The sequence below is a fragment of the Cyanistes caeruleus genome, chromosome 26 (genome assembly GCF_971803275.1).
Source record: "Cyanistes caeruleus chromosome 26, bCyaCae1.hap1.1, whole genome shotgun sequence".
Classification (NCBI taxonomy): domain Eukaryota; kingdom Metazoa; phylum Chordata; class Aves; order Passeriformes; family Paridae; genus Cyanistes; species Cyanistes caeruleus.
Window position 1 is genome coordinate 3256307 of NC_141726.1, and position 276225 is coordinate 3532531.

Below are 276225 nucleotides of genomic sequence, written 5' to 3' on the forward strand. Positions count from 1 at the left end.
CAGAGAAGGGAACAGAGCTGGGGAAGGGTCTAGAGCACCAGGAATGGCTGATGGAGCTGGAGGGGCTCAGCCTGGAGAAAAGGAGGCTTAGGTGGGACCTTCTGGCTCTCCATAACTCCCTGGCAGATGGGTAGGTGAGGTGGGGTCATCTCGCCTACTATGAGAAGAGTGAGCTCAGTGAACGACAAGAAGAAATGGCCTCAAGCTGAGACAGAGAAGATTCACATTAGATATTGAAAAAAAATTTCACTGTTCACATGGTCACACATTGGAACAGACTGCCTGGGGATGTGGTGGAGTCACGGCCTCTGGAGGTGTCTGAGGGGAGCTGGGTGATGTGGCTCCAGAGGCAGTGGTGGTTGAAGGACTGCATGCTCTTAAATCCAGCTTTGATGATTCTGTGAAAACTTTACGTGGATGCAAAACTTGGGGACATGGTTTAGTGGAAGGCACGGTGGCGGCGCTGGGCTGAGGGTGACCTTGGAGGTCTTTTCCAACCTCAGCTATCCTGTTTCTCTGGGATCTTTTTACCTTTAACCACCCCGTGATTCCAAAGGGCTGGAACTTTACCCCCTCATATTCGAGCCCCCCCTGTCCTTTTTTCCATCTTTAATCATCCCGTGATTCCAAATGGATGCAACGCCGCCCCCTCAGATTCGTGGGCTTCCCCTGTCCCTTCCATCTTTAACCACGCCGTGATTCCAAAGGCACGGACCTCGACCCTCTCACTTTCCCGCTCCCCTGCCCCCGCTCCCCTGCCCCCGCTCCCCCGCCCCCGCTCCCCTCACGGCTCCAGAGCCCCACGCGGGCAGTGGCTCTCGCGAGCGGTGACGTCATCGGGGCGCGCCGGCGCGCAGGCGCAGTGGGCCGGGCCCGGCCGCGCTGTGTCACGGCCATGGAGTACCTGATCGGCATCCAGGGCCCCGATTACGTCCTGGTGGCCGCGGACACCGTGGCGGCCACCAGCATCATCCAGATGAAGCACGGTGAGACTCTGTGGGATGCCGGGGCCCCCTGCTAAGCTCTGCCCCGCTAGTGTGGTCCAGGGCCCCGGGCGTGATCGCGGTGTGCACGGTCGGGGTGCTGCGGGCCCACTGCTCGGGCTGAGGGGAGGCTGTTCACAAGGGAGGAGGTTTCTAGGTTTGAGCGCTGCCCGGCTCTTTAGGGGAGGTGGAGTCGTTGTCGGAAGTGCCGGGCGGCCTCTGGAGCGCGGAGCCAAAGTGGGGCTTAAATCGCCGCTTGCTCCGGGTAAAGTCCTCAGTCCTGACCGAATATGACCGCTGTGTGTTGGGTCGTCAGCTTAATTTACCTGTTCAGGTGAGCGTTGGTTTGTGACCCCAAACCTCGCTCTGCACAGCGACGTAAAAGTGTTAAAAAGCCGCACAGAGATAACGATGTGTGACAGGAGGTGCTGACTTGTGCCAAACTCACTGGTAAAACTTAATTCATTGGAGAAAAGAGATGTTGGGGACTAAAAGTATTGGTGAAATTCATAGCACAGAGTGCAGGAACCAGACTGAAACACGGCTTTTGTTTTTTTGTGTGCTAAAAAATCTAGGGTGTCACCAAGTCTCTGTAATTCTCTAAAATCAATTTCTCTTCCTGCTGTTGCAATGACCGAGGCTGAGGCTTGTTCTATTCTGAAGACTGTGCTTTAGTAGCTCTTTTAGAAAAAAGTTGTAGAGTAGACGGTTGCTAGGTCCATACAAATGAATATAATGAAATCTATATAAAAATGTTATAGTACTGCTTTTACCTCAAATGTTTCACTTCAAGTCTGTGATAGACAATTGGAACAGTGTTAGAGGCTGTGAAAGCTGAACAAAATAGAAATTGTATCACTTTAAATAATGTTTTCTAACTTAATGTTGGCTCCAAATAGGTTTGTTCACAAGTTTTAAGGAAAATGTACTTTGAACATAGGATTTAGTTGCTTTTGCTGGGGGGAAGGGGGCGGGGGGGTGTGCAACCCATAAATTTGAGATCTATATTTAGAATATTTATTTGTAAATTAATTTCAACCTGGAGAAGTTTTGAGGTGACCTAATTGCCCCTTCCAGCACCTGAACAGAGCCTGCAGGAAAGATGGAGAGAGACAATTTACAAGGGCCTGGAACGACAGGAGAGAGGGAATGGCTTCGCACTGCCAGAGGGCAGGGTTAGATGGGTGAGAGTGGGGAGGCCCTGGTACAGGGTGCCCAGAGCAGCTGTGGCTGCCCCATCCCTGGAGGTGTCCAAGGCCAGCTTGGGCAGGGCTTGGAGCAGCCTGGGATAGTGGAAGATGTCCCTGCCCATGGTGGGGGATGGGTTTTAAGCTCCCTTCCAACCTAAACCAGTCTGGGATTGCATGGGCTGGTTGGTGTCAGTGGCTGTCCCTGAGCTCCAGACAGCAGCTGCAGTGCTGTGATAACTTTTGACGTTGTTTTAGAGGATTGTGACGCTTCGTGCCTGTCTTGCAGCAGAGATTGTTCAGCACCATTTAGTGAGCTGGAAGGGAAGCTCAGAGGTGGAGGCTCAGTGGAGAGAAGGGATTTTCCCTTCATTCCAACAGCTTCTCAGGATATCTCTGGGTTATCCAAGTGCCAAGTACCTTCTCTGGTGAGAGGAGACTCTGTGAGCACAGGATTGTCTTCAGCACTGTCATTGCAACAACTTGGATCTCCTCAAACACACACAAACTTAAAACTGTTTTAAACTGCAGTTACAACTGAAAATATGGATTACTGTTCCTTGTTACTTTAATTTTCGTTCTCATTGATTGTTTGGTTTGTGTTTTTCCATAAAAAATGACAAGCAAAATAAATGTTTCTAGAAAAGCCTCTTTCACATAAACTTTTGGTTTTTGGGACTACTGGATATAAGGGAAAGGGCATCATTTGATGTGGAATTTGTTTCTGGATTTCCTAAGATTGCTTTTGCTCAATGCATTGATATTTTGGCTTTATATTAAATTATTTGCTTCTGTTGCAGAATATTTGAATAATTTTTTATAGTCACTGAGCAAAATTCTTACACTTTGAACACAATATTCTGTGTGAAGCTTTATTCCTTCCTACCTTGCTTCTAAGGTAGGAAATACTGTATATTTCTGGAATGCCTCCCTTTCTGAAAGGCTTTGTTTCTCTTTAACAGCTCTTGTGTTCTGTGTCACCAGCTGTGAGGCACCAAATGTCAGTGTTTGCTCAGAAAGGCTTTTTACTGGTCCTCCAGGTCATGATGCAGTTATCCAAATCTCTTTCTTGCTTCTGTCAAGTCCTGATGCATCAGGATCTTGGCAAAATAGTTTATTCTTCCTCATGACCGTGGCACTCAATGTTTATTTTCTTTGCCTAGACCATGAGAAAATGTTTAAGATGAGTGAAAAGATCTTACTGCTGTGTGTTGGGGAGCCTGGAGACACAGTGCAGTTTGCAGAATACATCCAGAAGAATGTTCAGCTCTACAAAATGAGAAATGGTGAGTGAAGCAGGACAGGCCTTGAGGGTTGGGAGCAGAACTGAGGGTGGTTTCCAGGTGAATGTTGGTGGAAAGTGCTGTTCCCAAACCTTGTGTAAAAGATTTCTGTATTTTTAGTGTCCAGCAAAGATGATCAGGCAGGATGCAGAAATAGAGTCTGGATTATATAGTATAAATGAAATGGTTTATTGAAATCCCAGCAAACTTCTTTCCTATATAGCTAGGAAATATTTTATTAACAGACTTATTTTAACACATATATTTTATGAACAGACTTACTATTCTCTTAATGTCCATTGCATGCCAACTGTTACCAGTTCTTCTGATATATTGGACAAAAAAGTCAAGCTACATGTCCTTAATACTTTAATTTTTTGAAGCCAGGTATTTCTATGGTCCACACAGATAGGAACTACCCAAAGTCTGAGGGCTCTGTTTATGCTAGTAGCTTTCAGAATAAAATGGAATTAGACAAAACGCACTACATTTTGTCACTAAAGAACATTTTGTTATTTCAAAACAGGAATGGGAAGGTGGGAGGTGAAATGTGAATGATTTGGGCTGTTACCAAATGAATAGTCACATTTCTTCTCCAGGTTATGAGTTGTCTCCCACTGCAGCTGCAAACTTCACCCGGCGAAACCTTGCAGACTATCTCCGGAGTCGAGTGAGTAATAGCTGAGAGATTTTGGCAAAGGCTTCCAGGGAACATTTCCATTCTCAGATAATGGAGTCTGAAAAAGGTGGGAGCTGCTGTCTTTAGTGATGAATTTGGAACTGGCTGCTCAGGGACGTAGTGGGCTCAAGGAACCACTTGGCATTCAGTGCTCTGATCTGGATTACAAGAGGTTGATGGGTCGGTCACAGGTTGGACTCGATGATCTTTGAGGTCTTCTCCAACATCAGTGATTCTGAGATTCTGTGAGTTCATGTTGCTGAAATAGTATCTTAGTAAAATAGAACTTGATTGGCTTATTTAAAAAGCTTATCACATCACTTATCAATAAGTGGTACAACCGTAGACTTAAAATTCCAGCCTTGGGCCCAATAAACACTTTGTCACACACTGCAGACGTGAAGTGAATTAGACTTCTTGAACATTGAGATAAGATTGTGGGTTTTCATGCAAATGCACCAAATCCGTTTAATCTTCTTGGAAAATGATTTCATAGAGCAAAGCTGTTTGATGTATTTAGGAAAACAAGTGCTTTTTTTAAACAGCAGCATGAGGTGTTTGGTAAATACCACATCCAAGTTGGGGTTGTGTTTTCAAGTTACTGAACTGCAATTGCCGATGTTTCCCAGAGTGATTTTTTTCAAAGTATGAAAAGCTGCTGTGAGGGGTCAAACAAACCTTTAATGATCCAAGGTTAGGAAGCATTTAATTGAGACGAATGTTAATGTGCTATATGAAAGAAAACAGGAAGAAAGAGGATGTTGAGAATGAAATTGATCAGGGTAGAGTGTGGGTTAAATTGTGTTGCTATTCTAAAAGTGCACTCCTCAGGCCTGCAATCAGGTTTTACAGTAGCAATTAAAGGCCAGTATTAACCTCAGATCTGTATTGTTGAGAACTACACATGTGGAGTGAGAGTTCTTCCAGAACTCATCCACAGAAGGAGCCAGAGATTATTGTTCCCTTTTCTGATATGAATTACAGCTGCAGGTAGCAATTTTTCCTTGTGGGTCGCTTCCAGCTCAGGATATTCTGTGATTCCACACTACTCTGGTTTAAATGGCTTTATCCAATGCATGGCTGGCAGGTGTTGGTTTGCAGTGATGCTGTTTACTTTAGCTTGTGTTAAGGTGTGATTTGGAAGGCCTGTGTGTGTTCTGTGCATTCCTGTGCAGTTCTCAAGGCTGTTGTGAAGCAGTGATGATGTTGGGGCCTGGCCCTGGTGCAGATGGCTCATCTCGGGGACGTCTGACCTATAATCTGACCTGTACAGATGAGCCTGAGTGTCCTGTCCCCTTTCATCAGAGGCAGCTGTTTCTCACACATGATTTAAAATACCTTTAACAGGCTTTTTGGTAAACCTGCCCATCAGGAGGTGGCACAGATATGTCACCTTTGTCTTCCTCTGTGCCACATCCCTTGAGGCCTGATCCTCCCTGTGGCACTGATCCTTCCTGAGCCCATGCCTGTCTTCCAGCTCACCTGCTCCAGATGGGCAGCAGAGTGGGGAGGACACTGGCAGAGGCAGATGTGTTTATTTACCAGAGATAAAGCACTGCTCTGGTGCAGATGGCAACGCCCCAGGGCGCACAGCGCTCTCTGACACTGCTGTCACACTACACTGATCTCCACATTGCAGGCAGAACCTTTTTTCTCTAACCGTAGCACTTAATGGTTTGTTTGTGGCATTTAGAATTTGACAATACAAGCCTTGCTATCAGAGTTGTTTATTTTCCTGTGAATTTTGATACATTTTCATCATAATATGTGGGGTACCAGAAGGATTAACACTAGTGATTGGAATCTGTTGAAACTGCATAGGGATTCCTAGAGGCTTCTAATGTAAACATGTGGATCATGAAAATAAAAATTAAAACGCAAAACATGCCAGCGCCTCCTGTTTGGAGTGGGAAAATAGTTGAGAAGTAAAAAGTTTGGTGGGGAAAAGGTAATTTGTTGCTTTATTGGTACTCACTGTATGAAGCTGTTATAGGAGGCCAGAAGGTGTATGAAAGGAAAGGTTAAATTGCAGCAGGACTTTCTCAGACATTTAGACTCTTCTTGTGGCCAAGATCAAAATAGAGCTTGTTCTGCATTGTTCATCACCATCTGAGTTCCTCCCTGTTATCCAGTTTGATTTCTTTAGGATTCTTGTGACTCCTGTAGTCCAGCTTCATGATATCTTGGGATGGTTCATAAGGCAGTGCCTTGAAATTCCTCTCCTGGTGGAAAGTATCAAGTGTAATGACACTGGGCTTGTATCTTAAGGCCATTACATCACGGTTGTCTTTGCTTCTACTTGATAGTCACCATGTGTTTTTTCATGACATTTCTCTTTTTAAAACAGAAGATTTCTGCTCCAAAGCAGAATCTGAAAAGAATCTTTGTGATTTCTGTTTATATACTGTGGTTAAGGCAAATGATTAAGGCAAACCTGGAAGATGCTTTGGCTTTCATGGAGGTGAGTGGTGCTATAGTGTGTAGTGACAGGACGAGGGTGAATGGCCTTAAGCTGAAGGAGAGCAAGGTTAGATGGGATATTGGGAAGGAATTGTTCCCTGGGAGGGTGGGAAGGTCCTGGCACAGATAACCCAGAAAAGCTGTGGCTGCCCCTGGGTCCCTGGAAGTGTCCAGGGCCAGGTTGGATGGGGCTTGGAGCAGCCTGGGACAATGGGAGGTGTCCCTGCCCATGGCAGGGGGTGGAATGGGGTGGTCCCTTAAGGTCCCTTTCAACCCAACCATTCCAGGATTCTGTTGTTATCTATTCCAGCACCTCATCTGGTTCACCTGCTGAATCCAGTGCAGGGTTTAGTACATTGAAGTCACTGCCAAGGTTGTGTGTGTGTGTGGGAATAGGAAAAATAAGCCCCTGTCCTCCAAAGGTGATGAAGTTCAGTCTCTGGTTGTGATGCTGTTTAATTGTAGGTGACAGGGTCTGGCTGGATTCCAAAGGCAGCTTTCAGCTCCTCTCCCCATGTCCACACTTGGCAGGGATCTTCCTTGCTCCCACCTTTTCCCCCTCGCTGTGACTTTGGCTTCCGCCAGATGTCACAGGGCTGTGTCGCCACTGAGCTGGGGCTGGGCTGTTTAGCACAACTGTGCTCTTCAGCTGTAAATTCTGAACAATTTCACACATCTTCTAATTACTGTCGTTATTTTAAATCAAACAGCACCAAGTGCAAAACTACTTGGGATGAGAAATGGTGCTTCTGTAGGAAGGGAAGTTAGGGTTAAAAATAATGTCCTGGAGTGTCAGTCATCACTCATTGGATGACCCTTTAACCACACCAGCCTTTTAAAGAGTTGAGAGTTGTTGGCATGAATCGAGTTACAGAACTGAAGGAAGGCTGCCTTTGGAATGGACTAAAGGATTGAGATGAACACGGAATTCCAGTCCCAGCATCGAGGTGTTACACTGCAAATTTAATTTGTAATCATGGAAGTAGTAAATAGATCATGTATATTTGCTAATGTTTAAATCCTGTCTTTCTAGAATAATAAGGCATGGGGGATAAATATTTACATTTGAGTTTTAAGAAGTCTCAGAGACCATTAGCAGGAGAACTTAAAACTGAAAATGAGTTAACATATGGGTTTAAGTCTGTATAACACCATTTATTTTTGGTTGAGTATGTCACATATGCCAATGTTGGTAATTCCAAATCACACAATAATTTGAGTGATCTTGTGTCATAGCTCAAGTTGTGTGATATTTCAGAATAAATAAATGATGAAATACAGCCTAATGAAACCAATACAGCTGCATGTTAACTTCCTTCCAAATATTCTTGGATGCTTTGAAGATTAAATCACACAATTTAAAGTGATCTTTTATATATAACTGTAGCCTGCTTGATTCTTTTATACTGTCTAAAAATAACAATATAGTGGTGTGTGATTTTTTTTTGTTGTGTGTGTAAATTTATCAAATTATTATCAAAATTATCAAAATGAACTTTTCCTATGATGCAGTTAATGTTTTGGCTTTAGGGTGAAATTTTGTTTGCTTTTTTAATCTGGTAGTTGCATCATAATTTTTTTTCTTATTTTGTTGCTTTGTTGATCCAGGCTTTCCAGCAGTTTGAAGATATACTGTTAGTACTATTAATTTAATATGAAACACTGTGTAGGTATGGAAATACTGGAAATATATAAAAGCTGATTTTAAAAATACATACAATGCCCAAATTTTTTCTGATCCTACATTTAAAAATAATACAGTGTGTGTTTCATGGTCTTACAAAGTACAGATCTTGGAAGGAGATGTAGGAGAAGAAGAGATGTCTGATTTATTCATGATGGTGGAACTCTAAACACAGAACATGGAGCAAACTGCCAAATATTAAACTTGGTACATGCAATAAAAACCAAATTGCCAGTGAACAGGACACTGTGTGTAACTGCACTGTGTGAGAGCTTTCATATGTGCTGAGACGGGCCATGCTCACTGGGAGGGGGACTGGGAAGAGAGCAAAGAGCAGCTTAAATGAACAAAGAGTTCTTAGAAACTGCAAAATGTTCACGTTGTGCTCACGTGCCAGCGGTAAAAATCCACAAGTTTTATGTTGAGGTGAAAGAATCTGGCATGAAAACTGCATTCAAGTTTTTCAAAGTTTGAGTGTGCTGTGAAAGCTGTAAAAAAAACCCCAAACACACTGGTTTTCAAGAGAATAAGAGTTCTATGTTTTTTATTTGCTTGTGCAGTCCATGCTACCAGAAGACGTGATCAGTTTTAGCTTGAGACGCACAGTGTGCTGCAGACAGGATTGATGTAGCATTTTACGATAAAAATTGGGTAATCAGCTCTGCTGCTGTTTCCTGGTGCACGGGGAATCAGGATTCAAGGATTTGGTGTGAGTGCTCTAACAAAAACATCATTTCTCTTGGCAGACCCCTTACCATGTGAACCTTCTCCTGGCTGGCTACGATGACCACGAGGGCCCTGCCCTGTACTACATGGATTACCTGGCAGCTCTGGCTAAAGCCCCTTTTGCAGCACATGGATATGGAGCATTCCTTACCCTCAGCATCCTTGACCGCTATTACAAGCCAGGTGAATGGAGCCACTGGACAGGAGAATTCTCCTGCTTCAGTTTAGGCCTTGAGTTTATTAACCAGTGATACTAACATTTGCTGAATCAGGTGGCATTGCTGTGGTGCAACAGATTGGAACTTGACTTTTTGTTTGATAAATGGAGCTCCAAAGGTTGCCTTTGGTTTTGCTAGCATGGTAACAGAAAACTAGTCAACTCCTTAGTATTTTTTTCCCTGTTTGCAGCATAACAGACTGGGAGTAAACGATGTTTCAGTTATTCTAGAACATGATTAGACTTTCCAGGACCATTGGCAGCCGGTAGTCTGCTTTTGACAAATAGCAGTTTGACAGCTTTATCTTCTTGCTTGTCTGTTGGCTCTGACATGTACATTTTCCCAGAGTATCAATACTCAGAGGCCAGTCCCAGGTCCTGTTGCTCCATGTCTTGGATTGGTTTTGTGTGTGATAAGTTAAAAACATTCAAGCAAAAAGATATTCCTAGCAAGATCATCTCCAGCACTCTGAAGTGGTGGTGATGAATCACAGAGTATGGAATGGTTTGGTTTGGAAGCCACCTTAAAGCTCATCTCATTTCACCCCCTGCCATGGGCAGGGACACCTTGCACTATCCCAGGCTGCTCCAAGCCATGGCCACCCTGGCCATGGATACTTCCAGGGAGCCAGGAGCAGCCACAGCTTCTCTGGGCAACAGAGAGATTTTAGACTCATTCACAGTTCTGTGCACTTGGCAGCTGCTCATCATAACTCTTGTACATGTTTGTACCTGTCTAAACTTTTAGTTTTAGAATCATAATCCACTGCCAAGGAATAAACATGGCCCCATCCCCCCTGTGTAGATAAGGAAGTGTGCAAAGCATGGAGTATTGTTAATCTGACATCTTTGGCTTTAGCTACAAACTATTTGCCTCCTGTGTGCAAAGCTGAGTTTAAGTTATTATCTCTGCTCTGAGATTAGAAATCCTTTCATCTACCTCCTTCAAGAAATGTAGCTATGAACTGATCATTTTCATTTAACTTGCCTGAACTGTGGATGCAGGTCTGGAACAAAGCCTAGAAAGAAGTTTTAGACCCACAGACCCTGTTCGTTTTCTAGTCGTGTCCCTTAAAAATCTATTGTTCCATTTGCACCATTACTTGTGGAACAGAGGAAAATAATGAACTTCATTGTCATGGCTTGTCACCCCTATAGAGTGCTGGATTTTATCCTGAAGTGTGAGAATAGTGGGAGCATCCCACACGTGCCTTGCCCTTTATTGAGCTCATACCCAGCAGGAGCATCATGCTAAACCCAGCTGCACCTCCTGCCCTGGACTCACAGCCGGCCGGGGCAGCTGGAGCTGATTTAGAGCTGCAATAAACTGTAGGAGAGGGAGGTGGCTGAGCTTCTCCGAGCCAGGCCCTGGCCATGGGAGGCAGAATTCCGTCATGCTTCCCATTCCCTGTAACAAATTGATTCTCAATGGCTTGTTGCGGTATGAGCACTGTGGTGCAGGGCGTCCTCGGGACATCTGGAAAGTGTTTTCTGTGAGCTGGGAAGGAGAGGTTTTGGTGCTCAGCTGAAAAGTTGTTTAAATTTAATAAAAGTTTCTGTGGAGAGAGATGGCCTCTAATGAAATCAATCTGTGGATGTTTTCTCTTTCAGGTATCACACGTGAGGAAGCTATGGAGCTCTTAAAAAAATGTCTAGAGGAGGTGAGTTGCTGAACTCAGGCCATGATGCTCCTGAGAAAGGAATGTTTGTTTGCATTCATTTGCTGATACGTTCCTTTTCCTCTTGTCATGTTTCTTGCTGCCTTTGCCAGAAGGGTAATAAAGGCACTGGACAGATGTGGAATAGCTACTGAGGAAAAGGATTTACGGGCAGTTGCGTTGCCTTTGCACGGTTCATGTCCTCCAGAACGTAAACTTGGAGCTTAATCTCTTTGCTTTACTTCTGCTTTTTGCATGCTTAACATAATATTGATCCAGACTTTTTCCTCTTATGTTTCTTCTGAACATACTGCAGCATCCTTGTCACTTGTGTTACACCTAAGAACTCTTAGAAGCATATACTAATTCTTTTCCATCTTGTGATGAAGTGAGACCAGAGGTAAAGCCTTGACCTTTTAAGGTTCATGACCCATTTTAGTGTAAACATTAGACTTCAGACATTTCAGACACCAAGATTTTTATTGTAGGAAAATAGTCTTTATCTTTGTTTTTAAGAGATGGATTTGAATGTAACATCAAGAAGAAGTGCTCTGAAGAGGTCCTGTTTGAACTATCTTTGTGATACGTGTGCTTTGTGTCCAAAATTTAGTTTGGATATAGAGAATAGAGAAAAACTCTAGTTTTCCTGCTTAAATGTTTTTAAATGTTAAATGTTAAAAGGCCTGGCTATTTTTCATCTCTTCCTAAGGCTTGTCTAATGTGGATCATCTTACAACAAACTCCCACTATTTCACTCCTGAGCAGTGAAAAAACCTCACTCTAGTTCCTAATATTTCAGGTCACTAGAGCCAGGATGAAAATTTAAAGTATACTCTCCTCTTTTATTTAAGCTTTGAGTGAATCTTATTTCTTCTCTTTTTGTCTTTTCTGAACAGCTTCAGAAGCGCTTCATCCTCAACCTGCCCTCTTTCAAAGCCCGGTTCATTGACAAGGAGGGCATCCACGAAGTGGAGAATATACCCCTTGCCAAAGTGGAGTCCTAACCCTCGAGATCTTTCTTCAGCAGTCTTCTTGTTTTGTTCTGTCTTGGGTTTTGTTTTCTATTCATTTGAAGCACACGAATAATGTACTGCAGTGGGAGCTCAAATAAAGCCTGACATTTATATAGCCAGTTTTATCTTTTTATTCCACTGATCCTTCCTGGGAGGATTTCAGTAAATTGCTCCAGAGTGAAGGTGAAACTTGATTTACCGTTCATGGGAGCACATTCAGGTTATTTATCTTTTCCTCTTCTGAGATTTTACTGCTCTCCAAATTTCTTATTTGTGGGAAAACTGTATTTTCTAGATGACATTGTGCTGTCATCCCTCTCATCACTAAAGTTCAGCAACCCCCAGACAAGTGGTCCATGCCAAACATACAGCATCTACTTTATATTTTCAAAGATGTTACCACTCTTCGCTGTATAAAATAATAATCAGGTTTTCAAAGACCTAATTTGCTTTTGATAGAGGTTTTTTTTTTTTTCATTTGAATTATATTGATACAAAGGTTTTCAAGTAGAATGGATTTTAAAATACACTTTTAACTCACCTGGCAATGGTTCTGTTACTGGGAAAGTGTGTTCAGCTGGCACAGTGGGTTCATAGCTACATTAAATAGAATTTAAATAGCATTTTAAATAGAAACTAATATATTGATTGTGTGATTTCTCTTAATTGATGTGTCTGTGCATTTAGAAGTACATGAAAGCAGTTCAGTGAGAAACTGCAGCACTACTCATAAATCTTTGAACTACTCAGCTAACTAGAGCTTTGTTTTCTTGAGAGTAGTCCCTGATGATCCATCCAGGCTCAAGATGCTGCTTCCTCATAAAACCCCCATTCATAGAACAGCCTCAGATAATTATCATGAGGCTGATACTTGTGGTCTGCCCAGAAGTGATTCTTCTGAGAACAGTTTTTGGTGTGACTCCTACCCTACTTGAATTGGCATTAAAATTGCTCTGAGTACTTACTTTATGTTTGTATAAGCTTAGAAAAAGAATCTTGGAAATAAGGTAGATGCGTACTAGATTGTGTGCAGACTGATAGTTGTGTATTGTGGCATAACAGCCAAGTTCTCACCTGGAAAAGGTGAGTGACAGACTTAACTGTTAATTTGTCCAGGCTTTTTTGTCTTACCTCAGTGATGTGTTTGAGAAGGTTCTTTCCTTCCCAAAAAAAAAGTTGTTAGTCAAGGTATTCCTGTCATCTGGAATGGATGAGAACTGGATGAGACTAAGACTTGCTTTATGGCAAGGAAGAAATTTGCAGCTCCAGTGCCTTAACTCACCCTGCCTCTTACTTAAATCTAATTCTTCCCTGGAGTCTCCTCAGGCTTTGTAGTTTAATTCTTCCCAGAATGAGTTTAATTACAGCTGGTTTTGCTGCAATGGCTGCAATGGCTTTTCTTTAATGCCAGTGACACAGAACTCTGAAACATTTTGCTGAAACTCACTTTATCTCTTGAAAACCTTCTAAACTTTTTCACTTAGCAGTTCCCAGCCTGACAATTTGCTCTTGGCAGGTCACATTTAACACAAGCAGAGTCAGAGTGTTGTTGTTCTACCACCGAAATCTCACCCCTTCGTGTTGCATTAATGTACTTGTTTAGCTTAATGCAGTATCAATTTATTTTACCACTGATGTTGAATGTTTTTGCAGGTTTTTGTCTCATTCCAAACTCATCACTGCAGAGGGGCTGAGCTGATGTGATATTTTTGTCACTGCATATTGAAGCAGTGATGCCTCTTCATTGGAGGGATTCATTGTTCAGACACTGAACTGGAGTGTGGAGCTCTTGGATGATGTGAGCCTGGCAGAGAATCTGCCTGGAGTTTTTATTGGCACCTATTTGAATGCAGGTGATTAATAAACATAAAACAATTATTCTCTGGTTGGATCCAGGTTGGAGTGGAACATATGTTTTGCCCAAGGGCAGGGCCCAGGATCTGAATCCCCCATGGAAAGGAAGATCCAAGGGGTTGCATCTGAAGCCAATTGAGCGGCAACCTTGAGGAATGAATAAATACAGCCCTTGATTCCAAACTAGGAACAAAAGAATTGGCCTATGATAAGATTGGACTGTAGCTTCTAACAAAGGAGATATTTTTGAGGACTTTCCAAGAATTCATACTTTTTAAGGAAAATGTGATACACTGCTGTATAACTTATTTTTTAAAATGTCTACCGTGCTGATATTCAAATTCAGAAACTAGTTTTCATTTTTGACAATATTACATTGAATCTTTTTGAACGATCAATATTTAAGTTAATGAAAAAAAAAAACTTCTTACCTGCTTCAAGTTTAGCCCTAAAGCTTCTAAAAACCAGGAATCCCTTTTCGAAAGAACTTGTATTTGTCATGACAGGCCTCTCTTTCATAAGAAATCTCTGAAATAATTGATCACTGCAAGAAAATACTGCTTTGTACTAATTTTTGTGGTTCATATTATGAGAAATGAATGTAGTCGTCAAGGTACCCTGTTCCTCGGGCACTGCAGCCACAGTGAGCTGCTCTGCCTTGCCTTGCCTGGTAATTCTGACCATGTGTTTTGCTCTCAAAGCCTCAGGGCCCAAAGAGTTAAGAAGGCCCTTTTTCTCATGTTAGGTTTCCTGTTTAAGGATGGTCTTTTCCTGGGGAGCAGATAATCACCAGCTCATCTCTCCAGAGCCTGGAGTTAGCTCCAAGATCAGTTTACAGATTCTCTGTGCCTTAGGCCACATTGGGTTGTTTTGTGCTTTGCTGGAAGAGGAATGTGAACATAGGTGCAGTGCTCACAGGGCTTTTTCTTGCTGTTAATTATACCTTACCATGGAAGAAAATCTATGTTTTGGGATAGACTTCCCTGTGACCAGAACCATTGGCCCAGAGGAGCCATCAGAGCTCAGCTGCCTTGTGGAATTGGTCTCACACAAATTTGTAATGGTGCCAGGACGGTTCTGCTGCCTAAAAGTGACTCCATGACTTGAAAGTTGTCTTGAGTGAAGTGACAGCCAAGAAGAGACATCAATCAAAAACTGAAATGCCTGGAAGGTGAAGCTGTCTCCCATCCTGCTGTATTCACTTTTATGGGGAGCTGCTGCTGAGGGGGAGCCCCCCAGGCTGATTCACCTAACTTTCCCCAGGATTTCTTCAAGAAGTCCATGGCCCTGTTCTGTTATACCAAGAGATGCTCCAGCCCTGGGGAGATGAATGGCTTCAAGCAAGGACGGGTTTCAGTGTAAACCTGAAATTAGTGAGACTGCCTAATAATAATAATAATAACAATAATAATAACAATAATAATAACAACAATAATAATAACAATAATAATAACAATAATAACAATAGAAACACAGTGTGTGTGATCAATCCTACAGCACATTTTTGACAGTTCCTGAGTTTGACTTCTGTTCATGGTGATCAGTCACTGGCAGAAACATTGTCACCAAATGGAGCTGTCACTTCCCAGAGTCAAGATGTGGGAGCAGAAGGGAGAGATCAGGCTGAGCTCTCCCAAGGATATGTTTTCCTTTGCTCCTGTCTCTAATTTTGACAGTAGGCTCCTCCAAGAGGCAGTCCATGCCAGGGCTGACATTAAGGGTTATGCTCATAGGGTTTGTTTGAGTCCATTTTCCCATCTGAAGCAGGGACAGAATATTCCTTTTGTATTAAATAACTTGGCATTTAAGGAAGGAAAAAACCTGTTTGCTACCTGTGAAGCATTGGATATATTTAAGAAAAAATTAATTTATCCTACTTGTAAAAAGTCTATCCTTTAAGCTATTTAAAATTCTTTCAGGCTTTAACCTTACATAGAGTTTCCATGTGTTGTTATCAGCCATCAACAGTAATTTAGTGCAGGAAATTTTCAGTGACCAAACTAAACAGACATCAGTTGTTTTAACAGATAAAAAAAAAAGCAAAATGTAAATGGTGAAATTAAAATATACAACTTGTCTATTTTCCATGCCCTTGATTATGTTGGTTTAGATCTCTGATTGGCTGAGGACTATGTTAAAAAATAAGTTAGTTGTCTTGAAAATGTAAAGTGACAGTTTAAGTGTCTTGTTTCTGTGCTAATGTGCAATTAGGTTGTTATCCACTAAGCTGATTCATATAGTTTAACTCGAGACAGCTGTGGAAGGCAAAGAAAACCCTTCACTGCTGGGGCATGGGGAGAGGGTGTCTAAAAGGATCTGTTTCAGTACTGCCAGGATGGTATTTTTTCCTGTGTAATACAGTAAAGTTAGCAAGATATATGAAAAACTAAATTCTGCTGATCAAATCTTTAGAGAGAAAATCAAAATATGGCTCTATCTGAATGCCAGCAAGTGTGGTATAATTTTTGATCTATAAATCAACTCTAACCTCACCCTCCAAGGTGGGGCAAACCTAATCACTGAATCCTCTGAAGTGATTTCTTGGTTGGGTGTGTTTTGATTTGGTTAAATTACTTTTTTGCTTAGTAGAGGTTTCCTTGATGTTGTTAAATATTTCTCCTGTTTATGCACAAACATGAAAATTGTGGATCTCCTCGAGTTAGTTTACAGCAGACAAAGAAAATTGCATAATTTTTTGTGTTAGTATTCTGAGGATTATTGACAATATCCTGCTGCTGTACCACCAGAACACCCATGGACCTCAGTGATGCTTGATCTCCTCTTGCTAGACGTTGCTCTGGGAATGTGGCTGATGCCATTCCCTGCTCCCAGAGTTTTTGGGTAGTAGGGAACACCTGTGTGTCTCCCCAGCTCTGGATTCAGCAGAGGGCAGTGATCTAGCATGCTGCTGCCTTCTCCCAAACTGGTTTGTCCTCTTCCTGCCTTGAAGATCAGCTGGTGGTCACAGAACTCAAGGAGAGAGGACCAGAACCTTGTCCAGCAGGCAGGTGGGATGTAAGGGTTGTTCCTTCCCTTGAAAGATTCTTACTTTATTTTTCACAAATGTTGGGCAGTTGTGCTGTGAAACAGGTAATTGTTACTGCTGAAGATGAATAGATCACACGGACACAGGTCGAGGTGTGGTGAAAAGAAGAGCAGAGTTTATTTTTCCTCCCAGGATTTATAGGTTTCTGACCCCAGCCAGGGATTGGATGGTCAGGATAACACTTTCTCATTGCACTGGCCATGAGAGATGCCCATCACAAGACGTGTAACAGAAAGAATGTACACATATCTATGTTTACAGTTACTCTCCTGGGAAAGTCCTTAGAAAACTATGTTAGCAAGCTCAGAAGCTGAGTTTTCAGGGTGACAGGTAATTATCCATATTTTCAGAAAGGAAGATAGCCAGTGACTTGCCAAAAACCCAACAGCTTCCAGAACAGCTGGAATCCATCTTGTCCTAGTTTGTCCAAGCACTGACAAGCAGGGATGTGAAGTTAAGGTAAATCTTCCGGTTTTTTAGGATATTACAATTCTCCCTTGCAGAGCTACTCTGGACATTTACTGCTGTGTGCTTGCAGTGAGAATGCTCACAAGATTTTATCAGCAGCTGTGCCAGGGAGGAAAAGCTCCTGCACCAAACGGTACTGTTTTCAAGGACTTTCTGTGATCCCACAGAAAATTTGCTGAAGAAAAAAACATCAGGCAAAGTCTGCAATGGTCTGGAATGTGGGATATCACAACCCATTCATTTGCTCCCTCCCAACAAGCCTGCAGTGTGCAGAGGCTGTGGCTCAAGGGTGGCATTATGGGCCTGGCTGGAGCAGAAAATGCACTTGTCTGTGCAATTAAAATGCCCCCAGTTGGATTATATGGGAATCAGAAACTTTCAAGTACATAGCCAGACTCTGACATGAGAATTAGGAAAACATTTCCAAAGCTGTCAGCTCATTTGGTGGTTTTCCTTTTTTTGGACAGCAGTTTCTTGTATATTTGAAAATTTTGTTACTGGGCAAGGCTGAGTTTGGGATATGAAAGGATTTCCAGGGTTTACTTATTTCTTACTTTCTCTGATTTAAAATTATACAGTTCAAACCTGTTTCTCTTTTATTTTCTTTTTTTTTTTTTTTTTTTTTTAATAATCCTTAAACTCACATAATTCTTAGTGGGCACCTTCAAGAAGAAAAGAATTAAAAGAGGGGTTTAATTTAATTTGTCTTACAGTGTTCACTCAACGCACATGAGAAGCCTGCCAAGAGTGTCATGCTGGGGGCTTTGCTTGGGCATATCTGATAGTCCAAGGTTTTTGTGTTGGTTTTTGCCTTGGGATTGATGTGCTGTGATGAACCAGGGGAAGTCTGGTTGTGTGAGCTCCATGTCCTCTGTTCACATAGGCCAGGAAAGGATTTGAGGTTGACCCTTCCTGATGTGTTTAGGAGCTGTGAAACCACACAGTTACGGTTTTGGTTTCCATGTTGGCATCAAAATTTACAGGGTACTAAAGCAAAAGATTCTTTATGTTCAAAAGCTGTGAAAAAGCTTATTAACACATGGAATTGGTAGAAAACATTTTTGCCCCAAGCTGAGCTGAACGGAGCTATGTTTCCTCACAAGATTTTCTGAATTACTCCTTGGCTCAGCAGGTTCAAAGGCACTGACAACTTTTTTTTAGGAATGCTTTGAAACAGGAATGTTCCTTAATTTTTTTAGCATTTCAACTAAGTTTTCTGCTTTACCAGGTAAGACCTTTGTATTCTCTAAATGGTCCATATGCCAGATGTTCTGAAAGATGATCCATTGGGTTTTCCCATCTCTTGGGCCTTCCTCACTTTTCTGGGGAGAGCTGAATGCTTTGTCTGAAACTTTCCCATTTGCCCTGTGCTCTGACAAGGCAAGGATGGGCTGTGGATGCCCTGTGCCCATTTTTGCTCCGGAGAACTTTGGAGAAGTTTTTTTTCAAGTTTTGTGCCAAATCTTATCTTCCTCACAAAGAGAACCTGAATGGGGCCAAGTCAGGGCTGTCTGTGCTACAGGACTGGTCTCATCTCTCATGGTGATTACTGTGTGCTCCTGGAGGATCTCTGTGATGACCAAATTAGCAGGAAACTCCAAAAGCCATAATCTGTAATATATAATACATAATGTGCTGCTGCCATATGACAGGGCTGGGAGAGGAAATGAAATGAAAATGGGTCAGGAGTGGGAGGCCTGGGCTGAAATAATTCCCTGTGGTGCCAGGGTCCATTTAAGAGGCAAAACAGCAGCACATTACCAAGAGGGTGTAAGAAAGGTTGTTTTCATAGTCCAAACTGAGCAAACTGGCCCTTCCACTAGCGTTCTCCTCCTCAGCAGTGCCTGCATCCTATGTGTCCTACCTCCCTGCTGGAATGTTTTTGCAGGTAGTGAAGTAGAACAGAGATTCTGAAAGGAGCGAGTTTTTTATCACTGGAAATAAAATTATAAACATACTGATTATATCTTTAAAACAGACTGTTGAAACAAATTTTGGGGGATTTTTGGAGTTATGATGCTTGAGTTGATTTATCTGTGGTTGAATCCAAACCATTTCCTAAAGTCCTCGCATCCCTTCAGCTCTTTATGTCACATCTGTTTTCAGTGAGGTGCAGGTAACTGTTTCCTTTGTAAACTTACCTACTGAAATAGAAATTTGCAGGTAAGATATTTCAACACAGGGTCTAATACAATGAGGATTTGATGTTTGATGGCTCAACAAGGTACTGCGGGAACATAAATGTAAATCTCCTGAAACAGAGACAGATATTTGGATTGGATAAAATGTTTCCATAGGAATTGCTCCTTTTTTTGAAAGTTTTTGCTGCATGCTGAGAAAAAAAAAAAAAATCTCTCTGAAAAAGCGACATCCCTGGAATACACAATCTGCACAGGAATCTGGTCATAATGCCATGTAGCTGCCAATGAGGTCTTCAACATATGGTGAAACTCTCATAATTCCTGAATAAAGGCACTCAGCATTTCAGCCACTGATGTTCTGAATCTCATCCAATAAAAGAATCCATGGATCCACTTTGATCAGGCGTGTGACAAAGGAAAAGTTTGACTGGAAGACCTTGAATGTCCTGTGGGAAGAATGTGTGATTTACTTATAGCGTGTGTTTAAGGATAAATCCAAGATGTTGTTGCAGAATTAGCTGGAACTTCTCAGTTGTGTGAGATAACAAATAGAATCACAGAGAACATATGGAATTTTGGGCCAAAGGAAGATGATGGACCAGTTATTTTTTGTTGGGTGCAAATTGTTCAGTTACACCAAGAAAATGCTGCCTCTTGGGGATTTTTTAATGAATGTAAGGTTCTAAATGTGAAAAACTCAATAAGAATTTAAGGCACTTTTGCGCAGCAGAGACATTGTCAGGTGAGAAGCTGCAGCATCCAGACACATCTTGAGGTGCTGCAGAGCTTATTGGCTTGGAGCAATTAATTGATCTTTCTCTGAACTCATTTCACACCCCAAAAAAAGCTGAGTTGTCTTCATTTAACATTTTCTTTGGCTATAACCTTTGCTACAAAAACAAAGGTATCCTGATGAGAAATCCTTCTGGATCTCAGGAATTTTAGCTTTTTCTCTGCTGAAAATAATCAAATTAGAAGCATCTGAAGATGTCAGTATAAAAACATACAAAAGAACCATCCAGGACTTCACTGTCATAATATTTCCTGCCTTGGAAAAATTCTGGGATGCTTCAGCACCATGATCATGGGGGCAAAGTTTGAGTAGATGTTCAATTTCTGGAATTATATTTGCTATTTATGGTATCTTATTGGAAATGCTCAGATAGCCACAGTGGGAATTCTTTCCCATATAAAGCAGCTGAGGTGGGAGGACCAAAGTGATAACTTGTGGCTCAGCATGGCCACATTCTGGTTGATGGCTAGGTCAGACTCTTTCTGCCAACTCTGTTTGGATCATGAAGACTCTACATCCTGCACATGGACAGGGAGAGCAGAGTCTACACCAATAATCTCAGTAGCATCATGTCACCCTCACAAAAAACATTTATTTTACTGTGTGACTTGAAAATGTTTCCAGTGTTGGTGCTTTGATTCAGTTGCACCACCAGGAAAAGCTTCCCTTGCTCACTGGCTGTGTGGCTCCTTGGATTCTACATGTAAAGTTGGGAATTTAATGGACTCTCCCATAGGAAAGAATGCATTAACTACAGGTCAGCAAACTCTGGTTATTGGGTTGTTTCACACCGAGAGCTGTTATTACCCTGTTGCTTTTAAGGTGCCTGTTTAAAGGTAATTATTTAGTCTGTCCAAAGCCGTGTGGAATTCCAACACAGCCTCTGCTCCCTGGCGTTAATGATGCAGCACAGTCACAGCTCCATGTTACCCTTGGTTTGCCCTTGGGACAGCTGACTCTTAGGGATTGAAGAGTTTCTCTCTTTTTCACTTGTCAAGGATTAGTATGTGGTTTCCCTAGATTTGTCATTCATTCAAAATTAATCCAAAAAAGATGTGGGTTTTTTTTTTTGTTTCATTCCCCTTTAGAATTGAAATTCCAGCGTGTTTTGTAACAACCGTAGAAACCCTGAGTCTTGATCTATTTTTATTTGTTGACACAATCCTATGTATTTTCCCACGATGAGATTTGTAATCAGCATGGGAATTTATACCAGGGTTGAGCCTGGAATTGTGTAAAATGTTTTTTTTCTCTTAGGATGGAAAGGGAGAGGACATGTCAGGGGATGGTCTTGTTGGACAGTGAGCTGGGAGGGGACTCCAGTACAGACAAGAATTGGCCTTCCATGACCCCTGACTCTTCTGAAGTGTCTCTGTGGGCCTGCAGGAATGAGGGTGTCCAAAATTTTGGGAAGTCTTGATGTTTTAGAAAATTGCTCCTATGTGGTGTGTCCGTTACTCATCTTGAGCATCTGATCAACAAGTGAATCCAAATCATGCAACTTCCTCCTACTCATAGGTCATTGGAGATGTCCTGGCCTTTCAGGCACCAGACTTTTCCTCATAAAACGTTCCAAAGACTCACAGGTACCCAAAAAGGAAAATGAGGAGGGAGGCATTTTCCACCCCATGGATGTGGTATGTAATTACTGGAGGCAGATCCTGATTCTCTGTCTGCATTGCTCATCCGTGCTGTGTCTAAGAATTCCTTGATATTCAAAGTGCCCCAGCCAAGCCAGGTTTGCATAATGTAATTAAATTAGGAAATGATATTTCATGCCTGGATATTACAGTGCACACACACACACACTTTCATCCTGTGTTGGAGCGTCACTTGCTCTGCTCTGATACCGTGCACCAGAGGATGTCTGCAAATGGAATTATTTCAGGATAGTTATCCTAAATAACTCTATGTAGGGAAACCTGTATTGTAGCACAAAAGCACCTCACTCTCCTTTATCATAATCTATTTAAATGTGGATTATGCTGATGCAAAACAGGGTGCTCCTACTTTGGAATAATTTTAAATAGGAATAATTTTTGTGCTTTTGGCTCACACCCTGCATTATCCAAACTGACTTTGAAGTGTAAACAAGCCTCTGATGTGATGTGTAGTATTTCTATTCTGCTCCCCGACTCCTCCTGGTTTCTTGGTTCTTTCTTTGGGAAGGTCCAGAGCAAAACCAGACCTGCAGAGCCTGTCATTTAGGTCTTTGCTTTGACAAACCTCATACCAAGGGATGTTTCCAATCCATTTCCAAATTTTAATGCCTCTCTAAGCTTTGAAGGGAATATTTAGATGCCAGTTTCTGACTCTGAGCCATCCCCACAGATTCTATTAGGACATTAAATGTTTCCTTTCACACTTTTCTGAAATGGAGGTTTGTGTTTCAAACCTCCTGTGGTCTCTTTCGGGACTATTTGAGGCTTTCCCTCTATTACCATCAGCCTATTTTGCACCTCCAGAGAAACTTGTGGGGTGCAGCTCTGAGAAGGGTCCAATGCAGGGAGTGCTGCCATATCTCAGTCCCTCCATCTGCCCCTTTGTGAGGAGCAAGGATGTGTAGTGAAGACAGCAAGGAGGCTCCCTAAAATCACCCTCTTCCATTGTGTCAAAAGTCATTTTTACATCTGTTCCCATGAAAAGTCACAGCTTCTTACCTGAGGCAGGTAAGACTTACTTAAACCTGCTTTCTGACCATTTCATGGACCAGTCTCTTGGTTTGGTGTCATCTTTCCCTGTTTGTGTTCTTTTATCCCATTGTTTTCCACACCTCTGTCACATCCTGCACATGTGCTTCCTCCCTGGTCCAGCCCTTGGTCCTGCCTTGCATGGGAGTTGCTCCCACCTGAGTTCCCCATGGATTTACCAGCTGGATTTTACCAGATCTGTAAGTGCCATTCAGGACAGAGCAATACAGGGCAAGCACACAGATGTCATGTGACATAATCTGGTTTTTGCTTTGTTAATCCTTTTTCTCACCGTTCCCATCGTGTTTATTTCTAGGCTCTGTGAGTATGAGGTGCTGCTGCAGACTCCTGCTCACGGTGACACCACAAACACAACTAATTTGGAGCTTCATTTCCTGGAGATCAGTGGGGGCTGTTTTATCTTCTGTTTTATCACTGATACCATGAGGTCCTTCTGCAGCTCCTCACAGACAGGTTTAGATTTGACTACCCTGAGTAGTTCTGAAGCATCAGCAAACTCATTCATCTCCACTGGCGCCAGTTGGCTCAGCATGAGGGCTGGGGACTCTGGGCAGGAACACCAGCTCCTGAGCTCTGTTTGTGGCAGCACTCAACTCCCAGCCATGAAACTGGAAAATTCTTTCTTAAATCTATGCAATTTTATATAATTTCCATGTAGCAAACTATTTAATCCCTTTTAAGATACAACCACAGAGGCAAAGGATCCTTCTCACAAAGATGGAGGTGCTTTCTTCAAATAAAAAGAGGTTTATTAAGAGAATGAGAATGACATTGTAGTGTGGGTGTTGTACATCTATTGCAGCATTAAGAGATACAACAGCAAGTACAAAATCCTGCAGAACTTCTAGAGTTATCATCATCACAGCCTAGCTTGTCCATGCTACAGTTTGGTGGATCCAAAACTTCATTCCCATTTCTAATGGCAAAAAATCCAAAGATTTTCATCTTTCAAAAGAAAAAAAACCCAACCCAAAACAAACAAACAAAAAAGGCAAAACAAAAAACTCAACTCAATTTGATATAAATAACTTGCACTGGACATTTTAAAACTTTCAGATTTTAATTACACATAAATAAATATATACAGATTTGGCAGTTCAGTTTGGCCTAGTTCAAGTTCTGCTCCTTGTGCTTTATTTACTATTATTATATCTAATTTTAGAAACTTGTATGCTATTATCTGTAGCTTGTGGAGTTTTATTTAGTCCTGGGTTTAACTTCACCTGCCTTATCCCCAGCCAGGAGGGCAGCAGTCAGGGGGACTCCCCTCAGTCCTGCCCTGGGACTCATTGGCTGTGTGGTTGTTCCTGCCTCGTGGCTTGGGGCTCCTCAGTCCACAGGAAAATCCACAGTGAGTCTCAGTTTGAAGCTGTAAACAAAGCCTGGATCTGCTTTAAATCCACAGCAGTTCTGCCAGCAATTTTCCTTGGCCTGGCATCAGGGCTGGGCTATGGGTGGGGAAATGGGAAGGTTTCCTGTGTGTTTGCCTCAAAACCAGCACATAAATCCAGGTAGAGCCAGGGTTCCGTTCCCCTGCCCTCGGCTGCTCCTGCTCCTCCTGCTCTGGGTCTTGCACTGATGAGGCTTTTGCTCTTTCCTCTCAGTTTTTCATTTGGAACAAATTCCTCGAGCACAGAAGGATTTCACTATGGATTTCTTTAAAAGCAAAATAAAATCAAATTGCACATGACTTGGGTTCCTCCATCCATGTAACAAAAAAAAACCCAAAACCCAAAACAAAACAAAACAACAACAAAAAAAAGGCAAAACCCCAAAGCCATCAGCCTGGCTTCTCTCAATCTCATTACGTTCATTAGCACTGTTTTCTTCTTAAATTCTTTAAGTCTTCTTTTTTCCTGTCTTTTCTTTGTTTGCTTTACGAGTTTCCTCACACGTTCAAAGTCAGCAGTTTAGAAAACAGTGCACTGGGTCATCCTTCCCCCTGGAGCCATTGCTGGTGCCCAGGGAAAGCTGGCACCGGGGGAGGCAGTGCTGTTATTTCCGATGCTTCACCTCTTTGTCTGATGCTTTGGAGTCCCCGGTCGTGTGCCCGTTCCCTGTGCTGTTCATGAATATTTTATCCAGCCCTTTGAGGGACTCTACCAGGTAGTTCTGGAAGGCAGTGAGGGCGGCACAGATGGCCGGACCCCCGAAGCCATGGGTTATCAGGCTGAAATGAGTCAAACAGCTCTGGACTCCGGGCTCCAGGATGAGCGAGGGGCGGCTGTTCCCCAGCGGAGAGCGATCCTGGGCTATCAGGTCTGCAAACTCCTTGCAAATTTGCCTGAAAAAGAGAGGTTTGGTCACTAGTATGCATATGGAGAGCTGCAGGACACAGTCATGGAATCATAGAACAGTTTGGGTTGGAAGGGATTTGCAAAAAGATCATGCAGTTCCAAACCCTCTGGTGTGGACACCAGGTTGCTCAGAACTTCATCCAACCCAGCATTAAACGCTTTCAGGCATGGGGCATCCACAACTTCTCTGGGTGTGTTTTGGGGTTCCTTTCTTGATTCCTGCCTGAGCAGCCACCTCTCCACTGGGAGTTTTTTGGCTTTATCCTGGCAAAAGCCCCTGAGTGCAGAACTGGAGCCACTGCTGCTGCTCCAGCTTTGAAAGGGCACATGAGGCAGTACCAAAATGCTCCCTGGGGCTGGGTTACCCTCTCTCATGCAGGAGCAAACCCTTCAATTTGTGCAGGCCATTACCCCTGCTGGACACCTTCCTGCAGTGTGAGCCCATTTCTTCCCCACAGAAGAGCAAAGTTTGGGGGCTAATGCTGCCCTCCCAGGCTGCAGATACTGAATGCACCAGTGGCTCGTTGCCCTCTGTACTCACTTGGTAGCCAGCAGCATGTTTTTCCTGGTGTGGAGCTCCGTGGGGTCGGAGTGCTGCCGGCACAGGTACTCTGCCGCCGCCTTGGCCGGAAACTCGGTTTCGCAGACGTAGCCGAAATCCCGAGCCAGGTGAATAGCTTCACCTGCGAGAGGACAGAGGAACATCAGCACTGTGCCAACATCAGTGTGACGGAACTGGGAACTTCTGCAGAGCTTTAGCCATCTCACTGTTGGGACTCAGTTCTGGTAGGACTGGGGCCCTTCCCTGTCTCAGTGGCCACCCAAGAGCTCTCCCCACCTTCATCTCTTGCTGCAGAAACACCACTGAGTTTCTTATTCTTATCTGTAAGGCAATTAGTCTGTGTAGGCCAAGTGAGCCAGTGTCAGCTCTAAACAGCATCTGGGTCCTTCCTTTACTACCTTTTACAAAAGCATCAAGACACTGCTGGCCTTGGAGCAGGATGAGGTGTGACTCTGGGCACCTGCTCCAAAATGAGGAATAGCAGAGGCGTTTCTTACTTGGGAACATCCCCTGCTGAATCTTTCCCTACTTCTTCACAAATTTCCTGCTTGGCCTCTCCAAACTGAGAAGAGATTGAAAGGGAGACTGGAGGGTCAAAGAGTGACCTCAGCCCCGTGACTGCTGGACGAGGCAGGGCAGGAGGAAGAGGCAGGAGGAAGGGGGTTACATCCCCCACAGTGCCCAGGGGCCCTCAGGCTGGACGTGTAGGCAGCGTATCCATCACCCTGTGGAAATGCCCACCCATTGATGGAATTGATCCATCTCCAGGCGTCCCCGTGGAAATAATCAGAGCTGATGGCAATTGATCATGCCCAACACCCGAAATCCCAGTCGGGCAGGCAGAGCTAATTTGCCTTGCCCCCCTGCTGCTCACACGTATTAGGCCATCCATCCTAATAGCATTAACCCAGGTCCCATCCCAGCCTGCCTGGCTCCTGGAGCTCAGTCTGTGGAGCCCTGTTATAGGAAAGTGTCCCTGCTTCCCACATAACAACAGTACTTCCCACTTCATCTCCTCCTCCAGAGAAAGAGCAAATAAGGTAAACCTAAAGTATCAGAATTGCAGTTGTTTGTGCATTAAAAAAACAGTCAGAAAGGAATAACTGCTGAAAAACTGACACTGGGATAATAATAAAGAGCTGGGTGACCTCATGATCAGAGCTAGGGCTGGAACCAGGATATATTTCTTCCATGAGTATGTGAATGGCTGCACATTTTAATGTTTTTTAAAGGCAATTTGGATGCTGGATTAGAGAAGTGCCAGGGGGGACAGGGCACTCTGGCTTTAGTGTTAAAGACACATTGAGCCAGATCTTGAGGAGGAGAGGCTGCGGCAGATTGCACAGAGGGCCATGGTGGGCAGGGGGGCAGCAAGAGCCTGGCTGAGGGCAAACCTCCTTCCAAGAGCTTAGGGATGTTTCTGGAGAGGAAATACAGCCCTGCTGCTCCCCTGGGTCCAGGCTGGAGGTGCTGTCTTGCCCAAGGGAGGGTGAGTGCTTGGTATACGTGGTGAGGACTCCCAAGGGAGCTGTTTCTACCTGGTGCTCCCTGGGTTCTCCAGGAACATCCTCCCCTTCTGTATGAGTGGCTGTGGGTTGGTGTAAAAAAAAGTATTCCAATAGCACTCAAACACAGACACTGGTTCTTTTAAATAATTAGACCTTAGGAAGGCAGAGGGGAGAAAACAAATTAAGCCAAATCAGCAAATGTTCAGGAAAGAGTGTGTTTGGGCCAGAGGGGCACAAGCCAGTTTGTGTGCGCCACGTTGCTCTGGGTGGAACATCCCCTGCTTCCATCATGCTTACAAGCAGGAGGAAATTATATCCATCAAACACACATGGCATCACTCCTATTTGCTGTGACCAGGAAGCAGAAACCAAAACATCAGCAGCCACTTGAAATCAAACTGTACATTTCTTCCTTCCTTTCTTTCCTTCATTCTTTTCTTTCTTTTATTTTCATGGAAATCAGCCTTTCATTCAGCACGAACCAACTGCCCTGAGTAATAACCTCCGCCTAATGAAGCAGGTCATTTAATTTGCTGGTGACAATGGAGATGATTTTCTATTCAGGATCCACAGGCAGCTGCCTGCACCGTGCCGGCATGGACACAATGGATTCCTGAGCTCAGAGGGGGCAGAGCTGTCATTCCATTTGTTTGCATCTCCATGTGCTTTTCTCCCAGGATGCAGAGGCAACATCATCATTTCCATGGTGGAGAGAAGTAGGAGGGGAGGAAGTAACTGAGTTAGGCAGGGGCACCTCACATGTCCGGGCAGGGCTCTGCCTGCCAGGGCAGCACCTTTTCCATAGTTCTGAGGGTGGCTGCTACACACCTGAGCTCCACCTGCAAAACTTCAGAGCAGTTTGACATCTCCATGGTGTCTCACTCATTTCCTGGAGGAGGGAAGGACTTACATATGGGGATTTCCTTCTTACAGGCACCATGACACAGACCTGAGCTTGGGATGCTGCCCGAGGGTGGTGTGGTCGAAAGCTCCGCTGTGCCATAGGTGGCCTCACGGGGATGCAGAGCAGCTCGGAAATTCTTGGCAGCTTTATTCAGGCTATGTTTTGTGTTTGGTGTCTGTGACCCAACTATTAAAACCAGCTCAAAGAAATGAGGGATACCTGAGCTCCAGCCAGAAGGATGCTCACAGTCCTGCTTGGCATCCATGAGGATGCCTTTTCCATGGGCCATATCTGATCCAACAGAAATGGCTGAGTTTTGGAAAACAGACATGGAAGCATAGAGTTCTAGAATGGTTTGGGTTGGAAGAGACCTTAAGGATCATGCAATTCCAACCTCCTACCTTAGGCAGGGCAGCCATGTTTGGACATTTTCTTGGACATTTGGTGTCTTCGTTTCATTTGCATTCTGCTCACTGCCTTCCCAAGAGTCTGCTCATTTAAAAGGACACATCCTTGAATCAGTGTGGAGACTTACCCAGGGACATTGACATGCTCATTCAGTGATGACCACTCTGTATTTTAAGTGTTCTGGTTTGTGGAAAGCTGGAAATTAAGGGGTTGGAAGTTTCAGCACTCCACCCTCCATGGGAACAGGGAGAGACTCTTACCTTCCACAAGGGATGTGAGCAGGGTGACGTTGGCAGCTTTGCGCCTTCCTGCAGGTAGATTTAGTCCAATTTTCTCTAACCTTTCCCTTAAACACCGGCCTCCATTTTTTGATTTAGCTCTGAAAAGAGAAAACAAAGAGGGAAAATAAATTTCCATGTAATTAATGTTAAAATAACCATAATCCTAGTTTAAGGTTTGAGGTTTGAAAGGAAAGAAGAAAAAGCAGTAAAAATACTATTTCTTAATGTACCACACACCAGAATTTCTCATCTCTCTATCTGAGGTAAGAGCTGCTGCTGAACACAAATCTTGGGGCTCTTGGGGCAGCTTACCTGCGGAGCACCCCGCCGAGGAGAGAGGCGTTGAGACACTCGGGGGGCGAGAGCCTCCTCTGCACCTCCCCAACCGTCACCTTGTACTTGGAAGTGGAGCTGAGGAGAGAGAGGCGCCCAGGCACGGAGCAGAAAACCTCATTGGGGTTCGTGACCCCTCCAATCAGGCCGTCTTTGTTCATGGACAGCGTGGAGATGGTGGTGCCATTGGCCTTCGAGGGGATGGGCACTGGAGACAAGGAAGAGGGAGAGAAGAGGAGACCACGGCTGAGAGACCAGACTCTCCAGGCAGCAGCACAGATGCTGGGATGTCTAATTAGTTCCTTATTTTCCTCAATGAGAGAAGCGAGGTGGGGTGATGAAACCAAACTAAATAAAGGTTAAAGGAAAGGAAGAAGTCTGTACGCTGCCCTCGCCTGCGTTCCCACACCTCCCAGCCCAGCTGTAATTAAAGCCAAGGTTTGGGCTGGTCTTCTGGAAGGCTGAGGATTGTCTGCAGCTGGACATGTGACCAGCTGCCTTCCCTGTCCCCTCTGGGTGCTCTGTGAAGGTGGGTGGCTGGGCAGAACGTGGCTGGTCCTGCTGACAAGGATGCCGATCCTCTCCAGGGATTTCAGCTGCAGCCCAGCTCTGTGCCAGAACCTGCTGCATCCCACCGGGCAGAAATTAACCACCTGAGCCAACACCACCATTCCCTGTCCCAAACCCAGGAGCTGCTGGGCTGGCTGAGAGCTGTGCTTTCATGATATGCCCATGGGAACCAGGGGAAAGAGTTTCTTTGCCTTCAGTTCTGGGATTAGCCCTGCAAATAGCCATAGCCCTAAACTTTCATCATCCCTGGCTTAAAGGAAGCTTCAGAAGATCAAACCCAATTAATCCAGCACAAACTTCCCTTTGCTTAATGGGAAAAAGTCAATTAACACAAGGTTAGGCAGGCACTGGTTACTGCAGCATCTCATTGGGCCTACGGCATCACACCGGGACAAAGGGGCTCAGCTTTCCCATTTGTCATTCCATAAGAAATGTTCTTAGATACAATAAAGTTTTATAAGTTAAAATTGTGGCTGAGACTTGTGCCAAATCTATTTGGCTTTTATGCTCTGAAATTAATAACCAATTTAACTCAGGGGGAAAAAAAACAGATTTTGAAAGAATCCAAAGATCATTTCAGCCCTGGCATTCTTTGTGCTTCCTCAGGAATGTCTGTTCCACAGTCAGATGGTTCCTGCAACTAATGCAGCAGTGAATGCCATGGTTTATAAAGGAAATACGTATGCCCAAAATGAAACAGAAGCCCTAGGATTAATCAGGGAGGATACATGGACTGGACCTATGAGGGGGTGTTTACAATCGGCATATTGTAAATCCAGCTCAACGACCTGCTAGCATGGCAATAAAAATCAGCACATGCTACATAAAAATGACTCATGTTTTAAGACTAAGGGATGAATGGAAAGGAGCTGAAAGACATGGAGTTTCCTCTCAGCACAAAACTTGTACAAAGTCAGGGAGCAAAGGGTAGGATGCACCAGTGCCCTGCTGGAGCCTGTGGTCAGTTTTTGCCATGACTGAGGTTGGTTCAGGGCAGAACACACACAGGAACATCCCCCTGAGACATAGGAAACCAGAATTATTTCCAGGAAGGAGCAACTTCAAAGCTTTCTTCCGCAGTCCCAGAACAGGTCAGGTTAGTCTCTAGGGGATCCCTTAAAATCAAAAGTCAGAGCATGGTTTGCAAATATCCGTGCAGAGGTGCTGAGGTAGGAGGCCCTGAAGGGTCCCAGCGATTGGGTTCTGCTGCAGAAAGGGCCACCCCCAAACCAGACATCCCTGGAGAGCAGGTGTTGCTTGTAGTATCACAACTGCTATGCTCTGTAAACTGGATTATATTTGGATACATCTGTGCATGCCTGCATTCATGCTGTGGCTGCGCTCAAGCCGCATGCGTGGCCGGGGACCTGTGCACCCGAGGGACAGCAGAGCCATGCAGGGAGAGGGATCATGCCTCACCACACATCCATGGCACACGGCAGCTGGGGAGGAGGCAAACCCAGCTGGTACCAGCGTGACTTAACACCAGAGCCTATGGAAAGCTGGGCTGGAGAACGGTTGGACATAACTCTGTGCTAGCCAGTCACCCCACAGGCAGTGACAGGGAAGCAAAGATGGTGTTGATGTGCGGCATGGAGACACAACACTTGGCAAACACATACTGGAGGTTTTAGGAATGATGCTACTGTCAGAAACAAAGCTCTGGAAAGCTGTGCCCTGCAGCCCACTGCTGTGAAGGGTAAAGCCCAGCACAGCTGGGTCAGCCCAGTTCTGTGCCACAAGAAAACCAGGCAGGCACCAGCACTGAGCATGGATTTTGGCATTGCTCTTCTGCCTCGAAGCCTCAGCCAAGGCCACAACCCCATCACTTTGGGCACATGCAGGTGTGGGACAGGGCTCCTGCATTAGAGTTTGTGCCCTCAAGGGGCACACAGGATGGGAGGGAGGGAGGAACGGAGCAGGCAGCAGTGCTGGGAGCTGAGCTGGGCCCCAGAGTCCTGCAGCAGTGCTTCATCCATTAGACAGCATTGCCTCAATACAACAAGAATAAACAAAGCCACATTCGCCATTAATCATGAATTATTGTTATTGAGCCTCACCTGCTGCTGTTTGCCTGGTCTGATCTGCAGCTTGTTTGCCCATAAACATGCTGCAGGAGGGAGACAAGCTACCATTAAAGCCTGACAGCTTTGTTTCCTTGGCTTTTGGGGAACCAAAATTGTCTCTTGTCATCTGAGTAAACCAAAAGTCCCCCTCGATCTTCAGTTGTTGCTTTCCTGTTCCCGCAAGCAGCAGGTGATCGGAGCACCTGAGCCAGCCTGCAGACAAGAAGGAAGCATGAGAGCAGTGCGGGCGCCCAGCACGCGGCCGACAGCCCAACGCCCCGGCGCCGACCCCCTGCGCCCTTCCAAGCCCAGCCAGGAAGCACTCGGTGCTGCTCCCGCTGCCTCGTGCCGAGGGCTCATCCTGGCTACGGCACAGAGCAGCGACCCTTTGGAGCAGTGATGAGGTTTGAGGCACTGAACAGCCCCAACGTGAGTGGGGGGCCTGCAGTGTCATTGTGCCCAAGCGAAGGACCTGAGACCCATGTGGTGCTTTGCAGCTGAGGATAGAAACGCCACATCATGTCACTGCACTCATTTGACACTCGTTTTTGGCAGAGTAGGATATCACGTTTCCTGCAGTGACCCAGCTCTCCCCTAGCTCGTCCCCTTGGCAGGAGCCTGGGCAGGCTCAGGTTCCACCCCTGACCATGGAAGATGGGCTTCTCAGCAGAAACTCATCCCAGAGGTGCTCGTGCATACAGTGACAGACCAACACGCTACAAAGGCTGGTGAGGAAGGGTTGGATGATGGTGCCCAAGCAAGCGCCCCTCCAGCCCTGCCTGGTGAGTGGGATGGGGTACCCCTGGGTCACCCTGGCCCACCCCAGGAAGCTATAAATGGCAGGGCACAAATGACAGTTTGGGTTGATTCAGCCAAAGAAAGGGGTAGAAGGAGACCTCAGACCTTTAACAGATGCTCAGAGCACTCCTGGGGAGTGCAAGTCCTCTTTGTTATCTGTTCTTGTTATTTATCAGTTATTATTTATTGATGCTTGATTGCTTTACTCTGTCCTCCTAAAGATTTTTGGGGTTTTTTTTCTCTTTTCCTAAACTGCCTGGCATTCCTGAGAGGGTTTTTCCCATGGAAGTGTTGTTTATTCAGATTAACCCTGCTACTTCTAAATCAGCAAATCCAGGTGAGCTTGACTGCAGATTTCAAAAACTAAAGCCCCTGTGAAGCATTTTAACCTGCCTTGGGGATGCTGCAGGTGGGCTGGACACAGGTAAGCACTGGCATGGGTCAGAGGGGTCAGATCTGAAAGGGAAAACAGATTTTGGAATAAAGTTATGCTGGCAGACCTCAAAGGGCTTCACGCGTTGCTGATCCTCAGCCCAGTGCTGGTACAGCACCAGCCACCAAAGCCATTAACTCACTCCTGACTCAAGCCAGCTCCTTAGTGCAGCTGGGGAAAATTGAGGCACAGAGCAAGTTAAATTATTTACCACAGCTCAGGTACATGGGCTTGATCTGTGTGTGTGCAATTCCAGTCTGTGGGAATGCCTTTCTAAGCAATCCAGGCTTTCAGCTACTGCCCAATTGTTGGGAAGTGCTGTGCTGCAGGCTGACTATGTACAGCCTCTGTTTCCATAGCTCTGGATTTTCTGTAAGAAGCTGTGAAATCGAGCTGTTTGTCACCACATCATCTTGGCTCCTGGTGCTGTGGTGATTTGGAGAAGGTCAGCATGGCAGTAACAGGCATACAGCAGAATCTTGCTGAGTGTGGTAAGGAAAATGATCCTCATTTCTTCTGTACACCTCACAGGAGGTGTTTTCATCAGACTCAGCCTCTCAATCCAGCCTTGAACCTCACAGGGCAGGTGCTACTTGCAATCCATCGTCTTCCAGGTGTGTGCAAGCAACAGTGGAGAGACCCAAACTCCCACATAAGTCACTTGCCTCTGTGCTTGTAGCAGGTACATGTGACTTCATCTTCCCTGTGAACCACAAAGTTTGTGATCTCCCATTAGATGAGCCTTTTGTGTTGAGTCAGCTCTGGTTTGCCTTTTTAACGTATCCTGGTGTAACTGTCAGATGATGAACCTCCACAACTGCATTTGCTGTGGCTCAAAAAAACCCTGATGCAGAGGGAGAGTGATTTCAAACTAGTCCTGGTGTCTGAAACACCAAGGGCTTTACCCCTGGACTTTCCTGAGCTGGAGAACACCCTGCCAGCCTGGGGTTATGTCCTTGTGTCTGGCACTGCCAGAGCAGAATTGTGTTATGACACAGGACAAGTCACTATCCCAGTTTGGGCTTGACTGTCTCCAGCAAGAAATTGCAGATAATAATATAATAATGTCTGCCTGGGAAGGATGCTGTGATACCAAATTAAAACTTGCCAGGTAATCTCTGGTGAGAGATTTCTCCAGGAGAGAAGTACTTGGGTGTTGAATGCAGCCAGGAGGAGTCAGTCTAGCACCTGAGCACAGGATGTGATGATGCCCCTTGGAGCAGACAGTCAATGGACAGACAATTCCCATGAACAACAGGAGTCCTGATACCTCCAGCGATGCTGCAGGTGGGATGAGATGTCACAGCCTTGTCTCCCAGAGGGTCTTCCAGGAGACAGCTGGGAGAATGATATAAACACAGCTGAATGAATTGCTCAGCTGTGATTCCAGTGAATGGAATAAGGAGCCTCATGCCTTCCAAGTGTCACAAAAGAAAGCACAAAGTTTCTGCCACTCCTGTTCCGGCTTGCTGAGGTAGATCCTGTGGCTTTTAAGTTCGAGGAAGGAGCAAAACAAGCCCATTCTTCAAAGGCTTTTACCTGGAAAACCTTGGAGGATTTCCTACTTTTGCCCAGTGAAATCCAGCATGAACCGAACGGCAGCCCTCTGCTTCCTCATCCTCCCTCTCCTGCATGGTCCAGGCTGAGGATGCTCCATCCCTTAGCTCCTGCATTCCTTCTCCTTCCTCATCTTTGTTCACCAAAGTTTGTGGGTGAAATCACCATTGTGATTCCTGGAAATGGACACTTTGATATGGAAATATTCGGTGAAGAAGATGCAGCTGCAGCCCGGCTCAGTCTTTGGTGCGGGGATTGCCAGGAGCTGCAGGAGCCAGTGTCCGTGATCAGGGCTGGCAGCAAGCCAGAGACTTTTGGGTCTAAGGGAAAAGAAATTTTGCCTACAAGAAGAGAAAAATACCAAGTATTGACACGTTTCCATAGGAGAAATGTGCTGCCTGCTTGCAAAATGATTTGTAAGCAGGAAAATTTGTGGTACTTGGGAAGTGAGTTGCTTATCGTGGTGTTATTTGTTCTGTTCCATTTCCAGCTGGAGCTCGGGGTGCTGTGAGGGGAAAAACAGGTCCAGAGGGAACATGCAAATCGCTGCCCGTCTTACAAGTCTGTTTTCTTCTCTCCCCAGATAAACTACAGGTAAATTCTCTTCTTCGGTAAGGCGGAATCCCTGGATATCGGAGCTTTTATTGCGACATCCCTTTAAAAGTGGGAGTGCTCTACTGTCGAGGTTGCATTTTAAAAAGGTATCAGTGAATCGCCTTAGGAGACAACCTGGGACAAAGCAATCGCTCATCTTCAGGCACAACAGCGCTGTCTCCAGCCCCCCACCAAAGGCTCTCAGCCCCGCCGCTCTCCAGGACCTTGCCCCGGTCACCTCGGCTGCTTCGGGCGTCGCTGCGGGGCCGAGACCTGAGCCGTGCTGCCCGGCAAGGGGACACCTGCACCCTCCAAACCTGCCTCAGGTGCCGAGATTTTGGTTCCGTGACTCTGCAGGTGCAGCGATGACAGCCCCAAACCCCCCGGTTTGTTCCCTGGCCGGGGGTCCCGCTGGTTTGAGCCGCCTCGGGCCGGGCTGATGATGGATGTCGGTGTGCAGCCCCTGATGAAAGTGCTGCAGAAAGCTGAGGGATTGCTGTTGTCTTCCAGGAAGAGCTGTCAGTGAGCTCATCTAACCTTCATTTGAATGTCTCTGATGTAAATTACAAGATAGAGTTACATATGTATATAAAAAAATGTATCTGGATGTGGGTATGAGCCAGGGGCAGCTGCTCCCGCCGTCCCTTTAAAAGCCCTTTTCAGGGCGAAGGTACTGCAGAGTTCAGCTGCTCCAGTTTCCTGATGTTTCAGCAGAGAGGTATTTATTGGTGGTCCAGGAAAGGAGGTCAGAGCCATCAGCTGTATTTCAAACTCGCACTCTGTAATTATCCTCTCTTCCCGGAGGGGATTATACAGGTACTCTCTTTATCTTGAATGCACAACCTGAACCAAGTCCCCTTGTCAAAGAGCCTCTCTAGGAACCACCATCATTGGCCTTTTCAAATGGAAGGATGGAAAGAATCTTGGTTTTGTCTGTGGATTTTCGAGATCGCTGAGTTCTGATAGGGAAATGAATCTCGGACCCTTGGAAGAGAGCAGGTATACAACCTCAAACTATTCCCATGAGAAAACTAATCAGGAGAGGTCCCATGCCTATGCAAAGCTCCTATATTTAACATTTTGTTTCCCATGCAAATCCATTCACTGGGTTGGGAAAGAAATATGAAGTTGACATGTGATATTAATTCCATTCTTCATTCTGTACCTCTGTTTGACCCAGTGAAACCCCAACCATGTGTCACTGCAGGTGTCTCCTGCGGAGCTTTGGGATGGATCAGTGGAGCAAGAAGGTTCAGACTACCCCAAATTCATGGGTTCAATGGTGTGGTTAACATGGGCCCTGCTGAGTACGTTGTGCTTTGATAGGAATGGCCAGCTGATATAATATTAAAATTTACTCAGCCCCCTGTGCTCCTGCAGGATTTGGGATTGAGATTAGAAAGTGCTTTGCAATTGATAATTTTAATTGATAATGCATTTTCCTGCTTCACCATTTAGGAATGACTCAGTCTCAGATATGCTGTTGTTCAGAATAGTTTCTCCGTTTTTTGGAAACTGCTCACAATTAACTTGTGGTGAGTACCCACGTTTCCTTTCCATGCTTCATTTCATGGAGTGAATTCTGCTGTCTGGGGAACCCTGATGTCACACCTGGAGCAGTAACCGCAGAAACACTTCACTGGAAGGCACCAAACATCAATGATTAAAATGTGCCCCCTAAACAGTAAAACTCAGGTAATCTGAACCTTTGAAGGGAATGAATGAAAATTATTTGAGTTCTGCTTTTGAGTGACTAAGTGTTTGGAGATATTTCCTGCACTGTTGGTTGGAAGCCACCCCAATGCAGCAACTTCATTGGACAAGTCAGTTTAGTCTGGTAATTCACATTATTTCCCTCCCCCTTCATTCTAAATTACTTTTTCTGAGTCGGCAGCTATGCCCTTCCATATCTACATTAGAAAATTAACATTTCAATTATTAATTAATTAATTAAAAATTATTAATATATTTCAATTTCAGTTCAATTACTGAATAATTATTTAAAATTCAGTTCAAATTCTGCCGGTATAGAATTCATGTTTCACAGCACAAACCAAGCAGGTTTAGAAACGGGAGGCTAGAGAGCCAGAGGATTTAAACCAGAGGAATTGGAAACCCACATTGCTCCATGCTGACACCAAGGGAAGTTCCCCATCCAGTGTCACCCCTGGCTGTGCTGCAGCAAGGGTTCCCAGTCCCACACACTCCACAACTCTGTCTGTAGCATCAACCACCCCAACTTTACTCCTTTAGCAGCACAAACACTTTGGCACTCAGTCTATGAGATCTTTATGTGTTTAAACAGTTTAATCCATTTCACAATAATATGCATGAGAGATTTTCCCTGTATTCCCTATAGATGAATTTGTGTGGCTGGGATCTCTGTAAGCTGAAAGGGGAGAACAAAGCTGTGACGTTGCGGTGGCCAATCCCATGGAAGCTGCTGTGATGTTCCTGTCAATTTGTTAAATCTGTTCAGGTTGTTGAAGGGCAAAAGACCATTCAGCAAAGATTAGACATGAATAATAATAGAAAAAAAATTTCCCTTCATACTGAGCTCACTGCCAGCCTGCCAAGCTGGCGCGGTTTTAGTCTGGGACTGACCACAGCAACACGAATCTCTCGGTTCAGCAGCTCCTCCCGAGCTGCTGGCTTGTCCAGGGATTGCTCTCGGGACAGGCACTGCTCACCCACTGTCACAGAAAAAACAGCTTTTCCTTTTCCTTGCTCAGATGCCCTGGGTTGCTGACACCAGTGTATTGGTGAGACAAACCCTCTGGTGATGGTTTTTCAATGGCTGCCCCATCTCTTGTTAACTGGGATCTTGTGCTGGAAACCTCCCTAAGATCAGATCCTGTGCTTGCACCTCTCCAGCCCTGGGATGGTGGCTCTGCTTTCACCCGTGTGGACACTTTGGGGCTCCCAGCGAGCCCTGAGGACACCACTGACCAGGGACCTGGGACCTGTCTGACCAGTCCGGAGGGAACAGGGCCTGAGCCAATCCCTCACTCCCCGGCGCCTCGGCACTCTGGTGACTGATGCCAGATAAATGCCTGACACAGAGGGTGGGGAGACTCAGCCCGCCTGGAATCCCAAGCACGCACCACAGACACTGCGATGGATTTTTAAGCCACAAAGGTGAACCTGCTCCCAGCTCCCCTCATCCTACTCCAAACCTCAAGCTCCTGCCATGCTATGTTTTGTGGCTGTTTAATTGCAATGGGTACCTTGGGCTCATTTCTAGCAATTCCCTCTCACTCCCATGTGCTTCTCTGTCCTTTCTACCCAAACCACAATGCTTCTCACCAAAGGGAGGGCAATATCCAGGCACGGCGAAGCTGGGTTGGGGACAGGCCAGGGAGATTAGAGCTGAGCACGCAGCAGCTCCAAGAGTCACGTCCAGATTTGCTAATTAGTTCCTCCATTAAGAATTAAAATAAACAAACAAATGGAAGAGCAGCAAGAATGAGTAATTCCCTGGATCACACAGGAAAGGGTGGGATGGTTTAGTGGTTAGAGTGCTAGTCTAGGACTTCAGAGAACCTCATTTAGGCTCTTTGAATAATTAAGAGAGATTGCAAACATTTTTTTTTCTAAGATCATATATCTTGGAATATTATTAAATTGGGAGGAATAGTCCATGTTTACCTCTGCTCTGCTGCAGGTTTAGTGTGTCCCTAGGCTGGAGTGACACAAATGGGTCCCTATGGGACTTGCCTCTGTCTGTGCTGCTGTGGGTGTGTCCTGATGTACCCCAGTGAGGCAGGTACCTGTGCTGTCACACAATTTAAGATCTTGGCACCACTTCCTTTGCAGGGACAAACACAACAGGTGTCACCTGGCCAAGGCTGTCTGGCTGCCAATCCACCTGTGGATGAAGTAACCCCTGTGGGAGCCAGGGTAGTGATGTGACAGTGGCCATCAAACTGCAAAAATGCCTCACAGCCCCCAAAATGAAGGGAAAGGTGCTCTAGAGCAAGCCCAACATGTCTGTGCTGCTCACTCAGTGCTGTCCATGGAGAAGCCTCACCTGGGGTCTCCCTCCCAAAGCAGAGGTGCTGCTACTTTGGTTCAAGCCACATGCCAAGAAACAACCCAAGCTGGCTTTCCTGAACCTACACTTTAAGAATTGCTCTTTATTTCTAACAAAGAAAAAAATTAATTAAAAAACATCTAATTAAACAGTAAGTCATGACAAGGTACATGAAACTTGGAGATAACACATGCCTGGGAGGCACTAGGGAGGTTGAGACAAAGCCCAGTATGTTCACCAGTACCCGCGTGTGTTATCTCACATGAACACACACCTGGGCTTATCCTGGTGTAATTATAGGACATTAAAAATATAATTTTAATGGAGGAATGGTGATCTGGATGCAGTTCAGAGTAAAAACTTTCTTTTTAAGTTTCTCTGTTTGATTAGTAGGTGTTCCTGCTGCGCACCCTGTGCACGCGAGGGGGAAGCGCTGGGACTGGGAGGTGTGACTGTGTTTTGAGGAAGGCTGCTCTATCTCCCTGTGTGTGCAAGGGCTTGTCAAAACTTTAAAGCATTCGTGAGCAGCACTAAGGCAGCAAAACTTCCAGTCAAGACTCAGCTTGTCCCAGGTGAGCCCCTTTTCCTACTCAGGCAAACTACTGCTGCAGATGAAGCTGGAGAGAGCTAGGAGGGCTCCCCAGCGAGCCCAGCACCCTGCAGCTGACTGGAAGCCAAGTACCTCCACCCACGGCCCTGGACAGTCCTATAAAAGCTGTGTCTTCGCAGCCCCAGGTGTTTTACAGGATGATCTCATTTATTACCTTGCTCGTCACAGGAAATGATGTTTATCTAATCTACCATTCTTTCAGGATTTCTTTTTTTTCCCTGCCACATCTGGCTTATTACATTTCTTACAGCTCAATTCCTCCTTGCATCAAAACAAAGGAGAAATGGCACTGCTGCCATCATGTCAATGCCTCAGTCCCACCAGATTGAGAAGAAGCTGAGAAGCTTCAAAACCTGGAGTTTGCGTGCGGTGCGGAGTGGATCTGAGGATCTCAATCTTAATCTCCCTCCTCTGCCGCATTCCTTAGTAGTGACAGCTACTTCTTGCAATATTCCTGACTGTGGGCTCTGAGGCACAGCTTTCCATCTGTCTGTCCAGTATCCAGCCAAACAGGTCCACATTCCTGAGCAGAAATGCTAGCACTGCCCCTTGGAGCAGCTGGAAAGCCTCGGATGGAAATTGGAGCAAGTCACAAACATGAGGGACGGCAACAGCAGGCAGATCCACAAAAACAAGGGACCAGTGGCAGCACCAGATCCACAAACCCAAGGCACAGTGGCAGGACCAGATCACACTGGCCCAGTACAGAGCCCGGGGATGTGCGCTGTGCACGCCTGGGTGCCAGTGTGAGCCCACGCTGGTCACACCCTGTTCTGTCTCTACTCCAGGTTGTAAAATGCCACAGCCAAAACTTGTGCCCGTGAGCGGCTGCACCGGGCCCTGTGGCTCACCCTGCTCCCTCTGTCACAGGGCTCCAGCTCACTCCAGCCCACTGCCAGCAGGACCCCGGGCTGCTCCCACACCCCAGTGTGTCCCCAGTGCCAGGGAAAGAGATTTGCATTTTTTTTTTTGTAATAAAAATGCTCTCTTAGAAGCTTTCTGCTGATCCCAAAAGGATGTGAAAGCAATAAAACCCCTCCTTATTTTACAACCAAGCTGCAGGATTTTTTGCTACTGAGCACAACGACCTAATGCTTGATTTCATAACCAGAAAGTTGCACCCTGCACCCAGAGCTCAGGGCTTGCTGAGTTTTATATCTGAATTTTTTATGCTAAATTTTATGTCTGGAGGGTCTCACAGCCAGACCTCGGTAGCTGATCTGGGCATCTAAACAACAGGGAAGCAGGTGAGTGGAGAAGAAAATACCTGAACTGCTGTAGACTAAAGCAGCCAGAGCCCCAACTAAACTTTTTCAGAGCTAATTTTAATGTTTTCCCAGTCTAATGTATCCCTGGTCTTATAAAAATGTTTGGAAGTAATAATAATAATAATAATAATAATAATAATAATAATAATAGACCCAACCACAAACAAAACAACAACAAAAGAAAGATACAGAAAACAATTTCTGACATACTTCGGGAAAAAAAGGGAGAATGAACAAACAGAGGTCCAAGATATCCATAAATGTTCTGCTGCCCTATCCAAAAATTTATCCATTTAATTCCCGAACAAAATCTATCGTCCCGTTTGTCACAACAACACGAGGCAGGGGGGAAAACGCATCCTCTGCTTTTCAGAGCTATCACATCTCTCCCTGCTCCGAGTGAAATCCCAACTCACACACCGCACCCCACAGCCAAACTGGATCCTCTCACCAGGGGTTCCCGGTACCCCGCCTCACTCGGCGCCTCCAGCCCTGGGGATCACCACGGCGATAACGAACCGGAACCAGTCCCGAAGGCAACGCTGGAAATGGGTATCGGAACGTCTGTTTCCAGCCGGGATCTGCTTCCCTGGGCTGCACCCGCCGGGACCCGGCTCCCCCCGGAGCGATGCGGGCACCGCGCAGCCACCGCCGGGACTGCAGGATGGGGGTCCCGGGGCGGTCCCCCAGCCCTTGCTGAGGCCAATGCCCCCTTTTCCTCTCTGCTTAATTCGGGGTTACCTGCAGCCAGGGGGACAGAGCGCTACGGGCTCGAGAAAACACTTGGAGGGGAGAGGGTGGCAATGCACCGCGTCTCCGAGATGCCCACAAAATCCCTGGAATTTTACTAACGGCTGGAACCGTGGAAGTTTTTTTCCAGGAGGAAAAGAAGGGAAAACAGACACGTAGTCAGGGATGCTCCCACACAGCGCTCCGAGGCACCGAGCAGCATCTTCCCCGCGTCCGCGGCAGGGTCCATCCATGCGGGGGGACATCGGCAGTGACCCCCATCCATGGGGATGGCCCCGAAATCCCGGGATAAGGGACAGGACAGGCTGCGGAGACAGCGCGGGGATGCGGGCTCTTCCCTCCTGGTCCGGGATGTTTCTGACGTGGGACTAAATGCGACTTCAAGGATAGGAGTTAAACGGGAGATTTGGGACAGGTGATTAATATTTTGTTGAACCAGGACAACAGTGTCTCGGCAACTAATTAGGAGAGATATATCTGTTTTCACACGCAAAGATTTCTATCAGGTTTCTGTCCGACGGCCATTCCGTCAGGTATTCCCAGGATTAATAGGTATTTGGGATCTCGCTGCGATTTAGGACAAAACTGCTCTTTTTAGGGTTTACCCTCGCTCCCTTCAGAGAGAGGATCCTCGAGTCCTGCTGCTCAGCCGTCCCCTCCTGCACTTTCTGCCCGGGACCCTCCGGGAGCTGCCTCAGATGGTTTTAATTTAATTTAATTTTTCCTGGGGTGTCATTCACTCGCGGGGACCCGGGCTCGGCTCTGCCAGAACACAGCTCAGAGCTAACAGAGCCAGGAGTGAGAACGACCACGTTTTATGCCTTCTAAAATATTAAATAAAGCCGAATGTAAAGGAATTTATTCCCTGGGCCGTGTGGAGGGCAGAGGCGTTTGATCCGAGATTCCCGGCTGCAGCTTCCATAATTCCTCACATTTCTTTTGAGCTGAACTCTCCCGGTTGGGAACTTCCAGGGGCAGGGAAAAGGGAGTGTGGCTATCGGCTCCAGTCCCGATCTCCCGATCCCCGGGTGGGTGATGGAGCCCCCGCTGCTGCCGCCGCTTCCAGGAACCCGCGGTTGGCTCCGTCCCGCAGCTTCCAGTGTGGCTGCCCAATTCCCCCCACAAACACACCCTTGGCTTTGGATTTATCGATTTCTCCAGCCGACACGGAGCTTCGCACTCCAAACACAGGAAAAATAATAGAAAAAATTAAAATAATAAAAAAGAAGGAAAAAAACAGGGATGGGAATATATATTAATATTAAAATAAATTTTAAATTCCCAAACAATAACGGGCGTGGAAGAGCAAGTGTCCGTGAGCACAGGCATTGTGGTGGAGCTCTTTGCACCATTCCCACCTTCAGCAAGAGATATTTTAATTTTGTTTTTCTTTCTGTTTTGGGGGGTTTTTTGTTTGGTTTTTTTTCCCTTTCCAAGACTAGAGAACGAGAAAATCTCCAAGGGCAAAAACCAGGCACTAAACAACGACAAATCCTCCCGACAGGAGACAAAAAAATTCCAAGTAATGGCGCTTTCGGAAAGAAGAGGAGAAAAACCCCAACGAGCCACTATAACTCCAACCGAACTTCCAGACAAACATCCTCACTGCGAGGTGTTTCCCGGGGGTTCCGGGGTGCTCCTGCCCGGCCCAAGCCGCCAAGGTACGGTCGGTGCCGGCCCACGCACCTCTCAGATTCTTACAACCATTCCTCACACCAGAATGTTTAATGAAACGCCTCTCTAGCGTTCCGATTAAAGCTCAATTAATGCGGGTCATTACTGTCCCGCTGGCAGCCGCGTGCTCCTAGAACAGCCTTTTCTAAGGAAAGGGGCTGCGGCGCACCGGGAGCGCCGCTTCCCTGTGAAACCACCGGTGGCAGCTGGGGAAGAACCTCACGATCGGGAAGTTTTTCGTGCAGTTATCGGGGATCGGCTACGGCCGGGACCAGCACCGGGACTGCGGGGCCGTAGCACGCACCGGCCCAAGTTACCGACCCGCCCCGGTGGCTGCGGTTCCGTTCGCACCGAGGGTCGGCGGTTAAACGCGTCCTTCCCATCCACATATTTCTGTAAAAAATCGCGGGGAGAAGCCAAAAGCAGTGCTGGAATATTCCATAGTAGGGATCTCCCCGAGCATCGCGCTGGAAGCTTCCGGGGCTCCCTCCTCGTTCTCGCAACCCCCCGGCGGAAGGTTTGGTACAGAAACATATTAGGGAGTTGAGCTGTTTTACTCACCGGTTCTTTGGGGTGTGGGGGACTGGTCAGCATGCGGGGCAGAACCGGACTCGGGAGACCCCTCTGCCCCCGTTCCTCCCCTCCTGTCCCGGAGCGAAAGCCCGGTTCGAAACCCCGGTTCTGGAGCGGCAGAGGGGCGGTCTCCGCAAACACGGGTTTTACCGAGGTGGGGACACTCCCGGCTGCAAGGACGGGCAGCACCGGCCCCAAAGCCGCGCCACTTCTCGTCTCCGTTAAACGCGTCCTTCCTCTCGGTACCAGCGCCGCCGAACGGGCCCGATCCGGGTCCGGGCCGGTGTGAAGCGGTTCGCGGCCCGCGCTGCCTCCCGCTCCTCCGAGCTCGGGGCTCCGGGAGCACCGGGAGCTGTCGCCGAGCGCGGCCGGGGCATCCCCGGGCTTTCCACGCAAACCCTACGCGGCCGCCGGCGGGGTGGGCCCCGGAGCTCCCCGACAGCAGGGTCCGCCCGTCCGGGCCCTTCGGTAGCGGGAAGGAGCGGCGGCCGCGGTACCGCCCGAGGGACAGCAGCGGGCCGGGGGGCAGGTCGGCGAGCTGGCCAGCCGGGATCCGCCGCTTTCGTTTTAGTCTCGCCGGGGACAGCAGCGAGCCCTTCCCGACGGGCCGGGGGCAGCCCCGCGGGATGGCAGAAGCGGGGGGACCCGACGCTGGGGAACCCCGAGGGCAGGACTGGGGCCCGGTCCGGTGCCGCTTTCCGCTGAGCCGCCGCGCTCTTACCTTTCTTGATGACGGACTGATCGAGCAGGTTCATCCCGCCGTCGTCCACGGCCTGAAAGCACCGAGGAAAGAACTTTAAGCTGGCTCCCGGCGCAGAGACAGCGCGGCCGCGACCCGATCCACCCGCGGGCCAGAAGGAATTCTGAGGGCACAAGCGAGCCCCAGTAATGGGGATCTCCGGCCCGGTGTTTCTGCTTGCCCGGGGGTACAGATGCCGTGGGACTCGACTCGTCCCGGCCGGGAGTCCCCGGTCGCACACGCAGAGGGATCTGGCCCCATCCCCGTGCAACCAACCCACTCCGGGCACCCTCTCGGTGCTCCCCTCGTACCTGGATGTCCTCGAGGCCGTGGTGGCCGAGGCCGTGGAGGCCCAGAGGGCCGTCGGCCAGGCTGTGGCCGCCGTCGGGCAGCCCGTGGAGCAGGCGAGGCACGGAGGGGTACTCGCGGCGGGGGTCGAGCCCCAGGGCGCGGTGGGTCTGCGAGAGCAGCCCCGGCTCGTCCTGCCGGCTGCGCTGCGGGGGCCAAGCCGGCTGCTGATGCTGGTGCAGAGGGCTGAGCGCCGCGTACGGGTCCGCCAGGTGAGGGTAAGCGGGCTCCTGGCCCTGCGGGTAGGGCAACGGCGGCTGCGGGTACGGCGGGGGGAAGTAGGGAGGCTGGAAGTCGGCGGCGGGCGTGTGGCAGAGCGGCGGCGCCGAGCCATAGGGAGCCTGGTTGAGCGAGGGCAGCTGAGGCAGGCGGGCCCCGGCCGGCGCCCCGGGCAGCCCCTCGGAGCGGTCCTGCAGCGGCGAAAACAGCGGCGGTGAGGCGGGCGCGGACCCCCGGCCCCAGCCTCCGACCCTCCATCCCGTCCCGTCCCGCCCCACCCGTGCCCGTCCCGCACTCACCATGCCCGGGTAGCTGTGCACAAGCATCGGTGCGGGCCCGCGGCAAGCCCCGGGCGGGCCGGGCCCCGGGGGTGCCCCCGTCTCCGCCCCTCTATCCCGCCGGAGCGGCGTCTCCCATCGCCCGCCCGCTCCTCTGCGCCGGCCCCGACTCCATGCACGCCAGTTATAGCGGCGGGGGCGCGCCCGCCGCCCCGGGAGCGCGCGTCAGAGCGCGGGGACGGGGACGCGCCGCCCGCTCCCGCGGGGCCCCGAAGGCTCCCGGCAACGGGACGGCGGCGGGAGGCGGCCGGGGCGGGGGCGAGGGGTACCCGCCGCCCCCTGGGAGCGTGGCTGGTGCTACCCCCGCGCCGTCGGGCGGCCCCGGTCCCCTGTCGCACGGTACAGCACAGCCTCCCCCCGGTGCCACCCAGGGACCCTCTGCCCCGGGCCGCGCCGCCTGAGACTCCTGTCGCGGAGCACCCCGGGCCGCACAGGAGAGCGAGCCCCGAGGGTCGGGAGAGCCCAAGAGGGCGGGCGGGCTGCGGGGCCGTGGCGATGCTCTGCGGATTGACTTTATTAGCCCGAGCCGGGTGCGGGGCTTCTTCGGGAGCGCTGCGGGAGCCCCAGCGGCAGCTGCGACCTTCCGCGAGCTCAGCGGGAGCCCGGGGCCGGTCCTGCCGGGAGAGCTCGGGGCTCCTCCCGGGGCGCTTCACCCTCCTCCCCGACGGGGACCAGGGAGCTGCATCCCTGACTGGGCACAGCGAGAGGTGTCTGGGGGTGCTCCGGGCCTGGCTCCCTGCCCGATGAGATGGGCGGGAGGATGAGCGCCGGGTGTAACAGAGCGAGGGGAAAACGGGGAGCACCGACGGGCAGCACGCCTGCCTCTTCGCCCTCCTCCATCCCTCCCTCCGCCTCTCCATCCCTCCCTCACACTCTGAGCCCTCCCCCCGGGACAGGATGAGGCGGGCCCGCAACGCCGGGTCCCTAAGCACGATACCGGGCACCGGATACCAGCGGTGCGAACCGGGCAGATGACTAGCGGCAGAGTGACCCCAGTGACATCCCCCCCCTTCCCCCGAGATCACTTCCCCCGGGTCCCACGGCGGAGCGGCGATGCCCATCTACACGGGCACATGCACACACTCGCCCGCTCTCACACCCCGACACACACTCGCGGCACTCGGACACCGCAGTCACAGCTCCCCGCGGCCCACGGGCGCAGTGGCAGGGCTGTAGGGTGGCGTGTCCCCGCGGGTCCCCGCGGTCTCACCGTGCCACCCGCAGGGTGCCGGCCGCCCATCGCTGGGCGGGACGTTCCATTGGCAGCGCGTGTTTTACGTGGAGCAGAGCACAAACGCTTCACCCCTAGCTCTAACACGCCGTGCTCTGTGATCGACATCAACAAACACAACCCCACACTGCAGTTAATTTAATTCCACTCTTCTCGCCCGGAGCTACAGCTCCCTTCATTTTCCTTTTTCCTCTGAATTCCCACAACTCAGACCTCTTTGATTTCCAGGTTTAATTAACAATGCTCATTAAATGATTTTTTATTCATTTCTTTTAATATTACCCTGCCACCTGTCTTTAGGAGGCAAGGGCTCATCGTTTATTCTAATTTATTTCTGTTAAAGATGGCATTTAATGGTAGGAGGAGGGATATGCAGAGGTATAGAGGATTGATCCATTCAAATCTCTTCATCCCCTTCAAATGCTCTTCAAGGACGCTGCTCCTGGAAGTTCTGTATTTATTTTCCACCAGATCCATTTCATTTGCCAGGAAAAATTGGATTTGACATGCTGTATTTTGCAGTTATGTTCCAGTTCATTCTTAATATCCCTTGCTCATCTAGTCTGTATAATGTTGAGTCTTTATTCATCTGAAAGAGGTGAAACTGCAAAATCCAGACGGTAAGGGTTGTGAGTCAGCCTGCACAGGATGGCAGGCGAGCAGGAGGATGGTCCCTTGCAGCAGCTTGGAGGGAAGCTGTGTTTCCACCCAAAAATGAGGCAGAATGGAGGAAACCTGCAACACTGACAGACAAAGGGAAGGAAAAACAAAAGGCAGAGCTGTCCCGCTGCCCCTCAGCTGAGGTCGTGGGAACACATAAGGCTGGGGCAGTGGGCCAGGACAGCCTGGAGCTGTGGGGCTGTAGGGGCACGTTGCCCTCCCCAGCACAACACAGCACAGCACCGCAGTGCTCAGGAAGGAGAAAAGGGACCTCACAACAGACTCTGGTCATTGTGAAACTCCCATGAGCTACCCTGCCCTACTTCTCACCTTCTTTGGGAACACAATCAGCAGCTTCCTAGCCCTGGGTTCCTGCCCAGCAGCACCCTCAGGGCCCTACAAGAAGCACCTCAAACACAGCTCCCCACTACCTGTTTTTTAGCATCCCTCTTTAAGGACCACAAGTCCAACTGTGCTTGTGTTTTGCTCTGCCAAACATTCTTTGTGTTTCCTAAGTGTCGTGTTCCTGCTGAGGACCTCAACACAAGAGCTGTCTTTTCACCCCCCGCCAGCTGCAGGGAGCATTCGCAGTGAGTCTGGGCAAGGTCTCCACCCCAGGGACCACTTCTTGCAAGTGGACCCAAGCCAGAAATCTCTGAAAATCTAGTTTTGTATCAAAGGTCCCAGAGCTCTTTCCCAGGAGTCCCCCCAGCACAGTGTGTTAGGGGCTTGAAGCAGAACTTTTGCTCCTGGGGGTCAGCAACAAATGTACTGGTGGAACAGGGAGATGAGAGCACCAAGACTTAAGTATGTGAGCAGAGTTCTTCACTAGTCAAAGATGAACCAGCTCTCCAGAAACTCAGCTTCCATCAACACCTCAGGGAAATACAGGCTGCCCCTATTAATTCCCACATCCCTTCTCAGAAGGAATCTCCTTGCTACGGGTGATCCAGGCAGGGCTTTGGGGAGATCAGATATGCTGCTGAGGGGTGGGCAGGGAGTGCGGCAGCTCCCTTCCTCCTCAGACCTCCACTCTCACCACCACTGCTACATCTCACAGGAGGGAGATGGAGTAGGAGGGAGGAGGCTGCACTGGGTTTTGGTAGCACAGCAGCCAAATAACAACCTTATGAAATATTTAATTTTATTGCCAGTGCTTTTGGGGCAAGATGAATAAATGCCGTAAGATAACGTATACCATGGTCAGGTTTGCAATGGCATTATGACATTTAAGCTGTCAAAGGAAAACAGAATGTGGGTCTGCTCCTCTGGGGCCTTGTCCATCTTGTCAGAGAACAGTGAACAATCATCTTGCTCCTGGAGAACTTGTCCTGGTGTTGGAAATGCACTGTGAAATGAAGCACAATTTGCTTTGGGTGTTGCTGGCTGCAATTCCACTCTGTGCTAGGATCTCAAACACTGGCAGAGAGGGGACATTAAATGATGCCACATCCACCTCTCTGGCACCAGATCATCAGTGCCCGCAGATGCCAACTGCTAGGGGCAGAATCTGTGGTTGGGCTTGCAAAGCTCAGGGTGGTTGAGGACACCCTGCAGCCTTTGAAGCCTTGGCCAGGCTGCTGGAGCACCATCTCCCTCACGTGGGCTGAGGCAGATGGGCATGCTGGGGCCTGTGGACTTGCATGCATGGAGCCAACAGAGATGCCCGCATGGCAGGAGGCTTCCAACAGCTCCCGTGCCCTCCCCACCTGAATGTGCAGTGCTCACTGCTGTTAGTGCTCAGTCTCAGGGAGGCTAAACAGTCTTTTTGGGGGGTGCTCTGTCCAAGAATGTTTGGAAAGTGCCCTGGGACAAGAGAGCAGTGATACTGCTCAGGGAGCTCTGCCATCTTCACAGGCATTCAGCCTAGTAACATCCCAGAGCAAGGTGGGTGTCTCACCCCTTCCACTATCAGCTCAGGAACAGAGAGGAACTCGTAAGGAGCATGTTTTGTTCCATGCAAAGAAACAAGTACATGGTAAGACATCAGGGTCTTTGGGATGGTCCTGTTCACACCTGAGGGGACTTTACACTGAAGAGTGTGAGAATGAGGTGCAGATGCTCCTCTCCAGGCACCTGCTGGTGGCCAAACCCCACTCCCTAAGATGTGAGGAAGGGTAAAACTGGAGGACTTCCTGGGCTCTTGGTTTGCTCCCAGGTAACCTATCAGGGAATTATAGACCAGCAGCCAAAGGTCCCTGGGTTACTACTGTGCTAGTGCTGGAACTGTGGGCCCAGGCTGGATCTCCAGTCAGGTGTTGTGGGAGCTCCAACCACTGCCCACAGGAATGAACCATGGCCAAACCAGATCAGCAAGCCCAGCACTACACTGAGGATAGCAGAATATCCTCCTGGTGATACAGGTCATGTCTCTCATTAGCACTAATTAGTGCCTGTCATTAATAGGAAGCCCACAACCCCTGACCAGAGACAAGAGAGCGTAGAGGACAGAAAACACTTGAAGATAAAGGCTTTGAAGGTTTGGGTGTTTATTCTGACACTGCATTGTATTCCTAACTTTTCCTGCTAGTGTTTCCCTGCAGTGCAGGGATGTGTTCCTAGCAGGCTGAGGAGTCTCTCCCAGCCCAGCTCCACAAAGTTCTGCTCTTTTCCGAGGCCAGGAGGCTCATTTACCTGTTTGGCTCACACTGCTCTGCTGGGAGCACCTACCTTTGTTCCAACTTGCACTGGCTGCTCAGGGCTGAGCTGAAAGATCTAAAGATACTTTCCCTGAGCAACAGCCTCCTCTCCAGTTGTGTAAGGCACTTGCTCTAATAAAGCACTGAGCCAAAAACACAGTGTAAAGCAGGAATACACCCAGATCCAGCCCTCCTTTTGAGGCAGCTTCATGCTTGATTTTCCCTTGATCAGATGATTCCACAGCCCCCTCCAACGAGTTCTGATCAACGCCTTGGGCTGGCAGAGCAGTCCCGCGAGGCAGCAGCTCCCAGAGAACTCCTTGGCTGACACCTGGTGGAAAAACGGGAGCAGGGAGTGCTGCTTGGATGAGCCTCAGCTTCAGCAGCCACCCTGTGCAGCTGCTCTTTCTGGGAAATATCCTCAGGATAATGCGGTGCTGCTGGTGCTACAAGAGTTTACTCCATGGTACATGTGGCCTTTCTCTTCTGTAACACAATACAGTTCTTTGGTCTGCAGGGAATCAGCAAGGGGGAACTGACTCATTTTGGCCTTCACACCCTAAAGGGAACAGAGGAAGACTGAGCCCTTCACCTTGCAAGAGTGGAAAATTCTCCCTGTACATCCCATCCCAGCAGCAAGAGGGAGCAGATAGCAAATCCCATGGATGTACTTTGTGCAGGTGTTTTATGGGGCAATACAGGCAAAGCAAGTTGTTCTGGAAAGGATTTCTAGGTGTCATCTTGGGATGATGGTACCAGTGGTGGATATGAACTGGGGGATCATCTGGCAGCACAGCCTTTTCAAGTCACAAGGAGTTACTCTCAATGCTATCAGTAAATAATAAAGCTTTTTCTATTCCTGCCTTTTTCAGGGTTCTGTGTGTAGTGCCAAATTGTTAACTAATATGTGCAGGACTCGGAGAAAGTAAGGTGAAAATCTGCAGGGCTTACTGTGACAAAACTATGACCATATTAATGAGAGGAGCAATGATCCTGTCAGGGCCCTGGGCAGAAAAAAATCTCAGCACTGAGGAGTTTGAAAAACAAACTGACAAAAAGTCTTTAATAACAAAACAGGTTGTATTTACAGAGAAATCATCACAACAGGTCAAACAAGGGCATGGTGAAATGTTCTGAGGCAGCAGCAGTTCTGTACACCAATGTGGACAGTGCTGATCATGCTGGGCACTGCTGCATCATTCCAGTTTTGTAAAGTTTGGTCATTTACATGGGTTTTTTTGTGCCCATCTGGCAGCAAAGAGCACGGCAGAAGTGTTGAGCAGACCTTGTGCAGGTGTCTGGCTTCATTTCCCACCTAGAGTGCTTCTGGCTCCTCCCTGCTTGGCCAGACACTGTTCCAGAGCTGCCATTCCATACAGATTGGCCCACTCCATGCCATGGTGGGACAGGATCACATCCCTGCACTGATCACTGGCTCTGGCCAGCTCCACCAGCACAGCCTGGAAAGCAGTGACAAGCTCAGAATCCACAGAGGCTGGAGTGACGCAGGACAGCAACTGCGAGAGCCCTTGCAGCCAGCGCGCCTGGAGAGCGGCGTGCGGCAGCCAGGGGAAAAGCGGGATGCAGCCGGCCAAGGCTTGCATTCCCAGGAACCAGAGCTCACGGATGTCATCCCAGGCTCTCACGTAGGCAGGTGACACGGCCACAGCCAGGCCATCGCTGCTGGGGTCTGCCTGGGTTGTGTGGGCCTGGGAGAGGAAGCAAACAGCAGCTCCAAAAAACTCCTTGGCAGACTGTGTTCCCTGAAGGACTGGAAGAAAAAGGAAATGAATGTCACAATGCAGAGTTTGCTCACACAAAGAAAGGCCCTGTGGTGGGCTGTGTGGAGCAGGACAACATCTTCCAGCCCTAGAAATCTCTTCATCCCACCACATCAGCCTGCTGAATGTTTCTTGTATTCCTTGCTCCTGAACATTTTTGGTTTATCACTTTTCCAATGACAAGCTGGACCAGTTTCCCTTCTATTTGCTTTCTCCAGCCCAACTTCTCAGCTCCTGGTCTCTGCCCATGCAGCACAACGTGGGCTTTGCCAATGGGAATTTCCTTTACCTGCTGACCCCACGAGGATCCTGGCCATCATCAGGCCCAGAGTCAAAATGTTTGCTGCCAGAACCAGGTGATGCTTCTGGGGCAACAGAAGTGGAAGAGACTTCAGCAACACATCCATCAAGGAGGAAAAGGTTTTGTCATGCCTAGAGAGAAAATAAACTGGTTTTGGCACATCTCCTGAGCAGAGCCAGAAGCAACTGAGAATGTCAAGGTTAAACACAGCACCAAAACTGCAATGAAATTTGGGCTGAAAAAGAAAGATCCCTTTTCAGCACAGTGTGTTAACAGATCCTCAAGCTTGATGCACAAGGCACCCTTTCTTCCCACTGCCAACCTCAGAGCCAGCTCCCACAGCTCTGTTACCTGACCAGGTCTGGAGCAGTCACAACCAGGTTAAGGAAAATCCCACACGTGGTCTGGAGACTCATTTCAGTGCTTGTCAGGAGTGCTGGGGCTGTGGACTCAGAGGTCAGAACCTCCCACTGATGCAGGAAGTATTCACACAGCAGTGCTGGTGCCCCCTCAGAGATAAGGATGTCCCGGGGCCTGTCCTCTGCTGTCAAATGGCAAAAGCCAGGTAGCAGAAATCTGGAAGGGGAAAGAAACTGGGAACATGAGGTAGAATGGGTCTAAGCCCTGCATTTACATCCATCTTGGGGGAGAAAGCCCCTTGGAACTGGCACTGCAGGGAGAGTAAAAATAGAAAAAATACTTGAACAGGTTTGCGCTAAAACGCAACAAACGTGTGTTTAAAATGCTCACCTCAGAGCATCCTGGGGGAAGGCAGAGCCCTCATTGCAGACCAGCTCTGCCTGGGGAAGACTCACAGCTGGGCAACCCTCCTTGAAAAGCTTCCTGGCATAATCAACAAGGAAAGGCAAGAGCTCACAGATTTCCTGCTTGAAGGAGGATGTTTCTTCTGCCATCCAAGCTCCAAGGACTCGAACAGAGGCAAAGATGAAAGGATCTTGCAGCTCCTTCTGTTTAACCTGCATGAAGAAAGCAAAATGACACATTATTGTCACTGTACATCAACTACCACAGGCCTGGAAACCACAGTGGGCTAAGGGGCAGAGTTTGTTCCACACAAAAGCAACAACCTGCTCTTTGTTAAAAGCCCTGCATTACCTGTCTCAAGTAGAATATTACAGCTCCAAAGGCCTCCTCCATAATCCTCATGAGCTGCATTTTCTGTACATTTTCTAGCAGAGGGTTCTCTTCCCTCAGGCACTCCTGGATCCCCATCTCCATAAGGGCATAGCAGGCTGTCACCACTTCTTTCTTTCCTTCCACTTCCATGGGATCTGGCTCCTCCAGGGTCAGACGGACCTCCACACATGCCAAGTTCACTAGCAGGGCCAAGAATTTGCTGCCAGCACTCCCTGCTGGGATCCACTCAGCCCCACAGGCCTGCACAAGGCTGGCTGCAAGCTTTAGAGCGGGATCCCGCTGCAACTTGCTGAGTTTGCTGCCTAAAACATCAGCCAGCCCTTTGTAAAGTCTGCAGAGGTACTCAGAGCCCTGCGAGTTCTCTGTGAGAGGAGCTGACAGGGGGATGAAGTGAGGCAGAATCTCACACAGCTCAAATTTGGTCATGTCTTCAGCCTTGAGGAAATCACTGGAGAGCTTGCCGAGCACTGCCAAGAGCTGTGGAGCATCTCTCTGCCAGCACTTGGCTTCTGCTATGGCCAACAGCCCCACAAGCAGTGTGAGGGCACGGTCAGAGCCATGGCCACCATTAAGGTAGGCCTGGCACAGGGCAGACACTGTCCCTTTGGTCACCAACTCCTTGGGGCCCCTGGCCGTGGCCAGGACACTGCTGAGGCACTGGTACACGTCATCGACCATGGATGTGCTGTCCGCATCGCAGGAGGAAAGCAGGATGTCATTGAAGGTCGGGATTTTATTCAGGATCTGGGAGTGCCCAGCTAGCTCTGGGTCGGTGCAGAAACAGGCCAGCAGGGTGAGGCCGAGGGCACGGAAGGTGTGCGGGGGGCAGCCAGCTGGGGGCTGCCGGGAGGTCAGCAGGCGGGTCGGGAATGTGAATCCGATCGCGTCGAAGATCTGGCGCCGCGTCTTGGCATCCACCTCTCCGGCTCTGACTGCTTTGGTCACCTATGACGCAAAATAGGAGTGAGCGTGAACATAGCAAAAGGATTTGGTACACGTACAGGATGGAACTCTTGCAAATCAGAAACTCAAATAACTTGAATTAGTGCCTAGAAGCACCCACAGAGCTAGCACTTGGCCCAAGAGCTAATTCAGAGATTTACCACTTACTGACTCTCCGCACACCCAGGCCAAAGGGAGTTTTTTTTTTGCTTTGCTAAAGGGAGCCCTAAAGCAGCTTGCTCTGAGCTCCCAATTTCCACCCCGCCGCGTCCCCTGGGCACTCCCGTGTCCAGCATGGTCTTTGGCCTCCCCTTTGCTCTCTCCTGAGGCGATTCCGCGGTTCCTTACCAGGAGCAGCGCTGCAAACTGTTCGCTGTCGTTCCTCGCGTCTCTGAGCACACCGAGGCACCGCTTCAGCGTGGCGTACCTGTCCCCGGAGTCAGAGGCCATGGCTGGGAAGCGCGGCTGAAGGACTAGCGAGGAGCAGGGGCAGCCTACCCTCAGACCCTCCCCTCACAGCTCCAGCCCCTTCCTTCACGGCGCTCCTCCTGCGGGCACGAGCCTCCTGCCCCCCCAGCCAATCCGCGCGCAGTCTCCGTGCCGCCGGCCAACCGCGCGCCGCCTTGTTGGGCGGTGCCCGAAGCCACCGCCTCCGCGCGGAACTGTGGGCAAATCACCTGTGGCTGCGCGGCCTCCGCGCCCGCCCCGCCCGGTGCGAACGGGAGCGGCGGGGGAGCGAGCGGCGGGGACCCGCGGCTCCGTAGCCCTGGCACTGCCCATACGGCCGGGACCCTGCCCTGGTGCCGGGAGGCGGCGGTTCAGCTTCCGGGTGAGCGTGCGCGGACGCCGCCATGGCCGGGGGGCAGGAGGCCGCGGTGCCTCCGGGCCCGCCGCGCTGGAGCCCCGGCCGTGCCCGGCGCCCAGTGCCCGCCTGAGCTCTCCGAGGAGCCGCTGAGGAGCCGCCCAGCCTCGCCATGCGCCCTTGGTACGTACCCGCTGGCGGCACGCGGCTCTGCCGCCTCCCGCGGGGCCCGGGCCCGGCCGCGGGGGCTCCGGCCAGACAGGTTTGGGAACCGGGGTTTGGGGTGGTGGAAAGTTTCCTTAAGGACCTGTTGGCTGAGCGGGCACGGGTTTACATCTTCCCCCGTGAAGGTTTTCTCCAGTGTCTGTTCCTGCTCTGCTGCGGACGGTTGAGTGCAATTCCTCGAGGTGTAATAAGCCCTGAGTGCTTGAGGTGCGCTGCTGGATCTGGCTGTAACAACATTTCCTGTAATAGCATTCCCTTTGGATTCTTCAGAACTGGCAGATTTAATGCCGTTGCTAAACGGCTAATGATGCTTTCATTGCTCCCTTAAAATAGATACTATTTATTCCATGTGAAATAATTAATGTTCTCCTACCTCATCACCTAGAGATAATTTGTACTTAATTAGCATATGAGGCTATTAAGTAACCTTTGGCATTAGGAAGGCAGAGAAATTTGGTGATCCCTGACCTGTGGAGCAAAAGAAGGAGCAAACCAGGGTGGTAGCTCCCAGTTTCCCAGTGTTGCTGTGCTCTCGTTTCCCTGTTTCTGGCTGGCACCAGCCAGCACTGACGTGCCTGCGATGACATCGCTGGGCAGATGTGCAGGGGTTGTCAGTGCCTGTGTTATCCTCGTGCTGCTGCCTGGGTGTCCAATCCTCAGGCATATTTGAAACTGAAATTTCCTAAATATCTGTTTGGAATCCAGTGGATAGCTACTGTGATATCAGATGAAAAGTGAGGTCTGGAGGAGAAAACCACAAGGGAAAGGCCCTCTGCACTCAGCACTGGGACCTGTGCTATTACAGATTCATTACAGACATTGATAGTTCCTTAGCAACAGCTGGACTAATCATAGCTGATAAGACATTTATTTTCCTCCACAAATGCTCTGTTCACTCTGCACTCTCGCTGGATCTGCGCAGGAACATTTCAATTCCCATGGGATATTTTCTGTTTCATACCCTATGTGTTTCTAGAACCCCGCTGCTGCCCACAAAGGCCATGGAGAAGAGGTTGGAAGCCAAGCTCAGCATCAGTGCCCAGTTCCTGTCACGATATTGCCTGGGAAAAGCTGCGAGGGAGCTGGGAATTCTGCAGCTGTTCTACCTGTGCATTTGCCTGTGTGTCTTGTGCTCCTCTGCAGGTGACTCTTCTGTTCTCTCTGGGGCTGTGTGTATGGATTTTTGTGGTCTTTATCCCTCTTATTTGTTTAAAATACTCAGAGAGAAAAGTGAAATTATTTGCTGGTAGACAGGGTGGGGTTGTTTTTTTATTGGCTTCCTTTTTAATTGATTTTTTTTAAACTAACAAACCAAAGCTGTTGTTTTTTTTTTTTAAAACCAAACAAAACACCACCCTTAGCAGTTACTAAATGAGCTCTCAAAAGTGTAGCTTATGTCTCTGAGAGAGCTTTTTCTGATCTTAATTTTTGACAAAAGAAATAAGTGATAATCTGGAAAATAATTTAATTTAAGGAAAGCAACTTGGAAAGGCAGGAATATTTTTTAGCCCTAAGATGTTTAATGCTCTTCCCAAGAGCAGTGTGTCAGAAGTCTTTATTTGCCTACAGGCAATGGTTATGTTTGTTTTTATTATTTCCTGTTCAAACTTTAGCAACCAACCTCCTGATCAAGTAAGTAACCAAGCTAGTGGCTTGGATGGAATTTTTCCTCTGATGGATTGTGGATTGGTTTGGGAAGGGGTTGGTTTATTTTGTTTCCCCGTTATGTGGGTACATTCCCCAGGCAGCTGCAGCGTTCCTCTTGTGTTACTGGACCTTCCTGGACAATTCCCAGTGGCAGACTTGATTAAGCTAATGAGCAGTGTGATCTTAATCAGCTAATTTAAACCCTGGAAAGACATGTTTGTGTTCCTGGTCCTAGCAAAGGGCTGAGTGTTTCCTTGTCATCTGGGCTTCCTGCATGCATTTCCTGGCTGTAGTAATTTCTTGGAAGTTCAGAGTTAGAGATCCTATGAGACTCCTAAAGGGTATTCTAGACAGTGTTGGTGTGTTTAAGGGCTGCTCTGCTTGGAAGAGTTAAAGCCAGGGCTCATAGAATTGTTAAGGTTGGAACAGTGCAGGTCTGAGATCATCAAGTCCAATGGTAAAACGAGCGAAGAGTTCATTGAATTAAGGTTTTTGCATGTGCAGAAATAAATATAATTATATGGACATAGTTACCCTGATGTGGACATTTTTTCCATTGCAGAGTTTTTGTTGTTTTGGGCTTGTTTGTGTTACTCGGACAGTGGAGTTCATGAAGCTGAGAAGGAGTTAAGCATGTGAAGTTAAGCAAGGGGGACTGTGTTGACATAACTGACTGACGTGTGGCAGGTTTAAAAAGTCCACAGAGTCAAGTCTTTAATCATTAATCTGGTATCAGGCAGTATTAACTGCCTGGGCAAGTCTGTAAACCTGAAGTTATTAATAGAAGCTGTTCCTGTGTATTCCATTCCCCTGCTGCTCAGCAAAGCTGTGAGGTGCATCCCTGGGACAGGAACTTCTGAGTTCCTGGGAAGAGCAGTTTTCTCCACTGATGTGACAAAAACAATATGGAAAAATGACTAAGCACACCCACTGTGCAGGTGTCTTGTGACTCGTGTGGTGCTGAGCTTAGGAGGGAACTCATCCTCAGCAATGTTCCTGCTTTCCACAGATGAAATGCAAATGTAGACTCTTTTTTCTCCCAGGGCACATAGAGTTATCTGAATGTTTGATGCCCACCAATGGCCATGGAGCTTGAAAATGAAAAGTGAAAATCAGTATGCTTCTGTGGAAAATTCACATCTGGAATGCTGGACTGGCATGCTGGGAGTTGCCTGTTCACTTCTGTCATTCCTGAGAGTTATGTGAGTTTTAAGCTGTCCATGTACAGTAATTCAGGAGAACATACTGGCTAATTTCACATAAATATGTCCCAAGTTGCCATTAGCAGAGTTCTGGAAATGAAATGTAGCCAAAATACTATTCAAATCTTGTTTTAGCAGTGTGTTAAAAGAGAAGCAGAATGCACTCCACATGGTAGTGTTGTGTCATCCAGGCTAAGTCAGGGCTCTGACATGCTGAGGAGATGTTTCTGGGGATCCAGGATTTATATTTGAGGTGAATAAATATAATACTTGTGTTACGTAGTGATTCATCATAAGGGATAACTTCCCTGGGAACATTTTTCTCTTAAATGTCCCCCATTCTATGTGTGCCCCAGTTCTAAGCCTGGTACTAGAAACTGCTGCTGAATTTCATTGCTTCCATATCAAACCGTAATTTGAGTGGTATGTGTGAGCCAGGCCTGACATATGAGGAGAGATGGATGAGCAGTGATGGAGGAGGAAGAAGGATTTTAGGAATATGGGAATCGGCACATTTCCCTCATGCACAGGATATATTAGGGACATGATTCACCTTTAACAGAAAGGAAATTTTACAGCAAAACGTAAATCTGAGTGGATGAGATCCTGTTGAAATTCACAGGAATGGTGTAATTCTTCAACTTGTCATTGTTTCTCCAAGTCTGGAGAACGTATATATGCATACGTGTGGGTTTGGTGCGTACACACGTTCTGTATTCTGTTCTAATTCCAGCCCCAGCAGGTTGGTGCCAGGAGCTTGTCCCTGCCTGTGACTGTGACAATGGTGCCAAGGACTGGCTGTCCAGGCATTTCAGGTGTGATGAGGTTGGCTGTTGCCCTAGGCACACAGATTCCCTGTCTGCTCTCTCCAAGGAACTGCTGTGTGTTGATGAGGTGTGATGAGGGTGATGAGGTTTTTAAAGGTGCTGGTGTCAACTTCTCTTGCTGTTAAACATTTGCAGAGCTTCTTTTACACATTTCATTGCTTGAGTGAAGAGCTTCTCCCCCTTCTGCACAGTGGTGGGTTCAGACACCCACAGGAAGCTCTGTCCTCCATTGCTTGGTCACTGAACTTGAGTTCATTCTTGATCAGGATATTGTAATTTAAATTCAGGCTTTATTTTAATGGAGAAAAATGTTTCCCATTTGTGTTGTCAAGAACTCCATTTTTGACAGGGAGGAAGCTAGATCTGGAGCATATTCTCCAGCTGCACAACTCCCAGTCCAGCAGCACTGTTTGTAAAGTAATCTTCCAATGACCTGTTATTGCTTGGATGCTGAACACAGCACAGTTTAACAGTCCCATAGGTCACTAGACTATTTTTAGGGAGTCCTTAATCTGCAGAGCTCTGAATTTTAGAAGCCTTTAATCCATTGATCCCTGCAAGAACTCAAAATTTTCATACTAGGAAAAAAAGAATCCATATGCAAAGCAGTTGCTGCTTTACTGCAGAGCTGAGACCTGAAGTGACTTGACTCTTAACAGAAATTATGTCACATGTTTGAGGGTTTTTAATGAAAAAAACTATGGCAGGGTGGGTGGCAAGATTTTGCCTTGCAGAATCCTTTTCTAGAAGCTGTTAACAACTTCCCAAGTGGAGCAAATTTAGTCAGAGTAAGCAACTGATGTCAAATATCAGCATGAAAGAGTTAAGAATGCCTCTGTACTGTGCACCAAGCCAATGCCACTGTTAGCAGTGTTTTCCTTCTAGGCAGACTTTGGTCAGAGAGGCAAGGCCTTAACTGGTTAGAGTAAAGAACTGCACTTGGGATTTCAGGGTTCAATTTCTGGTTCTGAACTTGCTGTGTGACCTTGGTCCAGCTGCTCAGTGTGTGTATTATGGGCTCCTCTGAAACAGGAACATTTCTGTCTTTACTTCTGCTTTTCCATCCCTGTTGGAAAGGGTGGTGGTGGCTTAGGTAGGAGGAGCAGATTGTTCCTTAAAGTCTTGTGTAAGTACTGGATAGTGAAGCCAGGTAGAGATTCTGAGCAGTCAGATTTACTTTCCTATATCTGCTCTCCTGCCTTATTCCTGCGCCCTAAATTCACCTTGACAATAATGATAAGATCTATTATTCACTGCTTGAAAGGATTGAGAATTGTCTGTTTGTCTTCCCTCCTCATTCCCAGATGCAAACTGGAATGGATCTAAATGCGAGCTGGGGAAGATCCTGCTTGGCAGGCATTTGAGATCGTGGGCAGGTCACCATTTGCAGCTTCTGGAAGGGTTCCATACTCTGAGCTCCTGTCAGACCACTTGCTGCCAGCGCCCCACCTGTGATGCCTTTTGGTTCTTGGAAAATATGTGCATCCAGGTGAACTGCACCATGCCTGGCACGTGTCAGGCCAACAAGACTGGCTTTTCAGATTCTGTTTTGGTATTTTTAAAGAAATCAAAAAGCACAGAGCATTTGTTAAACTTCCATATGGAAGGTGATGTGAAGACTTGGAGTCACAAGTGGTTGGACTGGGACATCCCTCTCCAGAGGAAGAAAAGGCTGCAGAGATCATTGCAGAAGTGGAGGTTGGCAGGTAACAGAGTGCAACTCCTGAGAAGGGATCTGGCAGAGAACTCCAGAAGCAGCCGAAGTGAAACAGAACTCTTGAGGGATCAGGTCCTGAGGCACTTAGTTGCAGACGGAGCTGCTCCTGAGAAAGAAAATCAAAAGCAAGACTTGCTGAAAAATGGACAGAATCCAAGAGAACAGAGCCCCAGAAGCCCACTCCCTCTTAAGAGCAATAGCGTGAACAAGTCACAGGATGCCAATGGTGACTTGCCCCAGGTAAGTGGTTGCTGAGACTGGAGTGGGGCTGTCTGGGACAGCTGTTCCCCTCCACAGTCTGGCTTTAGGTAGATTTTGACTTGAAACTACCCAAGTGATGAAAATTACCAGTTTTCAGCCTCCTATCAACGAGGCATGGCCAGCGGTTTAGGGTTTTGTTTGGGTTTTGGGGTAGGTTTTTCCTCTTCCTTTTCTTAGCTGGGATAAAATGTGTTGAAGTGGGGAGGTGAGGCAGGATGGAGTCTGTGATAATGCCTATCCTCTGTATAATCACAAAGTGTGCTTGCCAGATGAGAAGGAAAGGTGACATGTCAATGGGAATTGTCTGGGAGCTGAAAACTGTTACCTGTAAAAGTACCTGTTCAGATCCACACAATAAAATAAGCTGTTTTCATTTAAATGCTGAATCGAGGCAGTCAAATACATTATTTTATAGAGCTCACAGTGTACTTCGATGTCAGTTGGCTTGCTTGACTTGACATCTTAATGCCAAGTGCTCTCTTTTTTGAAGAGTGCTCCTGTTTCTCAAATCCACCAAAGCTTACCTTGGCACTGGGCGAATTAAATCAGTTTAGTCTCTACTGCAAATACATACAGAGTTAAGCCAGTACATCTTGATGTTACAGAGAATTTGACACATTTGAATTGTTAAGTGATGTTTGTATTTTTACATCTGCAAATAATTTTTTGAGCCTTACCTCAAAAATGCTTGTGCACCCCTGATGGTGAAATATAATTCTACTTTGTTAAACTAGCTTTTGCCATATTTCAGGGATTTGGCATTTTACAAAACCGGTGCCTCTGGTTCTGGAAATGACTGAATTTTTCAAATCCTGGTTGCAGGTAGGGCTGTGACTGCCTGAGCCACCACCCTGGAGCAGGATGTGGCAAGCAGCCAAGGGACACTGCCAAGAGCTCCCGGGAAGCCAGGGTGACATGTGAAACCAGGCAGTAAAACTTGACTAATGTTTGATTTTCCAGCCACCCCCCCCCCCCCCCCCCCAGCATTCAAGGCTGACTTGAGCTCAGCTTTCTCTCTCCCCTGCAATGCTGCAGCAGTTCCACCCTCCCTGTTCTTTCCTCCTTCTAGCAGTTGAGCTGAGCACAGTGACCCCATTCTCTCAGCTGTCACACATGGGAGCAGATGTCTTTGCAGCCACTCTTAAATGTCTTCTCTTGCTTTTGGGGTCACTGTGGGTGTAAAAGCAGGAGCTTTTACATCTCCCTGCTTGTTCTGTTTGCAGTTTTGCTTTCCAGGTTATCCTGCTATTACTGTCCAATGTGTGTCTAGTAAACTGGTTGCAAATATTAAATTACACTGATTAATCAGCTTCTGAATGTTGCTGAACCTACAGGACTTCCCATCTTTAGGAAGTGCTTCCATTGTCATTAATGTGCACTGTTGGATGTGTCTGGGGAAAGGTTTTTACTCTCCTTGATAATTTTTTGCTAATAAGAAAGTCCATGTCTCTTAATGAAATGCAAGTTCATAAAAATAAAAACCTTTTACTAAAATATAGCAGCATGATGGAATTCCTGGCATTTACATTTTTGAGGTTAGGATGGAGTTTTTGAGGAGAAGGAAAAATTAAAATATCCACCTGGGCTAATTCTGGGATTATTGAACCATCCAGCTGTATCTGCAAAATGCAAAGCCAGTTCTGCAGCTGTCCTTGCACTTCAAATCCAAGAGCAGTTTAATGTGAGCCAAGGATACAACATGGGAGGCTGTGTTCCTGGGACATGGCCAGACCTCCCAGGAGGGAGGTAGTCCAAACTGGGCTGGTTATGGACCAAAATAAAGTTACACCTGTACTGAAATCAGTAGACTTTTTCCTGGGCTACATTTGGTCCAATCCCTGGAGCACATGGCTGGGTGTTTAATGCTGTTCTTTAGGAAGGGTTTTAAGATGGGGACAGTGCTGGCTCATACTGGCTGTTCATACCTGACAGCATCAAACACCTGAAGTAGGAAAGGACATTTGAAATCAAAGTGCTTTTTCTCCTCTGCTGCTGCTGAGCATTGAATGTGTGGAAGACAAATCTTTTCCTTTGCTTATGCAGACTCAGAGAGAAGAAAAATGACAGTTTTGGGAAAACATTGCCTCTGTGTGTTTTCATTTTCCTCTTGCAGTTCTGATGGTTCCACAGCCATCTGCAATGGCATTTGCTAATGTGCAATGAGCATTAATTTCTGATTTTACTGTATCCATGATATGGAACCAGGATAAACCACAGTGCATCCTACCCATCAGCCCTTAACTAAGGGAGATTGGTGCTTTTTCATTAAAATGAGTGACATTTTCTAGGCATGAGGGTTTTTTTCTGTCTCATTGTAGGACTCCTTGTCAAGTTTAAAATATAGCAACACATTTAATAGCCAGTCAGAAGAAGTATTTAAGTACAGCACTGCTGATGAGCAGGGCTGCTGCAGCACTGCAGCAGCTCTGCAGGCAGACTGGGAACGGCTGGAGCAGCGGGAGTGTTGCAACAAAGCCAGAGAACTTGTTCCTGCCCTCACATCAAGCCCACTGTTTGGCTCTTGCTGTCACACTTCCTGCAAGTGCTGGGTGCTTTTCATCCACAAGGAACAAGGAAATGTCTGTCTGCCACCAGCACTCTCTAATGGTTTGTGACATTACCTACATTTTAGTGTCTTAAGAGTCTTCACAGATATGACACTTACTGCAGACAGCAAGGACATCTAAGGTGAAAGGAGCCTGTTTTGTAAATTCAGACCAGGCCTACTTAAATTAAAAAAAAATAAAATTCTAGGACAGAGGTATTTTTCTGTCAAGTAGCTGGGTTCGGTGTGGATTCTGATGCACAGGGCCACTCTAGTACCTCTAACAGACTCTCAGACAAGGACACAGGGTTATTCATCTCAGGCCAAAGACATTTAGGGGTTGGAATCAAAATTGTTTGAGGCTCCTGTGTTGACTCAGGCCAATGTGTCACTTCTCTCTATTTTCTAACCTAATAAGATAGGACAGCTGGCAAACTTCTAGTCTCCTTGTCATTTATCCCCAAGAATGAAATAATCTGTTCTTTGCTTTAAAGAATTCAGAGTTATGGAGCAAAGATAAGAAATGTCTCAGTTTGCAAGCATTAGAGGCATTTTTGACTGTTACGTTGCCCCAGGCAAAGCTTATCTAATTCAAGCTCTCCACAGGCATTTGGCTGTCAATTTATCCTGAAGATTTTTGGAAGGAAGAGGATCTCTCTTAACTGTAAAGTGGGTTTTTTTTTGGGAATTAAAAGTGAGTCAAGAAAGGATTCAGCTCATTGGAAATATTGCCAAGCAGAGTGGGGACTCTGCTGTGGCCAGCAGGTGAATGTGGATTTCCTGTGTGCTGTTTGTGACTCTTGTTCTTGTGACCCTTCTGGATTGATTCTTGAGAAGCAAAAAGTGGTTTCCTGTAGTGTAGGAAGTCATGGAAACATTCTGCTCCTGTGCCTTTCCTGAAGTGTCTGTCTCACTTGAATTCCTGTCTGTTCACCTCCTTCTCCTGCCAGCATTTCAAACTTTCATCTTGAGGGAAAGGAGTCAGTACCCTTTGCAGTTGTCAGTGGGTGGAAGATGATACAGCCTGGGACATCCAGCTGTCCTGAGGCCACTGAGGAAGAGCAGCATGCCAGATTTTTCCTGCATGGATTCCAAAGATTTCATACTTTTGTTTAAGTAAGCCCATTAGCAAGTAACCAAATAAAGAAAGACAGCTTATGTCTGTAACACTAACAAATAGTGTTTGATTCTTTGGTCCATAAACCTCATATATTAATCAAACAAATGTTTTACATTCTGTGAGCAAAGTGAGCTGCGATATGGTGAGAGGAAATTATTTGCCCAAGGCTGAAACAAAAACCTTGCAGAGAAGCCCTCAGTGCCTTCACTGCTGCTCCTGGCTTGGCTGGTTGTTTACTGTGGGTAGCACAGCTTTATTTATGCAACCAACATTCAGTGTTTTCTAAAGCACAGCCTATTTATTGCTAAGGATGTTGCCCACCATGGTCTGGAGTGTTTTCCCAGTTCCTGTTTCCTGGACTGAATGCCAACAGCATGGTCTGAAAGCTTGAGTATATTTCCGCCTATATGAGCTTTTAATCACTCCTCTAATAGGGAGTAGCACTGGGAAATCCAAGCTCCAAAGCACTTTCAGAGTCAAAGATAGTAAATTTCTCCATTTTAAATATTTAGCAGATGTTCTCAAAATAGAGTTAGCTAAAAAAAAAAAAACAAAAAAACAAACGTGCTACACACATGGACTTTATGGTGGAGGGTAAATTGGAATATGGCCTGGCAGGCTAGGAACTGGAATGGGGCTAGGTAACAGGAATTTTCTGATGAAAGAAAGGAAATTGTTCCTGCCGCTCTGATTATTTTCAATCAAGTGGCTCATCCTGTGTGGATGTGAGCAAACTTTGTGCCCTTCAGTTCCCCTCCCTGCCTCAGCAGCATGTCCTGGGGCAGGCAGGCAGGGAGCTGTGTGTGTCAGCTCACCTTGCTTTGAAGAGTGATTCCAAAATGTATTTCCTCTTGCTGCAACAATTCAGTTATTACATAAAAATGCCACTGCAATCCTGCTTTGTGTTTGCCAACTGCATGGCTTCAGGAAATCACAGCCAAAGTAAATGAACCCCAGTTCATAAATACAGTGGTCCCTGTCTTATCCCACCTGTCTGTTCTTTTAGCTCTGCTCACTGCAGTTTTGAACCTGGATCTTACGTTTGCCACATCAGCAGCCTTGGTACTTAAATGCTGTAGCTAAATCTGGCATTAACTAGTGTTCAGCTGGGGTAGAAATGGCCTGTCTGCTGTGGAGGAAGAACATGGAGAAACACTTCAGAAGAGAAAGCTGTAAAAATTCGTGCTTCTGGAAAATAAACCAGGGATTTTTAAGCCTCCCTAACTGTGGAGGAGGAGAAGGGCAACTTAAAACTGACACTCAGTGTTCAGGTCAAACTGAGACATCTTCTTCCTTTACAGATCCACATAGAAACATCTGCACCAGCACCATCAGTGCTGGCTACATTCTCCAGCCCTGTTGCACTGGACTTGACTGCTCCAGGGAAGACTGAGAAGCCTGGGCAGCCTGATGATGCCCCTCCTCACTCTGAGGTGTTTCCCACAGCCAGCCCCACGCCAGTGAAAAGCACAGCAAAGGTGCAGGTGGCGACTTCTGTGCCCAGCAGGGTCCCCACAAATGGCAGTGTTCCTACAGCCCAGAGCAGCACTGCCACAGCCCCAAGCACTGCTGCCACCATGCCAGGTGAGGACTTGCAGGGCTCCAGCAAATGTCACCTGCTCAGGCTTTTTCAAGCCATGGCAGTGTGGAAAAGCAGGGGTTAATTATATTACCTTGGAGAAAATACTGAGGCACCTGTGTCAGCACATGTGCTGTCAGATCCTGATGACTCCTGAGGTCTGGAGTGGGACTGGGACGTCATAAATGTGCATGTGAGGACAGCTGGGAACTAATGGGGATATCTTAATTCCCAAAGTGAAGGCTGAGATGTGATACGGAATAGAGTCCCAGGAGGTGTTTTTCCAGTAGCCTTGGCATGCTGCTATCCATCAAATTGAGCAGAAATCTTAACATGTGCTCAAAAAAGGGTGTAACTGATTATTTTCTGTCCCTGAAGTGTCACTCCACAGTTCAGCTGTGGAGAACAGTGTACTTGGCTGTTAGCTCATGCTTTGCTTTGCAGCATGATGATGTTTCTGTTCACACTGGTATTTCCTAAAACAGACTGTTGAAAATGCGTAAAGGCCAAAATGCTCTTTGGCAGCTCTGTTCCCTCAGCCAGGCTGGCAGCTCTCCCTGTAGGGGTGGGAATGGCGTGTACTGCTCATGTGGTGTCTCAGAATCCAGTTAATCCAGTGTGCTGAAGCATTCACAGCTGAATTTCTTTTGAATTTAGGGTTCCTTTCCCTTACAAGGGAACAAATGGAAAGTGTAAGGGAAGCACTGCATCCAAAGATGTTTTTGGCAGGAAGCTCATTGGCTGTTTGTGCTGACAAGTTAATGGTTTTGGTTTTTTTTTTTTAAGGGCTTACCCCAGCTAGAACTGGAAAATACGCTTTAAATACTATCTTCATTAGTTTGTCTGGGAAGACTAACATAGCTTGGGCCTCCTGGTTTTGCTAACCAATGCAAAGATGACGTAAAGAGTAGTTTTTCTAAGCTACCAAGTTTTCCAAGATTTTTTTATCTGTTTGTCTGGGTTTTGTTTTTATTATTTTCTAGTGAGATCTGATTGCTTTTTGCCTTGGAACTCTTTGCAGGTGAAAGACTGATGGAGTATTTGAGAGGGAAAAAAAAGGTGGTTAATTCCACTCGATATTAAAATTGGAAGATAGATAAATAATAGATAATAAAAGTGGGAAAATAGCTGAATGTTTAAAGTCCTTTTTTGCTTGGATTTTTTGTGTATACTTCTGAAACGTTGTCTTTGACAGGGTCAGACTAAAGAAAGAATATTTTCTATGCATAATTCCCAGGTCCAATAATAAAAGGACAAATATAAAGCAAACGGGAAGAGGGAGATGAGGAGGCCAGGAGGTGTTTTTAAGAAATGTGTTAAACTTTCTGGTTATATTAATGCTAATAAAAAGCATACAAAAATATGTCTCTGGCCATAGTTTTCAAGGTTACCCTGTAGTCTTTAAAAGCAATTTGTCAGTTTATTTGAAATGGAATGGCAAGAAAATTCTTGAGCAGGGATGGAAAAGATAATATAAATAAAAGGGCCAGGTTTGTATCTTGAGCTTCCATACCCAGTGTGGCAGCTATGCAGATCTAAAAAATTCTCTTAGCCTTCAAGCAGTTTTTCAGGAAAGAAATTCTGTGGATTCTTTATATATTTGTGAAGCTCTGGAATTGCAGTTTGGAAGTAGCAGTATTTATCTTGCTGTGCCATGAACCTGCAGCTGCCAAAAAGCTGTCAAGTAAAACCCTTCCCATCCTGCTGGACCTGGCTGAAGAGACTCCCCTGGCCCAAGGGCCACGTTTCAGCATAGTATCTGCAAAGAGAGAGGCAACTGAGTAATTTTGGACTTGTCTAAAAATTGTAAAGCCCCATTAGTGCTTTTGTATTGACAAGGAGATCGAAACCTGAAATGGGAGGTCTGTTGAGGAACAGGATGTTTACAAAATACATCATTTGTAGCTGGGGTTTATTCCATGAACTGAAACCAGGGTGGATTTATGTGCTTTTTTTTCCCCCTGTTCCTCTTCCAATTCTGTGTTTGTCCCTTTCAGCTATGAAGGAGCTGGTGGTTTCTGCTGGAGATAGCGTTGAAGTTACCCTGCCAAAAAATGAAGTTCAGCTGAATGCATTTGTGCTTCCTGAGCCACCACCTCGTAAGGCTTCTCTGGCAATTCTGCTAAGGGCTTGGGATGTGAAAAGGCAAACACTCATTATGTATGGCATGTAATAAGGGCAGTCTTGAAAATGTCTTTTGTCAGAGAGCACTTTCCTGTAGAAAATTTTTTTTACTCAGCTATTACTTCCTGGTGCCTCTTAGAGAAATTAGTGAGACACAAAAAAATGGAAAGTGCTACAAAGCCAATGGATTTGGGAGATTGTGGGAAGAGATGGCACATTCTCAGGGAGGTGTGTAAGGAAGAATTGGATTTTTAGCATCTATTCTTGATATTCACTGATAGGAACTGAGCTGTATTAACAAATGATTGAAATCTGAATTGGGGTATTTGCCTGCTGAGGAACACATTGTATACACTCCTCATTTCATCATGCAGGTTGTTGGCAGGAATTTTTAAAGTTCTTATCTTAACTCTGTCCATTGTGGCAGTGAGAGCTGCAGAGGCAGGTGTGTTCCATGTTGTGCAGCAGCAGGGATTCCTGTTCAAAAATTGTCATTCCTGTGTCTGCAGGACCTGAGGATGTGATAAGGCTTTTCTCTCATATTATCCTGGAGCTGTGATTATTCCAAAGCTCTTTATTGCCTTGGAGGCTGAAAGATGGGTTTTGATTCCAGAGTAAATGAGTTTAGAAGCACAGATTGTCTCTTTTCCTGGATATATTCCCAAAAAGCCGCAGCCCAAGCTGTCTTTTTTCTCCACAGTGCAGCAGAATGTGCCTTGTAAATGTTTAATACCCTTGCAATTCTTTAGCATGGCAGAAAGACAGGCTTTGAAAACAAACATCTGGACTTCTTTTTTTTTTTAAGGAACCACATATTCCTATGAGTGGGAGTTGATAACTCATCCAAAAGACTACAGTGGAGAAATGGCAGGGAAGCACTCCCAGACCCTGAAATTGTCTAAGGTAAAGCTTTGGCTCCTTCGTATCCTGTTGTATTAAATGCCAAGAGGAGAAGATGGGGACCCCAGCAGCCAGGAAAGACTTGTATGGGATTTCAGGATGAATAGGAAATTACATGATGGGCAGGCAGCCAACATAAGACTGCAAGACCTCTTCTGAGGCTCTTAGAAAAAGGAGATTGATCTGGCACGAGGGAAAGAAGAAATTGATTTCAGGAGGTACAAGCTGCCTACAAGCAGTGTGACAAGGCGCACAAATAGCACAATTTAACAGTAACAAGGGGTGGGAATATTCCTGGAACAGTGTGGTAGTCTGGTTAGGTCTGAGCCTTGTACTGCCTGTTGGAAGAGGGACTTGCTGCTTCCATTAATGAGAGCCCTGCAATACCTCGTGGCATGTCCCTGGCTGCTGCTCTTAGACAAGCTCTAGCAGGAAAAGGGTAGCCAGTTCCTGCACGTGGGGATTCTTAACAAGGAAATGACTCTAAGTACTGTGAATATACAATTCTGTATTTGAGACATTCCTTTGAGCAGCCTGGATTCTACTGCACTCAGAAAAAAATCTACAGGCTTTAGTAAGGATATCATTCAGAGCCAAAACTTTTGAAGGGAGTGTGCAGGTCTCTGTCAGGGCGTCAACCTTTTGGGTATCAAGATTGTTATCCAGCACTGGGTCCCTTACCTTCTCATTTTGGCTCAACAGTGAATGGTGAAGAGGTCTGGCTTATGTCACCTAAAAGGATGAGAAGAAACCTTTGCATTAATCAAAACACACAAGAAGAGATTTTCTTCTTACGTGTAGCCTTTCTCACCTTAAATGCAATCTGCTAGTACAGATTCCTGTGGCCAGACAACCTGTATTAATCTCTGTTATCTCTCTTCTGTTTGCCTTTTGTTGCTGGAAAATAAAGCTTGACTGACAATCCTGTGTCAGAGAGAAATACGAGTCTTTGGTTTCTGCATAGCCATTGTAAACTAAAATATGTGTAATACCATTTTGGCCTGGAAACCATCCTTAGCTGTGTATGCAGAGGCTGAAGCACAATTGCTTGTGTGGGCCTGTGCCAAAGCACAGGAACTTGACCTTCCAATAAGTCTTGACAAGGTGCCATCAACCTGTAGGTAAATAATCCTTGTGTTTGTTTCCAGCTTACTGTTGGCCTGTATGAGTTCAAAGTCATTGTGGATGGGGAAAATGCGCATGGAGAGGGATATGTGAACGTAACAGTGAATCCAAGTGAGTGGTGGGATTGGATTTTCCTTGACTTGACCTGTCTCTGGCAAGCCAAGGTACCTGTACCATGGGGTTGGATTATTTGGTTTAGTGTGGTCATAATTCATTGTGCTGTGAACTTTCGGCATGTATGTATATACAAACACACACACACACATATATTCGTATGTATTCAATAATTTCCTGCAATGTGAAGCTATTGCTAATACACAGCTATTTTTGCTGTACTGCATTAAGCCAACCACTTGATAAAAGAGCTGTAATCCTGATAGGGAAGTGCTCAGCAAACACCTCACCCTGAAAGGCCACTGCTTCCCTGAAAACTAGCTGCAGTCTTACAAAAAACTTATAGCAGCAGGACCAAAAACTGAAAAGAGCTTAGAAGCTCCTTTGGAGGTTCCTTTCTTCCCTGTCCAGCAAGGAATATCATTCCCAACCCCAGGCAGGTTAAGTCAAGTCTCATTCCTTGTTGTAAGGAATTGTGGTTTGCAGATGAGCAGGTGGAGATACAGCATCTTGTGCTGACTGCCTTGCTTTTTAGGTGGCCTGTATAAAGAGACAACCACAAGTTTCAATAAAACCCCTTAATTCAGCAGTCTTCAGCAAGACTTCTTGTACAAGCTTAGTGGGCAAAGAAGGGCTCTTACTGTCCCTAAATTAGCAGGAGTGTGTGGCTGGTCTTCTGGGTGTTGTAGCTGATCATTTCCTTATAAGCAATGATTTTGTGGCTGGCAGCATGCACCAAAATCCTTCACTTTTCAAAGCAGCAGCCATGCTGTGGCAAAAAGCTGCAGGTACTTGACCCAGTAGGGGAAAACTGATGTAGTGCAGCCTTCCCAGAACACTGGTCCGCTGGCTATTCACCTTCATGCTGTTTGAACCCCCTTTTGGTAGCTGGTGTAGAATGAAGCACAAATCTGTTGATAGTTTTGCAGTTCCTTGGCCAGGGCTTTCTGCCTGTAGTGCCATAGTAACAGTGGCTTGTTGTTGCAGAGCCCCGGGTGAATCAGCCTCCTGTTGCCATCGTGTCCCCACCGTTCCAGGAAATCTCCCTGCCAACCATTTCCACTCTTATCGACGGCAGCAGTGAGTACCTGCAGGTTTAAGTGCAGCATCCAGCAGGGCTGGTTTGTGTTTGGTCCTTTTGCATAAAGTTTAAGAGAAACAGTGATACTGTCAAACACAATTCAATGAAAAGAATTAGCCTCTCTGGCCAGGAGAGCAGAACACACACAACAGCACCTCTCTGTGTTCCCTTTTGAAGGGCACTGGCCTGAGCCAATCTCCTAAAAAAGGAAAAGCTCTGGAGGTTGCTGCTTAGAATCAAAAAATAATTACTGTCACTCAAAATTACTGGGCTCTTGGCTAAATTTCAAATGCATAAGTTACTGACACACCACCCTCAGTGATCCTGGCCTGCACTGAGCTTCTCAGGAGTTCCTTTAAACAAATTCCGGTTGTCTTAGCTCCAACTAGCACTGAGTTGTTACAGTTTGGGTATCTTGAGCATAACAGAGACTCTGGGCTTGGACCAAAAATACCTTTGGCCACTAAGCCCAGGGCAGAAGTAGGGACTGACCATCTGGAATCTCTGAAGCAGCCTTTTCCAACTCCTGTGTGTGTTTTCCTCCGTTACTGAAACAGAAAGCACTGATGATGATAAAATTATCAGCTACCACTGGGAAGAGCTGAAGGGTCCCCTGAGGGAGGAGAAGGTTTCCAGTGATACTCCCATACTGACTCTGACCAACCTGGTACCTGGGAATTACACATTCAGGTAGGTCACACCTGGGAGAGTCCATCAGTTCTCATCCCTTAAGAGTGAAATGTATGAGATGCCTGAAGAGTTAATCTGGTTAAAAAAACCCCACAAAACATGGAGACAACTCCATTTTGTGATGTTCTCTCACACTCCTACTTTCAAGTAGTTTTGTAGCTTTGCACTTCAGGAGAGATAAGCTGACTTGTAGCCCTGTTTGAGATGATGGCTGGTCTGTCAGTGCTACAAAATGTCTCTTGAAATGTCAAATCTAAATTCTTTGAGTAAAGGCTTAGGAAGAAATGCAGTCTTCAAATCCAGTTTTTAAATGCAATGTGTTTGTCTCAGATAAGTGAATGAGGCCTAATGGTGCACAGCCTGGGCAATAGGTGGTAGCTGATTTTACTTTTGTATTTGTCCTGTGTTTTTCCTTTGGCCTGTATTTTGCTGTGATGTCCATCACTGCATCAGCAGATCTATTTAAAGTAAAATCAACTGGAGTGCCTCTTACTGAACACTTCTTTCTTATTAAGCAGTTGGCATATGAACTAATCAGATCCATATTCAGATCTAGATCTAGCAAAAAGCAGTTGTTTTTTGTGGTATCAGCCTACCTGAGGAGATGTGCTGTGTCCAGGACACTTGTGGGTTTGTAGTGTACTTTTGTGTTTCACCTGGTTGTTAGATTTCAAGTGAGAGATGGATGTGACTGTTGAATTCCTTGCATCACTTTGAGGCTGATAACTGGACATTTGGGAGAAGTTTCTATTCAGAAAAGGCTATATTCAGCTGTGATCACCTTCACTCTTCAGTGCTTTCACTTCTTTCTTCCCTCTTCAGTCTAACAGTCGTGGACTCAGATGGTGCCAGCAACTCCACCACTGCCAACCTAACTGTGAAGAAGGCAGTGGATTATCCACCAGTGGCCAATGCTGGCCCAAACCAGGTGATCACCCTGCCCCAGAATTCCATCACACTCTATGGCAACCAGAGCACGGACGACCACAGCATCGTCAGCTATGAGTGGCTGCTCAGCCCCAACAGCAAAGGGAAGGTGATGGAGATGCAGGTCAGTGCAGGTCTCCAGTGTTCCACCTGGATTTCTCACTAGCTGGGGTTTTATCTATAATCAAACCAGTTTTAATGGACTGTTAGCAAATGTCTTTTAGAATTCTACAGAGAAAATGCGTGATGATGAAGTATCTGCTTAAAGTTAAATCTGTGTGAAGCTGGTAATGGTTTAGTGGCTGAGCTGGTGCACCAGCCTCGCCACTAGCATCCTGTTCCTTTCTTGAGCAATACAGTTTTAAATACTGCTGAAGAAGGGGGATTGAGAGAGGTGGGAACTTTTGAGCAGAATCTTGGAGTCTAAATATTGCTGATGCTGGCCAGACTCTCCTCAGTGCTAAACAGTAAATGTTGGAACTTGTTTCTGAGTCATCATTTTTCTTTTAAAGATTATTACTGCTGTCAAATTTATAGAATAAGTAAGTCCATGAATCAGGTTCACAATGTGTGGGATTTGCACAGGGCTCCCCAGAGATTTTACTGAAGTTGGAAACTACTGAATCCCAAAGGGTCTGCTTGTATGGCATCGCTCTTGTTATGTCCCTCAACAGTGTCCTTGTAGTGTGTATAAATATAGCTGCAACAGCTTAGCATGCTGAAGTAGCACAGACTCCTGTTCCCACAGCAGGAGTTTCTAATAAACCTCTAGAATGTGCTGGTAATAGTTACTTTAGAATCAGAATCTTCTGGTCCATCATCATCTGCATGAGGATTGTTTTTAATCCATGAGTATCTTTTCTCACAGGGTGTGAGGACACCAGTCTTGCAGCTCTCTGCAATGCAGGAAGGTGATTACACCTACCAGCTCATAGTGACTGATTCTGCTGGGCACCAGTCCACTGCAGAGGTCACTGTGATAGTCCAGCCAGGTAAGCTGCCTTTACCTGCTGTTGCTGCTTCCCTTCCAGGGGTTGTAGGTGAGCAATCTGTCAGCGACCTCTAGATCTTATGATAATTTTCAGAAAAGCTGCTCTGATTTAGGACCATTCTGGGCTGGTATATTGCTGATAAATGAGCAAAAGAAAGCTTGTAGGAATATTGCCTTTGTAGGCTGTTCTCTTATTTTACACAATGTAACCTAATTGATATTTTCCTACAATAAAAACAGGATTGTATTTCCAAACAGCTGTGTCTGCCCATGGTACTAGGTCCTGGGATGGGGACAGAAAAAGTGGAGCAGTACTTAGAGAATGAGAGCAAAAATCAGAGCTCCTAGTTTTCAGTCTCATGTTATTGCAGATGTGTGATTAAAATGCTCATTGGAATTCTTCACTGCTTTTAACCTCACTTTATCTGAGTACAAGGTAGTGGGTAAGGGATGTATTGGGAATCATGGAGAAAATCTTAATGGTGGTGTTCTAAGTTTCACCTTTATGGTGTGTGTATGAGAAATCCTGCATTCTTTTCCAGAGAACAACAAGCCCCCAAAGGCAGATGCTGGTCCAGATAAAGAATTGACTCTTCCTGTGGACAGCACCACTCTAGATGGCAGCAAGAGCTCAGATGACCAGAAGATAGTCTTCTTTCTTTGGGAAAAAACACGGTGTGTATCACTTTCCATGTTCTTGTGTATCCAAATCTTTCATTTAAAACAAGTCACACCCCCACACCTCCCTTGTGTTTAGTCATGATCACATTGGGCCTGACAAGCTTTACCAGTGACCTGAATAAGACAAGGATTTATGTTTGATTGGAAAGAAGTGGTGTTTTCTTTGAGCATAAGAAATAGCTTTGCCTTCATCTCTAGGCCTGAGTCCCACTCTTGAGTGTGGTGTGGCTCGGCCGAGTTTCCATTCACAGCAGTGGAGTTTGGTCTTGGTCTCATGGAGAGACTGACTCTTGTAATCAAACAACAGCAGGGCCTCCTAACTCAATGCTTTTGCAGTTTGTTTAAATGAGGCAGCATTCTCTCCCGACTCTAAATTCCCTGAAATGCTTTAGGGAATTCAGGGAAACGCCTATGAGCAACTTGCAGTAGCTTTTTCTGTTTGCTGATGCAAAACCTGTGCAAATATCTAGAAATGAAAGACTGTTCTTGCTTTGCACCTTTTTTTTTTTTACAAAATTGGCTCATTGTGCATTTCACAAGCAAAGTTCAATTTGCTGAAAGTACCACTATTTGTAAACAACACCTAAATGCTGTTATCAGTGTTCCTCTGGTTTAAAATTAACCAAACTATTAAATTGCCAAAAATTATGCTTTTTGTTTTGGATCCTGCACTTACTCTGTAGATTATCTTGCTGTACCTGGAGAACATAATTTTGCTTTTTACCATGGACTCTTATTTCCAGGCTCCTGTTTGGAGCGAGGCTGCCTCCAGTACTCTGTGCAAAGTTTAAACTGATCAAAACCCCTGAGAAAGGTCAAAAACTGACCAAACCCCTTGTGTATTGTTTAGGGGTCCAGATGGTGTGAAGCTGGAGAATGCCAACAGCAGCATTGCCACTGTCACAGGCCTCCAGGTTGGGACGTACGAGTTCACTCTGACAGTGAAAGATGAGAGGAACCTGCAGAGCCAAAGTTCTGTCAACGTCATTGTCAAAGAAGGTACATCCAGCCACAAGCAGAACTGCTCAGTCACAGGTTATCTGAGCAGTTCAGCAAAATCTGTATTCAGACACAGAATAAATGTAAGGAATGGAGGGAGACAACGTGCAGAGCACTGAAGTGGCTTGAAGTAAGGTTTGCCCTTTTCTGGAAGAACAGTATCTTCAGCTTAATCCTGCATATTTCCCTTCTCTTCCCTAGGCTGAGACAATTATTTCTGGAGTACGTTGGAGATCTAATGCAGTAATTTTTGATTGGGCATTACAAGATCTTTCTCTGAGTGCTTTCTCTCTATTTATTTAGAGATAAACAAGCCACCCGTTGCAAAGATTGCTGGTAACGTTGTCATCACCTTGCCCACAAACACAGCAGAGTTGGATGGGTCGAAATCCTCTGATGATAAGGGGATTGTCAGCTACTTGTGGACTCGGGATGAGGGGAGCCCTGCAGCTGGGGTGAGCTTTCTTTTGTAAAGGATCACAAAAATCAGTGCAAGGTAGTGTTGACAGGTCCTGAGGAAATACAGAGCTCATTGCTGGGCTGTTACTCTGTCGTATCCTGAAATATGATGATACATGGTGTTACTTTGATCCTTTGTTTCCTCATAGTTTGTTCTGCCTTCCAGGAAGTCTTAAATAATTCAGACCATCATCCTGTTCTCCTCCTGTCCAATCTGGTAGAAGGGACCTACACATTTCACCTCAGAGTAACAGATGCCAAAGGAGAGAGTGATGTGGAAAGGACCACAGTGGAGGTCAAACCTGGTGAGTCTGGGTTTTGTGCTGTACCACATTTGCCTGCAGCCCTTTGGTTACAGTATACTGGGATTAAATGTGTCATCTAGTCCAGTTTGGACCTGTAAACATCAAAAGTTTTGGGGGATATGGTTGTGTTTTCTGTGGTTTTTGAGGGCTGACTTTCACTGCTTCTGTTATCTGTGAAAGTCATACGTATGTCCCTTCCCACAGTGCCACTCTGTAGTTCTGTGTTCAAATCAGAAACATCCTGGAAAGATAGCTAAAATCCTGCCTTATGCCCAGGTTAAATAGAAACTCCAAAGATCTGTACTATCTACATTCTCTCTAGATCCTAGGAAAAATAACCTGGTGGAGATAATTCTGGATGTGAATGTGAGCCAGCTGACAGAGCGGCAGAAGGGGATGTTCATCCGGCAGATAGGGGTGCTGCTGGGGGTCCTTGACTCGGACATCACTGTGCAAAAGATCCAGCCGTACACTGAACAAAGGTGGGATTCATCTGGGAGGGTACACGCTGAGGAATTGCCTGAGGGTTTGGAAAATCAAGGCCTCTTGGAAAGCAGATTGGATCATTGGAATATGTGTAGTTGCTGCTTAATGTTGATATTCCTGATGGGATCAGAGCTGCCAAGCAGATTTTTAGTATCTTTCCCCTCGATGGTGCATTGCCCTTGAAAACTACTGCTGCTTTTCACCTCAAACCTGTAAAATAAGAAAAAGTCTGATTTGTGTTTTGAAAATTGCAGGAACTGTGTGAAGGGATGTTCTGCAGCTGTGATTTGTAACTGGAGAAGTAACAGGACTTGGTGCAGGAGTTTGCTGAAACACTTAGGACACGCCAGGGTGTGTGTAACTGTCACGCCAAATCTCATCTTCATGCCAAATTGATAGTTCATACAATCACAGACTTGTTTGGGTAGGAAGGGACCTTAAGGACCACCCAGTTCCAACCACACAGCCACAGGCAGGGACACCTTCCACTAATTCTGCAGTAGCTTTATTGCCTACACAACTACTTCAACTTAGTATATGAAAACATGTTGAAAGCCAATGTACTGTCTGTTTGAAGAGATAGAAAAAGTTTGATTTTGATTACTAGTTGGCTTACAGAAACCTGCATTTTTCCTAAATACATGGAAGTTGGCTGCTGAGCAGGGCTGTAGGTCAGGGTCATGTTGCTTGCCTGGAGAGTGGCAACAAGCCATGAGTGTCAATCTGTTGAAATAAGTGCAATATTGCACTTAGTTTTTATTAAAAGGGGAGTTTTAAAGTACCTAAAGCACTGAAGAAGATTTAAGGGATATGCCTAAAGCCCTGCAGCAAGTCAGCAGTAAATCTGCTGTTACTTTACACTTCCCTGAGTGCTGTGATGTATCGATTCCTTCATGTCCATGTGGCCTGCTGTAGCAGGAAAATCAGAATTCATTGTCCATGCAAACCTAGAGAGCTGAGAACTGAGGAGCCAGCACTTTCTGTAATATTAGCTCTCTGTCTCTGCCATGAGCAAACCAGTCACCCCTGAGTAAGGCGAGTAAAGGATTCTTGTCATTAATACTTCATCTGTTTATGTGTTTGAGCAGACAAAAGAGTGGGAAGTGTTATAAAGGAGCAGAGATTGTTTCCTGACAGATGGCTTAAGATGCCATTTTTGCTTCCACTATCAAAGTAACTTGTGCTGTGTAAAAATGAGCTTTTTCCTTTGACTGCTGGTTTGTTCTTTTACACATACTCTGAGGGTTTAGCTGATATCCCGTTGACTCATAAGTTCACTAGATATAATAAATCCCAAATATTTATGCATCCTTTTGTGAGTCTAAAGGATCTACAGGGCTCTGCAAGATGAGCAAGCCATGAGGAACAGGTTTGTCTATCATAAAGTTAATGCAGTAAAAGCTTCAGAATACAGAATCCTTCACACCTGGGTTGTTTTTGGCTATAGCACTTGGTGCATCCAAACTTAATTCTGCAAAAAACCGTAAACTTCCACTGTCTGGTACTGGAGCTCTGTGCTAAGCAGGTAAACGGACCCTCAAGTTCCAGGTGTAGTAAAGTCTAAGGATCCCACAGGGAGGAGGGAGGAGAATATGAAAACAGCAGGACCTTAAAGTTTGGGAGATTTGATGCTTAGTGTGAATATGCGAAGATCCGCTTGATGTGCAAATTCAAGAACAGTGCAGCCTGAGCTTGGAAAACATGAATGGATTAGATAACCCTGAAGAGTCTTCTACTGTAGGACCAGGACCATTACTGCTTTCAAACAGCCAAAAGTCTGGTCTTCAAGTAAATTAGGGATTCTGAGTAATGAATGACATCTAGTGACAGACTGGAGAGTGTGCCTCTCCACCTGATGTTTGGAGAAGCAGCAGATAATAATTCTTGGCTTTCTTCCAGCACCAAGATGGTGTTCTTTGTGCAGAACCAGCCTCCCCATCAGATATTCAAAGGACGAGATGTGGCCTGGACGCTGAAGAATGAACTGAGGAAACAACAGTCAGACTTCCTCATCTTCCGGGCACTGGAGATTAACACAGTCAGTAAGTGAGAGTCTCTTGGGACAGTCTGAACATCTCTTGCTTTCTTTTCAGCTGTCTGACAGAATAAGGGTGCTAAAAACACCCACATGCCCACACACTTACACTCACTGCAGGACCTTTCATGTTAATGAATGGGAAACAGAAAATTAAGTCTATTAGACTATTCACTAATCACTTATTTACCAATTAATTCCATCTATTCACTATTCAACTTCTTATAAATAATTACTTGTAGTGTTGCTGTGAAGATAAGAGTTCACAAAAACAAAAGCAGATTGATACTTATGAAACTAAAATACAGTGTTAATGGACTACAACCACTGAAATGAGTGTCATCCTGAAAACAAAAAACTGCACATCTTGGTAGCTGTGAACCCACTCATTTCCTGTGCAACACAAACATCAGTCTGCAGGGAATGTACCCCTTCTATCATTATTTTACATCTTTACATTAGCACTGTTTTTCTTTCATGAGATCCATCCTGTATCATTTGCTGATCAGTTAGAGATTTGAAATTAGAATTGTGTAAAGTAATTATTTTCATTGCTTCTTACAATTTTTTGGCCTTCAGAAGCCATTTTTCAGTTCTGTTTGGTCCCTCCAAAGGATCTCTTTGTTTCTTGTCTGTCTCACAGGTGGGGTTTGAATTGGAAAACCAAAACTTTCTTTAAAAACATTTGCTTGACAAATATACAAATTCCATAACTTGTATATCAAAATGAGGATTTATTAGGCAAACTGTATGTTGCTGGTGAAGTGGGATGTTTCAGTTTGGCATGAGGCCCAGGTGCTTACATTTGCACTTCTCACCTCTTGTGATTATGGATGAGCCATAATCACATGTGTACAGAGGGGCCACATTCAGGTCAGAACCTGCAGGAAGGGGTTGGCTGTATTGAACTATTTTGTCCCATTTTTGCCTCACCTGTGAGTCATTTAGTTCACCTTGCTGGTTTTGGCCCCCAGCCTGTCAGCTGAACTGCTCTGAGCATGGGCGCTGTGACTCCTTCACCAAGCGCTGTGTGTGTGACCCATTCTGGATGGAGAATTTCCTCAGGGTGCAGATGGGAGACGGCGAAAGCAACTGCGGTACGTGAGCCTCCTGTGGTGGGTACCTTGGCAGAGAAACCTGTGTTTGAAACCCAGGCTGGGCACAGCACCAGGCAACTGCTGTCTCCCAGTTGCTCTGATGAGATGCTGATAACAGGACACAGTCTTTTGTGTCACCTTCTGGGCAGAAGATGTTTGATAGGGGAGTGAGTCCCCTTCAGACCCTCCCAATAAACACTCACTAAGAGTTGAGTCCATTCTGGGTGTATAAATCACAGCTCTCTTCTGTCATGTCTGTACAGAGGCTCTCCTGCCACAGGAGAGCAAATTTTATAAACCAACATATGCTGAAAACTGCCAGTGAGTCCACACACTGGATCTCAAGCTTCCCAAGGGGATCTGGTGGTGCTGCCAGTGGGGAATACTGGCCTCTAATTCTGCAAAGGGCCAGGCCTTGCCTTTTCTTCCACAAGAATAGTTCCCTAAAACGTGCAATGTCAATTGTATGAGGTGACAAAATGCATTTATCTCTGGGGTTTTGCTTGCAGAGTGGAGTGTGCTGTATGTGATCATTGCATCTTTCGTCATCGTGGTTGCCTTTGGAATCTTGTCGTGGATGGTGATCTGCTGCTGCAAGAGGTGGGACTGAGACCAAACCCCTGCTGTATCCAGGTTTCACAGCCAAGTGTCTGCAGTAGGAGGTTAAAGATTCAAACCCATTGTCCCAGCAGATCATCTGCTGAGCCTTGGGATATTGGGTTTTCTCACTTAAATGCTTCAAGTTAAATGTTGAAGGCCCAGAACTCTGGGTTATGTTAAGAAGCAAAATTTGGATTAACCTATAAACGTGCAACTTAGCAACATTTTAATGTTTCACTTTGTAATATGAACATAATCAGAAATAGCAAGTGCTTTTGCTTTGAAGATCAGAGTTGGTTTTCTTCTTGCTCTTTTGGAAATGGACTGTCTCTTAATTCTTTTTCTTTCCATTTAGACGGAAAGGAAAATCCAAAAGAAAAAGCAAATACAAGATTTTGGATGCAACGGATCAAGAAAGCCTGGAGTTAAAACCAAATCCCAAAGCAGGTAAAACATGAGAGGGAAGAGCTCAGCACTTCCAGAATGCTGACTGAGAACTCCTCCTTGGTGAACTTAAAATCACAGTGAAGCCAATGTGACATAGGGACTCACAGTGGGGTCTCAGAAGATGTGAGACCTTATCTCAGATCTGTATATGGGGTATTTAGTAAAGTCATCTAACTCTTAGGTTTGGAAATTGAGGCTGAAATTGGCCTTGTCCTAAAGTCTCCACTTTAGGTACCTCAGAAGTAGGAAGTGGATGTATTAAACTGTGCAGAACTACCTGACTCAGGATGCCCAAAATTGGGTCTTGACTGTAACGTCTCCTGCTCTAAAGTTTTCCTCTGGGTTCTGGTAGTTCCCTTCTTGCCAGTATGCAGTTCTTTGGTCATTCTCTACAGCAAAGCAGTAATTCAGTGGCAGTAAACTGATCAACACCTGAAAACAACCTGAAAACACTTGTGTACTGAGGAGATCTAGGTTTATTTCTGCTCTTCTACTCGCCCACCACAAATGACTGATTCATCAACTTATTTATTCTTCCTCTTGTGCACATCAGGCTGTGGAAATTTCATATTTCAGATCATCCTCTAGTTTTCCAGTAAGCAGGTGCATTTCAGAAGGAAATCCATTAATTCCTCAGTGCTCCATGTGGCTACAGGTCTGTTGGCTCAGTCCAGAAAGGCAGGATTTGTCTTCTGTGTTCTTAGCTAGTATTTTCCTGCCTGTATTACTGTTCTGAGAGTGCTTGTCAGGTGCTTTGCAAAAATCAGGGAGTTATTTCAGGCTGGAGTGTTTTTATCTGATACATGAACCAAGCCAGAGTCACCTACTGACTGACCAGGAAAAGAGGGAAATGTTAGAAAGGATGTGCCAAGTACAACCCTGCTGAATTCCAGGGAGCTCTGCAGCTCACAGCAGCTGCTGTGTGTGTGTTTCATATCATGGTTTGTTTAGAGAAGGGGATGTGTTAACTGTGCATGGAAAGGAGTCCCTGATCCTTGTTTGCTAGCAGAAAGTAACAGCTCATCCCAGTATTATCCCATTTAGTGGTGTTCCCACAAAGTGAGCAGTGCCCAAGAGCAGTATGGAAGGGCATTGCAGTGACAGCCTGATCAGCTGTTCCTCCGAAGACCAGGCTGTCCCAACTGCTCAAACTTGCAGGGAACCTGGGTGTGTTTCCCTCCCTCAGCACCCAACTCTGCTTTAGTCTGACCATCTGTCATCTCAGAGCTCACTGTGCAATAAATGTACTAAATGTGCCTCACCATTTGCTCTCTGGTAACTCAACTCATATTGCTGCTTCCGAGGCTGGCTGCTGACTAAAGTCTTTTTCCCTGCTACATACATCCAGGGAGCTTTCTGCTAACAGAGGAAATGTTGCATTTCTCCATTAAGGGAAAGATAAATTTAAATATTTCCTCTGCTGACAATATCAGTAAAATATCAGTCTCTCTCCTGTCCTTGTGCATTAATCTAAATTCGTCCTGCTAATTTATCTCTCTTCCCTTGCAGGCAGGAGCAGCAAAGAGGAGAGTAGGGAGAGGGTAGTGAGATGGCAGAGATCTTCCCTCATACTTGCATATTCTCTTACTCCAGTCGTGAGCCCTCTGAGCATTTTCTAGGCAGTGCCCCAAGCAAGGTCAGGGAGACAGAGCTCCCTCATGTACTCACAGCCCCTTCTGGTCACATCACTGCCTTCCTGTCTGCTTGTTGTGCATTTTGCTGTCATGGAGTGTTGTTGTGACCTCTGACATGCCAGAGTGTCTGAGACAGGATCACCTTGGCTTCAGCATCAGAGGGAATAAGAGACACACAGAGGAAAGTCAGATTCTGCTTCCTCTTAGACGTGATTGGAAAAGGAGACTTAGAGGGGATGGAGGAAGGTAAAGTTAAGAGCATTTCTAACCTGGGAATGTTTCTCCTTCGAGGTGGTAGACAGAAAGCCCAAGTCCTCAACACGAGCCTGATGCACTCAGAGTCCGAGCTGGACAGTGATGAAGCCATCTTCACGTGGCCTGACCGGGAAAAAGGGAAACTGCTCCGCAGCCAGAACGGCTCCTTGCGCAACGGACAACTGACACTCAAACCCAAGAACCAGAGGGAGGAAATCCTATAGCTCCCCTCGGGCAGCCTTGGCTGGAGCTCAGCAGGGAAGGCCAATCCCATCCCTATCCTACCAGGGCCTTTGGAGGCCACTTGGACTAGGACAATGCTGCTAATTCGTTTCACAGAAAACAACTTTGGTTTTGTGGGTTTCTTTTAATTCAGTTAAAACTGGTTGTACTTGAATTTGAACTTCAAGGGAAATCAAAGGGAGAAGGCACCTGTGAACCCCAGGAGAAGAGTCAGAAAAGGACAGAGCTACTTGGAGCAACTGTGAATATGCAGGACTGTCCTAAGCCACCTCAGACTGCAGTGGACGGAGCACCTGTGGACTTCCAGCTCACTTGCCTTGGAGTTCCTCAGAAAAGGAAGGTCAAGTCCTTGAGCTGTGCTCCGAGCTCCCTTCAGGCTCCCATAGCCTACCACTGGCTGCTTGTGCTGTCCAACTTTACTCCCACCTTCCCTAATGGTTTAAGCACTATTTTAATGTACACTTGTTCTGTCACATGCACTTGGCTGCTGTTGGAGTGTAGAGGAGGGGGAATGTAACACTGGTCACACTCTGGCAGTTTGCAGGTAGGAGAGGGGTTTGTGGCTGTTCTAAGTTGCTGTCAGGCCGCTCTCATGGGGAGTGCTGGGGACTTGGTGCCTGTTCAGGTGTGAAAAGATGACCTAGGGTTACTGCCCAGGCTGGGAGACCTGCCTCCTGCAGCAAAGTCCTGCTGCGTACCAGAGGTAAGGGGACACACACACACGTTTGGTACCTGTGTCCAACGTCTGGCTTCATTCCAAAGCTGTGACATGTTCTGTGGCCCCAGCACCTTCTGTTGGTCACCAGGCCGTCCATGAGGCTGGACGTTAACCATATCTCAGTTATGGAACACTGTGTACTGTGGTTTTTTGGTTTGGGGTTTTTTTCCCCTTAAAATTTGCACATCCCAGGTGGACGGGATTGGTTTCTGCAGTCTCCAGCTGGCTGCTCCCTCAGGCTGGCAGCTCACTGGCCTTGTGCTGTTGTGGCTGCACAGCCCTTTGTGCTGTTGTGGCTGCACAGCCCTGTGTGCTCCTGTCACAGTATGAAGAGCACACGTGGTGTCCTTCCATGGTGGAAAAGGGAATTCTGGGGACCTGAGAGCAGTGGGCAGTGCCAGCAGCATGTGGCACAATGTGTCACCGTGTCCCTGCTGCCTGAGCCCAGGGGCAGGCATGGGGGTCCTTTCCCATTCCCACTCCCTTATCTCACTGTGCTGCTGTCATGAGTTGCACCCTGTCCTCGGGCAGAACTCAGCCTCCTGCTGGCATGAAGGATGCCACTGCTTCTCTGGGGATGAGTGGGCAGTTCATTGCCTTTCTTTGTGTTTAATTTAAAAAGTGGAGACTGGTTTAATTGGCTTTTTTTTTCTCTTCTTATTGAGCTATGAAAGCCAAAAGGCTTTAAGTTCCTCAGATGTATTTATATTGCTGCACTACTGATTTGTGTTGAGCTAGATAAAGATTAAACACTATCGAATGCGAGGGGACATTCCCTCACTGAATGTAGTTGTGGCTGCTGCTGAGTTTATTTTTTGGGCAATCAGCTGTTCCTCAGGCCCAGCACTGGAGCTTGCAGTTCTCCCAGTGCTGAGGCCATGGCATTTGCTGGCATCACAGCATGGGCCACCCTCTGCCTGGGCTGTCTGGCACACAGCTGGGGCTTGGCTCAGGCTTCCCCTTCCTGGAGGCTCCTCCGCCTGCTCTTGCCAGGGCTCCTTCCCTCCAAACCCACTCAGGACCACACACGGGGAGGGCTGACCCTGGGATGCTCCTCAGAGGGCACAGCCCAGCATTGGCTGTCCCATGGCTACACATTTAACTCTTGGGTGACACCACCCTCTGCGTGTCCTTAGTTTGGATGTAAGTGAAAAAACTGTGGGAATAGGAGAGTTTGGAGCTGCAGGGATTGACCAGTTGGTCACCTGCAGGTGAGGCTGCACTTTGTGCTGGGAGAGGGGAGCTGTTGTGCTCTACCTGCTTCTGGTCCTTGGGGCTTGTGCTTTCTGAGCCCCTTGCTCCTGCCCCCAGGGAGGGACCCCAGCAGCAGATGGGGGCTCAGCTGTTGGGCATTGGTTGCTGCAGGGGTCAGTGCCCTTCTCAACAGACACAGCTTGGGATTTCTAGTGAGCCTGGCTGCTTGTTACAGGAGAGGGAATTACAGTCTGTGCAGCTGTTACCTCCAACACCTTTGTTCAGCTGCAGTTGTTTCCTTCAGCCCTGTGTTTCACTGTTACAGCCCTTCAGGTGGGGGTGCAGTACTGAGGGGCTGCACCCCAACCCAAGGTTGGGCTTTGGCCTTCCCTCCATGCCCAGTGACTCATAGTCCCTTGCTATCTCCAAGTGCAGGTTTGTGACAGCACAGCACAAGCTCACATTAGATTCCTAGCTCCCATTAGTATTCCCTGGCTGTGCAGCCTCTTCCCCCTCCACATGTTAGCTCTCAGTGCCACCAAGCCTTCAGGAATAGGGGCAGGCTGGAGGCATCCCAGCTTTGGGGGGCACAAGGACATTTGGCGCTAACAGAGGCAAAGAGACCCCCCAGGCTGAAGGTGGGAACTTCTGTCCCAATGTAGGAGCAGGGTGGGCTGTCTGCTCTAGTGCCCCAGGAGCACAGCCCTCTTCAGGTGTGTGCACAGCTTCCCTGGGGTTTTGGAATCCCTTTCTCTGCTTTCCTCCTCCCCCAGCATCACTGATTCTGCTGCTGGTTTGTTACCCGAGCGCTGTGAGCGTGACCTTGTTCAGGAAGGTTTCTGCATTGCTATGCTTTATGGTTTCACAATTAGACACTGGCTACAAGTTGCCCACATGTGGAAGTTAAAGGCTGAGACATCTGTCAGATGAACCAGCACCTTCACTCAGTTTTGTTTCCTGTAACATATTCAAGTGCTGGTGAAGATATTTGAGGCAAATTCCAGTTTTGAAATAGTTCACTCTTAAATCTTTTCCTCATCCTGCTGTGTAGCTGGGGGTGCCCAGCCTGTCTGCACTTCGGTTAATGACATTTGGTGATTCCAGTGTTACTTGGGTCAAGACTAAAAATCATTTTTTCTTCAAGAAAATGTTTCTTGCAAATGGGAAGATGTTTTGCTTCTTCCTCCAATTTCAGCTGTGGGACAGTTCTCACCAAAGACTTGATTTCAGAGGAAAGCAAAGTAGCAGCTGCCCCACACCTGGATAGCAGCACCTCCTCATGCAGCAGAGGAACATTTATTAATTACTGGAGTCCTTGAAGGAGATTACTGTGGCCACCCAGCTCTTGCTGGGGCTGGCTGTGTAGGGAACATACTTCAGCACCATGGCAGCCAGGAGGGACACTCCAGGACATGGATTTTTCAGAGAGGGGAGGAGATTCACCTTCAGAGCTACCCTTCTGTCCATGCACAGTTCCCGTGGTCCATGGGGTGGGCTGAAGTCCTCAGAGTTCACTTCCCTCAATGTCACCTAAGGACAGAGGAAGCCAAATCTGCTGAGCTCCCCAGCTGTGGGCACGGCAGCCCCGGGAGAGAAGAATGGGGTTTCTCACTGCCCTGAGGGCAAAGAGCTGCTCCTATCTCCAGCAGTTTCTGATCTGTGTCACATCCCTAGGAGTGGATCAGGGCCTGGGCTGGAGCCTCAGAGCAGCCCCAGGGTCGAAGTCTGTGAAATTGGTTTTATTGCTGGAATTTCACAGCTCAGGGAACTGAGGCAGCTGTGACGGTGGCCAAGGCAGCTGTTTGAGCTCTGCCCAGCACGGCTGTCCCGGTGTTTTGGTGGTTCAGCAGCCCGGGGAAGCCCCGCAGTCACTGGGGGATGCGGCTGCAGGGATTTGGCCACAGGCCGAGGCCAAGATCAGGTGCCTTGTCAGCCGGGGAGATCGGGGTTGCAGTCGCAGCTACACCACTTGTGCCTCCCTAAACAGCACCCGGGGCTACGAAGAGTTAAAAAAACAAAAGGCTCCTCCTGGAGCCAGAGGAGCACGGGTTTTCCTCTCTTTGTACTCATCCTGCTGCATGTGCTGTCCTTGCTCCGACAGTGTGGATTTGGCGCTGCTCCCCAGCGCTTTCCTGTCATTAGGATTCCCTGGATTGCTGCTGCTTTCCTTCTTCCAGCCGGGCTCTCCCTGTCCTCGGCACCGACAGGAGCTCCCGCACCTCGCCCGGGTCCCCCATAGCCACGGGGAGGACAGAGTTAGAGCTGCCCTGTACTCCTTAAACCATCCCTGTGCCGAGGTGTGGGCACACTGCAGGCGTGCTGCTGGCTCCGTGCATCTGGAGACACATTGTGGCACCCATCTCCGGGCTGCGGGAGATGCCCCGGGGCTGTTCCAGAGAATGCTGGCCCTGAGAGAGGCCGGGATTTGCAGGGGGCTCAGCTGGAGGACTGTGCCGGCCGTGTCCCAGTGGGAACTGGTCGCTCCACCGCAGCCCAGCACCCCTCACATCCCTCCTGACCGAGCACAGACCCAGAATCGCTCCTCGGCTCGCTGCTGGCCCAGCGAGGCTTGCTGCAGGCGTTTTGGAGCGAGCGGGACTGGCTCGGGGCAGGAGTTTGCGGACCATCCCTGTTCCTGCCTCCCCTCTCCCGCTGCTGCTGAGGCAGAGCCCCGAGGGGCATCGGGGGCGATGCGAGTGCTGCGGTGGAGGCCCGCGGGCACCGTCGCCCTCCGTCCATCCCTCCGTCCATCCCTCCGTCCATCCCTCCGTCCATCCCTCCCGTCCGACCCGTGTGCCGAGTGAGTCTGTCTTTCCATTGTTCAAACAATCCCTTTTCCACACGCGCTGCCAGAGGCTCCCCGCTCGCTCCCGCACGCGTCAGTATATTTAGCTGCCTCTAAGCCTCTACCTTTCCTTATATAGGAGAGGCCAAACGAATTTCTCACTCTCATTATTAATAGCCTGAGAGGAGCTCTTAGGAGGCTGCCAAAAATAGCAGGCAAACAGAACGGACGCGGGGTGGGGAGGGTGTCGTGGCAGGCAGGGAGCCGCCGGGACCGCCGCGGGAGGGATGCCACGCTGCTGGTCCTGGTTTTTCCCTTTGGGAACCACACTAAGGTGTGTCCCAGCATCCTGCCCTGGCAAGGGGTCCACCTCGCCCCGCCAGCTCTCCACAGGTAGGACCGCCGGGGCTCCGGGTAGGCAGAGCAGCCCTGTACACCCGGACTTGGCGGCTGGGGATGCTGGAACAATCGCTTCGTGGGTGTTGGGGACACTTCAAGTGGGTGGCTTGGGGCAACTCAGGGATCCCCATCCTCACGGGGTCCCCCTGGCCATGGGGATCTCCTGTGGCTGAGATGGTTACAGGTTTTACCCTTCTGTGCGCTCCACAAGCTCCGTTTTGCCGTCGAGCTGCCCTGGGCTGCTGCTGGGCCCAGTGGTGTGTGCCGGCGCCCACCACGACAAGGTTTTGGGACCTTCACCAGGCACCTGGGCGATGTGGGGCAGGTGGCAGAGCTGGCCGACTGTCTGCATGCTGGTGGCAGCCCTGGCCGCCTCGGTCCGGGGGAGAGGGTTTCTCGGCAGAGATCACTCATACAGCATCCCCAGAACTGGGCACATGTGCTGGGACGCCGAGTCCAGGATGGGGCGAGTGAGGAGAGAGCTTCGGGGTGCTCAGAGAGTGAGGGGTCTTCAACTGCACCCGTAGACGTTGCATCCCAGGCAGGGTCTGCCTTAAATCCCTCCCTCCTCCCTCCCTCCCTGGCGAGGAACTTCTCCCGCTGAACTGGAGGATGCTGCAAGCTCCTGCGGACGAGCTGGAGGAGTCCTGTGGCAAAGTCAAGGCGAGCGGGGAATCAGCGTGCTCATGCCGGGTGTCACCGCAGCTCGCTGCCGCCAGCCCAGCCTGCTGCGGCTAGTGTCACCTCCAGAACCGTGAGTGGCCTTGCGGGCGGGGGGTGCGGGGTGTGCGGGGGGCAGCGGGGCTTTCCCCGCCGCCAAGGTTTAACCTTCAGCGAGCCCGGCCGGTGCTGAGCCCTCCGGGGCCGGGGATGCTACTGCTGCTGGGCGCCGACAGCGGCTCGGCGTGGGCGGGGAGGGGACAACGTGGGGAGGGGGTCACCGCAGCCCCCCCCCCCCCCCCGCTTGGGGCCAGCCCAGGTGGAGGCGGAGAAGTGGGGGGTAGCAGCAAGAGCAAGTCTCTGTGTGGCTGGGGGTACAATGGAGCCCCCCGGCAGGTCCCGGCTGTAGAGGGGTGCTGAGTGCTGAGTGCTCGGGCTCTGCGGGCAGCACCCGGCCCTTCTGCCTGCGGGTGTCCCCCTGCACCGGGGTCGGCCATCGCCTCCCCAGCAGCCGAGATGCCCTCCGCCACGCAAAGTGGGGACACCCTAAGCCTGTGGGATAAGGTGGGAAGGGAAACCCAACTTCTGGGCACCTCGGCATAGCATTTTGGACTCGCACGGGGAAAAGTGCTGACCACCACGGCCGGGTGCACCGGGGTCATGCGCCCACCGCCTCGACACGGGCAATGCCGCGGGCCAAGGGACGGCAGGACGGGAGCCGGGGTGTTTCCCCAGGCACCCACCTCCCTCTTCTTTGCTGGTCCTCTTGGTATTTTTTAAGTCACTCAGAAGCTGCTGCAGTGGGTTTGCCGGGGATGGATGAGCCGGGGGAAGCCGGCTGGAGGGGGCAGCGCTGGATGGGAAAACTTGTAAATGTCCCTGCGGGGCAGCGGCTGCAGAGCGTGGCCAGGGACGCAGCGCTGGCGAAGCCGGGGGAAAAAAAAGATTCTTCCTTTTATAGCCAAGATGGGGTTGTTGTTGGGTGCCTGCGGGCGCGTGGGTGCCACTACGGCCGGCCCGGCAGCTCCCCGGCTCCTCCGCCTCCCCCTGCAAAGCCGTGTGGTGCCTACAAACCATCCTGCCCGGGCAGGGAGCTGCTCTCGGGGCAGGTGGAGAACACGGGGCCCTGCCCTGGCCGAGGACTCACAGCCGGCCTGAGGGCATGGAGAATTCGTGGAAGAGGCGCTGCGCCAGCCCACATCTCCCTGGTGGGTTTCTGCTCGGGGTCTACAGCTGTCAAAGGCAGCGCTGGGGCTGGGGAGGGCTCGGGGATGCCTTTGGCACGCCCGGGGCTGCAGAGGGGTTGGTGGTGATGACTGGTAATGTCTGGGCACAGAGAGGGCAGTGGGGCAAAGCCGCTCTGTGGAACACGGCAGGGGCAAGGAGAGGTGGTGGGAACAGGCAGGGGGTGCCTGGGCTGGAGCTGGGGGACACGAGGTGCCCTGGAAGCAGCGAGCATCCCCTGGAGCTGGGTGCAGCCCTCCAAGGTCACTGGGAGAGCCCAGCCGAGGGCTGTGGGAACCATGCCATGAGATGGGGTTGTGTGGGCCACTGGGGCTGGGGTATCTTTAGTACCCAGTCCTGGGAGGCTGCCCAAGGTCAGCCGAGGTGACTTGAGATGAACTCAGCTGCAATGTGAGAGCCTGGATGCTGTGCCCTGGCTTTGCAGTTTCAGGGTGGGTGCAGCCAAGAGTTTTTGGCTCTGACAGTCCTGGCAGTCCCTGGGACCCCAGCACTGCTACAGCAAATCCTCATGGCAGCATCGCACTGCGCTGCAGGGCCACAGAGCCCCGAGGTTCAGTGGGTGCATCTCTGCAGCCTCAGGCTCAGGACACCCAGTCTGTTTGATCTGGGGTGGGACAGGGGTGCTGGTCCTGCCAGACACGCTCTGCCCCGCTGCTCCTGCTGGGCTGGGGACTTGTCTTGGGTCCTGGGATGCTCAGGGCTGGATCCCTGGGGACCAGCCATGCAGGAGCTCCTGGGGTGCTGGCAGAGCATCCTGGGGGAAGCATGGCTGTGTCATAGTGTGCCCCACAGCAATGGTTCGTGCCTTGGGGGGCCACTGAGCAGCGACTGCTGCCTGTGGGTGATGTGAGCTGGGCCAGTGACGTGAGACTGTACTTGGCACCCATGGGCTCCTTGCAGGGAGCTGCGGCGCATGTGGACCCAGCTTCTGCTGCTGAGTCACTGCCACACCATGCCTGGTCAACCCCTCCTGCCCACAGCCAGACCCCCACACACCCCTCGCTCTCCTGTCCTGAGAGGGGTCAGCCCCTGGGAACCCAGGAACACTCCCTGTACCTGCCATTGTCCCGTTCCAGCTGCAGATTTAGGGCTGGGAAGGTCACTGAAGTCAAGGTGTGTGCCCTCTGTCACCCTGCCATGGCCAAGCAGCACTGAGGACAGGAAGCCCCCCTATAGTCCCCTTAGGGTCTCAAGCCTCGGAGCTCTCAGCTGAATCCCTCCTCCCATGGGCAAAGCCACCTCCAGCCTTCCCTGTTCAGAGCTGCTACGTGGGGGGTGGAGTGGCCCTGACTCCTGTCTCCTTCTCCTGGCCCTGCAAATGAGGTGGGCAGGGGCATATGGGTGTGGGAGGTGTGTGGGAGCTCCCCTATGCTGACTCCATGTGCACCAGCCTGCACCACTGCTCAGGCACAGATGAGGGGATGTAGCGTTTGGGGCTTCTGGGGGCTGCAGGGGGACAGGGAAACGAGTTGGTGCATCCTGACCCAGTGCAGCAGCAGCAGGGGGAGCCCTACCAAGCCAAGAGGCACGGCCGACTGGGATTCCCCCTGTGGAAGTGGCTCCAAGCACAGGCACCCACCTCTGCTGTCCATCCGTGCTTGGCTGTGCTGCCAGCTCCTCGCAGGTGCAGCTCCCCAGGTGGCCCCCACAGCCCAAACCCCTGAGCCTCGGCTGCATCCCGGAGCATCCCATCACCCACAAAGGGTGGCCAAAACCCTCCAAAATACCAGCCTGAGCACCCTCCGGCCGCCGAGAGGCTCTGCCTCCGAAGCACACAGGCCTTGGCCACGACTCCAAGCATGAGGAGCTCGGGGGTGGCTGCGGGCACAGAGGCCATTTGGGCAGTGCCTCCGCCTGGGCTGCACTGGACAGAGGCCGATGACGGCACTGGGGGTGGGCAGGAGGTGCCCCCACAGCCCCTGCACAACCTCTGGCTTCACCATGGCCACCGGCTCCTTCCAGGATCTCACTGGAGCTGGAGGACACGGCCGGGAGAGAGACAGCCCTGTGCCCCCAGCACCGCGGCGTCCGCCTCTCCCTCCCAACCCTACATACTTCTTCATATGCCCATATGGAGCCGACCGGCGTTATGGAATGTTAAGAAGTATGTATTTTTGGGCTGGGACCCCCACGCCGGGAGCTCCCATCATCAGCACGGTGCAGACGGCGCCTCCGGAGACACGGTGCGTCCCTGGGGCTGGTAAAAAGGAACCAGATCAACTTGCAACTGGATTTGGTCCCCTTCAACCAGCTGCAGCGGCGCATGAGCTACGGCACCTGCTGCCCCTCGCCGCCGCCGTGCTGCCCTGAGCGGGCCCGGGGTGAGGAGTGGGTGCAGGGAGCGGGACAAACGGGGGGTACAGAGTGGGGCTTTGGCTGGTTTTTGAGGCTGCCCGGTGGGGAGGAAAAAGGTGGAGCGGCTGCAGCTCTGCTCTCCAGACCGCTGTGGGTGCTCGTTAGAGCCGCGGTGTTTGACCGGTCGGGAAAGGCCCCGTGAAGCCACAGCAGCCCGGCACAGGCCCGAGGAGCCCCAGCCCGGCGCGTCCTTCCCCCTCAGCTCCCGCACCTCCCGTCCGAGGCCTCCCTGGGGGACCCCCTAGAGCCCGACCCCCGAGGACGGGAGAGCCCCAGCCCCGCTCCAGCAGAGACAGCAGCGTCAAGAGGAAATGAGAAAGTGAAACTCAACGAGTAGTGTCGGAAACTTCTCGATAACCATCGTCCTGGACACACCCTAACTCAGTCTTTCCGGACGCCATCTTTTCCTCCCCTCAGAGCACAAGAGACACCCGAGAAGTTGGCGTCGGGTGTCGCGGCCCCGCAGTGGGTGTTTGCGGACAGCTCCCTTTCTCTGAGGGGGGGACAGTAATGGGGGGCTGCTCACCTCGCTGAGCAGCCACCGAGCCCTGTGCCGAGCAGGAGCCCGGGCTGGGGCTGCTTTCAAGGAGAAGGGACGGCTTGCTGGGTGGGAGAGGGGTGGCTGGGGGCGATCCTGCAGGGCGGAAAACACCGATGACCCCACCTGCCACCCACGGAAAAAATCTTGTTCTTGCTTCCCAAGGAACCAGGTTTAGTGCAGACTCATCGCAGCTCTCGCTCCCGCCCAGCCGACCATGGGTAGGTTGGGTGACGTGGGGTGAGGGGCCTGGGCCCTGCAGTGGGACCGATCGTGGGGGGCACGGGGACCCTGGGGTTTGTCCCTTCTCCCTTCTCCCACCACGTGTCTGCAGGGCTGAAGGAAAGCAGTGCTGGGAGAGCTGCTGCTGCCACCGGGCCCCTGCCCTGCCCGGCACAGGGCGCTGGGCTCCGGCCAGGAGGAGCTTTAGTGCCCACACTCCTGTCCATCTGTCATTTTCCTTCTTAGCCGTTTTACCGGTTGCCATTGCATTCTTTGTGGGACTCGCCATAGGAGCTGTAATTGTAGGTGAGAGTTTGGCACGTGATGAGCAGCGCTTGGCTTCACTTGGGGAGCTGCAGAGAGGGAAGGGACAGCACTGGGCACTGCCTGGAATTCTGCCTGCCCCCACTGCTGCAGCCCTGCACACTGCTCCTCTCCTGCTGCCCATGGGGTGTTCCCAGCCCTGCACCCCCAGCCCTCATTCCCTGCTCAGGTTGCTGAGTGCTTTTGGGGAGGTCGGTTCTGGTGCTGGTGGCAGGGGAAGATGTGGGTCACAGAGAGCACCCTAACACTGCTCTGTCCTCCCTGCAGCACTGGCAAATGATAACACCATGGACTTCTCTATAAATGCTGAGGGTGTACGTATCCGTGTTGGTGAGTGTGGAGGACAGGGGACCTGAGCTGTGCTGGGTGGGACATGGGGTTGTACCCTGGGCTTACACTGAAGCCAAAGCAGCCCTTAAACCCCTCACTTCTTTTTCTGTTTGTGCCCAAACTATGGGACAGGGATCAATCCCAATGTGGTGGGAAGGGGTAGGACATGCTGGGGTACTGGTCAGGGCTGAGGGCATCAGGGGCTGTGCAGGAAGGTGTCTGCTCTGTGGCAAGAACTTTGGTGTCCACTGGCAGCACTGGTCAGAGGTGGAAAGGGAGAGCAGAAAGGGGTTGGGTTGAATGTGCTCAGGAAGCAGAGCTTCTGCAGGCCAACTCGCTGGTGAGACATTGCTGGCTGTCCCTGCCTTGAGCTTGTCCATCAAGAGGCAGCCTTGATACTTCTGTGACATCACACTCCTGTCTTTATAGGGAAAAAACAAAAGGCCTGACTCTGCCCTGCAAGCAGCAGCAGCAGACACTGTGCTGTCTGTTAAAAGAACTCCTGGTGACCATAGCAGTGAACAGAAGCAGATTTCTTTCCTTTCAAGTAGCCTGATTCAATGTCTTCCCACTGCTGGAACTGGAAAGCCCCCCCAGCTTCCCCTTTAACAGTATTTTGATTACTTTGAGCAATAAATGCTTTGAAAGCTTTAACAAAAGTACATTGATTGTGTGGTTGTGTGTGGTGATGCTTGGTGGGTGTTGTGGCTCAGGTACCTGCCCAGCACGTGGGGGTTTGCTGTGCTCCAGGAAGGGATTGCAGCAGGCAGTGTTCCCAGCCTTGCTCCCTGTCCCCCCGCACAGTGAGGGGCTGGCTCCCACTGAATCCTGACAGTCCTGGCAGTCCCTGGGACCCCAGCACTGCTACAACAAATCCTCATGGCAGCATCACACTGCGCTGCAGGGCCACAGAGCCCCAAGGTTCAGTGGGTGCATCTCTGCAGCCTCAGGCTCAGGACACCCAGTCTGTTTGATCTGGGGTGGGACAGGGGTGCTGGTCCTGCCAGACACGCTCTGCCCCGCTGCACCTGCTGGGCTGGGGACTTGTCTTGGGTCCTGGGAGCTGTGGCTGGGATGCTCAGGGCTGGATCCCTGGGGTGGGAGAGAGAATCCTGCACTCTGAGACCTCTTCCTCAGTCAAGATGTCAGAGTTAGAGTTCTCTCCATAGCTCTAAAGCATGGTAATAAATTTTTTCCAGGGCAGAAGCAGTCTTGCCACCTCCATGTCTCCAGAAAACAGCAATTGGAACAAAGCATCGCCTAGGGACTGCCGATAGTCTTTCGACATTGCTTTTTCAGCGCTAGGGAAAAAACCATGCCTTTTTCCCCAGAGACAGAAAACCTCAAAATCGGCTCTAGGAATGTCCACTCTGCAGCGCTGGAGAACGTCCGCCCATAAATCCAGGACTAGGGAATCCTCTGGAGTTAGCATAGCTGTTATCATGCTTGCAGCTCACTGGGAAAGGTGTTCTGACTATCAAAATTGGCCTCATCAGCAAAGGAGAGCGTGCAGGCAGAATCCCGCGAGCCAGACCGAAAAACCCCTTTGCTAAATCGGGGGATGAAGCACGGTACCTCGTTACACTGTTGTAGCCTCACAAGTCGGGGTCACCAGATGTCGCTATTGGACACCAAATAAAGAGGCATGACTCCAAAGGCAGAAGGAGCTCGGAAGGCTTTATTGTCTACTTTTTAGTACCTTTTATACTGTGTTGAGACACAGACTTAACATGATTGGTAAAAGAGAACAACACCTCTCTAGTCCCATTGGTGAAACAAGAGAAACATAATCAGCACAGCTGTACAGATTTGTTTTGAGAAACAAGTTATTTACAGAATTTGTCCTTGAAAGAAATCCTCCCAAGAAATCTTCCCTTGGGAAAGAAATCAGCCACTGGCAGGCTGAAAAACTTTTCAGACTCAGGAATTTCAGGCTCACAGTTTCTCTCAGTGGAAAATGACAGGCTCTCTGAAGGGACAACCCCAAGGTCCAATGGACATGGGTGAGCCCGAGCCTTGCTTCAGCAAAGACAGTGACATCAAGAATTGATGAAAATGAAAGTGAAACTCAGTGATTGGGCAATTTCCCGTAAATTACACATCCTGACCTTCCCTGTTGGGATCTTTTCTGCAACACCTTGACCCTCAGAGCACAGTACACACAGGACAGGTGAGTGGTGTGGAGTTGCTGTGTCCCCACGGTGGGTGTTTGAGGACAGCACCCTTTCTCTGAAGTTGGGGACAATAACGAGGGGCTGATCACCTCACTGTGCCAGCCAAAACCTGGGCCAGGCAGGAACCCAGGCAGGCTCTGAGGGGTACCTGCTTGTGTGGGAGACCGGGGCTCCTGGGTGACACAGGTGTGGCTGGGCACGATTGTGCAGGACACCAAAGTCCTGCCAGCCCCACCCGCTGCCCTCGGAAAAACTTCATGTTCTCATTTCTAGAAGGACCAGGCTCACAGAGGACCCAGCATAGCTCTCAGTCCAGGCCAGCAGACCATGGGTAGGTTGGGAGGCTCGTGGGAGGGCCCTGTCGTGAGACTGCAGAGGGGACATGGGGACCCCGGGGTTTGTCCCCTCTCTCCTCCTGACAGTCTGCAGGGCTGAAGGAAAGCAGTGCTGGGAGAGCTGCTGCTGCCACCGGGCCCCTGCCCTGCCCGGCACAGGGCGCTGGGCTCTGGCCAGGAGGAGCTTTAGTGCCCACACTCCTGTCCATCTGTCATTTTCCTTCTTAGATTTGGTTCATGTTGCTGTTGCGTTCCTCGTTGGAATCATCATTAGACCTGCAATTGTAGGTGAGAGTTTGGCACGTGATGAGCAGCGCTTGGCTTCACTTGGGGAGCTGCAGAGAGGGAAGGGACAGCACTGGGCACTGCCTGGAATTCTGCCTGCCCCCACTGCTGCAGCCCTGCACACTGCTCCTCTCCTGCTGCCCATGGGGTGTTCCCAGCCCTGCACCCCCAGCCCTCATTCCCTGCTCAGGTTGCTGAGTGCTTTTGGGGAGGTCGGTTCTGGTGCTGGTGGCAGGGGAAGATGTGGGTCACAGAGAGCACCCTAACACTGCTCTGTCCTCCCTGCAGCACTGGCAAAAGGTGACACCATCGACTTTTCTAGGAATTTCAAGTATTTTGGCTTCAGTTTCAGAATCGGTGAGTGAGGGGGGATAGGCAGATGGGGTGTGCTGGGAGGGAATACAGGGCTGTTCCCTGGGCTTCTTGTAGAGCTAAATCATCCCTTGAACCCCTCACTGGCCTGAATCCAACTGAAATCTGGTGAAGGGATAAATCTCCAATGTGCTGGGAAGAGTCAGGTCCTGGTGAGGTCAGGGTCAGGGCTGAGGGCATCGGGGCTGTGCAGGCAGGTTACTGCTCTGTGTCCACTGGCAGCAGTGGCCAGAGGCAGAAAGGGAGAGCAGAAAGGGGTTGGGTGTGCTCAGGGAGCAGAGCTCACTGCAGGCCAGCTCCCTGGCACAGTCAGGGTGCAGCTCCCCAGGTGCCCCCACAGCCCAAACCCCTGAGCCTCGGCTGCATCCCGGAGCATCCCATCACCCACAAAGGGTGGCCAAAACCCTCCAAAATACCAGCCTGAGCACCCTCCGGCCGCCGAGAGGCTCTGCCTCCGAAGCACACAGGCCTTGGCCACGACTCCAAGCATGAGGAGCTCGGGGGTGGCTGCGGGCACAGAGGCCATTTGGGCAGTGCCTCCGCCTGGGCTGCACTGGACAGAGGCCGATGACGGCACTGGGGGTGGGCAGGAGGTGCCCCCACAGCCCCTGCACAACCTCTGGCTTCACCATGGTCACCGGCTCCTTCCAGGCATTAGATGGCTTTGTTATGAATTATGATTCACCTTGTGCCACCTTGAGTCAGGTGACAGGCTGGGTTGACAAGTGCTGTGTGTCCCGTGCTGTGCCCCATGTGTGACCTCAGGGCTCACCCCACACTCAGTTGAGTTTCAGTTCCTGTATTCTCTCTGTTATTTACCTCAAATATGTCGCATTATGCAACAGTGTTGGTAAACAAGGCAGCAAGTGTTTCCCCAGCGCCCTGAGTTCTGGCTTTCCAGGGCAGTGCCAGCATGTCCAGGGCCATGGGAGCAGGGTCCAGGTCCAGGAGTGCCCTATGTGGCCCCGCTGCCTGCACTGCCCTGAATGTGGGGACACCCGATGGCAGCAGGGAGCTGAGATCTGGGGGATCTGCTCCTCTGTGGGGTGTTCTCCCTTGCTAGGGGGGATGGTGGGGCTCAGGCTGGCCCAGCTGGGGGGGCCTGGTCTGATTTCTCCTCACAGCTGTTGGTCATTGTCAGGAAAATTAATCCACAAACACCAGAGGTTTATGTCCAAAAAGGAGACAGAGGACTCCTTTTTCTTTGTTCGAATAAAGAGAGGCCATGGGGCATTCCCCTGGGGTCTCTCAAATTTTTGGAGGGCGCAGCCTCCATTTTGTCCTAATTCCCGGCCTCTTGTCCCTTCTCTCTTTCCCCATAGGCTGAGGTACTTGAGAGGTACAGACTGCCCGGAACACCTGATACCTGAGACACCCCCAATGCATATTCCCTTCTTAATTCTTAACTTTTGTGGAATTCATGGTGCTCTTTCAGTGCCTCTTTCATCTTTTAGTGGAATCCATCCCATTGTTTCTGGTGTCTCTCACTGATAGCTGCATCTTATCAGCAGACCCACAGCTTGTTTGTAAAGACAAACCCGTCATATTCCTCTCAGTCATTGTGCTGCTTTGGACTGGGGTAGAGATAATTTTCCTCCCAGGGGCTGCTCTGGGGATGTGTTTTGGGCTTGTGCCGAACACGGGGTTGATGGTACGGAGGGGTTTCATTAGTGCTGAGCTTGCCCAGCCCAAGGCCTTTCCTGGCCCTCATGGGGCCATGCTGGGGAGGGATTTGGGAGTGTGTGGGAGGAGACGGGGCAGGGACAGGTGACCCAGCTGGCCCGATGGGATATCCCAGACCGTGTGACACAGATGAATGGACAAAGGAGGAGATTTTGGGAATGATGGCCTATTTTTTCCCGAGTCTCTGCCCCGTGTGAAGGGGTCCTGCTCAGGGGTGCTGAACCCCTCCCTGCCCACGGGATGCAGGGAATGAATTCCTAGCTTTGCTTTGCTTTTGCTTGCATGTGCGGCTTTTGCTTTCCCTATTGAACTGTTTCTTTCAACCCATGACTTTTCTGGCTTTTACTCTCCCTGGTTCCTATGGGGGTTGGAGGGGTGTGGGTGATGAGCAAGCGGCTGCGAGGTGGGGCTGGCTGGGGTTAAGCTACGACAGCCACCAGTGCTCCCAACAGGGCTCTGTTTTGGCTGCCGTGCCGTGACGCCCCCGGTACCCATCGGGACCCTCGCAGTTGTCTCCCGTGACCCCGCTGGTACCCGGCTGGGACCCCCACCTCTGCCCTGGGCCCTCCTTGCTGTGTCTGGATTACCGTCCGGGTGATGACTCAGCCTCCGCCTTCCGCGTTCTTGCCGGGCGTGGCTCGGACGGGGCGGCCCTGGGGCGAGCAGCGGCGCTGTTACACTCCACCGGGGACTGCGGGCAGGTGGGCAACGCGGGCAGTGCTCCTCCCTTCCCTCTTCCACCTTCCCTGTCCTCTTCCTCTTCATCTTCCTCTTCTCCCTCCTGCCTTTTTCCCTCTTAGCCGTGAGACAGAGAGGCAGAGGAGATGCCACTGGAGCAGTTGCCCGAGCAGGTGAAGGTCTGGCACTCGGGTTCACTGCCAGGCTGGGGGCTGCGAGTGCTGGGGCTGGAGAGACTCAGGGTGCTGCTGGGAGGGAGGGAGGGAGGGGCAGCACTGGCCTGGAGCTGCAGGTTTCTGTCTTGGTGCCAAAATTGGGCTGTCATATATCCTGCTGTCACTTGGTGCAGGAGACTCTGCCAAGATTTCCAAGAGGAAGCCAATGGCAGATGAGAGACCTAAGAAGGAGACAATTTCAGATGAGGAATCTGGGGAGACAAATACTGGTGATGAGGCCAAGAAGGAGACAACTTCAGATGAGGAATCTGGAAAGGAGACAGCTCCTGGTGATAACCCCAAGAAGGAGACAACTTCAGATGAGGATTCCGGGGAGACAAATACTGGTGATGAGGCCAAGAAGGAGACAACTTCAGATGATGATTCCAGGGAGACAAATACTGGTGATGAGCCCAAGAAGAAGGATAGTCCAGGTAAAGTGCAGGGGAAGTTTAGGTTACACATCAGGAAAAAATTCTTCACTGAAAGACTGAGTGGGCACTGGAATAGTCTGCTCAAGGAGGGGTGGAGTCACCATCCCTGGATGTGTCTGTAAAAAGATTGGACGTGGCACTCAGTGCCATAGTTTAATTGAGGAGGTGCTGGGTCTTAGGTTGGACTGGATGATCTCAAAGGTCTTTTCCAACCTAGTTCCTTCTGTCATTTTTTGTGACTTCCCAAGAGAAGCCAAGCAGATGCCTGATCCCAAGATCTCTGCCAGGCAGCCTGGTAGGCATTGGGAAGCTCCAGCAGCTTGGCCACCCTTTGAAGATCTGGGGATGTGCTGGAGTGATAGGTACCCTGAAAGCAAAAGTGGGTGTGCAGTTGGGGCCTGGGTACCTGCTAAGTGTCTTGGGATTTGCTGTACTCCACAAAGGGATCCCAGTGGGCAGGGTTTCCAGCCCTGCTCCCTCTCCCCTGCGCAGCGAGGGGCTGGCAAGGCAGTGGTTGATTTCGTTATGAACTCTGATTCATCTTGTGTTGGTGGCAGGTGACAGATTGGGGCTGACATGTGCTGTGTGTCCTGTGCTGTTCCGGGTTGGTGGGTGCCGTAGGCAGGGAATGGTGGGTGGGCACTCCAGGGTGTGCCCCTTTCCCTTTTCCTCCCAGCCTGGAGGGGCATTTGGACCCACCCCACCAGAAGCTTCTTCCCAGGGGTCTTTAGGGGCTGGAGGCAGATGAAGGCAGGGGGAGGCTGGAGGAACTGCTGCTGGCTCTGGGATCCTGCTCTGCCTGGCTCAGGGTGCTCAGCACTGCTCAGGGGAGCTTTTCCATATTCCTGTCCATATTCCTGTCCTTCCTGCCCTCCTGTCATTTTCTTTCTCAGGGAACAAAGGGAAAGCCATTGGAGCTGCCATTGGAGCCACAGTGGGAGCAGGTAAGTGTCTGGCACTGAATGAGCAGCGCTTGGGTTCACTGCCCGATCCCAGCCCCCTGTGGTCCTGGGGACTGGGCTGGGGAGAACTAGGGTGCAGGAGGCTCAGCACTGGGCACTGCCTGGAATTCTGCCTGCCCCCACTGCTGCAGCCCTGCACACTGCTCCTCTCCTGCTGCCCATGGGGTGTTCCCAGCCCTGCACTCCCAGCCCTCATTCCCTGCTCAGGTTGCTGGGTGCTTTTGGGGAGGTTGGTTCTGGTGCTGGTGGCAGGGGGAGATGTGGGTCACAGAGAGCACCCTAACACTGCTCTGTCCTCCCTGCAGGAGTGGCACTTGTTGGCCTCCCGCTGTGCATCGGTGCGCTGGGGTTCACAGGAGCCGGCATCGCCGCTGGCTCCATCGCTGCCAAGATGATGTCAGCAGCTGCCATCGCCAATGGTGGCGGAGTGGCCGCCGGCAGCACCGTTGCTGTGCTGCAGTCCATCGGTGAGTGGGGAGGGCAGGGGGGCTGGGCTTCATCTCCATGCCAGGGAACACAGGCTTGTACCCTGGGCTTGCTCTAGAGCCAAAGCAGCCCTTTAACTCCTTATGGTCTGAACTGGTCCAAACTCTCTGGGTTGTCCCTGCCCAGGAGTCCCTGGCTGGCTGTGCCCAGTGCTTGGTCCCTCAGCAGGCAGCCTCAATGCTCCTGGGACTTCAAACTTCAATCTGTCTTTGCAGGAGCTGCAGGTTTTTCTCTTGGTGCCAAAGTTGGTCTGACATCTGCCCTGAGCTCAGTTGGTGCAGCAAGCGGTGCCTGGCTGTCCAAGTGGAAGAACCCTCCAAGTAACAAACCTAAAAAACGATAAAAATCCAAGTGACAAACCCAAGAAAAAGTAACTTGGATGACAAACCTGAGGAGGAGACAACTCCAGACAAGAAACCCAAGAGAAGCCAAGAAGGTGCCTGACCCCAAGGCCTTGCCATGCACAATGGCAAGTGCTGGGAAACCCCCACAGACCCCTCAGGGCTTTACCTCCCCTTTTAAAAGCTTTGGATTCTGTTGAGCAATGAGTCCCCTGAAGCCAATAAAGGCGCTTTTCCTGCAGCGGAGATGGTGTTTCTGTGTTGCTGAAGCTCTTGGGTGATGGTGGCATTAGAGGGGGACAGAGCACAGGGAATTTTCAGTCCCCAGGACTGACCCACTCGCTTGATGGTGTCCCCAGTTCCCCTGCACTCAGTTTGGGGCAGCTGTGTAGTTACAGCCCGCAACAGAGGAACAAAACCGAGTGTGAGTGGGAGCACCATGTGGGAATCACCAGGTGTTGCTGTGTAGGTGATGAACTGCAATTTTAACCATGGCTTAAAAACTACTGAGCCCTCCCCATATGAGAAAAGTAGAATCTGTGAGATTCTACTTTTAAACTGTGTATTGGTTTTGGAAAGTGCTTTTAGATTCCAACATCATACAGGAAAGGAGGATGGATGCACTCTTTTATTAAGGTTAAAGGTTTTTAATCACTTTTCCAGAATACAGATACGATTGAAACAAAAACTATTTTGAGGGTCTCAATAATTCACTTATTAATACCATACATTGAACTCTATAAATTCTCATATAAGAAAATGTCTGTTTAATATAGGTTATGATGCACTGGTGACCAAGTTACATCTTCTGAAGTAACACTTTGCAGTTATATAGCACCATTCATCACAGGGCTGCAAAGCATCCTACGGTATTCTGCCTCATAATGCCCAAACGAGGTAGGAAAGTCTGGCCAATTTACAGACAGTACAACAGAGGTACAGACTGGAAGGGACAAGACATGAGGTGTCAATCCTCAGGAGTGATGGGAAGTGTGTGCTGGGGCTGGGGGATGAGTCGGTGGCTTAGCTTGGGAGAAAGTTCAGGTGCCTCACATCACCCAAAGCTCCAAAGCTGCAGCCTGGCTCCTAGCAGGTCAAAAAGACCTTTGCAAATTGCTCTGTCTGTTTGTGCTATAAATATACAGAAGAGAGGATAAAAAGCCCAGGACTCACAGGCCTAAGCCCCTCTGTTGACATATCCAAAGGCTGACTAAGAATCAAGACAACAAAGCTTGGGTGTGTGGCTTGTGCTGCCCACATCCACTTGGATCTTCCAAGATTAAAACCATGTCCTTGGGATTGATTTTGAGATTTGGGGTGCAAAGCTCTGTCTAACTTCATTGTTTCATTGTCATAAATTGCCTTCTCCCACCCAGCAGGTGAAAGTCATGTATTCCAGATCTTGTTTCTTTAAGAAAAGCTGAATCTCTGCTGAAAATCCATCAGTTTAGGTAATGTGATGTCCAATGGACATTTCAGTTCTGTGGCTATAGGAATCCGAGCTGCTCGAGTTCCTTTGAGCCTTTATGACTTTAAAAATCTTTCTGCATCTGTGCAGCACTTCCTGGAGCAGATCCAGCACCGGTGCCAGTGGATTGAGCATCAAGGACCTCCTCAATGAGATGTTTTGAATATAAAACCATGAATCTTAGGGACTTTATATTAGTGTTTTGCCATGTACCATCAATTACCTGCCTCCCCAAAGCACCTTCCCAGCACCTTGCAACAGCTCTTCTGTCACTTGCTCTTCCTGGCCTGTCCAAAACAGTTCCCTCTGAAAGCACAACACAACAGAAAACTGCTGGAATGCTCCTCGGGTGGGGAAACTGGAGATAAAAAGGCAAGTTCTTATAGCTCTGCTGCTGGAAGAAGTTGGTGTCAGTGGTCAGACTAAATGAGGGATTTCTCCCTTAGTTTAAAAAAGTCCACTTAAAAAAGGGCTGGGATCAACTTCATAACAAGTACAGTAATATTATGCAAAACCATCTGACCTCCCTACTGTTTCCAAGCCAGTTGTTTCCTCCTGGGGAAGATGCAAAAGCAAAAGCAGTGTCAGTCCTACCTGTCCAGCCCTGTGGCTGTGGTGCTTGACCAAAGGGATTTCCCTGTAAGGCAAAGGAGGGGATCCTGTGGGGACTCCTCTGTCACATCACCTGTTGAGTTATGAAGTTCTGTCAATGTGAGACAAGACCTGCAGCTCTCAGAGGCATAACACACCTATTTCAGTGCTCCCAAAACACCTTCTAGCCTTTCTCCTCAGCAATGGTCCATGATTTTTACATACTTTTGGTGCTCATATACAGGTAAAAACAACAAAACAACAGTTAATGCTCAGGAGCTCAACGGCTCAAAACATTTCTTACATATCATCTTACAAGGCTGATGATGCAACAAGGGGAAGTACTGCTAGGAAGCAGCTCTTTAATGAAGATAGCAAGTCTTTGTTTTGCCTCTGGAATGTTTAAAATGGATGACAGGTCAAGGAAGAATGGGGAGGAACCTGTAGTGCTGAGGGGAGCAAAACTCCAGCCATGCCAGACGGTTACAAGCACAGTAAGCATTCAGTGCACAAGCATTTGTTCTGGGTTCTTTGGTTGTTAAGGCAACAGTGAAACTGCTGCTTAGGGGACTGGGATGTTACTGAAATTGTTACAAAAAAAAAGAAAAGCCTTTATTGCACATTCCTCTGAGTCACCTCTGTGGGCCCTGGCACTGAACCAGCAGCACATCTATGGACATGTGATGAGGACTTTACTGCTGTTTTAAGTCTCCGAGGAGCTGGAAACTATTCCAGAGAAATCCTGGGGTGGCTTTTTTAGCAGTAGTTGACAGAGTAATTCCCAAGGTAATATAACTTCCTTTTGCACCTAGTTTTGTGGCTTTCAACATGCCCCAAGTTCCCTTCTTTAGTGAACTGAAGCCAGGATGGAGCAGCAGGTTTGCGCTGAGCACCCCCTGCACTGGGAGCTGCTGCCACTCTGGTGGCAGGAAGTTTTCTGTTTTTCTCACACCCATCTTTATTGCTTCTCTGTCCACACAGAAACTACAGTTTAAGAAAAGATTGGATGTGGCACTCAGTGCCATGGTCTGGTTGACAAGCTGGTGTCAGGGCCTCAGGGTGGACTCGATCTCAAAGGTCTTTTCCAGCCCAGTTAACTCTGGGATTCAGCAGGACACAGCATGATTTTTTCTGTTTAGAAAGAATATGTCAATAAATCTTGTGTGCTTAGCAATCAGAAATGTTGATCACAAACAAGTTTGTGTTCAGAACTTGGAGCCTGTGTGTATAAACTACAAATATACTTTAATCCTTTAAGGTAATCCTTCTTGTGTATCAGTGTTAACTTGAGCTGGGCTGACAAGAAATCCCTCAAGAGGAAAATACAGCCCAGGCAAACCCTGGGAAAAGCAGACCATTGCCAAAGGGCCTCCAAGCAGGAGGAAATTGAAACTACAACTACTTACTGTGTTAATTATTACTACGGAATTGCAATGAAATGTTTCTTATGTCACAACCACCATGTCAAGGGAATTCACACCATGTTTAACATGTCTGCTCTCAGCCAGTGAAAGTGATATCACTTGCCTTGCTGAGAGAATCTGAAGGGCAAGTACCTTTCATTCTAAGTGTCTACAAAACATTGACCTCAAAGAAAATGCTCCCAGACAAGAGACAGTGAGAATGTTCAAAGAAAGAAAAGTGTTTCTCATAAGGTACAAATATCCTATGTTATTCTATGGGAATATTTCTGTTAACGTTTGTTAAGGAACACTCAGTTTTGGGATTATTTTTCACACCATCCCCACCCAAGGAAAGTCTGCCCTCCCCACAGCCTGTCCTCACTGCTGCCATGCTCATTCCCAGGGGGGTTAGGGAAGGAGGAGCAGGCAAGGACAGCATGCTGCACCCCCAGCAGCTGCCCAAGAGACGAAGGAATCCCTGGAGTCTCCCCTGTGTTACAGCCACCGAGGCTCTGGGCGCACCTGTGTGCAGCAGACACCCCTCAGACATTCTTAATCCCCTGCAAACTGATCTTTCCAGAATGACTTTGTTTTCTCTGAACTTTCCCAATGCAAACCACTCTGCCTCCAATTTTGGTATTTAATGTAACAATGGGGAGGGGCAGGTTGGTGTTCATGGAGTAAGAACTGAGCCAGCAGGAGAATGCCTGTGCTGAGGAGTGGCCAAAACATCTTCCCTGGAAATGCAAGGCCATGGAGAAAGCAGAACCTTTGCTCAGAAATAACAGACACAGATGGGCTTTGGTCAGACAGAATCAGGGGCAGGTTTTACTTTTCACAGAATTTTCTGTATTAAAAAATACATCAGTGAAATCTGTTACAGGCAGGGACAGGACTACCAAGTACACAACGTCAATAGACTACTTTCTGATTTTATTTTTGTTAAATTACTTTTGTAACTGCTAAAAAAATATTTAAAAAAAACCAACCAAACAAACAAAACAAAACAAAAAATCTGAAATATTATTCAAGGCCGTTGATTTTCATCTCTTGAAATTTCAGTGACAAGCTCAAATATCAGACCCCTGTTACAGAAGATGGATAACTGACCAGAGCTCGATAAAAACCATACAATTCTCCTCTTTAAAAATAGTTTGAGTTTCCAATGAATTTGTGACCACTGGTCATCAGAAACACACACCTAGAGCTTGAGAAAACAGACATACAGTCTCTGATAATGTCCTGTCCTCTAAACATCACATGGGAGCTTTTCTCTTCCAAAAGACTCAGAAACAGCCAAGTCTTTAAAAAAAAAAACTCTTTCAATTTCCAACACTATGACTAAATCTCTTTGGGTGGGGTGGGATAAAAACACACATGGTCATTTTCTACCACAGTTCTGTTCTCAGAAGTAATACTGCATCCTTTGTACAACACTGCCTGCATTGCAAAGGTGGAAAGAGAAAGAGTGTGTGTGTGTATTTCTGTTTGAAATGACAAAGTCCTCTCTAGATTTGCCTTACAAAATAATCAAAACCATAGGAGTAGGGAAAGAGGAGAAAGGAAAGCTGCCTTAAAGGAAATAACCTTTCTGCGCACCACAGTATTTGCTGGGTTATATGGACAGGCTGCAGAGCTACTGGGCTGGGCAAGGGATTCTGCACAGGACATCCCCTCCTGGACATTCCCCAAAAGGTCACTCGGAAGTTTGACCTACAGCACCTCTTCCAACAGAGTGAGAGTTGGTGTGAGCCTGGAGCAGGTGTCTGGCCTTGTGTGATCAGTTAACAGCAGCCAGAGTTGTCCACTGGGACGGCCAGTGGCTCCTGCCTTCCCAACATTTGATCCCAGTTAAAAAAAAAAAATTAAAAAAAAAAAAAAATTACAGAAGTGTATGTGTAGGTGTATTTATAATGGAAGGTGTCTGTTTGTCTAAACCTCACCCCTTTCTCTTGTATCCTCCGGAAGAGCTCGAGGATCTCCATGTGTTCCTTGGCAGCAAGGGCTGCCAGCCAGCAGGCTGGGAAGTCACCTGAGCCACAATCTAGCTCTCCATGCCCAACAGTGTGAGGGTAGGTTTTACACAAGCATTTTTCTTAAAAATATCTCACAACTTTTAAAAATCCTAAACAGATAAAGGATTTATGCACCAATCCAATAGGTGAGTTCCACTTGGATTTGTTCTGAGGATTGATCGGTGCTACAGGATGTTGGGAGTTGCAGCTTACACAGCTTGCTTCCTTCCAGTTCCAGTTTGTACATCCAGTGTGGTACAAAATCTGCCTGTAGGTGGCATCATCTTGGCTTATTTGATACACATTTTCCAAAGGCTGGACGTATTCACATTTTGGTGCTTCTGATGTGTATTCAAATAAAAATACCCCACTGCAGTTAGTCTGATAACTCAATATCAGAGTCCTCTGATTTGACTTTGGCAAGTTCCTCGTGTACCTCCCTCACCATAAGAATCCGTGTTAACATGATGTCCAAGGTTCCTGGGTCTATTGGCAATGTGGAATACCACATGGGGCTGTTGGGAACACAGGAGCGCTCGGGCTGCAGGTAGAACACATCACTCCTCTGCTTCACGCTTTCAGAACTGGCAACAGAAAGGAAATAAGGTTTAGGAATATCAGGCTGCATTTACAATCTTACCAAGAGTTTAAGAGAGAGTCAGCAAAAAAATCCAGGTTTCACTGAGATGGCAACACTGTCTTCCCCCTTCCTCATAGGGAATGCTTAAGTTGTTTCCAGGTCACTCAGCATTAGTTACTTATAAAGAAATAAAGAAAATCGAAGTAAATTCTTTACAGCAGTGGATCTTCAGTGTCATCCAATTAATAGTAGAGTGATAACTGCATTTGACATGCAATCTCTGAGTGAAAATGGTTGTGGGATTCCAGAACTGCTGAATAATGTGGACAAGTGGAAATGGCCTCAAGGCTTAGACTGGATATTAATGAAAATTTCTTCATTGAAAGGGATGTCCAGCCCTGGCACAGCTGCCCAGGGCACTGGTGGAGTCCCTGTCCCTGGAGGGATTTAACAGTTATGTGGATGTTGGCACTTGGGGACATGGGTTGTAGTGCCCTTGGCAGTGCTGGGGGAACAGCTGAATTTGATGAGCTTAGAGGGAATTTTTGCATAAATGATTCCAAAATGTGGTTTAAGAGTAAAACTAAATCCCAGCTTGCCTGACCATGCTGCAATGCTAAGCCCATCTGCTTGAAAGCCTGAGTGACTCCAAGGCAGTTTCCAGGCTCTGGTAGGGTTCTAAAGTCTCTAGAGCCAGGATCCCTCCTGCCTGGCTTTGGGATAATCACACCAAAACAGCAAAGGGAATTTGTACTGCTGCCTGCATATAGCAGAGGCTCAGCTATGAAGTATGATAGGGAGCATGAAAATGCTTTCCCAGTCCAAGAACAACTAAAAGCTTCTAGTAATGTGCCAGTGAAGACAAGAAAGGTAAGAAGAGGGAGAGAAAGAGTCTGGACAGCTGCACACATGCTTCTGCCTCAGTAATGGAATATTTGTAGTAAGCTCAGTAGGTACATTTCTGAGAATGATTTATCTGAGTTTCAGCTGACACTAATGAGATGCTGTTTCATTTTGCATGTGTATTTTCTTTGAACAGAGAAGAACATCATCTTCCACTTGCTCAAGGATCTAACTGAAGTTTATATAGAAACGGGAGAGAAAAATTATTTATATCTCTGTCCTTGCTGTAGTCTCCTTTCTAACTCCTAAACACGAGTTAATCTCACATCTCAGCAGGCAAATTTTATCAGGAGTTTTACCTAATTCACACTTCTGCTACACTCTTTCACAAGAAACATGATATTTCTCAGGTATTAGTTATAATCTCCTCACAACAAGGATGGTGTATGGGAAATAAGTGAGATGAGACTGCCATGGGCACTGTAGTAATGTCACACATTTATATCAAAGAATTCATTTAAAGAATACATTTCTCTCTCTAACTTTGTTCTTGACTCAACACCAGTACCAAAAAAACCCATCAAAACCTGTTTGGGGGTCTCAGTAGCAGTGCTACAGTTGGAATTCCTGTTCTGCTCCCACTGAGGGATTGGGAGCTGGGGAGAAGAAGCACAGCACAGGCACAGGAGGTCTGAGTGGCTCCTTGCCCAAATGCCTGTTCTAGTCTACACACAGACCCAAACTCAAGTTCTGTCACTTACCATTTTGATAAGTAAAATTCATAAAGTCGGACTGGACACCGGAGGGGATTATCTGTGTTTTCAGCCATTTCCACTGCTGTTGGAACCTCCTCATCTTCACTCCGTTTCCTTTTGCCTACTGATAATTTATCTGGATACACAAAAATGGCATCACTAAAGTTCAGTGAAAAGCAGCACTTTCAGAAACAAGCCCTGGTATCTCAGCCCAGCACCCAGTGGTGACTCTGCATCACCCAAACCCATTCTTTGAACTGCATCTGCCACCTGGTGTGATCTGCTGGGTGGGCAAAGGACTGCACATCCTACAGGCCAGATCCACAGCCCATTCCTCATCTAGAAAACCCACAAGAACTAGCAGGAAAATATGGAAGATATAATTTTACTTATTAAAGATGAATTCATGTAATGCACTGGAGCTATGAACTGAGGAAGCCCAAAGGATCAAAGCCTTTCCTTTCCCAAATGCCAAAATTAACAGAAAAAAAATCTCACCGTCTCTGCCTCTGAGTGCAAGCCCCGTATTGTTGTTCTCCACTGGGGCTGCCTGGTCTGCTCCCCACACAGACCCAGGACAAATATGGGAATTAAGAAGGCACAATAAAGGTCTGAACTTGCAAAACCCAAGATTATTAAGTGCTGAGAAAAGGACTTCGGAAAAGGCCTTTAACTCTTGCAGTATTAATCAGCTTTATGCAAGCTGAGGATGCCATGAAAGACTATTAAACAAATTTGTGTCCAAATCTGTGACACCTCCTTTGTAAGTTTTTCCCGGGTGCCTTGGCTCATTCAGAATTTCTTTTAAAACAGTGAAAAATAGCACAAATGTATTCAGGGTAACAGCGTACGCTTAGCTCTGCTTACAGCAGAACATATTTCTCCCCAGTCCTTTTTAAAAGAGAAGCAGACAGTACAAAATCACAGAATTCTCTGATTCTGTAATTCAGAGCACACAAATGTGACTGCCCAGACACCAGTGATCAGTGAGCACTCACCTGATTCTACCTCTTGTTTTTGAAAGGGTGGGAAAAAACGTAAATATGTCATCTTAGTATTATACTTCAGAGTTCGGGTGCGCCTCATGACATGGGCAAAGGACAGTTTCATGTGCTCACTGACATTCTTTAGTTGGAAGTATTTGGTGTTGAAGAACAGAAGGGTGTTCAACAAAACGATGGGGGAATATGCACCCAGCTGCTTACATTCCCACAAGTGTTCCTCTTCAATTCTTGAGAACATATAACCTACAAAGAATAGGCAAAGAAAAAAAAGAAAATAGTTATTTATGCATATAAATCCTCTTTCAGCTAACCTCTATTAATGAACCACATACTAAATCAAATTCACACCTATCATCAGCAATTGTAATCCAATAATACCAGACCACTGCATGCACAGACATAAGAGGGAGAATGGAGAACCAAGCTGTCGAACAGCATGATCTTCCAATACCTGAAGAGAAGGATAAAAAGGAACTGCAGACACTAGCAGACTCTCACTAAGTTCTAATTTCACTGTATTAAACCACAGTCAGCCAACTGCAACAATGTGTAATTCCTACAACATGAGGTATGAGTTTAAAATGTCCCATTTTGTGTATAAATAGCCCATTGTAATTATCCTAAATCAGTTAGGAAAGGGAGATACAGAGGCTTAGAAGAAATATGTTGTAAAAAAAATATCACTGCATGCAGCAAACTATAGGTAATTGGATAATTTCTGTATTAAATAAAAAGTTCATTTTTCTAAATGAAAAGGCAGTTGTGGAGTTGCCAACATTATTCAGATTTCACTGATACTCTAAAGATGTCACCAGCCTTATGTGCTCATAGGGCTGGTGTCCAGCTCTATAAATCACATAATCAGGATTGAAAACCAATTTAAAGTATCCGCAGAATTTGGGAAGTCTTAATTTGGGAATTGAGACAAGATTCCAATGATTTGCTAATGTGAACTCCAACCTCACCAGGAGTATTTCCAGGACTAATAGGGAAATATCAGTGCAACTGTACAAAGACTTTGCAGTACCTGATCTCAAATACAGTATTAAATTCTGGCTACCTGTATTAAAAAAAAGAGCTTAAATTTGAGGGAAGAGAAAAACTAATTTGTTGTGTGCCAGAATGGGAATCCTTTCTTTCCAAGGATTGATCAGAGGCAAATATATATTTAAGTGTAATCATAACTGGCAGAAACAGGCATAAAATCCATGGTGTAGAGAGGGGAGACTAACGTGAAAGCCTCAGATCACATTCTCTTCCTGGCCCTGAGAAAACATTAATTAATGACACAGTTTTGTCATGCAGCTACATAAAACAAAAGAATTGTCGTACCATTTGGAAGAATTGTAGGTTCCCAGATTTTCAAAAGTTTTGTAAGTTCAATCATAAACCTGGAATAGGGCTCGGTGAAAATGTTATCTATTCTACCATTTTCAAACAGGTACTAGAAGAGAAAAATACAGGAACATAAACAGTTTATGATTATATGATGTTGTAGAAGAGATACAGCACATCAAATTCTTTCCCTTTCTTATGTCCCAGTGTCTTATGGGGCCAAACACTGGTGAAATCTCCAGTAAAACAGCAAATCCAATTTTCTGCAGGGACTGGGACCACTTCAGTGTGAGAGGAGCAAGAACTGTGGTTAATATTTCAAGCTCTAGAGCCATTTTCTGCAAAATCATTTTCCTCTTAATACTCTTGAAAGAGTCTGCCTATAAAAGCCAGAATGGTTATTGAGTATTATTCTGTTGAAAAGAACTTTACATATTAATACCTCCTGAAAGGAGAAAAAAGTTCAGTTTAAGAAAGTTTTCTAGAAGTCAGGAGTTTGTATCAATAAATAAGTCAAAACTGTGACACAAAAATCCCTGATGCTCCTAGAACTTACCAGTGGCACTTTGAATTTTAACTTTTTCTACATTTTGTCTAAGCATAGCAAAGAAAAAAAAAATCAAGATAATTCCATGTCTAATTATAAGTTCTACATCAAAATAGTGTTTGACTACCTCAAAATGACTATTTCAGAACAGAAACAAGCTGGCTGTTCTAAAGAAATGTACTGAACATTGAGTTTTAAACACAAATTAGCATTATTCTAGGTTTGTACTGCTACTGTTACAAGGCTGGTAAGAACTTACTACATTACTCTAAGTATTCACTAATTACAATGCAGTTATTCCCAATGTATTTTCTCTCTAAATACTGTCACCACAATAGATATATGTCTTGTCACTGAGAATCCTTCCTGAGCAATCTCTTCCACATGAAGTTATATGTTAGGAGAGCACTGTGCAATTATTTCAGATCTAAACCATTCCATCTTAAAACAAAGATTTCTGAAGAGAAAATCTTTCCTGCACATGAAAAATGATCAAAAAAGTTCCAAATCCAAGTATTTGTGTCTAGGTAGAAATACTCAGCCCCCACATCACATTCCTACAAGGACAGAAGAACTTGGTCACTGTGACCATAAGAAAGTCCAGGAAAAGGGGTCATATATGGGACTAAGGCAAACAATGAAACACAAAAAAGAGACATTCTTGCCTCCTCTATAAAGCCCAAGCTGCTCTGTGGGACTGTGGATATCCCATAAGTAACCAGAGCAAGTTCTGTATGTTCTCAGCAGTGCCCTAACTCCCAGAGTTACCTGCTGAATTCCAAGGCACAAGTATAAGATGCTGTCAGGGTCGTATTTTTCTCCGTTTGGTCTCCGCACCTCTTGAATAAACTGGCACAAACCAAAACTCAGCTCAGCAAATGTGCATGAGAGAATGTCCTCCTTGAGCTTCACAGGATGAACTGAGGCCAAGGAAATTATTAGAAAAATTAATTCAGCATATTAAATCTTCCCACATTCCTTATTATTTCATGTAGGCAGAACTCCTAAATTCCTGTCTCATACATGAATTATCTTGCATGACTAAATGGTGAACTCCTTCCTGCCTGTTCTGAGAACTCAATGATTTGGCCAAAAAAACCCCAGGCAGCTGCATGTGCAATCAGTATAAATGTTACAAGTACTGAGGCTGCAGGAATTTAGAGCCCAGACATGTAAATGTTTGGGAGTCTGCTGAACCCAAAGTGTGGGACAGCAATGGCTGCAATGAGCTCAAGGCTGCCTGGGGCTGATAAATGGGTTTTACCTCTCCAGCTGGACTCAGGAGTGGGAGACTCACCAGAGCCAGAGAAAGACCCAAAGTATTTCTGGACATGAGTTGGGTGCAGCTTATCCCATTTCTTAAAGAAAGACTTCAATGGGACGTGCAGTGGGTTTGGAAAGGGAAGCAGCACAAGCAGGAATTGATTGATCAAATGATCTGCAACAAAATTAGCAGGCTTGGCTGCTCCACTTCTCAGAAGCATCTGCTTGGGAATAAGCAGGGAATCTTTCTGGGAGTGGGCACAGTTTCCTGGAAATGACTAATATTTACTTCCTTGGCCTCAAGAAGAAAACATAGTAACTCATGTGAATATTTCTTTTCTGGGAAATAGACCCCAGCTGTTCTCATGAAGTGACAACGAAAATTCCAAGAGATGAAAAAGCAGATCTCATCCTAACTTGAATTTTTCCCTTTGAGGGTCTTTCTTACCTAAGTCCTGCCATGCTTAGTTTTTTAAATTGCAGAAGTAGCTATTATGGTTTGGTCTCCTGCTTGATTCTGAAAATTTGCCCACAAAACTCAGTGCAATGATGTAAGATCTGAGACCAGGGAAAAGGGGACACTGCCAAATCCCAGTTCTTTTTTGTAAAAATAATAAAATAATTCACTATTGGAAAAATAAGCAAAATTGTATTTAATTGTCATTATTATCCATCACCCCTGTGAGACATGAGGAGCAATAAAGTTAAGTTTCAGGTAGGTTGCAGCACAGAATGGGCAGACTATTTCAAGTCAAAACATTTCAGTTTTTTTTCCAGCTGTGAAGCCTAGAAATAAGGTGTTAAGATTTTGATGTTGGATAACACAATTTTTTTGCAACAAACAATTCTGCTGACCAACAAATACTTTGGGAATGTGCCAGCTACAGATAAAATGGATGTGGCCAAGTTGGTGTTGTCAACTCAGAATTATGGTCTGATAAGTCTGTAATTTCATGGTTCTATAATAGCTCAGAAAAGCTCTGCAGCTGCATAAAGCATCTGTGCTACAAATGAAGAGTTACTGCATGCAAAGGAAGGCAAAATAGAGATTTCTAATGCATTAGAGTATTTTTTTAAAGGAAGCAGATCAATTAAGAATGTAATAGCTATGATTTTTAAATATATGGAAAGACACATGACAGAATTCTATAAAATCTGTTCTCCACTCATGGGTATTGCAAAACTCAGTGATATCTAATCTTAATTTTTACTTGAACAATGAATGCCAAGTGCTTTTCAACTAAGTATTTCTGTTTCCACTGAGAGACAAATTTACCTGAAAACTTCAGGTCCCCTTGTTCCTCCTGTGCATTTTTCCATTGGACCCAGTTTTTCCAGGCATTTACCCCATACATGTACTTTAGGGTCATCCCAGAAACAGAGCAGCCAGGATAGGAGCCCTGCATCAGATTCCGGGGCTCCACAGCAACTACAGACTTCTTCCGTCCCTACAGATAAGCAATGACATCCAAACAAAGCAGCATTTAATCAGCTCCTCACCCACAGATGGTTAGATTAGGGCACATAATGTTGTTATTTCAAAATGTAAGAGATTTGTGTTCCAGAAGCACTTCCTTACCCGTCTTTTTGGCTGTGGGAAGCCATCCCTGTGTCTTCGTCTTGCCCGTGAACGTGAATGTAAAGCTGGTCCTTTACTGAGAGGGTCAAATGAGTCTGAAGTCAAATCAACACCATGAAGAGTTTAATCACATGATTTAGCAGCCCAGGTAGAAGTGTCACTGTCACTGAGATACTATGGAACACCTTACAGCTGACAATCACACCTATATATTCAAATAATCCTGACATTTGACTAATTAGCAATCTGTGCACTTGTTGTATAAAGATAGTAAATTCTCAATAGACAATAAAGGCCCCAAAAGAGTGGGTGTATTTATTCAGGCAAATGTGATCTTAGATGCTGCTCACATGGATTATACCCCGGGACACAGAAGTGATGAATTCAAAGAAGGCAAGCAAGAACTTCCTGCTCCTCCTGTCAGGGGTTCTGCAGAGTGCTGTCTTTAAAGACAGAAATAATATTCCAAAACCAGTAATTTTTTGTAGAGCTGATTAACTATTGCAGCTTTAAACATCCACTGCACTACATGAAAACACACAAGCAGGCTGCTGGGACAAAGCTCATGCAGAAAATTGTGTGTGCTTTTATAAAACGAGTTTTTCTTCATGTGACACCGACCTGATGGGAAATCTGCCTCCAGATCCTGTTCCACATCACCTTTGGAGAAATGCTTGAGTTCTGGATCAGGTTCTGGCAGGGCATTGGATCGTAAGGTGTAGTAATTCAACTCCTCCTCCCAGCTGTGTGGAGTGGACACTGCTTCTGATTCCAGATCTCCACTGTACGTGCTGCCCTGGTCTGCAATGAGAGGGATCACAGGCACCATGTGCTACAGGAAAGGCAGAACCAGGAGTTTGCAAGAAAAGATGCAGCAGGATCAAAATCCATTTGCAAAATAATAAAAAAAGATCTTACTGACCTTTCTCAAATATCTTGGGGTCCAGGAAGAGCTCGTGCTCGGATGTTTGAGATCCTTTAAAAAAAGGAGGAAATCTGTATCTACACGACTGACAGCTTGCACAACTAATCTAAAATACTTTGAACAGCAAAAACCCTATGTATTAGGTCATAACATGAACACACATGCTGTACCTTCTCCTCCGCTGGAGTTCTCCTAACAGCTTTCTACCATGGTCATGCTATTGCAGGGGAAACAGAAATGTAGCACTAATGTAGGTTTGCTTTTCTAAAGGCTTCCATCCCTCCCTGCTTGTTATTTATCTGTTGACCAGCAAGATATTTCTTTTATCTATTTCTAGCTTGTTTCACTTTCATTACATGGCTTGCTTGCTATCCTACAAACCCTGACCTGCCTCACCCTTCCAGAATCCTCCGTAAAAAACCTGACAGAAAAATTTTCTTTTAAGGCTGCTGCTCTGCCTTCTTGATTTTGACTCCTCCTTTTAACACATGATGTACTGATCTGGAGGTTTCTACCTCTAGTAACCTGTTGCTGTCACCACAAGTCAAATCAGCATCTAGAACCAAGGAAAGGGAAGTTTCTGAGGTGAGAGGACCTTCACTGCATTTCATATTTTAAAGCCAACACCTACCACCATGAGAGTGTGTTTTTTCTCTCTCTGCATCTTCTGCAATCATTTCTGCCATCTGAAGGAGATCAGCTTCAAATGGATTAATGGAAACCTTTTCCTTGTTTTCCTGAATATTTTCAGTGATCTTATCGGCATTATCTGGGGTAGTTGGGATGAGCACAGGAACTGGTACCTACAGAACATGTGGAAAACATCATAACATAACTAGGGATGAAGTGAAACAGCATATATACAACGGAGATCACTCCCATTTAACCTTATGTATATTTTAGGACTACTAAAATGAAGTTAAAAATAACTCCAGACTGGACAGGTCTGTACCCTCCCTACAATTTGGAAGTTCTGTGTGGCAATGTTTAATCAAATATGATGTAATAAGGAAGGAAATGGCTTCAAAGACTCCAAGTACCACTTGCATGACCAGACACAACAGCCAGTGACACAGTGCTGGGTGTGCTGAATGCAAACAAGCCTGTAAACCACTGCCTTCTGTAGTGAACTGCAGGATAACTTACAGGTACTGGCATCCCTAGGGGAACTGGTGTGTACTGGGTGTAGAGGTGGAGGGGCACTGGCACAAACACTGGTACAGGAACAGGTACCACAATGATCTGGGGTTGAGCAGGTACTTCTTCTTCTGTTATACCAAAAACAGAACAAACCAAAAATTACTGGAAAATATCACACAACAACCTGAAAACTAATTAAGGTTTTATATTACATTCAAAAATACTCTCTGTTACATAAATCATGTATTACTCTTTCAACTGCAGTACAGACAATTCCAACAGGGGTAGGAGATCAGACACCCACCTGTCTGGCATTCTTTGTTTTGTGTGTGAGGTTTGCAGGAGGTGGCCTTAGTCTGGGTGATTGGCTTACACAATAAAGCTTTGTTTTTCAGAAGCCTGGGTGGTTTTGATGATGGGAGCTTTAGGGCATCTGTCTGGGTACTTGCCTGTTTGGGAAACACAAATGAAGGTTGAGTCAGTACTGGTTTGAAGAGTAACATAAGACTAGATTTTGCTCTCTACTAGGGGAAGCTGAACAATTTAAAACTGTAATTGATGATAAAAATGATAATTTAAAAACTACTGCAAAATAAGCTTGTTTATTTGGTGCTTTCTGGTTTCCATCTCAATTTACTTTGATCCAACAACAATGTTGTTTAAAGCTAATTTTGCTAATAAAGCTAATTTTGTTAACAGTGCAGTGAACAAATCTACAAGAGTATTTGGTTTCTGTAGTCAAATAACTGCTATAAACTTTTGACCTTGGAATTTTACTGACGGAAGAGATACAAAAAATAATTATGGTAAGATACTTTTGATGACTACAAGTCTGGCTGATACAGACACCAATAAAACTAAGTAAACTAATGTGAAACCACTAAAAACAAATAAATGTAAAAAATGAACAGCAATGCTGGCAGCAGCAGTATCATTTCCTGGTACATACTGACTATTCATGCTTGTACTAATTCCATGTCCTGCTAACTGCAATTTTCAGTCATGCATTCAAATAACAGGAACTATTTCAAAATAGAGGGAAAACTCATACTCTAATCTATAAGTGACACTCCAGCTAAAAGCAAAGCTGTCAGTCTTCCACAACCTCAAGCTACATAAAAGCATCTCTGTATTTTAGGAGAGTTGCAAGATGTTACACCACATACCTCAAAGAGGTCAGGAATAGGAACTCTCAGAGTTATCCCCAGGCAAGTGGTGACAGTGGTTCCCCACAGCTCTGTTACCACATTGCCAAGGAGTGGGGAAGGAAAATGAAGCTGCAAGAGCCTGGTCATGTCAGTCCCAGCAGCCCAGGCTGGTCCTCTCCTCCCAGGCTGGTCCTTTTGCCATCCTATCCCACTTCTGGGCACAAAAGGCAGCCTCGAGTGCAGAAGCCACACAAGAATTACTTGGGAACCACACATACCTCAAGAGCTACAATCTGACAAGTTTTGCCTTAAAACATCCAATCTGTCAGTGGACACAGCATGACTCTTGTACCACGTAAGTTCTAACAATTTGTTAAAAAGCATCTGCAAGCTGGATGCATTTTAAATCCCAATCAAAAATTAGTTAAAAAATGATGGTGCCAAATTCCTGGATACTTCACTTGTTAGTGATATAATCTGGGCAAAACTGAGGAAAGTCTCTTGTAAAACTTACATCTCCTATTGTTTTTGCTGTCACAGTAGGGACTGCACCTGTGAAAGAAAAAAAAACCCATACAATAACATGTCTACTTATCATCAAGAACCATAATCCATATTCTGCCAAGGTCAAGAAAAAGAATTCCAATTAAAACTCATTCTCTAATGTATGTACATAAATTTAAGTCATTATTTATACCTAGATAAAGGAAGGACAAATGCAATCACCTGCACTCATGTGAAGCATAGTGAAGAAGTGGCCGTTGCTCTCAGTGAAAAATAAAATCCCTGAGCAAATATAAATGTTCAGGAATAGAGATGTAAAAGTACAGGCATGGTATTCAGCTGCCTTACCCTGTAAAACATTGTTGGAGTTAACAGTAGGCTGGGCAGCTGGGGTGCTTGCAAGGGACACCACGTTTGCTATGACAGGGGTTGAGTCCTTTCTTAAAGAAGGAGGGCCTGAGGAGGAGGCTGGTGCCATGGAAAGGTTTGCTGGACACAGTGGACAGAAGAAAATGAGAATAAGCAGTAAGATAATTGAGAAAAAAAAGCATTTCTGAAACAACACCCACCCTTCAGATCTGTCTCCAGATGAAAGAGGTCGCTGTGTGAGAAGGGGATGTAGGTGTGAAGCTGCAGCATTTCAGTTTAAACAGGAGCTGGTTCCACAAGCAAATCAAGCAAGAAGGGAAAAGAGCTCCCACCAATGTAAGCAGCAGATGTGCACCAAATTGAAACAATGTGCACCAAGCTGAACATGGCCTGGTGTGCACTAAAAACTTTTAGTTAATATTTAATCTGTTTTGAGTCCCTTACCCTTGCAGCCACCATCACTCAGTGGGAAATTATGCCCCTCTTTAGGATCAGTGATATTTCTGCCTTTTGTTTCTCTTACTTTTCCTGTCTTTGTGGGCCATTGTGTCTCATTCCCTACAGAAGTTCATAGTTCCTGTTCCTGTGGGCTTTATTCCTACCCTCATTCCCATTCCATGCTCAAGGAAACAGCTACAGCACTTGCTAAACCTTGCAACTAATACTTCACAAGAATCAACACTTAATGACACAGAAATGGGAACTCTTCATAAGCCTACAGGCTGCAGAGAAGTGGCTGGTTTAAATGTATATATAGAAGTCTGTATTTAAAACCATTAAGCCTACTAATTTCACCACTTGATTGTTAAAATAATATTAACATTCTGCCATATCTTCTAGGTGTTATGAAGACAAGCTAGATATTTAACACATCTGCACTACACATCTGTACATTTTATCCCAATGAAACAGACCTTTGTTTCATGAAAGTGACTGAAAGCAAGTGCTTTTGCTTCATCTTCTTTAAAATTTCTTTGGTACGCAAAGCAATTGTATTTTATACCAACGGAAGTTTGAAACGGTCTCAAGTAAAAGCAATCTAAATCACAGCCCACTCAACAGCACCAGACAAACTCCCCAGGAGAAGACAGATCTTAAAGAGTTCACTGAAGTGAGTCTGCAGATATACATCCATCTCACTACCCCACACATCAAAAGGCAATACCATCCCCAGCCTGCTTTACCTGTGTTGTTTGGGAGTGGAGTGTCAGAAGCACTTTGCTGTTTACAAAACAACAGAATACAAAGCAGATTGCAAAAATGCTTCATCTCCCCTTGCCATTTGATGGACTCGTTGAGTTTACCTTGTCTCTTACAACCATCACACTTTGCCATCTAGGAAAACAGAGTGAGGGAGAAATTGAACACACTTGGAAACACCAACAAGGGTTATATGTATAAAAACCTAGAGAATGTGAGAATATTGCTTACCTGGTAAAACAAAACTGTGAATTTAGACATGCACTCCTCTGAGCAAAATTCCTCCCTTTTATCCCCAAAATGATTCTGGACCAGTTTGGGGGAAGTTTGTAAACAGTAACTGCACATTTTACAGTGGGTTCCCCAGCGCTTAGACAAGTCGTGTTTATAGAGCAGTTTACAAACTAAAAGAAAACAGCAAAAACATTCTGTAATACCAATATGACAATCCCTCAGCACTCCTAATTCCTGTATTTAGTGATACCTGTAATAATTAATTGAAACATATCATTAAAATGTAAAGTGTGAACAGGTTTGTGTGTTCCTAAACCTAAAAACCAGATTCCTAACTTAAAAATATTAGATTTCTTTAAATATTACTGATAGTTTTAAGACAAAACACTTGTGACTTGATTTCTCTGAGACAGGGTTTTGCCCTTGCTTACCTTCACTACAGAATGTTCTATCTATGCCTGAGAATCTCACTGTCTCCTTGATAATTTTCTCAAACCTGCAGTATTCACACAAAGCTGTCATATTGCCCTTCTTCTTATACTCATCACAGCAGGTCTTCCCACAGAATTGGAACATTTTACCCTGCAACACAGCCAGAATGTTTTGGTTTCAGTGTTTGAATGAGTCACATTCCAGATAATACATTTAAATTGTTAATAGAAATGCAGAAAAGTATTTATACCCTTAGAAATCAGCAACAGAGCACCAGTAAATAAGTGTCCCCATTTAGTTTTATAATAAAGCAAAATTTTCTGCAGAAAGCCCTCACCAATGTGTGTTGCCCTCAGCAACTTTGTCCTTCGATTAAAAGGAGCATCCCTGGGTCCAAAACATATAGATGTGTTTATTTAGACAGGCAACCATTGGGTTTGGGTTTTTTTGGGAGGCTTTTTTTTCTGGTTTTAAGACCACAGAGCTAGTATCAGTATTAATTTGAGATCAGTTAAGCCAAATCAGTTTCAAAACCATCCATAGCAGATCCTGGCAAGCAACAAAGCCATACTGACAGACCAGTGCACATAAACTACATTAATGTTAATAAACTACATAAACTACATTAATTAATTAAACTACATTTATTACATAAATTCTGTGGGTTTCTGAAAAAAGAGCTTTGAAAGCCCTGATCTTTATTACCTTGTAGTCAAGCAGTTCTGGTTTGGTGGCAAACGATCTGTTACAGTGCTGACACTTGATTTTCACAACAGAGCGGGTAAAGGTGACCTGCTGGCACTGGGCAGCCAACTTTTGGAGCCCTGCTGCAGCCGAGGTGCTTGTGGAGCTGGGGGACACAGTTGAGGTGGTGCCAGTGGCTGAGACCACTGTCCCCGAGGAGATGCTCACAGTGACCTGACCCTGAGACAGGGGCACCACTGAGGAGTTCAGTCCTGCAGGTTTGTTGAACAGATTCTGTGGGAAAGCAAATAGACAGGCTTCACTTTATAGGGTTACATTTTGCACCTGGGTATTTCCACCATCAATTCAGCATTCTGTTAATTCAGCTAAGAAGAAATCCTAGATGTCACACCTGAAAAGCTACTACACAATTGTAGCTGCAAAAATTGCGTATGCTCCCATCTGACATAGCCAAGTGATACTGAGGGTTTGCTGAGGTTTTACAGCTGTTGCACTGAACTTGAACACCTGAGGGTGAAACAGAGAAGAAAAAGTGATTTATGCAAAATGAAGTTGTATTGCGGCTAATTTTGTACCGTGCATACAAAAACAGAGTCTGAATGACGAGCCAAGGCACAGACAGAAGCCCAAGATGACTTTTTCACAGATTCAGAAGCAGACACTGCAGCTGCTGTGCCTGTTGCTTGCCAGAAATTTAATTAATCTCCCAGTATCCCTAGGATGTCAGTAAGCATTCTTCTATTTCCACATGAAAAATAGCTGAAAATGTTTGCCTAGCTCCATGTGACATTGGGCAGAGATAATAAAGCTGCTCAGCCCAGGGAACAAGGGGGAGAAGAGTCCCAGCAGTGGTATGGCACATGTCCACACAAGAGGTTTGTCTAGCTGGGAAATCCACCAGCTGCACTTAGAAGAGCAAAAATATACATTGAGGATTGGCTATCATGTTCAAGCTCCCTAAAACCAAAACTGAAATAGCTGTACTCACTGCTACAGTTATCTACAATAGAATGCCCTTTCATTCCCATCTCAGCACTTCCCTTTAAAATAAAAAAAGCCATCTTCCACCCTCCCAAACAAGAACTTAAAAAAGAACAGCCTTAACTTTCAAGACAAATAAAGTCAGGATATGAGACACATTAAATTAAGTTTCTACGGAAGTAAAAGGATAAGCTTACCTGAAGAAGTGACCATTTTTACTCTGTATGCTGACAAACAGTTAACAGAACAAAACAGTTCTGTCTTCCCCAAGTTATTTGTGTTCTCCACCATCTCAGCTGAAGATCTCAGAGATTTACACAGTGTGCAGGGTGTAATTTTAGCTGACTTCTGTGGAAACATGGAAACTGATTGTTCATTTGAAACTTGGCATTTTTTATTAACCTGGAAAAGGTCACTAATATATAAAATATTTATAAAATGTGCCAGTGTGCTTGAAACAGCACTTGTTTTACAGCTGTGTTATTTATGGTGCAGATTCACTGATTTGAGATCTGGTTTGAACACCTTCCCAGGCCACTTTAACCAGGGTACTGCAAACATTCCTACAGGTTGTATTAGCACAGATCAGCACCTTGTATCAGACAACTTCCAACATCTTGCTGAGGACTGACATTTTGTTTATGTTTTTAATGCATCTGCTGTGTAGGTAAACAATATTCCCAATGAAGAGATGAGGAAACAAGGAACAGGGAGAAGAAGGTTCCTTCTTGATGATGTTTGATAGCAAAATGGGAAAGAGATCCATCTGCCAGTAGTAATCACAGTTTCCAGTGTGTGGTCTACAAACTTCTTTTGAGAGAGACACAGGAAAAAACCTCTCAGACACATTTTCTGTGGTTAAGGGTTTTTTAAAGTCTTTAAGTTTGGGAAAAAACTTTGAGAATTAGTGCACCAGATTATTTTAGTATGACAGCCTTAAAAATGCACTTTGTTCTATCACCAGCTATTCCAGCTCTTCACAGGACAGAACAGAGCTTTTAGGGATTTAAAGACACACACGAATCTCCAAAAAGTATCAGAATGTACCTGACAATTGAGCTAAATGCTGTTTAAAAATCAATTTAAAATATATTTGACCTAACCTTATAAGCTTTGAACATACTGTATTTTCAAGGAAACTATCACATACAGGGTTTTGATGTGTGATATAAAAGCAGCATGAAAATGTTTCCAGCACATTTAATTTTATTTCCAGATTTGTTTCAGAGGACAACTAATTCTGAAGGTAATTTTTTGGATGAAATACATTTACCATACTTTTTTTTTTTTACTTCATTAGGCCTTTCTTGACCTAAGTGGTCTGGATAATTGGACAGTAGAGTCAAGTCACAAAATGAAATTCCATTCTTTTATCAGTGGGAAATTTTTCCTGAAGTAATTGCATTAGAATAAATCATTCAAAAATAATTGAGCTATTATAATAAATTAAGGTTCTTTTAAATGCTCAGGTCTTGAATAATCAAAAATAAATATAAAAAATTTAAAAGTTAAAATCACAGTTATCAACTATGACTTTTCCCCTCCACATAGTTCAAGGGCTACAATTTAATAAAGAATAGTCTTTAAGAAGCATCTCAAGGCTGAAAACAGTCACAGGGGGCTGCTGCTGGGGGGTCCCACTATGTTTTCTCCCACATTGGAATTCTCTGGTAGCTGCTCCAGTGGTGAGGAAAAAAGAGCAACACGCTTGGGCAAAGATTAAGCAGCAAATTGTCATCCCTATAACTGTTTAAAACCCACTTTGACCTGTGACACTTTGTGATATGGTTTAGTGGGCACTGAGGTATTTAGTTGAAGGTTGGACTTGATGATATTGGAGGGCTTTTCCAACCTTATTGATTTTGTTATTCTAGAAATGACAAAAGCAGTTAACTTAGACCAATACAGTAACTGAAATAACCAACCAGTAGAATTGGGTGTTTCTTAAAACACCTAAAATCTAATGAAAAAATAAGATTGATTCTATTTTTAGTATTTTGTCCAAATACAGAATCATGGAATCCCAGAATGTTTTGAGTTGGAAAGAACCTTAAAGCCCATCCTGTTCCACCCCCTGACATGGGCAGGGACACACTCCACTATCCCAGGTTGCTCCAAACCCCAGTGTCCAACCTGGCCATGGACACTTCCAGGGAAGGGGCAGCCACAGCTTCTCTGGGTAACCTGTGCCAGGGCCTCTCCACCCTCATGGGGTAGAATTTCTTCCCAATATCCCATTTAACTCTGCCCTCTGACGGTGGGAATCCATTTCCCCTTGTCCCATCACATGTACCTGCTTGTAAGCTGTCACACATACAGAACTGCAGAACTTTTTGGACTGTCCCTCTATCTGCATGATGTGACACTGGCCAGAGCCACTGTAGCAGTATCCTCCACAATATTCACAGCAGTTCATGGTCAGGTTGTTGGCCGAGCGGAACTGGGAGAAACAGGCATCGCTGCAGAGCTTGTGCACCACATTCTGGTAATTCACCTCGTGCCTGATCTGGAAGAAAAGGAATGTTCAGCAAGGACAGAAAGAATACGTGCTAAGCTAAAGAAATTCAAATGAGGAAATGGCCATTACCACTGCATTCTTCTGGCACATGCTGCACTTGCTGGAAATGCTGTTGGTGTGGATAGTGACAATAGGTTTCCTCTTCAGTTCATATGTGGACAGACAAGACTGGCTGCAGAAATCCTTACTGGAGCCTGTGTTGTCAAACTGGGCAGTGATTACGTCCTTTGGATTTAGAATTTCTCTATGGAAAAAGAAAAACAAACACAGAGATAAAGGATTAATGTTGGTTTCATGTCAACTTGCTGTTCTTGCTTACTCTGGAGACCAAACATTCTCCAGGAAAGGGTGGAGCCATTTAATTTAAACCTTTACTTTTTGCTGTCTACATATCTGACTTCAATTTTGCCTTCCTATTAGGAAAACAACTGAGAAGTACAGTTCTTAAGTAGGTATTTTGTGAAATGTTTTGCACCTGGACTTAGGAGTGGCCTAGAAAAAGCACAAGCTCTAACATTAAATCTTTTCTAAAGGAACTTGGAGAAAGTAAGTGTGTTGCACAGTCTTTATTAACAAAAAATTTAGAAAGCAGGATATATTGAATAATTCCTTTTAGCAAATAAGGGAGCAGGGAAAAAAAGTGAAAAATGAAAGGCCACAATTTCTAATCACCATTAGTTTGGTCCACCATGGTCTAATAAGTATTTAAACTTTCTTATTTCTCATCCAGAATTTTGTTTATTTGTTGTTTGATTTAACACACTGAACTTTCTCCTTATTTCTTCTTCCTTTTGAAACAGTCCTTCACAGAATAGTTTTGAATCCCTGAAGTCAGAAAACTAGGAGAAAATATTTATATAACCTCCTTGCTTGGAAGGATGTCTCCTTCTCACTCATCCTGTCCGACATAACTCATTTTTCAAAAGAATAAATACAAATTACCAAGACTTCTAAACTTTGTTCCAAGGCCTTTTCACACTAAGGCAGCAAGTGAAAAGAATAATTAATTGAAGTCTGAAGTTTAAGTTCAGTTGCCCTTGTAAAAATTGAAGCAATAAATTTGTTATTGAAGAAGTGATGAACAAAGCAGCATTCCTTTGGCAAAGTAATTTTCATAACTAAAAACTGAAGATTTGTGACTGTGTATCCAGCAGGACTGTGGAAAATTTAGGTATTTTCTAAATTATTTTGTCCAAATAGGCTCAAAAAAGGCAAGCCTCACCTTTCCACTCTAGGCCTAGGTAGAAAATAATTTATTTGGGTGCTGAAAATCCGATTACCTAAAAAATTCAATTCTTAATAAGTTTAATGTATCTACATGTTATGAAAGCAGCAGTGATGAGGTTTGAAAATCTAAGACCTATAGAAACCAAAGATCACACAATAGAGGCTAAAAGAAAAGTTATTTTTTTTTTAGAATCTGAGGAAATATTCTGCCTCAAATACATTAACTCACACAAGTTCTACTTCATTTTAGGGATTCATAAATCTATTTTTGTCTAGAAGAAATAATGCATAAAATACTTTTTAAAAATGTACTCTTGTTAGTAGTTTTGAAAGTGCAATGACATTTTGAAATGGCAGGAAGATTTTGTAATACAGTAATACAGTTATTCATATTTGGCTCATTTAAGTCAAAAAAAGAGAAGATGCATTCTGCACCACAGAAGCTTTTAAATCTATATGTAGGTAAAACCCAATTAAGGAAATGGAACTGCAAACAGACAGACCAATTAACAAGGAACAGCATCAGCCACCAATTTTTGAAGGGAAGAGTAAAAGGAGCAGCACTACTGACACAGCAAGGGGCACAAGAACAGAACTGAAGTCTTTCATTATCTGCTTGAATATAAATTATTAGTAGAACAAATGAAAGCACTGTCCTACTTTGAGCAGCTTGAGCAGGTTTTCTTGGTGGAAGCTGGTGGGCGAGAAGCTGGAATGGTATATCCAGTGAGGCACAGTGTGGAGCAGAAGAGCTGGGTTGAGCCTTTTCTCTGGTAGGCAGTTTGCCCCTTCTGCAGGATTTTTTTACAGCCAGAACAGGAAACCCGAACAGCTGTGCTTGGAACTGAGGGTAGCATTTTACTCATGCCAGAGGATGCCACAGCAGGCTGGAAACCTGATGACAGCTGTGGAACTGAAAAAAAAAAAACCACACAGAGAAAACAAGAATAAGTGCTACAGATCTATTACACAGAACTCACTGATGTGCAGGGGCAAGCACAAGGCTCATGGCTTTATTTGGGTTGTCAGGGTTTAGAGGAGAATCAAATAGCAGATGAACTCTCCACAAATACATGCCCTGTGCTGGTTTTCTGCATAGCAGATTCTTATAACTATTCTGAAGATGGAGAATGCACTTTTAGCATCCCTTTCATAGAATTATAGAATGGTTTATGTGGGAAGGGCCTTTAAAGACCATCCCATTCCATCCCCTGCCATGGGCAGGGACACACACCAATATCCCAGGTTGCTTCATCCCAGTGTCCAACCTGGCCTTGGACACTTCCAGGGATGGGACAGCCCCAGCTTCTCTGGGCAACCACTGCCAGGGCCTCCCCACCCTCACAGGGAACAATTGTTTTCTAAAACCTAAATCTAATTTTTCTAAAATCTAAATCTGTTCTTCTTCAGCTTAAGACTATTTAACACATTCAGTTCTCTTATGCATTTCACATTCATTTTCCTATGCCTTGAAACCACAATTATTTTATAATCTCAATTTCATTCTCTCTAAACCAAACTAGTTCTTCATTCCTACTGGGATCAGACACAGAGAACAAAATGTGGAGTGACCTGCAAGAGTGTTTGCAGAGGTGACACATTTTACAGATTTAAATGGAATTAGTCTTGCCTATTCCTTACCAAAAGGATTGCCACTGACTGAAAAAACAGCACTGATTTTCAGCTCCCCTTCCTGAGATTTTGGTTGCTGGCCGTACTCCTAAAAGAAAGGGAAGGGAAAAAGAGAATATACATATGTAATAACAGGTTACATGATTCCATTCTTTCACTATGCTGCATTGAAGCTCATGGAAGAGTGGGTGTCCTAAGCCTGCTCCGAAGGCTGGGTGACAAGTGAGCACCACACACAGCTCCTGCTCACAGCTCCACAGCAAACCACACCTGAGGGGGCACAAATGGACAGGTGGGGCTGCCTGGTGCATCCGCCTCTCCAGCTGCATTCCAAGACACCTCAGAATTCGGCCAAAGCTTAAGGAAATCTCTGCTTTCTATTCAAACTTTCCAGCTGGATGTGCTTTTGCAGCTCTTGTCCCTGTTCTGGGAAATAAGTTTTATCTTCACATAAAGAAGGATAGCAATGAAATAGAGCTGAGACCTCATCAGGGAGAGTTCTGTATTAACCAGGAGTTAGGACCTTGGAGTAGCCTAAGTTGAAGCTTTGCAGCAGACCAAGGCTGGCACCACCAGGGCCAGACCATCACAGTCCCACCTTCAGCACAAAGGGAATCACCTCACATTTGGTACAGGATGAGAAAATCCCTGGACAGCTGCTGGTGGAATAGCTGACATGCTACAAATGACTGCCTTAGTCCCCAGCAGCTATTCACACTGACACTAGGCTTCCTGCCCCTGCTCTCCCTAGAAATCTGAGCCAGAAAGCGGCTTGGAACACCCCACATATAAATCTTAATAGGCTGAATAGCATAATCTCTTGGAACTACAGAGATGATAAGATTTAGCCTACTTACAGTCATTTGGGAGTAGTGAGGCATGATGTCATGTTATGACTGAGCTAAATTCACAGTTGCTGCCTGGCTGCCAGGGAAACCAATTCAGAATCACTAAGCAAAAGGAAGCTCTCCCTTGCTAGTGGCAGTTAGATGCTCCCCCCCAGCTTCCACCAGCTCCCAAAATCCCACAACAACCTCCACTGAGCACATGTTCAAACTGAATTCTCCTCTCACTCCTGTGGAAAAATTAGAAGTTCCTATACTAGACAACCAAACTATTTCTCAACATGTTTCCCAGGAGACAGGCAGTGGTATTCCTTGATCATGTGAACTGAATCAGACTGAAACAATCAAATCTCAGGTACAGAAGCTCTAAGCTGGGTACGGGCATGCTGTGATGAGATTCTTAAGCACTATTATTATTATTATTATTATTATTATTATTATTATTATTATTATTATTAAAAAATTAATCCTTTTCAGACATACAGATTTTAAGGCACTTTAACTGAAATTGTATCCTTAGTCAAGAGTAGGAAAAGAAATGGAGGCAAATCCTGACATCAACTGTGCATGATCAAGCAGTTTCACAGCAGCAAAACAATGCTGAAAGCCAAAAAACCTTCAGCTCCAACTATTGGTTACAGCAATAAATGCTCTTATCTTTCAGAAAATATAAAAATAATCCATAAAATCCCCCCATAATAATTCCAATCTAAAGCAAAACAAAATGAACTCAGTTCTCCTACTTTTCCAGTATCAGGCAGAGTTGATAATCACAGGATTTTACTCCAGGAAGGAATATTTTGAACCATACGATATTTGACATTTAAATTCTTCAAGTCTTCATTTTTACTTATTAATATGATCTTTGATAACCACAGACATCTCGCCTTGCATTCCACACAAATCCACACAGCAGATGCCATCTTGGGAGGATAAAAGAAGAGACAGATTTAACTAATCTACACATGGTTTGATATTCTATAGGTTCAAGGAAAAATAAACCCAAACAATCCCGCAGAGACTGAACAAATCAGAAGGACAGTAAAATCTGAAGTTGCAAATATTTTACTTATTAAATTGAGAGTATTATGGGAAAAGAAGAAAAAGTGCTGGAAAGACAGGCCCAGAGAGTAGAGGAGGTTCAGCAGAAGAACAGAGACTGATGCTAAAAACTAACACCTGCACAGGAACACCAGCACTTGTGTGTCGGTGCAAAGGGATGCATCACTTAGGGAAGTTCTGCACACCTTTAACATATCCAGTCTGACATGTAACTCAGATATGAGCAGTGAGGAGACAGGAATTGCAGCACAGCTAGTTTCCCTGGTGTCACACAGCAAACCAGTGGGACAGAGATTGGCTGGAGCTCAGCAATCCTGGCCCCAGCACTACTCAGTCCAGAGGTCAGACCTTTTCCAGGTTTCAATTACTGAGTTTTACCTGTATCATCATAAAAAGTGTCAGTCTTGAATGAGAAAGTTACTTAAACACATACTTAAATTGACTTCATTGATGTGTAAGTACTCAAATATTTTGGTAAGACCTTTAAGTGTTAATTTAAAACAAGAACAAACTAGTGTGCTTGCAAAGGCAACTTTTAAGAAGGGAGTAGCAGCAATAACACTGCTTTTATTCATATCTCTAATTGTGACTGCTCATAAAGTATTTTTATAAAATATGATTTACAGTTTATTTCCTAGGTAGATAAACTGTCTATATTGCGACAGATGTAGTAACAGAAGTTTTAGAGCATTTGGCTTTGCTTCTAACTGAAAAGAAAAACATTTTCAGAGACAAGGTAACAAGACATCAAAAAGTTGAGGGGGAGTGGGTTTCATAGTACTGTAAGAGGGAAAAATCCTTCTACTAAACTATGTTCTTCAAGTTAAATTTCGGTCAACAAACTAAATAAATTGCTGAATTCATGTTCAGCTTAAGCGGTCAGCTGTCAGACCAAAATGAGAAATGCAATGGGAAACTTACCTCAGAATTACCAGGTTCATCTTTAATTTTGTCTAATAGTCCCTGCTGTGGGGCCATAGCTTTAGCATATTCGTCATCCAAAGGCTCCTTCTTAATTCTAATATTTGGTGCAAAGGAATTCCCCAGCTCTTGTCCAATAGATTCCTTACTAGAAAATAGGTAGCTAGACTCCTGAAACAATAATATGAAAAAGAATTCACCCTCCTGCATCTGCCATGAGGAGTTGGGCTGCTGCCAAGGGGAGTTTGTGTTGCAGATCAAGAAATTTGGGTCCTGCCAAGGTGGGAGAAATGCTGGGCAGCAGCTGCTGCCTCAACCTCCCTGCAGCCCCCTCTCTCATCCCACCCCCAATGCTTTCCACTCCTCTGACCAAAGCAGAAGACACCCAGCTCTGTAAGTTGGTTGTTTGGGAGTGTCTCCTGTGGATACAGCTGTTCCCTGGCTCATGTGGAAAAAAGGCAGCAGGTCAGGTGGATGCATCCAGCTGTAGGTTCGGCTCACCGGTCACTCCAACCATGCTGAACAGGAAAGTGGCTACCAAAAGAATCCTCAATCCAAAGAGAGGGTCAGGAAAATTTTACAAAATTATATGTACTGTTTAAGTAGCAAAGATGTCTAAGAGTCAGAAGATCAGTTTCCTTAACACTCAAATTTACACTCAAATGCAAAATACGTATTTTGAATTATTCCATCATATCGCTGCACTTGCAAAAGTGGTTGAAAGATCTATAGCTTACCCTGAAGTTAGTTTCTGGAGTTTGTGGCGCTAACTGCGTCCGTAATGTTTCTTCTACTTGATTATGAACTGAGGAAAACATATACATTAAATAGAAATGAATACAGGTTCCAATGCATTTCCTTTAAAACTATCAGAGTCTCATTCTGCTCCCCAACCCCAGTGTCAGACAGCACCTCACCACTATTAAACTACTCCCTTTCTCCTCCTTGCAAGTAAGCTGGTAATCCCTAAAGAGAATTGACTCTTTTAGAATTATTCTATTGGATCATTTATTTTCCCATTCCAGCAAAATAGTTGTAAACTTCCGACACAAATTGTTCATTCAGAATTTTCCACACCAAGCAGGTTCTGGACATTCCTGTTTTGATATTTAAATCAGAAAATACTTTTCAGAGCAACATCTTCCAGCCTTTTCTTTGCTGTTCTTTTGACTTTTCCCCTCTTCTCAGGAAATAGCATCTTCTGCTTTTTCAGAATATATCATTTAAAAACTGTGGATTTGCCTACATACCGGATGCTACCATGAACATTTATCTTTCAGGTTTCAACTACTGACTACTTCACCTGATCTTTTAACTGCAGGTATTTACAATTTTATGAAATATATCTTATGTACAGAAACATTCCTTCCTTTGTTTCTAACTGAAGGTAAAAGTAGAGATAGATCTGTAACTTTTCTTTATTTAAAGAAATATCTTTATTGCTTCTCTATCATTGGTGCCACCTGCTAGCACTGATTTTAAGATGCTGCTGCTGAACATATGAAGTTTAAACCTCAGAACTGTAAGCTGTGAGTGTGAACAAGCAGCCAGTAGTCCCTCACGTGCTGGCTCACCCTCGCTCTGCTGAATAAGCCTAAATCATGTGCTTGGTTATTCTTAACTCCTTCATTCACTGTTCTGCTGTAACTTTCAGAGCTTGGGAAGTCAAAAATAAGTGTGTGGGCAGCAAGATTATGGAGACTGTCAAATTAGAAAGGAATTTTAGGCATATTTGATTCTCTCCACGTTGGCTGGATGAAGTCCAAGACACAAGTATTGGAGGAAGAAGGGGAGCAGTCTCCCAGGAAAAGCAGATTTCAAACTATGTTCTGGCTTAGTTCCTGCCAACACTAACTCCTTTCTAGCAAGACTTTCCCTGATACTATCAAATCCATACTGTTTCAAATACCTAGACATTAGTGAAGAATTGGTGCTTCACTCAAAAAATCTTTACTGGCCATCAACTTAACCTAAACTTCATCACCTTTTCTTTTAAGAAGTTCCATGGTCTATAAAAAACAGTGAGAAAAACCAAAAGGAAGCTTGAATTGTCACCCAGCTTGGTTTAGGAAACCACAACAAAGGATATGTTGAGGCTCTGTGACAAGTTGTGGAGGATGAGACCTCCCTGACCATGTCAAGCCCTTTGCAAATCCTCCTCCTAACACAAAGTTCATTGGTTTTCAGGGTTCTTCACAAAATGCTCCCCTAACACAGCTCTGCCTGTTCTCTTCAACAAGGTGATGTTTTTAATAATTAGCCCTACTGCTGATTTCTCTCTAGTTCTTTCTTCCTCTTTGCTGGGCAGCCAGGTCTGTGATGTCAACAGTTACCTGTATTGTCAAGAAAACCACTTTTCAACCTAGAATCCACATCTTTAGGGATTTTTTCCAACTGTTTTTCACATTCTTGAAAATGTCCTTCTCTATTCTTGTCCTTTGCTGAAAAAGTCTCTTTGCCATTATCTCGTGTTATGCTAAAATCTTTTCGAAGTGATTTAAACACAGGGCCCTGTTCAAAGGGAGAAGCGAGATCCTTCTGGATTGCATTCTGAACCTGAATTTCTTTCTCACTGTCCAGTTTGTGATCTGGAACTCTCTTGCCCTCTTCCAGATGATCTTCATCACAAATTGCTGAAGAAAGAGTGTCTTTTGGAGTGAAATTCTGATCATCTTCGTTGTCACTCCCAACAACAGGTATGCCTGCAAGATCCCCAGAGTTCAGAAAATAATCATGATCATCACCCTGCAGTGAATTTTCAGGTCCTGCTCGATTCGGTACTCCGTAAGACAAGCTCTCGAGGGCGGGTGCTAAGCTGTGGTCAGCATCCTCAGACATCTCTGCATCCAGAATTTCACCACCTAGGGAGAAAAAAATCCCAGTGAACAGTCAGAAAATTGACCAACTTCATGTGTAGCAAAGGAGAAGGGTGAGTGTCCTAATCTGGCTGATACTGCAATCCCTTGAATACTCTCAGCCCTTTCAGGGCAGCATTACTGTGAAAACATTGCTGACATAGAAATGGCTCAGTCACCTTCACCACCCTGAAGCAGAAGCTCAACTGAGTAATACAAACCAAAGAAAGAAAAAACACTAATTTCCATTCACCTCACTTGTAGCACTTGTGGAGAAGGCAATGCAGGAGGGAGTGAGCAGGAAGGGCTGGGATGAAGGCAAGACAGTCTTGTTCAGCAGCAATGACACTTCCAAGAAAGGCTTTGTGAAACTATGACATTCAAGAATAAATAGAAATACTTACATTTTTCTGTAATATCAAATACCGCATCAGATTTATCTTCAAACTGTAAAAAAGGAAAGCACTGTGTCATTGTCTTGGTCAGTTGACATGTACTTTGCTCATAAGTATCTGATCAAAACCAAGCAGAAGGATCACAATTCCTCTTACTCCTTCCTTCCTTGCCCCAAGCAAATTTTTATGAATTAAGACTGTTACATCACTGAGAAGCCAAACCTGCCCTAATGAGTTCAGAATACATAGAAAAGGCACACAAGGAAAATTTAGAAATAGTGTTGCTTCCAGAGGAGAGAGGGAAGGGAATGTCAATTCTCTTCTACCTGGGACACTGGTACCAGGTCAAGGCCACAGACTCTGCCCTGACACTCTACGGGGCTTCAATCCCTCTGAACATCTCAAATGAAAACCAGGAGCACAAGCAGCTCCCACTACCATGGGCTGCACATATCCAAGGGTTTCACCTCTCTTACAGGGAATGTCCCTTTTCCAGGAACAGGGAAATGCAATGCTTAACTTCCCAACACAACAAGTGTCAGTGTGAGCACAGAAGAACCAGATGCTGAGTGCTGCAGAAAAATCTGTCTGCATTAAACATCCTCTGACAGATGTGGAATTTGTTGGCATGCTTGGATGCTGCCTGAAGAAGGATAATTAAAGTTTCCTTCAGAATGTCCAACTCATGAGCAGCCTTCTTTTCTGACCAAGAGATAACAGTAATTCATTTAAGCCCTCTCTCCTTTCTCTGCGTTGCCAGCTCTACACTTCTTTCCTGGTAGATCCTGCTCACACTGCAATTCTTAAGCCATCTTAGGGAAAGTAATGAGATTTGATAGCAAAGGGATGAGCCCTAATTTCATTTAACCCAAGACATTTAGTTGATAAATCCAGTATTTCTCAGGACTTTCATGGGAACTATCACTTTGGTAGCAGACAGCTCTAAAAAGAGATGACAACAGACTGTCCCAGAGGTCATTTGATGGCAAAAAGTCCCTTTCCAGTACCACTTGCAGGTCTGCAAAGACAAGGTAGCTCCTTTAGCTTAACTGGACACACATGGAATAGTGAGGACCTGTCCAGCATGGTATCAAATCAGTTGGATACTGCACCAGAACTTTTAGTATCTCTGAGCAGACACTTGAGGCTGGAAAAGTGAAGCACAGAACCAAGCCAAACCAAAAAAAGGTTATAGTTCCACAAGGCCGATGCAAGTCTTCTCCATGTAATCTACAGAGAAAGAGTAAGGAACCACCTGCCAGGAAGGTTTGCAAGGCCTGAGCTCTGTTTTTGCTGCATTGATCTAATGGGATCTGCGAGATGGAAGTTTAATGTTGATCTAGAAGCCCGTTCACAGTCAACTAAGTTTACACAGGTGTAAAACTAATCCCCATAAATACTGGTTATACTAAGTGTTTGTATGTGCTGCTGAGGACAGGGACAGCAGGAGTGGGCTGCTTTTAGAGAACATGGAAAGGAACTTGTTGCCATTTGATAATAATATTAGAGCATGAAGTTTTGGGAGGCAAAAACAGTAGCCCAGGTCCTTGACTCTACACTGACGTTCTTTGATCTTTTTTTACTTCCTGTCAGGAATTCTCTATCCTCTCAAAAAATTTCACAACAGAATTTGATGGTAGGATGAAGGGTGTTTTCAGTTGAAATAAAGCACGAGCTCACCCTTTTCTCAGAGTAGGCTTGATTCAAAGTAATTCTTGAACTCTTTTGAAACCCAGACTACCTGGTGGAAAGTATTCCAGGTCCCACACAACCCTGGTTGCCTTACATATCCAAACCCCAGGGACTCCTTCTCCTCTCCTGGGGTAACAAATCTTTTGCCAGCAGCTGACAACCCCAGGAATGTTCAAATTAGCAAGGGATACATTTTGCAGAGTGAATCTCTCTGTTTCATTCAAAGAAACACTAAGTACAAGGGGCCACCTGCAAGAGCATGAGTGACTCCCATAAAGACTATGGAGAATCTGGAAAACACAATCTACCTGGAAAGAATCCAATACACTTCACAAACACAAGGTCATCCTAGGGAAAAAACCAACCCTGTTTTGTTTCTTTACTCATTATTTTGTGAAGCTATTAAAAGAAGAGATCATCTTGGATATCTTCTTCCTTCAAAAGGTTTTCAAACACAGAGGGAGATCTGTATCTTTGGTCAAAAGCTTTTCCTGGAAATATTTATAAACCAGGAACTCCAGCATCTGACAGTACCAGAAGCCTTATCTAAGCCACCATCTAGTTTCTAACTGTGAACAGCATCAGAACTCCCACATAGTGTAAATTCATAGGGAGAAAACCAGGGGAAGTGTTTGGATGATTGTGTGTGTACACATATGTACCTACACACACACGGAAAAATAAAAAATATATAGAGTATATATATATATATATATATATATATATTTCTGCATTAATGTGGGGTATTTTTCTACATTAATGTAGGGTGTTCTCTCAGTTATACGCTTCTAGTCCCTTCCCTATGTCATCCTCCTTTCATTAGCCATCATAACCCTTAATTCCTTTTATTTTTTCTGCTCAGATTTTTTAAGATTTAGTGAGGAGTGGAGCAAAAGTACTTGGACAAACATGTCATTTCCTCTGGATCACTTTTGCCAGATCTAAGGAGAGAGGTATCTCGACAACCCACATTAAGTCCTTGATAACTACAAAAGGAAAGTTTCAGGGACAGAAAGTTTTCTGTTCAGATACTGAGGCTTCAACTCTTCAGCTCAGTCCTCAAAACACACTTGCAGTTGTAAAACAAAACTCAATAATACAATATACTGTAACACCTTCATTAATCACCTTGGCCAATATTTGCCAGAGAATAATAATTCTTAGTGTTTTTAATCATTTAACTCTGTAAGAGTTTAATACAGAACAGTTTGAATTTGGTATTAGTGAAATTCAATGTTTTAGGCTATATCTTTCTTAGTGACTGCCTCATTAGCTAGCACTGCACACAAAGCAGTTCTCTGCCTACTCAGGCTGTAAAAAACAAATAAATGAGTGAATGAAATGAAACAAGAATACAGAAATGGTGAAAAAACAATGAAAGCAATGTGACTTGCTTAAAATTATCTACTCTATAAATAAAGACAGCATTGCTTTTATTAAAAAAAAATCCACTGGATATATCACTGCTTTTTTATAGATGCATATGAGACTCTAAGGGAGCAGTGTCACAGCCTCAGCACTAACCTGGCTTTGCTGGGAGCAGGGGACAAAAGGACACATATTTACAATTCAATACAATGTGCTAACTTGAAATAACTAAAAAAGCTGATCCATAACTTAACAGTGTTCAACACTGCCATGGCATCCATAAATCAAACTATTCATAGATTATTTTTGTGCAATATAAAAAGAGAAGCTGCCTATGGCTACAGTATTGTTTTGTATGCAAGACAGAGAATTCCATTGAAAAATAAACAAAATGGTGTAAGTACTTCATACACACAGACGCGTCTTTCTAGTAAGCTTCTGAAGTTTGATCCTAGATTTTAACATACCCATAAGTAAACTGTGGAAAGGAAGCAGATGTTAAGAGAACTGCAATTAAAAACAGTCAGAGATGATTCTCAGTTTGCCTGTAATTTCCTTGTCCCTCTATGCACAGCATTGCCCCCACTCCAGAATTCATTCAACTGACAAGACACCATTTGAAACAAAAAACAGAAAACAAAAAAACCAAACAACAAAACAAACACTCCCCCCCACCCCAAGCTACAGAAAAGCCCCCAACAAACAAATAATTAAAAAAAAAAAAAAAAAAAAAGAAATTTGAATCGCTATTCTTGAGGCAGGTGGGTGAGCTCAGGAAGCATCCCCTGACCTTTTCCACATGACACGGCCCTGGCAGGGATGCCAGGCAGGCAGCCAACCGCGTGGCACATGCAGAATTACACAGCGGGTCCTGCCGGAGCTGCTTCCCGCTGAAACACGGCCAGCCCTATGGATTCATACCTTCAGAGCACCTAGGGAGGGAAGAGACAGGGTAACAAAGAGCCAGGCTGCTGCAGATACCTACTACAGGAAAAGAAGAGCTGAGGCAGGAAGAGAACCTGGTGGGGTCACAGCCAAAGAGCTGAGCAGAGCCCCCCACTAGCCGGCTCTGGGACTCCCAGCCCTGGCAGGGACATGGCACCTTCCCACCCAGAACGGGCTCGGAGCCCTCTGAGGAACAGCTCAGGTGTCCCTGAGAGTTCCCTGAACCATGCTGAACACTTGAAAAGATTGTTTTTAATCCAGTCTGAGGGTAATACAGTGGAGATGGTGATGGGAGTTTTTAAAGGCAAATCTCAAACATGCTCCAGTACATGTTTAAAAGCAGGCATTTCCCAGCTGCTTGTGGCTCCCTCTATTCTGTTTAAGAAATACAGTTTTACCTTGCATCTCACTTACACATCTGCAATTTTTAAGTGTCAGGACAGAAGATTTAGGCATGTGCTGCTCCCCTTTCATTTCTGTGTTTCAAAAATTCTGGACGAGTCACCAGAAATCACAGGAAGCAGTTCAGCAAGGCCGTTTATCGTCCCTTTCTGTCACCAGGCTTTTCTGATATTCCTGAACTTTTCACAGGCCAATTCCAAACAAACTTTACAGTTTCATACCCACCCAGCACACACACAGAACCTGCATACTGTTACCAACATATGTGATGCTAAGATGAATTTGTCAAACACAGAAGTCACAGAGAGCCTTATTTTTACTGGAATATTGGTGAGTTTAATCTATACCTACAAAAACACAGGAGGATCCAAGTCTGTCTCCCATTCACCCACAAAATCATAGATTTAAGAAGGAAGCAGCTCCGCATGCAATGGTTTCACTGTGCAATCAAGAGAATTCCAGACTGATTTGGGCTGGAAAGGATCTTAAAGATCATCTTATTCCAAACCCTACCACGGCCAGGGACAACTTCCACTATCTCTGGTTGCTCCAAGTCCTGTCCTGTCCAGTCCTGGCTTTGGACACTTCCAGGGATAGGGGCAGCTTCTCTGGGCAACCTGTGCCAGGGATTCACTACCCTCAAAAGGAAGAATTTCTCCTTAATATCTGTTATTAACAACAAACTTCCTTGCAATGGTCTTTGCAAAGACACCAGATTTTGATGTGCTTTGGGCTTTGCATATAAGAAACACACACAGACACAAACCACACAACAAGCCAACAAACCAAGACATCCACAAGAAAGATTTTGTTTCCAAACAAATAACTTCTTCCCCCAAAACCTCACCCCTGGCTCTGTGCTGAACTTCTCTGCTGCTGGTAAGACACAACCACTAAGGCTGGGACTTTGGTTACACTAAGGATGTAAACAAGCTGAAATAAAAAGATTTCCAGTTTCTCACAGTATAAGGCAGGAAAATAAAATGGAAATTAGAAGGATGTAAAAATCCCCAATATCAGAGCAGGGTCTGTGACAATATGTGTGTTCATGCTGCAATACTCAGCAGTTACTTACTAGAAACCAAGCATTTCAGTTCAGTTACATATTTTAGCTTATTCCACAAGCAGGCCAGCACTGTCCAGATTACAAATGCGGTTTTGACCAAAGCTTTCAAAAGTATGGCTAGTGAGAAGATGATGCTTAGAAAAGCATGGAATCCCCTTAATTCCGTTTAGCTCAGAGGCTGAACAGCTCATTAAGAGAGAGCCATCACTGTGTCTTTTAGGGAAAGCCAGTCCATGGAAAACAACTAAGTACCAAGGGTGACAATTCAGGGTGGAGCAGCAGCAGTAGAACCTCAGGAAGATAACTCTACTCAATGTCTCTTCCAGAAAGATGATGAACTATGTTAGTAATTATTTGCTACTAACTATATTAGTAATAGAAGAAAAAATAAACCCAACCCACTGTAAATTAATTTTTAAAGACAGTGAACTGTTTGAACCTGAAGTTCTCTGCTCATCATTAGGATCTGTCCTCAATTAAGAAAACCACAAGGTGGTTTTGTGCACAAATTGGGAAAATTTACAACTGTAGCACCTTTTGCTTGTTGACAAACATAGCAGGACCATCTTCTGCTCAGCCTGTTTGTGCTCCCAGCCCCACACTGGTGACTGGGCTCAGCTCCATCAGGTACTGCAAGTCCTTTCCCTTCTCCTAACAAGAGTTCAGTGCCAACAGCAATTGATGGTGCAAATGGGAGACCCTGGATGTACATCCAATTCTATTTCAGTATTTCTGCCCTTAAACAAAATATCTACTTCATTCTTCAAAGTACCTTCCTAATTCTGGCTTCCTTTTTGCCTTTTCCACAATTAAACACAATAAAATCCTGTTAATAGCCTGCATTAACTGTACTTCATAAAGCTTTCTCAGCAAACAGCACCATTTAAAGATGAAATATTTTCATGTACTTTCAACTCTTTTAAGAAATATCAAGATTTGCAGAAGTACACAAATAAGTTATTAAAATAATAATAATAAAAAAGGAAGTACTCCAAAATGTCTCCTGTGGGAATAGCTCTCTATAGTTGTGCTAATTCTGTTTCAGGTTCTTCTCACCTAAATTTAGACAACTAAGCATTAGTTTATTAGGCTAATGATTCAGGTTTCCTCTCTTTCCAAAAGAAATTAAGGAATTCTGGCAGCAGCAGTTTATCCTGCCCTGGGACTGTGGACCAGCTATCAAAAGGGAAAAGGACTAAATGTAGAATTAAAGTCCTGGGTTTGCCACCCATGTATTAAACTTTGGTTATGACAACAATTGGTCATCACACTCTTTTTACTAAAAAATTCTAAGGCATTAGACACAGCACACTTTAAGACTATCTAATGTAGAGGTAACCCCTATAATACTTCCAGATGCTTTTAAAATTAAACAAATTTATCTAAAGCAGTAAAAAATATGGTAACCAAAATTAAATACATTACCATCATTCTTCAATCAGTATTTACAGAAAGCATAGACACGTGACCTAATTTTTGGATCAGCTTGGTAAAGCAAGTTACAGTCTCTTAAGCTTTTCATTTCGCTTGGAATTTCTGAGGAGCACTTCCAGAGGAAAAGAGAACGGCACTACAGGCAAAACACAGGCTATGAGAATGGACACTGCAAGCACACCCAGTTCTGCTGACATGTCCTCAATGAAATATTCTCTGCTGCAGAAACCTTTTAAATAGTTTAGAGGATCCCAGAGAACAAGTGTTACAAGCACATGTGAGGTCCAAGAGCTCTTAGGCTGTTGCCGCACTCATAGAATGGATGATGGAAATCACCTGAACTGAGTCAGTCATTGACAGAAAATCTTGAAGTTCCTGAGAGAAAACTTTGTATAAGACTTAGGGAAAGGCATTCTGGAAGGAATGATGGGGTACAATTGATGACAAGAGTCATCAGTTGTAGAATCAGGATGGTTTGGGTTGGAAAGGACCTTAAAGATCATCCAGTTCCAAGCCCTAATGAGAGAAGAGTTCAGATAACCACTTCAAGAACATTGTGAGTGAGTTCAGAATTAAATTCCACAATCCTAAAGATGCAAAAGGCCTTGAAATGGGCACAAAGAGCTGACACAATGTGAAAAGTCTTAATCTAAATGCCTGGGATCCATTATGCTCATTTTTGGAAAGAGAATTCAAAGATTATGACAGTAATACATCCTTTGAGAGGTGCACAAGCCTTGGCAGAGAATTATCTTCATCATCTTTGTATCATTCTGGAGCAATTCGGCAAAAAAACTTCCTAAAGGAGATGATCTCCTTCAATTTTTAATTACAGTCATGCAAAATTAAAAATCTTTTGCAAACACCTGTTTTATTGATGTGGACACACAAGTGTTCACCTGTTCATATCACATTAGTTTCCAGCAGCCCAAGTGTCAAATTTCAGTACAGCCCAAACTGTCTTGTCTAGTCCAAGGGGTCATAGACAACTGTTGTAAATAAATAAACATTCTTGTCAAAACAATTAGCCGTTTAAAACAATGATACTGTACAAAAATTAAAATTGAATTGCCGTATTTTTATAAACTACATAAAAAACATACTAGCAGATATTTTTCAAGTTAATATTGATCTTATGTAGTAAATGTTTTCTTAGCATATACAACAGTTTGTTTTAGGGCAGAAATTAACCTGCTCTAAAACAATTTAGCCATAAAACTTACCAAAACCTATTAAAAATCAAATTAGATAAACTTCTGTCAGTCTTAGACAGGCAAAAACTTTATTGTTTAGTTTGCTGCTCATTCATGGATTGAGTTAAAAGATGGTGACTGCTTATCCATGAGATTAGCAACATGCCATTTTCAGTGTATGTGCTTCTTGAATAATTGCAGAGATTCTAATACTGAAAAGAACAATTCTGAAAACACCACCAACTGCTAAGCTCCTGTCTGAAGAAATCATTAAATTAGTCTTTATTTTCTCCACACAAAGGAAAATAATTTTTATAAAAAATGCTTGTTATGCCTTATGCACAAGACTTGGAAGAATGCAAACCCATGACCTCCTGTATAATGGGAACTGAGCCACTGTGGGAAAGAGAACGGGGATATGCAGGTCTTCCATGACCTTATTAATTATTGGGAGATCTCTGTGTGCTGGATTTACAATTTGCTAATCTCACTCCTCACAAGCTCCATCAGCCTTTGCAGCAACTCAGGATTCACTTCTCCCCATGCTCCTCAAGAACATCTTGGCACAAAAACAGCTTTGGGATGATGCCTCACGGACAAGTTGTGTTTCCTCTCCTAACTTAATCTGCCCAGGACAACACCACTTTCCTGGATCATTTCTAAATTTTTCTGAAGTCCTCAACTTCAGCAGGACCAGAGAATGTTGTCAATGCTGACAGGACAAGAAGCTTTCCATAAGCTAAAAGGACACTTGAAGCAATAACTGATGGAGACTTCCAGACTTGGCACCCAGGGAATAATTAGCCAACAGAGAGAGAAATTGTTTTTCCTGAGACCAATGAAGATTTTATTGACCGGATATTTGTTATTCCTTGGTGGGTAACTGACAGGCTTGAGAAGAAAAAAGGCAACATTCTCTTTTTCTGCAGGTGACACCAAGTAACTCTACAGATAAATGGAGCATGTCAAGACAGTGAGCATTAAGAAACCAGAGACACCAGGACAGACTGCATGACCTCTGAGCAACCTGCTCCAACACTTGACTGTCCTCAAAGTGTAAAAGTGTTTCCTTATGTCCACTAACATTTCAATCACTGGCAATGAAGCTTAATTCAAGATTTCTCAAGTTACTGTCCTACATGCAGCCATTTCCCCTCACACTTCTTGCAGCTAGCCAATATTTGATTCCCCCAAAGACCTGCATGTTTATGTACTTTCTGTGAGCAATTCCATAAAACTCCTGGAGCCTGTGTTTGAAAGACATGGGTCTTAAGAAATTCACAGATAATTTTCATTCCCTAACAGCAGAGCAGTCAGACATCTACACAACTCACCCACTGAGACCCTGGGAGGTCATGTTCTGTTTGGTAACAATTAGTTTCAATGTTCATCAACAATTAGTTTCACTGTAATCACGAGTTTCAAGTTCCCTGATACAAATTCAGCAGTTAAACTTGTCTCACATGCACCAACGGACAACTTGAGCCTGCGCTCCTCTTTCCCAAGGCCGGAGAATGGCAAAGCTTCTTGGGAAAATGGAACTGGACAGCTCAGTCTTATAGTGGGCTATGAACTCTTCCATGCAAGAACAAATATGGTTTTCTTGGCAAAAAGCTTTCAACCAAACATGTGCAGGAAAGAGGACTGGAGTCATGGAGAGATTATTTTTAGCACTGCTTAAAACATTCACCTGTGGTTCCTTCAAAACTACAAACTGTTGGCCACAAAGAACCTTCCACTGGTTTAAGAGATGAAGTAATTCTTCAAGTAAAGTTGGACTTGATCATCTTGGAGGTGTTTTCCAACCTTAATGATTCTATGATACTGAATAGATGAGAATGGACAGTGTGCTTACAGACCAAGAGGTGACAATGATGACCCAGGTTGTGAAAGACCAAGAGCTGGGATGTTCATGGCTAAAGGTACTAGCACAAGGGTTACAGCCAAGTCCTGGAAGGGGCATGGCCAATGGAAGTCACACAAGGGTTACAGCCAAGTCCTGGAAGGGGCATGGCTAACAGAAGTCACTCAATGGTTACAGCCTGAGCACCCAAGAATTGGATGGTGCTGCCATCTTGACTCACTCTGGCCTGACATGGACAACTGAAATTAAGAGGAGCAGCAAGGACATCCTGCTTTAAACAAGGAGACAGACGGTGACGACAGCTCCTGGTTAGCTGCAAGTTTATTATTTAAGTGATGCCAAGACGCTCGTGGCGATGATGCTTGGACACTGCCCTGGGGGACAGGAAGCTGAAGGGCCCCGAGGCCGGAGGGGCAGCGCTGCCGGCCTGGGGCAGGGCAGCTCCTGTGGCTCGGTGCCCCCGGGACCCCCGGCGGGGCCGCGCCTCGCCCGCCGCATCCCGCTCCCGCCCGCGCCCCCCGCGCCCCCCACTCACCCTGCTGCGGGGGCCGGGCCCCTCCTCCTTGGCCTCCGCCATGTTGCGCCCCCCCCCAGCTGTCCCAGCCCGGGGCGAGGGGCCGGGGGTCACTCCCTCTCAGCCTCCCCCGCACTCCGGGGGGCGGCGGCTCCGGGGGGCTTCGCGGAGCGGCGGGAGGGGCTGAGGGGGGCCCGGCGGTTCCCCGAGAGCGGTGGAGGGGGGGGCTCGGACCCGCCAGGCCGCGTCCGCTGCTCCCGGAGCTGCCCCGACCAGCCCAGCGCGGGGCCGCTCCGCGCATGCGCCGCGCGCCTGCGCGCGCCCGCGCAGGCGCGGCGGGGACTCAGCGGGGCCGCGGCGTCGGGGGTGCCCCGGGGCGGGGGGGGAGACGCTCCGGGATCCCACGGCGGCAGCGGCCCCGGAGCTCCGTCACCGTCACGGCGCTTCCAGCGGCCACGCGGGGGCAGTGACCTCGCGGCGTGGCTGCCGGGGCTGTCCCGGTGGCGGCAGGTGGTCGGTGGTCTCTTGGCTCCTCAGGCGCCGCCGCGGTGAGGGCCCAGCCAGGCCACAGCACCACCCTCACGGCCCCCACCTCACCTGTTCAGCCTCTTGTACCTCTGCTGCGTCATTCGTGAATTAATTCGTTTTGAACTAAGTGATTTTTCTTCACTGACTTTAACGTATGTTGATACTGTTGCAAAATGTGGAATATGTAAACATTTCCTTAAGGGTGTTCTGTGATGTTAGATGTGTGCGTGCTTTCAAGCCTCATCAACAGGAAGGGAGGTTTAATCAGTGGAACAAATAGCAGCTCACAAGCTCTAAGTAATGCCCAGGTGTTAGAAAAACAAGTTATTGTTGGTAGAGTTGCCTTGTTAAGGTTTAGTCCTGGACATACTTCATGAGCTCAGACTTCGAGGGAGTTAAACAAAACCTGGGGAGAAGGATGTGCCAATGATGGTGGACACAGGAAATGCACAATTGATGAGCCACAAAGACATCTGGCAGAACTGCCAAGATGAGGAATGAACTAATAAACCCAACCTGGCAACAGTGCTGAATCAACTCCATCTGGGTGAAGGGTAATTCTGTCAGGGGGAGATCACAACTGCCAACTCATGGACCACTGACCCAAGAAACCCAAAAGAAGAGAAACACTGAGCATGGCACTAATTAGTATGAGAAGCAAGAGAATCGTTAACCAGTAGAAGATAGAACACTAATTAAAGGAGAACTATGTAACGTGTAGCCAATGAACACTGATGGCTTATTATGAAAACCTTTGAAACCACGTGTGAGATACAGATTATGGAGGTTTTTTATTGTGAGCAATGTCAGACATTGCCAGCACCAGAAGTTGATAAGAACAATGCGTTCCTGTCTCTTTGATAATTAAATAATCTATCTGCTAATTAAAACTTGGTCTTAAAGGAAATATCCACTTCCCAGTTTATCTGATTTGCACAATTACAGGCTGGTGCTGAGCTGCAGCTGCATTTCAGTGGTGACTGAATTGATCAGTCACAGTGAAACACTGTCCTTCAGCTGGCTTGAAATGCTGGATACAGAATATTTGGATTCATTTAGGAAATCCTGTCAGGTCTGTCTTAGAAATCATGGAATTCCAAGGACAGAGAGATAATTAATGTGATAATTTAATAATTAATACAATAATCCTCATCCTCAAGTCTAAATTAAAATAATCCTTATCCTGAAATCTAAAAAAAATCTAATTGATGAGTTGTTTTGTGAAATTTCGCAAAGAATTTGGGGTTTTTTTAATGGTAAAAGATGTAATATTTGAACTGTGAGCCTGATGTGAAAATTTATAGTAATTTTAAAAAATAATTTTATCTTTAGATAGCTACAAATTAAAAGAATTAATATTTTAATCTTTTTTAAATGGGGACAAAATACAATGACAATAAAAATTTAATAGGGATTTATATTTAATTTGTTTAGGAGTTGGAAATTATAATACAGTCTCAATATAGGGCTGCACATGTCAGGGCTCCCCAGATGTTGTGCACAAAAGTCCACTGTGAACACACAGGTGTCCTAAAAGCATGTGGGTCACAGCACAGGTGTGCTCTATGTGTGTGGACCAGCTGAAAATGCATGGATTTCTCACTGGGATTTTCTAGGAAGACAGAAAATAGAGAAATAAAATGACTACATAATAAATATAATAAAAAATAAATATTTATTAACATAATGAAAATGCTGAGAAATTCAAGTAGGAGGAAGACCTTAAAATTTTGAGTTTGGTTTAGGAATGAAGATAATTAGTAAAATAAACTTGCTTTTTCTTTTTACCCTCTGGTTTCTGAGGCTTTGCCAAAGCTGCCTTCATGTTTTCAGGCTGGAGTTTAGGAATTGTGCGTGTTTTTGTGTTGACTAAACCTCAGTTTTCGTGTCATCCCAGTGCCAAATGTTCAGCCATTCAGGATAACCTCAAATACCAGGAGAACTCCACTGGCATCACAAGACTCAACAAAACTACTGCAACATCTTGGAGCTACGTTGTAGATTTCCAAAGTATGGTATAAAATGAACTTGTTTAAGCATTTTAATGGGAACAGACATCTTTGTGTCATTGCATGATTCTCCTAAGTAAACCAGGGTGTGATGGAAATATCTGAACTTTCAACATCCAACAGAAAATGCTTTCAGATCACTGTATGAAATATTCTGTAAGAATTCTGTCACTACAATAAGTCATAGATCAGCCATGAGCTGTTGAAATCTCTGCCTGCTGCAGGTTTGCTGAGGCTGATACTACAATGGACAGATAAAGAAGTGACAGTGAGAACCACCATTTAAAGCTAGATCAACCCTGGTGTGGTCTGAGATATCCGAGCCCATTCTCTGAAGGGTGTTGGAACCAGAGCTGGACATTCTTCAGCTTGTTTGGGCTCTTGACTCTTGGGTGTTGTTGGCCCAGCTTTGGAAAGACCTGATTGTGGCCTTCCAGTGCCTGAAGGGGACAACAGCAAAGATGGAGAGAGACTGTTTCCAAGGGTCTAGAGTGACAGGACAAGAAGGGTCATTGCCAGAGGACAGGGTTAGGTGGGCTATTTGGCAGGAGGGAACAAGGGGCCCTATGTGGTCACAGGTGGCCCTGGCACAGGTTACCCAGAGGAGCTGTGGCTGCCCCATCCCTGCAAGTGTCCAAGGCCAGGTTGGATGGGGCTTGGAGCAGCCTGGGATAGTGGAGTGTGTCCCTGCCCATAGCAGGGTTTGAAAAAAGATGATCTTTAAGGTCCCTTTGAACCCAAACCATTTCATGATTCTGTGATTCTACATGAACTGTCTGTGCACAAATGTGGCTAAAAGTAGGTAATGTGGTGGTGACTCCAGCAGAACAGACCAAGATAAATCCCTGGATAAGGTAGGGAAAAGATAAGATTGTTGCACAGTATTGTTTTTTTAATTGCTTTTTAATTCACCCCTGGAGTGTCCACATTCCAATCTGCTGCACAATCCTGTGTGAGACGATTCCTCTTTAAACCAGTGACATTTAAAAAGGAGCCACGAAACCCCCTCCACAGGCAGGCTGCAGTTCAGTGAACTGGATGAATGATCTTTGCACATCCCCACAGGCATGCACAGCTGAATATAGATCACCCAGAAAACCTGCCAGCTGTATGGAGTGGGGCTGGGCACTCCTGCAAACCTGCCAGCCCTATGGGCTGGGGCTCAGCACTCCTGCCTCTGCTCCAATGTGGGGGTCTCTCCAGAGAATTCCAGCTGCAGGTGGGACAGCCCTGCTGTGTGTTTCAGGCCAAACACAAATTAATAACAACAAATAATCTTGTTTCCTTTCCAGTGAGCATCCAAACAGGACAGCTTTGGGAGATGGGCTCAGGAAAACATGGCTGATGCAGATGTTGTACCCACAAAGAATCATGAAATTGTTATGTTGGAAAAGACCTCTAAGATCACCAAATCAAACCATCAACACAACACCACCACCATATTCACCATTAAACCGTTTGGTGCTTATGCACTCCTTTGTCCTTGTCATGGACTGAGAAGGGATGTGGAGATGAGCAGCAAGTGGCCTTTTCTGTCCCAGAGATGGACAAAACTGTGGAGACCTCTTAATTTTAGGTGCTCATATACTGCAAACTCTTGAGGCAGGACTGTAATGCTGTAAGATCATACAGGAAATATTTCAGTGTAAAAACAATTGAAGTGGTGTCTCCTCTTGAGCCCTGCACAGACAGGGGAGACCCAGGTACAGTGAGGACACGGGTTTGTGTCCCAGCTCAGGAGTTGCTCTGGCTTTATCCCTCCACGTACTGGGTGGGATTTGCGTTTCCCTGGAGCTGGTGATGTCAGGAGCTGTCAGGACAAAGGGGAACAGGAGGCTTGGAAACAACAAGGATCAAGGAAAGAGAAAAGCCAAGTTTTAAAAAACGAACGCTTAGTCATAGAGACACAGACGCAGGAGGGCTGGCAGGGGCCTATTTCCATCCTGAAACTCCCCCTCATTCCCAGACTTGCTCTGGCTGTGTTTGCTGTTGAGATAACATCCCCTTCCCCCACCACCCACAGATAACCGAAGGAGCAGCCGTTGAAAAAGGAAAAAAAAAAGGCAGTTGCCTTGCTCTGCCTGCAGGAGAAATGTCAGGAAGTGTCTGGTGGTGGGTGGGATGAAAGGAGGAAGCTGAACTCTAAAGAGAATATTCTAGCTCTGCTTGTGCAAACAAATGCCCCTCTATAATCTGCTTGATAAGAACATCCAGGAGCAGGTCCTCCTGCATGCAGGAGCATGGAGTAACTTACGCACCTCTGAATGATTTATTTGTACATGCTGAATTACCCCCAGCACTCCATGAACTGGAGGGGAAAAGATGGAAACGACTCGGGAAAAGCACAAGTATCATCAATAATTAATAGTGCCTTTTTTGTAATAGGAATGATCCAATATTAATTATGAAGTTAATTTCTGTTTAGATGGTTTGTGCATGTGTATGAAATTTGGACCAGGATTTAAGTTCAGTGCAATCATGCTTTTATTCTAATTACAATAATTATAAATCTATTTTGCATCCTCTTTTTAAGTCTCAATAACACAGGCTTTTGTTTCCAAACATGCCAGACAGCAGTTTTTGCACACCAAATATGGCAGCTCTCAGCTCCCCAAAGTGAATCTGGTCATAAATACAAAAGAAATTGTTTTGATTCATTGTCAGTGTGCAAACGCAATGTGAAAACAAGCACAGAACATGGGTCAAGATAAGTACTTTGGATTTCTAAAGTCACAGAGTCAACAGGGAGGAAAGAACTTAATTGCACACATCATGAAATATTTAAACAGACAGTGACCAACGTGCAGATGTGGGATGCAGACTTTTACAGCTAATTCTGTGTTACAAACAGCTGATGCTGCTCTGCATCAGGAACTCTATATCTTTCTTACTCTGGAGCCTTAAAAATCATCACTGCACCATTTTGAAGCTTATTTTTTTGTGCTGGTGTTCTGTTGGGAAAAATTCTGTGGCAGAAACACAAAAACCCAGATGGAGAACTGAGTTTCTTATTTAACTGTAGACCGCCAGCTTGATGCCCTCTTGGGACATAGGTGCATCTCATCCACAGCAGATTGGTGGGTGGAAGTTGCCATAAGAGCAAGCAGAAAATTTCTCTTTGTTGCACTTGGTTTTCTTACACAGTCATTATCTCTTTTCCAGCTATATTCATGCCTTTCTTGTGCTACCAGAACAGACTTACTGGAAAGTTTTTCAAATGAAAATCCAGTTTATAATAACAGAAGTTTTGTGGCAGATCCTTTTGTTGAAGCAGAAGAAAGGAAATGTGAGTTTTCTCTTTGGTTTTGGGTCTTTCCTTTTGTTTTTCTATCTGCTCTTGTCTCCCTGCAGAAAATCCAAACTTCCACCCCAAGTAAACCTCCTCCCTGTGACAGCCCTGTGGTCCTTCTCCTTGAGAGAATTCATGCTGGCACCAAGCTCACCCTGTGAACCCCCAGCGTAAAACGGGGTGAGATCAGTAAAACCTGCATGAGATATTTCAGACTGCTTGCAGGCTCTGCTAGCTATCATACTATGATGTTTAGATCTTATTATTTGCCATAATAAGATGCCAGAACTAATTTTCAAAAAGGGAACTGTTAGACTTTTTCAAAATCTGATTGTGCTCAAGGTCTAGGATAGATGTCAAGTCTTCAGAGCAGTAATCCCCTGGGAAGTCTCTTCAAGTGCCTGATGCTACAGCAGGATTAATTTTATACTTGTCTTCTGAGAGTCACTGAAGAATGACACGAATAACCTCTGGAGTTCTTTGGCCATTTTTGTTGTTTGGAAACCTCATCTTGAATCTGTATTGGAAATTACTGCCCACTCACAAACTCTAGTTGCTGCTTTTTAGTATCATTCTCAATTTGTGCTGTGACTACATCACTTTTTCAAAATGCAGAACAAAATTATTTATTTTCATATTTCCACCATTTTTGTGTTATGAGGAAAAAAAAAGTTTTGACTTTCTGTTCCCTCTTTTGTGGTTTTTTGTGTTCTTTTGTGTTTTTGTGTTTTTTGTAAATGTCAGTGTATTGAAACAATATGTACAGAGAATACATTGCCAGTCTTTAGATTTTTGAGAAAGTCATGGCAGCCTGATGAAATACAGCATTGTGAATCTACTCCCTTCTGCCCCACTGACATTCCATGCATAGCCAGACATTAACCAGAGCTCAGCTCGGAACTTCTTGGATTTTGCAGAGTTGATATATCTGTTTCCATGTTTGTCTCTGAGAGATGAAAGAACAGGATTCTCTGTAACAGTTACATCCCATTCTTGCCACATATTTATTGTATCAGAATCCCACACTGGTTTGGGTTTGAAGGGACCTTAAAGCCCATCCAATTCCACCCCCTGCCCACCTTCTACTATCCCAGGTTGTTCCAAGCCCTCTCCAGCTTGGCTTTGGACACTTCCAGGGATCCAGGGGCAGCCACAGCTTCTCTGGGCAACTTCTGCCAACCCTCACTAGGTAGAATTTCTTCCATAAATCAAGCCTAAACTTCCCCTCCTCAAAGGAACCCCATTCCTCCTTGTCCTGTCATCCAGTTTCTGATGCAGAGTCCCTCTCCAGCTTTCCTGGAGGCCCCTGCAGATCCTGAAAGGTGCTGTGGGGTCTCCAAACAACCTTCTCTTCTCCAGCTGAACAACCCCAGCTCTCCCAGGCTGTCCCCATAGGGAAGATGCTCCAGGCCCTTTATCAAATCCATGCCCCTGCCCTGCACTTTCTCCAACATTTCCATGTTCCTCTTATATTGGGGGCACCAGAACTGGATTCAGTACTCCTGGGCAGTCTGAGAGAATCCCTTCCCTTCTGGCCTTGTTCCTTTGGATGCAGGCCAGGACACAGCTGACTTTCTGGTCTGCATCTAAAGGATCATGGCCAGAAGGTGACAAGATGTGACAGAGTTTTAAATTCTTTTAACTGAAGATCTACAACATTACATTCTTTATACTAAAAAAAATATAGAATATTAAATTCTCTAAATAGATGACATAAATGCTGTTAACTGTAGGGCAGTGGGATAAATTCTAGTTATGTCTATCTCATTTCTCTCCACAGCTCAAGGACATGTCTGGATTGACAGCTTTGTAATACAACTGTGCTGAGTGTTCCTGCAAGGCAGGGAGCATCCTTAACTCCAATTAACATCACTGAGAATAGAGGGCTCTTGGAGCCTCTTGGAAGACAGTCTTGACATGCTCAACTGTCCAAGGATCACTCTGCCCACTGGCAGGGCAGCTACTGCTGAGAGAGGAGACACAGGCAGCAAGAGGAGGGAAAGACCAGTTTATCCAGATTGCATGATCTTGTCAAGTCACAGAACTTCCCAACCTCAGAGCTTTCTATATTTAAGCCTACAGGTATGTTTGTCATCGTATAGAGGAAAAACCTCTTGGAGAGCAGATTTAATCTGTGCTCAAGGAGAGGTGAAAACAGCACTGGAGGGAGAGGAGAACCCTCATCACTGAGTGCCAAGGAAAGTTGCTGTGAGCTGAAAAGCCACTGCAGCAGCTCTTGGCCACTCCTGCCATCCTGCCTCAGCTTCAGGTACCAGATGCTGTTGGCATTTTGCTTCCTCCTTTATTCTAACAAAGGTCATGCTTCTTCATGACACTGTGGTGAACCCCAGGATGATGAAATGTTCTGCAGGAATCCCTATTCTTCAGGCAGGTTTATCCCAGTGCACCACTGGGATAAACTTGGATACTGGGATAAACTTGGATAAACTGGGATAGACTTGGATTTAGGAGAGTCTGCAGCAGGGCAAGGACTCTACCCTGCACCTTCTGGGTGCCTCCCTGCTTTGATCTCCCTTCCCACTCTTCCCTTTGCTTCAGGATTGTTAAAATTCCTGAGCACCTCTAGGTCTGGGACATACTGGAATTTGTGCACACAGCCCTTAAACTGTTTTCTTCTTGGTCAAAATAGTTCAGGGAATGCCCAGGGAGTACAGACATGGCATCTCCTTCCAGAGTTTAATTTCTTCTTCAGTGGGAAGGGATGTTAGTGGGATTCATGTTTGTTTGTACTAGGGACACTTACAGAACCTCATGGGGTAATTACTCCTAATTAGCAGCTTGGACACACGCTGCTCCTTCCTTCTACAATCTGCAATTAATGATACAGACATAATTCAGATTTCTCCTTGTCAGTCTTGTGTTTATGTTTATAACAGGAGGAAACAGTTTAGGGAAAAAAATTAATCTGAATCAATCACCTGCTGAGATCCACACAGGGATTACCTGAGTATTATCCTGTGCTCGAGGCAGCCGAGACATTTAGAACTTAGGGCACCTCCGTGTCAGCCTGATTCCCTCTGTCATATTCCTCTAAGGTCTTTTCCTCATTAGTCACGGACTGCTTCTTACCACGGCTTAATTCAATTTTTAGATCAGTTGTACAGTATGAAAAAATCCTCAGAAGCAGTAACACTAGTGTTATTTTAAAATAAATTAAAATTTTGAGGGCAAGAAAGGTCTGGAGTTCTTCCTTTTTTGCTTCTCTCAACAGCCCCTATTAAACTGAACTGTATGTGTGCACTGAACATCCCAATAAACAGAACAATGTGAAGGATGGAGAAATACTTCAACTCTTACTCCAGGTGTCACAGAAAATTTCCAGTCTTGGATATATTTGTTTACAGTGGAACATGCTGAGGAAAACATCCCCAGCTTTCTTCCTCAGTGGCTGTTTTTATATGAAACCAGGCAGTTGCCCAGCACAAACACTTACAAAACAGGTGATCGTTAACAGAAGTTGTTCTTACTTCAAGTCCTGCTCAGGCATCAGTTTTTCTTTGATTTGAAGACCAGGATAAAGACTCATATTGCAGCTGCAAAACTCTTACCCTGGCCTTTATTAGATCTGGCAAGATTCAAAGCTACCTTGTGGACTTCAGATTTTGTTGCATAGATTTTTCATAGAGTCATAGAATCACAGAATATCTCAAGTTGGAAGGGACCCAGAGGGATCATCAAGTCCAAACCTTGGTCCTGCCCAGACACCCCAGCAACCTCACCTTGTGCCTGGGAGCGCTGCCCAAACCCACCTGGAGCTCTGGCCCCCTTAGAGCCATGCCCATTCCCTGGGGAGCCTAGGCAGTGCCCCACAACCCTCTGGGGAAAGAAATTTTCCTAATATCCAACCTAAACTCCCCATGCCACAACTCCAGCCCTTCCCTTGGGTCTGTCCCTGGTCACACAGAGCAGAGATTTGAGCTGCCCCTCCCTTTTTCTGTTTTGATTTTTTTGTACAGATTTTTTCAGAATTAGGAGAATTATACTCTCTATTTCTTTTGAAGAATGATAAAAATTAAGCTCCCGAAAACACAGTTCACTTATACTCAAGATGCAACAATCGCAACCCTTTTCCACTCAATACAATTTGTTTCCTGAAGAGAGTGAACCAGATGTGACAGCGAGGCGATGCCTGTTGTTTGTGTGTGATAAGAGCCAGTCCCAAATTTGTTCTTGCAGTGATTAACCTTTGAGACACCTCGTGGTGGAAACACTCACTGCCGGCAACAGGGCCACGGCCAGAATCCATTTTAAAACAACCTTGAGTTTCCATCCTCCAGTGCTTGGAAGCGGCTGAAGTCCCACAGCTAGTACAACATTGGTTCAGGGCCAGGATCCATCTGTGGCTCCTTTTTATTAAAAAAAAAGTAAAATATAAAGCTGCAGTGACATTTCTTTTGGTGCTGTTCTACGAGGAAAGGTTGGGAGAACTGGGATTGTTCAGCTGGCTGAAGACTTTGGGAAGACCTGATTCTTTCCAGTACCTGAAGGAGCTGAAAGGAAAGATGAAGAGAAACAATTTACAAGGACAAAGGGGAATGACTTCCCACTGCAAGAGGGCAGGGCTATATTGATATTGGGAAGGAATTGTTCCCTGTGAGGGTGAGAAGGCCCTGGCACAGGTTACCCACAGAAGCTGTGGCTGCCCCTTCCCTGGAAGTGTCCAAGGCCAGGTTGGGCAGGGCTTGGAGCAGCCTGGGATAGTGAAAGGTGTCCCTGCCCATGGCAAGGAGTAGAACAGGGTAGGCTTTAAGATCCCAACCCAAACTACTCTGTGATTCCATGATTCCATGAAGAATTAAACTGGCCTTTGACTTCCCCAGAGTATCAGAAATATTTATGAGTTTGATGATGTTTTATCACAGCACTTCCACAGTTCCAGGTCTGTGCAATTAACATGGGACTTTCCCTTGGGCTTCACATGGGGTTTGATTTTGTTATATTTCCGACCTGAAACTGAATGTGAAACATTCCTGGGAGCTTGAGAGGGGGGTGGACTCAAACACTGACGAAGGTATGAAAACGTTGTGCTGGTGTCATGTTGTATCTCCAGCGTGGCACTACTGAAAACAGGGACACTAAAGAGACGGAATGTGCTTTTTGCCTGTTTTCTGTAATGGAACATGGAAAGCCGGGACTGTAAACACTACGGTCTTGGTACAGCCACTTTATTTTTCACCGCAGAATGAATGCAGCGTGTACCTTTTGGGGAACTGTCGTCGTTTTTTGTTTTGCACCAAGCCGTGTCCTGCTTTCCTCGGGTGTCTGAAAAGAAACTGCGGATCGCTTTTCAAAGAACAGGGCTCTGTTTTAGTGCTTCCCTGGCCGACTTTTCACAGACTGAAAGTGACTCCCCATGTTGGCGTCGAACTTCCACCGCCACACTTGAATGCAGAAATCGGACATTTTTTATCTCAGATTGGGTTTCAAAGTAGAAGGGAAGGTTCCGGCGACGCCGAAGCAGCGAACTATAATTGAAAATACATTTATTTGACATTTTTCCACGCACACCTAGGGCTTAGCGCGCCCTGAGGCGCCGGGCAGCCAGGCCCGGGCCGCGCCCCCATCCTGGCTGACAGCCGAGCCAGCCAATCAGGACTCGCGCTCCCGCCGTGACTTCTCCTCCTGCCGCTCAAACTGCCCAATCAGCAAGCGGGGGGTTAACGGATCGTCCTGTGCCAACGTCGGCGGTCAAACGCGCCAATGGACAGAGGGCAGGCTCATTACCAATGAGATCAAAGAGGTGGCGTAGTTGCGACAATCTATTGGTGATTTCACTTGTCAGTCACCGCCGCCAGTGCCGGTGGTTGGCTGGCGGGGAGGAGGGGGCTTCCGGGGGCGGGGAAACTATATTAAGGGCGGACAAAGGCGGCGGCGAGGCCGTCCACCTCGCCGCCATTTTGCGCAGCGGGCGCTGAGGAGCAGCAGCCGCCGCGGCTGGAGCTGTTTTTTCGTCTCCGTCTCCTCCCTCCGGTACACCATGTCGCGAGATCGCTTCCGTAGCCGTGGCGGCGGTGGCGGTGGCTTTCATCGGCGCGGCGGTGGTGGCGGCCGCGGCGGCCCCAACCACGATTTTCGCTCTCCGCCGCCCGGCATGGGCATGGGACAGAACCGCGGCCCGATGGCGGGCGGCCCGCAAGGCCCGGGCGGTCCGCCGGGAGGAGGGCCGAAGCCTGAACCACCGAAGCCGCCCACGTCCACCTCTGCTCCGCCTTCTTCATCCTCTTCAGCCTCCGCCACCACGGCGGGACCCACCGGCAGCCAGGCGGGAGCGCCTCCATCCTCTGCACTTCCCGCGGGGCAGCAGCCACCGCAGCAGCCGCCGGTTTCGGCTCCCTCCTCGTCTCCCTCCGGTCCACAGCCGCAATCCAAGCCTAGCCCTAGCCCCACGCCGGCCGGCGGCCCTAAGAAAGGACAAGGACAGTCTTCCGGCGGCGGCCCCAAGGGACCGGGGGGCCCGCAGCAGGGGCCGCATAAGGGCGGCCCAGGGCACCGCGGCGGACCGGGCGGAGAGCCCCGGGGCCGCGGGCAGCAGCACCAGGGCCAGCAGAGCCTAGGGACACAGCAAGGTTCGGGAGAAAGAAGCGAGAAGCTGTCGGACGAGGTGAGTCACGGCCCCTCTGCCCCCACCCCATTACGTCCCTCAGGCACAAGATGGCGGCGACTCCGCGCGCCCGCGCCGCCATCTTGAGGGGAGGAGCGGGGGAGAGGCGGCGGCGCCTCCGCGGGACCCGAGTTGGTCTCCGGTGTCAGGGCGGTCCCGGGGCTGCAGTTTGCGTCCCATCGCGTTGCCCGGGGCTGCGGTTTGGGTTCCCTCGAGGTGGCACGGGACTATGATTTGGGTCTTCTCGCGGTGCTCCTGATGGTCCCGGGGCTGCGGATTGGACCCCTTCGCCCCGCCCGGGCGGTCCTGGAATTGCGTTTTGGGTTTTGCGGGGGTGCTCAGGGCTCCCCGCAATTCTGTGTGCTGCACTCAGTGGTGGTTCGAACTGGTCTGATTCTTTGTAGGGGTTTAAAGCGAACCTTTCTCTGCTGAGACGGCCCGGGGAGAAGACGTACACACAGCGCTGCCGGTTGTTTGTTGGGAATTTGCCTGCGGATATCACAGATGAAGACTTTAAAAGGCTGTTTGCCAAATATGGGGAGCCGGGAGAGGTTTTTATCAACAAGGGGAAAGGCTTTGGATTCATTAAATTGGTAGGCATTCATGTTGTGTGTTTTTCCGTTTCGTTCTTGCGATGTGGTGATGTACAGCTTAGTTTTCTAAAACTGGGTTTTGCACTTCCCCTAGGAATCTAGAGCTCTTGCAGAAATCGCAAAGGCAGAGTTGGACGATACCCCCATGAGGGGCCGGCAGCTCCGTGTTCGCTTTGCCACTCACGCCGCTGCTCTGTCGGTGCGGAACCTCTCGCCCTACGTGTCCAACGAGTTGCTCGAGGAAGCTTTTTCCCAGTTCGGTCCGGTGGAAAGAGCTGTTGTGATTGTAGATGATCGAGGTAGATCAACAGGAAAAGGCATTGTTGAGTTTGCATCAAAGCCAGCCGCAAGGAAAGCATTTGAACGGTGTACTGAGGGGGTATTTTTGTTGACAACGTAAGTACTTTGACAGGATCTTCTAGTTTTAAGCTGAATAAAAACTGTGGCATTCTAGTTTTTCAGAGTAAAGGTTTTTAGAGGAGTAAAACGAGTATTTTCTGTTCAGTACTCCCAGGCCAGTTATTGTGGAACCATTGGAACAACTGGATGATGAAGATGGTCTTCCAGAAAAGCTTGCTCAGAAGAATCCAATGTATCAAAAGTAGGCACTATCTTTTGATATAAACAGGATATTAATGATGTTTTAAATAGTACTGTTTCTGAAATTGAGGAATATGGAAAGTTTTCAGAAACAGGCTTTTGATTCTTGGTTGTATTTCCAGTTCTTGGGGTTTTTTATGTTTTTAGTTTAAAGTATCATAATGATTTGTTTAGTGTATTCACCAAGTGTTACACAAGAAGTTTTCTACATTGTATTACAAAGAAATAACTCGACAGATGGTTTTGGTGTATGTAGAAACTTGAAAAATCAAGCTTGAACTGTTTCATGGTATTGTTGAAAGCTGTCATCTCCCTGAAGGCATGTCTTGGGTTGATGATCCCATAGGGAGTTTGAAAATTTACATTCATGGTTTGAAATGAGAAATAAAATAAAATTTTAACTCATTCCATGATTTGTATAAACTTGTTGCATGTGGATTTGCCTTATGAGCTGACTGCTGGCATAAAGGGACAAAAAGTTTAGAGGAGTTTTAAAGAGTCAAGAGAAATCTTCCAAAACAGTAGGTTTGTGATAGAATCAGTATATTAAACTTGTTTGTTGTAGGAATTTTATAATTTTGTAGGTAATAAAAGGGAGGGCAGGGAGGAAGTTCTAGTCAGTCTTGCTTGGCTTAGAAAGGGTTCGAAATTCCTTGCTTTGATCAAAAATTGGAAGTGGTTTAGAGGCAGCTTTGAGAGCAATGTGGATTAATACAGTATTCCAAAACGTTGAAATACTTTATATTGGTAATGTAGGGAAAGCTTTTGAGCTTGACAGTTTTGTTTCATAAATTACTGAATTTAAAACTCGAGTTTATTTATATGGCAAACTGTTGGCCCTCAGGCGTTTTTGGAACTATTCAAATGAAAGTGAAGGCTGTCATTTGCCTTTGACACAGAGTGCTTTGACACTGGAGAAATCCACCTTGTTTGTGTCTGCTTGGGCAAAAGCCTGTCTTGTTTGAGGATTTTGCACCTGCAGTTGTCAGCAGTGAAGTGTCTAAAGGTAGTTAACAATGAGGCAAACAAACAGTAGGACTCTGAAGATTTTCTTGGATGTGATAGTGCAGGAGTCTGCACGTGTGCTGTGATAATTATTTGTGTTCAGTGTGTAAGATGCAGCACTTCCATCACAGCCAGTTGTCAGGTATTCTCAGGGCTCCCTTGATATTCCCTGATAATTAGGTTATTTTGCCTGTGATCTTGTATTGACCTTGAGTTTCCAGGGTTGCTCACTCTTCAGATATCTTCCTTTCTGCAGGGAGAGAGAGACTCCTCCCCGTTTTGCTCAGCCTGGCAGTTTTGAATTTGAATATTCACAGAGATGGAAATCTTTAGATGAAATGGAAAAGCAGCAGAGAGAGCAAGTGGCAAAAAACATGAAAGATGCCAAGGACAAACTTGAAAGTGAGATGGAAGATGCTTATCATGAGCATCAGGCAAACCTCTTGCGTCAAGGTAATTGGTTCTGAATTCTTACTATCTTTTTGCTTTAAACGCTGACTGAAATATATTGCTCTTCAATTGTTTAGTGAATAAATATATGCTCTGACTATGAACTTGAGAATTTCAGAGGTACAGAGAAACTAGAAGTTTTTGATATTTATTTCAGTGCTGTACCGGTAAGAACAGTGACACTGGAACGTACTTCTCTGCCACAGTGCAGCTGAGGCAGATCTAATTCAGATATAGTTAAAATGTGACATTTTGTTAAAAAGCTGCTCACAGACTTCATTCCTGCAGACCTCATGAGGCGTCAGGAGGAGCTGAGGCGTATGGAAGAACTTCATAATCAGGAAATGCAAAAACGCAAGGAAATTCAGCTGAGGTTAGTTTGCTTCCATGGGATTTTATTTAAAGTTACATTTATGCTCTTTTTTTGCCAATTACTTACATATAAAAGTTTTCATTTTTCAAGAAACGCCATTGCTGCTTCAGTTTTGTGTTTGTGAAATTGAGCTGCTGTGTAAGTTTCTCCTCAAATGTTTTGAGCATCATAGAGTATGTTGTTTTTTTTTCTGAAGTGTAATCATTTAGTGCCTTTATGTTGCTGGAGCAAATGATGTTGGTGTGTGTTCAGTGTGCTCCACTCCTGGGGTTTAACAGTCTGCTTTGGGATGACCAGGCAGGAGGAGGAGCGTCGCCGGCGGGAGGAGGAGATGATGATCCGTCAGCGGGAAATGGAAGAGCAGATGAGAAGACAGAGGGAAGAGAATTATAGTAGAATGGGTTACATGGATCCAGTAAGTGACATTGTGGTGGGTTTGGGATATATTACCATGTTCAGGAATTTTGTTGATGTGTTTTCAAAATCACTGTGTTTTGCTTCCTTTGGGTTGGCAATTGTTCTGTGTTTGTGTATGGGCAGTGGCAGTAGTTGGCTGTATATGTGCTTTGTCTCCTGAAAAGTTTGGATTTTTTGGTTGATTATCCAAGTTAAAAATTGTTTCTTCTATGCAGAGGGAACGAGACATGAGAATGGGTGGTGCTGCCACAATGAACATGGGAGGTAAAGAGTCTTCTAAGTAATTACTTCATGTGGCTGACTTAAGAATTGTCAGAATATGATTATATATTTCTCTCTCTTAGATCCTTATGCTTCAGCAGCCCAGAAATTCCCACCTCTGGGAGGTGGTGGCGGCATAGGTTATGAAGCTAATCCGGGAGTTGGCCAAGCAGCCATGAGTGGTTCTATGATGGGAAGTGACATGGTAACGTATCCTGTGGTGGCTTTAGCTTAGCACAAGGGAGTTGTTGTGGTTGGGAATGAGTTCTCCAGTGTTCGGATGGTTGTGGAAATGTCACTGTTAACTGCTGACTCTCTTGTCAGGTGTTTAACACAGGACAACGTGGCAGCGTGTAGCACTAGAGTAGTTGATAACCTTTATGGTAGCTTACACACTCAGAAATTGTAAGTGAATTCAAATGTGCTCTTCAGCATATTTGCAATTAACCGACTTCATTGGACTTTGGAAATTCTGCGTCACTGTTGGGCTTGGAAGGATTTTTTATGAATTCTAGAGAATCTGACAAATTTCATCAAAATACTTAATGTGGTAGCTTTTCAGTAATTTGATGTTCTGTATTGATGGACAAGAGATTTTTTTGTTCTCCTTCCCAATGTAACACTGTTTTGGCCCTTCCAAGCCTAGGTAGGCTGGATGCATGTTGGTCTGGGTGTGCTGTTCAGTCCAAAATCTGCGCTTAGGTCTGTTCCAGCAGCAGATTAACTTAAGTAATCAAGGGTAAACAGCATATCCCTCAGTCTGTGCTGATGTTGCTGTAGAAGAGCAGAAATGCTGGTTTTTAGCTTCAGGCATGTTCCAGCTATCCTGGACTATAGCCATTTGTGGTTCCTGTCTCCCAAAGGAATGATAAGCCTGGTCTGTTTTCCTGTGTTGGGCATGACACAAAGGTGTAGAGCCTGTTAAACCTACAGCGTATCTCCTGTTCAGAGGTATGTTTCCAAACTACTGATTTCTGGCACACTACATGTGTGACTGGGCTTGGAGCCTGCTTGGTGTTCCTACACTGAAACACCATGGATGTAGATTACAGGAGTGCTTAATGGGCAGGATGGGAATCTGTTGGCTTAGGTGGCGATAAACCAGTGTGCCTTCACCCTCCTGGAAGGGTGTACACTTGTAGTACAAGCTGAACTAAATGAGTTTTGGGTGGGTTTAGGCCTCTGGCTTAATGAGCTGAGCTACCATAGTAGCTTGTCAGATATCTTCTGTTTTATCTTTTTGGGGAACATATCTTTGGAATGGTTACTTCACAGAGCATCATTGATTCAGTAGATAGTGCTGTTGGCCGAAAGGTATCTCAATAACTTACTGATATGTAAGCAGTTCCTGAGCTTCCTGTGAGCAGTTAGGCAGTGTGTGATGGTACTATGTACATTTTTCTCCTGAAGACCATGGTACAGGTGCATGGTGAACTTCTGTAGTCCCTGAAATGTGATCTGGTCAAAAGAAGTGACAGTGAGGTGGATTAACTGCCTTGAGTTTCTTAGGCTGGGGATCTCTGCCACATAATGCTGTCGCAGTTTCTGGGTTGATACCATTAAATGGAGCTGGAGATGAGCTGAAGCTGCCATGAATTAGGCAGAAATAACCTAAGTAATATTTGTGAAACTCCTTTCTTGAAAGGGTTGATGCTGACATTCAGAAGTCAGGAGCTCTCAAGTGTGCATTTTCAGTTGCAGATATTTTCTGTAACTAACCACCTACCATTGTTCTGTTACTCAGTAGTGGGAACCTTGGTTGAAATGAAAATTTAAAGTTCTCTTTGACCTCATAATGTGCAAGTTCTGTAGATTGAATGCTGATCACACCTAGTAATACAGTAACTGAACGAAGTACATACAACTAGAGAGGTACTAGTAAATAGACCTGAAGTCTGCTTTATTGCAGAGTAACTTAGCTGTTACACCTTGGTGTGAAACCTTTCAATTGCTGTGAAGCTGTGAATTTTTCAAGAGCTTGTGGTGAAGGTGGGGTGGGAAGCAAGATACTGCCTGGATGCACACAGCCCTCTGTGCATTGCTCTTAACTGGAAACACTGAATGCTTGGAACATGTTTCACTTCTGATGCAGCACCAGCAGCTCTGGATTACGTTGGGTTTGAACAAATGGCAATCTTTGCTCGAGCAGTTGTGTTGGTTAGGTAGAGCACTGGTCAGTAGCATTTTTCACTTTTTATTTTTCTTCTTGCAATGCAGTAGTGCTCACAATGAGTTTTGGTACTGCCAAAGGCCTCTGCAGTTTAGTCAGCAGACCGTAGTCTTAACCCCATCTTGAAAAGCACATGGTCTCTAGACAGCACATGCCAGTTCTGGTGAGTAGGCATTCTGTTACATTTGATGAATGTCAGCTCCTCCTTCAGCCAACTGGAGCTGCATTCTCTCATTAGGCTTATTTGGAAATGACAGTGATGTAATCTGAGCTTTTACTGCACTAAAGGTGAGAAGTTCGCAAGCTATTGCATTAACTTGGTTGAAAATTTTGCTAGAGCTCATTTGGAAAAGTTGTTAATTCACATCTGCACTAATGCTTACCTTTCTAGCACTGCAGGGAGGATCTGTTCTTTGTAACAGATGTATGAGAATGCATCAAGTGGGAACATACCTCAAGGCATGTATTACAATAAACTAATTTTTAAATTACCCTTTTTTCCTTTCTATGTTCCCGGTACCTGTGGATCGGCTCAATGGTGATTGTATCGACGAACCTTGACTACGGAACCTTCTAAAAATATATACTTAACACACATGGACATCAACTACTTATAATGAACTGTTAATTCTGTTCCAATAGCGTCCTGAACGCTTTGGGCAGGGAGGTGCGGGGCCCGTGGGTGGCCAGGGTCCTAGAGGAATGGGGCCTGGAGCACCAGCAGGATATGGTAGAGGGAGAGAAGAATATGAAGCCCCAAACAAAAAGCCCCGATTTTAGATGTGACCTGTAGTTTCATTCCAGTTTGTTTTTGTCTGTCTTGTTTAGACACCGACTTCTTAATTCTTGCATTTTAGTAAGAAAGCTACGTTTTTATGGATGTTAGAAACTTACTGACCTAATATTTGTAAGTGGTCTGTTTGGGCGAGTACAATTTAATTATGTATTGCAGTGTTTCAAAATCAAATTTAGCTGTTTTTTTGATGTATAACGTCCCTAACTTGATGGCAGTGTACCTTGTGCCACTGAATTCCCAAAGTGTACCAACCTTTTTTTTACTGTGCTTCAAATAAATAGAAAACTAAATGTAGTAACTCTTCTTGCCAGTCATGGTTAACGTGGGAAACAAGGCTGAATACCACACCTGCCACAGTAACCTGAGAGCCTCGAGTTGAGGTCGGACCTAGACGAGGGTGTGGAACTGCAGTGAAGAGTGAGATCTCTTCCAACAGTGCCTCTCTAGCCAAAGATTGGGTTAAATTGTAGCCGAACTTTGCAGTAGGTGCAGATTTTTTGAGCAGTAATTGTGCTGCAATAAGGAAGCAAATGGAAATCTTAAAAATGCTGTAAGATACATTATTTAAAGCTTCACTGCAAGCAGTGCAGTAATGAATTCCATATTTTAGCTATGGGTGGTGGGATGGTAGCACTTACCACCCTGGCAGTTGCTGCTTGGAATCTTTTAAAGACTTTAAGCAGAAGACTAGCAATGGTTATTTTAAAATAAATTCATAGAATGCCTTGTATTGGCTGACTTCCTCACTAAAGGATTGTTAATGTGATATTTATATGCTCTTAAGCTGTTTTGAGATTACAGGATCTGGCCTTGCTCCATATTGTACACCTGCCTGAAATTGCTTGGCAAAAAGACCAGAAGTGTTATTCGAGTGATTAAGGTTAACTTGCTTATGTCCTCGTGCTAACAGTGGACTAATCTGCCTAGCTGAGAATACAATCATTTGTATTATGGGGACTGCAGGAACTATTCTTAAATTGTGTAGCTGGTGGGCAAATCCTAAAATCCTGTATGTAAAATACAGCAATCAGCTTGCTTGCATGATGGTTATCGCTCTTTTATTATTGATGTTTGGAGATAATGCTTCAAAAGTAGTATCTGAATCTGGAGTTTTAAGAGTTAATACTACACAGTGCAAATAAACTCCCTTTAAGGTTCTTTTTGTAGAAGATCTGATGAATTCCTTAGTTTGCTGTTCGTTTTATTAAGCCCCAGAAAAATTTCAAAGCATTCTGGACTCATTGGTAAAGTAGTTGCTTTGCTTATTATTACAATGTACCAGGTAAACTGGGAAGGTTGACTTCCCAGGGTCAAATACCTCAGTGTTAATGCAGGATACATCAACCTGCTTGGCACAAAGTAGGTAAACTTAGCTTGGCTGTACCTTCACATGATCCCAAACCACCGGAGTTTTGTGAATAGCTTTAATCTTTCCAATATCCTTCCATTCCTTGTGCTAAGCATTGGCTAATTCTAAATTTTCTGCTAAATTTTTCATGTGGTTAAAACTTAAGTGTCAGATTGTTGCAGGGTTTTAGGGTACATATGTCTGATCCCTTCTGAAGTACTGTTACCCCTTAAATGATGGAATAGCAAGTTGGGAAGGGCTGATACAGATAACACTGATGTGGAACATGAAGCTCACTAAAGAGTGATTCAGCTTGTTTGGTGAATGCATTTTGTTTACCCAGAAAAGTTTGGGGGTTGATAACATGCTACAACAATGGATTGCTCTTGAGGAATTATCAAATTGGCAGTTCCTAAACTGCAGACCAAGTACTTGGAAGTTACTTGTATTGGGTAGTTTACAAATGAGCAGTATCGATGCAATTTGCATTATTGAAGCAGTTTTAAACAATATCTTTTCTGGAGGGTGTTCATGGGACACCCTCAAAAGGTGAAGGTGTCCGAGGTGGGGAATTCTGAACGTGAACATTAAATTAATTTTTTCAGTTTATTTTTCAGATTACATGTCATTCTTTATTAAAAGAGATGCTGGTGCATATCCTAAAGTATGTTCTTTTGTAGTTCTGTAACTTGGAAGAGAAAAGGATGCTGCTGTCTTTGTACCTTACAGAGCTTTTCTTTGGGTACCCCTGTTCTGTACGTAAGCTACTGTTGCTAGGTATTAAAATAGCTGAGCTGCAAAATCATCATTAGTAAATATATTCGAAAGATTTGGCAGTTTTCAAAACATCTGAAAGTTTGGTTTAATCTGGCTTTGTTGTAGCTGCATAAGCAGAATTTCTAAAACAAGTTCTGCTTTGAGTTGCATGTACTAAACAGGCATATGATGAACTAGCCAACTTCTTTTCAAGACCTTTTAAAGATAGTGTCTTAAAAGCCGGCAAACATGTCAACTTCAAAATGTGATAAAAGTTACTAAAAGTGGGAGGCGAGAAAGTGACATTCCTTTGATCTGTTCCTATGAGGTTTTGGACTTCTTTCATAAACTCAGATTTATATAATTAAATCTTCTAAAATCAGAAAAGTGCTTTGCTGGTCAGACCTGTTTTTGGATGGTCTGGATCATGTAACATTTTTTCTACTGGACTTGGAGGACATTGGCTGTTGCAATTCAGCTTGTTTTATCAAAATTGAGTCCATTTTGATACTTGGAGCTCTAAAAACTGCAGCAAGTAGAAACTGGTATCGTTACACATATGTCTTCACACTTTCTCAGAAATGAATACAGAATTATCTTACCTTCTGGGGTAGATACATTACACTAATCATTTGTACAGCTGATGAGAAATTGAAAATGCTTTTGAGATTTTGTGGTATTTTTGTGGTAGACAAATTCATGGCTTCTCCTTGGCAACCATTTACTGTGGCAGCAAGTTTTTGCTGGAATTTGAGACTGCAATTTACACTTTAAACTAGTGGCCTGCTACATAACTGCACTTAGCCAGCATTTCTGCAGTTCATAACTGTGAGGAACGTAGTACCACAAATGGCAATGGACATTAGGACCCGGATGTAGTATTCCTGCTTGCTCCAAGATTCTCATTGCCGACTGCGTACAGGTAGGTAACAAGCAATATAATATAACTTGGTGACTTTCTATGTAATCTTATACTGTGGGTATTCTGACATCACACTTCTGACTGTGGAATTACAGTGCAGCACTCAATACCTGTATGCTGAGCTTGCATCAAATCTGCGTGGTTTTCGGTTTAAGCTTTTGTCTCGTTCAGAGACAACAAGTAATTACTGTGGTTCTTAGATGAGGATTTCCAGACCCGATTCCTCTGTACATACGACTTGGTTTGGGTGGATTTTTCTTATTTCTGATGTAACAAAGATATTCTTAAATGAGCACTGTGGGGAAGAGGGAATGTGATCTTAAACTCAGTTGAGTAGTTGACAAGGTGCTCTTAGTGCCTGGAAAAGAACACATTTAAACTTTCTGTAGTGATGAAGTGGCCCATCTGCAGTTCATCCGTGTGTAGAGTCTTGGCTTGGTGGGAATGTGTTAGTAACCACTGCTCTTGCCTCGTGTGTGCTATGTGAGAGTCACCTCAAGCTACGGGTACAAGCAGCTCTGAGACTGATCGAGAATATTTTTGAGGACATAAATGAGTGCTTGATTAAATATCCCTGTGAGTTTCATAGAGCTTATTGGACATTGGAGTAGTCTTTATTTTAACCTTTGATTGACAAGCCTGATACATTCCTTTGCTTTAATTGACAGTGATGAGATTCTGTACTTCTGCCTCGTAGAGTCATCTTGTTAGTGTAATGTACAATTCCATTTTTCATCAGTCTTGGGATGTAATTCGAAACTCTTCATTACTAGAACTCCTGACTGTAGTGTTCCAGGATTAACATGCTTACGTTGCAAGACATACGGACATGCTGATCTCCAGCTCTTTTGCATTAGCTCTTGAACCTGAATTTCAAAGTCCCTTGTTCCAGTGAATGATCTGGCTCTTGTCTGATACTCAGTTTATTTCACAGGTGTTGTTGTAATGTGTTTTCTCTTGCTCTGCAAAGTTCTGCTTTGCATACTTGTTTCTGGTTTTATCGTCACTTCTGGACCCTTCTTCGTTACTTTCCAGGCAGGACTCTTGCTGGTGAACAGGGATCTGCTGGACAACATTGCCCTCCGCTGTAGCCACCTTTCCATGTTCAATTGAACCCTTGAAGTAGTAGGCGCACCATAAGATAATGACAACAGGTCTTTGGTTACACCACAGTGAGTGTAACCCATGCCAGCTGGTCACACAGTGACACCTTGTCACAAAGTCAGTTTGGCTTTTCATGATGGTTTACCTGTGACTTGAATCCATTTTGTAATGGCTTATCCTTACCTGGGACTGGGATCCAGTAGCAAACCTGCTGGCAGCCACTGTGCTGTCAGGTAGCAAAACTGAATTAGTGATCTTAAATCATTGCTCAAGATCTGACCTAAGTTTTTCCAGTGTGCTCTGGATACTTGACCTGCAGGAATGTCATGGAGGGGTTATTGGCACATCTGCCTCATTCTACGTACTTGAACTAAGCAGGTTTTTGACACTCTTGGAGCAAGCAATTTGTGACTGAACCATGGGGCTCAGACCAGTTCTGACTGCAGAAATGAAACTTGGTGTGGTAGCAAACTTAAGTCATGTCTGCTCTAAGTCAGTCTGTAACAAGTGGGTACAAGAAATGACATTCAAGTGCTTGCATTGTGTTTCATCTTGGTTTTATCTGTGTGTGAAATACACTTTTTCTCAAAAGCTTACCTGAAACTCAGAAGTGTGGTGTCAGAATACATCTGCGTACTGCTAGGCCCTCTGAGCAGAGCCTGGTGCTGGCAGGAGAGCACAGCACAGTGTGGATGGGGCTTTATTGTAACATTAAGCATACAAAGTGTTGATTTGCTTGCAGTTCTCCCCATAGCCAAACACTGAGGCCTGTGAGTAGTTTTAGGACTGGAGCAGTAATGGGGTTGCATGTCTCTGTTAATCATTGCCAGCTGCAGTGACATGATCAGGAAGGCCAGTGTTCTGTTCTATTATGTTCAATGAGGCTGACCATGTTGGGAAGGATGCATCCAAGTATGCTGCTCTGGGGAATCACTTGGCTTCTTCCACTACATCAAGTTTTGGAATCAGCTAATTAGCTTCAGATTTTTTTCACTCTCCATACCAGCTAGTGGGGCTGTTAAATAGCTGCTGCTTGGAAAAGGAAAAAAGGGAGGATTGGCCTTCTCCCACCTGTGTCATTGCTGCTAGGTAATGATTGACACATTAGGACTTGGCTGTGCAATCCCGCAGTGGTCTGTGAACACCCCATCTCTATAAATGTTGCTTCTGAACACCAGTACTGAAGAGCTAATTGGGGAGGGTTGGGAGGAGTGTGGCTAGCAGGGAATCTGCAGTTTTCAAAGGATGCACAAAGATATAGTATCCCTTATGCATGGTGTTTGTTGCTATGGCAGAGAAAACAAAACGTGCATAACTCTCCTGCTCCCAAGGGCTGGGAGGAAGCCCAGGTGGGTGGTGGGTTGGAGACTAAAGCCTGGAGCTGTCCCTGCCTCATCAGGTCATGCTGTGCCCATGGTGGGATCTGCCTCCCAACTGGAACTGTGCAGAGCCTTGTACCACATCCCCAGCTCTCACTATTGCAGGCTGCCCTCAGCTATAGTAAAAGGGGGTCTTCAGGAGGGAAGAACCTTGCTGAGGATAAAAGCAGAGACAGTGCCAACCTCTAGTGTCTGCCTTTGGCTCCTGAAGCACTTGTTGGACTGTAGAACACAAGGGCTCTAAGAGGCCAGGACCACTGCACTCCCTTAGGAAGGGGAAGAGAGAGGGCATTGCTACAGGAGGCAAATAGGATTGTAGAGTTGAGGCAGCTGACAAAATTAATGCCTTCACATAAGGGATAGTATACCTCTGGCTGCAATCAAACATCACTGTGCTCAGACTGGGGTTATGGTTTGTGCTCAGGGTGCAGTTCTTCAGGCAACTGCCTGCATATTCCTTCAGCTCTTGATGAGTGTTTAGGCTAGCCTATTTCTGCCCCTTATTTTGCCACATAATAGCTTGGAATAATTGCTAAGTTCCCCCTCATAACTAATCAGTCCATGTATGTTAAAACCTTCTTTTTAAGTTAGTTTTGAATGGTCACAATTTGCTGTGTATGACTCTAATAACTTGAGTTGTTATCCTTTAGGTGAAGATGAAAGCTGAGTGACACTGGAGTGCTCATCCGTGGGAAGTAAGTATTGCTTTTTTTGTCCTGGATGGATGAAATAATAAAGGCTTTTGGGCACCTGAGTATCTTTAAACTGGGGAACACTGGGAACCTGGGACGAATGGATATACTAAACGTGTAGGGTAGAACACAGTCCTTGCTGTCACACTCGACTTGAGCACCCTGACTCCGCCTGGGTTCGGTATCTTGACAGCTAAAAGTACCTTTCTAGATGTGGGTTTGTACAAAAGATTACAAAATCACTGTGGGTATAATAACTTGGACATGTTTTTCCAGTTGAGGAGTCAAACATGAGCACATCCAGCACGGTACCCAGTGGTGTGTGGAGGGACCAAGGGAACAGGTGGACAAGTAAGTAGCTGGTGTCCTTACAGTGCTTTGAAGGCTTGGTATCCCATCACCTTGTGCTGGGTTATGTAATTCCAGCCTGAAACGTATGATTAATCTCAATTTTATGTCAAGTTTATTCATCTTGCTTTTGTAGAGCCAAAATGTAGCTGTTGTCTGAGGCTTTCCAGCCCTGCAGCAGCAAATAAATTCTGTCCTTTGTGTGCTGCAGGTGGTCAAACAAGAAATGACCATGCCTGCACTCAGGCTACAGTTGGTGATTGTCAGCATGGGAAAAGGAAAATAGAGCAGCTGCTTCTCAGATGTTAATTCAACTAAACCTTGTTAAAAAGCTATTTGCTGAAATATTTTAACATTGAATTTAAAAAATAACCTGGTGTATAAATCAGCATGTACAGGAGCACAGCAAATAGTAGTTCAGGGAAATAAACCAACTTATAGAGCTGGAATTAATGACATTTTCCCTCTAATTTGCCACTAAACTACAAGGGGATACTTCAGCTATTTAAAATCTTGTTTGAGGAGCAACATGCTGAGTACCTTAACTTGGGAGTCACAGGTAAGTAACAGTAGACCTGTAAGGTGTGAAGCCTGTGGGATTCAGTGGGTAAATTCCTATTGAATCCTCTGTGGTTTGTCACTGCTGCTCCTTGCTGTGGGGTAGGAAAACACACAGAGCCATATCTGATCTTAAAAATATATGAATTCTCTTAATCTCAAATCTGATGTGAATATTTGAGAATATATAGCAGGCACATGGTCTGTGATTCTGAATGGTGATTCTGTGTCATGTAGTTCCTGCTGTTGTTTTCTGTGTTTCTAATTGTGTGCTTTGCACTTGCAGAAAAAGAAGTCTGAGTGCAATGAAGAGGAACATAAAGCTTGAAAAAATAAAATACTTAAATATTTTTATAAATTATGTCTGTTTTATTCCAGAGGGTATTCATTGAGTAAAGTAGTCTGTCAGTGTGGAGTGGTGTGGCTGGGTCTGAGAAACACAATTTTCTGGAAATTTCACTCATTCTTTACTTCCATTTTGCATGTTACAGTTTTGCATTGTAGAATTCCAAATATTTACCTGTGCCTGGTTGGTTTTTAGTAGCTTTCTTGGTGATGACTGTAGTAATTAAGCCTGAGATGCCAAAAGTTAGAGTTCTTTAGGAGTCAGAGCAGTGGTGGGTTTAGCTGTTGCAGCACAGATTACCATGGTTCATGTTGCTTCACTTGATGCTTTGGCAGCTGCACTGTGCACATGTATTGTGGTTCATGCTGTCACTTGTTAAATACAATCCCTTGTTTAATTACCAAGTTGTTTAATATGTTGAAATACACCAGTGGTGGCTGTGCTCATTGTGGCAGGGTTTCCTCCTGCATTGGCACAAAGGGTCATGAACATTTGGCTGGGACCTACTTTGCCAGATTAGAAACATGAAAATAAATATAATTTCATGTTGCAACGTGGTATGAAATGCTTGAGAGGGGTCTGAATGCTTGGGGGTGCTCGTGGCAGGGGGGGTTGGTGCTGCACTAGGAGCTGCTGCTGTTCTCTAAGGCAGTCAGGTGCTGGGTGAGGACAATCTGAGATGTTTCCACTCTGTTTTGATGACTCTGGTATTGTCTGGATCCTGAAGAGGCTTCAGTGATGTTTGTGGCTCAGTAGCTGCTCTGCAAAGGCTGGGGTTCAGTGTCTTTGTCTCCACAGCTGCTGCAGCTTGTGCAGCCTTTTTACTTAGACTCTGTTATTTTCCAATAACTTGTCCTCATTTCCACTGCTGCAGCACTGTCTGCTTCCTGTGATAAATTTGCAGCATTCCATGTACTGAACTTCACCTCTTCAGCTCCCAGCTGTAAGCAAACTGCAGCCTGTGTCCTGTAGGGACAGGATCAGTTTTCCCTGGTGCTGGTGTTGGCTGTTACCATCACCTGGGGTGTCCTCTGGTGAGGCTGACACCTCATTCTACCAAATAGTTCATTAAGTTGCTTCTGTAATCAATAAAAGATAAGAGGCTGAGAGCAGGTACCCTTGAACATTATCCTGTGAGCAGTGACTGCTTCCCTGATGCCACTGCCCTGCACATGCACTGAGCTGCTGCACTCACTTTTTCAGGGTTTGATGTTTATTTTTAAATTTATTTCTGACCAAGGAGCTTTCCAAGTCATGAAGGCCTGCACCGTGCCCAGACCTGTTGCTGTGTTTTGGTTTGAAAATCGTAGGTGTTTGTTAAGGAAGGTAGGAATTTCTTTTGAAATGGAAAAGTGTAAACTCTTCTTCCCCCCCCCCCGAATTACTACAATTTTAAAATCAAGGGCCTCTCAAGCAAAGAAGTGAATAGGAATAACAGTACTAGGAAAATTAAAATAAAAATGCAGTAGTACAAAAAACACAAAAGTAAACCCACTGGCAGAGTCTGAATACAACCCTGTTGGTCAGGGTCTTAGCAGTCTGATTAAATGGTGGCTGCAGTCCTCCTGCAGTGACAGATGTGGTTCTATTGAAGCAGTGATCCTGTAGAAGGGTGTAGTTTTTTTTTCTGAAGGTCTAGCAGTTGTGGGGATAGGTCCAAACTTCTGGGCATCTAGTGGAGAAAAGCTAACTGCAGTGTTCTAACGCAAATTATACCTAAATAAGAATATCCACCTCTTCCTGGGGTGGAGCATCTCACGGTGGGATGATGTAATTTTATCAGTCATGCAGTGAGACTCAATGGCCCATTAACAGAAGATGTCCCCCTAGAGTTATGGGTCATAGATAAAGAACACTGCCCCCCCTGGTTTTAACAGATAGTAATAAAATACATACTTTTAGTTGAATCTTGCATTACAGCCCAAGATACGCTGTCACTGCATGGTGTGCCAACCTGAGCGGCAAATCATGTTGAGCAGCTGAAGGATCATGTGCTGCCAGGAGTAAAAATAGTGTCACTGCCACTGGTCCCTGTCCAGCCAGTGCCTGTGGCAGCCCATGCGACGTGGTGGCCGAGATGGGCTCGGTGCTGCCCAGGCTGGCTGTGTGTCCTGTGCTTCCTCGTGCCTGGAAAACACTTCGGGCTCTCATGATTTATTTGCATTAAAAAAAAAATACTGGATTACACAAACGACAGCGCCTGAGGCTCCGCTGGGCCTGGCTCTCGCCAGTGCTGGGCTGCCGTTCCTGGGAGGCTCGGCCAGTGCAGGCGGTGACGCAGAGGCCGGGGAAGCGCGGCCTCCCCGGGGCCAGAGCATCCTCGCTGCTGCTGCTGCCTGCTCGGTCCGGCTCCCTGGAGCCGTGCCCAGCGCTGCCTGTACCTTGCTTGATCTGCGGTCCCCGCAGCCCCTCGCACCCACAGCCAGCAGGGGCTGCCGTGGGTCACACCCGCTCACAGAGCCCACGAAGCTGTTGGATTTATTGCGGGGTGGGGGAGTTCCCTTTTTCCTCCAGCTCTGTTTCGGTGGAAGGATGGTGCTGCTGGCAGGGACGTGTCACAGCCTGGGGGGTGACGCTGCACATCTGAGCACCCCCAAGGGCAAGGGGGGCCCTATCCGTGCGGGACCGGGGCTGGAGCGGGGCCAGGCTGAGCTGGGCACCGAGCGGGGCCGGGCCGTGCTGGGAACGGGGCCAGGCACGGGGCTGGGCTGCTCCGCCCAGCTCCGCCCCCGGGCCCGCCCGTCCCGCCATGGCGGCGGCCTTCACCGCCCTCCGTGTCCTGCTCGGGTTCTTCTTCTTCCTCACCGGTGCCCTGAAGGTCTCGGACTGGCTCTCCGCCGACCTGCACCGGCACATGGTGAGCGCGGCCACGGGCTCGGGGGACGCAGGGCCGAGCCCGTGGGGAAGGAGCAGGTTGGGGGTAAAGAGCACTTTGGCGTGCAGGGCTGAGCTCCGGGGGAAAGGAACAGGTTGGCGTGCAGGGCTGAGCTCCGGGGGAAAGGAACAGGTTGGGGTGCAGGGCTGAGCTCCGGGGGAAAGGAACAGGTTGGGGTGCAGGGCTGAGCTCCGGGGGAAACGTGCAGGGCTGACCCTGTTGTGGTGTGGGGCTGAGCCTTGGGTGAGAATGAGCAGGTTGGGAATACAGGGGTTCATGGTGGAGCACTTTGGGTACAAGGCTAAGCCCTTCATAGTGAGTCAGCCTGAGTCCCTTGGAGTGCAGGACTGACCCCACTGGGGTGCAGGGTTGCATCCCTTGGAGCACAGGGCTGATCCCCTTAGAGTGTGTGGTTATTTAGGATGCAGAGCTGATCCCCTTGGAGGACAGGGCAGGGCAGAGCAGACACACTGGAGGGGCTGTATCCCCTCAGGCCCAGGCTCAGGGCTGCCTCTCTCCCCTCCCACCCTTCCCAGGCATCGGAGTTCGTGCGGTTTGCCAAGGTATTTCCGCTGAAGGAGCTGGGCCTTGTGCCAGAGCCGGGCAGGTACCTGGTGGCTGTAGGCTGGCTGGAGGTGATGGCAGGGCTCTTGCTGGCATTTGGACCCCAGCTGCTTCAGGAGATCAGCAACTTCATCCTCAGTGTCGTCATGATCGGTGAGAGCCAGTTGGGTGCCCATTGCCCATCGTGGGGTTTTGGGACTCCCTCAGCCAGAGACCCTTATTCCCATGCTCTGTTCCTTGTCCAGGTGCCATCTACACGCTGCTGGCGCTGCAGGAGCCGCTGGCCATGTGTGCCCCGGCCACCCTCTGCCTGGGCCTCCTCCTGCTGCTCAACATCCGTGGGTACCCGGCTGCCCCCCGGCCCAAGTTCGAGTGATGAGAGGCAGGAAGGACAGAAGGCTCAGCCGCTGGGAAGCAATGCCTTTATGGTATTTTCAGGGATGACATCGCATCCTGAAGGGTAACTTGCTGATGAGACAAGGATGCTGTGTGTTCTCTCCTGCCTCTGCCAGTGACTCTGGTGCTGGTTGTCCCCACACTGCAAGACCCGGGCTGGTGCTGTGGTATGGTGGCCATGGCACCACTGTGACACTGCCATGGCACTGCTCCTGCAGCTCCGTTGCTAAACTCTCACAAGGTGTCCGGCACTTTTCCAGTGTTTGGCCACACTGAGCAGGGGCTGGCTCTGCTTTCTTGGGAGCTTTCAAATTTTGGAATAAAACCTGTTGTTTTTCACATTTTGCCTGTCTGTTTATCTCTGCCTCCCTCCTATGCTAAGCCTCAGGGGTAAGGGGATGTCCTGGGGCTGGAGGACCCAGTCCCTGGGGACAATGCCTGGACACCAGGCCTGGGGACATGTGGAAGCTGGTGAAGGAGCTGCCACAGAGGCAGATGGACAGTGGGGAGAGCATATCTAGGGTGGGATCCCTCAGATACCCACAGCAACCTGACAATGTGCCAGGCCCCTTGCTGTGCATCCAGGGAGTGACAGGATCAAGTGCCCAGGCAGGCATGTGCTTTTTGTGGATCTTGCTCCCACCCTCTGCCACCCCAGATGGGCACAGCAGTCTCAGCATGAACCACAGTTCATCTGAACCCTGTGTGTCTCCCAGTGAGGGGGCTGGGATGGCCGTGTGTGGAGTCTGGCTGTTGGGGTGAGCAAGGGGTGTAGGACACTGTTGTACAGCAGTGGGACCTGAACTACCTTGGGATGACATCTTTGGTGTCTCAAAGGAGCACACACAAATTGCAGGGCCACACAAAGCAGCGAGTCAGATGCTCACAGAGCTTGCAGGGGGGGTGGAGTGGGGAGGGCTGTAGGGCTGCTCCCCTTAAAACCAGCTTTGAAGCCAACAAAAGCACAAAGAGCCAGGGGGAGACGAATTTCTACTTTGATCCCCTTGGGGCATCCCTCTTCTCCCCAGCTGCCAGGTGCAGTAACTTGACCCTCTGATGCTTTTGTCCAGGCGTGGGTGGGAGAAGGGCCCTGGGAACTGGTATTAGATGTGGCTGGTGGCACGGGGAGGCGGCAGCCAGTCCAGTACTGGCCACCCCCACATACCCCCAGCCCCGTCAGCCGGAGCAGGGGATCTTAGGTTGGCTCCAGCAGGGAATCCCCCATTACATACACACAGCAGGTGTTCACTCCAGCTGCTGTCCCACACACACAGGGGGGCCGGGATGGTGGGTGGGGGTCAGGCAGCCCCTACCTCCCCCAGCATTTAAAGCTGTTCTCAGTCTGGCAGGATCAGAGTGAGGAGCAGCCGGAGGGGACGCAGCCACTCCTGCCCGACCCAACAAGGTTAGTAACAGTTGTGGTATGGGTGAGAGATGGAGCATTCACTGCTAACAATGGGGAAGGAGGAGGAAAAGGGGACCACTGAGGGATCCAGAAGTCCCTTTGGGGTCCAACTGAGGTTCCCCCAGGCTCAGCAGCTCGTGCCCTCTGTGCTTCAACCTGGGGCTGGGTGCTGTGTGTGCTGAATCCAGCCCTGCCGTGCTGGAAAACACCAGCTGGTGACTCAGTGCCTTCGTTGGCGAGGTGTGGGCAGGCAGTGATGGGAGGTGAAATAACTGCAGCCCTGGATACAGCCATTCCAGCACAGCGTGGTTTTCCATGACCAGGACCAGAGGCAAACTCTGCTGTGCAGGACTGGGAGGCATGGGGGCATGCTGGCCCCATGCTTGTACCCCCCTGTTCATACCTGCGTTTCTCCATTCTGGAACTTGCTGAGCCAGTGGGTGACTTCCTCATGCCTGGCTCCATGGGGAATTTAGGGTGCTGGGAGACAGCTGGGGTGGGTGGCCCCAAAGGCACATGCTGTGTGGGAGGTGTTAAGCCCAGCCAACTGGAGCCAGTGTGGCACCTTTGGGTGCCTCCAGCCGCAGTTCCGTCCCTCGGCTGTGTTGCAGCTGTGCCTGCCACTCCCTGGGAGCTCTAGCTGGGCAGCTGACAGTGGCCTCTAGGCTCCCTTGTTGTGTGGGGCGACATCGCTTGGGTCTCCTCCTCTCCTGTGTGAGCTGAACCCCCATCCTGCAGATGATGTCATCCCTGCAGGGCTCTGTCTCCAGCACCCAGCAGCTACTGCAGGTGTCAGCCAGAGAGGTTGTCCTGTCTGGGTCAACATCCCTCCTCTGTTCCCAAGGGTTGTGCTACTGACTGTTCCTCATCTTTGCAGGAGCCCGGGATGAATGGCTCGGTGCTGGGATCACTGCTGGTGGAGCACCCGGGCAAGTGCATGCCCAACAATCCAGTGCAGTTCGTGCTGGTGCCTGTCGTCTACTGCCTGGTGCTGTGTGTGGGACTGCCGGGAAATCTGCTGGCATTGCTGGTCTTCCTGCAGAGTGGCAAAGTGAGGAAGGCCATCCGCATCTACCTCATCAACCTCACGCTGGCTGACATCCTCTTCAACCTCACGCTGCCCCTCTGGATCCACTACTACCTGGCTGGGGGGGACTGGCTACTCTCGGAGGCCGCCTGTCGCCTGGCCGGGGCCGCCTACTACCTGGCGACCTACAGTGCCATCACCTTCATGGCGCTCATCAGCTTCAACCGGTTCTGCGCGGTGCGGGCGGCGCGGCGGGTGCTGCTGCTGACGGGGCCCCGCAGTGCCGCTCTGGCCTGCACCCTGGCCTGGCTGCTGGGGCTGGGCTGTGCCGTGCCCACCCTGGCCACTCACCAGACCTTCCCCACCCATGCCGGGACCACCGCCTGCTTTGAGCAGCACGGGCGGCAGCGGCGCTATGCCTATGCCATGGTGGGTTTCTTTGCCGCCGCCTTCCTGGTGGTGCTAGGAACCTACGCGTCCATCGTCTGGGCGCTCTCGGTGCCTGCCGCCACCTCACCAGGCTCCCACCGGCAGCAGGCCCGTGCCATGGTGCTGGGGATGCTGCTGGTCTTTGTGGTCTGTGTGGCCCCCTACCACCTGACACTTGCCCCCTGGGTGGGCAGCCGGCTCCCTGCACCGCTCTGTGGGCCCCCTGACACTCTGGATGTGCTGCACACACTGACTGTGGCCCTGCTCAGTCTCAACAGCTGCCTGGACCCCCTCATCTACTGCTTCTCCATCCGGCGCTTCCGCGCCGACCTGGATCGGACCCTGCGCAAGATCAGCCGGTGCTTCCCGCTGCCCCCATCGGCCCCGCCCGGGCCAGTGCCTGGTGCCCGAGCATCCTCCTTCACCTCCTCGTAGCGGCGTGGGCACCAGGGTCCTGCCCCCGCCTGCCCTGCTGGGATGTGGTCCCTGTTGCCAGGTGAGGGATCAGGAGCAGCGTGGGGAGTGCTCTGGCTTCGTGCACCCCCTCCTCCCACCCCGCTCTGCTCTCTGTGTGTTCCCACGCGCCCACAGTTCCTGCACAAGCACAGATCCTGCCCCCCGTGTTGCAGGCACTGGGAGAGCGTCACTGGCACTGGGAGAGCGTCACTGGCACTGGGAGAGGTCTCGCTCAGCAATGGGAGCTGAGCCATAGTGAGCTGTGGGAAGACAGAATGGCAAGGAATGCTCAGTGGTTGCTGTCATCTCCCGGGGGCTCCATCCTGCAGGGACATGCATGATCGAAGACCTCCATGGCATGAGGTGGGCTGCTGAGGGAGCTGTTTGAGGCCAGTCCTGTCCTGCAACGTCCCTAAGCCTCATGCCTACACCCCTCCTGCTCTTGGCCAGGATTAAAAATGAACGAGCCAAAGGCTTCCCCAGTCTCTTTGCTGGCGAGTGCCTGTGCCCCTCAGCGAGAAGTTCCTGGAGAGCTGGATATGGGGCAGCCCCGGTCCCCGCAGCCCTGGCCCCGCAGCCCAGCCCTGCTCCTGTGGCAGGACCCTGTCCCAGGGCGGCTTCTGCCCCGGGGGCTGCCGAGCCCGCATCCCCCTGCCCCGTCCCCTGCCCTGCCCATGGATGGGCGGCCGTGGTGGGTGCAGCCCCCACCCCGCACCTGCCGCCCGCTCCCCATGAGTCCCGGCGCGGGAGGGGCGGCGGAACGGGCGCGGGGCCGTGGGCGGTTGTGTGGGCGGAAGATGGTGTTTTCCCAGCCCTGGCTCATTCCTGCTGCCAGCGCAGCCCCGCTTCCCGATGCTGCACAGGCGGGAGAGCAGAGCGATGCTGTGCAGCCACGCGGGTCCTGGGGATGCTGGGGGGCAGGGACACATCAGCTACCCCCCAAATGGGGGTCTTGCTTCCCCAGCTGCTCTCCAGCACACTCCAACCCACGTGCATGGAAGGAAATGTGAGGCACCGGGCAGGAGGAGATGTGATGTCTGGGGGACTGCTGGCATGGGATGGGAAGGGTGGCAGTGGCCACCAGGAAGGGTGGGTGATGCTGTGCCTGTGAGTGGTGAATTATCAAGGGCTACCTGGATGCCAGCAGAGAGGTGAAGGTGCAGGGCAAGGCCTGATCCTGGGGAATGGGGTCTCCATGTGCCATGGAAACTGTGCAGCACGTTGACCCAGGGAAACCATGGCTCTGTAAAACCAGCATGGGTTCATGGGATGCTCATGCTGCCCATGGTGCCTGGACACTTTGCCCTCATGGATGGGGCTGGATGGTGTCTCCATGTGCCACAGTGCTGCTGCTCAGCAGAGCTGGGACATGTCCCACGGTGCCTCTGCTCAGCACCTGGCCCTGGGCCAGCTGCTTTCGACCACCCAGTTCTTCCCCTTTTGAAGTTCATATTAAATTTTAATCCTTTTATGTAACTGCTGAAGGAGGGGGCAGAGCTCTGCTCCCTGCATGCAGCAGGAGCAGCCGTGTCAGCAATGCAGGATGCTGCAGGGCTTGGTTGGGTCTGGGGCCAGAGATCTCTTCCTGGGAGCACCAGGACTTTCAGGGGACCCTCTGCAAACCAGGGGTGGGGGCAGCCCGAGCTCTAGCTCTGGTTCTGCCAGGGTGTCCTGTCCAGTGGGAAAGCCTGGGGACTTGAACCACAGCACTGGGACATGGACACCACTGCTTAAAAACACACGTAGGGCACTTGCTCGGGCCGTGTCCCCCCACGCATTGGGCAGGGCCTGATGGGGTGTTCTTGGCACTAGGATGGGGCATGTGCCACCGTGCTGCTCCCGCCACCGTGCAGGGCATTACCCAGGTTATTGTTCCTGCACTTCCAGCCCGCGCAGGCTGTAATTATTATTATTATAATTATTATCAAATTACAGGGTGTGGTATGAGTGGTTCAATGGGCAGGCGGCAGCGGGTGGCCCTGGGTCTGCTGAGGGAAGGCCGGACCTCCGGGGCTCTACCCTGCCCGTGTCTGCCCTGTCACCCTGAGGCTGTCCCGGTACCTTGGGGCAGTCCCGGCGGCCTGGGGCTGTTCTGGCACTCAGGGACTATCCCGACACCCCAGGGCTATCTCAGTACCCAGGGACTGACTCTACACTCTGTCTCGCAGGCAGCGTGCCCGTGGAGAGGCATGGGCGACGGTCCCAGAGTGCCCTCGGCTCCCCGGGCTGATCCAGGGGGGTGCCCACGGGTGGCCACCCCTTGTCTCGGTGCCAGTCCGGCTCCGCAGGTTGCCTCAGGAGATGCCCACGGGTGGGTACCACTCATCCCGGCAGAGACCGCGCCAGCAGCATCTCTCCCCGGCCCCATGTGCGGCTGCCCCCGATCCCCCCCCTCCGGGGGTCCCGGGGCGCCGGGAGGCGGCGGCAGAGCCGCACCGGAGCCATTTTGCGCCGCCGCCGCCCGCTCTGGCTCCCGGGGAAAATCCACCGCCGTGTCTTGGCGGCGCCGCGGCGGCCCCGCTCCGCTCCCGCCGCTCCGCGCCCGCCCGCGCTGCACTGCGGGGCCGCCGCCACTCGCATGCTGCCGCCCGCCGCGCTCCCACGCGCGGGGCGCCGGCCCGGGCCGAGCCGGGACCAGCCGAGCCCAACCGAGCCGGGCCGGGAGCAGCCGGGCCGGGAGCGGCCGCGCCGGGCCGTCGGGGAACCGCCCGGGAGCCGCCGGAGGATGTAGGAGGCGGGAGCGGGGTAAGAGCGGCGGGGGCGGCCACGGTCCCGGGGGCACCGCGGTGCCCAGAGCAGAGCGGGGCCGGTCCCCGAGGTCCGCGGTGCCCAGCGTGGGGGTTGGGGGGGAGCAGTCCCGAGGGTCCGCGGTGCTCATTGCGGAGGGGGGCTCTCACCAACGGGGCACCGGAGACGTGCGGAACCGGCCCGGCGGGAACGGGACGTGTCACCTGCGGACCCATCCAGCCCCGCCGAGCGGGTGTCCGCTGGTGAACGGGGGGGGGGGGGGGGATGGCGGAGGAGGGGGCCGGGGAGTGGCCGGGGGCGTCTCACCGGTACCGTGGTGGTCAGCTCCGCTAGGATTCCCCGGTGGGTGGGGGAGAAGGGTTGCCAGCGGGCATCCCCATCTCCTGCTGCCCGAGGCATTGGGGAGGGAGGCACAGCCCGCAGCCCCTCCAGCCTTTCCCGGATGGAGACGCCTGCCATCCTGCGTTCTCCCGCTGCAGAGGGCTCGGGGCAGGCCCAGGACCCCTCCCCAGCCCAGTGGGCATCCCTCTCCCCATCACTCCGGTGGGGCGGCACTGGCTGGATGCCGGAAACTGGCGTGGGGAGCCAGCTGAGCTGTGCCCACCACCCTGTATGCAGGCACCATGGTCCAACCCAGCCTGGCAGGCAAGCAGATCTTCGGGGGTCCCTGTCTGGGTGCTCCCTCCTCCTGCTGCCTTCCTTCCCCCAGATTGTTGGGTTTTCTTGGAGGAGTCGATCTGGTCCCTCTGTCCTGTGCCAAACCGGCAGAATAAGTTGGTGCTCGGACCGCTGGTCTTTCTCCATCCTGTGACATCCAGCCCTGCATGTCACCCCCCTCACGGGGTCCAGGGCTGTGCTTCCCACAGCAGATCCTCTGGCCGGGAAGAAGGGACAGAACCCAGCTGGTTATCCCCATGAGAATCCAGGCTGGGAGCAGGCAACCTTCCTTGGTGTAAGTTGGAGCAGGATCTGGTCAGCAGTGCAGATTCTCCTTTAGGAAATGATTGTAATTTTTGGTCTTTCTCAGTTTCTCACCCCCACGCTCCCACTATTCCCCAGAATGCATCCATGACTCCCAGCCCCTGAGGACTCTGCCTGTGTGGGGATGGAGCAGGGAGAAGGCCACTGGCTTGACGGGCATGGCTGGAAGGAGCATGTCAGCCCTTTCAAGCATTATTACAGCGCTGGCAGGGCTGGGAATGCAAAAATAGCCATCAAAGTGACCATGGAACATCTGAGCCTGGAAGGACCCCTTTTGGCTGTGGGGGGTGGTGGGAGCACTGATGTGGGGAGGTGTTGGTGTGAACCAAGTTTGAGGCTGCCCTGGGTGTTGTTACCCCACTGAGCCAGGGCACCAGCACCAGCTCCAGGCATCCCTACTTCAGGGAGCAGAGTGACAAGACCGTGGTGTCCTCCCTCCAAGCCTGGGTGAGATGGTGCTGAGCTTGGTGCCCAAATCTCCCTCCTGAGTTCCAAGGCTTGTGCCACGTGGGCTTGGAGGAGCAGCCCCCAGCCCTCTCAGTCCTCCTGCTGGGCCTGGCTCCCAGAAGCTTGGGCAAGGCAAGGGAGGAGTGGAGGCTGTTGGGGAGCCCAGGCTGGGGGTGCTTGGGGGAGGCCCTTCCTTCAGCTTCCCCATTAGTAACTCAGAGGCAGAGCCGTGTCGGGACCTGTGGGATGCAGAGCCTGTGTGGGTGGCTGGTGGCTGTGCTGGTGTGGGTCTCCCCATCTCTGCCCACCCTCATGGGCAGGATCTGGCCCCGTACCTGGGTCTCACGCCCAGGTGGTGCTGCTGCGGTGGGGGCTGGGGTTCCAGATCCAGGTTTTGCAGATGCTCACATCTCTCCAACAAACTGAGCCGAAACCCTGGATCCCACCCAGCCAGAAATTTGGATCTGGAGCCAAAGGTGACTCTTGGCCCTTATTGCCAACACAGGTGAAGCTAAAATCTGGATCTGAGCAGAAGCAGGAGGAGCCTGGATTCAACACAGGGGCTGAATGCGTGGCTTGTGCTCCTTCTGGCCATTAAATCTGATTTCCTGAAATAGCCTGTTGGAGACCAGAGCCCAGCAAGGACCGAATCACAGGTCACCAGGGGTGTGGAAGCCCCATCATGATCCTGGCTGCCTGCTTCAAGATGTTGGCAGCCAGCAATAATAGTAATATACAGTGCCATTGCTGGGAGAGCGCAGCGCTGGAGAGCTAAGAATAGCAGGCGAGACTTGCTAGCAGCGGGGGACTCAAGGGGCGGGCAGAGGGCTGGGGACTGAGGCTGGACGTGCCCCAGGGGTCACCCTGGCCATAGGGTGGCAGCTCCTTACAGCAGAGAGGACATTCCTGTGATGCAGGTGGCACAGGGCATGGCAGGTTCTGCAGAGGGCAAGAGGAGAGGGATGTGAGGAGTGCTGCCCGATGCTGCAGACCCTGTGTAGTGCCCCTTCAAGCCAGGCCTCTGGGCCTTGCCATCCCCAAGAACCATGTGTAAAGCCTGCTCTGACAAAGTGGCCTTCAGATCACTGGACAGATCTGACAGATCGCTTCAGATCATGGCCTTTGCAATGGCCCTGTAATGCCGGTCCCTCTACAAGCAGCAGCATCGGGGGGGCACCTAGAAAGCTATGGACAGAGCAGACAGCTCAGCACTCCACACTCACCTCCCCCACACCAGGAAGGACTGAGCCCCTTCTGCTCACCCTGTCCTGCTTAGCAGCTCATTCCCAGGGCTGTACAGTGTCACTGGCAGGGGGACAGAGAGGGCCTGGCCACCATGGGTCCAAAAGCTGAGCTGTGGGGAGGCTGGGCTGCTCTCTGTCAGCCGCTGCAGCACGTGGCAGGCGAGAAAGTGCCCACTGAACTAAGAAGAATCAATTGGTACCTTCCCCATTTTTGCGGGGCCAGGGGTGCTGCAGCACCCGGTGTCCCCCTCCCACAAGCAGCTGTGCTCCCACGGTGCCTATGTCAGTGCCTCTGCAACCTGTCCTCAATCTTAATTAGATTTTCCGTGTCACCCCCCAGCTCACTCCTCCCCAAATGCTGGAGCAGGAAGAAGCCATGACATGGTTTCTAATCAGCTTCTGAATTCAGATTTCTCTTGGCTGTTGTTGGAGACTCCCCACAGCCTTTGTTTGATGCTGCCCAAGCAGGGTCTGCTCTGTGGCTCCCCTTGAAGTCAGTACCCTTGGGAGTGAGTGCTCAGCAGCTATGGAAGCACGCTGATGTTTGGTGACAGTGACTTGAAGAGCGCTCCCAGCAGCTGCCAATGCACCCTGTCAGAGAGGCAGCCTGCCCACTGCCCCTGCTCTGGTGGGCACAGTGTCTCTGGCTGTTCCTGCCAAGCACTGGGCACCACTGCTGGTGCTTTCCTGGGGTTCATTCTGCATTGCTACCACATGTCCATGCAGCTGGTGTAGGAGCTGGGCACTGTGCCCCATGGCCGGTCCGGTGAGGCTCCACTGTGGCCAGTGGATTGCCAGGTTTGGCTCTGTCTCCGACACCCAGACCTTATCAGCAGCGAGTTGTGGCTCTGAGCAAGGCCAGGGGATGCAAACAGTTCCCAGTGCTGCTGTGCCCCAATTAATAGCCTGTGAATCATGATGCTGTTGGAAGAGCAGATGTTTACGGCGTGGTTGCCAGCACTCAGTGTTTCACCAGGAGTCTGGTTGGCCTTAAATCAGCAGCTCTGGGCAGCAGGTGGTGATGGGGCATTGCTGCCTGTCTGGCCCTCTCCTGCAGGACTGTCAGGAGCTGTTTGGGCCAGGAATTAGCTGAAGTTTTTGGTGGGCAGAGGGAAGGGGGAGAACGACCTGTCTGTGGACATGTGGGGGTGCTGTGTTGGAGTGAGAGGACTACAAAAGCTGAAGGTATCAAGTCCTGTTGTGACAGGACCTGCTGATTTCCCATTCCTGGGGAACCTCTCATCTTCCTGAAGGAATGCAGGTACTGTGGTGGCACAGCAGGTGCTGGGACACTTGTTTGGGAATGGTGAACTGGTTGATAGTGGGGAAACACTGCATGACTGTATGCCTTGGAAGTGGCTGTCCCTGCTGTAGTTGGTGTCCCCAGATGTGAGGTTGGGGTGAGACCCTGTGGTGGTTGATGCACCCCAGGTTGGTGCCATCTGTGAAGCTGAGCTGAGGGATGGCCTCAGGTTTCATGTTTTGTGTTATGACATCCATATGCCTCAGGCTCCCCTGGGCCCTCTCTGGGTGGGGGCACACTGGGGACAGCCCCATGGTAGGGGAGCCACATGGTTCCTGTGCAGCAGGTGTGTATGGGGAGCTGCTGGGGGCAAGGGCTGCACTCAGGGGCCTGTGGGGTGCAGAGGAGTGTGTGGGTGTGGGGTGCATGAGGTGCTGGGAGTGTGTGCAGCGAGGTGCACGTGGCCATGTAGTCATGAGGTTCAGTGATGAAGGGCCCCCGAGTGTCCATCTGTGTGTGCAAGGCTGGGTATCCATCCATCTATCAGGGTGTGGGGCCATGTGTCCATCTGTCCATGCAGGGCTGGATGTATGTCCATCCATTAGGGTGTGGGGCCGGTGTCTGTCCATCCATCAGGGTGTGGGGCTGTGTGTCTGTCTGTCCATCAGGGTGTGGGGCCGGTGTCTGTCCATCCATCAGTGTCTGGGGCTGCGTGTCTGTCTGTCCATCAGGGTGTGGGGCCATGTGTCCGTCTGTCCGTGCAGGGCCGGGTGTCTGTTCATCCATCAGTGTATGGGGCTGGGTGTCCGTCCATCCATCAGTGCGTGGGGCCGCGTGTCCGTCTGTCCATGCAGGGCTGGGTGTCCGTCCATCCATCAGTGCGTGGGGCCGCGTGTCCGTCTGTCCATGCAGGGCTGGGTGTCCGTCCATCCATCAGTGCGTGGGGCCGCGTGTCCGTCTGTCCATGCAGGGCTGGGTGTCCGTCCATCCATCAGTGCGTGGGGCCGCGTGTCCGTCTGTCCATGCAGGGCTGGGTGTCCGTCCATCCATCAGTGCGTGGGGCCGCGTGTCCGTCTGTCCATGCAGGGCTGGGTGTCCGTCCATCCATCAGTGCGTGGGGCCGCGTGTCCGTCTGTCCATGCAGGGCTGGGTGTCCGTCCATCCATTAGGGTGTGGGGCCGGTGTCCGTCCATCCATCAGTGCGCGGGGCCGCGTGTCCGTCTGTCCGTGCGGGCGGTGCGTGGGCGTGGGGCGCTGCCGGCAGCCCCTTGCCGGGGGTGCGTGTCGGTGCGCGGGGGTGGCCGAGCGCGCCGGGGAGCGCGCGTGGGTGTGTCCCCAGCGCGCGGGGGCGACGGCTCCGCCACCGCCTCTCCCGGCTGCAAGGTGCCGGTGCCGGTGTCGGCACCCGGAGCGTGGCCGCCGCCGCCGCGCTGCCGTGGGTGGCCGTGACCCCGGGGACGCCTCCGGCCTCGCTGCGCGGCCTGGCCGCGGCATGGGCGGCCCGCAGGGAATTCGCGGGATCAGAGGGAATCCAGCCGCTGTGCCGCGGCCATCCTCCGACTCCTGCCGAGCTCAGGCCGGCAACTTCATGGCTTAGCAGCGGCGGAGGGTGAGTGGGGTGGTGGGTGGGAGGGCCTGGCTGCTTGCAGGGGGCTCCGTGCGGAGCTCCAGTCCTGGGAGAGCCCTGCTTTGTGCTCGGCTGTGCCAGTTCAGCGAGCACCCCCGGGCCGGGCAGAGCGGGAGCCCCCAGGCAGCCCCCAGCCCTAACGCTTTCCTAGCCCAGTCCTCCTCCCTGGCAGCCACGTTCTCGCCTCGGTGTGCAGCCTGTGGCTCCCGGGCAGCCCTCGCTCAAACGAGCCTCGGCACAGCCGGGAAGCTCGCCCGACCAGGGTGGGGAGATCCCAGCCCCGAGGTCTCAGCTCCCGTTCCCTGCGGAGCTGGGCGGGGAGCTGCGCGCTGTGCGGAGGTGCACCGGGGCCGGGGGCTGTGTGTGTTGCAGGGGGGTGTGTGCTGAGGCTGGGGGCTGGGAGCATTGGGGGAGGGGGTGTGCCGAGTGGGGCCTGTTCACTGGTGGTGTGGGGAGCAGGGCAGGGCTGCACCTCTGTGCATGCGAGGGACAGGGTCGCCTCTGTGTGTGTGTGTCGGTCCGTACAAGCAAGCCGGGAGAGCCCCAGCTCTGCCTGCCAGACGGCCCCGCTGCCGGGGAGCGGCACAGCCGGTGCCGACATCTGTGCTTCGAGGCCTGCTTGTCTTCAGTTCTCTCCTTGGCACAGTCACAGTGGCAGTTGGGTCCTTCTGTACCGCTCCGTGGTTTCCCCCACCATCCTGCCTCTCCGTGACACAAACCTGTATCGCCGGTGTGCTTTCTTGGAGGGGAAACCGAGGCAGAAGGAAGGGAAGCAGCAGAGCCCTCTCCCGATCCCTGTCATCCTGAGGCTTGATCCTATGCCTCACTCTGGCTTGTTTTTTTCCTGCCAAGTGATGCCAAGAGCCGGGGGAAAGCAAGGGCGTCCTGGGACACAGCTCCCGGCTTTGTCTGCCCGGGGCCCTGGAGCCGCCCAGCTCCTCCTGCCGCTGTCTGGCACATCCCTGGCCTGGGGCTGCCACAGGGGCTGGTGCCGGTGCCGCAGGACGGCCGCCTGTGGCACATGTTGTTGGGCGGTGTGGTGACACTAGTGGTAGTGGTGGCCATAGTGGCAGTGGTGGCCGTGGTGACAGTGGTGTCCGTAGTGGTTGTGGCAGTAGTGCTCGTGGTGGGAGTTTATCGTGGTGGAAGTCTGTACTGGTGGCCACCACGGTGGCGCCACGGCAATAGCAGTGGTGGCCGTAGTGACAGTGGTGGCCATGGTGGCCGCAGTGGCGGTGGTGGCGCTGGCCGTGGTGGCGCTGGCGGCGGGCGCTGTCCCCGGTGCTGATCCCCCGCCGCAGGCCCCGGCTCCACGCCGCGAGTTCTGCAGAGCGAACCGGCCCGGCGGCGGTCCCAAGCCTCGCTCCCCCTGGGGGTGCCCACGGGCGCGCTGGGGCTCGAGGTCTCCCCGTTTCCCTGGGGACGTCCCGCCCTGCCTCTGACCTTTGATGTGCGGCAGTTCCAGACAGGGCTGGTGGGACGGGAAACCACCCAGAGCTGTGTGGCTGTCACCCCACGCCCTGCCTCCCACCGGTGTTCCCGGCGCCCCACACCCTGCCCGCCGGGCTGGGCACAGCCTTCCCTCCACCTGGCTCTTCTGATCGTCCCGCCGGGCAAGTCGGACAGGGACGGGGTGCTGTGAGTCGGGCTGGAGAGCAGGACAGGGCAGGACAGGGCATGTGGGGACATGGGCCACCAAGGCTCCAGCACTCCCTGACGGGACAGGGACAGCCAGGGAGGGGCTGCCGGCCATGCTTGGTGCTGCCGGTAGGCGCAGGTTGGCTGATGTGAAGCACCTGGGGCAGCGCTGCTGGCTGGTGGCACCGTGCTCACCTCGGCCCCCCAGAACCGTGTCCCCAACCGCAGTGCCGGTGTCACTGCTCCCAGAACAAAATGTCAACCCATGCAAATGAGACTGCGGGAGCGGCTGATTGAGAGGCCCTGCCCCGCCCCGGAGTTGCAATCAAATATGCAAATGGCTCCCGAGGAGGCTAGTGAAGGCTATTAATAGCTGGGATGAGGCTGGGAGAAAGCATGGTGTTCCTGAGGGAATGAGCCCGGGGATGAGCTGGTTCTGTTTGTCCCTCTGCCCAGCGTGTCCCTGTCCACAATGCCCTGGGCAGGTGACAGGTAGCCCCTGCAGGGAGCCCGTGGGCACCAGGTATAGCTTTGGCCACCGTCACCCTTTGCAGGGCAGGTACTGCCTGTGTGCCCAGTGCCCAGTGTCCGCAGGGAAACCCTGTGGGAAAATCACAGCTGCTGAAAACCCTGCACTGAGATTTCAGCCCTGGGGAGTCAAACCAGGAGGGATGAGGTGCCCAACGGGATCTGGGCTCCACTGGGGGCTTTACTGTGGCTCAACCTGAGCAAGGAACTCAGCCTGGGCCAGCTGACACTGTGCTAGAGTAGGGAGGGAGAAAGGGACTCCCTCCCACCCCACCATCCTCCACCCTGTGTTTCCATACCCCCTTCCCTCTCCTGGCTTCCCTCTGTTGCCTTTGAGGCAGAGGATGTCCCTCTCCTGCCAGCACCAGCATGAGTACATGGCACTGGTGGGAGCCATGCTGTCCCCAGTGTCCCCAGCCAGCTCAGGAGTCTTGGTGTGCTTGGCCCCTGCTGCAGTCCCTCCACTCCATCTCATGGGTTTTGGGATCCAGGAACCATCTGACCTTTTTATAGAAAAATGTGGAAGTTGGGCTGGAGTCAACAGTAACTAATTATTTAAAATCTGAAACTGGAATAATTAGCCCAATTAACAGTCTCAGGTGACGTCTGATTCCATCTGATAACAGCCCAAGGAAGAGGGAAATTAATTAACCTGTCAGCCTGACATTTGTAGGTCACCACTGGCTTCTTGTGATGTCAGGGTGGGCGCAGGGGAAGTTTGCGGGGTCCTGTCTCGTTGCAGGGGGTCTGCAGCCTTTGGGGGTCCCAGTGCAGGGAGGGGGCTGTGGGTGAGCCCAGGTGTTATCTAGAGAGATGGATTGGGGGCTGCTGGCTGGGTGGGACAGCGTGCTGTATGAGGCCAGGGTGCTGGGCAGGGAGATGGGCTGGGTGTCCCCCAGAAATGCTATAGCCGGTCCATTGGTGAGGCGGCACCTGTGGGCCTTTAAGGTTGCTGTGGAAACGGGCTGCTCGTTACTAGGAGGAGCCTCCTGCTTTCCAGGCGGCCCCCCCCCATGCCTGCAGGAGGGGACCCCCACCCCGGGCACCTGGGACTGCACAGACCCCTGTGTCTGCAGAGGGACATGGCATGGGCACGACTGTGGCTATGCAGGATGGTGGCCTTGGGCCACCCCCTGCATGCAGCACGGACCCCTCAGCCCAGCTTGCCCTTGGCATGGCCAGTGGTGCCAGGGAGGGCTGTGCATGCCTGGACACACCTGGACACACCCGGAGTCACATGGATACGTGCACACATGTGCATCCTGACCTGCCTGTGCAGCCCAGCTGTGTCCCCTGCGGACCCTGTCCTCGCACCTCGGCTGGCACATGGACCTGGCCTGGCTCCCCCTGGCAAGGCACGGGGCCCACGGGGAACAGAGTGTGCCGAGGCAGAGCCCCTGGACACAGCCTGGTGCCGCGCTCAGCTCTTGGAGTTTTAATGAGGCAAATTGTATAAAAAGCTCCGTTTGCCCTAAATGCCCATCCCTGCGTGAAGCTGCTGTGGCGCAGCCTTGGCACACCCTGGGAGCTGGGCAGGGGGCTATGGGGCTGGGCACATGCTCCCGGGCTGGGCACGTGGCAGTGGCAGGAGGAGGAGGAGGAGGACGAAGGCGGTTTAGCACATTTGCAGTCATTTCCCTCCTCCCCCCCAAGTTTACAGCTTACCTCAGCGGCTTATCAGCCTCCAATCTCATTAAATCAGGCAAATTGTAGCATCTGATATTTTATGGAGATTAAGGTGTGCGCCTAGACTCTATAATTATCGGCAAAGATATATTTACAATACCTTGTTGCTAGTAAACAAAAAATAACTTCAGATCAAAGCTCTTACAGGGGAATAAATCTGCCCATCGAGCCCCGCTGCGGCGCATGGTGGGGAGACACCGGAGCCGCCCAGGGTGGGTGGGCAGGATGGGGGGACGCGCAGGGGGCGTTTCAGGGATGCCCCAGTCCCACGTGGCCAAGTCCCACGTGCTGGATCCATCCCCAGGGTCTTCCTTGCTGGCATGTCCCATGAGAGCCTGGTTGCACCCACTCCTCCGGCCACGGCTCCACTGGGGATTTCCACCCCAGGGACCTCCCTGCTGAGACAAGCTCTGGATTTATCAGCACGTGTGCGTTGCCCCTGGATTCCTCACGGTGGTGGGAGTGCTGCGGATTACCGATGTGGTGACACTGGTTTATTGCTGCCTGAAGTGGATTTATCCGTGTGGCAGGGCCCAGGCTCGCTGCCGGTGTAAATCACCACGGCATGGCTGGCAGGAGCCTCCATGCTATGGCTGCATCCCAACAGGCCCTAGGCATTCCAGCTTCCCTGGGGGTTTCGTAGCTAGGCTCTCTGTGGGACCGTGTGCTCCACAGATCAGCTGCCCCTTCTCCATCTCACTCTTGTGCCCACTGAAACGAGAATAAAATGGTGATAATGCTGCAGACATCCTCTGGAAAGGACTCTGAGGCAGATGAAAAGCCCTACTTAAGAGAGAGGCCATTATTATTAATAACTCGGAGCGAGGCTGTAAATTCAGCCGACACAGCTATTATGGGAAATGAACCTGCTCCCGTGCTGGATTGCAGGCTGCCAGGTGTGGGATGAAGATGGGCACAGGAGAGCAGGGCTGCATGGCCCCATGGCTGCTGGCTAGGTCATGTCCACAGCTGAGGCAGCATGGCCAGAGGAGCCAAAACCACCTGACTCCATCTGGGCTCTCTGGGATGATTTCTTGGCTTTTCTGGTAAGGCTGGAGGTTGGAGGGAGGGATCCTGGGCACAGGTCTCCTCCCAGAGGGAAGGGAGGTGACTGAGTTTAACAATGAGGCTGAGACCTGGCCCAAGCTCAGGTCAGGGGTGATGCAGGATATGAGGAGCATGGTCAGAGCTGGGTTAGAGAGCTGGGAGAGGCCAGGGTGGTGCAGTGGGCCTGGGGCTGGTCTGGGCAGGACCCACCGTGGCTATCCTGGGCTGACTGTGCCCAGCTGGCGAGTGTCCAGGACAGTATCACACCTTGGCAAAGGTTGCATTAAAATAAAAAAAACTTGGTACCATTCAGTGCCCAGTGCCTGCAGCCAGGTCAGAAAAAGGCAAAGCTGCCACGGCTGCCATTCCATCAGAATGACTTCACCTCAGGCACTGTCACCCCAGAGCGGGACAGCCCTGGGGCTGGCGGGTGCCCAGGGTCGGGTAGGGGGTGCCGTGGGGGTGTGGAGTTCCATGAGGGTGCCACATGGGTGTCACGGAGGTGTGGAGCAGCAGCCATGGGCTCGTGGTGCTGCCTGTACCCAGCTCAGGAGCTTCTGCGGAGGAACGAGCTTTGATATAAATATCTTTTTGCTCAGCACACGACCTACTTTCCAGACAATGCCATTAGCCTCCCGACTCCCTCATTCATCTTCTGCTGTCCTCCCCCAGCCCTCCCTGCACTGGCACCCGTGCCAGCACGGCACACTGGCCGTGGAGTGGTGAGCCAGGACGGGCACCTGGCTCAGTGGCACCACGGGGACCCCGTGCTGGGCTTGGGGCCAGCCAGAAACCCCATTCTCACAGCTGGCAGGGGGCTGTTGCTGCCTGTCCTCTGCCCCTGCTCTGGTGCTGTAGAGAGGGTACTGTTGGGGGTTCCTCCACCCCATCCCATAGGATACTCAGATTGGTCTCCCTTCCTGCAGCCTCCAGCCCCATTCTCTTCAAAGTAAGTGATCTGGGTGGCAAACAGCCTCACCCAGGGACATCTTCACCCAGGCACAGTCTCACTGGGTACATCCTGGTCAGGGCAGAGGGGAGCACAGTGAAACAAACACTCATTGGCTCAGGGCTGGCCCAGGGGAGGGTGTGGGGTCAGGACCCCTCCTGAGCATCCCCAGAGCATCCCTGGTGCTGGGCCCACACATGTGGTTCATGTGAGGATGATCCCACAGGAGCTCCCACATGCTGGCAGAGGCTGTGTTGTGCAGTTGGCAGCTGGTGAGTGGCAGGTGGGAATAGGGGCAGGTGGGGCAGAGGGTGCACAGTTCCATTGGCATGACACTGTCCAGCCCCTCTGGCTTATGGCAATGGCCCTGACACCAGTTTTCCCCCAAGAGCTGGAAGCACCTCTCCAGGCCCACCATCTGCACACCTCCGTGTACCCCTGGGATGAGCCCCCACTCCTCCCCTGCAGCTAAAATTAAATATTCAATTTGTATTGCTGATAAATCCTGCAAATCTCTTTTCTCTCTAAGCTGTTGTAGCAGGAATATCGGTGGTGTAATCTTCATGGGGGCTTGTCCCGCTGCCCTTCACAGCTCCCCAGCTTAGACCACACTCCCTTTTCCCCACATTTCTCTTGGGATGCTTCTGATGGTGGAGCAGGTCTCCAGTGCCAACAGCAGAGCACCCCATGGCACCCATTCTGTGGGTGCTGCTGGCTTTGGGGACAGGGGTGTGCATGGTCCCCAAACTGTGATGGAGCTGCTCTTGGCCCAGGTGATCCAGGTGGTCCCACCAGAGCATTCCCCCATGCCCACCATGTCCTCACTCACCAGCCGTGCCCCCCCTCCCCTTGCTCTGTCCCCACGCTAAGAGCATTGTGCAGAATTATGTATTTAAATATTTAGGTTTTCATCAGCTTTGCAAATTAAGCCCATCCATTAAAGCGGCAGTTTGGCTCTGCTGGCAAGCTGGGCTGTGCCATGCCTCGGGCTCTCTGTGCTCATCCCAGCCCTGGCCCCGAGGGATGCAGCCTGGGAATGGGATGTGATGGCCCGGAGCATCCCTGCTGGCACAAGGACCAAGGGCTCTGCTTCCTCTCCATTCCTGGAAACTTTGGCCCAGCTGCAGGAGAGCCGTGGGAGGGGATGGCGCCATGAAGGGAACCAGTCTGGACTGGTTGTTATTTGGGGTGGAGTGGAGAATGCCGAGTGCTGGAGAAAGCAGGATGAGAAGCAATGCTGGTGACAGGTGAGAGCCCTGGCTCAGCAAGCACCTGGCAGGAGCAGAGCAGGGATGGCAGTGCCAGCCTGATGGAGGCTCAGTGGGAGTAAAGCTGGGGATGGAAGGGTCAGCTTGCCCAGGGGTTTGGAGGAAATGGGCAGGAGATGGCCAGAGCTGCCATGCTCAGTGAGAAGGCTGTGCTGTCCCGAGCTCACCAAAGAGGCTCTGGAGTGATCCCTGGCTTAAGTCAATATCCCATGGCTGGGGAGTAAGTGGCTCTTTAAGCCTCGGCAGCATGGTCTAGCTGGTGGCTCCATGTGGCAGGAGGGAAAAATGTGGGTGATGGGGAAATGAGGTTCATCCAGCACTCCTGCCAGCTGGGGACCCTGGCACAGCTGCAGGGCCTGAGGGGGCTGCCATGGCCCCCAGTGGCTCTGGCACAGGCAGATCTAACTCCTGGGGGATGCTGGAGCCCCCTGCCTGCCTGGGGCAGTGCTGGAGTGAAGAGCCCGGTGGGAGTGTGGGCAGAGCCCTCAGGGTGAGCGCAGCACAGGGGGATGTCCCTGCTTGTTCCTCCCCTTTGCTGCAGGTGAACATCAAGCTGTGGTCTCCCCGTGGGCTCCCCAGTGTCACCTGCATGTCCCCCTTTCCCACCAAGGCCTGGAGGGCACCCGAGCAGCGTGCTGGCTGCCGCTGGCTGCAGGCAGCGCAGGAAGATGTTGAGTGTGTCCAAGGGAGGGGAGCTGTCCATGGGCATCACTGGTGCAGCTCAGTGCCCACAGTCCCTGTGCCAGCTGTCATGGGCTGGAGTCCCTGGAGCCCTGCCTGGCCAGGGGATCTCTCCACAGTGGTCTCCCAACTCAGCTGGCTGCACTCCTGACACTCTGGCCGTGGGATCCCACCTCTGGCAGTTGATGCCCTCTGTGCCATGTCCTGGCTCCTGTGGGCAGGATGAGCATTGCTGTGGGGCTGAGGGGGCTGGAGGTGCCTGTGCCATGGGGCTTCTGGCTTCTTACCCCTGCCAGCCTTTCCTCTGCCTGCACCTACACAGGGATGCTGCCATGGCCATTCCCTGTGCCACCCCTTTCCTTCTCAGCCAGGTTCCTGGGATCTGGCTGCCATGCCCAGGTGTTCCCCGTCCTAAAGGGCTTTTGAAGATGCGGCTCTTCCACCAAGATCTGGTTTAGGCTTTGCAGGGCTGGAGTGTCAGACTCCTTTCTCTGCTGGCTCTGCCTTCGCAGCTCCAGGATGCTCCAGCTCTTTTGCACACCCAGCACAGCAGCACGGCTCTAGCCCCCAAAGAATCAGGTCTGGGGCCAGGGTGGGTGGTCCTGGGCTGTGTGTGCCGTGCTGGGAGGGGGTTCCAGTTCCCCCCGTGGTAGCAAAAGCCAAAGCCAGTGATGTTGTGGCAGGGAGTCCCAGTGCTGGCAGCCGTGCAGGGATCCCTGGCAGCTGGGCACATCGTGGCCGTATTTCCTCGCTCTGCTCCAGGAGTAATTGCTCAGATGGGGACGTGGGGCAACTCCCATCCCTCTCCCGGCATGGTAATGAGTGAAGAAGAACTCAAAGACAAATGGCTCATTAAGAAGCAGTGCTGCATTGCAGGATTTTTCATCCCACCAACCGCTGCATCAGCAGAGGCAGCACCTCTCGCGCTCGCTCTCCCAGCCCTGGAGAAGGAGCTGTCAGGCAGCTGGGGCTGGTGCCAAAATTAATCATGTGCTTAATAACGTGCCCAGCCCGTTGAACAGCCTGTCCTCAGCCTCCCAGTGTGTGGAGCAGGGCTGCCATGCTGGACTGGAGCCCCGGGGCACTGTGGATTTGGGTTTGGTGCCTGGGAAGTGCCCATGCTCAGGAAGAAAGGATGTGCCAGGGCATGGCTGAGCCAGGGGAGATACCCCCAGCCTCGGGGTCCCAGAGTCCCCCAGTTATGTCAGGGCACCAGGGTTCCCCAGATTTGTTGGGGTGCTAGAGCCCCCCGCCCTGTTGAGGTCCCAGCCAGTTGTGCTGGCTTCTGTGGCCGTCTCTGTGGCCGTCTCTGTGGCCTCGGTAAACACTTCCTGCTCCACTCACATCTCCAATTCCTAAGCTTTTGTTCATTTGTCATGACTTTTTAAAAATCTTGCCTCATCCCTTTTTTCCGGCGGTGCCCAGTTGGATCCTACCCCTCACAGCCCTCTGCAGGCAGTGCCTGCCTGCAGCTGCTCTGCTTTCTTTTAGTAACAGTAATTTGTTTTGATTTCCTGATTGCAGCCAGTGTATTTGCTGTGATCTTAGCATCCTGCTCACACTGTTTTCCTCTTCTCCTTTTCCTCTTTCCCTTTTGTTTTTTCCACTTCCCCCTTTTCTCTTTCCTTCTCCTCTTTTATATCCCCTTTACTTTCCTATTCCCTTTCCCTTTCTTCACCTTTCCCCTTTCCCCTTTCTGTGCTAAATTAGGTGATCTCTTACTAAGCCACTCTTTTATTTTCCTCCAGGCTGAGTAAATGTTACTAATTCAACCTCATAAAATAACAGAACAATTAGTAATAAAATAAAATGTTTGCTTTCCACAATCCTTCTCTCTTACAATGAGTGGGGAAAGAGTAAATAGATTAAAAGCATGGTGGAAACGACCTGGCAGTATTCCATATTTATTTTCTTCCAACGACCGTAGATCAAATTTGTTCAGCCCCTAAGTGGGAAAACCACTTTATTTTATTTTTTTCCCCGGCTCCAGCTCGCGCGCAGTGCCGGGCGCTCACGCTGTGTGTTTGTTCTCTCCCGCTTTCATCCCGAGCCATAAAGGTCCCCAGCAGGACCCAAGCTGGCAGAACCTTGCATTAATTTGCAGAGCAGTTCGGGCCGAGCTCGCGCCTCTTGCAGGCTGGAAGCTGGAAAAAAGTCCCTTTGGTGAGGCTGGAAAGCCGGGGTGGCGGGAGGAGGTTTTGTGGAGCAAGTGGCCAGATCCAGAGCAAATGAAAGTCGATGGTGAGGTGGCCGCTGGGCCAGCTCTGCACCTGCTAGCAGGGAATTGCATAAAAAGATGGGACTGGGGATGGTTTTGGGGCTAAACTGGGTGAAACACGTGGCTGTGGCTGTGCAGAGCTGTCCCCGCTGCCGTGCTGGTGTGGGGTGGTCTCAGGGGAGGATGGAAGGCTGGGCTGATAAAAATACAGGGGGAGGTGTCTCAGGCTGGTTTTGGGGAGGAACACCCTTGCTCTGGCTTCACCCCACTCCTGTTCCTCCCCCAGAGCCTGCTGCCCCAGGGATTCCCAGTGTGGAGGAGCTGCTGCTGGTGGGGCCATGAGGACAGCATCCCCCTGAGTGCTGGGTGGTGAGTGACACCAACAGGTTTCACTGGGACCCCGGTATGGGCTGCCCTTGGTGGGGCTGCTGGGGAAAGCAGGGGGCCAAGACCCCCTGAGGGCAGGGCCATCAACCCCAGCTCTTGGGGTTAGACCTAGAAGTGCTGGAAAACCCAGGCCCTGTGTTAGGGTGGTTTGCCAGACCCAGACGCTGTGGTGGGATTTTGACATCCTCTCACCTCCCTGCTGATGTTCCTGGAGCTTGAGGAAAGATGGGAGGATCCTGGGTGCTATGGGGTCCCAGGGAAGCTCAGGCTCCTGGTGGGTCTGCCCTGAATCCCTATAGCCCTGGGCCTTTGCACAGCACTGCCTTCAAGGCAGGGATCTCCTGGGGCAGCTGGTGGGAAGTGGAACTGCCTCTGCCAAGTGCTCCTATGGGAAATTAAGAAGGAGACTGAATTTCAGGATGGCTTTGAGCACCAGGGACTATGAGCCACTCTCCTCCCTGTGCTGACCCTTGCAATGGGGAGAGACATCAGAGGGAGGTGTGATGGGTGGGGAGTGGTGGGGAGTTTCTCCCAGCGCAGGATGCAATAAAGGCGAGGAGTGAGTTATTTGTAATGGTAATTATGCTCTTCCAGTTTATCCTAGCACATAATTGTGTGGGCGGTAGGTTCCCACTGGTGGTAATTACCCTGGTGTTAAATGGCACAAAATTCAGCTGGGCTGGGTTTTCCCCCCCTGACTTAAATCTGTGCTTTGGTGGCACAAATCCCTCCATCCCAAGGGCTGCTCCATGGATTGGCCTTTGGAGGGACACAGCTCCAGCTCTCAGCCATCTGCTCATGAGCCAGGCTCTGGCCAGCTGCCCCAGTCCCATGTACCAGCCTGCCCACACTACCCTCCAGGCACAGGGGACAGGAGTAGGCTCTGTGGCCTCTCCCATCCTCTGCAGGTGGCCATTCCTACTGGCACATGGGAACGGGGACCCTGAGCTGAGCCCCACAGCGTCACTCCCAACCCCTTCTCCTTCCCGAGGTTGCTCTCAGGGAGCCCGGCTGGTCCCTGGGCAGGGCATAGACGCCTTTGTCGCCTTGGTGAGCTGGGACATAGATCCTCCGCCACGGCATGATGTCCCCACCCGCTGCCAGCGCTCCACAGGTGCGGGGGAGCTGCGGCGCTGCCTCGCCTGCAGCTACGGCTTTGTTGAATTCCTGCACCTGCCGAGCACAAAAGCCCGGCGGGCTCGTGCTGATGGGCTCCGCAGATATTTTGACTCCTTTTTGTTGCCGCGGCAGCAATATTTGGATCAGCTGAGAGCTTCCCTTCCCGAGCAGGAGATGATAGCTCAGCCCGCAGAGGCAGATCTGGGCTGGGAGCCTGTCTGCCAGTCCGTCCTTCCATCCTGCTGCTCGATCCCAGAGCAGAGAGGCAGCTCCATCCCACGCTGCTGCTCGTGCTCCTCACAGCAGCTCTCTCGGGAGGGGAGAGGCATCTTCTGTACCAGCTGCACCTTCCGTTCAGCAATTAGGGAGCCTCGTTAGAGCAGGAGTGGGATCTGAGGGTGGGGAGCGGTACAGCCTCGAAGCTGGGAGGGAAGGTGGTGGTGGCTTAGGGCAGATGCGTTCCCAGGGCCCTGTTTGCTGCTCAGGGCCAAAACGCCATCGCTGCCTGTCCCCACACCCCTTGGGGACCACCAGCTACTCTCTCCTCCAGGGCTGCTCAGGGGCACAACCCCCTCCGACATAGCCCTGGCCCTCCCAGTGTCCCTCTTTTCCAGTCTCCGTGGTCAAATCCCCACGTGCCACATGGAACATCCCACGGTCACCTTTCCCTTCAGCCAGTCTGGGAGACATGCTGCCCACAGCACCCTGCCCAAATACGACAAGAGCGTTAGCCATGCCTATTAATTAGCCGAGATACTGTGGAGAGTAAGTAATTTCCTCATTAACAGTCAAACCAAAGACAGGACCTTTGAGGGAGAGTAAGGCACACAAACCTCCATGGGTGCAGGCAGTTCTGTCAGCTGGCACGGGCATTGCCTGGCTGGATGCCGTCCATCCTCCTGCTTCGGCCTGGGGCTGCCCTCACACAGCACCTCTACTCCTGGCTCCCCGCCAAGAGGGCTTGCAGGGCAGGAGAACCCTGGATCATGGGTCACCATCCACAGTTCCGTGTGGGGCTGGATGATGGGGCTCACATCAGAGCGTGGCCCCCCCGTGCCCCGCGGCAGCTCATTAGTGGCGCTGTGAATCACAACGGCTGAAAAACTCAGCCAGAGCTGCTTTCTAATGGAGAAACACTTCATAATATTTGGTGTTGGAGAAGAAAACAAGGATCTGCTGATAGCAGCGTATCCTCCCTCACCGTCTGCAGGCCCTGCTGCCTGCATGGCTGCTGGCAGCACCTTCTCCTTCCCACTGCCCCCTCCGAGCACCTGAGCTGGGGCTAACCCCAGGTGCCTGGCCCAGGCACTGTGCTCCTATCACCACATGGAAAGCCAGGATTCTGGTGCTTCACAAGGCCTCAACCAGGGCTGAATCTTGCCCTGGAAGCTTCTCAGCCTTCTTAGCTTGTTCCTGTGAAGGAGTCCAAATGTTCTGGTGGTGGTGGGGGTGCAGAGGGGGTCTTGACACTGTGCCTGTCCCTGTCCTCACAGATGAGCCCGCAGGGGCATCCCTGCAAGATGCCGAGGCTATGGGGTGGGTGCTGAAATAATGAAGGGCTACCATGGGGAGCGTAGCCAGACACAGCCCTCCTCCGGCCACCGCTGCCGCTGCATCCCAGAGAACTGCGAGCATTCTGCCGACTACATCCTGCACGGCCCCGAGGGCCAGCCGCCGTACCTGCTCAGCCCCAGCGAGCCGTGTTCTCTGGAGCATCCCTACTGCCCGGCACGGAGCCCCGGCGTGGCCAGCGAGTGCCCGGGCAGGCCCCTGAGCGAGCCGCCCTCTGCCAGCGCCAGCAGCACCTTCCCAAGGATGCATCACGCGCAGCAGCCCTACGACTCCTGCGACGAATGCATGGCGACCGCCCACCCTGCCAGCAAGATCAACCGCCTGCCCCCCACGCTGCTGGACCAGTTCGAGAAGCAGCTGCCGCTGCACCACGACGGCTTCCACACACTGCAGTACCCCCGGGCTGGCGGCGCCGAGCCCCGAAGTGAGAGCCCCAGCCGCATCCGCCACCTCGTCCACTCCGTCCAGAAGCTCTTTGCCAAGTCCCACTCCTTGGAGGCGCCGGCCAAGCGGGACTACAACGGTGCCAAGATGGACGGCCGCGGGGACGGCTACCACCACCACCACCACCACCACCACCATCACCACCACCACCACCAGTCCCGCCATGGCAAGCGTAGCAAGAGCAAGGACCGTAAGGTGGACTCCCGGCACCGGTCCAAGATGTTGGGCTGGTGGAGCTCCGACGACAACCTGGACAGCGACAGCAGCTACATGGTGTCCGGCCGGCACGCCACCGACCAGGGCACCCAGTACTGCGTGGACGCTCCTGAAAGTGCCTTCAGAGACTTGACCTTGAAGAGTCTAAAGGGCGGTGGAGAAGGAAAATGCCTGGCCTGTGCCGGCATGTCCATGTCTCTGGATGGCCAGACGCTCAAGAGGAGTGCCTGGCATACCATGACCGTCAGCCAGGCCCGTGAAGCCTATCCCAGCGCTGGTGGCACCGAGAAGACCTTGATGCTTCAGGAAGCAAAGGCCAAAGACCGGGCGTACCAGTACCTGCAGGTGAGGGGCTGGGCAGGGTGAGGCTGACTGTGCTGTGGGGCAAGCCAGTGCTCAGAACCTCCATCCAGCAGCCTGGGGTGCTCTGGGGATGCTCCAGCTCTGCCCCATGTCCCCAGCACCTGTGCCCCATTCCCATGGTCCTGTGCCAGTCCCTGCTATCCTCTTGAAGCCCATCTGCTGCCTCCTGCCCTGTGCTGGGTTTGGGGTCAGACCTGCTCTGTCAGCTCAGGGCCAACCAGCAGCCCTGCGCTTGTTCCCTTCTCACAGCTTTTATCCTGCCTGTGTGCCTGGCTGGGTGCCACTGCCTGCCTCATCACCAGGCTCCCTTCTAGGTCACCCCCCTTCCAATTAAAAGCTAATTAACTCTTCTCTCCCTTTCCTGGGGGAAGGAGACAGGGAGCAGCAATGCTGTGCTGGCTGGGGGTGGGGGTGGCTGGGACCTGTCTCCCACTGGCAGCAGGGGCATTGGGACACGGTGCTGGCCCCACAGCACTGGCCATGGGCCCCAGGGGACACCATCCCCACTGCCCTATAAGGACCCCGTGGTGCTGGCGTCAGCAGCACGTGGTGGGACTGGTGCCCGATACGTCAGGCGGGTGCTGGCTGGCATGGGTGGGATTTGGCCCAGATGCTTCCACCAGGGGGGCCATGAGGTGGGAGCTGCTGTGCCGCTGCATGTTGTGGGAATGAGGAGCTGTGGCTGTTAGGAGGGATCTGCTCTCCTGGATTTTCGGGCTTTCCAAAGGGTCGGAGCCCCCAGGGTCTGTCCCTGCAGCTCGGGTGTGTGGGGAGGACAGGGGAGCTGGGCACACGTGCTGGATTTGTGCTGGGCTTGGTCTGGCACACGGCTCAGGTCTGTATGCCTGTGGGACCCTGGCCACCATATCCTCCCATGCTTGCCTCCTGCTCCAGGTGCCGCAGGACGAGTGGAGTGGGTACCCGGTGGGCAAGGACGGGGAGATCCCGTGCCGGCGGATGCGCAGTGGCAGCTACATCAAGGCCATGGGTGACGAGGACAGCGCCGACTCGGACATCAGCGCCAAAGTGTTGCCCAGGGCAGCCACGCGGCGAGACAGCTACCGCCGCTCCTCCAGTGCTGACCAGGCCAGGACCAAGTAAGGACTGTTGCCTCCTGGCCCCATCCCAGCACTGCAGGCAGCAGTGGGGCCATAGGCCTGGGCTCCCTGGGAGGACAAGTGGCATGTCCCTGCTCACGGCATTGTCCCCACTCACAGGACTGTCCCTGTTCACAGCACTGTCCCTGCTTGCAGCCACACTCCCCAGTACAATAGCACCAAGCCCGGTCCCTGCTCTGTGTCAGGGCACTGGGGAGGACATGGATGTGCTGGGTTTTTGCAGGGGACCCTGCTGCTGCAGCCAGGTGCAGACTGTGGGGACAAGAGGCATGTTCAAAGGGGGATGACTGAGATGGGCTCCAGTCCCTGTGGAGTTTTGGGGGCAGTGAGGAGTGGGGACAGCAGCAGTGGTCGGTGGGAGAATTTCTGCAGCTGTGTTTCCGACTGCTCTGCTGGAATGTGTTGCTTTTGGTGTGATCCCTTCTATTCCCACTGTCTCTCATTAGGTTTTCAAGTAGGCACTATTCTGATTCATATATCTGTAACTGTCCCAGCTGCTGCACACCACCACGAATGCTCCCGCGGGGACAGAGCTACGGGCGTTCCTTCACCACTGGCCAGGTACGCTCCATGGCACATGTTTCACAGGGCAGGCTGGGGCAGGGATGTGGCGGATGTCTCTCTGAACATCCCTTGCCCTGGCTCAGCCTCAGCCACTGCTTTCCCCAGATCAACGATGAGCTCAACCACCAGTTTGAGGCCGTCTGCGAGTCGGTCTTCGGTGAGGTGGAGTCGCAGGCTGTGGAGGCGCTGGACCTGCCCGGCTGCTTCCGCATGCGGAGCCACAGCTACCTGCGGGCCATCCAGGCAGGCTGCTCCCAGGATGACGACTGTCTCTCACTCTTCTCCATGTCGGCCCCTCCTGGGCCACCCATCACCAGCAGCATCCTGAAGCCCAGCACTTGTGAGTCCTGGGGGGTGGCAAGGGCTTGGCTGCATGAGGGAACCCCACATCTCCCTGCTTGCTCACCTGGGCACCTGCCAAGGGCTGCTGCTGCCCACCTCCTGGCCCTCGACCCCTATAGTGCCAGGAACAGGGTGCGAGCATCCTGCTCATCACCCAGTCCCAATCAGGGGGCTGCTCTGTGTCCCCAGCACTCCTTTGCCATCCCCTCCTTCCCTCCACTTCTGTCTCCATCTCTGCCCCTTGCTGGGTGCTGCAGAAATGTGGCCAATGTGGGTCTGGGGTGTTTTCCAATCCCAAAAAATGGTCAAACAGCCCCTCTGAACTTTGGCCAATATCTAACCCAGCTATGGGGAAAACCCTGTGGGGCCATGATCCCTGCGCTGTGGGAGGAGAGGGGCAGCATTCCCCGGGGCCCCTGTTCGTGGCGGGAAATGAGCAAGTGTCTGTGTTTTCACGTGCCTTTCCATCCTGCGCCTCTCCCACAACAGCCTTCAGTTACAGAAAAGCTCCACCTCCCATCCCTCCAGGAACCAAAGCCAAACCTCTCATCTCCGTCACGGCGCAGAGCAGCACCGAGTCCACCCATGAGAGCTACCTGCCCAGCGAGGTCACCCGCAGCCCTGCCTGGTCCAAAGATGCCACGGCCCGCTGCAACTCAGCTGAGAGCCTGGAGAGCTCCAAGGTGACTGCTGTGGCCCTCGACCTGCCCCCGGTCCAGCCCCATGCTGCTCCCAAGCCCTCCACGCTCATCATCAAGGCCATCCCAGGTCGGGAGGAGCTGCGAAGCTTGGCTCGGCAGCGGAAGTGGCGTCCCTCCATCGGCGTCCAGGTGGGCTCCGCTCCTCCATGTGGGCTGCCCGAGTGGTGTGGGACATGCTGAGCCACCACGCTGCATTTTGGGGCTGCCCTCCAGCGCTCTCCCTCTGCCCCTTGGCAGGTTGAGGCCGTCTCTGACTCGGATACAGAGAGCCGGAGCCAGAGGGAGTTCCATTCCATTGGGGTGCAGGTGGAGGAGGACAAAAGGTACTACATGGCTGGACTGGGCTGAGATCTGCCACACTTGCTGCACTGAGGCATTGGGTTCCTGGGGGCTTCCTGAGCTCCATGCACCACCACTACTGCACAGCATCTTTTCCCTCTCTCCTCTGGCTGAAACCCCAGAGCTCAGCACCATCTCCATCCCCGGCTAGCTGCCCCCACCTGGGGCAGGATTAGGCCTTTCCTTTGTCCTTGCTGCCACCCAGGGAAAGGGCTTCCCTATTCCTGCCTTGTGCAGGGTCTCCTCTGCTGGGCTCAGCCCCTAGCTTTGAGCCCACGCCAGGTGCAGATGAACCTTTGGGCATTTCTGCAGCTAACCACGACATTTTGGCTGGAATGGGAATTCCAGGTATTCCAGAACCCGCATGGCCAGCGGGAGGGGAGCTCTGGCACTGTGCCCATGAAGCCTGGTGCAAGCTCCTTTCCATCCTCAGTCCAGTGCTGGTAGCCATGGAAACAGGCTGGGAGCAGAGATGAGGGACTGGCAGATCGCAGCTGCTCTCAGGGTTGTCCCTGTGGCCCTGAATGCTTCGGGATCCACCCCGGCATACCCAGCCCCATCCTATCTGTGGGCATCCCTCACCCTGCCCCTGCCGCCGCGGTACCTGGTAGGGGAACAGAACAATCCCTGCTGGCCGCCAGGGTCCCCACGCTCTCTCTATCTCCGCAGGCGAGCGCGTTTCAAGCGCTCCAACAGCGTGACAGCGGGCGTGCAGGCGGACCTGGAGCTCGAGGGCTTCACCGGCCTGGCTGTGGCCACCGAGGACAAAGCCCTGCAGTTCGGGCGGCCCTTCCAGCGGCACTCCTCGGAGCCCGAGTCGGGCCGGCAGTATGCCGTGTACAAGACGGTGCACACGCAGGGGCAGTGGGCGTACCGCGAGGATTACCAGCTGCAGTACGACACGGTGGAGGTGCCCCGGCGGGACGCTTGGATAGAGCGGGGCTCCCGCAGCCTCCCTGACTCTGGCCGCGCCTCCCCGTGCCACCGGGACGGGGAGTGGTTCATCAAACTGCTGCAGGCAGAGGTGGAGAAGATGGAGGGCTGGTGCCAGCAGATGGAGAGGGAAGCGGAGGACTATGACCTGCCCGAGGAGAGTGAGTCGGGTGGGGTGTCGCAGCAAAGAGAGGGGCTGGGGATTCTGCAAAGCTGGGGGGGCACAGTCATTGCCCTGCAGTCCTTCCACCTTGGAGCATCTTCCCTGCCAAGGCTAAAGAGGTTGGGTGAGGGCAAGAAACACTGGGAAACCCTCTGGGGCCAGAGGGATATGAAGGAGAAAAAAGACACGATGTGTTGGAGGGCTCTGAGCTGCTTGTGACTGTCTGCTCTCCCTCCAGTCCTGGAGAAGATTCGGAGCGCGGTGGGCAGTGCCCAGCTCCTCATGTCCCAGAAGGTGCAGCAGTTCTACCGCCTCTGCCAGCAGAACATGGTGAGTGTGGGCAGCGGTGTCAGAGGTCAGCTGTGGTGGGGAGGGGGATGTCTCATACTCTCAGCCAGTGACTGTGGACCACCATGCAGGAGAGCTGGATATGGAGCCCCCAGCACAGGGGGGTGGGATGGCACTATGGCTAGCAGAGCCAATGTCCCAGCAATGGATGATGATGACACTGTGTCCCTCTGTCCCCACAGGATCCCAACGCATTCCCTGTGCCCACTTTCCAAGATCTGGCTGGCTTCTGGGACCTCCTGCAGCTCTCCATTGAGGATGTCAGCATGAAGTTTGGGGAGCTTCAGCAGCTCAAGGCCAATGGGTGGAAGATCATGGAGCCCAAGGTAAGGGCAGGGCCCTGCCACTGGCACTTGTACTTGTCACTCTCCTCGATCCCCAAGCACATCTGCACTGAAACTACTGCTGGGCTCTCACTGGTGACTGTTTAGTCAAGTAGCAAACCCTTGAAAAACAGAGCTGGGAAAAAGAGAGGCTAGAGAAGGGCTGTTCTCCCACTGACGTATGCCAGCTGCCTGCAAAGAGCTTGGCAGGGTCCTGGCACGGGATGGTTAAAGGGATGTGCAACCCTTGCAGCCTGTGGGAGGGTCTGTGAAGCCTCTCACCATGGCTTTGGCTTTGGCACCCGTGGCAGCAGCTGTGGTGAGCCCGTTGGAATGCCCATTCCTGGGAAGTCCCAGCCTGAAGCCCCTGTTGTCTGTGCAGGAGGAGAAGAAGGTGCCTCCCCCGATACCAAAGAAGCCGCCCCGCTCCAAGGTGCACCCGGTGAAGGAGCGCTCCCTGGACTCGGTGGACCGGCAGCGGCAGGAGGCCCGCAAGCGGCTCCTGGCAGCCAAGCGAGCCGCCTCCTTCCGCCAGAGCTCAGCCACTGAGAGCGCGGACAGCATCGAGATCTACATCCCCGAGGCGCAGACCCGGCTGTGACCGCAGCCTCCGCTTTTCTACCCGGACTGGACGGCGCGGCCGTAGCTCACTGTGATGAGGGGCCGCGGGGACACCCTGGGGCAGCTCTTGGCCCCACTCACAGCTTCTCTCTTTTCTATCTTAGCCCTTTCGTGGATCCAACGGCGGGTGAACGCAAAGCCCGGTTCTGCCCCGTCCCCTTGCCCCCCGCCCGCATGCCCCTGCCAGCCTCTCCTGGGGTCCAGGGCTCTCCCTCCCTCTGCCCTCCCTGGGGCTGTGTCCCAGCTTTCTGTCCCCTTCCCACTCCCCAGCCCTTCTGCACACCCGCCTCTGCATCCCAACCCAAAGAGAGGTGACCTTCGGCACCCAGCCCTGCTGGGCTGGAGGGGAGGGGGCTGCAGGCAGGCCCCCCCCCGCCTCTCTGTACTCAGTGCAATCCCCTGGTGTGTGGTGGGGACAAGCCCCCAGCCCTGCCCAGCCACAGCCCCCAGCCCTGCCCTGCTGGCACAAGGCTTTGAGATGTGGTGGGGACAAAGGGGTCCCCCTCGCTGCTCCCTCCGCCTGCGGCTCAGGTGCCATGGGGACCCAGGGCTCCCTCCCCTGTATACATATATAAATATAACCAAGGAATAAACCAGAAACTACACGTGACCAGCGCTGTGTCCTGCCTGGAGTTCGGACCAGAGCAGCAGATGCCCCCGGTCACGGCGAGCCGCCCTGCTTCCCTCGCACGGAACATCGCCACACGCTTCTCTCCTTCCCGCTCAGCCCTCCTTCCCCTCCGTCCATCCCTCATCTGTCTGTCCTTCCCTCCTGCCAGCCTGGAGTCCAGGAGCACCTTTGCAATGTGACAGGGACAGGCCATAGTCCCGCCGTGCCTTGTTGCAGGTGGGAGATGCTTCCCCAGCGAGCCTGTTCCCACCTGCAGTGACAAGGAGCACACCTGTGCTTGGCACCAGTGGGTGGGACAGGAGTGTGAACATGGCCAGCAGCTGCTCCTTGAGTGTGGAGCTAGAGACCCCCCCCAGGGGGTCACCCTTTCCCCCGAGCTTCTGGAGCCCTGCGGGATGGGACCCCAGGATAGGGCTGTCATGTACCTGATGCCTCTCAGGGCCAAGGGACACCCTGGGGTGTGGCTGTTCCCAGCTCCCCCATCACTGTGCACAGAGCCAGGAGCAGGGTGGAGGGTCCCCTCCAGGGCAGATCAGCGTGGTGGGACAGGAGGCTGCATCTGCCTCATCCCTGTTCTTAACCCCGTTCTCCAAGCATCCTGTCAAGAAAAGTGTCACTTTTGGTGTCAGAGTGGGGAGGAGCCCACCCCCATCCCTCACTCTGCCATGCCAGCAGCCCCATGCAGCATCACCAGCCACCCTCCAGGGCAGGGCCAGTGGGTGCCAGGAAGCTCCTGAAATCCGGGGCCAAACCTTGCCCAGGCCCTCAGGCAGGGTGATGGGATCAGAGGAAGCTGGGGGACGCCTCGCTGGGGTCCCTCGCTCCTGGGGGTCCATCGGTGCTAAACACCTCCATGACGGCAGCACCCACTCAGCCACCCAAAGCCCTTCCCCACCCCACTCCCCCTGCACCCTGGATTTAGGGATGTGCCTGGGAAGGGCCCCCGGCCCCCACCCCGGCCAGCGCCGTGCAGTGACCGTGACACGTGGCTCCCTTTTTATTGTAACGAACTGTCGCAATTAATAAAGATGACTTTGGTTACTCCCGGCCAGCGGCCAGTTCCCTGCGGGGACATGGCTGGCACCGGGCTCGCCTTTCACCTGTCTCCCATCCTTTTGTATCCATGGGGTGGGAATGCATGTCTGTGGTGTGGGAAATCGGTGACTGTGGGGTGGGAGAGGGGCTTGCAGATCCCCCATGGAGATCTCCTCATGGGTCTCTTCCAGTGGGGTCTCTGCTTCTGAGTCTCTCCCCAAGGATCTCCTCCTGTGGGTGTCTCGTTGTGGATCTCTCCCCGTGACTCCCCCTGTGACTCCCAGCGTGAGTCTCCCCCTGTGACACTCCCTGTGACACCCCCGTGGGTGTCTCTCTGTGACACTCCTCGTGACTCCCGCATGACGTCTCCCCGTGGCTCTCCCCACCAAGACACCCCCCCTGTGACTCTTGCATGTCTCTGAATCGTCCCTGGCTTCTCCCCTGGGACTCCTCCTGTGACTCTCCCTGTGTGCCTTCTAGTGGGTGACACTCCGTGACTCTGGCCGGGGGTCTCGCCCTCTGGGTGTCTCTCCGTGGCTCCCCCCGTGACTCTTCCGGGGGTGTCTCCCACCTCTCCGTAACACCACTGTGGGTGTCTCTCTGTCACCTCCCCCGGCTTCTCCCGCGTGGCTCCTTCCGTGGCACCCCCTTGTCCCCCGCATGACTCCCCTCCGTGTTCCCCCGTGCATTCCCTGTCTCCCCTGATGACTCCCCATCGTGCCCCCTCCATGTTCCTCCCCGTGTGCCCCATGACTCTGCTCGCGTCCCCCCATGTCCCCCGTGACTCCTCTCAGTTTCGCCCCCCGTGTCCCCCCAGTGTCCTCCAGTGTCCCCCCCGTGTTCCCCCAGTGTCCCCCCGGTGTCCCCTCAGATTCCCCCCCGTGTTCCCCCAGTGTCCCCCCAGTGTCCCCTCAGATTCCCCCCAGTGTCCCCCCCGTGTCCCCCCAGTGTCCCCCCTGTGTCCCCTCAGATTCCCCCCCGTGTTCCCCCAGTGTCCCCCCCATGTTCCCCCAGTGTCCCCCCGGTGTCCCCTCAGATTCCCCCCCGTGTTCCCCCCGTGTCCCCCCCGTGTCCCCCCCGTTGTCGCTCCTCCCGCGTTGCGGTTCCCGCGCTGTCCGCCAGGGGGCAGCGCCGCCCCGCCGAGCCCTCACGGCCGTGACCGGAACGGGCGGGGCTGGGCCCGGGTGAGCGGGGCCGGGGCCGGGGCCGGGGACGGGCGGGGGTCCCGGCGCGGCCCAGGCGGGTCCCCATTCCCTGCGGCCAGCGCTGAGGCCCCGGTGCGAGCGGTGACCGCCGCGTCCCGCCCCGGGAGGCATGTGGTCCGTGCTGTGGGCGGCCGTGCGCTCCAAGGCCCCCTACGTCACCTTCCCGGTGGCCTTCGTGGTAGGGCTGGTGGGCTCCCAGCTGGAGTGGTTCCTGCGCGGAGACCCCCCGCCCACCGCCCAGGAGGAGAAGAGCATCTCGGAGCAGCGGGAGGACCGCAAGCTGCAGGAGATCGTGGGCGAGGACCTGACCAAGGTGGTGAGCCTGAAGGACAAGCTGGAGTTCGCCCCTCGGGCCGTGCTCAACAGGAACCGCCCCGAAAAGAGTTAATAAAGGGTGGTTTGGACAAAGGCGGTGCCCTAGAGCGGCTGCTGGGGACTACCCTGGCACATGTACTGCTTCCACCTGCCTCCCTCCTGTACCTGCTGCTCCTCACCCTCACGGGCACTCTGAGAGTCAGGTTTGCCCAGCCCATGGATTTGCTGAAGGTACCCAGAGCTCGGTGACAGAGCGGGCCAGGAGCCGTGCATGGAGGTGGAGCGAGTCTGAAACTCCTCAGCTCACACCAGGCCTGGCTCCTGAACCACAAAATACTCTCAGCCTGGTTCCATCTGTGTCTCCTCAGGTTTGATTTCTTCCATGCTGTGAAGGTAGAAGAATGGGTTGGATTCAGGCTGACCACCAGTGAAAGGAAGAACTGCTGCCCTACTTCCAGATCCCCTGTGGCTCTTGATGAACCCCAATACACCAGCAGTCATGGGGCTCTCTGGGGACCCCCTCCCTCCATCATCCCTCCCAGAAATGGTGACAGGGGCGATGAAAGTCTTCGTTCTCCACTGTCATGCTCTGAGCACGGTGATGTGTTGGGAATGAAGGGATCTCTGCCCTCTGCACAATAAACTTCTGTCAATCCTTGGGCCTCCGTGTCTTCTGCATCAGCACAGCCCGAGCCCTGTTTCTGAGCATGTCTCTGCTCCCTCCATGTTCAAGAAACAACTGCTGCAGTGGGACAAATACTATTGCTATCCCTGGCTGGGCACTGGCCTCCAGGCCTGGCAGCAGGGTGGTGGGCAGGAAGGAGGAGGAGGCACAAAATTCCCAGCCCATGATGTGGCTGTGCCTCCCTCCCAGCTCCCCCAGCTGTGTCATCTGCTTCCCTTTGACCTCTTTATCTTGAGGAGAAGGGCTGTGACGACATAGGGTGGGATCCTGGGGCTCACGGGTCCCACTGGGGTGCTGAGCAGGGAGAGGCTGGCAGCAGGCTCTGGGGGCTGGTGGCCAGTGTCCCCTCTAGACTCAGCAGGGACAAACCCCAGCCAGAGCTGCCTGAGCAGGGCCAGGGCTGGGGTTATTGCTGCCTCCCCGCTTGTTTTTTCCCGTGGTGCCTGAGCAAGGCCCTGGCTCTGCCCTGGCCCGGCCTTCCCCTCTTGGGGACGATAAATCTGCCGTGCCTGGTGGAAGGGCTGAGGTCAGGAGCCAGTCAGCGTTCACACTGTGCTGTCCTGCACCCCGGCCAGGGCCATTCCTGCCCTGCTGACAGCTTTACTGCTGTGCTCCTGGCTCTGTTTGCCTCCCGAGCTGCTGTCCTGGGCTGTACTGCTGCTCTCAGTTGTGCTCATGGCCCGGCACCGCTGGCACTCTGACCTTTGCTGCGAGGGCAGCTGAGTCTCGGGAAGAAGGTGCAGGGGGAGCCTGGGAGTGATTTAGAGCCTGTCCCGGCCTTGTGAGATCTTCACCACCTGCTGCACTCACAGTGCAACACCACGTTGTCCCCCTGGCAGGCTGGCACTGTCCCTTGAAGTAGCCCTTTCGCCTTTGTCTCCTGGTTTCCCAGACAGGCTGTGGGGTGATGGCTGTTCCCTATTGTGTGCTGTGATGGGAATGGTCCCGTTCCTTCTCCCAGCTGGGACCAGCTCGGAAACTGTCTTTGAAATGCCTTTGTTCACCCCGCGACGAAGCGGCTCCCCCGTCTGTTTACAGCCCATTGATCCCCTCATTCCCAGGGCCAGCCGGCCACAATCGGGCTTTGGCGGGGGGGGGGGCTCGCTGCCCCATTTCCTGCCCCGGGGCCATGCAGTGTCGCTCGGGAGGCTGCTCTAGCACAGGAGTGATGCCTTGGGGAAGGACTGAGACAGATGATGACAGCTTGGGCATTGATGGCACCTGACTGGAAGCCCCTGCCCTGCTCCTATCCCCTGCCTGCGGTACTTCCAGCTGTTTTCCCTGTGTCCGGGGGCTCCCGTCCGTCCGCCGGCATTGCTGCAGGTCTGTGGATTCCCGCAGGCGCTGGGACAGGGGTGAAGCCGCTTCCCAGACCTGTCGCCTTTCTCCTAAGCCTTCATTGCTATAAACCCACCCTTCCTCCCATTGAATCCCAACAATGTACCGCTTGGGAAGTGCCGGCGGGACGGCGGGACAAGAATAGGAACGGGCAGCTCTCAGGGCTAGGGTGAGCAGCCACGGCGGCTCACGAAGAGGGAGAGGAAGCTATGCTGAATAAACCATTATGGTAAAACCCTGCCCTCCCGAGGCTGCACTCGACCACTCACGTGCAAATGCTCACTCTGGTCCAGGGCATTTGTGATCCAGCTGTTCCCAGCATGGCACAGCTGGGCGCTGCTGTGGGAGCTCTGCCTGCAGTGAGCCTGTCCATGGGCAAGGAGTACCCATGGCCCATGCCTGGCCCGGGGGCCAGTGTTGAGTGTGAGAGCATCCTCCAAGACTTGTCCAGCTTCAAGGATGTCCCTGCATCTGGGGCTGGCTGTGACTGCACAGTGCCGTAGATTGGGGGTTGAATCCAGCAGCCATGAGTACTCCTGGTCCCAGCCCAGCCTATGGTGGTCGTGCCCCAGTCTCATGGGGGGTCAGGCTGACTGCAGTGCTCTTGGCATGGTCTGAAGGCAGCTTCCTTTGGACCCTCTGTCCTGCCCTGCTTTGTTCCTGGGATCCATTGTGAACAGCTCATGAGAGGAGCAGGTGGTGGTTTCCACAGGCAGGATGCCAGGAGCGAGCTGTGCCCAAGTTCACTGGGGTGGCTGAGGGGAGTGAGACAGCTGCTGTGTGTGACAGTGAGATCCTCCTGGCCATCCGGCACACCTGGATGGCTGCTGTGGATGTCCAGTTAGATCAGAGCAGGGATGCTCCAGCTGTGCAGGGCTGGGGATGAGGTGACCCTGTGCTGGCACGGGGATGGGCCAAGGCCATCTGGGCCCTTCCTGCAAGGCCTGGAGTGATGATGCTTTTGGAGGAGAGGAACAGGATGGGAGCTGGTGGGAGGAGCAGGGGCCTGCAGGGACACACTCTGGTGTCCTGTCCTGGTGCGGTTCAGTGACTCCAGGACACCCTGGACCTGCCCACAGTGGGGTGATCCTGGGACACCTGGACCTTCCCACAGCATGGTGTCCCCACAGCCCTGGGACACGGCGGGGGCTCACCCCGGCTGCACTGGAGAACAAATAGAACATCCCCTCAGTGTGTCCCCTACAGCCCCTAGAGACATCTGCTCCTTCCCAGCTGAGGCTTTTCCCAGGCTCTGGTTTTGCCCTTTTCCTGAGAGAAGCCAAGTTCTCCCAGCCTCCACGTCTCTCTTCCTGCTATGGCTCCCCTCCATGCTGTGCCTGATGGCCAGGGCCAGCAAAAAGCCTGGGGGACTTCAGGGCCAGCAAAAGCCCTGAAGTGCTGTGGGAGAGGAGCAACTCTGCTCTACACCAAGTCACATCCCTCAAGCCATAGCTGGGGACAGCTGCAGTGGAACATGTTCCCTTCCCATTCAGCACTGGCTCTTCCTACAGGTACAGCTCAGGGTTGATTCCCTGTCTCCAGCACTCCAGGACCACTGTGGGTCCTTGTTTGTAGGCCACATGGATTTCCCATACCACAAAAAGCCCTTGGCTCTGCAGACAGCAGCCTCTGTTTGCCTGGTGTTGCGTCAGGATGATGCTCTGAGCTGCTGGGCAGGGTTAGGACCCATGCCAGGGTGGGCACAGGGTGCTGGGCACTGCAGTCCTGGTGCCTCCACATGAGGAAATGGCTGGGGGCGAGTGACAATGTCAGGATGCAGCTATTGAGTGCGTTTCCTCCCTCTGCAGTTCCCACACAGGGCTGCATTGTCTGCCATGCCCGTGCATTGAGGGACCCTAGTGGAGGGCTAAATATAACCCTGGGGAGGAAAGGAGCTCTGTGGGGTTCACTTTTCCTTGGCTTTACACCATTGGCAGTGGCTGGAAAGGGCAGGATTATTCCTGGTTTGGGGTTGCCCCAATGGTGGACGCTGTAAGCCCAGAGTGCCAGGGCTCTGTGCCTAGCCCAGAAGATGCTTCTGGCTGCTCCCACTTCCCCTGAGGACACGCCTGGGCATTGACAGGGCCCTGTGGGCAAGTGTGGCCATGCTGTTGCCCTGCCTGGCACCCTCATTCCCAGCTCTCTGCCCTTCTTCCCCCTCAGCTGTCATTCTGCTCCCACCTTGCCTCTTCCTGAGTGGGTCAGATTTAGACACTTGCTGTTTGCTGTATGCTGGGAAAACTTAAAAATAAACTTCTTGGTGCTTGGCCAGCACTTCATGCAGAGCCTTTCAGGCAGGACAGTCCTCTATCCCAGGCCATGGCAGAGTGGAGCAGGGTGCCTGGCATGGACTGGTCCTATCTGGGAGGAAGGCAGAAACAACCCTGCAGAGGAGCCCCAGGGCTCCTGGGGACTGTGACTGGTGTTAGACCAACACCCCCAGCAGGAATTGGGGTTCTGAGGAGTGTGTGGTCCCTCCAGGACTGGCAAAGCTGCCTCAAAATCTTCCCTAACTCTGGGGGTGCCCCTGGGAGCTCCTCACTGCAGCCCCCAGGCTGCCTGTGCCAACATGGGGCTCAGCATCATCATCCAGGGCTAGGTGTTGGGGGAGAGTGCTGTTTCCACAAGGGACCAGAGGGACCTGTTTTTTCAAGAGGGAACGTGGAGGTCTGAGAAAGGCCCGCTCAGCCACTGTCTGTCCCCGGGCTGTGCCAAAAGGCTCCACCAGGCCAGCCTGGGCTCTTATCAGCTCCAAACTTTTATTTGCCTAAGGGCTGCCCGCCCACCTTCTGGGGGGCTGCTGCCAACCCCAGCCCTGCTGCTGCCCCCTCTCCAGCCTGGCCCTCAGGTGATCCCCTTGCTGTTGTTGGCAGCATGTCCCGGCGGCGTGGGGTCACTGCAGCTGCCCCGAGCCACTTTGTCACAACATGGGAACAATAGTGGGACATGGAGCTGTATTTGTGCAGCGCCTGGACACTGGATCCAGGCAAAGGGGGGGTGGTCTTAGCTGTCTTGTTTTCCACCTTGCAGGGTCACTCGGAAAAGCGTGATGCTCCCCCAGTGCCAACAAAAATAGGAGTCCAGTAGAGGGGAGGTGACCTGGGGACACTGTGGTGGGTAAACATGGCAGTTGCTCTGTTCCCTTTCACTCGGGCATTTCCTCCTGGCCCAGCACACTGGAGCACTGGGATGTGGCCCGTCATTGCGCTGGGTTGGCCTGGGAGGTCCCGATTGGGCAATGGTGGGAGCAGGGTCCTTCCACAGCAGATCTACCCCAGCACCCTCCAGGAGGGTACAGGGAAGAGCTGGGAGCTGGTGGTGTTCCCAGATCCCCACCCCAGGGGGTTTCACTCCCTCGCCCCCAGCAGGGAGGAAACCAAGGGTGGGCCCAGCCACCAGCCCAAGGACAGTGCAGCTGGGGTGCCTCCCTCCTCATTTCCTCCAGTGGCTGATGGCAGCGATACTGCCCTATATCACCCATATTTCATTTTCTCCAGGGTATTTTTAGCTTGTCCCACCCTCACTGGAGAGGCCCTCGACAGAGAGCAGGCTCTGCTCTAGCCTGGTTTGGCTGGGGAACTAAACAAGAGCCCCAGCCACATTGTGTGCCTTTATCTGTGGCTCATTTCCACCTATTATGCAGCCACAAGCAGCTCCATGGCTTCTGCTGGGTTTATCTGCAGTGGAGGGAGCGCGGCCGAGCTCAGCTTTGGGCCACCGTGAACTTGGGATGTGACAGTTCTGTCAAAACCCTGAGGACTGGAGGCCACAGTAGGGAGGGTTGTGCTTTCACTGCGTGAGTGGCACCTGCAGTACAAATGGGTGTCCACTTTCCCCTTCACCCCACACCCACCATTCCCACACAACAGCATTTCCCACTCCCTCAGCCCCAAACCCTCTCTTGCCCTCCCAGAGGCAGCTGGAGGCTGCAGGAAGCAGAGTCATAGCACCTGCACCTTTTCTCATTCATTCAACTTTATTCAACAAGATGCAACATGGAGTCTGCCAGAGGAAGGGAAACAGTGCTGAGGGCAGTGCCCACACCTCACACATCTGGGTCACATAAGACCTGCAGCCCCTTGGTCACAGGAGGATAATCTGCTCTCACAGCATCAGTGGGCTGGGGAAGTCAGGGTGACAGCTCCTATGACAAGCTGTTTCTTCCACACACACCCCCTCCCCAGCCTAAAGCAGGAGATGACTAGTGCAAAGTTATAAAAAAACACAAAATCCCCCAAAGTATCAGGTGCTGGGCTGATTCCTCCCTAAACCCCACAGGGCTCCAAGGCACATGGCCAGGCTGGACATGGCTCCCCAAAGTCCCTGCAAACTGCACCTTTAAGGGAGAAACTTCATGCTCAGACCAGCAGGTTAAAAATAACTTAAAGGCACACATCCCATGGGAAAGAACCCAGGGCTGGGAGGGGAGGAACTCACACTCCTGGGTCACCCACAGTGACCCTGCAGCCATTGGGATCTGCTGGTCACAACAGAGCTGGCTTGACCCCTCTGTGTCCCATGGGGAGGGGGCAGCTTCTGCAGCAAACCCTGGGCAGGTGCCAGGGCCACTGGAATGGGATGGGGCTGGTGGCCAGGATCGATCAGTGCTGCCCCAGCCCAGCTTTTCCTGGCAGTCCCCGGCTCAGCCTACTCTGTGTGGAGGCTGGAGATGAGCAGCTTCCCACAGCTGCGCTCCTGGCTCTCATGCCAGCAGAGGCTCTGGGGTCCGGCTGAACTGCTGCTCCCAGTGGTCAGCAGCCTCCAGCCACGGCCTCGGGGACAGCCTGTTCCACGGCATGGCTCCAGGGCTTTCTCCCTTTCCCACGGCAAGCCACACAGGACATGGCGTCCCGGGGAACTATGTGCAGTTTCCTTCCTTGCAGGGTCTGTGGGGAAAACTGGCGAGAGCTGAGGCTGCGCTCCATGGCCGTGCTCCTGAGCATCCCATCCCAGGGCAGGCAGGTCTTTGGAGCCTCCAGAGAGGAATGTGTATGGCACAGCACCAGGCAGGAGGCAGCTGCCAACCCGCAGCCAGCACCTTTGCAGGCACAGGGGACTGAGGAATGTCCCCCTGCCAGCCGGGGCCAGCCCGGCACTACACATACTGCTTTTTGGAGGCTGAGCTCCCAGGCCGGCTGCCCAGCTTCTCCTCTGGGGCCGAGGCTTCAGCAGGCTGGGGTGTGTATGGGTTCGACAGTGGTCTGGTGCTGCTGCCCAGTGCCAGGTTCTCCTCGTTGCGGTAGTTGGCCCAGTTCTGCTCGCTGGACAGCTTGTTGTAGGTCTGGTAGGAGGGTGCGTGGCTCTCGGCCATGGGCAGGAAGGGATAGTGCTTGGGCACGTAGGGACTTGAGACCATGTCATCCACAAAGGTGTCCTGGCTTGGTCCAGCTGGCCCTGACACCTTCTTGATGTTGCTAAGCAGGTTCTTGCAGCAGAGGTGGAAGAGCTCCAGGAGGTTCAGGATTAAGGAGATCAGGCCCATCACGAGCATGAAGATGATGAAGATGCTCTTCTCGGTGGGGCGGGAGATGAAGCAGTCCACTTGATGGGGGCAGGGGTCCCTCTTGCACACGTAGCGGGGCACCATGGAGAAGCCATACAGATACCACTGGCCCACGAGGAAAGCAGCCTCAAAGATGCTCTTGCAGATGATGCTGGTGATGTACGTCCACATCAACGCCCCTCGGATCTTGAGCCGCCCACTCTCTGACATGCAGATCTTCGACATCTTCTTCTCCAGGGTTGCCAGGGCCTGCTCGATCTTTGGATCCTTGCTGTGGATAGCTCGAAGCTCGCTCTCCTGCTTCTTCAGCTTCTCCTCCTTTCGGGAGAGATAGACAACGTGGCCCAGGTAAATCAGGGTGGGGGTACTGACAAAGAGGAACTGAAGCACCCAGTAGCGGATGTGGGAGATGGGGAAAGCTTTGTCATAGCAGACATTGGTGCAGCCTGGCTGCTTGGTGTTACACACGAAATCCGACTGCTCGTCCCCCCACACGGACTCCCCGGCCAAGCCCAGGATGAGGATGCGGAAAATGAAGAGCACGGTGAGCCAGATCTTCCCAATCACGGTCGAATGCTCCTGGACTTGGTCCAGCAGTTTCTGCAGGAATTCCCAGTCACCCATCTTCAAGGGACCCTTTGCCTCTGCCAGCAGGGAGAAGAGAGCATCCATGTTAGTTCCCAGTTTCCATGCTGGGGAGCACAGGGCAGATGTGACGACCTAAACCTCCTGCTTTTTCAGGATATAGCTGCTCTGCAGAGTGCCCCAGCAAACCCTTGGAGGAAAATCCCACTTCTGAGGGAGCGAGGGTTCCAGGCAGAGTTTAGGAGCCCCAGAGGCCTCCTCCTACACAGTGCAGGAACAGGGGGCTGGGAGAGACAGGGATTCTCTCCTTGCACCCACAGCTCATGGCTGTCCTGGCCACTCTGGGGACAGCCTGCAGCCAGGAGCTCTTTTGGGACTGCCCAGGGAGCTCAGGGCACCTGGAAAGGAGGCACCGTGGGGGCTCACAAATTTGCTGCTGACCTGGCTTTCCCAAAAGACAGAGAGCAGGATAGTCAGAGGAGAAGCACAACCCCTTGTGCTGCCATACCGATGCCTATTTAGGGCTCACCCCAAACAGAACGGACAGCCCTCCACCAGCTCCCTTGCTGCAGGGCGATGGACTCCTAGCCGCAGCCCCTTCCCCTCGCCAGGGGATCCCCGGCACCGCTCCCCACCCTGCTGCCACTCCCGGGATCCTGGGGAGCCAAGCCCTCACCCGCGGGCGTTCAGCCCGCCTGTGAGGGAGGGGACAGGGTGGCCGCAGCCCCGGTTCCTCATTAACCGCTGCTAATTAAGCACAAGAAGTGCCGGCTGTGCAGTTAAAGGAACACCCGGTAGCGGTGTGGCGGTGGGGTGCCCCATGGCCAGCACGGTGTCCCCGTGCCCCGGTGTCGCGGTGTCCCGGCGGTCTCGGGTGCCCGCACTCACCTCCGCCGCGCCGGGCACGTCCCGCCGGGCTTGGGCCGCGCTGAGAGTGAGGGGTCGGACCGGGTGGCTCCGGAGAAACGGGAGGAGGAGCGTGGGCAGGAAACCGGGGGCCGGGGCTTAGTACCCGGCCGGGCCGAGCCGCAGGTGTGTGGGGGCCGCCCCCTCCCGCGGTCCCCGGACGAGGGGGCGGCCCGGCGGGCGGGGCGGGGGTAGCCTGACCCGTCGGGGCCGAAGCTGGGGGGGAACGATGGGAAGCCCGGGTGTTTCCGCACTCTCGTCTCCGGCTGCGGCTCCGCCACAGGGCAAACCCGCTGAGCCAGAGACCCCGGGATGCTTCGTCCCCTGACCGATATCCTGGGGATGTTTAAACCCCTGCCCGGCGGGGTGTCCTCGGGATCCTTCGTCCTCTGCCCGGCGAGGCGTCCCGGGGACGCTCCGTCCCCTGCCCGGTGTCCAGGCGATGTTCCGTCTTCCCCCGCCCCGCCCCGGCCGGACCGCGGCTGCGGCGCTCGGGGTTTGCCCGGGAGGGTCCATGCGGCGCGGCGGGCGCTGGGTGGTGCTGGAGCCCCACCGGAGCCCGGCTGCGATCCCGCGTCCCGCCAGTTCTCGGGATGAACCCCACTGGAGCCCGGCCGGGAACTCCCCCGCAGGTTCCCAGACGGAGCTTTGCTGTCGGGGGGCCTCAGCACACCCCGACACGCTCGTGGGGCTGTGAAAGGCAGGCGGGCTGAGTGGAGCTGGAAAAAGCAAAGCCTCCACTACTGCTGCTTAAGGAGAAATTCAATGGAGATAATTTCTATTTATTGTAATATTTCTCAAGGTTTAGTAAATAATTGATGCTCATCCCTCCTTGATTTCCTTGGGGGCCAGCGTGAGGTTCTCCTGAATTAAAGTTTAATGATGCATGACAAGCTGGGAGAGGTGGAACGGGCGGACGTGAACTTGGCTGTGGGCTCGACCAATGCCCAGCTCGGGCAGATGAGGAGGACCTAGCTGAGGGCTCCTGAAGAACCTCTGCAAATCCATGTCTTCTCCCCTCACCGGTCCCCTGATTTCCAACATACAGAGCAGATCTTGGCATCTCCAAACATGACATTTGGATCCTTTTGGATCTGTAACTTGTGATGTGCATCTGAGGTGAGAGGACACACAGAGGCACCAAGGGAAGCAGCAGAGCCAGCAAGGGCATTTGGGCAGGACATGGCTTGGTGCTTGTGTGAGCCAAGGGGGAGAAGTTGCCCCACTCCAGTAATGGCAAACTGGGCCAGCAGAATGATTGCCAACAGACTGGAGCCCTGGTTCTCTGTCATTACTTTGGGTGCACAAAGAGAGCTCTGGCCAAGTTGCTCAGAATTCCTTTGGTTTCTTGGTATAAAAGAAAACAGTGCTTGGGTCTGTGCATGTGTGAGGCACAGTGAGCTGGGAGAACTGGCACACTCTGGGTGGCACCAGCCCTGGCTGGGCACCAGCTGGGTGCACTCACACCCAGCATGGGAGTGGCAGAGCTGCAGGACCCAAGAGAGGTCACGGAGGATCTGTGTGCTGCTGTGATGTCCATGCTTGTGGCACCGCTACCTGCAGATCTCCAGGGCTGCCCTTGCCTTACCTGTGTCTGCTCAGACACCCGTGGCTCTCTCTCCAAGGACATTACTTTGTTTGGTTTAGTCATTTTTCACAGGGGTCGACTCTTGAGGGTTCGGGGCTTTGGCAGGCTGGAAAAGCCAAGTTGAGGGGAATATGAACTGGCTGGGATGGGTGAGCTCACGGCTCTTCTCCTCTGTGGGAAGAACAGACACCCTCAGGCATGGCCATAGGCAGCCAGCACCCACCTGCCACCAAGCATGTCCACACCACTGAGACACCCAGGATGTGCCCATGGTCCCAAGCAGGAGAGCTCCCATGGACGTGTCCCCCTTCCCTTACAGCCACCAAGGTCCTGGCTGAAGAATCTGGTGGTGGCATCACTGGTGGTCACCTGTGGTGCCAACCATCCCTGGCACATACCGGACACTTCTTTCCCCACCACCCTTCCCAGCACCCCTCAGACAGCGGTCAGGGCTGCCACACACCTAGGCTGGGACTTGTTGTCCTTCTCCTCTGACTTGACGTGGCAGTGGTAGGTGGAGGCCTTGCTGTAGCTGATGGAGTGCTTGGTGGTTTTCCTCCACTTCCTTGCCCTCCGGACGACTCGCTTGAAGATGAGGTAGAAGATCTCACAGACAGTGAGGACAATGCAGATGGAGGAGGCTCCAACCATAAAATAGGTGAAAACCCTTTTCTCGGTTGGCCGAGCGATGTAGCAGTCCACGGTGTTGGGACAGGGATCCACATTGGAGCACTTGACCAGCCGTGGCAAATCAAAGCTGTCCCACATCTTGTGGAGGAGGTAGAGGAACAGGATCTCTACAACAAGCTTAAAGAAGAGGCTGAACAGGTAGGTCCACCACAGCCCGCCATGCTTCTTGCCCGTGTTGCTGTAGAGCTTGGGGCAATTCTCTCCATTCTTCTCCCGGTTCTTCCTCTCGCGGTCCTCCCGGTAGGCCACATGCATGATGACCAGGAGGGAAGGACAAGTGACAAAGATGAGTTGCAGGGCCCAGAGGCGGATGTGGGAGATGGGGAAGAAATGATCATAACACACGTTGGTGCAGCCCGGCTGCCGCGTGTTGCAATCAAAGTCCTTCTGCTCGTCGCCCCAGACCTTCTCGGCTGCCACCACATAGACCAGCACACGGAAGACAAAGACCACGGAGAGCCAGATGCGGCTGAAGGCTGTGGAGTACTTGTTGACCCCGCTGAGCAGCGCCTGCAGCGTTTTCCAATCCATGGCAGCTGAGGGAGACCAGAGTCACCCGATCTGGAGAGGCAGAAGGAGTGGTGGGTGAGGAGCGATGGGAGACACCGCTGGGGCCGCACATCTCTCTCTGCACTAAATCTCATTGACCTCTGAACCCTCTCCCCCACCACCTTACACTCATCTAGGATGGTGGCTCTTCACCCTTGCAGACAGTAAAGCTGATCCTCACACACTGCTGGTGACAGAGGTGACTCAATCTCTCTGCATGTCTTTCTGATGGAGCCTTTGGTGTAAGGGATGAGCCACCCCAGCAAGTCCTTGCCACCAACTCCATGCCTGATTGTGCGTGCTGGTGCAAACTGGCAGCATGATCTGCTGGAGCAGGCCAGGATCAACAGCCAAAAGGGAAATGGCTGCTCCTGCAGCACTGGGGTGCTGGGACATGCCAGGAACCTGTTTTCTGTCTCACAGGTGCTACCTGAGGCAGCCAAACACAGGTGACAGTGGGACTGCAGAAAGTGAGAGTCTGTGTGTGTCACAGTCTGTGTGTGTCACCAGCATGTCACCCTGGCCAGTGCTCTGCTCCTGCTCCGGCAGCAATGCTGGAGGTCCTGATGGCCAAACCGGCTCTGCAGCTCCACCTGGGCTGCCCTGTGTGAGGAGGGTGACACACTAAGCCTGACCCAGGGCTTTACTGCACCTGGATTTACAAACCCAGGTAGTTTTTACAGCCTCTGGGCTGTGAAGATGCCTGCCCTGACAAAGGGATTCACAGAACGCTGGGTCGCTCCCACTTTTAAGGAATTGCCGCTGTCTGTTGCCCACCCAGTGCCTTCTGAGACGTACCTGGAGGAGTTCCTTGCCTGCTCACCGGGGACTGTGGGGTGGGAAGTGTCCAGCACAGGGCATAGCCAGGATGCAACGGCAAACTGATGATCAGGGTCCTCTCATCCAGTGCACTGCAGCGTCCCAGGGCTGTGGGGACAGAATAGAACAGTGGCCGGAGCCCATGGAGCAGTCTGGGAGTCTGTCCTTGTCCAGGGCCAGCCCAGAGCAAGCCCCGAACTTGTGGCTCTGCTCCCACACTTCTGGCCCAGGGACACACCGGGAAGTGTGGCTGAGCTGAGTAGCCCCAGGCTGGGATCCTTGGCAGTGGGTGCCGAGTGCCAGGGCTGTGCCTCTGCCCATGCCCACACACCTTCACTCACCACCCCACCTGAAACCAGATCTTCCTCCCTGGCAAACCCTTGGCTGGGAGTCTGGTGTGGGGAACAATCACTGCATTCCCACCCAACCCTTGAATTTAAAACTGGGAGAGGGGAGATTCTGTTTTGTCCCCAAAAGCTGGTGCTGATGCAACCTGGAGCCTCTGCATACCCCCAGAACCTGTGCCCCCTGCCAGCATGCCAATTCACACGTGACCCCAAGAGATCAACCTGGCACCCCCCTGCCCATAACCCACCTGCCCAGCACCCGTGTGCCCAGTTCAGCCCAGTGCTGGCTCCAGTCATGGACCCGCAGTGGAGCAGCAAGGGGACGCGATCTCTGCGCCAAGCTCTGTGCCAATCCCCGTGGCAGGGGGTGTGTGCAGCACCGTGTGAGCTCCACAGGCCCCCCAGTGCTGGAAGGCAGCCGAGCAGAGCAGAGCAGTGCTCAGGTGTGCTCAGCTGTGCCGACAGTGCTGGTCTGCCTCCTGCAGAGCCCGGCACCCTTGCCAGCCCCTGGGATGCCTACCTGCTGTGTCATGGCCGGGTCCTGCCCTGTGTGGGCGCAGGGCGTTGGAGCTGACAGCGCCCAGCTCCCACCTGGAGTGCAAACTCAGCGGAACCACTTTTCTTCGGGGGGTCTCTGCCTCTTTTGGGAGTGGGACAGAGGTGCAAGGCCTGGGGTGGTCGTTGGTGCTCCTCGGGCTGGCACATCATGCCAACTCCCTGCATCACCCCATGGGATGGGGACCCTGGCATGGCCTGTGGGGTCCCAATGTAGCACTGGGTGATTCTGGGATCCCCACCTCTGACCCCACAGTCACAGCAGCCCCAGGTCCCACCTACACCTTGTTATACTTTAACACAGCTCCCACCTGCACCCCGTTACACTGCGGGGCTGTTCCCCCTCAAGCCCGGCAGCCCCAGGGTACCCTGTGCCCGGAGTACCTGTCCAGGTGGAAAAGCCAGAGGAAGGTGTCCGGATCTGGGCGCCTCTCGGAGTGAGGAAGCTCCTTCCCAGCCGCAGCCCTCCTGCACACACGGAGTTTGTCTGAGCATGTGAGGGAGGGGAAGGGTGGTTGGTTTGGTTCCCAGTAACTGGGTGAGTCTGGCAAACAGCTCCCGGAGAGGTTCTTGCTGCGCACATGCACACACACGCTCAGCTTGAACAACAAAAGGCAGGTCAAATCCTGCAGGGATCAGCAGAGACGGATTCTTCCACAGGAAACACCAGCAGCTCCTTCCAGGTGATCTCCCATCCCCTGCAGGGATGGTCTGGGCATTGCAGACTCAGCAGCAAGACCAGAGACCTTGCACCGTCCCCCACCTGTGGGCAGCAACCATTGCTGCGAGTCCCAGGTTACGCAATTGTAACCCACTTTTTAAATGATTTTGCCTTAGTAATAGTTTTGCAACAGCTCACCGGTATCTCCAACCTACAGGAAGCTGCAGGCACCGCCCTGGCGGGGCCGGTGTAGCCAGGTGGGACCTTTCCCATAGAGCAGGGTGGCAGCAGGGACCCCGTGCAGCCGGACCCTGCGCTGCTGCTGCCTCACTGCCAGGGACCTAGGAGGTGTCCCTAAAGGGGGTGTCCCTCTCCCCAAGGCACTGGTGGATCCCAGGAGGCTGAGTCAGCCCCATCCCACCGTATCAACCCCGAGATGCTTGTGTCGACGTAGCCGGGCAGGCATGTGCTTCCCTTCGTTCACCTGGTTTCTAGAGTGCCCCGAGGCTTCCTTGGAATCCTCCGGCACACCCTGGGGCCGATCAGCCGTGCTGGAGCCTCACAGGGCACCTCGGCACCTCGCCAGGGCCACCCCTCCCATGGAGACACGTCTGAAGAGCCGCGGGGTTGGTGCCCGGAGAGATTTGCTCTCTGCTCTCCTGGCAGACAAGGAGCCGCTTGCCTGGAAGCTTTTGGTCTCCAGGAGCTCAAATAAAGCCAGTGAGGGTTTGCCAGGCTGGGGACACACAGGGACCTGGGAGACTCAAAGCAAGCCCTGGTGGGAGCCTGGGGTGGGGTGAGCCTGGAGGAGGGGACAGACACAGGCACTGCAATCCCAGACGAGAGCCAAGCAGGGGCTCCGGAGCCTTCCTTCACCGCGGAACTGCCCGGATCAGGAATTTGAGCTATGTTGTTGCAGAGAGCTGGTGTGGCAGGAGCTCAGCAGGAATCTGGGGGCTGTGGCCTGTGAGGTAAAAAACCCTGGAGAGAGGGAAGCTGTCGGGAGGCACTGGCAGCTCTGATTCCTTGCTGAGGCAGCTGCTCCCTGCCCCAAAGCCAAACCCTGTAAGGGTCAGGTGAAGAGCGGGGCCAGATCACCCCTGGGCAGCCTCTTGCCTGCGATTTTGGAATTTCAGGAGCGGCTGTGTGGCCACGGTGAGAAAGTTCAGGTGCATTTGGCATGGGCGGAAGGTTTCCCTCCGGCAGTTGGGTGGGGAGCAGAAACACCCCATGCTTTGCAGAGTTTTGAAATACTGAGCTGGGTGTTTGGGTAAATCAATAAATCCATCAAGGGACACATCCCTGCGCCCCCTCTACCATTACTCTGCCAGTGTGGGTGCAGGGACAATTATCATACGCTCTGAGTAAAGCAAAACCAGTGCCAGCATGGTTCTGCTGATCTCAGCACCTGGAAGCTTCAGGGATATGCCCAGGACATGTCACCCTGCTGCCACTCTGCTCTGACACGGCAGGGTGACAGGTGAAAGGCCTCAGTGCCAGATGTGAACGCTGAACACCCAGTGACTTAAGGAGGCCCAACCTTGGCTTGTCCATAAAGGAAAAGGCCTATGGAGCTTTTCAAATTGTGGAGCGGGCAAATGCCAAGCCAGCAGGAAAACCTCAGTCTCTTTAGAAGGGTCTTAAACGGGGCAGGGCAGGATTCTGCCTGCCAACAGCTGTCCCCCTCCAGGGCCACATCCCCAGGGACAGGACGCCCCCGCAAGAACAGGGGCAGAGGAGTCATGGGATCCTGAGAGCAGGCAGCCAGGCCTGGACATAAATCAAAGAGTTTCTCCTCAATTCCCAGCAATCAGGCGGGTTTTGGCCAGAGCAGAAACAAGCCCAAGCTGGGAAAGCCAAGCTACCCCTGACCTGTGCACGCAATCCCCTCCACATCCCTGCCTGGGCTGGAGTTAGTGGTGAGTTTCTTTAAAACCCCCTCACCCAAGAATTGAGGAGGTCTTCTGGGACCCCACAAGCAAATACAGGGAATTTTCCTGAGTGAGGATGCAAAATCTGAGAAATTCAGCTTTTATTGTGACACCCCCGCCCTGATTTGCTGACCCTGGTCCTGCCTCTGCATGCCAGGAGATTCCCAGTATCCAGACCCCTGTTTTTACAGCACCAATAAGAAGCAGGCAAATGCTCCCATTTTTCGGCTGATGACTACTTATCCCAAGCCTGGATGGTGCAAGACACCCAGAGCTCTGAGCACAACAAAACGGCACAACAACATCCAGCAACTGGATCTTCAGGTGTCTCACTAGGGGCAGCAGCTCCAGCTGTCATTTGATGTGTGGGAGTGGGACAGGTTGGTTTTCCTGGGGCTCATCTCTGTCCCCTTTAGCTCCTGCAGAGGGGAACACCTTGGGATTTCACTCTCCAGCCTGGAGCAGGAGTGGCCAACCTTGCTGGAAAACAAACAACCCAGCCCATGTTCTTTAAATCGGGGCAATGGCTCTCACACAAAGAACAGCTTGTGTCCTCTGACGTTATGGTTTTCATAAAGAAAACTTTCAGGTGGATAATCCAGCAACAGGAGTGGATGGAAGGAAGGCAGTGCCAGCACAGCTTCCCCTGAGAAGAAGTGGAAAAAAATTCTGTCTGTATTTCACCATCTGCCTCTCTGACCCCAAAGGTCCCCAAACTCAGTGGTGGCAGCACAAGGATCTGCTGTGGGCTCACAGGGCTCTGTGCCAGTGGCCAGGATCCCCCCAGGGCTTCTCCACCATCCTCACCCCCACCAGTGGCTGATTCAGTGTCTGCCCTCCCATCAGCAGTGCTGTAGCCCCACCTGCTCTTGGTTTCCCTTCAGCCCTGCCTGTCCCTGGCATCCCCCTGGCCACAGCAGCCTCTCAGCCTCCCACCCAGCACGTCTAGCTGGTCCTTTCCCCAGGACCCATCCTGTGGGAAAGAGCTCAGTTTTGCCCACAGAGGGTCTCAGCTGGATGACTGCAATGATCTGTCACAGAGAGTGGCCTCAGTCACATAAAGGATGTAACGATGGTGTTCCCTCACCCCCTGTGCCACTTCCTTTGGGACAGAGCCAGGGAGCGCTGGCACTGTCACTTGCTCATGGAAAAAAATAACTATCACACCCTCTGAGTAAAGCAAAACTAGTAACAGATCGAGCTGCATGTTCAATGTTAATGTTACTTGTGAGTGCATTTGCCATGAAATTATAGTTAATTATTCATGCCAGCTAATGCTCAGCTCCCTCTGATGGCCTCAGAAATGGCAGCACCACCCGTGTCACGGCTGAACGCGATTTATTACAACAATAAGTGAGATCAGATTCTGCCATTTAATGTTATTGTTTAATCAGTGGTTGGGGTGTTTTTCCTCTCTTGTGTTTGGCTGTTTTGCTCAGGTGTTTTGCCCGGGCCAGGCAGGATGATCCAGCAGCCCACAGCAGGCGCTGCCTGCCTGGCCGGATCCTCATGCCTGTCATGGCTGCGGCACCAGGGACTTGCTCTTGTCCCCACTCAGCTAATGAGTGTTATTAATGACAATTGCATCAGCCTGACACCCACTGAGTGGCTGATGTAGGGTGAGACATAGGAAGAGGGGTTTCCTGGGGGATCAGGTTATCTGTGCTGGCTGTCCCACTGTTAGTTCACAGCTGCCATAGAACTGCTGCTCCCTGTCACTCCCAGGGATAGCATGTGTCCTACAGCCCTTGCTTTACCCCAGATTCAGCAGGATGATGTAAAATGCCTTTCCCAGGACAGGAGAGGCAGAGACCTCTCAGGCACAGCCCAGCTCTGGGGTGGACTGGGGCAGAGAGGAGCAAGAGCAGCCAGGAAGTTGCAGGCCAAGTGACCGGCTCCTGCTTTCTCTTGGGCAGCTCTAGGAACGAGCCTCATCCTCGGACAGCGTGCTGGGGCAGGAGGCCGTGAGTGGGACAGTGGCTGTGGCGGGTTTGTAGTCCGCCCCGTGGAAGACCTGCCCGCCTGTGCCCACGGGGTCGGCGCAGGAGATGGGGCAGTCGTGGCTGTGCTGCCGGCTGTGCCCTCCTCCGGCCTGCAGGCACTCACGGCACCGCTTCCCGATCAGGTAGGTGGCCTCAATGATGTTCAGCACCACGCAGACGCAGGTGGTGACCACCATGAAGAGGGTGAAGATGTTCTTCTCGGTGGGCCGGGAGATGAAGCAGTCCACCACGTTGGGGCAGGGCGGCAGCTCGCACTTCACCACCCGGGGCAGGGTGTAGTTCCTGTAGAAGCGGTAGAAGATGTAGAGGAAGACCACGTCCACGCTGGCCTTGAAGATGAGGCTGAGCAGGTATGTCCACCAGAGCCCGCCCCGCTTCTTGCCAGGGTTGGGGTAGATGCAGCGATAGTTGTCCCCTTTGGTTTCACGGAGCCTCTGCTCCTTGGCCTCCCTGTAGGCCACGTGCATGATGACCAGGAGGGACGGACACGTCACCAGGATGAGCTGCAGGGCCCAGAGGCGGATGTGGGAGACAGGGAAGAAGTGGTCAAAGCAGACGTTGGTACAGCCTGGCTGCCGCGTGTTGCAATCAAAGTCCTTGTGATCATCGCTCCAAACCCTCTCGGCCGCCACGAGATAGACCAGCAGGCGGAAGATGAAGACGAGGGAGAGCCAGATGCGGCCGAAGGCTGTGGAGTACTTGTTGACACCACTGAGGAGCCCCTCGAACACCCCCCAGTTCATGGCTCCCCAATCCTGTCAGCCAGGCTGGGAAGAGAGAAGACACCGACACTGAAGAAGCAGCAAGAGGTCCCCTTCGGAGCCCCTGTGTGCCGCAAAGCACTGAGCCATGCTCCTGGCACCATCTCTGACTTGCGCTGCCACACCGGGACACCACTGACAGCACAGACCTGGGCTGGGTGACACGTCTCCTCCAAGCATTGTCCCTCACTCTGGGAACACGGGGACCCGACAACGCTCGTGGTTTCTGCTGCAGCCACAGCATCCTCCAGCCACCGCCACCTCCGGTGCGCGGCTCAGCCCCATCCCGCCCCAGCTCCCGCCTCGTTGCCCAGGTATTTGTTAATAATTTTCCTTACGTTGCCTGGCTCAGGCATACAACACATAGGAGCAGCTGGGGTGTGACTCACCCAGCTGTGCATCCTCTCCCATCACTGGAATCTGCGAGGAGCCCTGTGCCACTGCTCCGTGACCCCATGCCGTGCCCACGCACCGGGGAGCCCCACGGCTGGGCAGAGGCAGCGGCTGGGCTGGGGGGGCTGCACAGGGAGGGCTGCACAGCCCCTGCAACGCCGAGGAGCTGCCGTGGGGCCGCCAAAACAACCAAATGTCACCCGCCCCAGGCCCCTGCGTGGCCGATTTGAGCCCGGCTTGCATCGTGCCAGATAAACGCGCCCCGTGCGCCGTGGAGCTGCAGCAAAGCAGGACTCCCAGGGCTGCGTTTGGCGCTGGATCTCCTTAAATATTTTGCCTACCAGTGAAATAACAAGATCCCCCCTCGCTGAGGAGTGAACACATCCCCTGCTCTGCACATCTCGCCCACCTGCAGGCCTGGAGTGGCCACGGACACTCCCGGTCCCCGTCCCTCCCGTGGGAGCCGGTGGCGCTCATCCCACGGTGCCTCCCGGAGGAATGTGTAAAGCCCAGATTCCTCCTTCCACCGCACGCTGCCGGCAGAAGCGCAGGCCATGCCCTTCTCCCTGGTGTCAGGTTGGGCTGACGCACGTCCCCAGCGCCCTCCCCACCTCCTCGGGGCCGGGGGTCGCGGCAGAGGGGGTCCCCAAGGCCTCTCACCTGCGGGTGTCCCTGCGCGGTGCTGCCCAGGGCAGGAGCGCATCGCCTGGCGCAAGAGACAGCACATGAGTCACCCCCGCGCTCCTGGGAGCGAGGAGGAGATTCCCGGGGGAAGGGATGGAGGCTCCAGGCAGATCCCCACGTGCCCCATGGAATGCCACATTTCCCGAGGCGAAGGGCGGCCCCGCAGCGCTGCCGTGCAGGGAAGGGCTGAGCGCTCGGCCGTGGGAAGGGGTGGGAGCTCGGGGCTGTCTGTCCTCAGCTTCTGCAGGGATGATCAGCACAACCTAGGGTCCCTCCATGCCTTCGCTGCACCCATCTCCCCTTTCTCCAAAGTGGCCAAAGCCCTGGGAGTCCCTGCCCACCGCACTGGGAGCCTCTCAGCTCGACACCACCCTTTATAATCCTTTTTTATTGAAACTTTGCACAATGGCAAAAATTTAGCAGAGCCTTTATCTTTCACCACCCTCTGATAAGTGTGTGGCAGTCGATAATTTCACTGGCAATTAATTAGCTGCTTACCTGTGCTCCCCTCACCTGCAAGCTGCTACAAATCTCTTCCCCATCACCGCTCCTGGATCTCAGAATGTGGAGCCTACCCAAGATGCACCCTCATCTCAGAGAACTTCTTCTTTGAGGTCTGACCCCCATCTCACAGCTGTGGAGTGCAGGGATGGGAGTCAGAGGGGATGGGGTCCAAAGAGGCTTGGGGTGCAGGAGTTCAGGTACAGCTGGAGTCATCTGAGGAGCAAACACACGTTTCATTTGCAATTCTGCTGGGGTTTAGAAAAAAATGTAGACAAACAAATCTAAACAGCTGTAAAGTAAATTACCAGTGTTTGCGGATGGCTCCGGGGAAGAGTTCTGCAGTTTGAAATCAAACAAGCCCATTTTTATTTTTTTTTGACATGCTTGTGTAGTGGCTGTGCTGGGGAAGGGGGTTCCCCGGGGCTGTGTCCCCCATGGACAGGCAGGGGGGACCCAGAGTAGCACCCATCCACCAGCACCCTGTGGTAGGTGGGAACATGTTCTGCCCCACGTATCCCTAATTTTGTGTGTGTCAGAAGTGGCTCTTTGTGTCTTTCTGGGTTAAAATCCCGTCTTTTGGGGAGCTGCCACGTGTGACGGGCAGTTTCTGCTCTGGGTAGAAGGGGTAGGCCCCCTCCATCCCCCCACAGGTGAGTCTCCAGTGCAGGGGACACAAAGGTGTATTAATGGCAGCACTTTATCTTCCAGGAACAAGCCCCATTAGTACATTTTCACTACAACATGAAATATTAATAACACTTTGCATTTATATAGCGTCATTCATCCCGCAGTCACCAGCCAAGCCGCTGACATGAATCAAACACCACAGCCAGCTCTGGAGGAGACAGGTGAAAGGGATCAGACCCATTTTCCTGCTGCACACACTGAGGCTCAGGGTTTTCTCCAGGTCACCGGTGCCACTGAGGATGTTTTGGAGGAAAAAAACCCAAACACACAAGGCCAGGGACTGCTCTGACCTGGGCTCCCTCCTCCTCCAGCTGCTGCAACTGGTATTTCCTGTTCCTGATACTGTGCTGACAGTGCAGGGAGGGGAGTTAGGAAAGCTGTCAGCCCATGGAGAAGCAGGCCCTGACACAACCCGAGGGCTCCGGCAGCATGAAAGAGCAAGCAGAAAACCAGTGGGGAAAGAAAGGGCTCTTTTCATCTTATTTACGAGCCTTGTATTTAAACCCTCCTCCAGCTCCGTAGCACAGGGTGATTGCGAAGGCTTTTACACACCAGCTCAGCCGGACTCGCTCCTGCTGTCGGAAATGCCGCATGCAGATGCTGGTTAGCAGGGCAGAATCCCATGACTGATGATGGATAAGGACAGACAAACAAGTCCTGGGCAAAGTTCCGGAGCGCTGCTGAGCGGCAGGGAAGGGGTGTGCGCACAGCCCGGCAGCCCACTGCTTGCTGTCCCCAGTTCCATTGTTATTCCATGAAGAAGCCACCTTGTTTGCAGATAATTAAAAAACCCCAAACAGATTAGTGAAAATTAAACACCCAGAGCTGGCTGGATGTTGGCTCAGCCACCGGAGAGTCATGTGAGCATCTCCGGCTGCTGCTTCCAAACTGACCTGGCTCAGCCCCGGGACCCCCTTTCCTCAGCCTCATGGCTCCCCACTGCCCTGCCAGCTGCATTCCACATCACACGGGATTGTTTGGAAGTTCTTCCATGGAAAATCTGTGTTTGAGGACTGTCTGGATGAGAGCAGGCAAGCCCTCCCCGGCTCTGCCTGGTCGTGGCCATCTAACACGGCCAGTGCCCATTAATCCTGTATTTATACGTGAGGCTGCAGGGAGTAACCTCATTTCTAGGGAGACCTTAATTAATCACTGACTCAAACTGCCTCGATGAGGTGGTTTGCAGCCGAGGGGATAAATTGACATGGTCAGCAGTGGCTGAGGATGAGGATGAGGTTAGCAGGGACCTAAATCATGGCAGCTGATGGTGGTGAGCAGAGCAGGGAACAGGGTGAGCAGGGGACAGGGCGAGCAGGGGACAGGGCACATCTGTTCTGTGAAACCCTCCTCTGCACTGGGAGGCCGATGAATGGGACACAGGAGATGCTGCTGTGGCTGTTTGCCCCTAAAAAGGCAGAAATGAGTGTTCTCAGCCTGTGCAGACCATGCCTCTGCAACGGTGGCAAGGGAAAGATAAGGAGTACAAATTCCTTAGCAGGAGGGGACCGTGGGCAGTCACACAACCCCAAACCCTGGGCGGGGAGGGCTTGGGGGAGTCGATGCCTTCACAGCAGAAGAAGAGTCCAACCCAGTGGTTAGCCTGCTGTAAGTGCTGTGGATGGACCCAGCACTGCCTGTTTTGGGTTGTTTGGCCAAATAATCACCCTGCAAAGGACATCACCGCCCTTGCCACTGACCGTGGCAGCCTCCAAATGGGCGGCCCGCAGGTCAAAGTCTTTATATCCCATCACCGGTCTCCTGAGTCATGCCTGTCTCCTGACAAGTTGCATTCTTTTCAGATGGCAGCTAAACGGGAAAGAGGTCGCGCTCCCAATACGGCGACAATAGGACATGACAGCACTTTTCTGAGTGATTAAGCCTCAGGTGATGGCGGAGCTACAAGACGAGTGGCTGAATGCTGAAAGATTTTAATCACCTCAGACACGGCACCGCATCCTCACACTCCATCCTGCCAGGGTGGGTTTTTATTGCCAAACAGGAACCATAATAAAAATAATCCAGCCCAGCCTGTGCACCCACCCGTTAGTTACCCGTGCTGCTGTTAATAACCAGCCTGGGCAGCCTGGTGGCCCTCAAATATCCTTCTGCAATAAATCAGCGCTGATGCCTTAAAGTAACTGTCCGGGGCCGCCGGAGCTGACACTAGATGGCATTGGGAGAACGCGCGGCGCAGCACAGCCGCCTTCCCCGGAACAGTCTGGCAAAACAGAGCAGAAAACTCAGGATGACGGAGCAGAAAATGTCTCAGCTAGAGAGAGGCCACCAGCTCACCTCCATCCTCACATCCACCAGTGCATCTCCATCCTCACATCCACCAGTTCATCTCCATCCTCACATCCACCAGTTCAACTATATCCTCACATCCTTGAGTTCATCTCCATCCTCACTGTCCTCACTTCACCTCCATCCTCACATCCACCAGTTCATCTTCATCTTCACATTCCTCAGTTCACCTCCAACATCTCACTCACACTGAGAGCATGGTGCAGAGCTCAGGGCATTTCACCTCTCCCTGAGCTCATAAAATAGATTGTCCCCAAACTATTATTTTTTTCGCAATGAGAAGCTGCACTTGTGGCTCCCCAGAGCCCAACTGCCCCCAATGGAACCAGCACAACCCTTTGGGACCGGTGCCCTTACCTGGCAGGAGCAGGTGCACCTGGCCACCTGCAGAAGGGATGGTGAAGAGGAGTGGGGCTTTAAAGTGAGTCCCAAATTATGCTGCTGACTCCTCCATCCCCTGCTGACCCTGGCACCCTGCCAGCTCCCTTCACATGGAAGGGTTTTCCTGCTGCAGGCTGGGCTCCTGCTTGCCCTGCCTTGATCAGTCTCTCCCTGGAGATCAGCCCGTTTGTCTGTCTGTCCATCCCTCTGTCTCTTGCCTGGGTGCATCCCTGTCCCCAGGGCTACTGCAGACAGCTTCCTCCTGGGAGCAATCCCAGGATATTCTCAGTGGAGCAGCACAGCTCACTCGCCCTCCCAGACCGGCAAGTCGGCTTGGAGCCAGAAACTGTTTGCAGGCGCTGGCATCAATCTGGCTTTCCCCCCATCACTCCAGGCTCATTCTACCTGTCAGAGCCAGCCTCTCCTTCCCCCAAATCACCTCCCGCACCCCACTGAGCCGAGCTGACTTTGTCTCTTAATGCTGCATTGTGTCGGCAGCCCGAAAGCCACAATAGAGCTCCTGATTGCAGCTCTCTCCCTCCCAGCCAGCCCCAGCCTCGCCTGTCGGCCCTGCTGGCAGCACATGGCACACGGCTCTGGCCACAGCCCTGCCCTCCCACGGACACCCCAAAAGCCTCCATCCTCCGGCAAACTGCACATAGTTGGATTTTATGTCACTGTTCTTGCAGGGGAGTGTTGTAGGGGTGATGTTACAGGTTTTGGGGTGTGCACCTACCCCAGCTTACCCCCATGTTGTGGGGCGGGGGCTCTCCTACCCTGTTCTCCTTGCAGAGTAAAACACAAGAGAGCCAAGACTCAAATCCTCTCACAGGCACTTGAGCTGGAGAGCTCCACTTTTTTGGGGATCTCTGCCCAGGCAACCTGACATTACAGGATTCTTTCAAAGGCTAAAAACTTGCTCACATTGTAAGGACAATACCACATGAAAAACAACCAATCACCCCTCTCAGTTGGCTTGCACCTCTCCTGGAAACTCTGGGAAGCAGAAGTGAACTCTGAAAAGGGCTCAGACTTGGCTTGAAGCAAGAGATTTCACATCATCATGTCTTAAAATGTCAGCACTTTAATTAGCTCCATCTGAAGCTGGAGTGGGTTTGTCACCCCTCTTTGCTTTCCGTTCAGGTTGAGAAATTCACTCAGGCTGACCTTTTCCCTCCCAGACCCAAAAAAAGTCCCAAATCCATACGGGCATTTCCTAAAAATAGGACAAAATAGCCCCCCAAAAATACCAGCCAGCTGTAGGGATGATGTTGTACAGCATCACACCAATGCAGGGAGAAGGACTTCAGCTGAGAGGTGCCTGCCCTGGGAGAGCTGAGAGGATGGTCCCAGATTCTTGTGTCAGATTTTTCTCTTTTATCTCCTTCAGACACTGCTGCTAGGCTCCCTTCTTCCAAAGGGAACCCCCCAGTTAGATCAAGGTGTCCCCTGCTCAGTGTTTTCTACAGCATCGTTTAAATCTCCATCTCACACACCCTCTTCATTTTATTTTTTGTACCTGTACAGCTGCTGGAGCCATAACTTACACTCCAGGATAATTTCTTGCTCTAAAGGATACAGTGAACTTCTTCACAATTTGCTGACCAGCTGGGAGCACTTCTCCAGGTGGGATACTCTGGGTAATTATTTGATTTCAGCTGCTGGAGATGGTGGTTTGAGCCCACTTATCCTCTGTGTGTATGATAAATTAATGAAAGCAAAGCCAGAGGAAACACCTGAAAAAACACAGGGAAGTGGGAGGCCACGATGACCCACTGACGCTGTTGGGCTTCAGAATTGTGGTGCTGAGGTGTCACAACACCTCCAAGAGCTCTGCTCTTCCCACCAGGCTGTCTCCAGCACCACCTCTAAGAGCAGAAGCCACCAAAAGCCAGGGACCGCTGTCAGGAAGGGTCACAGGTGTGCCCATCATTGCCATGGCTGGGTGCCGTGGAAGGCTCAGGGATGTTTGGTTTGGGTCTGGCCTTGGCCAGGGGCCCATTGAGCACCTCCTGGGGGATGGGCTGGTGCCATCCCTCTGCCTTCTTGGCGTGACAGAGCAGCACTTGGTCTCTGCAGAGCGAGGCAAAACTCCAAGCCAGAGAAACGCCTTCCTCAGAGCCTGATAATTCTTCAGCACGTCAGAGGAAGAAGAGCGGCATCAAAAGCATCCTGGCTGCCTCCCCGCTCATTGCCGGCGAGCCTGGAGCCCTGGCCTCGCGGCGCTCAGGCTTTGGTGGAGCGTGACACTCATCTGCGGCGTGCCACGCAATTATGGCTGGGAAAGGAAGGGGCAGATCTCCCTGGGCGGGGGAAGAATGAGAGCCAGCCGCCTTTCATCCGCACCCCACTGGCCGCCGCCTGCCGCTCGCTATTCTTATCCCTCCTGATCAAGGCGAAGCATTTCCTCCTCCTGCCATTGAAGCCCTGACATGGCTCGTGCAGCGCGGAGAACCGGCGGCCGCGCCGAACCACGATGGGCCTCCCCGGCCCATGCTGCGGGCCACGACCCTGCCAGGATGGCTTCCGTGCTCAGAGAGCACCTGGTGAGGATGGGTATTGATGTGGAGATGCGGGTGCAGCTCCAGCACTTCCCGCCTGCTGAGGAAGGTCAGCCTTGGCTCATGCTTGATGTGGGAAATGCCGGAGTGAAGGCGAAGGCGGCAGCAGAGGGAAGGCTCCTGCACTCGCGTTGGTGCCACACAGAGGTTGTTCCTTAGGGAAGAGGAGGAGAGGAGCTCTGGGAGGGAAATTTGGTCATTGGGATTTGAAAATTCTCTTGTGCTTTCATGAGAGAGACTCAGGCTCTTGTTTTTTGCTTGGGTGACTTTGCCCCCAACTTTAGTCTTCGTGAGGAAAAGAAGATCCCATGAGTTACCCCTCGAGGTTATGTCCTGCTACCCTGCAAGAGGATGGAAGTTACCGTTAGCATCAGCCATGGTGCCTTGGTGGTGAGGAGAAACACCTCCCCAAGAGCCTGTGTCCATCCCATCCCCACAGCAGAGGCCAGTGGCCAGGCCAGAGGGTGTAACACAAGAGCAGCCAGTGCCTGAAGAAGGTAACTGGGCCCATCTCTGCTAAAGTGAAGCAGACAGCAGAGCTGTCCCAGGGCCCAGGAACCTCTGAGCAGGAGAGCCCACACTGCCCTGGGGATGCTCAGAGCTCATATCTGCTACAGGGTCACTTCCCTTGTGCTGACTCTTCCAGGCTGCCTTTGCCACTCTCTGGTTCTTACACACTTCTCCAGGAATTAACCAAGCCCAAGGTTTCTGGAGATGCTGGAAGAGAAGCAATGGGCAGGTCTCCAAAAGGCAGCTCCCCCTGCCCTCAGAAGCAGAGCCAAGCCAGGACTGCAGCCCCCAAACAACCCCAGGCTGGGCTGGAGAGACTCCACTGAACATGACCTGCTCCACCACCATGTCAGGCTCCCACCTCTCCTCCAGCCTGTCTGCAAACAGAGGCTTCTGAGCACCTTCTCTGTGCTGATAGAGCTGCAGGAAATCAACTTCATTACCCTGAAGGACCAGGAGCTCTTCCCACATGTCAGGGATCCGGCAGAGAAATAAAAGTCCAGTCAAAATTCATTCTTTAGTTTGTTCCCAGGGAACTCCTCACCACCAACCCCAAGCTCCATGAGGACTTGTGCTCATGGATGAAGCCTTATGTTTCAGGATCCAGGGCTGCTCTCTCCCAAGCTCCAGGGTTACACGTGCTTCGTCCTCTCAGAGTTAAGGATTTTTGTCCTGTGGTACTGGGGAGATGCTGAGGTAGAACAGCCCCATGGAGAGGAAAGCAGCTTCTTCCCACACCTCCTTGCACTGGGCTCCTTGCTGCAGGTCCATGCCTGACTGCAATCAATGTAACCTTTTAAAATTAATCTGCTTTCTCTCCTCTTTTGCACACAAATACAGTTGCTGAAATTCCTCAATTTCCATGACATTTGGGGAAAAAAATTGTGCCTCAGTGGAATGCTCTCTTTACACTACAGATGTCATTACTTTAAAGGGAAATTAAAGTAAAGGTAGTGTGTATTTTCTTTTTTTTTTTTTTGCCTGTGATATTGGAAAATAAAGGTTCTTTCTCCCCCCTGCACTGCTGTAAGCTCAAGCAACTGCCAAGTGGAACGAGCAGAGCAGCCAGGACAGCCAGGGTCTGCTCCCAGTGCTCCAGCCATCCTGCTCTGGAGCTGGGGGGAAATCCCTGCTAAAAGTTCATGGCCAAAGGTCGGTCACTGGAGAGCCAGGGCAGCAGCCTCAGCATGAGCACAGGGAGCTTCTGCCTTCTGCTCTGGCTTCTGATTTCTCCATACAGGAGAAATCAATCTGTACAGGCTCTCAATCACCCACCGTGGGGTAGGGAGAGGCAGCAGCTCCTGGCTGATGGATTGGGGAGGAAAGGCTGACAGCCCAAATTCACACATCACTCTGCTGTTGGACCTAAAATACAAAGTGCAGGCTTTTTTCCCTGTTTTCCAAAAGCAAAGCCCTGGTCACTCCTCACCCCCTCCAGCCCTGGAGGGGACCAGGAGCTGTGGCCTGTGTGTTGCAGGAACAGAGCTGGACCAGGATGTAAAGGGACATGGTGTCAGCCAGCTTGTTCCCACGGGCACATCTGTAAAACAAAATCTGAATGGAGGAGGGAGGAGGGTCCTCATCCATGGAAAGGGTGGGAGATGCTTCCTCCTTCAGAGGTAAACATGAACTCCCAGTCAAGGTGGACCTGTTGTGCTCCAGGACAGCAGCCAGAACTCCATCTGCCTCGGGGAGAGAAGGAAAAGGGTTTAAACAGCTAATTTAGGCTTTGTGTTTTCCTCAGGCTCACCCTCCATCCAGTAATCACCACACTGTGCTCTGTGTCCTGCCCAGAGCAGTCCCATTCCCACAGAGCCACCTCTGCCACACCGAGCAGGGACACTGCCATGCCTGGGAGTGTCTTTCTGTGCACACCCCCTATTTCTGGGCATCTCAGGATGCAGGTGTCTGGGCAGAGGACATGGGCAGGGCAGCAGGACCCCCATGGACCACACAAGAGCTTCTGTGGACCTCAGAGGAGGATGGAAAGGGCAGCACAGGGCAGGACAGCGATGCCCAGGCAGGCATGGTGAGGAATTTGCAGTGTCCCACAATGTCCCCAGCCCCCTGGCATGTGCAGGATGCTGCCACTCCCCATACAGCCCTCCAGCCACTCCTCAGTCCCAGCGTGGAAGACGGGGCTGGATTGCCTGGAACAAACCCAGCATCCTGCTCCTTCTCTTTCCCAGGCTAATTTTATCCTCCTCCCAATGACAGATTGAGGGCTTCAAAACCCAGCCCCGTGAACTCTCTCCTGCTTCCACGCCATGGAAATTGCTGTGGTTCAAAATGGGAGAGCAATTTGCAAAACAAATAAGTCTCCGATTAGCTAACGAGTGTCGGGCTGACCTTACAGGGACCCCTTCATTAGGAGACACTGAGCACCGATTAACTGCTCTGGGATGGAGGGAGCTACTTCAGGCTGGTTTAATGAATTAAATATATGCTCCTATTTGGCTCCTAATGTTAAAAAAATGTTAAGTACAGTAATTGTCACGTTCCCGAAGTCAGTCATCTCCCTACCTCGCAGTTCACCGAGACTTTCCCTTTCCCAGCACCAAAATTTAATTTGTTAATTTGCTCCTGGTGTCACGGTGTTTCCCTCCATTAACAGCAGCCCATCAAAGTGCTCTGCTCAGGGAGCTTTCCTCCAGGTCTCCTCCTGCTCTCCAGGAATATTCCAGCACTTGGATTGCTCCAGGCCTTGTCCTGGCCATCAGCTCCTTCTGGGCTGTGTCTTCTCCTCTCCTGTTTCTCCTTGTCACACAGGACAAGAGGAAATGGGCTCGAGCTGTGCCAGGGGAAGGTCAGGTTGGAATTTCTTCAGGAAAAGGGCTGTCAGGCATTGGGACTGCTTAGGGGGGTTTGGAGTGCCCAGCCCTGGAAGTGTCCAAGGAAGGACTGGATGTGGCACACAGGTGAGGATCCGGTAGGGGTTGGACTTGATGCTTTTCCAACCAAAATGACTTGGGAAAAGAAAACAGAAAGGGAAAAACCAATGACAAGGGAACAGTGGAGTAATCAAATGCCTGATTGTCCTGGCCATGGGCTGTCCTGAAGCCCTGCCCATGGGTCTGTAAATTCACACCTTTCATTGATGTGCCTCTGTCTGCTGTGTAATTTAATTACCACACGCTTAGAAGATTAAATCCACGATTAAAAGAATTTATATGGATTAGCACAGGGTGATTTTAAATCACTGCCAGCTCACAGCAAAGCAAATGTGCAACCTGCAGCATGAGCAGCAGTGCTGGGAAGGGCTGGGAGGAGACCCTGGCCCTGCTCTGTGTGCCAGGAGAGCTGGGTATGGGGGAGCAGGGAGCCCCCAGCCCCTTCCCAGCAGAGCTGGCTCCATGACGGGCCCTGCCACGGACAGGAGGGATTCACCTGCCCAGCACACTCCTCTTCTGCTCCATCACTCCATCACACCCATATCTGGTGAAAACATTCATCTCTTAGTCCCCAAATGTGGATTTTAGTCCTTTTTTAAGCCAATCTGTTACTTTTCTTAAAACACTTATTAGATGTGGCTTTGTGGGGGAAGGAAAGAAGCTGGATGGGAGGAAAAGTAAAGAATGCAAACTGGGAAGATTTATGACATCAGCTGGTTTAAATTGAATTCCCAGGCCTCCAGCTAAAGTTCTGCCCCAGAAAGCTTTATTGTTTCCCTCTCTGGGGCGAGAGGGAGAATGTGAAATTCATTTTTCTATGCTGTGTGGGGAAGGGAGAATCACAGGCAGCTTTTTCATCAAATGGCTTCTTCCAAATCAGCCATTTGCAAATCTTCATCCCTTCATCCAAGCAGCCACCTCACCTGGCTGGTGTGATCACCCCAAACTGGGCAGGTGTGGAGACTGTGGGTCCAGGGAAAATCCTGGAGCAGTGCCCAGGTGGCCCCTACCCTCTCTCTGCTCCCAGGAGCGCAGGAACACTGCTCCAGCACGTCCCTGACAGAGGGACGTGGTCAGAGACGCTGGCCAAGAATGCTCAGGCAGCCATCTGCTCCCAGCATGGCCAGGCAGGGACACAGAGAAGTTCTTCCCAGCCTCCATCCTGCAGAGGATGGATCTGTTGTTTTGATGCCTTAGGATTTAGGGTTTTAAACCCAAGGACAACCTTTCTGTCTCAGGCCCCAAGAGATATCAACAACAGTGAATTAGAGGGGGCAAACTTGGAGTAAATGACTTCATTACCTAAAACCATAATTGGAGGGTTAACCCTTGATATATAAATGGACTGAAGTTATAACTGTATGAAAAACTCCTGACTGTTGTCCGCCTTGAGTGTAGCTCCTCGGAGACTTCTGACTGCCCAAGGTGTATCTATTGAAAGCCTGCAATAAAAACCCACTTTTATTCTTTTAATTCTGTCTAGCCTCTGTTCTAGGTAGCCACTCTAAGGCATCAGTTTCCCTGTGCAGGATGGCAGCACGATGCCAGGCCCTGTGCAATCTGTTTGATTTGAAATATTAGTGAAGAGATTAGAAACAGTGCTCATGATTTCGTGATGCATATGGTAATTAAAGTGTTACATTGCAATTATGATGTAATTAAACTGTGGGATGCTCTTCAAGATGCAATTGCCACTCATTTGCATAACTGACGGATTTGCTTATTAGCACCCTTTTAATATATGTATTAAAAAGAGCATCAAGAGCCTTGGCTACAGAAGCAGCGTTCCATCTTCCTCCAGTAAGCTGCAGGGCCTGTTCTGCTGCTTCCCAGCACCCACTGCTGCTGCTGCATTCCCTGCCTGGGGCTCTCCCCCAGCAGCACTCAGGAGTGGCTCTGCCCGCTGACAGCCCCTTAAATTCCAGCTCCAGCTGGAGCAGACACACCTTCCTGCATGGCCACCTTCTCACTGGGGCTCCCCAAGCAGCTCCTGAGCAGCCTCTTGGTCACTCCCCTCTTCACAAAACTCTGCCACGCTCCGTATCACTGTGCCCTTATTCCAGAGGAAGAGGTTTTCTCCTTTTCCAGCTGCCCTCAACCAGTTCTCAGTCATTCACCCTTTCAAGGAAGCTCTTTGAGGGTCCCTGTTTGGAAAGCCACCAAGCCTGGTGTTTCCAAGCAATTCATACAAATGCCTACGTGCTACAGCCACCAGCTGTGCTCATCCAGCACTGCCATGGAAAGGCACCTGCTCTGTGCCACCCCAGTCAGTTACCCTCACTCATAAAGAACATTTCTGGAGCTGTAGATTCCTGTAGGTATCAAAAAAAACCCACCTTAAAAATCAGACTAGTTTATTTCCTCTTTGAACTCACCAGAGCTCCCTCTGAGGAGCTAAAATAAAACTAATCTCAGCACTGGGCTGTCCATAGCCTTGTCCCCATCTCATGGCTGGAAGTGGGTGCAACACGAGGCAGGAACGTGGGAACACAATGTGGCAGCCAGGGAGAGAAAATCATCACTGAAAGCCAAGTCCTGTGTGTGGACCTTGCTTTTATCTTGAACAGGCCATGCCTTAAAACATCCCTGACTGCTGGTAATGCCTCAATCTGCCTCACTGAACTGCGTGCAAGAAAAGGGAAAAGGACTTTTCAAATGGTTCCTTTTACTTGCTGCTTTTAACCTGCAATGGCGAACACAAGATTCCTGAAAAACATGATGTCTGGTGTTCTGCAGGATCGGATCAATTGGGAAAACAGTGGTGCTGCTTGAAGAGGATGATGGGTTGGACTCTGTGGAGTGTTTTGTCCCCTGCCTGGTGAGATCCCAGAGAATATACCCAGGTTTAAAGCTCCAGGGAGCAATCCCACCATCCAACCTGAGAGCTGTTGAGTGAAGAGGCTGCTGCTTCCCCCCACAAACCATTCCATGATGGCTGTGGGAGGTGACAGGTGATGGAGGTCTACATCAGTGAGGTCAAACACCAGCTCATAAATCACCAGCCCCCTGTGAGCCAGCATCTCCTAGCAAAAAACATTTACAGTCATTTAGAGGAAAAGCTTTTTCCCTTCTCTCCGAGCTACAACAGATCTATGATAGGGCTTTTCAAACTTCAGCATCCCCCTGGCAGCCTGTGTTAGGCCTGGAGGTGGAAATGAATGATTTCTCAGCAGATTAAAAGATCTGTGTGACAGCAGAGCAGTGCTGTGCTCACAGCCCTGGGAGCACTGAGCAGAAGCTGGGCTGGTATCTGGAGGGCACCCTTGGGGCTCACTCCCCCTGGCAGAGCCACCTGGGACCCCAAAACGAGCCTCAAGCAGCCTCCAGTGCCCTCCCTTTGCCACTTATTTTGGTTTGGTTGGGAAGCTGTAGATGCTTGCTAATTAAAATTGATGTTGTGTTCACCAGAGCCCAATTCCACATCGAGCTCCTGTTGCTTCCTTCTCCGCGAGAGCAGGTCTGCCATATTTAGCCAACTTTTAAACTCATTAGCAGAGGCAGATGCTTGAATCCGCAGTCCCTAATGACTGTAAATGAGAGTATTAGTTTATTGACTGATGGCCTAATTGTTGCCACCACGACCACAAGCGACAGCTCGAAGCACAAGCGCTGTCTGCATGCTGAAGGACACCCAGCCTGGGGGGGAGAGGGACAGAGGGACACTGCTGCCAGGCCTGCAGCCAGGCCAGAGGGACCAGCAGCCCTCAGGATGTGATCCACATGCAGATGACTCCAGCAGGTGAACAGTAAAGCAGAAGTTAATTAAATTACACAGAAGTCAGAGCTTTGGAGTGCGTGTTGATGTGTGACCTTTGCAGGGTGACTTGACTTCCCCGTGCTCTCTGCATGGTAATGAAGAGCCTGTTGGGGCCTGGAGCAGCAGTGAGTGCCATCCCTGCTTCCCTCCTCTTTCGGTGTCCATGGAAGTGTAGATGAGTGGGAGGAGGCAGTCAGAGTTTGGTTGCTGTGCAGTCCTGCCCTGCTGGGAGATGTGCCTCGGTGACCACCAGCTCCACTCCTGTCCAGACCCTGATGGACACACCAGAGTCATTAACTGTGGCTGTGCTTTAATTAAAACATCTCCAACCTGCCCTGACTCACATGGGCACAAATACCCTCAAAATGAAGAGTGCCTGACCATGTCCCTGGATGCCCCATGGAGCAGCGACAGACCTAAGCCATGGGAAGACAGTCTGGGGATGCTGTTAGGAAGACAAGATGAATTGCAGCCTATTTTTGGCCACTATTTTATTGGAAGTGAGACCAAGAGCTGCCACACAGAACCTGTGGGAGCTGCTGCATCATGGATCTGAACCCCCAAAATCTGACACAGCATCGTGCCTACCCAGCCAACCCTGGGGAAGGGAAACAGCCATGGAGAAAGTAGTGTTTGCCTTAGGGGATTGGTGGATGTTTCCCCAACACCTAGAAATCAACAGAAAAAAACAGATTTACTGGAGGATTTAAGAGGCATCAAATTGCCTGGATACTGGATCCTGTAACTACCCAAAAAGTAATTATAAAAGCAAGAAATCTGTCTTGGCTAAGCAGGTGGATGGGAAATTGGAAATCCATTTGTGAGAGACTTTCTGCTTTCTAACAAGGCAGGTTACAGCTCAGCCCTGCTCTCTGCTGCTCCTGATGCTCCTGCCTGCCCTGGAGGAGAATGGAGTGGTGGCTCCTGGCATTCCCAGCACTGTGGTGCTCACTCCTGGCCTCCACACGGCTGCCCACCACTCCAGATGGCTGCACATGCCTGTCCCCCAGGTCCCCAGTCACTTGCACAGGTTCTGCTCTCCCCTGGCAGCCGCTCAGCTCCTCCTCTCAGGCCAGGGATGAGATTTGAGCTTCCCAGAAAACCTCTCCTGCTGGGGAACTGGAACCCTCAATCCCTCCTGACAGCACTGTGGGATCTGGCTGATGGAGTCAGCTGGGCTTTGACACCACTAAACCAGCCCCCTGTCAATGAGAAATCTACTTTGAAATCACCTCTGGGGTTTTTTTCTCTTGGGAAAAGGCTGAGAAAAATTAATAAAAACAAAAAACCTCCTCTATAATCCCCAAATCCAAATTTCTTTGCACAGATTCTCTCTCAGCCCACTGGTGCATTGCAAGGACTTGTAATTAGCAGTGTAGAAGCCTTTTGCTGCTGTAACTGTTTCTTTGGGGTCTGGGAGGAGATTGGTTGTGCTGGAAGCGAGAGAGATTTTGCTGGAGTATGAAAAGCAAAGCCATTTAGTTTAGGTAACATCTCTGGAGCTCTAGGGGTCAACAACGAGAACTCCAGGAAAATAGTTTTCAGGGCAGGATGGTCTGGAGAAAAGAGAGGAACAAAGAACTGAGAAAATGCATTTATTAGATGTTCAATTTACCCTCTCCCAGGCTGTCTGCTCCTTTTCAGTCACCAAATAGGAACAGTGGGGAAGAAGGAACAGTGGCAGTGCTGCTGGAGTCACCGAGCAGGCAGGGAGCAGGGAAAACTGAGCCAAGGGAATGCAATAGCAACAGTGGGTTTGAACTGCAAAAAACTGCAAGAGGAAGGGGTGAGAGCTGAAATCAGCAGGAGAATCCTGGTGGCAGCAAGGCCCTGGCTTGGCAGATTTATCCTGGCACGGTGATCACGGCCCTGAGGCTGCCAGAGCTCCAGGAGCATTGGGAGCACAGGGTGGGATTGTTGGGGTGGCTGTGCAGGGCCAGGAGCTGGCCTGGATGACCCTTGTGGGTCTCTTCCAGGGGGATATTCCATGATTCTCTGGTCTGTTCTGCTCTAGCCACACACAGCCCCATGAGCTCCCTCTCCCTCAGTCACTCAAGAAACTTCCATTCATGGTCTCTCCCTTGCAGGCAACATTTCTCTCTGCAATAATCCTAGTAACTCTGCATTTTTGTGTTTTTGACAAGAAAAAGGGCAGGTTGGAGCTCTCCCTGTGTAAATCAGCTCATTAATGCTGTGTACGGAGGGCTTTGGTGCTGTGCAGCAGGCAGGGAACAGAGGCAGGGAACAAAGACAGATGTACCTGAAATATCCCTCACTGTGGAATCACAGCAGCGCTGTCCCGAGTGCTGGGGCTGGAGACATCAAAAAGGATGATGGATGTGGTTGGTAAGTGGAGGAGTGATACTACAGCAAGAGGTGACCTTGACCCAGAAGATTTCTTCTTCTTTGTTTTTTCGTTCCACCTCTCAGCACCATGGGGCAACCGTTGTTTTTTTCAAAGGCAAGTTCTGGGCTCCAAAGAAATGAATTCCTAAACGTTTATCACAACTTGCCTGGGGGGATGTGAAATACAAGAGGAAATCTCCCCCTCTCTGCCTCCCACTGCACCCTACCCTGAATTTGGCAGGAAAAGTCATTTGAGTGATCTTAGCAGAATCAGAACAAGCATTTTCTGCTCTTTAAGGACCCATAAACCGCTTCAGCAGTTCGAGGGTTTTTATCTGACTTCTTCTACATTAGCCATTTAAATGAAAACATTTATAATTAATTAAACAAATCATTTCCTCTCCCCCCCTCCCTGTCCATTTGGGGATTGGAGCATGTAAGTCTTCAGTAAATTTTGGTCTCCTAAGCCACTTCCTTGAGAGGGTTGGTTTTCCTGTGGGGTGGGAAGCAAGGGCAGGCACAGAGCTGTTTTAACTGTAAAATCGATTGGTAGGAAAGACAAATCAAAAAAGGAAATGCAAAATGCATTGGGAGCCTGCCCGACAGCTGCCAAGGAATTCCATAATGGAGAGGACCAGGAGCAGGGCTCTGGCAGGGGGGGTCAATGCCCTTGTGCTGGCTGGGAGTGGAGAACAATGTCCACACAAGCAGGGGGTGGGCAGAGGGACCAGAACCCAGGAGGGACATCACTGACCCAAGACACACCATGCAAGGACTTCTCTGTCTGGGTGACATATGAGGTGGCTGTGATGGGGCTCAGGAGCCAGCCCTGAGCATCCCACTGTCATCTGGGCAGCAGCAGAGGCGAGGAAGCTCTGGGGAATCCATGGTCTTCACAGAAAATACAGTTTATTTTGATGCCCCTGGAAATGCCTTTGTCAGCAGATCTATTCTTTCATTGTGTAAAAGCCTATTAGCTTCTGCTTTCTACTTCTGTGGGAATTTATTCCTCCATCAGATCTCCAATATAAAAGTGCTTCCCTCTCGGAGATTGATACCGTGTGTATGAAAAGCTCTGGGCCAGGCAGTCCCTTCCCTCAGGAGGGATGAAGGATGGCTTTGAGAGCAAAGCACTGAGCAGCACCACAAGATAAAATCTCAATTCCAAGGGCTGCTACGACATCCTGGTGACCTTGGACTGTCCCTGAGGTACCTGTGCAGTGAAGGACGAGCAGGGCTTTCAGCAGGAGAGCACAGACCTGTCCTGTCCTGGGGTCCAGCAATGACCCCTCAAAAGGGCCCTGAACCCCCCAAGGGGACATATAATGGGTGTGAGTGTAAATAAATGTATTTGCTATATATAGAGACTAAATAATATGAGATAGAAAAACCTAAATTTCAGAAGGAGAGAGGGGGTGGGTGATGCTGGAACCTCACCCCTCACTTGTCCCACACAGACCCTACACACATCCTGGTGCTGGGTAAGACTTACAGCCTCATCCATGGCCTGTAAGAAGAAGAGTAGGGACAAATCTGGGTGTCACACGCTCAGCCACCTGGGGTTGGAGGGGAAGGGGACAGAGGACAGGAGGCTGTGCCCAGCTGAGCTCCGAGCAGGCCTGCACAGGGCTGATTTGGTGCTGTGACTTCAGCCCCAGCCAAGCAAAATCAGCTCCTTCTCTGAGCTCACCCAGCTGATTGGGGGTAACGTCGCTCTGTTTGACAGATTTGGTCCCCTCATTTGCAGCCCAAGGAGCACCAACTGTGCAGCACCCCCTGAAGCACCCCTGGGTCACCCTGGACTTGCTGGCTGCCTGGGACTGCTCCACTATCACGGCAAGAACAGGAGGAGAAACTGCTCAGCTTGCTGTGAAATGTGCTCCGCCAGCTGTGTGAGCCTCCCACTGCTCAGAATCCCAGTGTGAGACCGGCTGGAGACCGCCACACCTTCCTCCAAAGGGCTCTGGCATCCCCACACCGGGCTGGGGTCACCTCCAGGCAGTGCCAGCACAGGGGGACGGTCCTGCTCTGCCCGTGGTACCCCCAAACATCAGTGCCATCCATGCTGGTCCTGTCCCTTCCAGCTCTCTCCAACCAGAAGATGGTGCTGCTGTGGACATCAATGCCTTCCTTCCCTCCCCAGTGGGACTTCTGCATCCCCTCACTGCTGCCCATCTCCCCTCAGTGCCCAGCTCCAGCCCCCACACTCCGGAGCACAGGCCTTGCAGAGCTCTGGCTCCCACAGAGGAAACCAGGGCCAGATTAAAAATAAAAAAATAAAAAGTAAAAAAATTGGTCTGCCAGGGCCACTCCTGACCCTCATTGCCATGGCAACTGCCTGCTGGAAGTGATGCTCCCTCTCTGATAGGAAGTGTTTTCTTGGGACAGATGTGAATTCCTCCAACACAGCTCCAGTGTGGTGTCACTGCTCGGGAAGGGCCAGCAGGCAGGGCCAGGGTGACAGAAACAGGGGGACAAGATCCAGCCCTGCATGCTCATCCATCTGCATTGTGGAGGGCTACAACCACCAAGAGCTGCACCAGAGTGCTCAGTGACAGCCCTGACACCCACAAGTGACACTTCCTGGCACGCAGGCTTCTTTGAGGCCAAGTGACAGAATAAATTCTCACCAGCACAGAGCCATCATGTTGCTTTTAATTATCAGGAAAGGTCCCAAAGCATTGCAGGCTGTTTAACTTGGGATGATGGACCTTGTTTATCAGAACTCCTTGGGTTTTTTTCTGTCCTGGATGTTTTTTCCTCCAATAACCCTGCTGGAGATCCAAGTCCTGCAGGGTCAAGAGGAGTGGGCAGGGTGAGCCAATACTGCACATCTCACCTGTGTTGCTGAGCCAGGACTTGAGATGGCTCTGGGGTGGGAAACGTGACAAAAACATTAAGTGGGAACTTCTCCTAGCTCTCCTTGTGTGAAACACAGTGATCACATCAAACAAAAATAATAAATATTTAAAATCAAAGATGCCCGGGCTGAGTGTGTTCCTCCAGACTGTGGTGCCCTGGAGAAAAGGGTCAGGTCACTGCTGCCTTCTGCTTTATCCACACACAATCACATTTAATATGCTACAGCTTTACCCCAGGCACTCTCAGCTTATCACCAAACACCTTGCAGAGGGTTACCTGCCAGTTCCCTCCTTTAATCACGACTGGTATAGTGAGGTGACAGTCAGCCTCGAAGGAGGAGGACACATTTTTGCTGCTGCTGTGGCTTGCTCTCCATTTGGCAGAGGTTTGGAGCTCGACTGAGACAAAGGAGATTTGGATGTGGAGGGGACAGGGGCATGTTTCCAGCCCTCCTCCTGCTACAGCTCTGGTCAAGCCAGAAGAACAACTCTAGCCTCAGTCCCTTGAGCTGTACCAGAGTCATGCTCCATGGCAGGGTACTCTGTACCAGTAACAAAGTCAGGCACATCTCCCCAGAGCTGAGGCAAGAAAGGTGATATAGACATGCAAAGAGATCCCAAAAAACCATCTGTCCTGGGGAAGCGTGCTTGCTGGAACATCTGCTGCCTGTTGGGATTCAGTCTCCAGGGGGATGGGGAACCTGGCTACATCCATGGCAGGTGGGTCCTTGCCAGGGGGCTGGGGGCTCAGTCCTCACATAGTGTCACTCCTTTTGTTCCAGCAGAATGAGGAAGGCTCCTGCCTCAGCTCCCCTGTGTCCTGATGACCCCCAAGTTATGGGCATCACCCTAAATCCCAGCCCCAGGATGGTTTTTGCTCCCCAACGCAGAGCCAGTGAGGGCATCAAGCTCCAGCCCACCTGTACCCCTTCCCCCTGAGTCCCTGGCACCCAGATGACAGCCCTGCCTATAAATCATATTTTGCCCAGATTTAGAGGAGAAAGAAGCTATTATGAGAAATAGATCAGAAGTGACACAGCTCATTATTGTGAGGTGAGTCCGAGCTGCAGACAAGGGCAAAGTTAATAGAAAACGTATCCAATCCACAATGGTAACTTTAATTGTTAGCACTAATGAAGCCTATTTAGGATGGATTATGTATCTAGCACTTCAGATGCAGCCCTCAATTCATCTTCCCCGTCACATGTCTCATCATATCAGATCCAGAGGCAGAAGGAGAGCTTTTCCCCTTCCATTGAACAACTGGGGTTGAAAAACAAATTCTGTGCCATCCATCAGCCCAGCTGGCCAGGGCAGGGACTTGTGGGGATGCTCACAGGGGTGACTCCCCTCTTCAGCATGGCCAGGAGCTGCCAAAGGTCCAGGAACTGCAGCATTGGTGTCACAGCACCTGCTCGAGGGCAGCCACCTCCCCAGCTTCCCGTTGTCACCTCCCCTACTCTATTTCCAGCTGCAGCAGCCCCCGAGATGGCTGTTCAGTGTCCTGGAGGTGGCAGGGGGCTGTGACTCTGCCCTGGACCAGCCTCCTCTTCCTCAACCTCCTCCCAGCCAGTTTTCCAGGCACACTTTTGGAATTAAGGACAAATTGTAATTACTTTTCTCAGTAACCAAACCTTTGGAGGAAAGGGCTGGTGATAGATTTCAGGCTTTATTGGAGCTGACAAAGACTGTTACTCCCAGTGCACGAGAGCTGGCACCTCGTCAGACAGGGAGATCTGTGGTGACCATCCCCAGGGCACCAACAGCCACCAGGGTTTTATTTTCTTTAATATGGGAATTAAGCACATTGTCTTGTTGAGTTCCCTGGGCCGAGCCTTGGTTCATCACCCCCCTTTGCCAAACTCTTGTTTGAAAGGACGTTTCAACCCAAATATCTCTCCAAATATTGGAGAGAGGGGAGCTTCAGAACAGCAAGGCAGCAGGACTGTGGTGTTGAACTTCCTGGGGGCTCAGGGCTGGGTGCAGCCAATCCCATCTAGCTAAAGGTGTCACCCTGCAAATGAAGCCTTCTGATAATGTTTTTATAGTTTTGGTTGCTTTCCCATGGGAGTCCAGTAAACATGAGTTGTTTATCACATTCCTTCGGAGAAATGTTTTTTGATGGACGTTTTGCATGATCAGTGTGCTTGGGAAGGTGGTAACTTAATTATCCAATCCCTGGACATTGTCAAGAATCTATAAATACTGGAGTCAGAGAAAAAAGTCATGGGTTTTTGTTTTGTTTTTGTTCCCTTCTACTGAAGGTAGTAGTGTGAATCATTTTGTGTCCTTTAGCAACACAAAGGAGCTGCTGCTCCTGCATCAGGCATTTCCCCAGTGAGTCCCAGGAACCAGCAGCAAGATTCTCCAAGATGTGGATAATGTAAAACTTGTTCTGAAGGGTGAGAGCACCCTCTCCAGCTGCTGTTTGCTCCTGTATCTGCACCAGCCCATCAAGTCCCAGCAGCTCCTATTTAGTCTGGATTTAGCTCGATGCTAAATCACAGTGTGTCAGGAATTACTGCTGCAGCCTCCCCCGAGCAGGGAGCCATCAGTCACCCCCTCAAATGGGATCATTCTCCCTTTTGTCCCCATTTTCCCTCCTCAGCAGTGCTGCACAAATGGGCAGCAAGTGCCTTCTCAGTGCGCTCGGGATTTTCTGCAAGGCAAACCAGAGGATTTAATTGTGGCAATGATGACTCCAGTGTTCAGGGAGGTTCCACAGGACACGTCCTGGCTGGAGTAGTGGCAGCTGGCACCAGGAAATGGGGGCTGGCAGCCCCCAGGGATCCCCACATCACCCACCTTCCAGTAGGAGCATGGGGAAAGTGCATTGAACCTCCCAGGTTGTGTCCTCCAGCTTTCCTCACCCTGAAAACTTTAATCAAGTGACTGATGGGAGCCACAGAAAGTCTGAGATGGATGGATCTCTCTCATCTTCCACCCATGGTATCCATCATACCACTGGATTTTGTGTCTGTGGCCCTTTAAATAAGGATCCTTGCTTTGCACTGGGGAGGGAAAAGAAGAAAAAAATCGATTAAAAAGAAAAGGAGGTGAGGGGGGGAAAAAAGAGTAATTATGTCCCACAAAAATTAAGGGAAAGAAAAATGATGTAAAAAAATCCTTTCTTGTATAAAAAGGGTACTTTATAATAGACCTTTAAAGCTTTCCATCAGGTGAAACCAATGCATTTACTCGAAGTGTTAAAGAGGAACCTTCAATCAATCAGAGAACTTCATTTTGACTCTGTATTAATTCAATTGACCTTCGTGTTGCAAAGCTACAGTGGTGGGGGAGGCTCTGAGACACCCCCTTGTCCCAGTGGCTGTGTGACTGCCAGGGCCAGCCTGGTCCCCTCAGGGCTGGAGGAGAAGCCTGGGAGCTGCAGCCCTGCTCTGGGGCCCTGGGATTTAGGGACACTATGGATGTGGCGCTTGGGGAAGGGGACATCACTGGAAACTGTCTGGGAGGGTGACACTTCTGCGTGGAATCCTGAGGTGAAACCTCAGCTCAGGGTTTGGAATGGAGCTGTCAAGGTCCTAAGTTGGTGTGGAGGTGCATTTTTATGTGGTCCAGCCACCTCCCAGTGATGCCTGCTGAGCTCTTGGGGCTGTGCAGAGGAGGAGCCAAAATCCCAGAGCCAAACGATCCAGTGCCTGTTCAAGCAGGTGAGAGGACCTGAAGCCCTGGATTTGCCACAGGGATCCCATTCTGGAAATGCAATTATCAGCAGCTAACGGAGCTAATGGGGGCTGGGGGATCTCCTCTCCCTTCCCACTGACTGAAATCCCACCTCATGCCCACAGATTGCACGTGGAAGAGCAGTCACTTGCTAACCCATGGAAATCAGGGTTTGCAACTGGAGATGCCCCACGCACGAATGTTTCGGGTGTGCTGGGAGGTCACACGGATGCGGAGCCAGAGGGATTTTGAGGCTTGGCTTAAGGGTGGAAGGACTTATGAGGTTTTTGGGGACACAGATCCATCTCTCCTGCACCAACAGAGTGTGAGAACAGCTCCTGACCCAGGCCCCAGGGCAGGGGAGGTGCCTGTTTTCCATACCACATCCCTGACTCACCCAGTGACACGGAACAGTCCTAACCCCACCATCAGCCAGAACTTTCTCCAGTCCCAGGGTGGTTCTGGGAGGTGCAGCAGCCCCAGCCACCCCAACTCTGCTGCTCCAGGGGTGAGCTGCAGCCCCCAGCCTTTGCTCTCGTCTCCTGGATAAGTACTGATGAAAGAGTGGCTAAAAATACAGAAAAAGCATTTATTTCTGAGGGAAGAATCCCTTGAATTGCACCCTGGCTAATTAACATTTATCCAAAGTGCACTCATCACAAACATACATTAACCTTTGAGACATTTGTAAGAGCAATTGGAAAATATATAATGAGAGCGGAGAGAACCCAGAGCAAGAGACCTCCCCTCTGAAAATGCCACCCTGGCCTCCTCTTGGATGCATTTTCAAGCAGTTTCCCCTCAATTCCTAGTTTTTCAGTGCTCCTAAAGTAGGTCCTTGACAGCCCTGAGCTTCCCCCTCCCCAGTCAGAGCTGGGGGAATTGCCCACCCACTCTTCCTCCTCTCCTGCTCCTCCACTGGGGACCAGGGATCAGTTCCTGTGGTAAGCCCAGAGAAAAATGAAGGATTTTGTCCAAGATTTAAATTAAACCAGCAATCAATATCGCTGCTGAAAGTGGAGAAGAGCAGCCATGGTGCTGAGATGTCCTTAATGATTCCAGTCAAAGTCATTAGCAAAGTTACTTCCCTGGCTTTTATTTTATTTTATTTTTAAATTGGGGATGGTGAGAGAGCCCTGGCATCCTCAAAGAAAGACAGAGAAACATTAAAGGCATTTGGGAAGCACTGGCTGGAGAGATAAGATGTGGAGTTGGTCTCCATGTGCCAGCTGGGCTGCGAGGGGAAAAGGAAGATTTCAGAAAAATAAAATTCTGCATTTCTTGACCCCACTTACCCCGTGTGGGGAGGAAATGGGTGAGTGGCCAGTGCCTGCCCTCATTGAACATAAAATTAATGAGGATCAACCCTCACTCCTTAGCCTCCTCTTAGATTTATATTATAGATATTTTAACATGTAAGTATATGTAAATAATATATAAAACATTGTATCTTTATATATTTCTACATAATAAAAAATGGCATGTAAACCAGAAATATAAATATATAAATAGACATATGCAGGTATAAATAAAATATAATGTACCTATAAATTGTCTATATATATGTATTATATTTATATAATATAGTTATTTAATAATATAGTTATTTAATAATATAGTTATTGAATAATACAGTTATTAAATAATAAGAATTTAATTAATTACTTAAGAACTGTTATTTAATACATTATTTAATAATAGATTTAAATATTTATTAATACAATTATCTAAGAATGTACTTATGTACAATACTTAATAATATATTTACAGATAACACATTTTATGTTGCATATTTAATACCTATATTCTATATAAATATGATAGTATTTAGATTTTTTATCTCATAGTATTTAGACTTTATATATAGCAAATACATATATTTTTATAAATACAATTTATATATCTATTTTATATACATTTCTATATTTATATGTATATATTTATACACACCCATGGTATTATTGCTATTATTATTATTATTATTACAATTACTATTATCAACAACAATATAATAACAATAACAATAACAATAACAATAACAATAACAATAACAATAACAATAACAATAACAATAACAATAATAGTAGTAATAATTATGTGTCCCCTTGGGGGGGTTCAGGGCTCTTTTGAGGGGTCACTGCTGGACCCCAGGACAGGACAGGGCTGTACCCAGGGTACCCCAAACACCTCAAACACCTCGTCCTACTCCTGAACCCAGGTGGGGCCAGGGAAGGAGAAGCAGGGAAGGATTCCTTGCAGATCTACCATCCACCCCAGGGGCTCGGTTGGCTCAGCACTTGGATTCCATGGGAATGCAAATCCTCAAAATCCTCCCTGAGCCAACAAAACCCATTGGAGTGGGAGTGGAAAGGAGCTGGGGCTGAGCGTGAGGCTTCCCAGAGAAAAATCTGAGAGTGGCTCCACTTCCCGGGATCTGGGGTGGGATCCTGCATGTCTGCAGCAATCCCTATTAATTTCCACAGGCCTGGCTGACACAGAGGGAAGATTTAGATGTTCTAATTACTCCTGTGAATACCAGGGGTGCTGCTGATGAGGGAGGCAGGCACATGCACATCCACATCCACACACACACTCAGAGCCAATTAGGGAAGAAAAACAGCAGCAAGGATTCTGCCTGCTCACAAGGATTCATAATCAAGGAAGAAGAGGTCTAAGATGTAGGTCTGGCTGTAAAGCAGCGACCATGGACAAACTGGGAGAGTTCTGATGGTCAGTGTCCAGAGTTCTGATGGTCAGTGTCCAGAGTTCTGACGGTCAATGCCCAGATTTCTGATGGTCAGTGCCCAGCAGCAAAGCCCAGCACAGGCCAGGAGAATATTCAAGCCATCAGCCAAGGGATAGAGGTTGACTTTCAGTTGATAACAATGAAGTACCCATCAGCACCACACTCTGGGTATTCCACCCAGCCAGGAACAGCAGCCAGGACCTGGTGCTGCTGAGCAGTGAAATCCTGCTTCTCCAGCCCCTGCCCTCCCAGTACCTGCTCTGTCCCTGATACCAAAATGCTTCCAAAGCCTCAGCCCGTTGTCACCAGCCTGCACCCTCTGGTACAGGCTCCCCCTGACCCCCAGGGCCTGGGATTGGCACCATTTCCAGAATGGGATCCCTGTGGCAAATCCAGGGCTTCAGCTCCTCTCACCTGCTTGAACAGGCACTGGATCGTTTGGCTCTGGGATTTTGGCTCCTCCTCTGCACAGCCCCAAGAGCTCAGCAGGCATCACTGGGAGGTGGCTGGACCACATAAAAATGCACCTCCACACCAACTTAGGACCTTGACAGCTCCATTCCAAACCCTTTTGGTGGGATTTTGTGTGGTTCTCTGTCCCTCTTGTCCTGAGAGCTTTCCCCACACCTTCCCTGGTTATTCCACAGCCAATGCCCTGCTGCCCACCAAGCCTGTGCGCACAGCAGGGAAACTCCCCCCTGCAGCAGCCTCATTTCATACCCCTGGTTGAGCTCTGAGCTGAAAATCAGCTGGAAAGTGTCTGGAAAGGCTAATTCCATCACTCCCTTCTGTCCTGACCAGACTGAAAATCACAGATGGGCTTGGTAGGATACAGGTGCTTCTTTCTGTCCTCTCTTTTAGCCTCTGTTGGCAGCCATCCCCTGCAGAGATGTGGAATAAAGAACTTAAGGCTGCAAAACCAAAGAGGGCTTCAATCCTGGCTGGAAGTGTGGGAATTACCCAGGAAATCTAGCAGCAGAGGTGCTGTGAGCAGGGAGGGGCTGCATGGAGTGAACTCTGCAAGGGGAGACCCATCAGTGATGGGAAAGGTGTCCTGGCTGGCCAAAAAGTGCAGGCAGCAGAATTTTTAAACACCCTGGAGATGCAGTGCTATTATCAATGTTATCACCAATGTTTTTTATTGCAGCAAATGGCATTAATATTACCACACTTATTAATACATAAAGCTGTAGTGTTTTTACTAAACCAGCTACAGAACTCTGTATGAGTTCTGTATTCTATATTCTATATTCGCTGGCATGAATATATTAATAACATATTAGCACTGGTTTGTTTTGTGGCTTCCACTTCCCTGAAATACTTTTTTCCTCTAGTTCTTGATCCTGCTTGTTCAATATTTTTTGGCAAAGAGTGGGTCTAATCAGTAATCACAGAATCACAAAAACATTGAAGTTGGAAAAGACCTCCAAGAGGTCCGAGTCCAAGCTGGGCCCCATCCCCACCTCGTCTCCAGCCCAGAGCACTGAGTGCCATCCTTGGACACCCCCAGGGATGGGCACTCCAAATCTCCCTGGGCAGTTGCAAGGCCTGGCCACCTTTTCCATAGGGAAATTCCTGCTGGTAACCACCCTGAGCCTCCCCTAGCCCAGACTGAGGCAATTCTCTGTCCCTGTTCCCTGGGAGCAGAGCCCGATCCCCCTGACTGTCCCCTCCTGTCGGGGAGTTGTGGACAGGACCCATTTCTGTTGGATGCCAAGCAAGGATGTGGAACAGCTTCAGTTCTGGGAGAAGAACTGGCTGATGGGGACAAATCCTGATGCTCAGAGAGAGGTTTTCAACAGAACCATCAAAAAGGGCTCATTTCAGAGGGTTACCCCAAAACAGAGGCTGTGGGTGCTGCCTTGGGGGTATGCCACCACCTCACCCCCCTCTCCTGCAAACTCTGGGGTCTCGGTCTGCTCTGGGAATGGCAACAACACCAAAAGTCTTGTGGGCCAGTCCACCACAGCAGCCTGGCACTGGGGCCCTGTGAGCAGAGCCTCATCAATCCTGGCAGAGGGTAAGTTACATTCTGCTGGGCTTTCTCCCAAGTCATACTCATTCCTCACGCTGAAATCCCACCCTGTCTTGGCAGCAAAGCTGCAGAACCAAGCAGGCACAGCTCCGTGGGCTGTGCAGGGGGAAGGCTGCATGACAGAAGAAATGAGGCAGTGCTGGGCTCCCAGGGAATCTCAGCATTTCTGTGCTGGCAAAGTCAGGTATGCTTGAGTTGGAGGTTACCTAAGGATGAGCTGGGCCCTTTGAGGAGCATGAGCCTTCATCCTGGACATCAGGAAGGATGTCTTCATGGAAAGGGCTGTCAGGCACTGGAAGGGGCTGCCCAGGGAGGTTTGCAGTCCCCATACCTGGAGGTGTCCAAGGAAGGACTGGATGTGGTGCTTGGTGCTCTGGCCTGGGTGAGGACAGGGTGGGGGTAACAATGCCAAGGTTGGACTCAATAATCTTGAAGGTCTTTTCCAACCCCAATGGTTCCATAGTAGAGCAGCCAGGTGACATCACCTGCCCTCCAGCCACTGCTGTGCTCCTCTGAAATGGTCATCAGACCCTCCCTGCACCAGCTGCAGTGTGCAAGGACACCAAGAAACTGCCTGTGCAGTTTAGTCTTCACCCAAGGAGGCAGAAATCAGCTGCACTGGCTCAGTCCCACTGGATCTAACACTGAAAAGCAGAATTGCCACAGTCCCACATGTAGAAAGCGTCTGTGAGGGCTGAGGATGCTCCTTTGGCTCCAGCCCCTGGAGTCAGGTGATGGCGCAGAAATCTCAGCTTTGGTTTTCCAGTGATGTTTCCCTATGTGGATGAATGCTGGGAAGCGCAGTATGGAAGATTTCACAAGCAGAAGACAAACACAAAGATCAGGATTTCCTTTGTCAGTGATATTCTCAATTACTGATTTATTTCAGAGGGCTTGCAATGGCTAAGGGCTGCTGGCCATGGAAGTTACAGTACAGAAAGGAAGATGTCAGTCAGAGAAAAGGACTTTGTAATGCAGGAAGTGGCCTGTTTGAGATGCTGATTTAGCTCGTGCCTCAGAGTAATACAGGGAACTTCCTGCTCCCCTCTTCTATTTAGAAAACTGCTATTTGAAACAGATAAATACATAATGGAGAAACTTTTCATTTCCTTTGTGGTCAGAGGCAAATATTTGCATTCACAGAGATAAGAATTTGATGTTCTGGAGAAATGCAGACTCCTGCTGTCCAGAAAGGAGACATTAATGCAAATTCCTGTCAGCCTCCATGTTTAACAAAAGTATCACTGCTTTCATCTTGTCTCAGAGAGCCCTCCCATCAAACCTCAGCACAGAGAGATTTGATGACCTTCTGCCCTGGTGGGAGGGATGGAGGGGTGGATGGATGGATGGATGGATGGATGGATGGATGGATGGATGATGGATGGATGATGGATGGATGGATGGATGATGGATGGATGATGGATGATGGATGGATGGATGATGGATGGATGGATGGATGGATGGATGGATGGATGATGGATGGATGGATGGATGGATGGATGATGGATGGATGGATGGATGGATGGATGATGGATGGATGATGGATGGATGGATGGATGGATGGATGGATGGATGGATGATGGATGGATGATGGATGGATGATGGATGGTGGATGATGGATGGATGGATGGATGATGGATGGATGATGGATGGATGGATGGATGATGGATGGATGGATGATGGATGGATGATGGATGGATGGATGATGGATGATGGATGATGGATGGATGGATGGATGGATGGATGGATGGATGGATGATGGATGGATGATGGATGGATGGATGGATGGATGATGGATGGATGATGGATGATGGATGGATGGATGGATGATGGATGGATGATGGATGATGGATGGATGATGGATGGATGGATGGATGGATGGATGGATGGATGATGGATGGATGATGGATGGATGGATGGATGGATGGATGATGGATGGATGGATGGATGGATGGATGATGGATGGATGGATGATGGATGATGGATGATGGATGATGGATGGATGGATGGATGGATGGACTGGAGGTGTCAGCACTGCCCTGCCCACCCCAGCCCTCAGCCCTACTGCTCGTGCTGACAGGTTCCCAAATCCAGGCAGGGCTAATCCCAGTTCCAATCCCAACATTTCTCTGGGTGCTTTATGAAGGGAAACTCACAATTGAACCACTCCAGAACTCAGGAGTTGGGCTTTGATGATCCTTGTGGGTCCCATGTGCAGATGTTGCCTCTTGAAATACTGGGTGAGGATGGAAAACCCAGGGTTGGATCTGATGCGAGGGACAGACAGACTCCACTGCCCAAGGCAGGCCAGACATGAGGCTGCCTCTCCAGCTCCAGCATCAGCTCCCTGGAGCAACGTACTGCTCCCTTTTCCTCTGCCAAGAAAATAGCACCTATTTAGGAAGGCCTTTAAAGTTACCTGGCAGCAAACTCAAACCAAGAAGAAAGCAAAATCCTCAGATCTTAAATATAAATGATCAAAAACCCTCCTAAAAAAAAGAATCTGAAAAATTAAATAAAAAAATCAGAAAGTACACAGCTGACTTTTAACCTCGTTGCTCTAAAGTCCATGAAGAAACCTCTGTTGCTATTGATTTCCATGGAAAATACTCTGATATGCTCCGAATGGGCAGTGGGATGAAACCTGAGGATCCAGGCGGGGATCGTGACCCCGTGGCCTCCCACATTCCACCCACGCCCTGCCAACGCCAGCAGAGTGGGAGCTGCTTTGAAATTCATTTTGGCCTCAAACAAGGCCAGACACAGAGTGCTCCTTCCCGTGGTTTCTTTGAATCCAAGTTTTTTTGGAGCTGGAGCTGGGGATGGGCAGAGGAGGAGCTGTGCCTGCTGCAGCCAGCAGAGCTCCCTGGGCTCTGGCTGCTGGGGCTGGGCGAGTGTAGATACTGCAAGTTCCCAAAAAACCCTCACTTATCTGGCTGGGGACGAAGTGCTGCCTTAAATACCGTGTGTTCAAACAGCAAACACTCCTCTGAGCCTCTGAAGGGCTCTGCACACAACAAAAAAAGGCCTCGTTTTTAATTTGGGGGTTTTTCCTCCCCTGCAATATAAACATCCTCTATCAATATTCTTTTAGGATTTTCTTTCCTCAATGCAGTCATGCATTTTCTTCTTTCTCTCTTCTGGCTGTGCTGTTGCCAAGGCTTGGAGCTTTGGCTGTGTTTTCATATAGAGTTTAGAGGAGGAAAAGAATTCTGTAATTGTTGTAAAACCAACAGGGTTAAAACCCCAATTTCTTTCCCAGCTCTACCACTGGATAAGAGGAGAATTCAGTCATTAGTGACTTGCAAAAGTTTATAGTGAGAATGGCCAAAGCTGAGAGGGGATTGAAGCCTGGATCTCCAGCAAAACCCACTTTCACTCCCTTCCTTTGAGGGGTTGAAGGAAGGGCTGGCACAGACCGAGGTGAGCAACTCCTTCCAGTACAGAGGCATCCATGGACAGGAACTGGGGAAATGAGCTGGGAGGCTTTGGCAGGAGTTCCTTTGGTTCCAGACACTGGGAATGACCTGTACTCCTGCACTGAGTGAGCTGGGAATAAGGACTTACCCTCCTTTACTTGACTGAATTAAAGATAATATCTGAAAATGTCAAAACTTGCATCAAAATGAATGGGACTTAGATGCCAAAATAACTTTGTGTATTTGGCCCTTTAGGTCTTTATCTTGATTCAATATTCTTGGGAAGTCAGTGTGGAGTGAAGGATGGGTTTTCATCTTGGATTCTGCTGACTAAAAGTCATGGGCTGTGGGTAAATCTCACCTGGTAATATCTTACCCGTCAGAGCCCTTTCAAAACCCTGGGTAGCACAAGCATCTATCAGGGCTGACACATTAATTCAAACAGTCTTATTTTCACATCATTTAAAGCATCTCTTCCCACTTTTGTTTTGCAATTGGAAATATTTTCGAGGCATAACACAACTGCCATCCTCACGCTGCTGCCTGCAACCACAGGGCCTGCAGGGACTGTTTGCATTCCAGTCAGAATTCACCACTTGAAGGGTGGTTAGATTTAATCCCATCCAAATATGCATTTTGCTTAGTAGAAAAAGAAAAATGACATTCTCTTGCTGACACAAATTGAACCCAGGTGATGCTGAGGATGGTGGGGTTTTCTCTGCACCTCATCCCATCTGCAGGGGACAAAAGACCAGACACAGGAGCTGGGAGCTCTGGGCACAACCTCAGCTGCCACAGTGCGATCAATGGATCCATCGAGCAGAGGTGGCAGCGTGTGCTCAGACACCAGATCATCCTCGTGGAGAGGGGACTAGGGACAGGCAGGCACTGCTTGGTACTGGGAGGAGATTTGCTCTGCAGGTGCAGGAGACCTACAAGAAAATCAGTGGCCAACCTGACAAGCCCCAAACATCCCGGGTGGTCCTGCTGGGTCCCAGCAAGTTTTGTGTAGGTGACAGGAGATTTTACTGTCCCTCCACTGGGAGCACAGAGGATGCCAGGGCTCAGGGCAGGGGGTGAGCAGAGAGGCTGCTGTTCATGAATCCCAGTTTGGGTTGGAAGGGACCTTAAAGTCCCTTTTCACGGGCAAGGTCATCCAGCTGTGGCTTCCAGGCAGAGACAATTTCCTGGCTGTCACTACAAGGCTGTGCCCATGGGGATGCCTCTCCCAGCAGCACTGCTCCCCCAAAATTGCAGGCCAGGGGCACCACAAACCTCAGCACTGGGCAAACAGTACCTCTGGCGTCACTCACTTTCTTCTCTGACAGGTTTAATTCAATTTTCCTCATTTTCAGTCACATTTGGAATGGCTAAAAACCAATTTGTCTTTGAGGATCTCCCTTTTCCAAGGTTCAGGTAGAGAGACACAAAATAGGTCCCAGATGGAAAATCAGGAATTGGCCATGTGAAAAGCTGCTTTGCTTTGCTTTGCTTTGTTGGTGCTCCAAGAGTCGTGGGCTGAAGTTTTCTCATTCTCTTCTTGTTGCAGTTTGGGAAATTCCTCCTCTGGAGCTGGTACATCATCCCCAAACAGAGGGAGAGAATGACACCAGCACAGGCTCCCCAGCCAGGGAGTCTGATCCAGCTGGTTTATGACAGGCAGAAAAGTCAAATTGCTGTAAATGAAATCTGGAAGTTAAAATATGGGGACATACCCAATGAAAAATGAAGCATTTATTTTCCTAACATTGATTTTTTCATCAGTTTAAAAAATGTTCATTTTGAACACTTTCTTTTTCCCATCAGTAAAAAGAAATAAAATCACAGTATATAATAAACATTTCCTTGCTAAAAAACTTGATTTTGATGCAGCTCCATAGTTCATTTGTTCAGCAGTAACTGCTCCGCTGGATATTTGGATGAACATTTAGGGATGAAATTTAAGGAAAAATAGTTTGCTGAGATTTTTCTTCTCCTGGGTCATATCCAGTCTGTATTTAGGGAAGGAGCAGCACCAATTTGCCTTAATGGAAAGTCAGCATTCTCCTTCCAACCAACCCAACTAGCTGGATGTGAGCACTGCTGCATCCACTCATCCCCTGGGATCAGACATGACCCAGAGCTGCCCTGCTCACACCAGCTACAAATGACCTCCTGGCCAAAGTGCCTCTGCTCTGCACTAATTATAAAATTAACTTAAACAAGCATAAACAAGAATAAAATGAAGTCTATGGAGCTGAACAGTTGGACAAAGAGGAGATGGAATTAAGTCCCAGGCAATGGACTTATGGGAAGATTGGGATTGTTCAGCCTGGAGAAGAGAAAGCTCAGGGGCACCAAATTGTGGCCTTCCAGGGCCTAAAGGAGCTGCAATAAAGATGGAGTGTGATTATTTACAAGGGATGGAGTGACAGGACAAAGGGGAATGACTTCAAACCGGAAAAATGGAGATTTGAGTGGGATTTTGGGAAGAAGTTTTTCCTTCTGAGGGTGGGGAGGCGTTGGCACAGCGTGCCCAGAGAAGCTGTGGCTGCCCCATCTCTGGAAGTATCCAGGGCCAGGTTGGATGGGATCTAGAGCAGCCTGGGACAGTGGAAGGTGCCCCAAACAATGGCAGGGGTTGGCACTGGAGGAGCTTTAAGGTCCCTTCCAACCCAAACCATTCAGGGATTCTCTGAAGATGAGTTACCCTGTGCCCACACTCATACAGTGTAGGGAAATTTCCTGGATGTGACTCAGTTTCTCCTTGGCCATGAACCAACCTGAGCTATTTCCTAAGGGCTGAAGGCAGTGGAACAACCAGAGCAGAGAAGTCCCTGCAGGCTGGGGAAGTGGCTCCTGTCCTGCCCCACTCCCATTCCTGCTTCTGGAAGGGCCCACATGTTGCTCATGTTGCTCCCAAGCACAGCCCTGCAAACAGACACTTGAATAAGGGTTCTTTGCTCTTGCAATGAAATTGAATACAAAGCTTTTGTTTTGGTCCTAAGAAGCAGAAAGGAGCTCTTGGATCCACTCCCTTTCTCATCCCTTTATGTGATCAATCATGGCAGCATTATTGGGCTCTCAAACGCTTCCAGTGAGAGGCAATATCAAAGTGGGGTTTCCTGGGTGAGCTTTAAAATGTCTTGTGGTTTCTCAGCCTATTTTCTTCTCTTTGTCTGGTGCATCTCCCTCCCTTCTCTTTTTTTCTTCACTCCAGGAAGGCTGAGATTTCTTTTTAGGTGAAGAAAAATGTTGTGCTTTTTTTTTTTCTCTCTCTTCTTCCTTCTGCTGCTACTTCCTCAGTGATTCCTCCTTCCCTTCCTAGGCCCCTGAAGCAGCTTGAAGGGTGAAATTCTGGAGAGTTTCAGGCATCATGGGGTCCTTCCTATGGGCTGTGGATGGCAGTGGGTTGAAGGAAGGGCTGGCACAGACTGAGGTGAACAACTCCTTCCAGCACAGGGGCATCCATGGACAGGAACTGGGCAAATCAGCTGGGAGGCTTTGGCACAAGTTCTGTGCTGGTGGCAGAAGGGCTGGAGCTCCCATGTGAGCCCACACAAACACATCTCTCCTGGTCCTGAATGTCTCCTGAGAGGAGACTCCTCATCCTCCCTGGACAGCCTTTCCAGTGTCTGACACCTGCATGGAAAGAACCTCTCCCTCAGTTCTTCCTGCTCCTCCAGCAGCTCTGCCACACCCTGTCACCCAGCACAGCAGGGCTGTGGCCTCCAGCAGCTCCTCCAAAGCAATTTAGCACCAATTTCTGACCCCAGTGTCACAAGCTGTAGGAGACGCTTTCTGGGGACGGTCAGAGACACGGCAAAGACCTCTATAATCGAGTTAAGTGTTAGAAGTTTATTTCAGGGCGTGGGGTAGAGAGGTAGAGAGAGAGAGCAAGAGACGGAAAAAAGAGCAAGCAAGAGAAAAAAAGAGAGAGTGAAAAAAGAGCCAGAAAAAAGAGAGAAAAGAGAGAGCGCAAAGAGCAAGAGCCAGAAAAAAGAGATCGAGTTCTTCTATACCACTACTTATATAACCTATACCTTTGAATATTCTATTCCTTAACTAACCAATCTTTCTAAGTATACTAATATAGTAACATTTGTGTACAACCTATAGAAATCGCTATTTTTGCATATTTTTAGTTATCTCAGGGTCCTTCAGACCTTTCCTTATAAGGCTGGGATGAGGGGTCTCAGCTTGGTTTTATTGCAGGAAAGAATGTGTTCTGGCATACCAGCCCGGTTGGTTTCTTTGAATTATTCAAACCGTGCTATCATTTGTATTTCTTCCTTAGCCTTTCTGGCTACAAAGTCATATTTATAATTTCTTTCTAATTCTACCTTCCCAACATCTCCCCCGTTTTGTCTATGAATAACTAAGATATTAGATACGGTTCTACTCATTAGTTTCTGCATGCATTGGAGTATACAAGGTATAGCTATTAAAACTACAATTATCACTATACAGATTAAAACAAAAAGATAAAAACAACATGCACTTGGGTAAACGACAGAACTCCATTTTTTTTTCTTGAGCTGCTTCTGGTAGATCACTTTCTTCTTGAAGATTCTGCGTAGATCAGGCTTGGGCGTCTGCTTCTTGGCTCTTTTTTGCAGGGTCACTGGCTGGTGTGGAGGTTTCAGCAGACTTCGATGTGCAGTAGGGTTTCAGTGAGCTTTTGATCTCGTGCCTCTGCTTGAGCCGCGATTACTGCAGCTTGTGATGTTTGTGCTAAAAGAGCTTTTTCCAGCTTCTCCCCTAAGGTTCTCCCCAATTCAGTTGCTTGAATTGCTGCGACATGTTGTGGACTTCCTATTTTGTTACAAGCGTCTATCATTTCTGGCACTGTTGGCTTTTCTTTTCCCAGGGCTTTGATCACCTTCTTACATTCGGCATTAGCATTATTTTCGATAATGTCCCGTATCATAATTGGACGGGCTATATCATCACCACACTGGCGTTCAGCAGCTTGAATTACATGATCCACAAATGTTGTAAATGGCTCAGAGGCTTCTTGGCTAATAAGGTTATAAGCTTTTTCATTTCGGTCATCTGGAGGTTCACCTGTGAGCTTTGACAGGGTGGGAGCATGCAAATCTGGATCATTACTACGTCTATAATTGTCCAATACATTTCTGAGTAGTCTCTTCCATTTCAATTCCCATAGCATAAATTGCGAATCTGTAAGGGTAATGCTAGCAATATTTTTGCAGTCATTGGGCGTGAGAGTATGCTCTTCTAGTGTACTTTTCAGTAGTTGTTTAAAATATGGAGAGCAAATGCCACTGTCCTTTATCGCTTTTCGCAGTTCTTTTATCTCCTGGGGTGGAATAGCTGTCCATGTTCTTGGACCGCCCGCCTGCTGACTAAATAACACCGGCATTGCTAGGGGGTTTATGTTTTCTTCTTTGCAAATTTGTCTTTTGACTTCCAGCCAGTTTGTAAGTTGGCTATCATCATAACATTCTTGGGAATTTATGTGTAGTGGAGCTTCGAATTTTACAATCTCACTTTGAAGTGGTAAAGTCAGGGGATTAGCTGTTGCATGCATAGAATAGTTCACTGTCTCTCCTGTATTTATTAATGCAGATACTGTGTTAGAAATTCCCCTTTCCTTTTGTACCTTTTGTGTAGCCAGGTGTAGCGGCGGCCTTGTAGTTGTAGTGTCGGCTGACAGTAGCTGCGATAGGGGACGGTCAGGGGGCAGAACGGGGTGCTGCACTTGCGGATAAGCCTCTGGGAGCTGCGGCACGGCCGGGGGCAGGGAAGCAGGTTTCAGTTGTTCGCAGTTATAATGCGCGGGGGCATCTGACAGCGAGGCGGCAGTTCTTGGTGATATTACAGCCGGGTCTGGTAGAGGATCGGGGGAATACACAGGACCAGACGCTGGCGGGAGTAGCGCGGTGTTTTGTGACCGTGTGGAAACCTGTGGCTGACACTGCGTTTGTGTAAGTTCCGGTCCAGGGTCGGTGGTGGCCGCCCTCGTGGCAGACAGAACCGGGACCTGCTGCGGCTCGGGACCGCGTGGCCAGAGAGAAACAGCAGAAGGAGCTGAGGGGGCCGGGGTGGACCGGGCAGCGGAGGCTGGAACGTCTGCGGGTCGCGGCAAAACAGGAGGCGGAGAAAAATGAAACAACGAGATGTTCGAGGCAGCAGTGGTCTGTGTCGGCTCAGGGGCCGGGGTGTGACCCGCTGCTGCCGGCGGGGCTGACTCCGCGGTGACAAGAGGTAGTGGAAGAGTTAAGGAAGAGGCTGCAGTGTGGTTTTGTAGCGCAGATAGAATATAAGCGGTAGCCGCGATGACGGCCGCAGGGTGCAGCGGGGGAGGAGCGGGAGATTCTCCGGTGGGGAGGAGGGGTGGTGGAGTTGAGGCGACAGCACCGACGGGGGGAGGAGCCACGATGACATCGCTGGGCGGAGGCGCAGGGGCGGAGTCAAGGGGCGGGGTCGCACCGGTGACGGGAGCAGGAGGGGCGGGGTGCACCGCGAGGGCAGAGCCGGGGGTGGGCAGCGCGGGGGTTGTGACAGCGGAGACGGGGTTTCTGGAGGGAGCGGGGAGCTCGCCGCTTGCCACACTGGGGGCGGGAACAGTATCGGGAGGGGGAGGGGGAGCAGGGGCGGGGGCCGCAGGGTCCGCCGAGGGGGATGGGGTCACCGGAACAGATTGCGAAATCACGGGGGCTGGGGGGGGTGGGGAAGGGACGCGCGAGACTGCGGAGGCTGGAGTCACTGAGTTTCGGGGGGCCGGAACGGGCCTGGCCACGTTTCGGGTCTCCGTGGCCAGGGACAAACACGTAGTAGGGACCGGATCCGACGCGACAGCCACTGATGGTTGTTGCTTATTATGAAAGAGTTCTACGAGGGCTCTGCACGCTGGGACCAGCTGCGCGGCTGTCATATCGCGGTGTGAGATATTATTAAAGAGTTTAATACCGACCGTGTCCCAAAAATCTCTAGTAAATACAGCTGAACGGTCAGCGTTGGGGAAGTTAAGTAGAGTCCATTCTAAAAGATCTTTTAGCTCTTGTTTCGGTAAATTATTGGACTCAGAGCGTAATAAATGTTTTAGTCGCTTATAGAGGTCTCTGTCGTGAATAGAGTAAGATTGTCCCATGATTAAAACTTGTGCGCACTAACCTCAGTACCGGAGAAAACAGCGTATCCAATCCCAGCTTCTCGTGGGGGCTGGCCAGGCTCCCCTGCTGCGGCTCCAGACGCTGCTTTTCGGGTTCCTTCACCAAGCTCCGCTTCTAGCTGTTGCTTTGCAACACTGCAGCGAGCTCAGAACCCCTTTCCAGCACAGCACCAAGCGGTGCCAGGCACCTCGCTGTGCTCCACTCCCGGGCTGAGTCTCCCAGAGCTCCAAAAGACACCGATCCTCAGCGTCTCTGGACTCAGGAACTCCCCTTGCAACTTTAAAGAGCTTCGGCCCAACTCGCTGCTAAGCAGCGTGGTCCTTGCTCACGGTACTGGGAAAGCAGGCACGACAGATAAGTGTTAGTTACCGTCCATGAGGGTCTCTTACAGCTGAAGAAAACTATCTGCTCCTGGCTGGCTCGCCAATCTGTAGGAGACGCTTTCTGGGGATGGTCAGAGACACGGCAAAGACCTCTATAATCGAGTTAAGTGTTAGAAGTTTATTTCAGGGCGTGGGGTAGAGAGGTAGAGAGAGAGAGCAAGAGACGGAAAAAAGAGCAAGCAAGAGAAAAAAAAAAGAGAGTGAAAAAAGAGCCAGAAAAAAGAGAGAAAAGAGAGAGCGCAAAGAGCAAGAGCCAGAAAAAAGAGACCGAGTTCTTCTATACCACTACTTATATAACCTATACCTTTGAATATTCTATTCCTTAACTAACCAATCTTTCTAAGTATACTAATATAGTAACATTTGTGTACAACCTATAGAAATCGCTATTTTTGCATATTTTTAGTTATCTCAGGGTCCTTCAGACCTTTCCTTATAAGGCTGGGATGAGGGGTCTCAGCTTGGTTTTATTGCAGGAAAGAATGTGTTCTGGCATACCAGCCCGGTTGGTTTCTTTGAATTATTCAAACCGTGCTATCATTTGTATTTCTTCCTTAGCCTTTCTGGCTACAAAGTCATATTTATAATTTCTTTCTAATTCTACCTTCCCAACACAAGCATCTCACCCTCAGTAACCCCAGCAGCAAATATAGGTTCAGGGCACAGTCTCCAGTCAGGATGATTTATTCTGGCAGTGATTAAATGATCTTAACAAATTTTCAGACAGCCATTGTAGATCCAAGCGTGTTTGTGATGAGGACCAGGAAGAAAAAGCAATTTGTTTAGTTTGTTTTTATCAGGATGGGCCCAGATGCCCCAGAGTTGTTAAGAGAAGTCACAAAAAGCCACTGCTGCTTGATTACAACAGGCACCATGAATGGACTTCCTCCAGCACAGCAAAAGACTTTCAAAGGGCATAAATCAAAAACTGCAGCAGCATGAAATTCAACCAAAGCAAGTCAAATGAAGTGTCCAAAGCCCTGGGCACGAGGGGTTTTCTTTAATAGCTTTGGTGACCTTTAGGGGTGGGCAACCTCTCATGAAATGAGAATTTCTCTGTTTGCACGGCTTCTCTGTAGGTAAGCCGTGTGTGTAAGCTGGGAGAAAGGGAATGAGGGAATGCTAGGGATGGGAATCAAGATTTGAATGAGAACACCTGGGAAAGCTGGAGTGCCATGAACACACATCAGCTGGAAGAGCTCATGGCCTTAAACCACCCTGCAGGTCCTATGTGACCTTGGGAAGTCAGGTGAGGGCAGTGGTGGTGGTGAAGGAGGAAGAGGCTGGCAGCAGAGCTGAAGTCTTTGGAGCATTCCATTCCAAAGGCGCCAAGATCCTGCTCTGCTCCTGCTCACAGTGCCCTGGGAATTGATTCAACATTATCACCAAAGCCTCAGGGCTCTGCTTCTGCCTGGCACTGTCACACAGACACCTCAGACACCACACATACCTCGTGCCTAAGCAGCTTTGGTGTCCCATCCCCAGGAGCAAAGCCCTGTTGAACAAACCCGCACATCCCACGGAAGCTTGGCTTTGCTGGAGCTCTCCCAGCCAGCTCCAGGAGTGCAAAAGCACTTTGCAAATCCACACCTCATCTTCTATTCCATTTAAATGATCTACCATCTTTAGCAGGGCTGAGCCTCTCCAGAGCCTGTATCCAAGGCAACGAGAGCTACCAGGGAAAAAATGGATCCAAGAAGTTATTAAAATCACAATATCCTTTCTGAGCAAGGTAGAGATAATGAGCATCTTCCATCGGCTTCGGCACCACGGGCTGGCTCCCAGCTCCTGCTGGGTGCAGCTCCTGGCTGCTGACCAAACTCCTGCTTGGGGGAGGCATTAAAGGTCCTAAAGTCACCGAGCAGCATGTCCACACCTCCAAACCTCAGCCCAAACTGACAGCCCCAGAATTTATTTACTGCCCGAGGAATCGCTCTCCAGCATGGGACAGCAGCATTTCTAAGCATTAGGAAGGGGCCTAGATTTCAAATTTACAATATTTGGGTAATTATAAGATGCTGGGGAATCAGTAGGTTGCAAAGAGGAAAATGAAACACTGCCCTCGAGGCACCTCAGATCAGTGAGCCATAGATGAGGCTGGGACCCCAGGAGTGCTTCTGGGTCCATTCCTTGGCATGTGCTTCCCTTTTCCACACTGCAAGAGCAAGCATGGAATGTGATGATACCAGACCCGATGGCCCTGATGTTTCTGATCCCAGAAACGCCCCTCTCCTGGGAGAGGTGAGGGGCCCTGGCTGGCAGCCTCCATGTGCTGCATCCCGGCTCCAGGGCTGCAGGAATGAATCCCCTCAGTGTGCGCTGCCAAGTGTGTTTATAAATCCCGGGATTAGAGGAACACGTTCAAACGCTCGCGCTCCGCGTGCGCCTGGCACAGGGCAGCAGCTCCCAGAGTCAGGCTGAGAGCGATCGCGGTGTAATTTGTTTTGATGTCTCAGGACCCTGGAGCCTCTGGTTCCCTCCCAGAAACTCCCGTGGGAGTCGAAGACAAGTTCCCACTGATTTTACAATGAAGGGCAGCTTTGCCTTGCAAGCTCAGAGTCAAAATCTGGGATTATCTTTCCTCCCCACCTCTTCAGAGCGAGGCACGACGTTAAAGATTTGATTTGCAAAGAGATTGTGTAAACATTTCCCTTTATCCGTCCCTCTGTTTGAGCTCGGAGATTTTAAAGCAAAATGCTGATCCCTCCTGGGATTTATACTGAAACCAACAGAGTCGGCTGAGCATCAGTTCCATAAACTGCATCCATATTTGCTAAAAAAGGGAGTGGATTTTCCCTAAAATGAGCCCAGGAACAGCCAGAGGATAGTGATGACCATTGGAAGGGCTGCCAGTGCCTCCAGCAAACCCACAGCAAGCCTTAGTGCTGAATTCCCAAGAATAAAGAGATCTTTGTGCATGCTGAATTTTGCCACAAATATTTACAGAGTTACAGTGAGGAGGTTCCAAACAGACTCAGGTAATTTATAGGCAATTAATGCCTGATATTAATGTGCAGATTGACACCTTAACCACCTCCCTGGACAAAACTGTGGCAGCTCCACCTAAGCCAACCCCCACATCTGAATTTCCTGGCTCTATTGTGGGTACCAGAGCAATCTGTACCAGCCCCACTGCATCTGCACACAGTCTGTCTTGTATAATTACAGCAGCAAAACAACTGGAACACTTTATGATATTCCTCAGCTTGCAAAATTCTACCAGGATCGCTTTTAGAATGATGATCAACCAGAATTCACAGCCTCAATCACTGAATCGTTAATTCAGTGGTTTTTAGTGTATTTTTTAAATGGAATGTTCAGCAAAGAGCATTTATTCATCCTTCATTGCTTTCTAGCTGTAAAAATAATCAAATTAAATTCCACTCTCAAATTCAAACAAGACTTTTGAGGTAGAGACAGTCAAAACAAGTGTACAAGAACAGCACAAATGTTCACAGCATTTTGCCCACCCATTTCAGATCAAAACTTTGATCACTGGCTTAGTTTGGCAAATCCTGCTGGAATAATAGGAGCAAAACTGCCTCATTAGAAAAGTTTGGACCTTTTTCCTTGGTCTTCCCTCACTCCAAAATCAATATTTTGGTGGCAGTTCTTGTCAGACAATGTGTCAGCAGCTTCCCCATCACACTGCAGCAACAAGTACCAGCACCACCTCTGTTTCTCTGAAGAGATGATCACAGCAATGCCCCAAAGGCCCAAACCTATATTTGTTTGTCTTCCTTTCATCCTCCCAGAGCTAAAATATTTATGAGGTTTCTCTAAACTGCAGACCTGGAGCATTTATATCTGCTGGGTTAAACACCCACACACCCGCTCAGAGCTGGGCTTTGGGCTTTGCTGCCCCTCCAGCCTCACTGTCTGCTCTGAAATGTCGCTGTGCTTCCCCCTTCTGCTTCCTGCAGTGTGTTCCTGGTGCCCAGCAGCCAGGGACAGGCTCAGTGCAGGCTCTGGCACAAGGAGCATCTCCCCAGCACTGCCCTGGGGTGCCCTGGCTGGGCAGGTTGGCGCAGTGGCACGGGGTAAATCTGGTAAAGGTAAATGCAAAGCTGCTGCCATTGAGGGAATGTTCCAGGAAGCCTCTGGGCCTCTTGTCTCAAGCCTGACTTGATGCTGAGTTTACTGGAAAGCGAAAAAAGAGGAGTAGAGTGAGGGGACACGTCCCTCCACTGCCCCCAGTTTGTCACTGGCCAGGGGAACATTGCCTTTATCCCAAATTTTGAAGGGGAGATGGGAAATTTTGGGGTGCTCAGCCCTGTGTCAGTGAGTGAAGTAATTTCTTCTGCCCTCAGACAGCGACAGGGCTTGCAAGGAACCAGGAGGAATCTCCTCTGCAAGGGGCAGGAGGGAGATTTTCATGTTCTTTTGCCTTTTCTTAAAGGGATGCAAATAAGGGAAGCAGCAGCAATCAGGCTGCTGGCCCCAGGACAGCTTCTCTGGAGCTTATTCTCTTCACCGTGGGGGTTTGATGAAGGCAAACTTGCCCAACTCACTGCAGCACATGCGGAAAGAGCCTGTTTCCAAGGAAACAGGGATCTTTTGCATGTCCAGCATGTGGTCAGAGGAGAAAGGTTGTGAAGACAGAGCCTGCCTTCCTCCATGGCTGCTGCTGCCTTTCCTCCCTCCTTCCCAGTTAGGCACAGAGCATTGGCAGCTTCCCGGCAGTGTTGGGGTGCTTGTTTTAATTTGGAGAGGTAGGAGATGGGCAGAGTTCATCTCTGCATCACCTGTAAATTTTAGGGACCACAGCATCCCCCAAAAAAGCAACACCTGCAGCCATAAGGAGGCTGAAAGTCCAGGCAGGATTGGGTTGCTCATTGGTTGCTCACAAATTACTCCAAACCAGGAGTCAACCCCAAGGTTTTGCCATCTCTCCAGCCAGGAATAGACAGCAATAAATCCTCCCTGAGACCCTGTGCAGTGAGGTGTTTGCAGGGACATGGGTTGTTTTCAATCACCTTTTGGGGCCACCCTGGGCAGATACTGCCAGAAATGAGGGGCTTTGCCCATGGAGGGGCTGCAGCAGATGTGATCCAAGTTCTCTCCTGCTGGGAAACTCCTGGCTCTGAGCTGTGTGTGGCTCTGAACCCGACGGCATCTGCAGCTCCCCGTTTGCAGACACTGTCTGTGTCTATAATTAATTAATGTTTGCACAGAGCTTTTAAGATAAAGTGGCATATAAGTACCAACTATCATTATTATTAGGCCCATCGTGATTCAAAGCCATCAAAAGGCAGGAAACTGGGGGTTTAAGAGCCTGGCAGCCTGGTCACACCAGCACTGATGCAACTCATGGATTTGTGCTCGGGGTTTTACTCGGCAGAGTGAGTTAAGTCACAAACCTCAAATGGAGATTTGCAGAGTGAGCCCAGAATTTACTGACTTTTGTGTCTTGAGGGGAGAAATCTCTGCTGAAAGGGAACTTCATCAGGGAGTCAGGAAGTAAAAATCTCCTTAATGCATTAACCCAAGGGAACTTTGAGGCCCCTTCCCAGCCAGGTGCACCCAGGCTGGGTGGCAGCAGTGCCTGCCCTGCTTGGTGGCAGCTTGTCCCTTCTGTGTTCCCATTCTCAGCACTGAAAATCGACTATAAAAGTACCAATTTCAGCAGAGTTCATTTTAAATGTCAGCCTCTAAGAATTGGGAAGGACTAATTAGGAAGGGGGAATGGGAATGGGAATGTTGGGAATTTCAATTTCACTCAGTACAGCCAACCCTGAAGGCAATCCGGAGCTCATAATTAGTGACACAGATTTAATTTGACTCCAAATTTGAGTCACTAACCCTGACAAAGGTATGCTAATGCCAGGCCCAGGTGTCCTGGGGCAAGATGCTAACTGGGGGCTTCAATGGGTGAGGCTGGGGATGAACAAACCATCCCAGCCACCGGTTTCATTGGGTGCAAGAGGGGCTGGAGGCTGAGCTCCTGCTGGAGCAGGTAACAACAAAGGGGTATCAGAAATTTCACTCAGCTGCTTTTGCACTCAATCTAAAGGAGTTCTGTGCCAAGAAAGGACAGAGGGAGAGGGACACAGAGAAGGGAGGGCCGAGAGGGCAGAGGCTGCTGCATCCTTCCCCCAAGCCAAGGCTGGCACACAGGTGCTGTGAGCTCTGCCAAGTCCCCACCTTGTGCCTCACCTGCTGCTCTCCACCTGGTCACCAGCAGAAAGAGAATAATTTATTCCTTTGGCTTCCAGAACTGCTTTTATCCTGCTTCAAACCTTTTTGTTTTGTGCAGGATGCTGTGTCAGCATAGGCTTGGGAACATCTCCCCTCCCTGTCTACAAATCGCAGATCTGGAGCTCAAACAGGCACAACCAAGTCCTGCCAACGACCCCTGCAGTCTCTTCCTCCACCTGTCCCACAGCTCAGAGTGTTTCCAGCCCCTGGTCCATAAACCCTGTTCTGTCTCTCCAGTACCAGCATCCATGTGGGATCGCAAATGCCCCAAAGGTTTGGGGCCAAAGGTGAGGAATTCCCATTCTCCCCTCTCCCGTCCTGTAGGATCCTGGAGAACCCTGGAGCTGATCAAGCAGTGGTTCTCACAACTTGCAGCAGTGTGCCTCAGGGATGACAAAGAGTTACACTGTCCCACCCCAAACCCCTTGTGAAGGGTGGCCCAGGTGTTCTGATTGGGTTTGAGTCCCTGGGGGTTCTCCCTTGCTGTGCTTCTACTGGTCCCTGACCCTGAACTCCACCTTCAGGGGTGGAAACCCTCAAAAGTTCTGTCCCTCAAAAACCCCTGCTGTGCCTCTGTTCGGAGCTTTCTGTTCTGGACCTGAGTTTGTTCCCATGCTGAATAAATGGTTCAATGAACTGGGAGCCTGTCTTGTTGGTGTTCCATGCTGGTTCCCCAGAATCCTGCTGCTTCCCTGGACGAGATCCTGAGGTTGCTGACTGCAACAACAACCCATAACCAGATTCTGGGCACACACCAGTGGGCAGTGGGACTGAGAAGGGAAAAATCAAGTGCTGGTGGGTCCTGGGGCTCCCTCCCTATCTCAGGATTTCCTTTCACCAAACAGCTTTTAGAAGGTGATCCAAAAGGTTCTTTGATTTCTGGATGCTGTGGGACTCTGTGACACTTAAGGATCCATAGCCCTTGTGGAGTCCTGTGATCTCAAAAGCAGCCAGAGCCCCTCACCCCAGAACTTTGCTGGATTATTCCCAAAGCCTGTGTTCCTCTTCAAAACATTCCCAGGAATGGACAGATCAGGTTCTGAAGTGTCCATTAGTTAACTGCCTTCCCTGTTAAAAAAGTCGCCACTGTGACTGGCTTGGATAATTTGAATTTCCTGTCCATTATTTTAACATCTCTGTGACATATTTTAACCCCTCTGTGATTGGGTTCTCCCAGTGCAGGTGCCTGCTGGGCCCTGGAAGGGCTCCACAGAGCCCACCCAGGGCTGGGGGTCTGCAGTGGGGTCCCTCCTCACCCTCAGGGTGAGGCTGAAGGCTGGATCCTGCCTACACACCTGCCCATCCCACCTTTCACCTGCCAGGGCCAGGATGTGGTTTCAGAAGCTGCCTGTGAAAACTGTTTTGAAATATCAATGCTATAATTTTATCTCTCCTCAGAACTGACAGGCATATTTCAACAGTGCTATATTATCAATTATAAGCCTAACAGAGCATGTTCTCCCATCTGATTGTTGGAAAAATCACTTGTCAAGGGCTGGTAAAGACCACAGCTGTCTCCTTGCTGCAGACAGCCTCGTGCGAAGCTCCTGCGGTACAATGCTTTCTCTTTTGCTTCCTTTCTTCCTTTTTTTCCCCTCTCTGCTCTAATAGGGGAGAAGTGAATAAAGTGATTTCTATAGTGCCTTTACCCAGTGTTTCTCAGAGCAGAGCCTCAGATCCTGGCAGTGCAGTGCTAATGTTAATCAAACAGCACCGTGGGGATGGCTCTGAGGGGAAGAGCCGAGGCAGCCCCAGGGGCAGGACCCTCCTCTTCCTCCCAAAACTGGGGCTTCGC

The 276225-nt window shown here is 49.7% G+C and overlaps 14 protein-coding genes and 3 long non-coding RNA genes across 60 annotated transcripts; 9 read left to right on the forward strand and 8 right to left on the reverse strand.

Annotated features, from left to right (window-relative positions):
• The first annotated feature begins 743 nt into the window (after positions 1-743).
• Positions 744-12005, forward strand: PSMB2 (proteasome 20S subunit beta 2). The gene is made up of 6 exons (XM_023941301.2): positions 744-986; positions 3334-3456; positions 4053-4123; positions 9023-9185; positions 10831-10880; positions 11774-12005. The coding sequence occupies exons 1-6, from the start codon at positions 896-898 to the stop codon at positions 11879-11881; spliced, it is 606 nt and encodes a 201-aa protein (XP_023797069.1). The 5' UTR covers positions 744-895; the 3' UTR covers positions 11882-12005.
• An 11622-nt stretch (positions 12006-23627) lies between these two features.
• TFAP2E (transcription factor AP-2 epsilon) lies at positions 23628-45782 on the reverse strand. Of its 2 annotated transcripts, XM_086863566.1 has the most exons (8): positions 45728-45754; positions 45173-45619; positions 44844-44895; positions 31827-32045; positions 29176-29404; positions 28843-28961; positions 25742-25883; positions 23628-25187 (listed from the first exon to the last, which is right to left on the reverse strand). In XM_086863566.1, exons 1-8 carry the CDS (start codon positions 45752-45754, stop codon positions 24899-24901), a joined length of 1524 nt encoding a protein of 507 aa, XP_086719692.1. In that variant the 3' UTR covers positions 23628-24898. The 2 variants fall into 2 exon arrangements, with proteins under 2 accessions (XP_086719692.1, XP_086719693.1); XM_086863567.1 differs by lacking the exon at positions 31827-32045 and having other exon boundaries at positions 45728-45782.
• A 5549-nt stretch (positions 45783-51331) lies between these two features.
• Positions 51332-55116, reverse strand: NCDN (neurochondrin). Its single transcript, XM_023941300.2, has 6 exons — positions 54827-55116; positions 53495-54481; positions 53129-53355; positions 52730-52954; positions 52367-52509; positions 51332-52067 (listed from the first exon to the last, which is right to left on the reverse strand). Exons 1-6 carry the CDS (start codon positions 54926-54928, stop codon positions 51601-51603), a joined length of 2151 nt encoding a protein of 716 aa, XP_023797068.1. The 5' UTR covers positions 54929-55116; the 3' UTR covers positions 51332-51600.
• On the forward strand, positions 55096-85103 carry KIAA0319L (KIAA0319 like). Of its 3 annotated transcripts, none has more exons than XM_086863569.1 (22): positions 55326-55463; positions 56482-56648; positions 58196-58354; positions 60486-61138; positions 66126-66408; positions 68401-68502; positions 69333-69430; positions 70576-70663; positions 71654-71746; positions 72305-72437; positions 73260-73488; positions 74233-74356; positions 74898-75030; positions 75887-76035; positions 76339-76490; positions 76661-76799; positions 77122-77281; positions 79185-79327; positions 80295-80417; positions 80927-81017; positions 81373-81464; positions 83390-85103. In XM_086863569.1, the coding sequence occupies exons 4-22, from the start codon at positions 60659-60661 to the stop codon at positions 83575-83577; spliced, it is 3000 nt and encodes a 999-aa protein (XP_086719695.1). In that variant the 5' UTR covers positions 55326-55463; positions 56482-56648; positions 58196-58354; positions 60486-60658; the 3' UTR covers positions 83578-85103. The 3 variants fall into 3 exon arrangements, with proteins under 3 accessions (XP_023797067.1, XP_086719695.1, XP_086719694.1); XM_086863568.1 differs by lacking the exon at positions 58196-58354 and adding an exon at positions 55631-55712 and having other exon boundaries at positions 55459-55542; XM_023941299.2 differs by lacking the exon at positions 58196-58354 and having other exon boundaries at positions 55096-55463.
• A 3387-nt stretch (positions 85104-88490) lies between these two features.
• Positions 88491-102572, forward strand: LOC111939183 (uncharacterized). 9 transcript variants are annotated; one of them, XM_086863571.1, is made up of 12 exons: positions 88668-88686; positions 93656-93711; positions 93959-94018; positions 94304-94366; positions 95566-96536; positions 96814-96871; positions 97104-97163; positions 97449-97517; positions 100243-100542; positions 101436-101486; positions 101810-101971; positions 102206-102572. In XM_086863571.1, the coding sequence occupies exons 6-12, from the start codon at positions 96868-96870 to the stop codon at positions 102331-102333; spliced, it is 774 nt and encodes a 257-aa protein (XP_086719697.1). In that variant the 5' UTR covers positions 88668-88686; positions 93656-93711; positions 93959-94018; positions 94304-94366; positions 95566-96536; positions 96814-96867; the 3' UTR covers positions 102334-102572. The 9 variants fall into 9 exon arrangements, 6 of the variants coding, with proteins under 6 accessions (XP_086719697.1, XP_086719696.1, XP_023797066.1 ...); XM_086863570.1 differs by lacking the exon at positions 88668-88686 and adding an exon at positions 89428-89446; XM_023941296.2 differs by lacking the exon at positions 88668-88686 and adding an exon at positions 92839-92918.
• A 374-nt stretch (positions 102573-102946) lies between these two features.
• On the reverse strand, positions 102947-145669 carry LOC111939182 (zinc finger MYM-type protein 4). Of its 20 annotated transcripts, none has more exons than XR_015279386.1 (30): positions 145520-145669; positions 134302-134418; positions 132295-132362; positions 131558-131728; positions 128739-128817; positions 127758-128010; positions 125940-126114; positions 125646-125858; positions 123550-123700; positions 122763-122878; positions 122372-122644; positions 121666-121816; positions 121232-121404; positions 120985-121135; positions 119780-119920; positions 119442-119479; positions 118084-118228; positions 117786-117907; positions 117271-117442; positions 116637-116690; positions 116336-116515; positions 115715-115809; positions 115412-115583; positions 113641-113792; positions 112323-112434; positions 110985-111233; positions 109993-110122; positions 107737-108392; positions 104394-104484; positions 102947-104105 (listed from the first exon to the last, which is right to left on the reverse strand). XR_015279386.1 is itself a non-coding variant. In XM_086863581.1 (30 exons), the coding sequence occupies exons 4-30, from the start codon at positions 134393-134395 to the stop codon at positions 108185-108187; spliced, it is 4038 nt and encodes a 1345-aa protein (XP_086719707.1). In that variant the 5' UTR covers positions 134396-134418; positions 134817-134859; positions 138658-138799; positions 145307-145387; the 3' UTR covers positions 106594-108184. The 20 variants fall into 20 exon arrangements, 19 of the variants coding, with proteins under 19 accessions (XP_086719707.1, XP_086719708.1, XP_086719699.1 ...); XM_086863581.1 differs by lacking the exons at positions 102947-104105; positions 104394-104484; positions 145520-145669 and adding exons at positions 134817-134859; positions 138658-138799; positions 145307-145387 and having other exon boundaries at positions 106594-108392; XM_086863582.1 differs by lacking the exons at positions 102947-104105; positions 104394-104484; positions 145520-145669 and adding exons at positions 134817-134859; positions 138658-138799; positions 145307-145386 and having other exon boundaries at positions 106594-108392; positions 123550-123697.
• LOC111939180 (uncharacterized) lies at positions 145614-154307 on the forward strand. The gene is made up of 3 exons (XR_015279387.1): positions 145614-146885; positions 150985-151108; positions 152892-154307. It is a non-coding gene; the product is annotated as an uncharacterized LOC111939180 (long non-coding RNA).
• LOC147649269 (uncharacterized) lies at positions 153972-156795 on the reverse strand. Of its 2 annotated transcripts, none has more exons than XR_015279388.1 (2): positions 156080-156795; positions 153972-155622 (listed from the first exon to the last, which is right to left on the reverse strand). It is a non-coding gene; the product is annotated as an uncharacterized LOC147649269 (long non-coding RNA). The 2 variants fall into 2 exon arrangements; XR_015279389.1 differs by having other exon boundaries at positions 156332-156719.
• Positions 156796-157109: 314 nt separating this feature from the next.
• Positions 157110-171863, forward strand: SFPQ (splicing factor proline and glutamine rich). 2 transcript variants are annotated; one of them, XM_023940956.2, is made up of 12 exons: positions 157110-157733; positions 158138-158326; positions 158421-158722; positions 158832-158927; positions 160188-160384; positions 160670-160754; positions 161052-161169; positions 161387-161435; positions 161516-161637; positions 164245-170602; positions 170876-170950; positions 171792-171863. In XM_023940956.2, exons 1-10 carry the CDS (start codon positions 157110-157112, stop codon positions 164380-164382), a joined length of 1920 nt encoding a protein of 639 aa, XP_023796724.2. In that variant the 3' UTR covers positions 164383-170602; positions 170876-170950; positions 171792-171863. The 2 variants fall into 2 exon arrangements, with proteins under 2 accessions (XP_023796724.2, XP_086719717.1); XM_086863591.1 differs by having other exon boundaries at positions 170558-170602.
• Positions 171864-174578: 2715 nt separating this feature from the next.
• TMEM35B (transmembrane protein 35B) lies at positions 174579-176027 on the forward strand. The gene is made up of 3 exons (XM_023941287.2): positions 174579-174708; positions 175263-175443; positions 175536-176027. The coding sequence occupies exons 1-3, from the start codon at positions 174601-174603 to the stop codon at positions 175664-175666; spliced, it is 420 nt and encodes a 139-aa protein (XP_023797055.1). The 5' UTR covers positions 174579-174600; the 3' UTR covers positions 175667-176027.
• A 1820-nt stretch (positions 176028-177847) lies between these two features.
• Positions 177848-179079, forward strand: LOC111939178 (platelet-activating factor receptor-like). The gene has a single exon (XM_023941286.2). It carries the CDS (start codon positions 177978-177980, stop codon positions 178980-178982), a length of 1005 nt encoding a protein of 334 aa, XP_023797054.2. The 5' UTR covers positions 177848-177977; the 3' UTR covers positions 178983-179079.
• A 2602-nt stretch (positions 179080-181681) lies between these two features.
• DLGAP3 (DLG associated protein 3) lies at positions 181682-207471 on the forward strand. 6 transcript variants are annotated; one of them, XM_086863373.1, is made up of 13 exons: positions 186998-187137; positions 187202-187275; positions 197595-197677; positions 200308-201391; positions 202304-202506; positions 202974-203088; positions 203197-203431; positions 203923-204263; positions 204372-204457; positions 205143-205567; positions 205808-205899; positions 206100-206243; positions 206623-207471. In XM_086863373.1, exons 4-13 carry the CDS (start codon positions 200366-200368, stop codon positions 206839-206841), a joined length of 2886 nt encoding a protein of 961 aa, XP_086719499.1. In that variant the 5' UTR covers positions 186998-187137; positions 187202-187275; positions 197595-197677; positions 200308-200365; the 3' UTR covers positions 206842-207471. The 6 variants fall into 6 exon arrangements, with proteins under 6 accessions (XP_086719497.1, XP_086719498.1, XP_086719499.1 ...); XM_086863372.1 differs by having other exon boundaries at positions 186991-187275; XM_086863374.1 differs by having other exon boundaries at positions 187004-187275; positions 203022-203088.
• A 2233-nt stretch (positions 207472-209704) lies between these two features.
• Positions 209705-210702, forward strand: SMIM12 (small integral membrane protein 12). Its single transcript, XM_086863218.1, has 2 exons — positions 209705-210278; positions 210416-210702. Exon 1 carries the CDS (start codon positions 209842-209844, stop codon positions 210118-210120), a length of 279 nt encoding a protein of 92 aa, XP_086719344.1. The 5' UTR covers positions 209705-209841; the 3' UTR covers positions 210121-210278; positions 210416-210702.
• Positions 210703-216027: 5325 nt separating this feature from the next.
• Positions 216028-219254, reverse strand: GJA4 (gap junction protein alpha 4). 4 transcript variants are annotated; one of them, XM_023941277.2, is made up of 2 exons: positions 219047-219254; positions 216028-218217 (listed from the first exon to the last, which is right to left on the reverse strand). In XM_023941277.2, the coding sequence occupies exon 2, from the start codon at positions 218195-218197 to the stop codon at positions 217166-217168; it is 1032 nt and encodes a 343-aa protein (XP_023797045.1). In that variant the 5' UTR covers positions 218198-218217; positions 219047-219254; the 3' UTR covers positions 216028-217165. The 4 variants fall into 4 exon arrangements, with proteins under 4 accessions (XP_023797045.1, XP_023797046.1, XP_023797049.1 ...); XM_023941278.2 differs by having other exon boundaries at positions 218688-219050; XM_023941281.2 differs by lacking the exon at positions 219047-219254 and adding an exon at positions 218600-218894.
• Positions 219255-219814: 560 nt separating this feature from the next.
• Positions 219815-224432, reverse strand: GJB3 (gap junction protein beta 3). 4 transcript variants are annotated; one of them, XM_023941276.2, is made up of 4 exons: positions 223997-224432; positions 222690-222818; positions 221116-221903; positions 219815-220823 (listed from the first exon to the last, which is right to left on the reverse strand). In XM_023941276.2, exons 3-4 carry the CDS (start codon positions 221871-221873, stop codon positions 220808-220810), a joined length of 774 nt encoding a protein of 257 aa, XP_023797044.1. In that variant the 5' UTR covers positions 221874-221903; positions 222690-222818; positions 223997-224432; the 3' UTR covers positions 219815-220807. The 4 variants fall into 4 exon arrangements, with proteins under 4 accessions (XP_023797044.1, XP_086719343.1, XP_023797043.1 ...); XM_086863217.1 differs by lacking the exon at positions 223997-224432 and adding an exon at positions 223578-223882; XM_023941275.2 differs by lacking the exon at positions 219815-220823 and having other exon boundaries at positions 221054-221903; positions 223997-224405.
• A 3144-nt stretch (positions 224433-227576) lies between these two features.
• Positions 227577-230171, reverse strand: LOC111939188 (gap junction beta-5 protein-like). Its single transcript, XM_023941302.2, has 2 exons — positions 230022-230171; positions 227577-228974 (listed from the first exon to the last, which is right to left on the reverse strand). Exon 2 carries the CDS (start codon positions 228948-228950, stop codon positions 228123-228125), a length of 828 nt encoding a protein of 275 aa, XP_023797070.1. The 5' UTR covers positions 228951-228974; positions 230022-230171; the 3' UTR covers positions 227577-228122.
• A 35941-nt stretch (positions 230172-266112) lies between these two features.
• On the reverse strand, positions 266113-268130 carry LOC147649270 (uncharacterized). The gene is made up of 2 exons (XR_015279373.1): positions 267851-268130; positions 266113-266806 (listed from the first exon to the last, which is right to left on the reverse strand). It is a non-coding gene; the product is annotated as an uncharacterized LOC147649270 (long non-coding RNA).
• Positions 268131-276225: the final 8095 nt, after the last annotated feature.

What these genes read in the sequence shown, in the direction of transcription:
- PSMB2 (XM_023941301.2), top strand. Translation starts at nt 896, where the DNA reads ATGGAGTACCTGATCGGCATCCAGGGCCCCGATTACGTCCTGGTGGCC. An exon ending in GCTCTACAAAATGAGAAATG is followed by an intron (nt 3,457 to 4,052) that starts GTGAGTGAAGCA and finishes TTTCTTCTCCAG; the next exon opens with GTTATGAGTTGTCTCCCACT. An exon ending in TAAAAAAATGTCTAGAGGAG is followed by an intron (nt 10,881 to 11,773) that starts GTGAGTTGCTGA and finishes TTTTCTGAACAG; the next exon opens with CTTCAGAAGCGCTTCATCCT.
- TFAP2E (XM_086863566.1), bottom strand. Translation starts at nt 45,754, where the DNA reads ATGCTTGTGCACAGCTACCCGGGCATG. An exon ending in TGCACAGCTACCCGGGCATG is followed by an intron (nt 45,620 to 45,727) that starts GTGAGTGCGGGA and finishes TCGCCGCTGCAG; the next exon opens with GACCGCTCCGAGGGGCTGCC. An exon ending in TCAGTCCGTCATCAAGAAAG is followed by an intron (nt 32,046 to 44,843) that starts GTAAGAGCGCGG and finishes TCTTGTCTGCAG; the next exon opens with GCTGGCTCAGGTGCTCCGAT.
- NCDN (XM_023941300.2), bottom strand. Translation starts at nt 54,928, where the DNA reads ATGGCCTCTGACTCCGGGGACAGGTACGCCACGCTGAAGCGGTGCCTC. An exon ending in TAATATTCTACTTGAGACAG is followed by an intron (nt 53,356 to 53,494) that starts GTAATGCAGGGC and finishes TTCTTCATGCAG; the next exon opens with GTTAAACAGAAGGAGCTGCA. An exon ending in ACTGCTCCAGACCTGGTCAG is followed by an intron (nt 52,510 to 52,729) that starts GTAACAGAGCTG and finishes TTTTCTCTCTAG; the next exon opens with GCATGACAAAACCTTTTCCT.
- KIAA0319L (XM_023941299.2), top strand. Translation starts at nt 56,507, where the DNA reads ATGGAGAAGAGGTTGGAAGCCAAGCTCAGCATCAGTGCCCAGTTCCTG. An exon ending in CAACGTCATTGTCAAAGAAG is followed by an intron (nt 76,036 to 76,338) that starts GTACATCCAGCC and finishes CTATTTATTTAG; the next exon opens with AGATAAACAAGCCACCCGTT. An exon ending in AGGGGAGCCCTGCAGCTGGG is followed by an intron (nt 76,491 to 76,660) that starts GTGAGCTTTCTT and finishes TCTGCCTTCCAG; the next exon opens with GAAGTCTTAAATAATTCAGA.
- LOC111939183 (XM_086863571.1), top strand. An exon ending in CATTAGACCTGCAATTGTAG is followed by an intron (nt 97,164 to 97,448) that starts GTGAGAGTTTGG and finishes TCCTCCCTGCAG; the next exon opens with CACTGGCAAAAGGTGACACC. An exon ending in CAAGAAGAAGGATAGTCCAG is followed by an intron (nt 100,543 to 101,435) that starts GTAAAGTGCAGG and finishes TTTCTTTCTCAG; the next exon opens with GGAACAAAGGGAAAGCCATT.
- LOC111939182 (XM_086863572.1), bottom strand. Translation starts at nt 145,348, where the DNA reads ATGGCGGAGGCCAAGGAGGAGGGGCCCGGCCCCCGCAGCAGG. An exon ending in CTCCAACAATGTTTTACAGG is followed by an intron (nt 119,480 to 119,779) that starts GTAAGGCAGCTG and finishes TTTCTTTCACAG; the next exon opens with GTGCAGTCCCTACTGTGACA. An exon ending in CCCTAGGGATGCCAGTACCT is followed by an intron (nt 117,443 to 117,785) that starts GTAAGTTATCCT and finishes CATGTTCTGTAG; the next exon opens with GTACCAGTTCCTGTGCTCAT.
- SFPQ (XM_023940956.2), top strand. Translation starts at nt 157,110, where the DNA reads ATGTCGCGAGATCGCTTCCGTAGCCGTGGCGGCGGTGGCGGTGGCTTT. An exon ending in GCTTTGGATTCATTAAATTG is followed by an intron (nt 158,327 to 158,420) that starts GTAGGCATTCAT and finishes CACTTCCCCTAG; the next exon opens with GAATCTAGAGCTCTTGCAGA. An exon ending in AAGAATCCAATGTATCAAAA is followed by an intron (nt 158,928 to 160,187) that starts GTAGGCACTATC and finishes TCCTTTCTGCAG; the next exon opens with GGAGAGAGAGACTCCTCCCC.
- TMEM35B (XM_023941287.2), top strand. Translation starts at nt 174,601, where the DNA reads ATGGCGGCGGCCTTCACCGCCCTCCGTGTCCTGCTCGGGTTCTTCTTC. An exon ending in CCGACCTGCACCGGCACATG is followed by an intron (nt 174,709 to 175,262) that starts GTGAGCGCGGCC and finishes CACCCTTCCCAG; the next exon opens with GCATCGGAGTTCGTGCGGTT. An exon ending in CCTCAGTGTCGTCATGATCG is followed by an intron (nt 175,444 to 175,535) that starts GTGAGAGCCAGT and finishes TTCCTTGTCCAG; the next exon opens with GTGCCATCTACACGCTGCTG.
- LOC111939178 (XM_023941286.2), top strand. Translation starts at nt 177,978, where the DNA reads ATGAATGGCTCGGTGCTGGGATCACTGCTGGTGGAGCACCCGGGCAAG.
- DLGAP3 (XM_086863371.1), top strand. Translation starts at nt 200,366, where the DNA reads ATGAAGGGCTACCATGGGGAGCGTAGCCAGACACAGCCCTCCTCCGGC. An exon ending in CATCCTGAAGCCCAGCACTT is followed by an intron (nt 203,432 to 203,922) that starts GTGAGTCCTGGG and finishes CTCCCACAACAG; the next exon opens with CCTTCAGTTACAGAAAAGCT. An exon ending in GCCTCTGCCAGCAGAACATG is followed by an intron (nt 205,900 to 206,099) that starts GTGAGTGTGGGC and finishes CTGTCCCCACAG; the next exon opens with GATCCCAACGCATTCCCTGT.
- SMIM12 (XM_086863218.1), top strand. Translation starts at nt 209,842, where the DNA reads ATGTGGTCCGTGCTGTGGGCGGCCGTGCGCTCCAAGGCCCCCTACGTC.
- GJA4 (XM_023941277.2), bottom strand. Translation starts at nt 218,197, where the DNA reads ATGGGTGACTGGGAATTCCTGCAGAAACTGCTGGACCAAGTCCAGGAG.
- GJB3 (XM_023941275.2), bottom strand. Translation starts at nt 221,873, where the DNA reads ATGGATTGGAAAACGCTGCAGGCGCTGCTCAGCGGGGTCAACAAGTAC.
- LOC111939188 (XM_023941302.2), bottom strand. Translation starts at nt 228,950, where the DNA reads ATGAACTGGGGGGTGTTCGAGGGGCTCCTCAGTGGTGTCAACAAGTAC.